We start from the raw sequence: 242,601 nt of genomic DNA, 5'->3' as shown, positions 1-242,601 counted from the left end.
AGCCTCATATAACGCGTGGTACACTTGGGGGGGGGGGGGAAAGTCTGCCACAAGACCGAGGGACACATGCAAATAACAGAGACCACAGCCGAGTTCAAATCAAGTCAAAGTGGGATCTTGTGGAGCTGCTTTCAACGCGGAGAGGACACGGTAAGGATACTTTGAAAAGCCTCAGTAGTCTGGTCTGGGTCGGAGCTGCAGCGGTAGTCTTGCGGTTGTGATTATCAAGCTTTCCTCACTGAAAGAAACCAGAGGGGTCCGTAATTTGTTTACCGTGCTGCTGTTCGTTACAATTCAGCTGGAGTGCTTATTTTGCTGCCTGCGCTGAGGTTGATGCTGCTGGCAGCAGCTGCGGGCGATCAGCGGGACCCCCGACAGTGTTGTTGGTGGAGTCTGTGATGATGATGATGATGATGATGCTTATCAGTAATTGATTCCGTGATCGCCGCTCAGCACGTCTTAACATCTGATCTGAGGGAGAATATCGCTTCTTAACTGCGTTAAGATCACATGCAGTTGAGTTTATAGACGTTTTGAATAATTGACATTGAACTACTCATGAAAATAGTTAAAGTAATGACGTGAATCTGCAGGTAAAGACTAAATATGTTGCTGCATTGTTTCCTTTTTTAACATGTTTTGATGCTGTAGGCCATCCAAAGCATGTTATTATTGTTGTTGTTGTTGTTGTTGTTGTTATTATACTATGACTGTGAAGCATTTATAATATGATTTATAAAACAATCTCACCTCAAGGTCCATTTAGTAGCTGTTCTGGCGCTTTTGATCACACACATCATCTTCATCACCAGATGTAGTTTGCCTGGTTGTCATGGAATTGTAGATGTTAAAATTTCCATTTTTGTCTTATTACTTAAATTACTTTTTATCCATGTTAACCTAAAAGTTGAATTGTCAATTCATTTGATATGATTGAAAGCTACTAAATGGACCTTTTGGTGAGATTGTTTTCTCAACTTCTGCTTCCAAGGTCAAGATTGCACTTTTCACACTGACACTGTTCATCAGTGTAGAGGGAATTAAATACATACAGTGCAGGAAAATAAGTGGATAGTGACATGTACCAGTTTTACACCCACTGTGTGTGTTAATGTCTGGCAGCGAGCTAAAGACTCCATCGCCCGTTGGTGTATAGTGGCATGGCGTCAATGGCAATATTTGACTGTTGAATGCATGACACAAAACCTCTCTGTGCTCTGCAGTTGATCACTGAGCGTCAGTGAAGAGTTAGGAGCTGATGTCTGTGACATCACTGAGGTCCTGATGTTTACATCAGCATCTCAGAGGCCTTGATGGAGCCGTGCACAACCCGCTGCACCTCATGCAGCTCTGTGGTGTTGTCTTTGAATGCACCACCAACCCTCTAACTCTCTACAGGACAGAGAAGCTCATTGAAGCAGAGCTGAGTGAGTGTGAGCGATCAAACCACTGCCCACCACCCAGCCGTTGCCTTGGCTCTGCCCCCGGCAGGAGTGACGCCCGTCATTAGGCTTACACGATGGGTATGTCAAGTGAGGGTGCAGGGCAAGGCAGTGCTTTGTGGTCTACCACAGACTCGAGCTTCAAGTGTTTCAGTTTGTTGGACTCTCTGGCACTGATGGCGAACACAGACTGTGTATGTGTGTGTGAGTGTGTAAAACGTACCAGCATTTGTCTTGTTAGGCGTAACGTTGCCTAATAGTATTCCAGAAAAATTTAAATCAGGAACTGAACAGAACTTTAAGTGTCCGCCTATAAGGGAGAATTTCTGTCAGTGCACTTGTGGAGTGGTTAATGGACTTCTATCCATGGTTGAGTGAAACCACCACAAATGGAAAAATGAAGGCTGATGAGACACATTTGGAAATATGGCTGCAGGAAAATCAGGAACCTCTCACTACTTAACTGACATGAGAAAATTACGAATAAAATAGCCCTATAAGGGTAGATAGAATAAAGACGTCTTTTTTTGCAGGAGGACACCAGCCCCTCTTAGCAACTGCTGCCTATATGAGCAAACCTGCAACCTCAAGCACACACAGATGCACACACACTCTCAGTCATTTGCTCTCTGCTGCACATAAACACACCAACAAACATACTTGTGATCTAGGTAGATACTGGCCTGAGTCTGGGTTTGTCCACAGGACTAAACTTAGCAAGCTGCGACCCCTCACCCCAGTTTCCTCCCTTTATAATTACAGGAAATGAGTCCAGCCAATCAGGGCAGAGATATTTGGTGCATATTAACAAGCTCAATAGGAGCACAGTATTTGACAACTGGACAGGTAATGACCAAGTATGTGGGAGGGGGGGGGTTACCAGAAAGTTCGAAAGATGTCAGATATGGAGGAGCACTCAGGTTTGCAGAGAGATTTCTGTTTGAAAGCAGAAGAAAAATAAAGTTTTGAGCATATCACCTCACACTCCAGCTTTAAGCAGTCATGTAATATGAGCGCAGTGACTGTCAGACAGAGCAAATGGTGGAGCTACAGTATATCAGGAGACAAGCTGTCAGAGATTCAGTCCCAGACTGACTTTGTTCAATGTCTTTTCCAGCTGCCAGGACGTTATATTCTTTTTCATGATTTTCTTTAGATAGAGGAGCATCTCATATCAAGGCTTTCCACAGGTATGCCTTTTCCATCTGTCATTTATTCGCTAATTTCTGCCCGTGGCTGCTGTAACACTCTTTGCTGTATCTCTCATGCACACCAATGCATCCAAAAAGGAAAGGCAAAGTCACACTGCCATATTGTCTTTGTAACAACAACACTGTCGACACAGATGCTGCCTGGGATGCAGGCCTGTGCTTGTGCAGTCCCTCTCTGGAGGATAGATTGATAGACTGGACGATCACTTTGTGGCTAATACGTGTGTTCCCAGACCCGACTGAATCTTGAGATAAATCTGTCATTATGATCACTGGAGGTATCATGCTTTACCTCCTCAGGCTCCCATCAGCTAGGAAGTACGGGCGTAACGCAGCTGATCTTGTTCCACTTAGGAATAAGCTTCTTCTTGCCTGTGGGCTCCGCTGACAATTAATTCAGCGACTAGAGCTCATATACAGATGCCCCCATTCACTGTTATATCTACAGTCGCTGATGAGAGACAAATGCAGGCAACAGGAATTACTTAAAGCTGTGAGCTGCTCCGCTCTTTGCCTGGAAGGTCAACAACCATGTGAGAGAAAGCCAACATCCTGTTATTAGAGAGAGAGAGAGGAGGTGGGGTGGTGGGGGTAGAAAAAAAGATGGAGAAAAGGTACATGATGAGTGGGGGATGATTGAAGATCGAAGAACAGAAGAGGATAACTTTACATGATTGGGTGAAAGTCAAAGTGGGGAAATGACCTGAGCTTGAAATTTAGTCTCAGTCCTTTCAGTTTCTAGATGGCAGACATATGAGCTCCTTCTAATAACTCTACTTTTATTTTCTTCCAGAGAAAGACAAGTGCTGCAGCCCTGGCTGGGTAAAGTGACAGGATGCTTTCTGATGTCCTATGTTTGGATGGTGAGTCGAGCGCTCAGGTGCTCTATATCTGTTTCACTCAATCTGTTGGGTTTTTTTCAACTTTATAAAAACAATTCCTATACATTAAATGTCCTCCGTTAATGTTTGTCTGCAATTCTTTGGTTAGATATATTGATAAATGTTCAATGTAAACTCTCAAATGTAATTTTTTGAGCGCTTTCACTTGATGCTGAACCAATGATATAAAGTGAAATCCAAAGCTAAAAGCTGTATTGATCAAGACAGACTTGAGTGTTGATTCTCCTGCAGTAGAAGTAGTATTTGGCAGGGCTGTGTATGTGTGTGTGTGTGTTTGTTTGTGTGTTTTGAGATCGTAATGCCGTCTCGGCAGCAATTTGTCTCCAAAGTGGCAAGCTAATTGACTTTCTGCTGAGTATGTGGATGGCTATGTAAAATAAACCACACTGACTATAATAGAATCCACTGAAGTATCAGGCTAGACGCAGACTCCGTCTACAGACTGGAGCGCCGGAAACGAATGAGATCAACATCTGACAGTATAGTAAATTTCAGAAACTGTCAGAAGCTTTCATTTCACCTGAGTAATCTACCATAGCAGTGCAGGGCTGGCGAATATATCTTCATGTGTATGAAAGATGAAACATTTTATTTTATCTAAATTTATGGAACAGATGTTGACATTTTTCTCCGTAGATATATAATTTCAGGGTTTTACTGTTCAAATAAAAATATAAAGACGTGAAACATTAGCACTGCATTAAGTACATCGCAGCACAAAGAGTCATTGTTAGTCTCTATTGAATTTACTGTATATTTTTGCCCCTTGATTTCAACAGCTAGCAGGCGCGCTGCATCGTTTAATTAGCATTCCTTTTACATTAAGCAATGAACTTGCCACTACAGGACCCATCATAAACAGCAAAATATGCTGACACAGCTCCAACGTAGAGGCTTGTTGTACAGTCGGGAGCCGAGCCCCATGCCGGGCTGTGGAATAGAGGGAGAATAAAGTTACTGTACCTAGAGAGGACAATAGCGGCCTGTATATGTGGGAAAGGCTCGCTCGGACTCCTTCTGTGACAGCGACCTGCTGGCAGGAAAGTAAAGAGGGCCGAAGCCAAGCACCGGTTTGAGTTGGAGAGTAACTCACACCCGTAAAAGAATGTCAAGAATCCGCGTGTTAAAGTTCACACTGTATCACCATCTGCGGCTGGATCCTGGCAAATAAAAGACAGCTGTGTGTGAGTCAGAGTGTGTGTGTGTGCATCTTTGAGTGTGAAAAACAGAAGATAGACAGGAAAGGAAAGAATATAGTAATTATGCAAACATTATCACTGTATTTGAAGGCCATTGATTTCATTTTTTGATGCATTACAAGAAGTACATAGCAAATATTACAGTGTACACAGCCTCTCTCACGCTCACACACACATGGCAGACATGCAGGTAGCAGGCATGATGTCTGCCCATAATTATGCTCTAACTTAGTGGTTTATCAAGAAAAGACAGGTCAGCGAGACCACCCAGGATCACAGTATAAAGTCACCTGTTTCAGCTGAAAGGGAAAGTCCGAGATTCTCTTCTTCGCCGTGTTAGTTCAGCAACGTACCCAGCTGTGACTCGGCGTGTTATTTGGCCGATATAATCTTGGCTCAAGGTTACTGGAGTATGTTTCACGACACTTCTTGCTTTCTTTTCCGAGATTTTAGAGTTCATAAGTCCTTATATATCTGTATGAAGAAGGGGTTCTGTGTTTCGCCACACTCAAAACGCATCAACGTGATCTCCCTCGACAGTTTGATCTTTCAACAGACCAATCTCAAAAGCTTTGTTCTTGAATTCTTGCACGTCTGTTCTACTGTAGACCTTATTCTGCACCGTGTCTGATCCTGCAGTTTAGCCCCATGCTTGTCTGCTAAATAGCAAGCGACAGCCAGTGCCACTCGGACTGCGAGAGGAGATGGAGAAACAGATGAAATCAATTTTTGTCTTGTTCATGTTTCCCCCCCGTTGCCCAGCCCTGTGTGCCTGATGACAGATTGGGAAATAGGTTTCATATGTGCCCCTCTTTTTTCTCCACAGATTCGGGTGAGGGCAGAGGTCATTCAGAGTCATACCTGTGAGGCCGTCTGCAGGGAAATGCGCTGACGTCAGAGCTTTGCATTTTGAACCGGAGGATAGAGGAGGATGAGGAGGATGCTGCAGTGACGATACAGAAGAAGCTGAGTTTGCATAGATCATATCAGGTGAGTCCGCCCTCAGAGTGACATCTCTTATCAATGCAGCGCTGATCTGTTAATTCAAGACTCACATCCTGGAACAAGCAGGACAGAATGGAGTCTGCTGTGTGCTGTGTGTTAAAAACAGTGTTCCCTTAAACCTGATAAAGGTGAATAATAACAGGAACAGTTTGCACTCTTGCTAAGATAACGCCTATACAGTGTTTTTGAGAAATCAGATGTTCGAGTGAGTGTATTTTCAGCTTCTATTGTAATGTTTGGCTCCCAGTGGCATGCTGCTTTATCTAGAAACAAGCTACACACACACACACACACAGTACTACATCACACACACTGTCAGGTTTTGGCATTGGTTGCAGGATTAGGGAGCCAGCCAAAACAGGTGACAGGTGACAAAACTCATGTCAACACTTGATGAAAAGGACTTTAACACTGGATTAACTAAATTACTATCACAAACAATAGGTGAGTCATGTTACTGCAGGTTGCATGTCAGCCTGCAGTAGTTGCCAACCCCTATTTGCTCTATATATTTGTCTGTCATATCCCCGGTGGGCAGTTTCAACCTGTGACAGCTGCTGTTTTTTGCTGAAGCAGTTTGTGTTTTGGCATGAGTTGTCATGATTTTCCAGACTTTCCCCCCAGTGACATTTTGAATGTTGTTTTTTTTCTGTTTATTTTTGACCAGCTCTCCTGCAGTTTGGGTTCGAGATAATTTGTCCTCTTTGGAGCTCTATTAGGTGTCTCATGTTACTTTGAAAATATCAAAGTGCAGATGGTTAAACCTGTTCTATAGCTATAAATACTGCTGCAGTAACTGGCATTCAGCCTGATATTGGTAGCAGTGTTTGTAATTGTGATTAAGTTACTTCAATTATGCGCTTTGTTTGTGGTACTGTGGCCTGATGTCATCACTGACAGAAAGGTTGCAGACGTCCTTGAATAAATTAGTTAGGCTTGTGTTGGGTCTGGCTTCAGATCATGTGGGAAAACAACACTTTCAGCAGCTTGAGTGACTGCTGTAAAAGGCTTGGCTAATACTGTAGCACTGTGTTACCTCATATATGACTTTGCGTACATCTGCCGTATCATGAGATATATCAAAGTGTTATTAATATGTCATATTGATCTCAGCCACATCATCCAGCCTTTTTGGCAACTCTACAAATAGGTCTGTGACTTCACAGTTCAAACTGCTGCCTGCAAAGACTTCATGTAGACATGTGGAGGATTACTTCTGCTTTTCAAATCAACTTTCAGGGGGGAAAACGAGTTAGCCACACCAATCACTCATTTGTCCTTCATCTTTAGTTACGGCTCGGTCCAGTCCGAGAGGAGGCCGGCTTCTCTCCCCTTGTCTGTCCAAGCCTGGCCTCTTTGGTGGCTCTGAGAGCTTTACGTAGAGGAGGAGGCTGGATCACATTACAATAAATAGAAAGAGAAAGAGAGTAGCAGCTATGACTAACCTGCTACAGCCTGGATTGTTATTGCAGGTGTTTTCAAGAGCAGACACAGCTGTTAATTACCTCTACGTAGCGACACACGTGGAGCTGGCCACGCACAAGTGCATGTTGCTATGCCAGAATACACAGATTAGGATTTGAGGATCAGAAGATAGTTTCAGGGGACGAAATGCCCTCTCGGTTTATAGAATCCTCTGGTTGAATTCTTGTGTTTGCTTTTGACTTTTACGTGTATGTTGGAGGAAGGCTTAGTCGGTTTCATTCCTGCAGTCAAATGCAGTCAACCCCATCTGTTCACAGAGCATTGAAAATGTGTAATCTGGAAAATGTGCTTAATCTGTGCTGTTTGAATGACTGTGTATGTGAGTGTGTGTGAGCCCATGAGAGTGATAATTCTATTAAATTAATGAATATCTTGTGTATCAAATGTGTAGCATTTGTCTTCAAATTTGGAAACCAAGTTGATTCTCAGCCAAGAAGCTTTAAAGTAACACAATAATTACAATTTATGTACATAATTCAGGTTATTTACCGGATTTGTTCAGAAATATTATATATACGTATTTCTTAATACAGTTGCTTGTGTAAAGCCCCTAGTTGTAGAAAATTAGATTGCAGATAGATGGAAATGTTGAATTCTGTACAATGGACATCTTTGTCTGTCCATCATTTAATCGGGACGACTATCAGACTAATATAAGAGACAAAGACTGGAGCGTTCATCCCTGGCTTAGCTCATCTCTGTTTGACTGAGTGCTGCTCCAGTTCCTTCCTGCTTGTCAACACACCTCAATCACATCATCGTATGCTGAAACAGCATAAAGAGGGTGAGATGATCATTCTGTCATTTCAGTTTGAGGAAAAAAGCGAAATGAGTAGCTGTTAAATTGAGTGACTAGCCTGCTAGCAGTACTTAGCGTACCTAGCGTTCACATGAATAATGTCAACAATATTTAATCGGCATCTTAAATCAACTACAGCAGTTTGTTGTTTATACAGCCCTTTATCACATGCAGTTCTGTTTTAAAGCTTGTGCTCGCTCCCTAACATTTTATGGGGTGTGTGTGTTTGCATGATTGTGCTCGCATTTGTGTAAGTGAACAGCTGCTCCTCCTTTCCTCCACCTGTGTAATGTGGCTTTGAACAACACAACAGTAGTTCTCTTGTACTTTTCGTAAAGATCAAGTTTAATTAATGACCACACAGGTTTAGAGCACACGACTCTCACAGGCAAGAAATTGGAAGATAAGCAACTTTTGTCTCAAGTGCCAACATCTTGTGGCTTTACGGGTTTCCTGATTCAAGTTCGAGCTGAAAAGGCTTGTTTAAACACACATACAAACATACAGACCCACACACATACACAGTTCTTTCTACAATTAAGAACTGTTTTCTGCTTCTGGACACAAAGTGGTCAAGATGGTGGGTGTTCCCCACCTTTTAAAACCTGTGTTTATTTAACTTTTTTGAAATTGCTGCAAATTAAGCAGTAAGTAACCTTGGGTGGACTGTTCCATGGGAGCACACGTGGGTGAGAGGGAAGGGGAGAAGAAGGGAGCTGAGAGAAAAACCTCAAATGTGAAAATGACTGGGACTCCTAGGGTTTTCAAAACAGAACTCGAGATTTCATTACACATACCTGGACAACTGAGGGCATGGAAAAACCCCTCCCAGTGTGCACACACGCACAGACACACACACACACACACACACACACACACACACACACACACACACACACACACATACATACATGCACTCAACAGCTGGGTTGGTCAGAGAAATAATAAGAATAATGTTAACTAAATAGAGCAGAGGCGACTCCCAGCCAGCAGAGCCAACACGTGTCAGCTTCAGAAATATGCAGAACCCTGGTCATCAATCACAGACAGGAGGCCCTCAGTCTCGCTGACAGGCTCGGACAGAAAGGAGGCAGAGTTTTTTGGCCGCTCTTTGTGTGTGGACGGGCCGGTGGCGGCTGTGTTCCCAGACCCGACTGCAGCTTGTCGAGTTTGCTTGGGAGTCATCCAAGGTGCTCAAGACTGACTGACGATGAGGCATCACATCAAACCCAACATCAACAGCAGAGTAAAGCTAATGATCCGAACTTGTCAATAAGGCCTGTTGGCAGCGTTCATACAGGTCCTCCTCAGTGTTGTTTTATTAGGTTTCAGTGTCAGTGTAAGCTTCGGATCATGAAACCATCTATGTGAGTGTGTTGTGGGAACATTCTCATGGTGGCTTGACAGTCTACTGGTAACAGTATAAACGCAGGCAGTAAATTGGCCTAAACCAAGCAAAACAGAGCAGAGGGAGACAGACAGTCCTGAGGGGCCGAGCTGGAGTTTAGTCCCTAAAATTGAACCTTCACCAGGGTTCAGAAGGACAAGGAGGGATCGAGGGATGTAGGGAACGGGGGAGGAGGTTGGGGGATCCTCTGGCAAAGACAAAGCCCCCAGGGTTTCTACTCTGAGACCTAACTTCGTCTGTGTAAACATGTCTGGAATGACACACTTGATGTGCATGTGTTTGTGTGTGCGCGCGCGCATGTGTGTCAAGTGTACAACGTGTGAAGCCTACCGAGTGTATGGATCTGGGAAAGGGAAGAGGAAGGAACAGTTGAGATACAAGAATGTTGTTCATTTTCTTTAGTTTAGAGGTTCTCAACCTGGTGGTCTCAGGGGGGTTTGAAGGTATTTTTTTCTCTTGTTTTGTGCCTTTCTTTTGACATACTGAATATTTTCAGCCTCGTTTGACACATCACTAATAGAAACAAGTTTGATTTTTCAGATTAAGATATTTACAAGGATTGCTTGTATGACAATTTGATTGATAATCCTGTTTCCACCTCTAAAATCTCTTAATAAACACATCATGTCTCGTGTTAGGAGACTTCCTGGACTCTCTGATAGTTGCCTGGATAAAGTCAGGCTGGCTGTTTTCCCCCACGTCCAGTCTTTATGCTAAGCTAAGCTAATCGTCTCCTGGCTCTTGCTTGATATTTAGCGCGCAGACATGAAAGTGGTTTTGATCTTCTCATCTAACTCTTGGCAAGAAAGTGAACATGCGTATTATCCAAACTGTCCAAGCACTTCTTAAATCATGTTTTAATTTAATTTATCGGCGTGCATGAAAATGCAACCAACGTCTGTCTTTAAAATCATAAATTTGACTTTTGTAAAGACTTTGAAGATATAGTTCTTGAGCTGATCTATTGTTTCAGTTGATAGGTTGCTGCAGAAACCCAAGCAGGCTGTATTTCTCTCACAGACACAAGTTAATACTGAGGACACAGTACAAACGGAGTTCATCATCATCCTGATGTTCTCAGCCCCCCATGAGTTGAATGGATGTCTCACTGCGTCCAATCGTTTCTTCACCCGCTGTCTGTCTATATTAGACACAGGGTGACAGGACAGCTGTCTCTGTGCCTCGATGTCTTGGTCATTGTGTGTGTGCACAAGGATGCATGTGTGCCTTTGCAATAAATCTGGCATGGCAAATTAATGTTATGTGGCTTGTTTGACTTGAGTATGCCGTCTCCCTGCTCCAGCCTCTGATCCTGACATTGGACCCAAAAGGGGAATCATCACCAAGGAATTTGGCTGGCTTTGATCACAAGGCTGTCCAGTGAGGGTGCAGGGTTAATGCGCTGTGTGAAGAGGAAAACATGTCACATTCATCTTATACCAAAGAATGGGTTATGTGTGACACAAGTGCACAACATGTATCATCTAGGCAGAGGAGTGTGAATGCGCTTTGTCAGTTAGGCAACTGTAAAATTGCCTCCAGTGGTCAATTGTCAATCAAATGGCAAGTACACACTATGAAACACAAAAAACAAATAAACAATAATGACTTCATCTCAAAGGCCAAGAGCCGCAGATGACTCTCATAAACAAACATGAGCCATAAATGAGACTATAATTGCTTGCCATGACTGTTTACATTCTTTCACACAGAGCCTTCAGATAGAAGCTCAGTCAAAACTGCTGATTAGCATCCTCTAAAAGAAGATACACGTACTGTACAAGATCATCCTGACATTCAGTGACGCTTAACCCAGTTCTCAGTCAGCCTAAAACAGCTTAGAAAGGAGTCCAAAACGTTCCTCTTGCAGCATGCTCGCATTAATGATGAACATATGTTAAGAGAGAATGCAGGGTCACGTGGTTAAATTTCAAAGCTTGTTTTAGGTTGTCCTGCCAGGATTGCTCTGCTTTGGCTCCTCTACAGTTATCTATTTTATTTATGTTAGGCTTTCAGATAAAACTTTCATTTAGAGTGATGCAACAGCAGAAAAAAAAAAATTCAAAGCAACCAATAGCAACGCCAAAGCCATAGTGACCTCACTGTAAAGAGAATATTCCTGTAGCCCAAGAATGATCATGAATGCTTTTTACATATAATGTATAAAAGTATTTAGGAGAGTATATAGGAGTGAGTTATCAAAGACTTGAATGTCCCTGGGAGTAGGGACAGATATAAAGATGTTGTCAAAGAAACAAGAGAATAGTCACTCTGCTGACTTTACCAAACAGGAACAGAGGTCCTCTATAAGAACCTGTAGAGTGGGAGGAAATGGCCATTCATCATGGATAGCATGTGATGACATGTCTGACCCTGTGTCCTCTCTCTCTCTCTCTCTCTCTCTCTCTCTCTTTCTCTCCAGACACACAGCAGTCTGGCTGCCAGTGCTTCACCTCAGATCACATTGTTTCCTCATTTAGTGCCATTTATCACTATTATTCTCAGCACAGCACAGCAAAGATTTGCTTAGACTTGTATTTTACATTGACTTTTTCACCTTGAGAAAATTCAGAAAGAAAACGTAATGTAATAATGGACACATCGACTAAAAGTGTAATATAATTGGAGAACAATTCTGTTTATGTGTTGACAAAATACCATAGTACAGACTCATGCAAATCAATGTGATCATCTGATTTGTTTTAAAAAAGCATCTAATGAATGTAAACTTTTCTGCAATATGGCATTGGTTACTGGAAGGCTCTGTATTGGCTCAGACCCAAGATACATATAATTAAAAAAATGTACTGAGGCCACTCCGTGTGTCCTTGAGAGGAACAGTCCAGTCCTCTGTAGCCTAGCAAAACCTTTTACCTCCCTTTGAAACAAGCAATGTGAAAAAGAAAATTTACCTATGCAACCAGTAATGTAGCACAGCAACATAAGTCTTATTGTGGGTTGGAATGAATACCTCCTATGCTATGCGGCACATGGATCCTTGTTCTACTTTATCACTCAAAACAGAAACGTTACACGGAGAGACCAGTGTGGAATTTTTAGGCAAATGTAGATTCCCTGTCAAGTCAGTTTTTCTCTCACAAACCTCCCTGGTGAGGACCCTTTGCCTCTCCTTACACATGTACCATACTTTATCGTTGAACCCCATAATCCACCACAGCTGCTCAACTGTAAATACAATTAACCCCAGTAATTGTGTGATGTTGACTTTGGGTTTTGTACACTTTCTCACTGACTGCCGGTAGCCCGTGCTCTCAGAGGATGACATCATGGGTTTCAGGTTGCCCGCTGTGGCTTCGGTTCCCAGGGGGTCGGGGGAGCCTGAGCGGAGACCTGGAGAGCATGCTGTGAATAGACACTCATTCTCTCTCCTCTCGCTCTCTCTCTTCCCCCCACCTTCTTCTGCTCAGACACATACATACACAGTCGACTGACCTCTCCGCCACCTCCCTCTGAGCTCAGAGTTTGTTATTGGCTCAGTTATGACGTGTTGACAGATGAGGCAGATGTGTGTTCCCCTCTTGTAGATAGTTTGTCGGTGTTGTTCTCGAAGTTGAAAAGCTCTGGAATTAGCTGAGTAAAGACAATCGTTTGGCTTCATGGCAGTGCAGGTTTGCATGTTTAAGAAACCCATGATGTCAATTAAAAAACACTGTTTTGTGTATGATTTTTTTGTGTGTGTTTTATTTAGGTTTATGGAGTGTGTGGGGGTCCGTTCTTTTGTGACCATTTAAAAACCACCAGGGCAGTGAGGCAGGAATCCTTTGCTCAGCATCACTGCCAGTATCATGTAAAATATAAGACCATATAACTTATTGTGGGTTGGTCTTATGGATTTTTCCCAGGCAGCATGCTCTCCCAGCTCACCTCAGTAAGTGTCAGTCATTCTGTCAATCATCTATTTTTGTTATTTAAAGTCACTGGAGCCTGCAAAGTCAACGTCTTCCACTGTGATGTCAAATAAGCAGCGTGGGCCAGCTTTCCTCTGTTCCTCTGTTTTATTTTTCCACTCCTTGCATGGACGCACCTGCCGATGGCAGCCACTGGATCAGCTCAGAACACACACACACATGCATCCAAAACTAAGGCATCCTCAGGGAAGCGCTGACTTTGAAAACTTCATTCGGTTGTCTTGTTTCTGCCGAGTAGTTTTATGTAAAAATGTGATGGATAGAAGCAGAGGGTTCTTGTGTGTGAGAGGGGAGACGGAAAGTTTTGAAATCACCTGGCTTCATGAGGGAAAACCTTCAACACTTTAGGATTGTACACACTTAAAAACAAGGTCTGAAGGGAGGGATTTGTCAGTAATCCTGTATTGATCCTTCCTAGACAGACTGTCTGGTGGGCCGACACTCTGCCATACCTACAGGCACACAGCCACACTGGCTGCATGCCTCATCACATCTAACTATAGAAGCAAATACAAGCCGAGGCCAATTTGTGGCAGATTTAATGGCTCATAGTGGCGTCGTTATGTTGGGTTGAGAAAGGCTGAATTGCCTATTTTGTTTTCCAGTTTAATTGTCAGTCCCAGAGGTCTATGCATTATTAGCGCATTGTATGTAAAGCCTGTCGTGGACATTTCACTGCTGCTGAGTAACTCACTGCATCCGTCTATCCTGATCAAACTAAACGGCACTAGAGGGAGAAGTCGCTACATTAGAACAAGGAGCCAGCCAAGGTTCAGAGGTCGAAGGAATCATTCTATTGCTAAGAAATCCAACAGTGTGGTTGAGGATTTTAAAACAAAAATATGTTACATTTACTATGGTTGGAGACCAGCCAGTGCATGCACAATCTTAATGGAGCCACAGGACTTCACAGGTTGTTGAGTATTTTATGAGTTATCAAACCAAATTAATTTGACTTGCTAAAATTAAACAAATTAGAGATTGAAATGCTAGTATGAATTTTCTTTCAGCAATATATTTTCTTTTCTGCAGAAAACAAAAAAAACAACTGCAGCAAACATTTTTAGTCAAAACCAAAAATACCCGACCACCTGCCCACTGAGCTTTTTAAGCCATGCTAACAGCATGGCTCTAGGGATGACAATGTTGGTTGGGCCGTTGGTTGGTCGACATCTTTTTAATACAGTACTTTTAGTTTATGACCAAATTCCTTTTAGTCTTTTTGTATTGGTATTGCTGTGGTCATCATCAGACCAGTGGTCCACATGGAAGGTTCCAACTTCACCTGAGGGCCAGTCCATCCCTGATTATCAATATAATTGCAAATATCATGTTTACTAGTGGTGGCATCAAGAGGCAGGAGGGTTTATAGTACCTGTTTTTCATTAGGCTAATAATTCACAGAATGGCGAGTTAACAGAAAGAACAGAATCAAATGCATCTAACACAGAAAACATGTACAAGAGATACTTGTTGAGTGAACAGGGACTTGGAGTATTTTCATTAGGAAAGTGTAATTTAACCACCAGACTGACTCCTGAAGCAGCTGTGTCCCTTCTCATTAATTCTGCAGCTTTGAGCATGCTGGAAATTATGTGCATTTTGATTGGCCGAGAGGACTGGAGGTAAAACAGGTGTCTATGAGGATTGCAGGAATGAACACTCCATTGTAGCACCTTGGTATTTACACACAGCAGTAGCTTGCCAATACCAGTGCTGTAGTTGGCTACATGGCCAGTAGCCTGGTAGTGTGGAACTGCCCAGTGATGGGATGAGGACATTTTGCACACATAATTGCACCTTAAAAGGTGAACAAAACACACCAACAGGCACAAAAAAACTCGCAACTTGAATTCTTTAACAGATAAGTACAATTTCCAGTCAAGTAACATTGGATAAGGACTGATAATCCTCTTCTGAGAAAGTAAGGTTTAAGAAATATTGCTGTGTAATTCTGCTGTGATGAGCATGGGAGGCCCTCCCCTCATGCACTGACTGTTTTGCTGCAGGTGGGTGTTGAAAAAGTGTTACTTACGAATAAGTTCTGATGTGCACCAGAGTACTGAATGGTTTTCTAAATACCTTCCACTCTTTTGTGGAGTAAAAAGATGCAGCCATGTTGGGGGCGGTGTTCAGGTGCGCTGTCAAAAGCGGCTGTCAACACCTCATTGAGAAAGTGTCAGAGAGCATTGAAGGATCTGTGAATGAGAATTAGAGTGAGTCAGTTTGAGGTAGACATCTTTGGTTATGATTTCCCAGAGACTGATGCTGTCTAAGCTTTTACTTATGGAATGAAAGGAATTAAACTGTATTTGGCAGTGGATCAACTAAAGACACAGAAATGCTGCAAATGATCAGTGTTTATATTTATACCAAACACTGGTTTAATGCAATCACAGTCTTGATATTTACTGTACAAATAGTGTCTCTCTTATTGACCAAAAAGTGTCAAAAATATACCATGCTGTCACCATCTCAATAGCATATTTTGTTGCATTATGGGAAGTGAAGGAAGTGAAGGATCCAGGTCTTTTGGAGCCTGACCCATACCCGAAACATCAAGTCAGGATATCCCATTTTTAAGAAGTATATGTATTGCATGTCCCTTAACTTTATGAATGTGCATTATTAAATTACTGGAGTATCCTCGTGTAAAAGTATAACTGATGATAGTAAACAAGCGGTCACAGTTGCAATGGTAGATTCAGCCTGTGTCTGAAGCATCTGTCTGCAGGACAGCAGTTACCCAAAAATTCCCATCAATCAGTTAGAAGAATTCAGCCAGTGGCCTTGGTGACCAACTGGGGTGCACCACTGCTTTACAGCTAAATGTCTGGAGGGGGAGCATGAAGGATTCTAGGTCTCACAATACAGTGACGTTAAATATATAGAACAAAGTGTGCGAACAAAGGAAAAAGTCAATCAGAGCGATGACTGATAACTGATTGATAAATATGCCTGATTTGCATCTCGGTGTGTATCAGCGTGACAGAGAGACAGAGGAAGAAAAGGTGGAGAGAGAGTGAGAGGACAATGGCTGGAGTGTGACTGAACAGCCAGTCAGAAACGTGTGGTTGCATTCTCGCTTTGTTCCATGAGATCACAGTTGTGGCAGATGCAGGATAGACTGGGAGCAGCTGTTTTGCTCGCTGGTCTCCTGTTACAGACGCTGGCACTGGCTGCACTCTGGGGATGGGCAAAGGGGCACGTTGTTGAGTCTTAATAGTGTTTGTTCTCTGAGGGTGGGCACAAAGAGTCCTCAGACCCAGCAGTACTCCGCCAGTATTCTTGGCATCGGAAGAGAGGGACGCGGCCGAAGGTGTCAAACAGAGTGGGACTGGTGACAAGACATAACACGCAGCTGGTCCCACTCTCGCAGGACCCGTGGCGCCATTAATTACACTGTGGAGGCTACGGCGAGCTCAAAATATTATTGGAAAATGCACATACATCAGATAAGAATCAGGTAGAAAACCGTGAAATTGACAAATATAATAAATGTTGTAAAATTTGAAGCAATTTCTAAGAATTAAGTCACCTGGCAAATGTGGTATAACAAGAGCTTGTTTTATTGCAAATGAAAGGAAAAACTGAACGCTGTAATGAGAATTTAGACACAGTGCACCCAGCTGAGTTGTGCAAAAGCAGCAGTGATTATAAAGCATACGAATATCCCTTTCAGTATTTACATTTTAATTGATTTTAACAGGATTTTACAGACAAAATCTTGAACAGGTGCCTACTACTTTAGTCATCTTCTCCATGTATTTCTAGGATTAAATGGGCGGTTGAGAAATCAACTCTACATACAGCCACATTAACTGGGTGTAGTTTTATTATTTTTGCTCTAAACTCAGAGCACTATACACCAAATTCACACCAGCAATAACGCGTTCTCTGTGTAGCTCCGATAAGGTTGACTTGGCTTTTAAAATTTTCTTCACACTCTGTTTCCATGTGTTTTAGTCCTGCCCCATTGATGTTGCATGTACGTTTATGTGCATAATTTGTTTCCTGCACTATAGCTCAAGTCTAGTTGAAATCCTACAGTCATGATCACAATAACCAAGACGTGTAATTGCTGTTGTATATTCCAAAAGTGTACGGATGTCTCGTAACCTTTTGAAAAGAATGGAGCGAGCAGAAGGTCTGAAGGTGGAAACAGTCTAATGAGATGCTTCTGCCAACAAGTTTCCAGTCTTCACAGCCAACAGCCCGAGTCAAGAGAGCAGAAGACAACCGAGTGCAATTATTTACAGAAAATCAACACTTTTCCATGCAGTCACAGTGGATTTTACTAGCATGAGCTGACTGCAGGCATTCTCTTGTTGTGAGACGAGCGATGCTTCGATAGCGATAGCTGATGAACATCTTACCAGGCGTATTAACGTGTTTGAACAACACGACTAAACTGGTGAATCATGATGTGTGAATCATAGATTGATCCAAGTTACTTTCTCTTCAGTGTTACTGAGAAATATTAAGAGTCATGCAAGTTTTGTCACAGCAAATGTTTTTCATTAAGTCTACCACAGACTTACTGACAAATGTATGTATTACTGAGTCTCAAAGCAAAGAAATGAATCCCAAAACGGTTGCTGATGCTCTTCCTCCAGTATGTTTACATTCAACAGTTGCTAGATTCAAATTTGTATTATCTTGTTTTACACACTGTTTTTATACGAGGGCCTAGTTAAAAAACAGAAAGCTTTTATAGTTCAACAGTATGAATTTATTATTGTTAAATTAGCTGTTTAAAGTGCTTTTCTTACATCCTTAGATTGCTAAGTATAACCAAACCTATACTGGGTTTTTGGGGCAGATATAGATATTTGAGAGTTTAAAAAAAATCCAATAATGACATCAGCCAATAATCTTTTTTTACATAAACACATGACACATTCACAAAAACATACAGAGTGGGACATTTTACAGCTGAAAAACAAATGTGTCAGTGTTTTCTGATGGACAAAGTAAGTTAAAACACTGTTTCTACATGACCTCAAATACATCTTTGGTATTTCTGTACTGCAATACATCTGCAATAAGCTAATATCTAGCGGTGTATGGGCCAGGCTGATTTATCAGTCTAGCTCTGTTGGAACGGCCTTGGGCTTTGTATTCATATCCTTCAATCCCTCTATCTGAGATCAGTTGATTAAGACTCATCCATGACAGAACTGCTTTTATTGAATGAGATCTATATTATATCATGCTCTAATTCAATTTTCTTGTCAATATAATGGTTAAAAGGTCAAAGAGATGCAGTCACTCACACAGCGCACCAAACTAATTAAAGACTTTGTTCAAATAAAATGTTAAGACATTTGGAAATGTTGCTCCTGACATCATGCGTGACTCAAATTCTCCTTCAGTCGGTGTTTATCCACATAGTCCAGTAGGACTCTTTAAATTTGGAAGACTAAAATTAGTTCTCCTCGCCAGCAGATCGCTCTGATGGATTAGTCAGTTGCTCAGAGGTAATAAATACCAACCCTGAAGCTAAGAGATGTTGCAATTTCAGAGGATATGAGGAGAAAATTGCATCATGCTTCATCCATGAGGCCTGCTTTTTGTAGGTTATTCTGTTCTCCGGGAATGAAACACCGGCTCATGTTTTATAAAACGGCAGCCCAATTCTGTTCTCTGCAATTTTACTATGTCTGTGGTTGCATCTGATGATGCTCGGTCGTAGCTGGGGCCCGCTTGGTGTTGTCTTCCTCCCTGTCAGCAGTGTGGGGATGGTGCCCACAGTGATGCGCACTTACAGTAAGTGAAGGAGTGATGTTTCAGAGATGGATAGCATTTCCAGTATTTATCGACTGCTGCGAGGCAGCCCTGGATGACACTGCATTCAGATACATTAGCGGTAGAGGGAGACTTGACGGCCTGTTGGAGGGAAAAGAGGGGGTTGAGAAGTGAGGAGGGCAGACGTTAAGACATCACCTAGCTGATAGTCGGACACAGAGGCATCGATCGCAGCCCCACTGCTCTCCGAGCTGCTTCCTGTGTTTTCATTGTGCTATCATTGGAAGAGAGCAAACAACAACGTCAGGGGCAAAGGCTACTGATAGCTCCGTATCTAATGCGCTCGGATCTCCAGTGAGAGAGATTTACATGTACTAGAATGCCTAATAATGTATGTCTTGATGCCACCGAATGAGCTATTACTAATGGAATGAGAGCAGTAATGCTTACAATAAACTTTCTCACAACACAATTACATTGTGCACACACACATACACATACACATACAGTTCATTGCCCAAGAGTAGTTATTGGTTGAGATTTGATAGTGTCTAATAGTGGTCTTCATTGGTATTAAACTAAATCCAATTTCGAAAGTAATATTTCATCTCTTGGGGCACTGCAGTGAATGTCGTGTTGAGAAAAGCTTAAGACGCCTAATCTGTTTGACATTTAGATGAAAAATAAGCATTTTGTGTTGAATATATAGGCCTGATAACTTCACAGAGTAAAACCAGGAAGCCCAGGAAGTAAAAATAGCTGTTCTGGGTTTTACTCAGCAAAGTTATCCTGATAATCTGGTAAATCTGCTCCTCGATTAAGTTGTTGTCTGGTGTCCCAAAACATTTGGGAGTGATTACAGGTTCCGATCTTCCAATCTGTTAAACATTATGGAGGTGAGGCTACCTTTATGTTTACATTAAGATAACTACTTGTGTGTATGGATCTAGATGAATTAACCGTATTGTACCTACATTTGTTTTGTTTTCAGTGAAAGATAAAATAATTTGTTAATCCCATAGGTTGTTAAATGATTAGTTAAAGCTAACTAGAGGAGAGGCTGCTGTATGATGTCAACACTTGTCTGAGACTTCAGACTTAAGAGGAACATGTGCATGGACATGATTCTTCTTTCCACACCACTGCACATGAATTACATCCAGAGTGCTCCATAATTTTATTGTACATCTCATGTGGCACTCCACTCCCTCACAGACAGTCCATCACAAACATCAAACATGTCTTTTGTTATTCCCGCACTGAGAATATGAATATTTCAATTGGTGTTAGACTCATATTAAAAGGATATTTTTTAGAGAGACTACATTCTTTTACCTCAAAAACAAATGTGGTGCCTAAAATAATAAATATTCCACTACAGACACATTTATTTTAATCTGCAGAACAGGACTGTGAAGTGTTTCAAAGTCTTTTTTGTGCAGTTTGAATATGCAGTACAACATCAAAGAGTTCGGTGTAATTTCTGTTAAACATGTGTTTCAAAGCTGCTATGACAATTTCATTGTAATGCCAAAAAACAGGTGTGAATTTTCCCAACATGTTTGCATTGTGTGGGGCTGGATAAATGAGAGGGAAGGCAGGCAGAGAAGCAGAGAATTGTACACTGACTTGCTTTTCCCACTGAATTACATGTTTCTGCTGAGGCTCAGCCCAGGCTGTTGGACTGCTTCTCCTAATTAAGGGAAAAGGTGCCTGATTGACAAATGAGCTCTGGGTCAAGCCAGCCAACCAGAGACAGGGTTTCCCCGCCAAGACTGCAAGGCCCCTGGGTTTCCCATCAGCTAGGGGAGCAGATGGTTTAACACTCACTCACTCAAATCTTCCTGGAGGCAAACAGGGACGTTTCATCTGCTTTTGTTAGACATGAGGGACTAACAACCCCTTGAGTGTTGCAGAGCAACAAGTTGGATTACTGTACAAAAAACAATAAATGGAATTTGTTGTTTGCTGATTGTTGTTATTGATCCTGCAGTCAATATATCATTTCTGAGCTTGTAGACTAAGTGCATGGGATGGAGATTTGATTTTGCACTCATGTTACACTTCAGACTTGACATCATACTTTACTCCAGATTACTTATGTGTAAACTGTGAGCAGCAACTGAATGGCACCGTTGCATTGTATAGGAAGACTAGTGTTTGTTTTTATGCTGTGCATAACTGTGACACATCTGAACATCACATTCATGCTTCTAAAAACAAAACATAAAACATAAAAAGATAACATCTGCTTGGTCTGGACTTGGAATTGCGCTGCTGAGACACAGCGTTCTTGGTATATAAAGACGATGGTGTCCAAGGTTCATGTTATTCCTTCATTATTGACAGGAACAACAGAAACATCAGTGTTTCATCAGTAAGCCATCTGTATTTATCATTGGATGGATTCAGAGACAGAGCAGCTTAGCAATAAGAGATATAAGGTCATGAAGAAGAAGGAAATGTGGGTGGAGTGGGTGGAAATGACACTTGGGAACTGTGATAGTGTAGAGGAGTTTGTGAGGTTTGGTCACCAGTCAGCAGGGTGTCTGTCTCCTTATACTCAGTAACAGTAATAATTAGATTTTATATTTAACTTAAACTAATTCCTTTGATCTGCTTTGATGGAATTAAGTTAATTCTCCAACAATTCACTGACTGTTTCTCTATCTGTTTTTTGCTCTCCGCTCTCCACCTCATTCCTGCTGATATTCTTATTTATATTTCTTTATTTCTACAAAAGATGTTTTTTTTAATCACAGTAGGTTTGTTCTGTGTTTCTTTCACTTCACTTCCTTGTTGCTTCGAGGGAAACTTGTTTTGCAGCAGTTATAGAAATACAATACAAGACCTGTGGTGCATAATGAATGCATAAATACCTTTTTTAAAATCACTGTTTACAAAGATTCCATTGAGTCATATGGAAATATGTATGTTTGCATTGTATTGTCACAACTACTGCTGTTTACATGCAGGACTTATAGCAAAATAGGAATTTCCACAATTGTCTTTGGGCAAACACAACAGAGTAAATGCAACCTGTCAATGTTGTATTGTTTTTCATATACAGTAAAAAGCTTTATTGCAATATTAAAGCTCCTATAGATTCATGGTCCACCCACACAGGTGTTTTCACTTATTCTGACGTTTGTGAGAGTGTGTGAGAGTGGACTCATTGTGCTTAACTGACATCTCCCTCACTATCCTAACTACTGCTGGTGAGCTACAGTAGCTGGTAGGCTAACTGCTAACACGGTAGGCAGCCAGGCCATAATACTAGTTGATCACTAAAGCTCTCTGAACTTCTTCCTATTGTCCCGGGACTGTGCTGTTTGCTAACCCCTGGTATTTTGTTCTCAGGATTGTACCAGATTTCATTCAATTCAGACTTTTATGGGTGGTTTTATTGAAGAGGGGAAAAAAGCTCTCCGAACTAGCGAGCTTGCTGATGGGACAACAATTTATTAAAAAGACGTTTTGTACCATCGACTACTGTCTCATAACTGTTTGCAAACCATTTCTCTTTTGTGTCCCTTTTATCCTCTGAGGAGGGTTAAAGGGTCCACACTAGATTTTGGAAGGAGGAAAAACATAGCTGCAAGGGCCACGATAGGCTGACAGACATAAACCTCTTCACAGCCGGGTGGTCAATGTGTGGTCTGTTGAGCTGCGACGATGGGTTGATTAATTGATTACTCAATCGACAGAAAATGAACAATTCAGTCTTTTTTTTTTAAATGCTAAAAAGCTCTTGTTGCAGTTTATTTACTGCTCTTCTCCGTTTCATTGTAAACTGAATGGATTTGGGTTTTCAACTGTTGGTCAGACAAAAATGGCATCTGAAGACGTCACCTTAGACATTTGATTTATCGATTAATTTAGAAAAGAAACAGGTTAATCAATAATGAAAATAACTAGTTGCAGCCCTATTCTGTTCTACTTGTGGCTACATCCAACTGTGATGAACTTCTTTATTGTTATTAGTACATAGAGCTTAGTGACATCAACTTATTACCTAAATAGCTCTACCCTACATTACCTGAGCAGAGGTCTAATCAGATAGCTTAAGCGAAGACACCTGTGTGGTCGTGCAGGGCATTTAAAATTGCATTGCATCAAGTGCTTCTTTTGGGGAAATGGACCTTTTTCACAGAGGACATTTTGACATGTCACAATAGGAAAAGCACAGGTGTAAATGATTAAATGAAAGATGGCTGAATTCCATTTAGCTGCTTCAGTTTCAGGGTCCTGGTATTGTGTCATGGCTTACTGGGACACTTGAATACAAAGGAGTCATCGTTAAAAGGAGTCACACCTGTGCTTTTCCTACTATGACAGTATGTAAAATGTCTGCAGTGAAAAGAAGATGGTGCATGTAGCAGCTAAGGCCCTGGTATTTAAAATGAGGATTGAAAATGTGCTGAAGCTCTTTGTGTGAACTGCATCTAGTACAGTCTCAGGATGATGTGTAACCATCCATGTTAGGATTTACTCTGTATAAATTTTACATTTGTGTTATGTGTAACCTTCTTGATGTGCAGAAAATTACAGAACTTCAAGTACACTTTCTCGATTTAAGCGAGGGATTCACCCTGGAAGGGGTCATTTTGTGATTTTGCTGCGCCTTGAAAATGTGCAGCACATCATAGGATGAAATGCTGCAGGGATTTAATCAACTAAAATGGAAGGCTCTCATACATCATACAAGCAGCTTTGGCTGACAGATAAGAATCACCTATTAATCAGCACAGAGAACCTTTTTTTTACTGGTATTGTTTCTTTACCAAAAAAACAAAATTGTATTTGGAGGTGTGTAGGGTTCATGTCAAAAAGAAACAAAACTAGAGCCATGAAAGTAGCACAATGTAGTTTTGAGCTGCTCTATGTCCTTGCCTGAGTAAGCATGCTGTAGGTTCAAATGGTTTTCAGGATTCCAAAATTGCAGTGAGACACCCAATTTGTACTCTAGTTTGCTTCCAGCTTAGCAGTCACAGATGGAAAACAATCCACTGCTGCAAAAGGTCACTGCGCTTGGAAATAGGACCTTAAATATCAACAGCTGTGAGACCATGCATTTCGACTCCTGTGCGTCCTTGTCTGTCCAGAGAACTAACACCTCATTTCATTTACTGATTTAGGCATTTACTTAATTTAATAAGTGGCAGTCATGTGCTAAGGAGGCAATTATGGTAATTGTATCTTTTCATCTCTGTCCTTGTTCCATTGTCTTCAGATGCCGTCTGAGTGAGTGCTTAGCCTCTCAGTGCATCTTCACTTTAGTCGAGGTTGATCTTCATCACCATGTGCTTTTTGTGTCTGATAACAAGGCGGAAAGGTTTGAATGGATGGTCCAGAGTTAAACATGTTTACATTTCATGATTTCATTTTCAAAAAGCTAAGGACTACATGGGTCTATGCAGGAAATCTTTAAAACATCTACAGGTTCATACGAATGTCTTTTCTGAAATGGCAAACCATTTTAAAGCTTCATCGCAGTTTGTAATCCCCTCTCTCTGAAATCCTCCTTCAGATGGACACAGAAGCTACCAAGTTAAGAATAAATTTGCCAGTGAAATGTTGCTAGTGACCATGCAACTGTGTGTATGCTGTATCACTGTAGCCTTCACACCACTCACAAACACACAAAAGAGCTTTCAGCACTACAGCTAAGGGAGGGGGTGTGGGCGCACATGGAAAATATGCACAGAGGACTCCCTCCTCCTGCTCTCGCCCTGCTCTCCCTCTCAATCACACTCCAACAACACAGGGCAGGTAGTTTGACCAGAGGCAGTGGACCGGCCCCTTTCTATTAATTCCCTCTGAATTATAAAGCAGTAAAACTAAATTTATCCAAACACCATTAATCACAATGGCTGGGAGCGTCTACTTTAATGAACAGATTCTTTCTGGGGGCATCTATGGGCAGTTCATTTGCCATTTAAAGCCCACCTGTCTGTGTCAACTAGTCCGTAGAGAGGTGCTTAAATGTAGTCCAATAGCTGTTCCAAGGGCTGGGTTGTATCCTTCATGCATTACCACAGCCAGGGACAAGGCATGTTAAAAAGGGTCCAGTGTGCAAAATGCCCCGATGAAAAATACAGGCTTTTTATTTCTCCAGATATGCTGTCGGTACATGGAGCCCTGACTGTGTCTTGTGCAGTTTGTCTTATCTGTGGATTTAAATTAATATATTAATCAAATGAAAAAAATTACTTTGGCATTTATAAAGTATGAGGTCGTGGTTTAAAGACGCTTTCCTTTTGTGGCAATGGAAAATTAAAACTGAGTAAAAAAACTATTTGAAATCTGTATTTTTACTTGAAATTGCTAAACGTTAGCTTTTATAATTTCAAAACTAAGAGAATCTGCATACCCACAAACTGATAGACCTGTCTTTTCTTTTGAAATATTTTCATAGCTTTGGGTCACAAAGATGAGAATTATGTTGTGTGGCTACGCCCTCATTCAAGTCTGTCCCCGTCACCCCGGGTTCACACTTTCCAGTTTATATCGTTTTTGACAGATTTGACACAAACCATGTCGTCCAAGCTGCTCTCTTCATTAAACATTTCCTGCAGCTTTGGTACGACATTCCTGCACGCGCTCAGTGCACACACACAATTAGCACTTGTTAAAGAGCATGTGATATGGTAAATACATGACTGTTTTCTCATAATTACAGTCTCCTGTGAACCTTAAAGGAAGCAAGTGCTCTGGGTGATTTGCTTCATGTCTTTCGGAAAGGTCTAAACCTGGGACATCTTGGCTTCCCCCTAAACGAAATGCTTGATCCTCTTTTCTAAAAATATGCTGTATTTTAAACTTAAACTTTAAGAAAAGCTAAACCATTGTCTTTGCTCGTCCTCCGTTCTCCAGACACATATATTCAACGCTCTTCTTGCATTTTTCCATTTCCTTGAAATAACCCTAACCCTATTGCTGTCCCATCACTTCCCTCTCTGCTGGTTATTTAGCACTTCAGTGGCGAGCAGGACTAATTGGAGCAAGAGACAGGTGTAGCCACTCTGTAGCAATCAGTCTTGTTAGTGTTGGGGCTCTAGCTCAAACTAGGCGATCTTTTTGTTTTTGCAGTGCAAACACTGGAAGGAGGGCATGAACTTTTGACACACTTGCATATGGGGCCCCTAAGCGGCCCGTCAGGCTTCACTTGTTGTGGTTAATGTCAAGGTCCTCTGTGTAACACCAGCAACTAAGTCAAAACACCTCTCCATGAATATGCTTTGGAAATCCATGCTACTTTTACTCTGAAAGGGTAGTCTACCTGTCATTTTAACTCTTGTGGTGCTTCGGATTCATCTTTTTTTTCAGTCTGCGTGTGTGTGTGTGTGTGTGTTCATACAGATTTCAAGATATAAGAAGAGGCTGCTCTGCACTGACACATGACTCAAACTTGCATTTTTCATGCTGCATTTATTCAAATGGGTATCATCTCACATCCTGGCACGATCACTCGCCTATAGGTCCACTTGTCTCTCTCTCTGTCTCTTTGCTGATTCCTGTGTCAGTGTGTGTGTGTGTGTGTGTGGTATGGAACGAGTTCAGTAATGATGTGTCGGTGTGAGCGTGTCCACTGTGCGCAGACACGTTGCAGTATAATGCAACCAGGCAGGTGTGAGGGTCACAGCCAGTTTGTGGGCCAGCGTCTCGACCCCTGCTGTCTGCTTTGTCTGACCGTCAGAGGAACCCCTTAATTAGACCCTTTGGTTTGCAGTGTCTGCCCGACGCAGCCCAGCAGACACTCGGCAACAATCCCTTCATTAAATGCTCCTGGTTGACTTGGCAAGAGGAGCCTCGGTTTCCCGATTCCTGCTGCACAAAGGCCATGTTAAGAAAATCTCCTCTAATTTTTCACTTTGAATTGTGAGGACCTGTTCCCTTTTTTTCCATTACTGAGAAACGACTATGTGTAGTCCTTATTTAGAAGAATATTCTGATTCACCAACACTAACCCTAAAATGTTAAAATGCTTACGTGCTTTTTCTCCCCCCAAAGTTTTTTCGTTGTCAATGCAACAGCTCAGAATGATTAATTAGAGGTTTACACACTGCTGCACAGTGTTATTTCAACAAAATGTTGCCTTTGGTTGGTGTACGTTTGCGATGTGAGTACACACTATTATGTAAGATGCCAGAGTAGAGTGATCAAGTGGCCTGAAAATGAATGGGAACAGAGCTGCAGGGGGAATTAACTTAAGTACAGCTCACTGGCAGCCAGGCCTGCTGAAAAAAACAAGGAGACTTACTCAGTAGAGATCCAGATAGACCTGGCCCAGTGACCTTCAGTGGTAGAGAGACTGAGAGTGAGAGGGGAAGGATTTCATTCTGCTGTTCTTGGCCGGTGTGTATGGTCGCCCCGGCCATGGAAAATCACAGAACAGCACCTTCAGAGCCAGACGGACACTTCTTTACATGGAATCCATCTGTAAGGTTGTGTGGCTCTTTTGTAACCACTGTGCCCACGGGTGAAATCTGAGCCACAGGTGTGTTTCAGGTGCAGTCACCAGTTGGTCCACAGATTGGGCCCTTGTGCATTGTTGTAATCACAGCCTTTCAGGTAGCTTCAGTGTTAGTAGTCTAATTATGAAGAGATTGCCATGTTGTCCCACCAAGTGATTTGATAAGGCTCTCTTGAAGAAGCTACATCAGTGGGTAAAAAGGAACGTGGATATTTTATGAGGAAATCTGATCAGGTTCTTTCCAGCTAATCTGACATTTTAGCTTCCTTTGCATTACAAATAAAAAAGGAAAACAACTAACAAGCAGACTCTAGCTGTCTTTCAGTCCACACAACTGCTATATAAGTACACAGTCTAACATTTAACACCATGTTGTAGTGGTTGTAGTGCAAGGCAAAGAGTTCGTCTGATCCTCTGAAAAATAACCATAAAACAGTTTGAGACATTGTTCTGAGTAAGCAAAAACAAACAAAGCCTATGTGGTAAAATGATCAGTCTGAGCCACACCAAAGCTCCTTTTGACAATTTACAAATGCAGGGTTTGTCACCTTACAGTATTACCATTTACACTGCAAACTGTAAGCCTGTGATGGGTGGACTTACTGCCTTGCCCAGAAAGTTCCCCAGTCCCATCAAGGTAGCTTCAAGCTTCAAATTGTACTGGTTCAACTGCTTCAAAAGTGCTGGTTTGCAGGATTGGGACGGTGGTGTGTATATGTTGCTGGGGGGGTGTGTTTGTGTGTGTATAGAGTGCCTTTCAAGATACTAAAAGATGCTTTACATAATGGAGCATAGCGTTAATTCAGGCAGAGCACTGAAGTTGTTCTTGCATTAGCTGCTTGGCATCAGCTGTATTGCTTCACAGTTATTGGCTCTTTACCAGCAGTGTGGCTGTCAGCTGACGTCACAGAGGTGTACAGTGCGCTGCCATTATAACCTGACACTTCTAACTATTACTCTCCTGATACACCGTTTGCTCCTGCAGCCCCCTCCACCTCCCTAACCCCTTTTTCTGTACTATATTTTTAGTATTGTTGGTTTGAATAAGATTGCACTGACTGTGTGAAAATGTATGTGCTATGAGTCAAATTGCTGCTCTACATGCCATCTCTGGGTTCAGTTTACTTGACTGGCTAGAAGCTGTGTTAAGTGAGATATTTATGAGTATCACAAAAGTTTTGACATTTACTACCTGACACAGACAATCGGCTCGCGGGAAACTGTGCGGTTTGCAACAAACTTAATTACTACCTGCACACTGTGCATCTTTATGCATGTCTGAATGCTGTGAAGTCAAGTATGTGGATACATCATGTTCTCTCTCCTTGCTCTCTGGAACACAAAGTTATGAGTTAACAAGCATTGCTTTCTTCCATCACACAGGTCTGACAAAGTGATACATGATATATTCTTATAGGAGCACTTAATTTTCTGTTTGAAACTTAAGATGAGTGATGTGCAATCATGACATAATTCTCCAAAACTGATCCTGTACCCCTGTTTTCCTGCATTTTTTACAGAAGTTAACTGGCTACTGGCATGCAACAACATGAATATTGGCAGAAGAAAAATGATTCAACAGAAGTGATCCATGTTTTAGTGTTATTCAATGTCTCACTACGTCGTCACATCATGAAAGAAAGAGACAGTGAGACAGACTGAGGGAGAGAATGAGACAGCGTGACAGACAGAGGGAGGGGAAAGAGGGCGAATCTTGCTGTGACAGCCTTTTCACTCCTTATGAATGACGATTTTCTTCCCCCTTAGCATTCTTTGGGACTTCAAAGCGTCAATCTCAGCAGAGTGATTTGGCCCTGCTATTGTGTGAATCTTGAATATTCATCGGGGTCCTTCTTTGCCTTGAGAGCTGAGACTCTGCTGGGGATCTGCAGGGATCTCACAATACGTTGCCTTCTATATATATATGGATATAGATATTGTCTGATGCTTAACTGTTGACTAGGCTACATCAGACTTCCTTTGTACTCCTTTTCCCATTGTGCTCATATATTTATACATAAAAAATGAACCACTACATAAATGATTAGCTTGTTAAACAAAGACTTGAAACACCGAGGCTATTGTTCATCATAGTTCTTAAACAATTCATTGATTGTTATGTTTGAGCAATTCTGATAATTGATTAAAGTTTTTTTATGCAAATATGCAAAAACATTTGCTAGCTCCACCTTTTGTATATCACTGTAAACTGAATACCTTTTGACTATTAGTTGGACAAAAACAAGCCATCTGAAGATGTCACATCTGGCTTTTGGAAGTTGAGATTTTCATGATTTTCTGACATCTCGTAGGACTCATGGATTAATCCATTAAGCTGACAAATTGATAATGACAGTGACCAAATAAAAGTTGCTGCACTAGTTCTGCACCATGTTACAAAAGATATCAGTGCTTACAACTTAATGAGGAGAGGAAACAAATCTTTGTCTAGCTGGATGATGAAGACGGTGTCACGCTTTCTCGAGTCTTGCACCCCGATTGGACCATCTGGGGTGGACAGCTGCGTCGCCACGGTAATAAACTGCTTTCCAGGATTCTATGACAGCAGTTTTAACCCTGAGCTGCTGAAAATCCTCCTAATTTCACAGAGCTGAGGGTCAGTTTGGCCCGGCTGGAACGTCGCTCATGATACGCATTCCGTCTCTGCCCGGAGTAATTTCATCATCTGTGTTCTGCCATGGCTTTTTGTTTCACAGGTTAGCAGTGATTTTTCACAGTCATCCATCCCACTCCTCTTGCTCTGTGATGAAAGGTGTGTTTGCTCCCTTAAAGTCCTTTTTTGAAATAAAAAACGTGGCTCATTTTCATGGTGCATTGTAACACTATTGCTAGTATTATTGTAAGGTTTCTATTTCATAAGAAAATGTTTGCCATATGAAATGGAGACAGATTATTACAAACAAGCAAGCTGCATTAATTGATCTCTGACTGCTGGAGGGCAGAGTGTGGGGGATACAGAGTCTGCAAAACAAATTGAAAATAATCTCAAAGCTAAACTACTCCCCACAGCTCCCTTCCAGTCTCTCCCATATCAAAACTTAATGCCCATTGCACCAAGAGGTCAAACCAGAAGTAGAGAGCCATGGATGGAAACGCAGTGCCAGCAGAAAGGTTGTCTTTACAAGGGCCACCATGACAAGTGGAGAGGTACTTTATTAAAGTACATTGTGTGCAATCATTTCTGAATGTGTTTATGTTGGTGGAGAAAATATGTAATGCTACTTCATAGTGTTTGCAGTGCAGACGGTCTCTGCGTGGCAAGTGCACAGCTCCTCCGAGGATGGTTTCTGTAGCAGCACCAGGTTGGAAGGACTTTACGTATCTGTCACTGCAGTGAGCATTATAGTGTTAATGATAAGAGAACAGAGGTGGAGTGGTCAGGAGCACTGAGGTGGAGTTTTTCAGTCTGGTGAAGAAAGTTGGAGAGCGGAAACCATGGATGAATTAAGGGAACTGGATATAAGTTGGGTCTCTGGGTTTGCCCAGACATACATACGCTGAACAACTTTGTCAGGCTTCCCACGTTTTTTTTGGTCCATTTTTAGCATGCTCATTCAAGTCCTTCTGTGGCTGAGATGTTTAGTCCCTAGTATAGGTCAAGCTTGAAAAACTGCTGGATCCTAGATTTCCCATAATGCAGCAACTTATGTTAGACATCCCCCACCTGGTGAATGCCCTTAACCTTTAAATTGCATTCCCCAGTTTGTAACACAGGCTCTCTGTTTAAAAATGTGTAGAATTCAAACCCAGGCCAAGTTAACCCAGATGACATCATCAGGCCATTTTCACAAGTTCTGTAGCGCTCCTCATGATGAGTAAACCGAATCTTAGTGTGTGAAGTTGGTGGCGTGCCTCTTTAACGCAGCTTTTGAATTGTGTTCTGGCTCTTGCATGTCTAATGTGACTATTTTTCATTCCAGTTGCAACAAACAGACGGATCGAGGTGCTGACAGAGCGATTTTTCCGGCAATATTAATCATCCTGTAACTATGTGTGCGATGACAGATGGGTTCTGCAGTTAAAATTCAAACTAAGAGAGGGGAGGGGAAGAAGAAGGAGGGGAAGTGAAGAGTTAATTTCACTGAAAGCAAGTCTTCCAACCAAGTCTTGCCCCACTTTCAACCCCTTTATGTGGTGGAGTGACCCCCACCTACAGAGCTGCTCACTCCCCTGGACCCCCCATCCCTGTGGGCTGAGTGGGCTGTCTGAGAATACAGCGGGGCTCCACGCTGGGCGTTTGAAGGAGCGCAGAAGGGTGTGTGAGGTGCACTCACCCCTTCACATTGCTCCCCATGCACTCGTGTTCCATAATAGGCTGACTTATCACATGTAATACACAAGCAATGCACAAATCAGGAGTGACAGCTATAGGGCCAGTGGAGCACTGGAGGGGAGAAGTGGCTTCTGGGAGCTGCTGTTCCCACCCAGTAAGACTTTAAGAGGGGACAGGTGTGGGGTGGAGAAGCCCATTTGGCTGTTGATGTTGTTTTGCCCTCCTCCGTCACTGCTTTAACACCACCAGGACCTTTTTTTATTTGGCTTCCCTCCAACCATTTGGAATAAATACCAATGGATAAACTCTAAAAGGAAACAGTTTCACTTAGAAGGGTCTTACATGTGCGATTGTGGAAATTCAGTCATCTCTGCCATGTTTATGATATGTGTAGGTGCTGTAGTAGACTTGATGTAATCTGTCTAATAGTTCACTTAATCCTCTTAACTTGTAACCCGCATAAATCTTTCACCAGTGGAATGTGTCCCTATTGTTATCTCTCTCTTTTTTTCTCCTCTGTGGTATTGCATGTTTGCATGTGTGTCCATGTGTGTTGGATTAGTGTGAAGTTGCAAAGTTGTGGCGGTGCCTGGAGGTGTGAGCTCTAATCACCTCTAATCACCTGACGTGTGATGGCCTGATCCCTGCAGATCCACAAGCTTTTTCACCCCTTTCAAACACAGACTCACATGAGGAACTGAACGCGAGTCAGCCTACATCTGAACTTTAATACCAGACTCTTGGTTACAGATTAATGCCCGGTCTTTGCACCTGTGCTTGCAGCTGTAGTTCTACACACATTACATCAAGACAGGGTTGTCAAGAGGTCGGTTGCTTTTTCTGTGTTCATCATTGGGGATTTTATCCTTTTTTATTTATCTTTTTTTTTTGGACTTGTTAAGGGTTGTGAAGAAGGTTGTTAGTTGTAGCCTTACTTTCATCCTTTTGGTGTTTGCCAACTTTACCGCTTTAAATGTGGAGTTGTGTTGTTGACCCTTGACTCATAGTTTTTTCCCTACTTTTTAGTTTTTTTGAGTTGTGTATTGTTATGGTAAATGGCAAAATTCATGAAAATTCTTCAAAGCAATAAAGAAAACCATCACCTGCAGAAAAAGGTGACACGACAACAACATATTCTCTAAATTCATTTTTAAACATCTTTGCAATTGAGAGGAGCATAATTTAAGTCTGGCAGAATGTGCTATAGCAACAACGTAGTTCCTTGTGCACAGCCTATCACACTAAAGCTGAGTGTCAGACACACATAAAACTCCGCTTGGGAACAGTGCTGCTGAGCCAGGATGAATAACCTGCATTGACCCATTCACACCAACAACAAAAAGTTTTCTTCTGGATTCTTGCTTCAGTGCATCAAACAATTCTGAGCTCTGACTTGCGCCACCTTGCAGGATTTGATACCAGGTGGTTTTACCAAAGTTTATGTACATGCCCTCTGTAAGTTTATGCTCCTTAGCTCTTACTGTAGTGTCTGTGTCCCTCTTGGCATGCTGTGTGTTTGTATGCCTGTGGCAATAGTTCATAATGCTTTCACTGCAGCCTTTCGCACCTCATTCAGCCCCAGCTCACATCCATGGCCCTGGTTCACACCCTGTTGCCCCCTTCTATTCTGCTCTCCTTTCTGTGTATGAGTGATGTGAGAATATGTAATGTGTGTGTGTGTGTGTGTGTGTGTGTGTGTGTGTGTGTGTGTGTGTGTGTGTGAAAGAGAGAGAGGCTGTAGGTGGATTCAGATATACTCAGCTGTTCCCTCTGAAGTGAGCCGGTCATAGAAAGGGCCGGACAAATAGCACAGTGAGAGAGCAACTAAGTAACACCCTCCTCCCCCCTCTTTTCTCCCCCTCTTCTTTCTCTGTGTGTGTCTCCCAGGCTGTCAGTGTGGAGTAGTGCTGGAGGCTGCGGGGCGGCTGTGTGCTGTGGGAAGTTCCTGAGAGTGCAGAGTGGCAGTCCCTCACAGAGAGACACTTGTACAGAAAGAGGACTGGCGCTCTTTCACGGAAGGATATAAAACGCAGTCTCACACCTCACGCCTCTCTGCACGGGCGTGCTTGTTGTGGCAGGGATTTGAAGGAGGCGGGCGACTGGGGTTGGTGCTGGCGTGATGGTGGTGGTGTGGCTGCCTCAGGAGTGGGCCTGGCAGGCTGTTCTCCTGGTGACTGGACTGGCATCACTGAGCCGTGGCTCTCGTGGTGAGTACTGTGCTGGACACCAGCTCTTACTACTGTGCGTTTTCCACTATTCTGCTTCCTTTTTTATGTTTTAAGTCATTGCGAGGCTGATGAGGCCTTCATATGATTGTTTTTAGTTTGTCACTCTTTGGCTGACCTGTAATATAAAGCTGCATGAAGCAAACTGAAAGATATAATTTGGTTTTTAAATTGTGCATATTTTCTTCTTAGGTATCTATATTTGTGCTTTGGGGTGTAGAGACGGTAAATGCACTTTATTTTCCTTCAGAAGCATGTTTTCACACATTTGCGGTTGCAGGTCGATCGTGCTAGGTGTGAGGTTATCCGTCTATTTTTTACCCTGTGGTATTTATGATGAGCAAAAGCTATTATGATCTCCACAGGGGCTACCATGAGAACGAGTGTGCATTTATCTGCCCCGTCCTTTCCTTCTCTCTCTTCCCAACCGCCCACCCCCTCTTCATGTTTTGAATTGTTTGAAGATGGACAGCCAGTTGTCTTTTACAATGAATGCCAACAGTGTCACCGTGCCCCGTAAGGTTGTGACAGACGGGGAGGGTCGACAAGTTCCCAGCCTCAAGAAGATGACACTTGTGCATTTGTTCTGTTTCTGATCACAGAAAGGAGAGAGACATTGTTGGTCAATAGCATTAATATAAGTATGGTTTGGGATTTTCCTGTCTTTAATGTACGCACATAAAAACTCTAATTTAACCCTTTCTTTAAACTCACAGTATGTAATTTCTGCCACAAGGGGTCTCTCAATCAAAACAATAACAAAAGTCTTAGTTTGATGACGCCGTGAAGTAGCGTGGCATCATGGGAGTTGTTGTCGTCTTTGTTAAACAACCACCATTGCAGAGAAAACTCGACCTGACATGACTCAGGCTGAAATCATGTTCGCGGACGAGGGAATGTATTTAAGTTTTATTCACTTTGTTATTTCATTAACGTAAAGTTGCTAAATTACCTACAGACAAGTGAACTGCCAATTTGGAGCCATTTGAAGACGTCACCATGGCAGGAAATTGTAATTTCATAGATGAAATGATTAATTGATCAATAGAAAAAAATGAATCCACAGATGAATTTATAAAATAATCAGTAGTTGCAGCCCTGCTTTTAATGGTTTATGCAGATATCAAGCTTAACCTTTGCAGAAATACTCAGTTGTCAAACACTTATTAAGAACACAGTTGGGTGTCAGGCTGTAAAGCCAGCCTCTTGGTGCACACACACACACACACACATACACACACACACACACACACACACACACACACACACACACACACACACACACACACACACACACACACACAGCACAGTATTAGTAAATATTGCCATTAAGAGATGGTCTGGAAAATGTCACCATATGAGTCTTTGCTGCAACTGTATTTCCCTTAAATGATAGATGATGTGTCAGTTCTTTAATTTAGTGACCTATTTATGCTCTCCTGGTGCTGCCATCGCCTCTTATTGGCTGCTTGGATGCTTTAGTTAAAGTGTACTCATAGTATATGATACCTAGTGTATACATATGTATTTATGTATGTATGTGCTTGTAGTACTCATTTGATGTAGATTTGTCAGGGTGTTGGTGTTTCTTTCCTCATACAGTATAAATGTAAAATATCTCACACCAAAGCTGTAATAGCATTGTCAGTTGTCAGCATTCAAAATAAATAAATAAACAGGAATAATAAGCAGGTGATGTAATTGTAATAAAATATAAATATATAAATATAATCAAATTCCCATTGCAACACAAAGAGGGTTTTGATTTGAACCCTGGTACAAAGAGAGAGCTTTACTGAAAGTGTGTCAAAAATAAAGACCAGCTGTAAAATCCCATACTGACTGAGCGATTCAGAGCTAGCTGTAACTTTCGCAGTTGGTCACGAAATACCTCAGCTGCTGATGAATGTTTCTTCAGAGAATTTCCTTTTATTCTTGTCTGTCCAGACTGAGCAAAGTGTTTAACCTCTCATCCAATATTAGTCAAGCAAGTTTGAGGGTCAGTAGCCACATAAATATAAAGGGTAGATGTGGGAAGAGTAGCATTGATTCTCATTTTTCCAGCCGTCTGGCTATAAATTGACTGGAGGCAAAGTTTCTGCCTTTTCCCATCAGTGCAGACTGACAAATACTAGGTGAAATGAAGCTGCTGGAAAGATTCCATACTAAAGCTCTTTCTGCAGTGTTGGGCTTCCTCAGTTTTACTCCTTCTGTCCACTTTCTTTCACCAATACTTGAGCCACCAGTTGCTTTTTCAGTTTCCTCTGTGATCTGATCTTTTTAAAGGTCTCCCAAATGAGTAAAACATGTGGGAGGTTGCCCATAAATCTAAGTAGCATGGTCAATTTGCCACCTGTTTCTATAGGCTGGTGAGGTTCACAGAGAGTAGATGAGCTCTAGCCTCATTCTTCCTGTGGCAATGCATTGGAAATACGAAGAATTCAGTGTGACGATAATACCTTTTTTTTCTTTTTATGATGGTTACATTTTTTTAAATTATATTGGTTTTGGCTCATTTCCTCCATCCACATTTTGGTTTTGCCATGAAAAGCCAATGTGTCTGCTAATACCACTACCAGTCAAAGAGAAACACTCATTCACAGTGATCCATCACCTTTAACACTGATATCCACTTCAGATGTACAAAACCTTCTCTATATTGAGAAGGTGAGATGCCAAGAGAGACACTGTCACACAAACTGATTCAACATTTTTATAAGTACTATAAATAAATCAATCTCAGCCCATGACTAAAAAATATAGAAGGCCAACAAGTTCACTTTACACTACTAAAGCCACCCTCTGACATGTAGAGTATAATCGACAGGATTCTGTGTTTTCATTCACAGAGATCTTAAAATATCTGAAAATGTCAGTGTGTCTCTGTAGGAGTGTGTCTCTGAATGAGCATCCAGAGGGTGTATTAGTTTTGTCTTCATCAACAACCATTTGTTGTACTTCAGTTTCATGAGTGTGCAGGCGTTTAAACCGTTTTTGATGAGGAGTAATTACAAAACGTTCTCGTTGTAATTTAGGAGAGGGGAAAACAGGATAATTGTGATTATATTTGTACTTTAAATAGAAGTACATGATTTCATTGAGAACATGTTTATTAGAATTACAGTAATGTAATTGAGATAGTTTATGAGAGACTGAGCTTCAAGTGTTCAGCCTCCATGACATTAAAAGGAGGTGGGGGCCTTTTTAGGGGTCCTCATAGAAACAGCTTATGTGACTAACACTGTTGACAAAATAATCAGCTTGAACCGTATTATTATAAGTGCATGAAATCTAACCGCGTATACAAAGAGTTTCCTCAACATTTTGCAAAGATACAGTTTGCAGAAAGTGTTATACAGCATATACTATACTTAGCGCTCTTTGGAAGACGTCTGTGTGGAGCAGAGGGTTGTGGAATAAGGTCAGAGTGTAGTGTGGTGCAGTGGTCCAGAAGTACAAAACAGCAGCAGTTGGTCCTCGGCAGGACCGGGCTCCTCCAGCCTTCTGTGCGCTGCTTCCTGTCAGGATGTGGATACAGTTCCCCCACACAGAATTTGATCCCCAGGCAGATGTGCTGCTCCAGCGGTCAGGCATGGGAGCATATACTGTGTGTGTCTGTGTTTATGCGTATTTGTGTAACAGTTTTTCGTGTGCACCACATGAGTATATCTGCCTTGTGAGATTTGGAAGCTTAGGACTACTTTTTGTGAGTTCAGGGAGTACTCAAGGGACTACTAGAGTGCAAACGTCCTCCATTTTCCCAACGCATGAACACAGAATAATACTGTAGTTGTTATTAACGTAGTTCATGTATTGTTTGAAATTCAAGATTTAATAAAAGGAAGAACCTAACAATTCAATCCGTGGGTCAGGTGAAATTGGTTCATTAATTTTAAGCTTATCTGCTTTGAAGTTTTTATGGAGACCTTGAACAACCTTGAGTAAAAACAGAAGCTTCACTTTTTTGGCAGAGGTAATATTATGGGGTAAAATGACATAATGTGGTTGCTCTATGGCTGTAGTCTCTCAATATGTCTGTAATGGAGCCCAGCATTAGTCAGTGGCTTGTGGCTTTTTCCAGTAAGTCCAAACCACATGGATAGATAGACGAGCAGTGAGATGAATTGATGGGTGTTGTGGATAGACAATGTTAAAAAAATATTTTTAACTTCAAAGGAGTATGACTAAATAAGAGAAGATAGGATTGAGATGGTGTGTAGGGAGGACTGCCACACACATACACACTGTGGTCAATATAAAAGCCTTGGTTCCACAACATGCCAACATCTACACCTGTTCTGTGTCTATCAGTGTGTGTGTGTGTGTATTTGTGTGAGTTTTTGTGTGTGTGTGTGTGTGTGTGTGCATGTGTCATGTTTTAAAGTTGCAGCAAATTGTCCAGCTCTGCATGCGTTCTCTATGGCTGCAGTGTAGTAAAACATTCAGCATGTGTGTATTATTTTATTTAACATAATTTTCATTTTTATTGTTGGGATCAAGTACTGCATTATTTGAAAACAAGGGAAAGAAAAATATTCACACAATTATATACAGATTCACAAAGACATCAAATGTGTATATATATACTTGATATATATATATATACACATACAAGAAAGGGAAAAGATGAGTGTGAATGTGGATATAAGTTCCAGTGATCTAATCTAATCAAGTCAATTTCTCTGATAAATGCATGCTGTTTTTTTTGTTTCCCATAATATGGTTCTGAGATGGTTCTCATGAGTGGGACATGAGTATGGTTCTTACCATTCATAGATCATTCATAGATTCATATATTAAGATTTTCTGTGTGTGTGTGTCTGTCTCTCCCTGCCCTTGGCTTTTATTAGAATATAGCAGAAGTCAGTTTGTCAGTTTGTCTGTGTGTGTGTGTGTGTGTGTGTGTGTGTGTCTGCTGTGTTCGCGCCTTTCTGTGTTTGAGTATTTTGTTGTGGATATAGCAGCTCTCTGCTGTATTCACACCCCTGTGGAAAATTTTCTCTGTGCTACTATTGTGAATCCCTGACAGTTTATCCGAAGGTGGGGTTGGGGTACATTATGTCTACGGCAGACAGGCCCCCCCCCCTTAAATTTGTTGTGGCATTATTGCTGCGGGTGGTGGGAGCCTCAAAGTGACCATCACATTCCTTCACAGAGGCAGTCTGGTCACGGCCGGTAAACACAGAACAGGTTGCTGGAAGCTGTGCGGCGGAAATAGATGATCTGATGTGGGCGTATCAGCAGAGAAGGAGGAGAGAGTGTGGAATGTGCTCCTCAGACACGTTCTTGTGTGCGTGTGCAATTCGTGCACATGTGTGAGTGTCTCGTGTAGCAGACGCCTTTGAAGCCTGTAGGGGGTTAAGAGGGATGAGTGTGCGGTGGTAGGGTGGAGGAAGATGTATGGCCCCTTTGCAGGTTGGTTGTGACCTCCTCGGGGTCAGAGTGCACTCTGGAGACACTGGGGAAGATGTCTCCTTTTGAGGAGGTGATTTATCATGGCCACCTGGAGTAACTTATCTCCCTTTTCTCTCATGTCCTCCTCTCTGCTTGTGATGAACAGTCTGTGTGAAGCTCTCAGCTCGCAGATTAAATGGTTATAGTGCTGTGAAGTCGGCTCTTCTGAAACAACCCTGCTAATTGGAACACTTTATGTAGAGTTTTTTTTTTTCATTTTCCTAGACATGAAATTCTGTCAGCATTTCTCTCCTAACTTATTACTGTTAATAGCCGTTATTCTGTTCTGTATTGATTTCCAGTTATGTCTTGATGGAAAAACAAAACCCAATATTATAACAGCGTATTTATTGATTGCCAGTGTCTGTCTGGATTACAACTTCAGTTGCATGTGAGGGTCACATCACACACTTCTATCTCCAGTGCACAGAAGAAATCCAGAGTAGCTGTGGACAATATACAATATGAATATTTATCAGGAGTTAAATTTAGAGATTAATAGAGGACTTTCTACCTACTATGTACTTATGTAGTCAAATTAATTATTGTTTTTCAATTTCAATAAATGCTCCCACAGTGCACAACATCATACACTCACATAAGATACAAATGAAAGGAACAAATTGGCTTTAGTTTTCAATTTCAAATATAGCACTTTCTTTGAAATGCCCAACTTCTGACTCATCACTCAACTCTGATACAAAAAGCCATTCTCGAAGAAACATAGAAACATGTTCAAGGGAAAACTTTGAAACATTTAACATACTTAATGCAAGAGCAGTTTTATTACATTCTAACTTTTCTACTTTTGCTGTTGCTTTTGTGTCCTACTTGTAACCATACACTTTAAGACCCAGCAACTGTGAAAGCCTCGTCATTATGACCTCATCATTATGCAAGATAATCATTAACCATGAAATGATTTTCAATGAGTCAACAATCTTTTTTCTATTAATTACTAATGTCTTGCCAATGCTGTAGCCTCCTGCGCTTTATTTGAAACAGAGTAGGGGATTGGTGTCTTAAATAAAAAATCTAATTAAATTCAAATTTTGATATTTATTATTAGTGGCGATAATCATCTGCTATATTTTTCTTTTTGCAGTAGTGCGTGATACTGTCTGACATACTTTTGCAGCGCAAAGATGTGTGAAAAAAGCAGTGTATTATTCCCTTACTCACAATTACTGTCTGAAAGATCTCGATGAAACAATAAGTGAAACACAACCTCAGACATAGACAGACGTAGAACGAGGAGCTAAGAATAGGTAACTAAGGTATTAGATATTAGATGCAGCATAATAATAATAATAATCAGCTGGATAAACATCTGGACCTGGTGTGGGAATTTCAATGTTAGTTTAGTTCCCAGTTGGTATGTGTCATTAATATCATCATAGGAATGACACAGTCCACAGTAATGTTATCTCTCTGTTGCAGAAAACTTGACTGTTAAGTTAGGAGGGAGGACGTGTCACAGGCCGCACTTCATGTGTTCATCCACAGCCAGCAAAAATGAAAAGAGATGACCAACACATGATGAGATGAACACAGATGAACTGTCGTCACTAATGCAGATACATTTGGAAAAGCCCAAAGATGCAGTTATCCACTGATGATGATGAGCTGTCACTGAAGCTTCTCCAGCTGGAGTAATTCACTATATGTAACTTCTAATTGCTTCAAATGTGTGTGTGTGTGTGTGTGTGTGTGTGTGTGTGTGTGTGTGTGTTTGTGTGTACTACATTGACTTCTAAGTGTGTATGTGTGTGTGTCTAGTTTGAGGAACAGCCTGTGGAATGTGCGGGGGATGCAGATCAGATTTCGGGGTGACCTTGAGTGTGCCCCGTAGCTGACACAGCAAGTCTGTTTGTAGTGTGTGTGTGTGTGTGTGTGTGTGTGTGTGTGTGTGTGTGTGTGTGTTTGTTGTGCGTAAGACAGAGACAAAAAGAAAATGAAGTGTCTGCAATTATGTGCTAACATGTGCGAGAAACAATGGACTAGTGTGGTGTATTATTAATAATAATAAGTATTAAGTTCTGAGTTCTGAGTCTAGTTGCTTGCAGGGCATCTTCTGAATTTTAGAAACTAATCAAATTTGGCGATTTTATACATTGGATGATTTTTTCTCTTTTTTTGTAGTGTTTTAGTGAAGGAATAGAAGCTCTTTGTTAGTGGCACTTGTACCAAGCGCAACAAAGATGGCCTCTCCCCTAAGACTCCTGCTGGCTTTACATCCAATAGCCTCTTTAATAGTCTGTGGAACACACAGTGACTCTGTAGTAAACCGGCTCTTATATACCCCCCCCCCCCCCCACACACACACACACACAAACCCCTCTTCGACAACAAGACAGCCTTATGCTACCTAAAGATTTAGAGAAATGACTACGTACTGTACATTTACTGTGTACATTATGGCATCTTCTGCTAACTTAAACATAAGTCCCTTATGTCAATGCTAGGTGGAAGTTGTTGTGCAACCAAATACTGTATGTGCTGCCACTTTTTCATACTGCATGTTAAACTGTGCATTGCATGGTTTAAAAGTTAACAAAAAAGAAATAAGACAAATACATTTTTGCATTATTTGCTTTATTTTGTCTATATATTGCTGCATCCCAAATTATGATGTTTGTAACACTGCTTCCTGCTGTGAATTTCTAAGGCAGTACTGACTGATTTTAGCTTCACAGGTCAGCTCTTGATCATCAAAGTTTTAGTGTGACATCTCTTCAAGGCTGTAGATTTACACCCTACGTTTGCTTTTCACTCCAAAGCAGGATTCTCCTTCCCTGACGCCAGCCTTCCTGTACCATTTCTCTCAGCAGTGACCTGCCACTGTCTCTTTTTTGCTCACTTACTGCCTTTTCATGAAACTTTCCTGTCTTGTGTTTTCTTTTTTGAAGGCCACTGTGAGGGAGGATCAGAACACCTCCACAAACTTCCCCTCTGACAGAAACAGTAACACAGATTAGGTTGGAAGGACACAGAGTACCACTTAAAGAACCGCCAGTGTGTTTACACCACACTTAGCCTTTTCATCACGTCGTCCTCTGCAGGATTACTCCCTTTTTATGTATATATATACATATATATTATGTCCCTTTTTCAATGGCTGGTTGGCTTTCAGGCTGTTGCTCTGCATAGATCTACTCACACCTGTTACAATGAAACCCGTCCACAGTGTAAGGAAGCAATTTTATTTTATGGATGGATGGATCTAGTGATGTACACCTGTGATGTCTTGATGTCTCGGCTTTCATGGTTTATAGCTGCTGACTAACTCAGGATTTTCAATGAAAACAAATGACTTGATCTTACTATTCTCGGAAATCTACAATTGTATAATATAAATATTATAATGAAGAAAGGAGTAGAGGAGATAAAGAGAGTGAGAGGAAGACATCCATCTCGTGTGGCACAACACTGTTCAGCTCTCTGACCACAGACGTCTTCAGGGACGAGCTGCTGTCTGAACTGGTTTTATTCTCTGCTGATGAACATGTGCACCTTCAGTTACTTGATAGTAAGGATAAAAAAAAGGTTGCACATTTAACACGTTTACCAGTAGGTGTATATATAATATTTAACATGTATTTGTCTACACATTTGACCGTGAACATTATTAATGTACTACAAATGAACAGTGGAATATTCCTATAATGAAATAATTAAATGCTAAATCAGTGGTTATTAATTATTTTGGGATATTAGCTCATGCGTTTATGTTTTAAAATTCACATTGCTGTTGGCACCTACTTAAAAACACTGGCTTCTAAATTAAAGATACCTGCTTGGGTACACGTGATTTGATCAGCTGCAGCTGCATCAGATTTTTACAATCACATGAAATACATTTATTAAATATGAGTGAAAACAGTGTGATCACAAGTATTATATTTATTTTCCACTTTGGCTTGTTTGTTGATTTATTTTACTGCTGTAAAATGAAAGACTGAGAAACTAATTATAAAACTTAATGTTGGTTATTTTCAGCCTGAAATGCCTTTACATGTTTTCCTTATTAATCATCACTTAATGAAGAAGTTACGTGTACATATATGTGTACAGGTCAGTAAAGTTCCAGTTGGTAATGTTGGCTTTGCTCCAGGCTGATGGTCATTTACACAACTAAATAATAAAGACGGAATTCCCTTTTTGTTCAAAGCACGACCTTGGAGTGCTTCAGTGTTCAGCAGCAGCTGTGAAAGTTACCACTTTCAAGGATGAGCAAGTCCACAGCAATAATATTTATCCTACTCCCTGTTTTTGTGAATACAACTGTACTGTATTACGGCACTTGGCTTGACTCAATTGTGTATGTTTTGGTTCTGTAGATCACTGTAACTACTGTCTACTGGAAATGTTATTCCTCTTCTCAGAGGATAAAAACTAAATCATCCCATATATCTAGTACCACATACACTCATTTAGCAGCTTTTTTAGTAGTTTTGACAAATACAAATACAAATACACAGGCACTTGTAGGCACTCACACACACACAGCACACACAAAGACTTCTTTCTGGTGTGGTGGTGTTATTCTGGTTCCAGACTTCATGCAGGTACATTGAGTCCAGTCCAGAACAGCAGGGTTGCTTTCAGCAGCACATATTCACACTTTATGTGGATTGCATTGCCATGGTAATGGTGCCAAGGCAGGCAGAACTCTTGCTTTTTCTCTCTCTCTCTCTGTCGCTCTCTCTCTCTGTCTCTCTCTCTCTCTCTCTCTTTATAAGTATATATATATATATAATTCAAAACACCAATTGAAATGAGCAGAAATGGTGTTTGGACCCTTTGATTTATCCCATCTTTAATTTTCCTGAGGTATGTGTACTTAGGTTTTACTCCTCTGGCTCCAGCAAAGCCAGAGGAGTGTCCAGATGTTTTGGTCTGCCGCAGTGCTAAGTCCAGCTTCTCTCTCTCTCTCTCTCTCTCTCTTTGTGTACAGCCAACATGTTGGACACCATGCTGCTGAAGAATGGATGGAAGGGGGGATCGGAGCGAAGGGCGGAGGAGAGCAGCAGCGCAGCCACAGTTTCAGCTCAGAACATGCTTTGGTGTCACTGCTACCACCACTGCCCCGAAGACTCTGTCAACAACACTTGCCTGTACGGTGAAGCACACACAAAACGCACAGACATGCACACACACACAGACTATAAATACTTTATATCATAGCTATTAAAGGACAACGCAAGTAATTATCCAAAGTAATTACCCGAGAGACGTCTCATTACCTGATCAGACGTTCACAAATGTTTACTTGAGCTTCATTCTTTAATGAGATCCCTCAGGCCTCTTGAGACGCAGCTTATTAACACTTTCATTAGCCAACCCAGTTGCATTAGAGAGATTAATACTTGTGCATATGGCATGTGCTGTATGTTACAGAAATGTAGGCGCATATAATAAATATATGCATATTATATTATTATATTAATATTGATATTTGAGAGTCATTGTTGGATCTGATGGCTTGTTCTAAGGCTGCAACTAATTGCTTTCTTTTCATTATCACTTAATCTCTAAATTATATTTTGTTCACCCCAATGGTTTGTATATAACATCAGTTTGTGAGACCCCAAGGTTACATCTTCACATTGCTTCTTTTGCCTAACCAACAGTCCAAAACCCCAAAATATTCAATTTATAGTGATATGAAACAGAGAAAACCAGACCTCTGTAGCCCGCTCTTCATCACGGCTTGAGGTTAGCATCTCGAGGCTGCGTTAGCTGCTACTCGCATAACGCACCTGTATCTATACAGTCGAGTGAGTCGGATTGTAAAATGATTTACTCTCAGTTAGTATCAATGATGTATTTAGATTCAGTTAAACACTATTGAACTCCAACACCTATGATGATGATGATGAAGACACTGATGAAAAACACCCAGGCAATGTTCAGTTATATGATGATGTATGTGCATTTTGGTAGGACTGACGGTTACTGCTTCACCATGGTGGAGGAGGAGGAGGGGGGTCTGGCGGTACTCACTGCAGGTTGTTTGGGTCTTGCTGGCTCCGAGTTCCAATGCAGAGTAAGTCATCTGTGTGTGTGTGTGTGTGTATGTGTGTCCTTCTTCTTGAGCCATTGTTAAGCCTTTATGAGCTTTCCTTGACTCACTGCAGCTCTTTATGAGATCTATTTAAATCCGACTTGTCCAGTCCCACTATCTTTACACACAGTGGAAAAAAACCTTTGGTATATTGTAAAATGTTCTCATTAGGAATAACTGTGGCTGTAAATATTCTGCTACTCTTGTGTCTTCATTAGTGTAGAAATGCATGTGGCTTACGTGCATGTGTGTGTGTGTGTGTGTGTGTGTGTGTGTGTGTCTGACAGGACACGTGGAATGCACGATCGAGGAGAGCTCTCGAGTGTTGCACAGATCAGGACTACTGCAACAGAGACTTGCATCCTACTCTTCCTCCACTCGTGACATCAGGTAAAACACACACACACAAGCAGACACACCTCTTCTTCACACAGGTTTTCACACACTGAAATCCTGCCCCACTTTAAAGCGTGAGTGGCTTTTAGAATGGGCTCATTCAGGCCACACTGGGTGGTGATGGGTAGTGACAGTTTAAACTGTTACAAACCACAGTGTGGTGCTGGAGTGAAGTGGCACATGCTGGTCTGGGTGGGGGTGGGGGGGGGGGGGGGGTGGGGGGGGCAGGTGAAACAGAGCCTGCAGCCTTGGCTTGTTCTCTCACCCTCTAATGAAAAGGACAGCCTCTCCCCAGGGCCTGCTTAAGTTTCTTGCCTCGGGACGGATGTGAGATATCTGTCCATCTGTTACTCCGCAACACACCAACACACACACACACACACACATTCTTTCTCTCCCTCTCTCTCGCGCTCCCCATCTCTGTCACACAAACTTCGCTTTTCCACAGCCTCACACACTTCGTTTTGACCTTCAAGCAAACAGTGACTTGTCGAGTCAGTTGGAGAGAAAGAAGGGATAATTCCATTTTTTTCACAGTTTTGGCCGCCATTTCTGTCAGCTATGATAACACTGTACTCACCAAAGTCATCACTGAGAGCTGAGATCATGGCAACAGTCAGGCGGGGCACAGAAGAAGCTGTCAGGTGATCAGATGGGTTGTAAACAAGGCAACACTTTAGCTAAAATATCTTTATTTACAGGAAAATTGTGCACAACTAAGAGTAACTTGTATTGTCAATGTTAAACCAGGAAGTCAGTCTGTAAACTGTGAAGGATGTTTACAACGGAAGAATCCTTTTACTGTTCGCCTTTATCTTTTCTTCTCCTCCTTTACCTCTATGAGCTTGCAGGGAGCTCATAGGCCTTCGCTGTTCACGCAGTTTTTCTTTGTCCACTAGTCCGTCTTACTGTGTGTGTGTATCCCCTGTGCTCATGCGTCTTGTGTTTGTGTGTGTCTGATTGGCAGGAGTGCGGCAGAAAAGCTAGAGTCCCAGAGCTGCTTTAGGCCTCTGGGGGTTTTCTGTAGCGATGTCAGTGTGACAGCTGATCTGTGGGATTCAGGAAGAGGATGTGATCGATCACACGCTGTGAGGGGGGGGGGCTAGCGGGAGGAAGAGGGAAAAGGAGCTTGTCCCTGCCAATGAGAATTAGAAAGATGTTGGAGGAGATAACGATGAACAAATGACTGTCACCACCTTTTCATCAGACTTTCCATCTCACTTATTCACATTTAGAGGTGGAAAATAATAAAATAATAATATTAATACATCTTCCAATTTTTGTTTAGATTATGTTGACAGCAGTATCCAGTACATGGCTCTCTTCATCTCAATCACAGTCTGCAGCATCATCCTTGGTCTCATCCTCGTCTTTTGCTACTTCAGGTAAGAATCATGAAGACATCTCTTGCATGTATCAGCAAATTCACACTTCCTGATGTGCTGGCCGTAAAAACATTGCATCACCCTTCTGTGGCAGATATAAGCGCCAGGAGTCACGACCGCACTACAGCATCGATCTGGAGCAGGAGGAGACCTACATCCCCCCTGGGGAGTCCCTGAAGGACCTGATAGAGCATTCCCGCAGCATCGGGTCTGGCTCTGGGTCAGGACTCCCTCTACTGGTAAGAACAAATCAGTGCACATCTCCCTCAACATCTCATTTTAAGTGCCTTCTATTGCAGCACAACTAATGACAAAATGCAACAGGAAAGACAGTAATCACTTATTTAGATTGTAAATGATTGTAATGATGATGATCCAATTATTTATACTGATATTAAGAGGTTTTAAAAAAAGTGGTTTAAAAGGGAAATGGCATAATAAATCACACATTTTGTTACAATAACCTGTTGCCAGGTGCAGCGCACCATCGCCAAGCAGATTCAGATGATTAAACAGATTGGAAAAGGGCGATATGGAGAGGTCTGGATGGGCAAATGGAGAGGAGAGAGGGTGGCTGTTAAAGTCTTCTTCACCACTGAGGAAGAGAGCTGGTTCAGAGAGACTGAGATATATCAGACCTTCCTGATGAGACACGACAATATACTGGGTAAGGAAATAAAAAAAATGAAAATAAGGACTGAATTAAGTGTTGGTGTGTGTTCATGAAAATGTACCCAAATCATTTGTGTTATTTTCAATGTGATTGCACGTTTCTCATTCCTCTCAACCCTTCTTTTCAACCCCCAGGATTCATAGCAGCAGATATTAAAGGAACCGGCTCGTGGACTCAGCTCTACCTAATTACAGACTACCATGAGAATGGATCGTTGTACGACTACCTCAAGTCCAACACCTTAGACGTCAAGGCTCTGCTGAAACTGGCCTATTCCTCCATATCAGGCCTCTGTCACCTGCACACTGAGATCTACGGCACACAGGGCAAACCAGCCATCGCACACAGAGACCTGAAGAGTAAAAACATCTTGGTAAAGAAGAACGGATCCTGCTGTATAGCAGACCTTGGACTGGCTGTCAAGTTTAACAGGTACAACGTGCATGTTGGGCTTTTCAACACAGTTTAATGCAGTTTAGGAGAATCTCGGACATTTCCTGAAATATCTGTAATCCATTTCTGTTTCTCCTCTCTGTCTCAGTGACACCAATGAGGTGGATATCCCTCCCAACCTACGAGTTGGTACGAAGCGCTACATGCCGCCCGAAGTGTTGGACGAGACCGTGAACAGGAGCTACTTCCAGTCTTTTATAATGGCTGACATGTATAGCTTTGGCCTCATCGTTTGGGAGATGGCCCGACGTTGCATCTCTGGAGGTCAGGAACATTTTTATTTTATTTAAACTTGATCTGTACATGTCTAGATGTTTTCTTAATGATTCCCATATATATATATATATACATATATACATATATATATATATATATATATATATATATATATATGTTCTTCCTGAAGGCATTGTGGAGGAGTATCAGCTGCCCTATCATGACCTTGTGCCCACTGATCCTTCCTACGAGGACATGAGAGAAGTCGTCTGCATTAAGAAACAAAGACCTTCTTTTGCTAATCGCTGGAGCAGTGATGAGGTATTTAAATGACTTTCACTTTCTAACGTTGCATATTTTCAAAAGACTTAATATGTTGTGACTAATGGCTTTGTTAATGGTTAATAAATTATTAAGGACGTTTTTACAGAGCAGTAATAAGCCATTAAAAAGAACACCTGGGGTTACCAGGTTGGGAAAAAATCTATTTGGTTGGTATATATTCTCCTCCATCACATTTATAACTGCAGAGCAGGTGGCTTATTAGAAAGTGACTGAGTCATGAGATTCTCACATAATAAAAAGCCATCAGGTCTGTGGTTATAAATGGTAGTAAGTGGTTAATAAATTCATTTAAGTGGTCGAACTTCTGATTAATTAAAGAGCTAGATAAAAAAAAGACAAGTTATGCTGGAGGATACACATCTGCCAGAGGGATTTTTCACGACCTGCAAATTAAAATAATGGTTTGTAACTAATTATTAATCATTATTAATGCCATTTATCACAACTTACAAACCACTTATAAAAGGTTTTGTTGTATCCTTATATATGCACATGTGTCTCCAGTGTCTGCGACAGATGGGGAAACTGATGTCGGAGTGCTGGGCTCACAACCCGGCCTCTCGCCTCACAGCCCTGAGGGTGAAGAAGACCCTGGCAAAGATGTTAGAGTCCCAAGACATCAAACTGTGACAGAGAGTCAAGAGGGATGCTCTCATCACCAGAGACTTGTCACTGCCACTGGCACAGCGCCACTTACACTGGCCAATAAAAGAAAAGAAAAAGGGGGAAAAAGAGACTGTGAATGATAGGACAAAGGAAACTGACGGGGAGGGTGAGTGATAGAGATAATGGTCGACAGGGAGCCAGAAAAGAGGCAGAAGATTTATCATGACAGGGGAGATCTGCCCTCCCATTGTCTGAGCCACCTCTGCCTCAGACTGAGTGCTCAGGTTGTGCTTTCTGTGAAAGCTGAGTGGTTGTCGGGTCCAGACTGTCCATGTGGGCAGGCAGACGTGGACCCTTGCAGGAGAGGAGGACTTAAATCTCCTGTGATCAGTTCCGAACAGAGGAAGCTCCTGCTCTGCCCTTCTAAAGCCATATAGCAGCATTGTATGTGCAGTCTTTTGTACTGTCGCAGCTGCTTTCATGTTTCTTTTTTTTTTTTGACTCAGTCACTGTCAACTCCATCCATTGTGACTGTCATCCATCCAAAGAAATGTTTAATTCATGCTCAGTGACCTCATTGTCAATGACATTATTATTATTAATATTATTATTATTATTATTATTATTATTATTACAGAACAAAGCAGAGTAAGACTAAATTTATGAAAAAACATATGTCCAGCAGAAACAGATTTTTCTATATAGTATTTCTATGTCCATTTTATTTCAATATTAAAATAACGCCTCTGACAGAAAACACTTGTCGTTGATGAATTTGTGAATTTTGTTTGTCCTTCAGGCCTTCAGAGCTGAGACCGAGGCCTTGCTCTCCCTCGTTGTCTCTTCGATCTGCTCACAATTCATTTGTACATACTTGAGCTGACATCTATTGATAATAATTTCCTTATTGGATGTTAAAATGTGTTTTTGATGATTTATCTGTGTACAGAATATGTCCCGTCCACTCTACCACTATGGCATGTGCCTTATTTAATCTGTACATATGTGATCAATGAGAGTGGATAACATTCCCCAATAAAACGACTATGTGTCTTGAAGGCTTGTCTATTTATGTCAAACACTGCTGTAAGATTGATGTTATTAATCTCACAAAGTCCAACAAATAAGATCCTCGTGCTCCGTTTTCAATGTTGCATATAAATATAATTTATTATTAGTCTTAAAAATTCTTTCTTACACTTTGTACAATAACTTGACAGATGAAATGCAAGCAGTTGCGAGGAACATCATGAGTGCCAGAAACAGACAGGTTACATTCTCACTATACACAATAATAATCATGAAGCTGGAGAACAACTAGGGGATGCAAAAGGCTAGCCCACTGAGAATGTAAAGATTGTTTTGGAAAGATGCAAAGTTTGCATAGACGGCTTTACGAAAAACTGGGACAACTGCCATAAAAAAATTAAAAAAGATCAAGAACCAACCAAGACCACTTGAACAGTCACAAGTGCTGCTGCGTCAAAGGAATGTTGCATTTACGACGATCGCTAATTGTTATGCACAGAGTCAGCGTCTTCTTAACATTGATGGCTTCTGTCATTAATGTACAAACACAGAAGTCTGAGTTAAAATCTTCTCCAAAATCACACGATGAGTTCTGAACACAAGAAATGACACTTTTTTGAAGTGACGTGATATTTAGATGATCACACCTTCTGTATTAAATTTAACCTCACACACTGTATGTCAATTATTTGGTAAAAAGCAGTTTATTCAGTTGCATTGGTCCTACAAAAATATACTTATTTGATTCCCTCTTCTACAGTATCTACCTCTCCTCTCTGCCTGGTCTCGTTAATGTAGATGATATCATCTTGAACAACATACAAATCATCAGCATCAGTCATGAGTTTTATTCAGTTTGGGAAAATGGTCTTGATCACCTTCTATTATTTAAGGATAACAGACTGGTGTAATTTGCCAAATGACCTGATAATAAACATGCAAAAAAAAAAAGAAAAGAAAAGGAAGTAAGGAAAAATCATAACCAATGCAACTTATCAAAAAATATTTTATACTTAAAAAAAATCATGAAAAACAAGCACACATAATTGAAAAATCAATAATTATACATAACATGGATAAAAAGTATTAATAGTAGTTACGACAGCAACACTAAAACTGTAAAATGATTACATCATTGATTTCCATCTGTACATGTAAATGTGGCTGACAGGATGAGTCAGTACTGCGAGTGTCCACCAGGAGGTGCTATGATACAGTCAAACATAATGAAAGGAGAAACAAAAAATGTGAGGACACTGCTAAGTACTCCATAACAGGCAGCATCAAATACAAAAGAAGAAATGTATAAATAGGCATATTATTAAATACTATGTTATCACAGAACACATACTCATCCGTGGAGTTGCTATGGAAACTGATTTCGGAGAGTGAGAGATGCTTCCTGTGATCCAAGCATTGCTCCTTTTGATCCTTTGACCTCTGATAGTGTCTCACTACTCAGACTGTTGTCTATGGCAAGGGCATCGTCCACATATCCGCACAGTCCATCCAAATAACCGGACAGCTGTTTCCAAGGAAACTAGAGCCAAAAATATCAAGTCGTTGTACCAGAGAGAGAGAGGAACAGCCAGAGAGAAATGACTGGCAGAGATTCTTGTTTACCCTCCAAGTTTTTACACCCTTTGTTGCCAATGTTTAACTGGGTCATGGCTGAGTAGACCTAGCTGTTTCTATCGTTCTTACTTCTGAGCGCACACACACACACACACACACACACACACACACAAACACAGTATCTGAGAGTGTGTACGTGCTTTTGTCATTGTGATGCCAAATGACTCTCCTGCTTTTGGGCATCCCCCTCTCCTTATTTTATTTTCACGTCTTCTTCCTTCCTGGAGTGTCACATTCCCTGGTGGGTGGATGTCAGTGTTCAGTCATTGCAGGAACAAGGCTGTCATGGCGTCCCATCTCCTCCAGTACCTGGGCCAGGCGACTGAGGTTGCCATCAGGAAAATGCTGGGCCTCCCACAGGTCCAGGATCACTCCCGTAGGACTGGATTTGGTGGCAAAGTAGTTAAGATACCTGGATGAATGATTGTGACAAAAAAGAGAGGGATGGGTTAGGAAAAGATATGTAAATGGTGAACAGAGATGAATGACTTCACTTGAATTAGAAGACAGGACTTGGCTGGTGTGCTGACATGGTTTGAAAAACGATTTCAACATTTTTTTAGCTCCACCATCTGTACAGGTATCTTCTAACGCAAACATTTCAGTGTCTTTCTCCATTTTTTCCACGTGGTCAATAACCTTTCTCTTCAATAGGGAGATAACGCAGACATGACAGGAAACTGTGTGTGTAAGCATAAGCATTGATGTATATACCTACATGTGTCTGCAATATGAGAATCAATGATTATTTTCTTTTTATTAAAACTGGTTTTCCATTAAATGTACCGAGATTTTTTGAAGGGGCCAACCAGTTTAAAACTGACTTTTATCCGGATTTCATGGTTCCTGCTACAAGAAGGTGCTATTTTTTTGTAAATCAAGTTCTCTTGACAAGCACAGCACAGAAAAAAACTCTAATTTATATATAGTTAAGATAAAAGTGGGGAGAATATTCAAATGGTCTGATTACGACCCTTTAAGTAAGTAAAATAAACAGAACATTTGTGCTGAAAATTATATTTTTAATGGAAACTAATGAGCCCTATGGATACACTACTGTTCTGTATGTATCATCACTTGAATGAGAGGCTGGTTCAAGTCTCTCCCCTGCACTCTCCTTTCCTTCACGCCACACTCTGTCAGTGGTCTCGTCAATCTGCAGCTGCTGCCTGTGATAAGGCCGCCCTGCTGAGCCGGGACCTTATAAATGGACACACACTGTACCTCCATCACACACAAACACACACACACACACACACACGACTATCAAAGACACATGGGTGACGCTTTTTGAAAAGAGCAGCGTCATTCTATCTTTGTCTCTCTCTGTCTGTCTCAGTTCAGTCCGGCTCAATTAATCTCAGTTCAACAGATGCTTATCAAAATGAGTCACATTCCCACAGAACAATCAGAATCTACAGTTTTATTCCCCATGTGAAAAAGGATTTGGAAGCTAAAATTGCACATCCTTATTTTTAGAGAATAAAGAAATTGTGTATTTTTGCTCATTTCAAAGCCTGATGCCAGCCTGTTCCTGTGGCCAGACTGTGACCACTGAGGCCCTAAGTCTGAGTCACTGTTTCACTCCTTTTCTCTGTCAGGCAGCCTCTGTTCCTCCACCCACCTGTCAAGGTTAAGTTTGTGGGCCAACATCCTCCAGTCATTTCCCCTGGTCTGTGGAGCATCCAGACTGCCACACAACTTCTGTCGGATGGAGACGGGGATGCGGAAGGCATTGGGCCCCACCAGTGTGGTGATGTTACTGGCGGGGTCCAGCAGAGACGTGTCAATACTCTGGGAATCCTGCAGAGAAAGAGAGAGAGGGAGAGAGAGGTTGAAGAAGAGACACAGACTGTAGCAGTGGCATTTTTTCAGGGTGCAGGGTGCATGCACATAATTTAACATCATCTCAAAACGAAACATAATGTAGCTCAAATGGATTTGTAGCACACACACACTTTCCGGGTTGTATCAAAAGTGAAAATTATTAATTTTATTGCCATCCGTTTATTGATGCGAGCTGAGTGATTTTCAAATATATTGCATCTGGAGGATTAAATACTGCAGGTCTGGCTACAGAAACCAGAGCAAGGCCCAGAGACAAATGAGCCAAGGCCAGGCAGGGACACAGCTCTGCACTGCATGTACTGTAATTCATCTCATTACTGAGCACAAAGCCTGTGTGCTCCTCCATCCCTCAAGCTCTATTCTCCTGGCCAGATGGCCTTTGTGAAGCAAGTACAGCACGACTAGAGGGTGATTATTCCCCCTCTGCTCCACTCTGCTCTGCTTTGGCCTGTCATAGGCAGGACTGTATGAGGGCCGTGGGGTCGAGGCTCCCTGTCTTCCACCCTGTCAGTCTTTGTGAACATTGCAAAAAGAAGGAAGAGGACCTGGGAGAGAGGGTAAATTCATTCACGTATCTCTCATAACAGTGCGATAAGGAGTGCAAAGTGGTGGAGGAAATGCATTATCTCTGAATGCAAAATTCAGGTGGCAAGAGGGTTCAAAAGTTGCACTGATCTTGAAAGATTTTGGTGATGCATTGCTCATATCTAGACAAGGAGAATCATTATCATAGGGTGTTATGAAGTACAGTAAGTGGAAGACTTCAGACTACATTTAGGAAAGTATCGAGCCTACCTCTGACAGTGTGGTGTCCAGCTGAAAAATCTGTCCTTCTCCCTCTACTTGGCGCACACATATCTTACAGGCCAGGTCCACGGTGCTGGCAGAGAACCGCTCCAGGGTAAAGCAACAGTGGAGGTTCCTCTGTGAGCCGCTCCACACTTGCTGAAAGGAAAGCTCCTGCAGAGGGGGGAAGAAGGTAGAGGATTTACTCAGCTGTTCGAGATCATGTGAAACTGCTGAAAGTCCTTTTTTTCCGAAGTTTACCTGGTACTTGGCTAGTAGTTTGCTCTTCCACAACGCGTGGGGGACATCGTGGATGGAAAGTCTCAGGTTGTGGGTGCTGTCTTTAAAGCTGAGAGTCTTTGGTTCATCCAACAACTTTCCACCCATTTGCTTCTCCATCTGTAGGACTTCCTGAAAACACAAACACACACTTGTTTAGCATATGAAACCATGTGTGCGGACGTCAAAACAAATTTGTCTACTTTTGCGCTGTTGTAAACTGTTGTATCCTGTTTGCTAGAGCAGTTTCTTGCAAATGCTCTAAAGTAAATTTACAAATGAAGTGTTTTTGAAGTATTTTCATCACATTCTCTCAGGGCTTTATGAACCTGAATCTGGACCTGCCATCTGAAACCAACTTCAATGTCCTTGCAGCAGGATCACTATCATATTCTCATTACCCATTCCCCAACTTAATAACCGTGTTTAATATCCCTGCTCAATATGATAATCCTTCCTTATCTTTCCTCCACGTAGGTAGGTGGAGGTATTAAACAGAGGGAGACAACAGTAGCGTGGAGGGACAAATGTAGCTTATTTCGTGTTGGGGCAGCAGCTACATCTTTGCAGGAGCAGCAACGCTATTCAAACTCAAGCACTAGTCACCCCTTATTGTGACACACCAACACAAAGATTTCTCATTCCGCCTCCCACATCTCATCTGCTGGCTATGCCTACACACACGCATTAACAATTCATTCAAAATGACACACTGAAAAACATCATTAATGCTTACAAACACATTTCATTTCTGCTGCATGACCTTTCGCAAACACAGAGAGACAAAAAGAATGGATGCACACATGCAACCTGTGGTGTATTTACCTTGAGCGCGTCCTGCGTGTCATCCAGGCAGTAGACTCTGATGTGATACTCCATGGCAGGGCAGGTGACGGGGCCGAAAATGGCTAGTTTGAGGCGCTTGGTGGTTGCAGCGCTGAGAGGTTGGCCCACGAGACAGTAGGTACCCAGCGTCTCTGTCAGGATGTGGCAGGCCTCGTCATCCATTTGGATGTAGCACGGCGTGGTGAAATTTTCCTCTCCTACCACCACCACATCCTACGGTGTGGACAGGAGGAAAGAAAAAGTGACACAAGTGTGGGAGGTAATAGGCTAAAAAAAACTAAACAGAAATAGTCAACCGTTTCATAATTGTGTTACCTGTGGTAGTGTTTGCAGTTGGAAAAATACCATTAGAAGAGAGAACAAAATACAACATGATTAATGGCATGTCATTCTGGCTCTGTCCCACCTAAGTTTGCTTACATGTTTTCATTTGCCAAAGTATAGCTATTAATAGTTTGAGTTCACAGTTGTTTCAGTGTCTGCAAGACACATTCATCAAACTCATATTCTTCTACATCTAATTTAATGTTTTTCATATCTGGAAGTGGGACTATTCAACCTAAAGCACTACAAAATACATTTTCTATAGCCGGAACAGCAAGCTGAGTTTTCATTTCATTTTCATTTTCACTGAGTCATTTGAACGATGGCCTACACTTTTGTACATAATACAGTGTACCAAATATGTGTAGCCATTACATTAGAAGCAGAAAAAACTGTTCCAGTTTACTAACTTACATCTTTTGAAACTAAAAAAAGTTTATTCAGTTTCTGTTCTTGCGAGAAATTGATCTATAGTGCATTTGCGTGTTTGTAAAAACAGTGTACTTAAACTTCATTTGTCACATTTGAAATTACTAAATTGCTCAGGGGAGCTGGCCTGTGGCATGGTGTTCAATAAGAATGTGGATAAAATCATTATTAACATCCACAACATTCTCACTTGAAACTTTCACTTGCATGACAAACATTTTTGTTGGAAGCAGAGACGTGAAGAACTGGCTTTTCTAGTTTTCTGCTCAATTTATTTATCATTTTTTACACAGAACATTTCGATTCTGGTTAATTGTAACTGAACTGAATTTAAATGTCATTTTAATGGGGAAAGTACAATCAAGGGTCATGGCCTTTTCACGTAAGCTGTGTCCTTTTAGATATTATATTTTACGCAAGTGTGTATTACTAATGTCTGACGCCCTGCCATTATGCATGTGAGGTAATGGAAGATTGAGTATCCAGACCATTTGTAGTTCACCCCTGTAACAGCACTAATGCCTGGACATATTTCTCTTTCATTAAGACTGTCTGGTCTGAGGACGCTCATGTGGCCCTCTCTCTCAATCTTTCACCCTCTCTCTTGATCTCTCTTGATCTTGGCGTCTCTCTCTCTCTCTCTCTCTCTCTGTCTTTCTCTCGCTAATCCAAACACTCCTGTGAGCAGCACATTGGCATTAATTCAGCCTATTATGAGAGACAGAAGAGGAATTACAGTATTTTATTGTGAGCTAGGCCGTTTAACAGCAGTATTATGGCTGATCATTAGACTCTTTAACTGCTCCTGGGGGGATGGCACTGGGGCTTCCTTATTGGGGGGATAATTAGAACACACAGTGGAAAAGTAGGCTTTTGCTTCATACATATGTGTGCAGGCACAAACAATCAAACATACAAACACACACACAGCCACACACAGCATAATATATTCACACATTTTTGACATCATCAGCGGAGATTTCTTTTTTAGAGGCGAGGGAGGATAAATCTTTGTAGGAGAGTCACTGAAGCAGAAAGCCCCACATGTTCCTCATTATATGACCTGCTGTCTTCATCATCATCACAACACGTTTCCACAATGACACTGTGTATGTGTGTGTGCACGCTCCGATGGGGGAGGGGTTCAGCGTCGTGGATGCCAATAGAACTGATTATTCTCACTGGGTGGTGATGACTATATATATATAAATATCCGTGGATTACTTCGTCAGGAGGAGCTCATCTCTCCTGTTTCTACTGCGGTGATGAATACACGTTTTGACAGAGCATGTCATATAAAGCAATATTTCCCACATGCAGCACGGAGGCTGGCCTCAGTGGGAAGAGAAGTTCATATAAAGGAAGCTGCCATCACCTTGGATATTACCATCTGCATTTCAGACAGGTCAGAGATGTAATCAATAGCAAGTGTGGAATCGCCACGGGGGATCCTGTTATGACCAGACACGTCATCAGATCCTCCAAAAGAATATATATATATAATATAATATAATGCATATATCCCCTTGCCTCCCACCCTACCCCAATGTCAGACTGAAGATTTCGCCTTTGATCAATAGTTATTTCTTCCTTAAAATTACTCAGTTTACACTGAGCTATATTGGCTCCCCCCAAGTAATTCATCAATGTCACAAAGGCATGTGGGGCCAGTCTGCCAATTTTTTTTCAGCTCCATAAGTCATATCATCACATCAGCAGTGGAGATTGTGCACAGTCTTCCTGAAAACTATGTTATTCAAGCCACTACTCAATAACGTGCTGACAGAGGGCTGCATATTGGATAGAGGCTGTTGCTAAGTAGTTGGATTTTCAATATGTGACTGGCCTGTACAGTATGCCTGCACAGACTCCAACTAGTGCCTCGGCATTTCCCCAAATATAGACTAAAATCCAAATTCTTAAGAGAAAGAAACATTTCCATGCTCTGTACCTTTCTACAGCTTTTCTTTTTGCTTGCTGTGCTAGGCCCTGCTGCTGCACAAACGCTTATGGTTCGGTTTTATATTTTGATATACTTTAAAAAGGCCTCAGCACACTCCTGCCTGTGAGAGTTCATTAAAAACCACATGGAAGGAAAACTTATCCAGACATGACAGGTAAGAAAAATACTTTTATAACTCCCTACAACAAGGTCCGCCGTATTATTATCTGAGGTGTACAACTGATGACAACTGGACCATTTCTAACAAGTTTAATACAGAGGAGCATAGTTTCTCTACAAATGACCCGGACTGATTGGACTTTCTGTGTGTGTGTGTGTGTGTGTGTGTGTGTGTGTGTGTGAGACACGGTGAGAGAGAGATTGTGTATGTGACAGAGTTCCCCTCAGCAATCCAACACATCATCATCAGCACTGTTAATGATGGAGCTTGGAGGCACAGGGTTTCCAAAAACACAAACACAGCACACACACACATACACACACACACAAAACGACAGACACAAACAGAAATAGGCATTCGTAAAGGTACAAGCACAAACAGTCTGGGGAGAAAACAGTCCCTGCCCGCTCTCTGCTATCAGAGGTTTAGTATTTCAGCACCTGGTTGCAACAGGGATTCGCACTGAGTGCTGAGCTGCACAAACAAAGCAGGGGAAGTTGATCCCCTTCACCTCCTCCATGCTATCTATCATCCCATGCCATTTCATAATTTTGTTTTTCACAATACCTCTCCTCTTTGCTCTTTGCTGAGTAGAAATTTCAACACACCAAATGCAATGTGGGTAATTTAATGGGTAGATCACATCTGTGAATCTTATTTTAGGTGGCAAACGTATCATTTTAATACTTCACATGGCTGCCAAAAGCACATTTTCAAACTTGACCATGATGCCAGACATTAGAGAGTACTGTTGCACAGTTCATGCATCCCACATCTCACCTCCCACTGGTTCTGCTGCGAATGGCTCTTGAGCTGGATCAGCCAATCCTGTTGGCCGTCACACACGGCACAGTGGTGCATGGTGATGATGACGGGCCGTGTCAACAAGGCCCCGGGGGGCCCACAGCTCACCACTGGGCCCAGCACTGTTTGGCCATCTTCCACCGAGGGCCTGGAGGTGCACAGAGAATAACACACATACAAACACACACACACACACGCACACACACACACATGCTGTTTAGTGGCGATGTGACAGCAGTCTCGGTGCATGGGTGACATGGCGGAGCTGACAGGGGTAAACACAGCTCTGGGGCATTGATGTGGCAGGCAGCACTGCGTACCTCATGTTGTCCTTCCTCTGAACCGTCACATACATCTCATACACTCTGCCCTGAGGAATGGCCCCTGCTGGAATAAGCAGACTCACCCCTGGGGAGCACAAAAAACAGGGACACATATGAGTTGTGAGTTGTGAGGTAGACCGACAGAGTCTTCACAACTATTTGTGCTGTCAATGCCTGTCATGATTGTGTTTGTGTGACATCAGACCAGCATAAACTAAAATATTTGTATTACATATGTATATTTACATAGTGAATCACATCTCAGCTACAAACTCACCCACAGGATTTACAGTATGCTTAGCGCTCTACCTTTTACATATAAAAGTAAAATATTAACCATTTTCCTTTAATGGACATTTTAATGCATTACTGCCATTACTGCACCAGTAAAGAGCAACTAAAGCCCCTGTGAAAAGTGGTAATTATTTTTCTTGGAGAAGTATAGTAATAATCGCAGTTCCTCTCAGTCCCACATATAAAAACTATGGCCCTTTACTGCCTTCTCGTATGGCATCAGGAAATGATGTGACATTTCATTTCTAAAATCAATGATCTCTCTACTCTTCATAACATTCTCATATTGCTGCAGCCAGCATGATTTACATTTTTCCATCTCAGATTGATTTGATATGATGTCCTGTCCGATGTGTTTTTTAGGACACTACCCCCCTCCCACATTCCCTCATGCACACACGCACGCAAGCAAACACACACACACACACACACACACACACACACACACACACACACACACACACACACACTTTTCCTCTCTCTGGAGGGGGTTTCTCAGATAGCTCATTGATTTCCCATGTCCTTGTACTGAACTTTTCAAAAGGTGACAGACGGCTTCTCTTGCTAGCTAGCAAGGCAATCACAACTCTGCCACAGGGACGTCTCGCACACTGCCACTCTCCCTAACAGCAAAGCTTCAAAGAGATGGGGAAATGCATTTTAAGATGCAAAATACCAAACAGCCACACTGACAGTGCCACAAAATATTTCATTACCCAGACACACGAACAGATCAAATATCAAATGTGCTCCTTCCTCTCCCTCTGCCTATGTAACATGATGAGGTGGCTGGGCACAACCAGCAGCTGAGAACATTTTTACAGGAATCAAAACGAAAAAAGAAAAAGTCAAGAAACTTGAGAAGTCGGTGTATCCTTTAATGTCTCCGCAAGTTTGTCTATGCCTGTCAACATGCATCTGTGGCATGTTACAAACAGCCCACATGTGTTTGAAGTGAGGACAGCATGGCTAATGTAAGTTGCCTGAAACAGTACACCTCCACGTCAGGACTTCAAGTGCACACACCTAAGGTATCCATCAGCCCATGTCATACTGTGTGCAGTCAATGCACTGACAGGTTACATATGGTTTGGCATATTATTTCAAAGCCACATCTGTGTGTGTAAAGGTTATCCTGGTAAAGGTGGTAAGGTATAATACAGGCAGCTCTGATCTCACACACCCAGAACACAATTTACACAACATTTCACTCCATTGTAATGGTTAGTTTGTTGAGCATTTTTAAAGATTTATACTCTTTATTATTACTTTTGGCACATTTCACCATGTGTATTGATAAATGTGATGCTGTAATTACTATTGTAAATCATTATTTACTGACTGATGGAGCAAGTCAATAGGTGACATTCAAATTCAAAATCAAATCAAATCATTCTGCATCACAGATTAGCCATAAGCCACGCCATAAGGCACACCTAAATTACTGTATGCATGTTCTGTGTTAAGGTGGATTTGAAATGAAATGGTATCAGTACTTCCTTTAATGAGATGTATTTCTTGTTGAAACAGACCAGTGAGACGTCAATCTTGAAGCGATAGTTAGACATTTTGGGAAATTATTTGCTTTCTAACAGAGAGTTGATGAGGTGATCGATGGCACTCTCAGATCTGCTAAATCGCTAAATATGAAGTTACAGTCAGCAGCCAGCTATCTTAGCTTAACATAAAGACTGAAAATGAGGAAACTGCCTGGCTCTGTCTGAAGGTAACAAAATCTACGAGCCAGCCAATCTAAAGCTCAGTAATTAACATGTTACTTGTTTGTTTAATCTGTATAAAAACCAAAAAAAACAAAAAGTGTAAAAATTACAGGTTGCAGTTTTGTGGGGGGTAACTGTATGCACCGGATGATTTCTTGGCCAGCTGCAGTGACTTCCTAGAGTCACTGTCAGGTTGCCAGGCAACCAGCAGAGACACCAGGAAGCTACTGCGCCTGGCGAAGAAATAGTCTGGAGTTTCAAGTGCTCATTTCATGGGATCTTTTAACATTTTGGGCTGAGAACACCATCATCATCAGCCTATTGTGAATGAATGAAGAGTGGCCCGTTAGTACAGTCCACATCTGGCTATACAGTGGAGAGTTTATCTTTTCAGTATGCACACAAGTGCACACACACACACACAAACAATCACATATTCTCACATGCAGATACACAAACTGAGAGCTTATAAAGCATCTGAAAGGAGAGGCACTGAGTAAATGAAAACACGCAGCTCTAATCAAAACAGACAAAAGACAGCTAATATGTTTTAAGATGAACTATGACAGGATTTGCTGGAAGCAGCAGATCTCTCTCTCATCAATCAGAACTCATTTATTCCTTTGTTACGCTGTTTATCGCTGCATATTTTTAAATATGCAACAGATTTTGCCTCGTTGAAAATATCAATATGCACTGATATTTACACAAATGTGAAAACAGTTCCTCTCATTATTTTGGTATAATACCTGAGTTGGGCACAATGAGATGTCCCCCCTGGGAGCTGAAGGAGCCCAGTGCGGTGCAGGATGGATCCCTGGTGCGGAGCAACGTCTGGGTCTGTGTGCGACGGCCCATCGTGCTGTCACTGTTGTCTAGAAGGCAGTGCGGTAGCTTAGGTGACAGTTTGGAGGAAAGTTCCCCACCCAGGTCATCCTGTGGAGTCACTAAGCCTGAGGAGTTGTACACCTTAATCTTCAGGTTGGGAAGAGGGTCCAGCAGAGGGGAATTGGTCATGGGGATTTTGTCAGCCACATCATGGAGGGCATAGACAGGGCCGCGGTACATGGCGGCCGCTGATGTCAGGTCAGGGGGCGCTGTTAAGAGATCAGCTGGAAAAGAAAAGAAAGTGACATCAGTGAAGCAGAGTAAATGTCTTTAAAAGAAGAATTGTGGTCATCATATACTCTTTCCAACTGTGAATGTGGAGAGCTGGTAACTTGAAGAACCAAAATAACCACGAGGAAATTAAGTGTTGGCAGCAATCAGCAAGACTGCCGCCTGGCTTTACTCGTTTGTTTTTTCACTCATTAGGGAAGTCCACTTCACCACCAAGAAACATTACTCAGTCAAGAGAAGTTCAAGGCGCAGCTGTGATTCATGAGTAACAGATGGCATCACTAACACTCGGTTTACCCGGTAGGTACGAGGATGAATGTTCAATAGCTGGGCTGAGTGGGTGGAGCAATGGCAGTGGGAGCTCTCTGTCATCCAGCTCCTCCACTGCCTTCACCCCCTCACTGTTTTCCAACATTACAAAGTTTATAAATGAGACAGCTATCAACGAAAGTCACAAAAGTTGTAAAAAACAGACAAGATAGATGGCCGGAGTACAGTGGTTGTAGTAGTATTAGTAGTTGTAGTCTTTTGCATGTCCTGACTGGAGCCTGAAAAACAGGAGTCCAAAGCAAAACTTAAGTTATAGGATTTTTTTAAAGGAAGCCAACCTGTTGAGCTACACACTAGTCATAATGCAACAGGCCTCAAGTGGATGAACTGATGGCATTGTCAGTCAGACTGGTTTTGATTTGCTTATTGATCACTGATCCTGTCTTCTGTCATCTTTTTATTGGTTTGGAGCAGGATTAGCAGATTTATGTGGGACGACGACAGAAAGAGCAAATTTAGGGCATCTATCCTTCTGCATTGTTCAGTATTTCAAATCTTACTTTCCTGTCTCTGTTGTCTGTTTCTGTCCTCCTCTTTTTTTCCCATTTTTTCTTTTTCCTGTTCCCAAAACCTCCAACTGACTATTTACAACACAATTCCTCTGATCTGTCTGCGTCCCTGCTGTCCTCTTGTCAAGCTCACTGCCAACTGTCCCCACCCCTGCGGCCTTACTTTTAAGTCCTGCGTCACCAGCCCAAGTCTAATTATAGTTTAATATGCGACATACAGACTGGCCTTATTATGCCTTAATGAAGGGGCATAGTTTGGCCTCCCATCACAGCGACAAGCATTTTAATAGTTTCATCACCTCGCCTGCACAAACATGCTGTCTGCTGTCTGAATTTCTCTCACAAGCTCACTGCTTGTCTACAGTCAAAAGGGCACATTTACATTCACATCGTCACTAACACTAACATGTGTTGCCAGAGCAGCTGAGTCAAACATATCTCACCAGGTTAATGCTATGGGTTGCTAATGTAAGCCATTCCCAATGCCTGACAACACAGATGTGCTCTCTAGGGCAGCGTATTGAAGCTCAATACTTTTTTTTGGCACCAGCTGAAACCTGTCTGTTGTACAGAGTATAGACAACTGTCAAATACCGAAAGCTAGGATCGATTTGTTGTCTTGTTTACTTATGCTCCAGTCAGATGTTTACTTATTTTGCTAATTTAAGAATATTTTTATGTAGGCAAAGTGTAGCACATTAACATGTTTTTCAAACTTGGCTTTGTTAAATGAACATAAGGGCTTTTTGAAAACATGATTGTGTTTCTTTAAGTAAGATGACGAAGATAGTTACCAGGTGATGTAAAAGACAAAAATCATGTACGCATTTAAAAAACAAGACATAAAACATGTGCACTCAGACACACACTCACACACACAAAAACAAACACATATATCTCTCCTGTGCCCCACCTTTACGGGCGGTCTTAATGCTGACTGGCTGGAAGCCTCCATTGAGGGCGGAGGAATCGATGATGTCGGAGTCGAAGTCGCGGTGGTTCTTCCTGTAGATGAAGAGCGCCACGACGACAGAGATAACCAGGCACATGATCACCGCTATGACAATACCCACATACAGAGCTACATCATCTGTACTGGGGGCCACTGGAGGAGGAGGAGGAGGAGGAGGAGGAAGAAGAGGAGGAGAGGGGGTGTTGGGGAAGAGAGACAAAAGACAGAGAGAAAAATAGTCTTTTGAAATCTCATAAGTTCACATCAACGGCGTTAAGCTTTCTTTCTTAATATGCAGGTGTTGTGATGAAGCCATTATCAGCAGACTAATATCCTGGTTTAAGATTGAGCCGGATATTAATAAACATCTACTGGGAAATAAATGCGTACAGTATATCTCCTGTCTTTTATTGTGGTTAATGCTGGCCCTCTGTGGCAAATACTCTCTTAATTGTCAAAAGTGAAAAGGGATAATGATTCATGTCCTGAGAGTGACGCACACCTTTCAGCTTTGCCATCTAACATTCAATCCTGGCTGATGTTATAAAGTGAAGGGCACAGAAATATCTCTTACTCACAAAGAAATCTGCTAAACATATGAAAGAGTCATGACTTGTGTGTCCAAGTCACAGATTTATCATATGAAGCCATATGTGTTGTGTGTGAGAGGGGGTTATATACACCATGCATCGTAAAGATAATAAGAAACAAGAAAACAACGATAATGATGATAAACTCGCACAACGGCTCATTTAATAAGGACGGCTGCTCCAGTGCAGCCCAATGACACACTGTCCTAACAAGCAGGCTCAGAAGCGAGATCAAAAGTCCTGAAGACGGAGATATAGATGTTTTCATCTTCAAATTACCGTGCTCTGTGTTGGAGTTCAGAGTCTGTCTCCATCTTTGTTCTTACACACTGCAGATAAGATCTAGACATAGCTTGCATTTCTCAAATTGTCTTTCATCTCTGTCTCCCTTCCAGAGTCTTTCTGTCCACTTTCCAGCTGGAGAAACCTCTGTGATTAGTAGGCCTGGCATGGATATAGTGCCTGTTAGAAACGCAGACTCAGACAGGCACGCATTACAGATCAGACCTTCTAATGGATGCCTACTGACAGTCTGAACTCTCTGTGGTGTTTGGTAAAGAATGTCCTTCACTGTCACCAAGTTGACAAATGGGGGGAAAACTCTTCTTTAAAGGTAGTGAAATGCCAGAAGGCATGTGTGAGCCTGTATGTGTGCATTGTTCGACGTGTGAATACACACTGTACATGTCAGGTGGCTGTACAAAAAGTCAAAGACCAAAATATATAAATGCATGTTATTAGTTGTTATAAGAGAGAAATTTCTGTTTTTGAGAAAATTTGAGTATGCAAATGTCACAGAATCTGCACCAGTAGATGGCAGCATCAGCCACAGATCCACGCACAGCTCTTTCAGGGCATGCACGATGGCCGAGCATTTGTGTAAATTAGCCTCATGTGTCTCAGGCATACAGATGGCACTCAATCTGTGTCTCTTGTGTTCTCTTGCACAAAGGAGGAGAGAGGAGTAGAGGGAGAAAAGCAAGACAAGGGAGTGCTTTTGTGACATTGAAAGCCATAAGTTGTGTTTTTTGTTTTTTTTATCACATCCTTGGTCTCCAAGAGTAAAAGTGCGTAGCTTCTTTTTCTCTAGTTATGACTTGATGTTTAATTACGTATATGGATAAATTGGTTTTTACAAGTACACCATACAACAGTTAGTCAGTCAAAAACCCATTATATTTCATACAAAAAGACTATCTGTTGAAATGAAATTGGGTACGACCTTCACTAGGGCATTCCCTCACAGTTTAAACATAGTGATTAAAAAAAGGAGTTCTTTTCTTTAGGTTAGGATGTTCTGGATGGCCCAATTAAAGAGAAGAGGGGATCTGATACTGTAGTTATTTCAAAGACTTTATTTCTCTCAGTCCCCAGGAAGTAAATGTGTGGCCTGGCCCTCTCTATTCAGCCTTAACTGAGACATCACATTAAAGAGGAGTGTCAAGATATATCCTCATATATGTTAGGCCTCTAATCCTTCCTCTAGCACAGACATGAACAGAAAACAGAGCAGGGAGGCTATGATGAAAGTCTTAAAATGTAATTTCACTGTGCTCCCTCTGCCAAGCTTCCCTGCAGTTATTTAACATATATCCCCTCAGTCGAACAATTTCCCATCCACGCTTTGATGATAAAGGCAGCAACCTGCTAAGTGTACGCATTAAAATGTATCACTTAGATTAATACATTCCTTTGAACATGAGCCATTGTCGGAAAGGGAAAAAGTACAAGAAATGGAAATGAAAGGGATTATTGAACACTCCATTCTGTGTGAGGATGCAGAGATTTACAGAGGGAGCCTGAGACACAGAGAGAGAAACATATTCAAGATATACACAGAGAAAGATAGTAGGTTAATTTCTTTGCCAGACCCGGCGCCTGAGCTGCCGGCAGGGCAAAGTGTCCGGCTGAAGTTCATGAGGAGCAACAGGGTAAAGGGCAGTGTCAGCTCTGAGTTAGAGAATGGCAACATGGCTGTGAACATGCAGCTGGCAAGCAGAGGCACGTTATGAGAAAGGGCAGAAGGAAAATCAAAAAAGGAAAAGCCCTGAGGTGGTTATCTGTAAAAAACAGAATAGCAGTAATGAAACCTAGACGGACATGAAAGAACTTCCTGTTTTATGTTGTTAGTGCAAAAATACCACTTATAAGACGTTGCTGTTTGCAAAAAAAAATTTCTTATGATTTATCTGGGACTATTTCTTATGCACAACCTGCCAATAAAGATTAGAGACAACGACAGACATGATGATGAATGTAAAAATAATGTTAAAAAAATGTGGGAAAAAAAAAACAATAACTCACATGAATTTCCAAAATCACTCTTGTCTTTTGCCTCAGAAGACTTCTGATATAAGGAACCTTGAAGAAGAGGAAGGGATTGTGAGTGGGAGAGAGAGAGACGGGGAGGTAAGGAGGGGTGGGGTGGGGGAAGGGGGAAGATGAAGAGAGAGCGATGATGAAAATCAAATTTAAGCCAACAGAAAAACAAACTCAACAAATGAGACAGCAACAAACTCATGAGTAGGAGTGATGACACGAGGAGGCGATCTTTCTTGATTTGGCCCCTCCTCTCCAGATCTGTGTATAGAGTATAGAGATGGATGAGAGGAGTGGGGGGGGGGCATGGAGGTTCTGTGAGGGAGTGGCATGATCCATCAACTTGGCTTAGTGCCTCAGTAGCAGCAGGACTGTTGCTGGCAGGTGAGTGGGGAATGGAGGGGCTGATAAAGTGTGGGCTCCAACAGAGTCAATAGAACCAGCAGCCTTGCATCTGTCACTGGAAGGTGGATGGAGAGGGTAGTGCACGGGATAAAAGGAACGATTATGTTAGGGAAGCAGGAAATGGAAAAAAGGTTGAAGGACAGAGATTTGGAGAAAAATCCACATAGATGGCTTTTGGCCCCAACTGGGGCTTTTGGTAGGCTTTGTTGTGGGCAGGTTATATGTTGAAGTGAAGTGGAGAGCAGAGTAGGATGGCAGGCAGGGATAGTGCACAAGTACACGTAATATTCAGTCTCCCTGGGACATCCGTAAACAACTATACAAACAATGAAGTCCTTATTGGAGAGGGAGAGAGCCACAGGCAGACAAGTGGACCGACAGGAAAATCAATGGCTTGATAGATGGGGCTGGTGTGTACATGTAATCAGGCAACGGGGAGGCCGGGCTGGAGCAGGGGGAGGTGACTGTCAGGGTCAGTCTAACTGATGGCCCATTTGAACCCATCCTGTAGAGTTTCTGTTCATCCGTCCGTCTACAGTACAGCCAGAGTAAAAGCATGCTTCAGTGGGTGGGCTCTAAAGGAAACCTAAGAGCCCCAGACAGACAAAGATTATTCTTTACTGACAACATAGAGCTGGGGAGGAAGGGGGACTCATAGTACAGGAAATCATTGTCTGTGTTTTAGCCATTATTTTCTTGAATATGGCAGATTTCCAACTTCAGAGATGGATACTGTCCTCTGGCAAAACTGATGTCATCATTAGCTAAAGGTTAACGTCTGGCTGGAGAATCTATATTAATTGAAAGGTATTATTAAGATATTTATTCACATTTAATCAAAACTTTTCAACCACCAATATAGCGTAAATAACCATGTTCTCGGAAGGCGCTGTAGTGATTTTCCAGTCTCTGGTGTTTGATAGCAATAAAGCGTTTGCCCTTGCTGGAGTGTGCGCTCCCCTTTCTCCACATCAATATGTCAAGAAAATGTCATGTCTGAGATCAGGGTTACCAAAGGCTTGGAAAACAACATCAGAATCAAGGAAGACAGACCACGGAGGGAGCGCAAAGCAGAGATTTAGACAGGCCAGCCTCAGTGAACTGTGAAAACTATACTCTTGTGTTAGAATTGGGAAGTTCTATCTGAACGAGCAGAGTGCAACCTCTCTAGATCAATCTGCAGATGCTTAACTTTGTTAAATCCAACCTCCAAACTCCCTGACAGTCTAAATGTGATAAACAAGGTACAAAGTAAATTATAACGCAACTCTTTCCTTTTTGACTCAGGTCAGTTGTGTTTCTACAGTGTGAAGCTATGGAGGCTGAGCATCACAAGTTCTATTTCCAGCTCATATCAAATTCCTTTGCCAGATTTCTGCGATGGATTGCAATTGAAATGATTTAAATAAATTCAAACAACAGAAAATAAGATCAAGCTGCAACGGAATCCAGAGACACGTGTTTGCTCAGATCCCAGCCCGGCGCTGGAGGGAGCAGATCAGCGGTCTGAGGTGAGTTCGGATTGCACACAACTTCCATTCCCAATCATATTTGCCATAATGTGAGCTTTTAGATAATGGGCCGTTCTCCTAAACGCTAGTGGAAATGGTCATTAGCATTGACATAAGTGGCTTCACCCTCTTAGCTTCCAAAAAAATCAATCCCTGAAATGATCCTAAATCTATATCATTATGGCTTTATATTCTCTGCAAACTGGCCATCAATCTACAGAGAACTAATGCTTCTGAGATAGGCGGAGTCACAGAGGGCGTGCAGTGGGGAGGGAAGTGTGGGGTGAACATATGTTGAACGCAGAGGGAAATAAAAAAGAGGAATAAGACAAATAAGAGTAGGTCTTCTTGTAGATTGCTCCCTGATGTTTCTATACACTGTGACCTTGGCTATAACATCAGCTAATGCATTCCTCTAATGCTAACATTAAATGAGATCACTGAACACTGAAGTCATGGCTTCCTGTCAGTCCTCAGTGCCTATGGACATACAGTGCAGTACTGGATGTGTTTACTTTAGACAGAGACAAGCTGATCCATCAGCCAGCTGCGTCTAAAGATGCATATTGACCGCCAATGTGACGTCAACCATAACCTATGCTACATCATGTCGACACCATACTGCAGGTAGCAGTTTACAACCCCATGGTGCAGCAAAATCTCAGAAAAAAACATCTCAGTTGCACACAGTGACGGCCAGCTGTATCAAATTCTAGACATCCAGGAGCCGAGCCTCTGTGACATTATTAGTGTCACAATCACCATCTGTAGTAGGTTATACACACGATGGAGGCATCTGTGACAGTGTGTGGGTTTAACACCTTCAAAGGTGTTTATTGGAGAGGATTTTTATGAAACTAGACAAGAAAGAAACTTTAACTCAGTTACCGTGCAGTCTTTCCAGCTATCTCTTTTCTCATGCTCTCTCCCTCTGTTATTATAGGCACAGAAAATAGGGCAAAGACTGTTTTAGTAGATGAAGTTCAAGGTATCTAATACTTTACCCTGTAGCTTCTTAACACTGCAGTAAACACACATACACTCACACACGCACACGCGTGCATCAGAGCAACTGCAGCATGATTCTAATCTGTGAATGTATTCTAAGAGAGAGGCAGCAGGATTTTTGGCTCAACTAAACTGCGTAGCTGTTTTTAACTTACTGGAATAAAGAGAAGCAGAAAACAGTTTGCTGCCTGCAGAAAAATATCTGGCTGCACCACAAACTGGCTTTTTTTGTCAGCAACAAAACAGTAAAACCAATAGAAGAATTGTGATTTATGAGAAAGAAATGCTGGTGCATCCTGGAGCCTTTTGCGTACTTCGAAATAATTGTAAGAGTAGATTATTACGTACAATACTTGCTCACTTCCCAACTCAACATGTAATTGCCAGCTCAGGAAAAGGAGCAAGTCTACACTTGTGCCACTTTGTGGCCTTGTGTTTCCTCTCATTGGACCTAAGGAATCCAGAGTTAAATTAAGGTAGTAATCAAAGGAGCTTGGTAGTTGCGACCCCCCCTTATGTAATTACAATATAATCACTTATTATTATTTTAAATATAACTTCCAAATGCTTAGCCTGTGACAAGGATAATTACTTTAGCCTCCCCATGTGGCCAAATCTTTTTTTAACATATACTTATATTTGCAGCAGCGCTGACACAGGAAAAGATGCGCAGTTGTTTCTGCTTTTATGTCATTTTCATCCAACAGCTTTTGTGTATTATGCATGTGCAAACAAAGAGATTGAGCGCAGAAAGAAAGGCGTTTTAGTATGTCTTATTGTTTATGTATGAGTGAAACAGAGTGAGCGAGAGACAGGGTGAGAGTGCTATGTGGGGATGTGAAACACAGCGTGGTGATGAAAGCGCAGAGTGAAACTCATGGTCAAAGGGTGAAGAAATTCTTTTGGTTGGCAGGTCAGAGAGAGTAGCAGAGGATTAGTCGGGTACTCACTCTGCATGCACAGCCCATCGGTGCAGTTCTTGGACTGGAGCACCATGCCCTCACAGTCCTTTCCCCCGTTTTTGGGTGCCGGAGCGCCGCATTCTCTCCTCCTCCAGTGGGTGCACTCTGTCCCACAGGTGGACCACTTACTCCACTCTGTCCACAGGCCATCCACTACCACACAACAGACAGGAAAGACCAGGGTAGAGTGAATGAAATGGCAAATGAGAAGACAAACAAGTGCATGAGTGGGTGAGTGGGTACGTGATTGAGACAGCGGGAGATATGTGGGAGAGAGACACACGTAAGGGTGGAGGCACAAACAGAGCGAAATATGCAAACACAGAAGTTATATTCTATGTATTCAGTTTTTGTGCACCTATGCCCTTTCCACCCACTACTAAGTGGGTGTATTGTAATTTCATGCCATACCTGGGCAGAGAGGATTACACGCCAGCTTCTGGATGCCTTGCCCTTCACAGATGGCTCCGCCGTTGAGCGGGGCTGGGTTGGTACAGCTGCGTGTGCGTTTCTGGTAACCACGGCCACAGCGGCTGTTACACACTGACCACTCGGTCCATGTCGACCATCCACCATTCACTGGAACACATGGTAATTAAACACATTAAAATGTCACTCAGACTGATTCCTGTTTGCTCAGCTCATCCTTAATGAAATGGTCATTCATATAGCATTTTCAAAAGCAAGTTACAAAGTGCTTTGCAAGGAGGACAGAAAATGCATGGCTTGGGGTGAAATAAAATGTATGTAAAATAAGACGAAATAACACAAATTAAATCAAAAATACAAATGCAGTAAAAGCATAGGGAGACACAGAAACAAAAACATTACATTTGGATTTGATTAGGTTTGTCTTCAGTGTGACCTATCAGTACATCATTAACTGAAATCCCTTGAGTCTTGGATGCACGGCCATTTGCCCATTGCAAAATGTATATATGCGTTTTGACCCTGAAACCTCTGGGTCATTACTTTGCCATGCAGCCAGACAGTAAATTCTGGTCAGATTGCAGCATTTTCCATTCACTGATTCCTCCTAATGCCTCTCTTCCCTCTCTCATCCATCTCTGTCAGTGACTAAATCCAGTGCAGAGTGACACCAGGGCTTGTGGCTGAGAACAAGTCTGTGGCATTTGAGATGGTGGAACTGGGCCCCTTGGAGTCGCCGACTTTCAACTGTGACATGCTTATGAGTGAAGCCCAAAATATTGGACTCTAGGGGAAGACTGCCAAAGCCCCACATTTCTTTACTGTCTGCTTTCTTTCCTCCGTGGATTATGGATCTATCTTCTCTCTCCCTCTTTCTCTCTGTCTCTTTCCCTTTTTTTTCTTTTGTTGCCAGCTTGTGCTCCTGTTTCCAGTGTCCTTGTGGCGGGTTGGGCTGGAAACCACTGGGCTAAAAACACGCTGCCTGTCCTTCTCACTTTTTCATCACTAGTGTCAGACACAACTCTCCCTTATCCTTTGGGTCTCCCACACTCTTTCATAGGGGAGTATCTTTGCTTACACATACAGCACAACTGTGTATAAATGTGAGTATCCCATTTTGGATAAAGGAGTAAGGACAGCACACATGGATGGGGTGGCTTGTTGTACTTTCTCTCAAGGATGAGCTGACATTAAAGCAGTTTTTCAACACTTAGGCCTAATAGACTGCGTTAGTGCCAGGAAAGCCTTGCAGAGGCAGCGACCCTTGTCCCTGAAATCTGCAATCTTGGATTTACAATTTGTGTTTCTACATGTCGCTTACATTGATCCCCACTGTAACTGTAACTAAAGTAGATAAACAAAACAATAAGGATGCTAAAAATACTATACCTCCAGTGATTAGTGATAAGGAAATATCATATAGATTTAAAATTGAACCCTGGTGAAAGTATCAGTTTCAAGCATCTCTTCACTTTTGTCTTGCGTGTGTGTATCCATCCATATGCATGCAACACCTCTTCATTCAGTCTGAATATGCACCGCCCACAGCAGGCGTTGAAGTTCAATTTCGCAGCCATGCTGTGCAATAACAGTCGTGTTAGTTGATGTTAGGGAGATGGTGGGTGAGTCGGTGTGAAACCACAGCGGGGGTTTCTTTAAGTATGGCTCAGCCACATCAGCACCTTGCTCGCAGTTCAGAAAATCACAAATCTTCCGTTCTTTGCACTTTGCATTCTTTCCTTCCGGCAGGAACAAAATGAGCGAATGTTACACGCCGCAGGAGAGAGGGATTCGCTTTATGCAGAGTGACTTTGAAATTTGTTTTATTTTGAGTTGAGCCGTATGAATTCAACACTTTTCCTCTGCACAAGTGTCTAACTTTGTTGATCTCTCGTGTGGCCAGTAATGAGGATGACAGTTTTCAGGTCAGGAGATGTGAGACTGATGTTGGATCTCATTGACTGTGTTGCTCAGTGTTAAGATAGTAGTTAGTACCATAGACGATAACTGTGGCGGTGGTGCTGCGTCTCTTGGCCACGATGTTCTTCGCCACACAGGTGTAGTTGGCAGTGTCAGAGAGGCGGGCCTGTTTGATGATCAGGTTGTGGTCGATGGTGATGTAGAAGTTTCTGTCATCTGCAGGATCTATAACCTCCTCGTTCTTTAACCACTCCACCTGAGAAGAAGAAGAAGAAGAAGAAGAAGAAGGGAGCACAATATGAAAAAAAAGGAGAACGGACCGCTCAGAGACAACAGGAAAGCATTTTAAACAGAAGCTGTGAGAGATGATGTAAGACAGGTTGACCTCATTAAATTGTGGAAAAATCACAGCAAAGTGTTTAAACATCGATAGTTTTTCTTGTCTCCGCCTAACCTCTCAAATAGCAGTGAGTCCCGGGATTAGAGCACAATTGTTTACGTCTCGGAGGTCCTGCTACAAAAAGTCAATATCTATCACGCGCTTTTTATTCTCCCCCTAGAACAAAGCACCAGACAGCATAGAAAAGAAAACTCTCCACAATTCCTGAAGCTGAGAGGCTCTCTGACCTTTCCTTATGAGTTTCATTTCTCTAAATGATACTGATATTGAACTCCTGGCGTTATCACAGAGCAGGGGACCATTTGGAGTCTTTATTTGGCTGTAAATCACCAAATCCTTTCTATCTTCAAGGTTTGGGAAAGAATAGCATGTGCTGCCTCACACTGTGCAGCCACTTTGATTCAAAATATTTCCTGGTTCTCTGGTTTTCTTCAAAGACGCTGTCCAGTGAGGAGGAGGCCTGGCAAATAGTGAACTTCCTGTGTATTGTGATATCCCATGAGGAGCAGGGCCTGATAAGAGATAAGACACTAAGGAGCAGTACAGGCGAAGATAAGCGGGATGTTTATAAAGGGTCTATCTTGTGAGAGATAAAGCATCTAAAAGAAAAGTGGGGCAATAACCTGAAATAAGGCCTGCCAAGACAAAACAGTCTGTGGGCACACTGTTGTTGTTGGAAGCAACACAGAAACGGCATGTAGTGGTGCAGAGACGTACAACACATTGGCCATTGTTGTAAGACCAGCACTGTTAGAACTTTCTCAGAAATGTAAGATGGGCTGATTGTGACATGTACTGGGTTACATGCATCACCAGCTTCACTAGTATCTATGTTTGCTTGAGATGACAGATATCAAAGATGCCATCAGCTTCACAACTCAGCCAGGCTGCCTGCTCTCTTATCCAGTGGGAACACATTAGAGAGGCTAAGAAGACAATATTTTCAATACTTCACTTCACAATTATTTCACACTTAACCTCTTCCAACCCAGCCCTCCTTCAAATCACAGCAGCTCATAAGACACCTATCCCTATGACAAACTTACATCTGAACAAACGCCGGATGCAAACTTAATATCAGCAAAGCTTTACGGTAAACCTCTGCAAGCGGGATGTATATTCTCTGCTGATTTGGTGCTTATGAGTGTTTTCCTCCATAAACATGTGTCGGCTCAATCAATCTCATGGAGCCAGGAAGGATAGGATTCCCTCGCAAGCCGTCTACTAGCTGAAATTAAACCTCTCTCTCACACAAGCGCAATGCAATAAAGTGCTGCATGACATAAATTGCGATGTATAGGAGATGCATTACATCTGTCAGTCACTCAGGGACTGTTTTTAGACATCATCTTCATTCCTTAACACAGCATTATGAGTGCAGGGAAACTTTTGCCACACAAAAAGAAAAGCATGTTTTTATATTAGCCGTTGATGATTTCATTTAATAAGAAAAACTAAAACTAGATGCGTAATAAAAACAGCTCTATTGTTACACAAGTCACTGAGAACTGCAGTATGAAGACACAAATCTAATCTGTGTTAATAGCAGATGTGCTGGAATAACTGCCTTAGCATCATTTAGGCTGGAAATTAAGTCACTGTGAGTAAATTGCATAAAACTGACAATTGTCATTGTGTGACAATTTCAATCCTTAGGTGTCAGTCGGTCTTATTGTTGTGTACAAATAACGCTTCAAGTTTAAGAACATAGAGGGTGTTTCGATGGTTACTCCAGGAATTTACATGTCCATATATGATTGGTGTAAATAATTTCAGTATTGTGCTATTGAATTGGATTCCGTTTTAATTTCATTACAACTAATCTGTTTTGACATCTGCTGAGGCGGCAGTTAGACATCTGTCATGACTTTTTCAGGACTGGAGCACCAGAAGAATTCCATAATAACTCGCTAACCTGTAGCTTCTGGTGAAAGGATAAAGGTTCTCTTATTATATAAGTAAATAACTCTTGATAATATCTTGATCTCAAAACTGCAACCACTACAATGAAAGCAATGATGAACTATTACCACATCATTATAGATTACAAGGACTGCAGTGATTATAGTGAACGCATCAATGTATTTATTGAAGGGTCACATAGATTTGTGTGTGTGTCTTTTTTTGTGTTACAATATCACCATCAATCTTTAATATTGAATGAAACTAACAAATATGACAAACATGACCAGCGAGAAGGGCCTGTGTGTAAAGAACAAAGATTTGACAGTGATCTGATTGCCATTTTGTGTGTCCTTTGTTTCCTATGTCATGATGAAAAGTGAGGGAACACAAGTCCAATAAAACAAATAAAAATGATGCAAACAAGAGAAACGATGGGTTTTTTGTTGACTTGATAAATATTTTGTCTTTTAGCGCTCACGTCAGTGTGGGCAGAGCAAAGGGCATTCAGAAGTAAAAGGTCTGTTCTTCGAATAGAGATTGACAGCTGATACAAAGAGCTGGTTATTCAATTTTGCGCCAGTCACAGAGGCAGCCTCTCCAAAACGTGCTGCATTCAGATGTCAAGAGCACTTTTATATGAGAAGGTAATTAAAAATTGAACAAAAGAGCTTTTCAGCGCAGATGGGGGTGGGAGGGAGACGAGGGATAGAAAGTGGTAGAAACTCATGTCAGAAGTGGGAACGTGTGTGTGAGAGAGCAAAAGTGAGCAACAGTTCACCCATCATTTATTCTGTAGCGACTATAATTGGGACTCATTAATAAAACCAGAGATGAAAAGGTAAGCCAATCTCTAGACCACACTTGTGAAATGATTTCAAATGATTAAAATTCAGCAGAAGACTACATCTCATATAACACTTGTCCAACTTTCTCCTATGCCAACATACTCAAACATGCACACAGAGATACACAAATTTGCAGACACATGCAAACACACACACACACACACAACACACGCGCTCGCAGCTCGTTAGCATCTGATTGGCAGTGAAACATCCGGAGAGGTAATTGGCACATTTCTTGTCATTAACGAAGGGAAATTGCCACATGTCAGCTGTCATAAAGAGAGGGAGTCTTCCTGTCTGGTCGGAGGCAGCCAAGTGACAGAGAGAGACAGACAGAAACCTAAACCTAGTGAGGGAGAGAAATAGACAGACAAAAAGAAAGACAGGTAGGCGCAAGACAGAGAGGAGGAGATAGATGAGCGAGAAGGAGAGCAGGTGCACATGCAGGAGAGCCACTAGTGTGCCAAGATATATACGATACATCATCACTGAGAGGCAAGGACAGACAAGACAGAATGAAGACAGGGAATGGAGGAAAAAGGTTACAAAGAGGTGACTTTGTCTTGAAGAGGTGAACTCTCTGAATGGGGGGGGGGGGGGGGGGGGGGAGACTAAAGCAAGAGGTAAACAAAAAAGAAAGACATCTGGCTGCGAAGAGACAGCTTTTTCATCTCTTGAGCTCTGGAAAATTCACAGAGCAGGATATAATAGGATGGTATTGAGAAAAATAATAAAGACAGGTTAGAAAAATTAGATGTCAGAGGAGGTGCTGGAGGAGGGAAATCAATGATGTTCATTGTGTTGAATCAGAGACATACAGGTGTATGTGTAGTGTTCCCTGCTGGAACAGGGCATTAGATAATGAGAGACTTTTTATTTACATCTAGTAGTACAGCATAAGGAAGGTCAAGTGCCTATTTTGTGTGATCTTTCAACCACCACACATAACTGATTTTGTCCATTTGGGGGCAGCGGAAACAAGAAGTAAACACAAGAGTGACATCATCACCTTATGAAGTAGTAAAGTTACTTATGTAGACATCCAGCAGATATGGAGGACCATTAGCAGAAAAATATCTGTCTCTTTAGCTGCTGAATGCTCCACTATGTTCACCAGCTAGTTGCTAACTTTGTCTGTCTGCTGTCAGGTGCTGGGCAGGTAGTGTACAGTGTTTTTAAAAAAAACATTTTTACTGAAAATAACTGCTTGCTGCTGCTGAAAACAATGGCTGATGTGAGTGGAGAGATTTAACCAAAGCTGTAAGTAATCAAGATCGAGTAGCACATTTAACCTTCAGGTCTTTTGAGGGACCCATCATGGTGGTCTACGTCTTTATCCAGGTCCTGAATTAGGACACAGCTTCAGTGTCTTTCCACTGTCACTTCTTCTCCCACTATCAAACATAACAGGCTGCAGACCTGGGGATGTTTCTGTGCTCTGCCAGTTGTGCCAGCACAACACTAATTAGCCCAATATACAGAACACACTGTATACAATCCACTCACTTGTTAAGAACCAGTGCAAGGCAAAACCATTCATTACTCATTGCTGTTGTGTCAGAAATAGAACGTACAGCAGAGTGTGGGGGTGGAAAGGGGTGTGAAAAGGCAGAACGGGAGGGAAAAAAAATGTTCCACAGAAATGTGCGAGTCTCCTCTACAGAGAAGTAATTATGAGCTCTCCTGCTTCTCCACATGAAGTCTAACTATCTATCCCATGTAATTTATTCATTTCCCTTTTTTCACAGCATCTATCTGCTCCAGGCTTGAATGACACACCTGGAGAATGAGCCACAAAAGGTTACAAACTGATTATTCAATCATTCACTACGAGACAACAAGCCATATGCTCTGCATCTGCCTGCATGACAAGTATGGAAATGTAAGCTGTATAAATATTAACAAGCTGAAATGCACTAAGGTGTGATATCTTGAGATGTGATGGGAAAAATGTTTGTGTGTGTGTGTATGCCTGTATTACTTGCTTGTATCTATATCTGTGTGTGTCTTTGTGAGGGTGTGGGAGGACCTGGAATTGGATGGGGTTGGGCTGAAAACAGAGAGGTGGACTTGGAGAGGTTACTACTGCAGGTGTCCATACAGAAGATGGATCTCTGAGACTGGAGCCAGGAGTGATGACCTTCTCCAGCTCAGTCCGGCCTAAAGCTCGCCACAGTCTTCTGAAGGAGAGTGGCCATGTTCTTGTAGCTCCAAGGACAGACAGACACTTCGCTGCTGCAACACAACTCTCTCTGTTTTCTCTTGCACAGTTCATGTGCCTCGTGAAATATGATAACTAGAATCACTCACCGCCTACTAACTGACAAAGTTGGGGGGAGTTTATGTTTTCACAACTCTCCTTTTGTCTGTCTGTTTGTTAGGTAGGTATCCAACAGAAGAAAAAAAAACAGATTGGTTTAAAATTTGGTGTATAAATCATCCTTGGCCCTAGACACTGTTGATTATGTTTTGATGGTGATGATGTGAGTATGGGATTTCTGCCATTATACTGTACATTTGGTTTTAAACCAAAAATGTTTTTATACATTCACGTGTGGGTGGACATGTACAAGTTGGCTGCAGAGAGGCACAACAATTTTATGTGAAATATTTAATAATAAACTAGTATGAACCATCACTACAGCTGCAGCTTTTGAAAGCTAGAGAACTGTGTGATACACTCTGTGCATGCAGTTCTTGGTCTCCCCGAGTCTCCTCTGGCCTTTTAGAAAAGCTTAGTTGATAACTCCACCAAGGGAGAGGGTTTTTGTGCACTGATAGAGGTCAGAAATCTCTCGGTATACAACACAACCTTCAGGAGCAAGGATAAAAATGCTGGAATCGATTCACAACTCCAGTGCAAACAGCTCAAAAATCATTTTGCGGTGATAAAGAAGCACTTTACCCTTCAAAAAAGAACTCTCTCATTTACGTCTCATTCCCATGTTAAATCAGGTCTGTTGTTGCTTATGTTTTATTGTTTGTTTCTTTTTACTGTTTTCATGGTCTTATTTTTAACAATTATGTTATTGTGAAGCACTTTGTGACCTTGCTCTGTGAAAGGTGCTATACTAAATCAACTTTTCTTACTTACTTAAATAAGAATACCACCTGGCAACCAGCCATTCACCTTCCTGTATACGATTACAGGTTGCATAGAGAAATGTGATTTCTAGCATTTCATGCCCTTTTTGGAAGTGTAAACAAAGAAGCTTTGTTTACCTCAAGGGCTGGGGAGAAAGCTGTGATGGCAGGTGAACCAGTGATTCAAAACACAAAGAATGGCAAGGGGGTTTTCAATAGATAAGTTGGTCTTGTAGCCCATACAATGGATGCAGTATTTTCTTGGTTTTGTTTTCTGGTATCAGTTTAAATCTTTGCATCCCTCCCAAGCAGTGCCTCTCTCTGTCCTACAATGAATAATATTTTCTTTTCTTTCTCAGAGGTGGTCTGATGGAATATATGCACAGAAACCCCCCTACGGTCCAAAATTGTACATTTAAATGTTTGTTAAGGCCTGACCCATTGGAGGGAATAGTAGAGAGGCCAGTGACTTACAGAGGACAGCAGAGCTCACAAATGTTGGGCTATTAGAGTAAATCACAGCCTTTGCACAAGAAAACTGCAATGATTGACAGGTGAGTGCCTGAAGGGCAATCTTTGGTTGGTTGCCACAGGGATTTGGTCTGGCCTCCTGACATCTTCTCTCCCATGGGTAACCTTAATGAAAACACACTTCCTGTTTCACTGGGCACTGAAGTGTTGTTAGTCTTGACATTCCTGCCCTCCCTCATAACTACACTATGCACCATTTTGACTGGGAGGAAGTACTCAGCTATTTCTTGACAAGGTGACCTGACGAGCCGCTGTTTGCTCTATGCCTTCACTTCAACTATTAAGTGGAACTGGGCCTAAAATCAACAGTAATCACTGACATTTACATAGTTTGATGTGTGAAAAAGGTGGATACTGGATCTCCGTGAAGTGCCATAGTCAAGATATTTGAGCTAGATTAGATTTTATAACACAACACTCAATACAGAGAGTGATTATTGGTACATTTAGACGATAACAAAAAGTGAGGAAGCTTAATAACTAAATCTGCTGTCCCTATAGATTCACAGACCTACATGTGGAACCCTTCACTTTGCCTCTGGCTGCTGTCCCAGCTGTCTAAATTCATCTCACTTAGTTTTCTCACTTCCCTGGATGAGGGAGTGTAAAGTAAAGATCTTTGTATTTCCTGGCTTTCTTTTCAGTAAAGCCAATGGACTTAATCATGCCAGCAGGGCCCCCTTCCCCACAGAGCATCAATGACTCGTTACCCATGATAACACGGCAGGACCCCGGCTGACTGAGGAGATGCCTGAATTAAAATCCGGCTTCCATGGAAACAGGCTCAGCAGCTCACGGTGCTGCATCACCTCTGAACTCTCGTCTTTCTCTCGGAGCACTGTGACAAGTGCTCTGAAGTGGAGCTGGAGATGGACGGCAGGAGAGAGAAAGGAACAATAAAGCTGCATTCTTTCACAAAGGAGACTTAAGTCCATTTTATGAGCCTGCCACATATTCTTAAGTATGAAAAGAGGCCACTGTTACTTCTGTAGAGGACCTTTAGAATTGATGAAAGAGCTTCATGGAGGTATTCAAAGAGAAGTATCTGCATTGAGCTGATGGGGAGTCCATCCATACCTTTATTACTCTATATGTGGGCAGCAGTCAGCAAGTAAACCCACGTAACACAGAAACCAAGCCTTTCCTGCCAAATCACTCCCTCTCCCTTCCTTCCAAGAATAGCCTCAATAGTTACATTTTCCTTCTGCTCTTGATTAAGTATATATCAAATATTCATGGCTGTGGAAACGTGTAACAATGACTTTTTGGGAGCCTGGTGAGTGTCTAATGTATTCAGACCATACAAGACGTTCAGATGACTGAATTCATGTGCTATTTCAGAAACCTCACTCGCAGTATTTCAGTCCTCCAAGGCCAAAGTTCCATTGGTAATGGTCGCAAAGGAGAGCCAAAATAAATGCCTGCTTCTTATTTTCTTTGTGTGTGTGTGTGTGTGTGTGTGTGTGTGTGTGTGTGTGTGTGTGCGTGTGTGTGTGTGTGTGTATTCCACAACTCAGGGTCTATCTGTCCACCAGAAAATCAATGTATCAAGTGTGAATAACCTGTCAGAAATAAGAGCTAGGATACCCCTGACTCAACGCCAAATATGAAAACCTCTGTGATGACTGATGAGAACTGTTTCATATGTTCAGTTATGAAAAGTCGCTGCATCATCACAGGAGCAATCCTGATTATTCAGCATAATGTTTAGTTTTCAGGGCAACAGTACCCGCAGAAAGCCAACAAAGACTCAAAACCACTTAAATGGAATCACAGAATGTCATTACTGTGGTGAACCACTGTGAAAACCTATAATGTAAATCATCTGAAATCTGGGAAGACAAAGAGGGAACACAAGACTGATGCTGGACAACATCAAATAGCACAGTTCCACTTTGTAATCTGAGATCAAAACTAATTGTGATTGACTTACTTTGGTCTCCAGAACGTGGGCTTCGTAGCTCTGAGAATGTGTGTGTGTGTGTGTGTGTGTGTGTGTAGATGGTGATAGCCCCCTGCACTTTGTAATGTGCACAAGCTTGCTGTGATGAACCTAAATGACAGATTAACTCTTTTGTTCTGGTTTAAAAAGAGGAAGCACAAAGTCCTTCCTCCCGTTCATCAGCGGTGAATCTTCCTCTGCCAGCTGGTCAGCCACAATCACACTGTTCCCTCTACAGAGTAGATGAATGGACTTTCAGTGCTCAGTTGAGTTGTTGGCAGCATGTTATCATGTGCGCCTGTGCATGCTGACGTGTTAATGTCCTTGCTGGTACTCTGACATGTGAGCATGCATGTGGAAATGCAGGGATGCGACAATATAGCACATGCAAAGCCAGCGCAGCATGTGTGTCCTGCTCGTCTTTTACATGAAAGAATAGCTTTGGAACTCTGCCACACAGCACAATGTCCATCACATACAGTCCACATGATTTAACAAAAGTGCTGTAAGAGCATGGGTTTTATGGCTCAGCCACAGCCTGCCATCCTGCCAGCCTCTCCCTCGCTAGGCAAAGGCCTGTAAAGGAACCACAGAGTGAGCTGACAGCACACTGGAGGCCTGACAGCAACCCACTGGATCCAACCCCGACAAACCTCAACAGCTCTTCTTCCTCTGCCTTCACCCTCTCTCATTCTCTCTTATTTTTTTTTGTCTTAGAGTGGGTGAAATATGACAGATCTTCCCTTCAACGGCTGCTACATATTTCTGCAGATTCATATGTAACCACAGACTTAGCCCATCTGCTTTTTCCGAGGATTTTTCTCTGGCGGGCTTATGTGAGAAAAGGCCTGACAAACACAGATGAAAAAGCAGCATTTAGTTTCGTCCTTTTTTTCCCCACTGAGGCAGCTGTGTTTGAGTTGAGGAAAAAAAGGAAGAAAAACAACTTGTGGAATGGAACTGTTGTCTTTTTGTGTAGCCATGAGGTAAGTGTGAGTAATTAAAGAAACTGAAAAAGTGCCTCGGTACACACACACAAAATTCAACTCAATCATAGACGGAAAAGTAAGCAGAGAAAACAATCACTGCTCTTAGTTAGAATACAGAAAATGATGCATGCAGGGAGAATAGTAAACAATCTGTTCATGCTTTTTCTTTTAGACCAGGTGAATTGCCACAAATAGCACACATCATAGTCAAAATTCAACTTCATTTGTCTCATTCGTTGAATAGATGGCTAGTTCTGTGATGGGTAACTACATTAAAATAACACTGATTCTACTTGACCACACACCGCTGCATACTTTTATCCAGACTGCAAATGCTATTAATGTTGACAAGTCTCCTATATACCCTTCATTGTACATCTGGGTTGCCACAGTAACTCCATATCTCAGAAAGCATAGATGTGTCATGATTGGAGCCCAGCTGAGTCTTTAATCGTTGCACTGAGCCGATCCGGGATTGACAGAGAGACCTCAGACAGGCGACAGAATCACCAATACCATATGTCTGTTACAGCAACACTATCAGACTGAAGCCTGGATTGTATAAGGAGAGTCTGCAGAGTGCCAGTCCCAAACTTTCGTCCATTTAGCCTGTCAGCACTTTCAGCTGGGATAAATGCTGTGCAGTTCCACTCACTTAACTCGGCTTTTCCAGGTCAATCACAAGCCTTTACAGAGTTCAGTCCCTACACCCCCAACTCAGAAAAATAAAAAAACACCAACCCCCCACCCATCAAACCACCCTTTCATCCTCTATTTATGTTCCTGCAATCTCAACTGAGCCTTTTCAAATGCAGCTATAACAGTGTTCTACTGTAGGGCGGGGAGGAAGTAGAGCAGGGAGGAGATATTGGCTGAGCCAAGGTAACACAGGGACACAACTGGTGTTATTCTTTTTTTCCCCTCGGCAGATAATTACAATTTTCTCTCCTCTGACCATATTGCAGCGATTGGCCGATGTTCAGGAAATACCCAAACAGCTTAAATAGCCCAGGCAGTGGTGGAAAAGTGTCCTTATCTGTGCGCTGGACTGTGTCAGATTTATTCAGTGTTATTTCATTACAACTTCTGAAATGAGCTAGAGTTCAAAACTGAGGAAAATTCTGCAATCACAGTTTTCACCTTTTTATGGGGCTTAAAAGAACAGAACGAAAGACTGGCATTACCAAAAAATATAATACATGCTAGCAAATACATATGCCAAATATACAGTTATGTAAGAGTTGAACATTTTAGTCAATATATACTCTTTTAAAAATCACACCAGAAATGATGGTGACATTTCAGCATAAGCCAACCACAAAAAGTCAGTGAAGCTCTTCACATAAACCTCTTTTCAGAGCAGCCAGTTTATTGGATTTGAGGCGAGAACTTTTGGCTGAGCTTAGTATGGATAATCACAAGTGCCAGCATTTCTATGGGAAATATGTATAAGCGCATATTAGAACGTACCTCTTCAAACAAGTAATCTAATTACCCTGACAACTAATATACTGGCTCAGTGAAATGCCTTTTGAACCTTACCTCAGCGGATGGGATGCCTTCAGGTGGGCGACATTGGAGCAACACTTCCTGTTCAAGCGACACTTCCTTCCCAAGAGGTTCCTGGTCAAACGTCTTCCTCAAGTCTACAGTGAACAGACAGAAGCACATTGTGTATCAGTATTTACCTGTATCTCATTGACCGGTAAATGTGAGGGCTGTTTTGAGATCCATTTTTAATATTAAATGCTGAGTCAATCAATAACAGTATTGGTATACTAATAAATCATCAAAAAAAAGGTTAGGCAGGGTAACTCATCAATAATATTTGACCCAGTGCAAAAGCAATAAACAACAGTGTGTATTTAAATGTTAGAGACAGTAACTGGTATTTATGCTTTCTTTCTATCTGCCCCCCACTTTCAGCACACAAAACCTGCCTGAGGCAGATGGAGGGGAGATAGGGAGAAGGGGATCGCTCACCCTCCAATGAAAAAGCAATATTTTTGTGGTGTGAGCGCCCTGATGGAGTGGTGCAGGGCAGGGACAGTGGAGCTGACAGGGCAGGATTACTGAAGGTGTCATGCTACACTGGAACCCGAAGCCCATTAGACATATATCATCACCTGCTGCACAGCCTGAGACAGGAGCATGGGACATCATGCACAACAACAGAGGGAGAGGGCAGGAGAGGACTTAATGTGGAGTTACAGTACTACTTGGGAACTTTGGAGTTACTGAAGCATCAAATCTACGATCAAACCTCCAAACTCCACTGATACCATTTCCACAGCCTTTGCAATATTCTTGGCGCACACACTCTTTAGCCTTTTTACTGACACATTTAATCTAAAGCGGTAACCACATCCACCACAGCGTGCTCTAAAATAACATGTTTTTCCTATCCAGCAATTCTACATACATTTGAATTTACTTTTCAAATGTGTCAATAAGGGCGTATAGGGACACGTGCATAAACACGTACTCTCTTCCACAGTCTGTAATCTGCAAGAAGAGAATAAAGAATGTGACATGAAATGCACTCTGCAGCTATGTCACCATTAAACCAAGCTAGTCCTGCTTACAAAGGCAAGAATGACTGAAGAGGGAGAACCAAGTTGGAAATGATATCGGTGCTATAACTACAAGCCTTTAAGAGTTGAACTAAGCGAGAAATATACCTGTTGAAAGGCTGTGTGAGATAAAGAGCTACTATTTTTAATCAATCAGCTCTAACAACACTGCGAACATTTTGCAGTGCTGGGAGTCTGTGTCTACTTTTACTTCTAATCTCTACCTTTCTGATAACAATATATTTCATCAGTCACTCTTTTCCTACCTACACCTGACTGTGTCCATGGAAACAAAACCAGAAATGACCCCAGTTCAATCTGTGGAAAGGATACGGCAATTCTTCCTCACAGAATGCTGTTAAAATATGGACTGCTATTGACATTGTGTGCTAACATAAAAAAGACATTTATTATATTAGATAGCTCCACAACAGCATATTGCTCCTGAATTCAGGTTTTAGCTGCAAGTATACTGCAGACTGAAAGCCCCAGCAGATGTGCAGTGACACAGATTGTATGGCAGAATTTGTACTTCAGAACATAATAACTCACATAATAAGCCTAATGCTCTTGGGTAAAACGGTTGTAGAAGTGTAATAGGCTACCCTACCCACATCTAACATAGTAAACGACTGTTCTTCAATGTCTGGGGGAGATTGAAATATGTGTATGAATGGATATGTAAGGACAGAGCATTCTCACTATGGTTTCTCATTGGCATCATCACCCTAAAATCTGATCAAACCCAATGGAGGTTCAATTTACCGATTTCATCACTTGCTTTCTTTTAGTTCAATAGCTATTACATAATAGCATTACATTACATTACATTATACTGAAACAGAGACATTTCAGCTTACTGTTTCACATCCCCTCAAGGAGAAAACTAGATCATATTCTTATTACAGAATACATGATCAGGCTACACCCAGAAGCTTTAAAGAATACCTATAGTCATTTTAAGGTTCATTTTTTATTTGGAAAAAAATGAACCTTAAAATAACAAATTCAATGAGAGCCCTTATCCCAATTCAACCTGAGAGTATGCATGTCCACGGGGGAAAATGCCATAACTCCACAAATGTCCATGTATTATAAAAGCTGAAAGGGTGAGTGTTGAACTGAAAGCAATTTCCGTAAAAGTCGGGTATGAAATTAAAAGAGGGAATGACTGGAGGGGCATATTCTGGGACATAGCTTTATGGAATCTGATCCAAGGACAAACAGTTTTTCTTAGGAGGTAAAAGGAAAGGACAGGACAGGAAAAAGAAGGTAGCAAACTATGTCTCAAAAGGGTGCTGTCATTTGAAGTTGTACGAGTTACTTTACTGTTGCTATGATGCCAGAGCTACAATGTAGGGATAGATCCAGTTCAAACTGCCTCCGAAAGATAAAAGAAGATGCAGTCACAGTATGACAGGTGAGGAGGAGAATCCGGCACACCTTCTCCTACACTGTGACACACTTTATGATATACGGCACTATATATGCACTATAGTCAAATCCAATAAATTAATATTTGATTCCTCCAGTGTACAGTATTTCAGCATGTCAGTGGACCATAATGCCTCGCGCTTACTGGTGGTAATGTCCATGATAAGGTCCATAGCAGGTTCTGGTTTGGCCCAAACATGTTTTACAATGGAGGATAGTGTGTTTGACTTTACAGCCACATAACCTAACTGAAGTCAAGCAATGGGAATGAAACATGTACATACATGCAGAGGGTCACAAAATGCAAAATAATTTTCTTCTTTTTAAATTCTTTTAGTTTCAAACCAGAGCCTGTGACTGCCTCAACTACCACCCAGTGGATGCATTATAGTAAGGAACATAAAAATTGCTGAATAGCTGATTAGTATTAATAGCATAGGCCAGTGTTTGTGAGTTCATGTGAAATATTCATGTTTTTATTACTCACACGTCTTGTAGCAGATCAACTACAGCTTGTTAAACTAAAATTAAACACCCAGAGCTTGTATTGGGTTTTTTTTTATCATGATTTGCAAACCTCTGGCATTGCTGTTGATGAAACACAGTAAGTAGCATGCAAGTGATTCTTTTTGCATTGCATATTCTACTGGATGCGGGTTTAAATTATGCTTCCCCCTCTGGAGTCTCTCCTCTCCTCACTTCGCCTGAATGGTACTGCGGGACACTCAAGGGTGTGGGACCAGCTGAGTCGACATTCCTGTGGGAGTCACACCATTCCCTCCTCGGCAGAGAAACACCTCCCACCTCGCTCGCCCTCAGAAGGATACACATATGACAACCATTACCTTAACCTTATGTTTGGCTACTTGATGCTTTATTACACCAGCCTTACGGGTCAGAAACACTTTCTTTCTTGCTTAGTAAATCATCTGGTACTGGTCCAGACCTAGATTAGGAACGACAATGAAGACTTACCAAGTTTGAGCTTTAATCATTAGTAAAGTCAGTAGTAATATAGTTGAGGTTTTACGCATTATGTTGTACTCTTTAAATTACAAGCCCTCAAACAAACAATCAAAGGAGAAAATCAATTTCCAGCTTTCTCAGTAAACTTTACCCTCTGACAAAGGCATTTCAGTTGATTTGATTCATTTATTTAATTTGCTTCTGTGCACATACTTTTATTGCCTCTCTTTGGCAAGCCATGCCTGCTCCCCAAACATAGAGGCCAATCAAAATGTTTTTGTTGAGGTCACATGAAGAAAAAGGCAATCACAGGAAATTTACACATTCTCTCTTGCTCCAAAGGGCACACAGAAACTCTGACAATACTGAAAATACTTTTAGCCAGACCAGCCTTTTTGCAAGTCTGAAAGCCGGTTCTTCAACACAACAACCTCTTAACTCGCCAGCGCTGGCTCTGACTCATCGTCTGATTAAACTGTATATGTTTAGATGATGGGAGAGGAGAGGAAAACAAGCCCAGTTTCCATTAGCCTAACGGGATCTGGCTCTGACAAGAAGCCTGCCTGGAGAGAGAGCCCAGTAGAGGAGCTAATCCATTCAGCAGAAGTTAATGGGAGGGGAAGAGGGGTCCATTGTGATTTGAGGGATAGGTTAGTGCTGGAAGGCTGCTCATCATGGGTGATTATAGGAGGTGGAGCAGCGGGAGTGGGCTCGGTGGGAGACTGAGAGGCATGATTCTGATTCACCACACTAGTATAACAGAAGCAGTAATGAGAACAGCGACTGCTGTTTGAAAAAGAGAGAATACATTGAATCCAAAGAGAGACTGTACGGAAAACAGGGGGAGAGTGTAAGAGAGAGAGAGTTAGGAAGACAGCGACATAAAGATGCAGAGACAGAAAATGAGAATTAGGTGAGATAAAAATTTAGAGGGACAGGTATATGATTGCTAAGTGCCTCTAAATGGAGTAGATCATTTGAAAAACCATGGATATTGACTCCGTACTGTGCTACTCTGCTGTACTGTCTAGTGGAGATGAAATCATTCAGACAGTGGCAGTGGAGTAGCCAGCCAAACATTAAGCTCAAGTGATATCCCCATCCAGCCCTATCTAGTAGTGATAACAATATATTTGATGCAGACTACAACACACGCTGCAAGTGGGTGTTGCATATTTTTTTTGTCTGTTTGCCACAAATCAAAACACAAACAGCAAAGCTGGATGGGACCCGTCAGTCACAATGCCTTGAAATGACTTTGACAGGAGTTGAAAGTACGATGATCTAGCTGAAACTATAAAGAAACCCCTTCAGGTGGAATTTTGACAACAATATGTAAGCAGTTGTGTTATGTAATAAGTGTTGTGTTGCAGAAGCATTGCCTTGATGTCACAACTATACTCTTACAACAATTGCTTTCCTCACCGTGTTCTCTGGGGTTTCATTACTTTTCAGATTTTGATTGGCAGATCCTTTGGGGAACAGTTAAAAATGAGACCCAAACTTTAGAGGCAACAGAATGTTTCTCATTACTTGGAAACAAATGTGTTGTGCTTTTCAGTAGGAGGCCAAACACACAGGCAGAGAACAGATGAGGACCACCTACAGGAAAAAGAGGGAACATTGGCATAAACATGTGCCGTAGCCTCTCTACTGTGTATACACTGCTGCCGCTCTACGCTTCCTTTGCACTGCTTCTCCAGGTGTATACTGTACACAAGGAAAAACTGATTCAGGTTCTGCAGGCTTTTTACCAACTCAAGTTCAAAGGGACACTTGAGTCCCATGTTAGTAAAACCCTTTTTTTTCACCGCTTCTATCTCCAGAATCTATAAATCTGTCACAATACATGTCGGTCTGTGAGACGCAGTCACTTGGCAGCCGAAAGATTTTGTTTGGAGAGGAATACAAAGATGAGAGAGAAGATAAAGACTGAGTAATGGGATGAGGAGTGGGATGAGAATACTCACAGGCAATGCGGACATGGGCTTTGCGGCTCTTGGTGGTCCCCGCGGAGCTCCAGGCCACACACTGACACCAGAAGTCCTCCGGCCCAAACAGCTCCTCCACCTGCTGCCGAGTGATCTCTATGCTTGCCTCTCTCACTACCAGGCCTGTGAGGGAGGATAGAAATGATTGAAAGGGAGACAGAGAAAGCATGGAAGGAGAGAGGACAAGGATGGCAATAAGAGATATGGAAAAGAGGAAAAAATGAGGGAAAGGAAATGGGGGAAGGAGAATGACAGAAAGTATTAATACATAAACAGAGATCATCAGAATAAGTGAAAATGAGGAACTAAAACAGACCAAAATGAATCAGTTGATATTACATACACTGCGTTCATACAAAACACATCAAAATGTTGTATTCTCTCACCTGGGAGAGGTCGATGCTAATGTCAGCACTAGATCCCATCAAACAAATCAGTACAATTTACATCAGTCACATCATATACTTTGACAATGGGTATTTCTTTGTGTGTCAGTCTGGCACCGATTCTAAAGCCAAAGCGTTGAGCTGTTTGGGACTGGGCCCTGTGGGGGAGGATTCTCAGCGTCATGGCTAACACAATCCTGTTTGCTAACTCCTCTGATTACTGCTCATCTGGGTGCCAGGACGCAAACAAACAAATCATCCCCAAAACAAATGCCTCTACCCACAGCTGCCCCTCTAGAGCAGATTACGCAGCTCCTACAGTGAGTGTATGTCTGTATATGTGTATGTGTGAAAGCATCCCAATCGAGTGCATGCATATATGTGTGGATTATGCAGTGCAAAGCATTCATTGAAGCTACAGATTCTTGCCGTGCAGTATCATGCCTTATTACAGCTCAATCCGTCATCCTTTTTTGATTGAATAGGCTATTTGTGAAGACAATGGTGGTATCATGAAGTCCTTATAAAAAAAATGAAATTTACTAGACAGATTGCATATTTCAGGCATATGAGACAATTAACGCTTGAGTATCTGAACCCAATATTAGCAGGGTTGATTCTAATAGAAGAGTTATATATGTTATATGTGTTAAGACAGTCCCTATAGTTCCAGGGGGGTGCTGCTGGCCTGCAGAACAATTTCAATACCCATGGAATCATGTTGGAAACACTTAACAGACACATCGACTCAATAGTTCTGCAGATTTTTCAGAAGAACATTCATGGATATCTCATGCCACCTCGTCCCCAAAATTCTGCTCTATTAGGTTTAAATATGGGGGTTGTGCAGCCCACTGGAAAAAAAAGTTAAGTTGATGTCATTTTCCATGAACTGTCATGTTCATGTACCTGGTCAGCAATAATGTGAAAGTGGACTGAGACATTTAACTTATGCCCAGTTCCTTCATGAAGGGCCTTTTGTGTGCCTAGGAAACATTTCCTATGCCATTACACCTCCATCACCAGCCTGTACCATTACCACCAGGAAGGATGCATCCACAGATTTATGTTGTTTGTCTGCCCCATTCAGATTCTGTCATCAGTATTACAAACCACCATTTGTCAGAGGCCGGTGGTTTTTCCCCGCACTCTTTAGTCACCCAGTTTTGGTGATTTCCTCTGTTGCTGTTTTTCATTGTTAGCTGACAGAATGATAGAAACTGGGAGTCTTCTGTTACAGTTGTAGTACATCCAATTCAAGGTTTAATGAGTTGTGCACACTATTCTTGTACTGAGATTCTTGTACTGAGTGGTTATGTGCAATGCCTGTCTGTAACATTGACCAAATGTTGCAATAAGACGGCCGCTGTCTGGATATGTCAAAAAGCTTTGAGTCATTATCACGTGGATCTCTAGTATGAACAATCTGTTTACATGAACAGGGATGTGTACATCTTATTACTGTTAGAGATATGTTTTTTGCACATTCTAATGGCTAATGTTTAGAAATATAAAAAAATATATATAGTATATATAGTTTTCTCTCCAACATCCCAAACACTCCTTCCTTAGTGCACATCATTGCCTGCTAATTCAAAATGAATGGTGAGACTGGTGTCTGTTAACGAGACACAAATTAAAAGGGCTGCACAGAGTGCATGGCAAATCAAACAGGGGACAGTTGTGGAATTAATGATGAAGCCATGTCGTCAAAAGGCCAAATGTACTAAGTACTAATATAGTACAAAACTGTAGCTATTCAACTATTCAACTTGCCTTTATTTAAGCATGGCATCTCTTTCCTCCAGTTTTTGATATTGGAAAACAATTGGCAGCAGAAGGAAGCTTTAAACAACTACGGATACCACAAATAACAACAACAAGAAAAGATTCTACAGCTTCTTGTGTTAGGGCTAATGAGTAGCTAGCTAACATGTTGTCAAAGGTTGACATGAAGAAACTTTCAGCTGCTAATAAAAGGAAGCATAATTGTCTTTCTCTTCAGTGGGTGTGATCTTTGTAGTCTGTCAGATGTACTCTACTAGATTACTAAAAGTTGTACTAAATAAGAGGTAGAGCATGTTTCTACCGTACCACAGTAGGGCAAACACAGCTACAGTAATACAGACTATTGTTAGTGTTAAACTTAACTTAATCAAACTTCCTCATTGTTTTTTTGGGGTGTTATTTATTTCTTTCTAACTTATCTCACTTATGGGATACCATGTGTTGTTGATGTGACATCATTCTCTTGCGCTGCCTTGAAATTGTGTCATAGATCATTGACTCATCTGCGCCACAATGTCCATTCAATCGTTAACCTAATCTTTGCCTGATCTAATTCATTACATAGTGATTCACTACCTACTGAACTAGAGATAAAATGGACCAATCAAAGACACACTGTGAACCTTTGCCAGTAACCGAAAAAAATCAGTGTAGATAAAATTCTGGCTATAATCTGGTGGGCAATTTTGGATACCTTTATACCCTGATGTTAGGAAATGACCATTGCTTTGTTCCTTTAATTTCTCATTTCATTCAGTTTAGGGTTCATCCAGTCTTCTCTGTCATGTATATTATTGTGACGAAGACATTGAGACAGAGAAGAGTCTGTATCATTAAGCATACAAATGATTATAACTGCTGTATTGCTCCAATGGAAGAGAAATCTTGATCAATAATCATTGATATAGCAATTTCTGTCCGCATGAGACTGACGTATCTTAGTAATCAATGTATTTGTCTCACTCTGCTTATGTGTATGTTAATAACCATTACCTTTTTACCTTCATGGTATAAGGCTCAGGATCTATTCTGCAGTTCAAGTAGGTTTATGCAGTAGGTGTCTGAATTTCTAGTTGAATGAAAAATGCAAAGAGACTGGATGGTTAAAAAATGAACATGCCATTTTACTTCAGGTTCAGTGCATTCACACAGCCTCCTTGTTCTGGCACACACACTAAGCACAGCAACATCCCACACACCAGCTTAGCTCTCATGTAAAATTTACGCAGTGTGCCGACAGGCAGACGAACAGCCATGTGTGTTGTGTGCGCATTTCCTCCTGCGTGGACGTGTATGTCCACATGCATGAGTGAGTACAAGGGTGTGTGTCTGTGGTTGTCTGTACTGTATGCCAATGTGTTTGTCTGAGAGGATGTGCATTGCTAGTTTGAGGGTGTCAAGGATGGATGTGATGGATGTGAGAACATCACAGACAGAGTAGCAGAGGGAAAATCAATAGTGGAAACAATAAGTAGATATGAATTCTCTGAGGGTGTCAAACACGCGCCAAAATCAGTTAATTTTTTCTGTCTGCACTCTGAAACAGACTGTTTCTGAAGAAGCATCTATAGCGGTGAATTGTCTCTCTGATGTTCTTTAGAATAAGCCCTCTGCACCGTAAGATAGCCTAAAGTGATGATGATGACTAGCTATAAGTCTACTTTAAGAGTCATTCATGACTTCATAGCTATTAATAAAGCAGGATTAAACTCTACCTGACGTGTTGCACTTGAAACACATCAGAAGGATCACTCTGGCAGAAGAGCAGGGCTCTGAACTGAGCCTGCTGACCTCATCCAGTGACTTCATGTGTTTGCTCACCTACCAGCTCTTAGTACACTGTGTTACACTGGTAACAACAAAGTAAAACAGACACAGACCTCCACTCAATTTGTAATCAAGAGGGGCAAAGCAAGTGTGGCCCATGTCAGGACCAGTGATGAGGGTGCTACTTCACACCCGTCAATTTGGCCATTAGCGTTAGAAATGATCCTACAATAGGTCCCATTAATAGCTGGCTGAAGTAGGGCGCCTCATTTGACATGATTCATTATTAATGTGGTCATTAAAGTGAGTTAGCCTAGCTCCTTAGTATTAGCACTGGCTAACATTATTGATCAGACCAGTCAGGCAGATTAGGAGGCATTGGTCATTGAAGAAGAACTGAAGGAGTAGGGAGGGGGGTAAGTGCTCTGATTATCTGGCCAGATGAAGAGCACTCCCATTTGATCTTCTCGCTCATATCTCAGAGAGAGTGACAAGCCGTCTCTAGTGTATATCACACTAGCTGCGTCTACTTATAATTAATTTGCTGCTCATTTGCTCAGATCAATGCTCCTTTTGCTCACAGCAGACTATTACCTGCCCTCAACACTGGGAGGCAAATGCTACAGTGTTCAGGTGACAGCAGGGTGAGTATCTGGAGCTAAATCATCACTGTGGAGAAGGTCATTTGTAAAAAAAACAAATTGCTATCACACTTTGTTCCATCATCAATTTTTCGTACACGTGATCTGAATGTATGGCTTCTTTTCATGTGTGTCTCCATTACTTCACGCAAAAATGGTCGGAGTTCAAATCAGAGTGGTTCATGGTCACATGTTCACACAAATAAAACTTGACTTCCCTACTCCCTACTGCTCCCCAGCTGAACTTAAACAACAAAACAACAGGTGCAACGACGATCCATTCTGCCAACTGTGTAAATGTAACTTCTTTCTTTTTTGTTGTTTCTGTTTCTGGACAAGCACATATTTCCTCTGCTGTTTTATTGTGTTAACTGGCTGCTGCTCTTAGGATAATCACTTGCAATCAAATGGTCTATTATTTTGTACGTGTAATCACCTGCTCTTTAGAAAAACAATGATTTCTAATTACACCACTTGAGATGAAAATCAGTTTTATGTACTGTATGTACTGTACGTCACATCCATTGGATTAAAAAGCCTTTGGACAGAACATATAACCTGCGTGAGGTCTTCTGAAAAGCCACAGCGGAGAGCTGCAGGTGAGTTGTTTCATGCAGTGAAGAACATTGTGCAGGGAAAGGCCATCAGTGAGTCAAGCCCCATATTGCTGAATACATGGCAACTACTGATGCTTTTAGCAGGTAGTTGTTTTTATGACGCAAACATCTCAAAGATGATTGTTATTTGCGTCAAACAGTGCCTATAAATACCCCCCTTTGAAAGCTTCCATGTTTTATTGTATTACAACATTGAATCAAAGTAGATTTAATGTGGCTTTTCTGACTCTGATCAACAGAAAAATACTTTCATGTCAAAGTGAAGACAGACCTCTACAAAGTGAAATATAAAATACAAAATATTGTTTGGATAAGTATTCACCCCCTTCCAGTCAGTACTTAGTAGATGCAGTGTGCAGTGGACAAATGGTAACTCACTAAAAGTTGTAATTTCCAGATACAAGCGTATCACTTTGTAGAGATCTGTTTTCACTTTGACATTAAAGGGTCTTTTTCAGTTGATCAGTGTCATAAAAGCCACATTAAATCTACTTTGATTCAATGTTGTAAGACAATAAAACATGATAACTTCCAAAGGGGGTGAATACTTTTTATTGGCACCGTATTTCTCCCTTGATGAGACGAAAATACTGTATAAAAGGCACTTTTATTCAAACTTGAAAAAACCCCAGTGCCCAATCCTACTGTTGTCAAGCACAAACAAACACACACACAAACAAATGGCTCTACAATGTTGTTCCTGTGTATGTATATGAAGTGGACAGCACCTTAGTTGTCATATGAGCATGTCAAACATCTGGATGCAGGCTGTAACCTAAATGAACACTAACATGAGCAGTTTCTGTCCTCAGTCTCTTGCTGTCTCTTAATCTCATTATCTCTCATTTCGTCTTATTTTCATAACATCATAAGTTCTCACCAACATGAAAGTGAGACAGAGGCAGGACGAGAGAAAACGAGAAACACAGGGAGGAGGGGAGGGCAGAGAGGCAGAGATCCAATTTCTTCAGGCTACACTATCAGTGGTATTGACCAGGCTGGCCAGTTTCTATCGGTGCCCCTTTTCTGTCAATCTTGGGAAATCAGAGAGCAATGGAGTGGGTTGAGAGAGGCTACACACATCCACTGCTGGGCTCTAGTAGTGTTGTGTGTGTGTGGGGTGCAAGAGCATAAATGAATGAATATCTGTGCAGTAAATAGCCTCTGGATATGGCTGTGTAGAGTGGATGCGTGTATGATGTGTGGGTTGTTTTCCATGTTGATGCTTTTAGCACAAAACCTTCTGACACAAAGTCTAAGAGCCACTGCTCCCTTCAACCTCTTCTTTGTCATAATCATAACCATGAAACACATCCTAAGATCTGTGTATTCTTCTTAAAGTACACTAGGTCAAAATGAAAGAATTTCAGGTTGTTTTTTCAACCTTTTTATATTTGTGCTGGATGCAACACTCTTCTTGTGTCTGTGTATCTGCTTTTGTGTTTTGTATTTGGCTGCAACAATGCAGTGCTTTTCCTTGAGAGGCATTTTTATTATATACCTCCAATACAAAATGCAAGAGAAGGCTTGCTGAACCTTGAAGTGTATGTAACAGCGTGCTGCTTACGTGCCTAAACATTCACATTTAGAGAAGAGAAGGCGTAGCTGCCAGTGTGTCTGTGTGTGAGCATGCAGACATGTGTGTTGCAAAACAATGGGATGAAAAGGGTAAATGTGATGTGATTGGTACCTGTGGGCGACAGAAAGAACTCAATTTCCAATACAGCAGCTGAATGCAGCCAATCAGTGCTGGGCTGTTGTGTGTAATGGCTCTGGTGCCTTCGGGGGCTGAATTCTGTCAAAAACAACCCTGCTGGAGCTTCACTACCTTTACTTCCTCTAGATGCTTACAAACATGTACATAAACACACACCTACACACCCAAAGGCACAGAAGTGGTGGTGCTAGAATGCCAAAAGAAATTAAGTTTTCTGCAGATAAGGTGATGCTACTAGTCGATCAAATAAACTGGCTTGTAAGATTAATAAGCAGACAACCATTGTGTTTATGTTTGTACACACATTTTTGTGAGCATATGTGTATGATTGTTTTGATCAACTCTACCTGCTACAAAATACTTCTTATTCAGAGGGTGGAAGTCATGGTATACAAAGTGCAAGACTTTGCATCCTACATCTAATGTGGTAGGTTTAGGCTACTCACACACTTGGCTAGGGAAAGTTGGTTGGTTTTTGTTAAATATAAAAAAGTTAATGCATCCCGTGTCATGCTTCAAGTTAATATTGTCTTTTTAAATATTTAACCAATATAATAATCTTTTACTAATCCTAAACCAACTGCTTTTGCGCTGCTTTTCTCGAAAACATGACCATAAAAACATTAATTATGTTTTAGTTGCCAGGAGTGGATATTGTAGGGAACACAAATAAAATACGTTTAGTAGAAATATTTTGCAGTGGCAATGTACAGTTTCCAGGTATGTTCAAGATGAATGTTTCCTTGGTGCACACTTGAATGTGTATGTAGCTGATCCGTTCACTGACCAGAGTTCTCGTCTACCCGCTCCTCCACAGTGTGCTCCTTCTGGTGAACCCACTCGCTGTTGCACTTGAAATAGATCTGGGTGGCCGGAGTGGCCTTGCAGTACAGGTTGACAGGCTTGTTCTTGACTATGTAGGCCTCCTCCGGTTCCATCAAAAACACGGGCAGCGGCTCGGGTGGGTCTGAAGGGAAGGTTTCCGGCAGATCACCGAGACCAATGAAGTCGTCCTCCACTGTGAAGAGAGAGATAGCAACAAGATGGAGGGAGGCACAGATGGAAGGAAAGATGAAGGGAGGGAGAAGTTGAGAACAGAGGCAGAAAGCCCAAGAAAGAGAGAGAAAGGATGGGTTGGGAGAGAAAGGAAAGCAGACAAGAGACAGTGGGACAGTGTATTATAACCACAGTCTTTGCATGGGATTATCCATTTGCACAGCACACAGTGAAATCCCTATCATTTGATATTTTGGAATGTTTACACAAGTGTATTTTAGAGCGCAGGAAATTCTGGGATTCCTCTCAGGCAATAAGGCTGCATGGATTTACAGAAGCAGGGCCTTGCTTGGTCTAACCACAACCAGCTACTGCTGAGAACTGAGAGAGAGGCAGAGCCAATAATGAGAAGCAGAGTTCAGAGGTTGACTCTGAGGAACTGAAGTTATAAGCTGATCTCTCTCTGTCTCCCATTTTCTCTCTTGCTCTCTCTCTTTCTCTTTGCTTTTGTCTCTCTCTCTCTCTCTCTCTCTCTCTCACACACACACACTAGCTTACAGACACATGCAGCAGATCTAATGACCTCAGGCTTTTGGCCCAGTTTGTGCCATTCCTCGGATACTTCTGCAGTAGACAGATACGCTTCCCTGTAATTACAACTCCCTTTCATCTCCCTGTCTTAAATCACATACACACAACTGCATGTGCATGTGCACTCGCTCACACACAAACATGAACGAATTCTCACAGTGCCACAAAACATCGCAAGCACACAAATATATGGGCACACACACCCCATGAGCGAGCGCGGCTAACTTTCTAACTCTTTGAAGAGAGGAGGATGAAGCCTATTCGCCACCCCATTTGTCACCTCCAGAACTGTTCTATTCTTACCATCGAACCGGTAGACATCAATTATTCACAAGTGTGAAAGAAAGAAGGCAGAGTAATAGAGACAGAGATACAGTGGGAAACAGAAGGTGAGAGAGAGAGAGAGAGAGAGAGAGAGAAAGAGACGCTGAAAGTAACTCAGCTAGACAGACATAGATTGAGACATCGAAATGGAGTTGGGCAGACAAACAGAAACATAGCAAAGGAGGACAGAAACAGGAAGGCAGACTGTTGGGATAACAAAAGAGTTTATCAGCCCATCAGTAATTCTTCCATGTCCTTCTATCTACCCGCCTCCCTGTCCTGTGTGGACACGCTGGAGCCTTGTTGTCTGACAGAGGTTTCCTCCTGGATGCTTCGGGAGCACTAAATAATGTCTTGGCTGAGCAGATATCTCCCCACGATGTCTCTCTAATGTTATCTCTCCCTCCATACCTGCCACAGATTGAAGCTGATTGCTAGGAAATGAAAGGGCAGGGGGGGAGCCAATCAGAAAATGACCAAAGCCATCCTCATTGTGGGGGAGGAGAGGTTTGTCTATTATGAAAGTGTGGGTGTGTGTATGATGCTGGGTAATGCTCTTTTAGTATGTTTGTGTGACTGCTTCTCATCAGAAAAAAAGTTCCAACTAGCTTCACTCTTTCCTTGGCTCCTAATCTGCTGCTAATTGAGTAGAGGCAATAAAGTCTCAAGTGACCTCTGACATTTAAGAGTAACCGCCTGTTTGTGTTTGTGTGGGTGCACTGAAGAGCTGGAACAAGATCATTAGCTGTTTTGATCAGCTTTCATCTTCTGCTGTCTAAACAAGAACAAACATTGAGACGTGGTCGAGCTTTTCATCCTTTATGTCTTCATGTAGGTGATGACTCTTTAATGTAGAAGTCTATGTCAGCAGACCTTGGCTTAGTCTGTTCTTTTCTGCTCCATAGTCCCCAGTCCACCCACATCCTCAGCCAGGGGACCCTGACCCAGAAACAGGCAAAGAGAGCCAAGGAAACTCATTAAAGATTGTGTTAGCCTTCTTTCACCCTCCATTCCCATTATCTCTCCATCTCTCTCTCTCTCTCTCTCTCTCTCTCTCTCTCTCTCTCTCCCTCCTGGCTCGCTCGCTCTGTCGAACTGTGAGGTAGAGAGATCTGAAACAGCCATGAAAGCGTTGCTCCCTTACACACAGAGAGAGACGCTCGCCTTGTATGCTCACACACATACACCCGCGCAAGCATTAATGCGCACAGAGTCACACACAAACTCGCTCACAGATATTCGAATTCATCAACTTCCTCAGTGCGAGAAATAATAAATTCAAGTGAATGGAACTAGCCCTCCAGTGAAAAATCAGCCCAGAAATGAAAAAAGACACCACATGACTAAATGAAAGGCCCTGACGCTTACCAATCACGCTGCCCCCCCCACCCACCCCACAAAACCCAACACCCAGCATCTCAGCACCTCCCTCCTCCCTCCCTGCTGAACAGAATACTGAGAGCAACAAGAAGCTCAAAGAGAAAACATTACTTTTTTCTGGCTCCCACTCCCACTGGCTCCATTCATATGCAATGAGAAGACAGTATAAAATAGTTTAGAGGTTTCGGCATCCCCATGTTCAAAATGATGCAATCTTTGTAGATACACACAGATATGGTGGGTATAATCACAAACCAAGAAGTACTCAAGAAGTGCAGAACATATTACTATACTACTACAGATCAAATATGCATTACAAAATACTTAAATAAATTAATAAATACTTTCCCCCCTTTTTTAGTCTCATATCCCTTTAAGAAGAATATTAATACAGCATGCCTCCACTGTTTGATATGCAATATGGATTTTTCCAAGCATTTGTAATGCTGTGGCTTGATTTTAATCAGAAAATTTCTAAATTGCCTCCATATTGAGTGTTTAAAATTTAATGAAATATGTCCTCGCAGCACTTTTATTCAAATTGTATTTTGCTCTGTAATTGGGTGAGTTTTCCTAATTTATATTGTAAGTCTTATTAGTGAATATTTTAATACTCAAATTGAATATTAGTTGAATTTTATATCAGTTCCACATCCCAACTACAAAAAGTTTTGCAGATAAATGAGCTACATATTGCCCTCAAAATAAAGTTAATGAATGAATAAAATTTGCCTTGTTGCATTGTCAATGAATTCATCAGGTAGAGGACAAAGTGGTCTGAAAAAAGCTATTTAAAAGAAGGTCAAGAATTAAAATGAATCCAAGCTTAACAAGTGGGAGTGAAGAGAGGTATGAGAGGGTCTTGGCAGTAAGCCCCTCTCTGGCTTGAGTTGACTCCAATTGCTGAGGGAGTGGAGCAATATTAGGAAATGATTACATTTTGGACACGAGCAAATCAAAGTCAAACCATAACACTGGCACAGCGACATATTAAAGCACAGTCACCGAGATGAGACATAAACCAAGTTCCAAAAGAAATGTGCACAAAGAGGCACATCTTAAAAAAAGAGTATCTGTGTTACATAAATGCATAAAGTGTTACATAGAGAAGTGCGCAACACCCACACCAGACACAAACAAACAGAAAATCAAATGTATGGGGTTAGAATGCACCCTGTTGCAGTTTGGCCTATTCAGTATGTGGTAAACAGCTCGCCAAGACCCAAATGGCCTGTTCAATTAGCCAAAGCCCAAGTTTCTTACGTTCATCACTTCTTCTACAAGTTTATATTGACATTATTTTCCTTTAATGTTGTCTGGGTGACCATCACCATCCTGAACTGTAGACACAACAGGGGCATAATGACTAGCTTACATCAATAGTTTCCATTGATAATGAGCACTGGATGGCTATATAAAGAATCATCCAGCAAATGCAGTTCAAGTATACCTTAAAAAGAGCTACAGTAGTACCTCCTGAAGCATTAATACTGGACCATCAATACCATAGTCACATTAATGAGGTCTTTTGTGCTGAGAACAGAGAGAACTGATGACATGACATTCACAGCACATTAGACATAAGAGTCAGTGTCCAGGCTACGATGGCTTCAGCTGCTCCTCTATCACCTTTTCACAAATGCACTTCAGACCATAAATGCTCCAGTAATTTTACATGTTGACGTCATGTCAAGTCCATTTTCCATGAAAGATGCTCTGGAAACTTGCCAACTCAAGACCTAGAAAGATTTCTATAGATTTCGCCAGAGTGAGCAAAAATAGCGTTTCGACGGCACACACAAGATTATTATGTACTGAGTCACCAACAACGTGAGTCCATCTATGTTGTTACACTGGAGACAGGGTCCCCCAGCCAAATCACAGGGGGAAAAAAATCTTCAATAAGGTGTGTTTTACTGACATTGGTGTTGGAGTTGGACCACTGAAGGTGCAGTAGAGGAATAAGGAACAAGGAACCTACTGTATGAGCAACCCTGTCTCATAACCATAAAGCTTAATCATGGTTTAGGTGCTATAAGCAAATATTGTATTGTAAGTGAATATCATAGCAAAAACAAATTAAATATGTTGTCAGTGAATGTTTTGCAACTTGGCAGTTTCCTCATTATATTGATAAAAAAAAAAAAAAACAACATAATTTGGATGACATTGTGTTTCCCTCAAAATGTATTTGCTTTTTCAAATTAGTAGTATATAAATGTAATTTATAGTAGGGTTGATACATAAATGCACAATGACAAAACTTTGCATATTTTACATGAAAATCTTTTATAACCAAATACAACTAATATATCAACACATAGCTTCTACAAGCATTTGTTATTAAACAGACAGAAATTGAGCACAAACTGTAGCCTGACTGTGTCTATATGTGGCTCATATCTACATTGGGTGCATTCTTTTTTATAATGCAAAAACCAAAAGTTTAAAGCTTTAACATCTTAGTGGTGGCAAAGCAATAATTAGAAGTTAAGAGATATAGAGACACAGAGAGACAGTTATATGTGAAATTGATAAAATTGCATTTAAACATTATGCACTCTCTGTATGCTGTATATACTGTATATACAGCACTATAGTGGATCTTCCTGTACTGTGCACATATGCTGAATATCTGTAAGACTATTTCTTATATATCATATATTGTGAGTGTCTGCGATAACAGCTTTTGAATGCTGGGCTCTGACACCACTGTGCAAGATAAGCTCTCTCTATTCTATCTGTACTCACGCAGATTTATTGTCCCGAGGAAAGCACTGTATCAGTGGGGCCAATGTTTCCCTTCAATCAGGGGAGAGTCAAGCTGAACAAGGATGAACACTGGCATAAATCTTCTCCCTCTTCATTCCTGTTACTATTTGTCCTCTTCACCCTCCTCTCTTTCCCTCTTGCCTTCTCCCTTTCACTTTTTCTTTCCGCTCATCCATTTCACCGTTCATATATACATTCCCGCTCCAGATAGAGAAAAAGATTGGTAAGCGGTTGTCTAGATAGGCAGACGACAGGGAGTTTTACTAGGCAATGTTTTGCGCTGCCGCAATGGGGAAGGACAAGAGGTGGTTTGTAGCTGAGTGGTCAAGCAGAATAATAAACCACTCAGCTGTCATGTCAATTGAAGCAGGATAAATAGACTGTCAATCAGATATACCTATAAATGTGCTTTGAGCACACCTACCCATTATATTGAGTGAACATTAATCAATGGTAACGGCTTCTTTTAGTCAATACTTGTTAGTATTGGACCCATACATCCCAGTGGTTTAAATCAATATGTGTGGCTGTTGTTTTAAAAGGAAAATCCTTTAGAAGCTCCATGAGAAACAGGCGAAGTGAGCACAGGCTTCCTTCCACTCTAATGTCTCTTTCCAGCCAAGTGCTTTATATACACTAATGTGTCTACACACATTGTCCGCAGGGCCCCATCTAACGCTTGGCTGCAGCAGGTATTTATTGATTACTGTTAAGGGCCAGTGACCCCTCCCTCGCTCTGTCCTATCTGAGCCTCTCTGCCGGGGCGTGCTAAGCACACTCATATTTCATCTCCAGGGAATCCTGCCATCACACGGCCTAGCAGGGGAGGAGAAGTCAAGAAAAACAAGCAGGCATTCCCAAAAGTTAAAAGTCAGGGGGCTCCCACATTAACCTCCCAATCAGTTCACAGCTCATGGTCTTTCCATTACAGGCCAGAATCACAATGACCTGGGGAGAGCCCATGCACACTAAAGCCACCAAGTAGACCAAATGAATAATTCAATCAGAGCATTGGAGAGAGGCCCAGTTCATGGGTCTTATCTTTACCAGAGTATGTGATGTAATTGAAAAAATTTATCTGCACAAATTGATCTAGCCCATTGCAGTAAAGTGCAAACAAACAGCTGAGACTGAGCAGTTACAGGACTGAGAAGTGGGCCGGGAGATAAGCATTTCAAACCTATCAACTAAGAAATGGACATTCACGCGATAAACAGTACACTGTCTTTTCGCTTCCCCCTTTCATCCCTCTCTTGTGGTGACCTTAGGTTATTAAGTAGACAGTAAAATTAGTCTTTAGTCATTAAGTTGTATTATCAGTTTCAGAGCACAGTACCATTTCTCTCTTCGTACAGCCAGTCATGTCTTTCTCATTGGGGGTGTTTACATGTTCTCTCTGGTCCTTATCCCTGACCTTCACTTGGTCCACTCTGGCTGCTCTCTGGCAGGAGGCAGCTGGTGGTTGCCAGGGTCATGCTAGGCCTTGGCCACTGTCTGTCCAGTCACATCACAGAGCCAGGAAAGGCAAGGTCAAAGCATCATGATAATTAAGGCTCATCATTTTCCCTTCTCTTTTTTTTTGTTTTTTTTGTTTTACCAATTTGCATCCCCCCAAATACATCAAAAGGATAAAAATAGAAGTTTATATTGATTTTCATCCAGATTGTATGTAACCACATATGTAAATGTGGCTTTGTTTTGTGCTGTCCCAGTAATAAAGGTCCTCTTGAAGACAAAGACTGGTCAGATATTTCTTCGGGTATTAGAAATAAAATGGAAATGAGCTGCAGGAAATGTTCCAAATTCCATCTAAGAAAAATCTATACATGAAAAAGTGCGTGTTTGCACTGGATATGGCATTTTCAAAACCAGATTTTCACCCATTTTCTGATACTCAAACACAAACATAAACACAAACTAATCTGCATTCTTTTAATTAAAGGAAAATAATTAGTGCAGGTCATGGGATAACCAAAGGTGCTCCTTCTTCAATCCATGACTGAGTGATCTTTATAAAATGTGCAAATAGCGCCAAAGTCAACACTATCAACTGGTTAAAATGAACAAGAGCAAGATATTTAAAGTATATGTGTGGAGACCAATTTTATTTATTTATTCATTCTCATTTTGGGATCTTGTACTTTTATCAATCTTAATCACATTCATCACAATCTCACAATCTATGTTGTTCTGCCAATTTTCGAAATGTTTTTCTGCTCACTCTGCAGCAGTTACGGTTTTTCCAACATCCTCTCTGCACTGTATATTCCCACCCTCTCCCCTCCCCTTCCCCCGTTTGCTCCCTCCTGGATGAAAAGCCATTTTGGTGGTTGATTGGAGAATGATGCTGCTACTTAGAGAGTCACTCCATCAGCACCGAGGGAGGAGAGGAGAGCGCAAGGAGAGACAGAAAAGCTCAGGAGGAGTAGTAGCTCCCTGGGGCGCTGTAGCTGTGATGGGTGAGCTGTCAAACGCCCCATTGTCCAAATTACCCAGCAAGCACCATGTCACCACCCGGGACTAATTTACGGTGCGGTGCGGTACGGCACAGACATCGCTCTCCGAGTAGAGTCCGCGGGAGAGACAAGAGAGGGAAAGGGGTGTAAGGGAGGAGTGGGGGGTCCAACCAAACACCTTCCAAAGAGGTAGAACAGGGCTTCAAACAGAGGGTCCCAACAGAAAACCCCAATTAACTTCATGCCGCTTTTGTGTTTGCTGTCTTTATGCTTCAAGGCCTCAATGACAGGTGTCAATATGAAAATGTGTCATGCTCCTGTGCCTCCACGCCCACCCACTGCCTGCCAAACACACACATTCACTGATGCACAAACACTTTAATACAGTTTTAAAGCAGCAATTGCATACAGAAGCCTCTTGCTTGACTTCACTTGCAGTCATAACGACTGGTCCTTTTAGCACAAACTGGCATGCCCATCCACTTGTCACATGTCACACCCCTGGGCGCCCAAAGCCAGACAGGGCCATCACCCTACCCCATACCGACCAGTGGGCTGTGGACTGGAGCGGTTCTTGTCAGAGCAGACGTGTCGCACTCTCTGACCCCTCACTGTGCCCAATAGCTTGATGCGATGCCTCTACTTCGGCTAATTGGCCCAGAGCAGCGGGCAGCCTCATTCTGCCACCAGTGAAAGGCCAAAGGATCAGAATGCAAAACATACAAACAGAAATATGACAACAGGAACAAGGGATCATGTCTCAAAAACTAAGCTCACTATAAGCTACTCTGCTGTTATTACCAACTGAAAAATCTCTAGAAAATGAATTGTGACTGTAAATAAGTGTCTGTATAATAATTATAAACTGCATTCATATTTGACTGGATAATTCAATTTTTTTAAAACTTGACATCATATTGTAACAGAAGTCCCGAAAGAGACACTGCCTGAGAGAGGCTCCTTCAAATTTAACATCTCACATCTACTTCAAAATCACATCTCCCGGGAGAGAAATGGCACCAAGAATCAAGGATTATATGGTGAAATAAAAAGTCAAAATGGTTTACCAGCACACCTGTGTCTAGCTTGAGAGCTGTTTTGAAAAACGTTTTATATTACAACACTGAAAGAGACAAAGAAATAGATTCAATAAGACAGCGGTAAGAATCCCTCACCAGTCATCATGCCACCACCACTTTACAAACTGTATGAGGAGAAAATTAACAATAACTAATTCACTTTCTGTGTTGAATTACAACCCGAAAGACAATTCTGCTCATCAGCCTTACTCACGCAAGGCTGCGGAGGAGTTTAAAGTGCTTTCCTTAAGTATTTCTATTGTGTCTATCCAAGTGTATACTAATCCCTACACTCTACTGTATTACTCGAATGGCTGTGGTAACTACATTGCAAAATAGGTTTGTAGCGAAAAAATAGCGTGCAAAACATACCAATGCTCCAGAATTTGCCATGCAAAATTAAAAAACATCTCAGAATTTAAAGGATAGGGTCACATTTTTAACATCTTTATGTTTATGTGTCCTCTTGCCTTTGATTGGTGTGTGGAAATATGTTCTGTAATCTGTAATGTATTAATATAGACATAGATCCTATCCTTTAAGGCAGAGATCACCTACCAACCTTTCGTCTGAATTTTGAATATAAAACATCCTTGGTGTGTAACTTTACCCTTCAAAACTCAGCCGCTTTGAGTTTCATTGCTCCTGCACTGTACTGTACTGCTAACAACTGAGTTTCATGGCAATATGTTTACTTTTAACCAGAATTTTGAATGCAGGACCTTTAAATTTAATGGACCATTATTCTATTATGATACTGATACTTTTACTTAAGTTAAGGACTTGAGTATTTTTCTTGATGCACAAAGCAATGACACCAGCAGAGGCAGAAACCCATGTGTTTAAATTACCAATTTTTCATACAGCAAGGCAAAGCCAGAGAAGACATAAACACATAAACATGAACGCATACATGGATGGATGATAATAATTGTCAGCCCAAATGACAGCAAGAAAACACAATTATCCAGTCATTCCTTCATAGTGTGTTCTCAATACAAGAATGACATTATGCAGAGGAGTATGTACCACCCCCCGCATATGTCCACATACTTCACACACGCACACCCCCACATATATATATCCTGAAGCACTCAAATGTCCAACCCTCCACACACACAAAAAATCCCTGGCAGCACTTTATCTGAAGGACACTACAGACTGGAAGTGTGTCAGAATGTGTGAGACACAGTCCCCAGAGCACAGTCTATTCTCCATGTCTGTCACTGAATCTGGTTGCCTGCTTATTCCCCTGAGACACACACACACAGACACACACAACCTCCATACACACATCAACCTTCTAAATCACACTCTCGCCATCTCGTCAATCAAATTGCAGGCTGGGAAGCTATTAACAGGCATACAGTGCTTTAAGAAGGACCCTTTTTCTTTAAATGTTCTCTCTGTAGAACTGAGTCCTCTCCTGTGTCCCCAGCCCTGCTGCTGAGCTGAATAAGGGTACCTGCAGCCATCTACTAAAGACCTCAGATGGGATGGGAAATGAGAAGATCAGGATTTACTGTATGCCGTAATGCACCAAACATGGGTGTATGCCCTAATACAGGCTTTGATGGTGTAACTGTGGGCGTGTGTGTACATGTGTCTGTGTGTGATGGCTGAATTAATGTGACAAGGCAGATGTAATGCAGAATCATAAATCTTAGCCCCGGGTTCAGCAGAGGGAGAGCAGGAGGTGATATTATTAAAGGGCACACACACACACACACACACACACACACACACACACACACACTCACACACACACCACCGTTATGATGCTGATAATAAAAACAAGACCCCAGCCGCAATAGCCAGCTAATAGACATGACTCTATATCTGGCCCTGAGGGTTATGACATGCACACACACACACACACACACATGCTGTGGCACAGCAAACACACAAAAACACAAACTCTATCCCCTTTTCCAGCAATTTATTATGCTGCTTTGAGCCCAACAGCTTAAGTGTTAGATATGGCTGTAATGCTGTTAAAATCTTAATACTGTTACACAAGCTCGCTGTTGTACAACATGCTAATTCTTTACTTACTGTGTAGGGAGCATTGGACGGGGCACTGAAAAAAACATGACAGCATTTCTGTGGAGAATACTGTGGCAAAAACACAGATGAAGCTGGCTAGCGTTACTGTAAGTTCTAACGAGAGCACCCTGACCAGCTGATCAGTAATCAGACTGTTTCTCAGCAGACTGCTCAGCAAATTCTGACAGCTGTCCCTATCAAATCAGATGGTCTTTTATTGTAAATGCTCTACTAATTCATTGTTTGATTACATCATTGTACTACCTACAGACCTGACAGTTGGTTATGGATTGTGGGAGATGGTTATGTCTACGGATTCCTATGGTACTGTAAACACATTATAATGCTTTCATGACGCTGGTTTACATCTCTGTGAAGAGCAAGAATCGTCACACTTGCACACATGCAGTAGGCTAAGGTGGTTTAGCTGCAGGCATATTTTTCCCATGAATTAAAACAATAATTAATGCAGCTCCCCGTGTTGAATCTGCATTTCTGAGAACACTTGACTCTCAGCTCACATTCACAATTACAAAAACACATCTCGTTGGGCTTGCATCCTTGCAACTGCGACATAATTGCACATAGGCTAGGTGCATTAAAGAATATTTCCCTTGTATCAGGATACTTTAGTCGACAGTATTTTGCTGTATATGGCGTATCTGCTGAGCTCACTCAAATGAAAAAGACTGCACAGATATTTAGCAGGAATTGCAACACGTTTGGCTGCCTCACAATAGTTTTGCGGTGCTGAATTTTTCCCTTGTATTTCGATACCACTACTGTTTCTTCCTGCATGTTTATTCAAGGGTACCAGGATGCTTAATGGGCTTATGCCTAAAATGAAAAGGGCTTTGTAAGCATAAAAAGGGAATTGCAACATGCTGGTAGCTGCACATAGGCTACAGTAAGTCCATGTACAATTGCAGTAGGATGATGGCTTTGTTGTTTTGGGGTGACTCTACCTGCTAACTCAGGACTCGAGGAAGGAGCCTGCATGCACTTGGTTATGGGCAAAGCCCTTTTTCATTTCGTAGAATAGATACCCCTCAACAAAGTAACAAGCACTGTACCTCAAAATACTGTATGTGTGCCGGATTTGGCAAATCAACATATCAGGATTGTTATACTGGCTTCAACAGGAACAACAAAAAAATCTGTTGTCTCAGCCCATTTCACACAGTTCCTTTCCCTTGCAATATTGGCTTGCAGTGGAATGACAACATAGCTGCTATTACACATTGGATAGGGTATCATATTCACATTGGCTCTTATACAGTGCACTACACCATATCCAGCTTGGATGATCGATTGCATCCTTGCTAAGCCAAATAGCCACTTCTCGCTGGTATCACTGCGCTCCCTGCCTTAGGCTCCCATGTGTGGTTATATGGATTGGAGGGGAGCTTCCACGAAAGAGCGGTACGGACAAATGTACAGTAATTGTGCTGCTTCTTTATGGTGTAATAAACACTGACAAAAGTGGACATATGAAGGAAGGCCTACACACCCATAAACACAGATACTGTCACTGTGACCCTGTTCAAACATGGTATCAGAGCATCAGATATATCCGGACTGTTTCTATATCCGGCTGAGACAGATGGCAGTTCACACCTGAAACCAGACTGCATCTCAAAAACATCTTGAGTGACCACTTATGATCAGATTCAGCTGCCGTGCTCACATTTTTATTTTTTTCTGTGGGGAAAAAAAAATCTGTATACTGGTTTAATCTACCCCCCCACCCCCACCCCCAAAAAAAGCACTCAAAAGAAAAAGTTGAAAACTAAAGTTTGCTGTTACAAATCAAAGCGACAGAGAGAGGGAGAAACAAGAAACAAGATGGAAACTCGCCTCCGGTAAAGACTTTTGTTTTTGTGTTTGGGAGATTTGTCTTGCCGTGGAAATACTGCATAGACGAGGCTGTTCTTCACATGTGGTCCCATGCATCCCCAACCACGGCAGAATGAGGCCTGAGTGATCAGATCCTGACATGTTATAATTGCATTTTGGGTGCGTTCATATTTGTATTTAGCGTTGTCCACATGTGGCTGGGACCTCAGACATACAGACTCAAACACATTCACACATACAGACAAGTGTCAAAGAAAAGACCTGAATAAATGAGTGGAAATACATAACAAATGCAAATGCTTCCTCAGTGTTTGTAAATATTGTGAATCATTTGCAATGGCCTTCAGCTCTCAGCCCAATTAAACACCTATGGGAGATTTTGAACAGACTTGTTAGTGCTCTCCATCACCATCATCAAAACAAAAGATGAGGGAATACCTTTTGGAAGAATGGTGTTTTTCCCTCCAGGAGACCTCCAGAGACAGAAACTGTTCTGGTGGCTTGTGGTGGCCTTACACCTTAATAACACCTTACACTATCATCTGTATACACATGGTAGTTATTGGAATCACTCACTTTACAATAAAACACAATTTCAGAAAGTATCATGATTTTGGTGCCAATGTTTCAAAAGAAACCTATTACAAAATATACATATACTGTCCTGTATATACACAACAATGCCATATTGATTAAATGTCCAACACCTGATAGACACAGAGAAACACACAAACTCCCTCACATACATTTGCACATTTACACATGCACGCACACACACATAAAAACATACACACGCACGCACAGACCTCACACCTGTTAATGGATGTGTTAAGAGGAAAAAACACTTGGTGCGATGGAGGGCAGTTGGTGTGTGTGTGTGTGTGTGTGTGTGTGTGTGTCTGTGTGTGTGTGTGTGTGTGTGTGTGTGTGTGTGTGTGTGTGTCTGTCTGTGTGTGTGTGTTTGTGGGATGACTGCATTAGGGAATCACACACCCAGCTCCACTCACCAGGGGACTTCTGTCAGCCTGTGATTTTGCCCTGTACCCCTCCCAGCTCTCTTCCCTCCTCTGCTGCTCGCTGCTGAAATAGGTCAACCGCACATAATGGAGGGGCAATGAGGAGCAAGTATATGCCCGCCCTCACACCCCCACCTTGTCCCTCTGCACTCACCCCACCCGTTACCTCCACCGTCCAGCAACAGAAAGCAAGCTATGGCCCCCCATGGATACACAGTGGCTGGCTGCAGAGAGACAGGCACAGCCAGCCACAACATGCCGGCCTCCCAGCCACAACAGCCATTTACCAAGCCACGCTTGAGCAGAGCAGATTCCAGCGTCTCATATGGAATGTGAACACTCACAAGATAAATTCGCAGCAACGGCTTAAAATGCTCATCTCTGCAAAATTAAACGAGAAGGAGGAAAATTGGAAAAATTTAATAATGGATATTGTGTGTATTGTGTGGAACTGTTTGCAATCACGAAATGGTTCATCACTGTCACTCTGCTAGGGAGCATGAGATGGAGGAGGAGAGAGGTGGAGGCTAGCTAAGTACTACACAACCTATGAAAACAGTTGCATGTCTTGCATGTCAAGTCTGGGAAAATTCCTCAAGTGACATCACCCAGGTATCTCAGCATGTACTTGCAGACTACAGCCCAAATTCACAGACAGGGAGGGTCAACAAAAGACAGTATTGAGTTGCAGTTGCAGTGTTTATGGAGCAAAGTCATCATCTTGGCCTCAGCTGCATTTATTTTGACCCTTCTTTTTTTAATCTGTCTCTTGCAAGTCCCCCAACTTTATAGAAGTGCACTGCTGAACTAAATTTCTGGATCGACAACGCATGCCAAGCAATCTCTCCAGGTAAGACAAGCCATTCTATGTCTCTTCTGTGTCTTTCACAAGCACTCTTAAGGACAAACTCCCAGTGTGTTCATGGTGTTTTTCCCAGAGGAATCACCTTTGTGATGCTTCACTATCAAAATCTACTCTCATGTATACCCTTAAAAAGAATTGCTCAAAGCATCATGTTTTTGCAAAATTTGCATGAAGATACCTACCAACATAAACCGAAACAGCAACAGAACAACAGAAATAAAGGGTTTTTTTTAATACTGGAGTGGAGGGACCATCTGCCATCATTGATTTGGCTCTGTTCCATAGCATGTAAATGAGAATAAGACTGGGGTAGTTCTATTAACAACCCATGAGAACAGCTTTATTAAAAAACTGTCTCGTTTAGAACGAAGTCAATAGGTTGGTTCCTGTAGTCCATGAAAATGTACTCAGATATGCCGCTGTCTCCTCTACTCATGCCAAATGCTAAAACATGCACACACAAGTGTGCAAAAACATACCATCAACACACTAAACAATTCCTCCTCATCGTCCAGTTTTCCATCCTCTCTCTCTTCAACTTATCTTACTTATATCCTTTGCATCTTCCTGCACTCTCAACTCATGTTGTCTTTCCTCTGCAGTCTCCACCGGCTGTGACCTTTTCTCCAGTGGAACAGGATACTGCCCATCTCCATCTTCCTCATGCATTAATGATCTGTGGTAAGCTGAGGGCATCTGTCTGACTCCCAGCCTGTCCGCTGCTCACCCACTTCCAAGGACAGAGCTCAGCCAGAGCCGAGCTCAACCACGTTCTCTGTCACCCACAGGGAAATGCAGATAAATAGCCACAGATAGCGATCGCTCCGCAGTCTAAAAAGTGGAGGCTGCCCCTTCTCATCTCCACCACATTCATCTCTCTGACACTCCCCAGTGGCAGATATCTAAAATACTAGAGCAGAGAGATGACAGTAGGCAACAGACATAAAGAAACTCAGCCAATTATCCTGGTTTCATACTGAACCTCGCTGCAGATACAAGCAGCTGAAATGAGCTTCCTCCATGCGGTAGCAATGCAGATTGTTCTCTTTCATACCTTCTATTTGTCAACATTTAACATACACTATGATAATGAGAGCTAAAATGCTTCCATCCACCCTTTTTCAAGCTGCCCTGGCGTCTTTTTCCCAGCATATCTATGCAGCTCTTCCTGAAATCCCCAAAGTGCTCTTTTGGCAAAAGCTCAGTCTTGTCGAGTTCGGTGAGGTCTAAAAACTGAGATAAAGTGATCTTGTAAATCCTGAGCCCATTCAATTGGCTGTACATTTGGAAATTGTACCAGTGATTAGTTCTCAAGTTCTTCCTAATGTAATTTTATTGGTTACAAAAGCCCTCTGTGTTTCCATCTTTTTCGGAGCCAAGTCTGTTCTCAGGAGCTCAGTAAGCCTGATGAGACAGAGGTCATATACAACATCTGGGCTTCTCGTATCTGTGGTCCACTTTTTTGAGTCACTGCCTTAAGCGCAAGGTTTAGCTCTCTCTTCACCACAACAATCTGATATGGTTGCCTCATTGTTGCTGCCAATGCACCAATCTCACAGTGTTTCTCACTCTCACCAATGAATAAGACTTCCAGATTCCTATTTCAGGCACCAGCATTTGGGTTGCAGCCTTGAAGACATGTATGTTATTCCTCTATAGTGTGATATTCAGTAGTTGGTTATTGTATCTTCCACCTGTGCTGCTTTTAAATTATCTGCATTAAAGGCAAATGCACTACAGTAACATAATAAAATTTGGAGTGCTTCTACTCTCCCAAAACATCATCTACCAAGCCCTCAGGTAGAGATTTTGAAACTCTCCTCTTCACTTTCTCTGTTTTAATCCGAGGCCTAAAGTAGTCTTATCAGTGAACTCAAAGACAGAACACACTTTGCAGCGAGAGGTTTTGAGGTTTTTGAAACACTCCAAAGTAGTTTTGGGCTCAAAATGCACTAGTATTGTTGTCATTAATGTAAAATTGATGCCAAAATAAAATATTAGGTATTGTAAGAATACAGAGCAAGCAACTGGATTACTTCCTAGGCATCCTAGGAGCCCTACCAGCAACTTATTCCAATTACTATTTAGTTTGTTCCTAATGAGGTTTTCAAACTGTTTTGTTGTTAACTATGGGAGAGATGTTTTCTGTTACAAACTAAACATTCGTACACTAGGATATACAGAAGGAATAACATAGCTGAAGCTTAAAATCCAGTTATATTTCCCTTTACGGCAACAATGGTGAGCCGCTTGGCCTAACAGAGGGATATTGTAATCAGCCTCTTTGGTGTATGTATCTCACCCTGTCACCTGCAGGGACTCATTCCCCAAAACCCTAAGATGCATTCTGACAGCTGCAGAAATCCTCATCTGGGGAGGAGGGATGAAAAGATTTCTTCTGTGCACCTCCCCGCCGTTCCATACCCAAATATTTGACTTTGCCTGTGATCCGAAGCCCTTGAAGGCTTCTGTTGGGCTTTTCCACACGACTGATCTCTGTTCTCAAAGCAGGTGTTTAAAACACAACTGACACAGAAGCCTCACTAGTACACCAGAGCAAGAAAAAGACAAAGAGAGGAAGAAATGAGGAGAGAAAAAAGACAAATGGGAATATTTAAAAATGCTTGTAATTGTTTTAAATATGACTACTGTATGTTGGGCATTTTATATCTTTAATTCTATAAATCAGACAAGGCTCAAAGGTTAAAATCGACATGACAAGCACATCAGATAGTGTCGTGTCTGGCTGCCATGCTGATGCAACTCCCTGGGGTTCCTGTCTATGGTGAGCCCTTGATGTCACTGTTACACACATGGCCTTCAGTCATGAAATAATACACCCGCAAAAAAACACACACATGCATACTGCACATGCATGCCCACCCAGGAGGGTGTGTTCAATGGCTCACACTAACGCAGACACACAAATGCACTAAGAAACTTCACAGGGAAATCAAGCTGACAGATCAAAGAGTACACATACAGGGATGAACCTTTCAGAACGTTTGAAAATCTAGCAAAGGATGTTTTCCTAAAAACCAATTATCCCGGAGGTTGTGTTAAGGAATGACCACTGCTGTTTCCAGCTCATATCAGGATGCCACAGATCATAGTGGGGTTTTTTCCGGGCCCATGTGAGCTACATGCAGTGCACTTGACATTCAAAGCAGCTTTACCAGAGAAAGGAATCATTTCAAAAATACATTTTTATTGTTTTCAGCTGTCAGAAGATGTAAGTAATGACATGACAACTCGTCATGTAAGGGGTTGAGTTGTACTTTACAATCTTGTAATTTTTAGTTTGATGACCATGTGTTTTTGAATTCATCTAATCGGTTTTGAAATGGTTTCATGAATCGAGGGTGTGTACGTTTTTCTCATCCCATTAAAGAGCATGTAATCCTTGAACTGAATTTAAAACATGAAAGGTTTTGACTCGACAGCTACGGCAAAGAGCTGCTCCGGTGACATTAACTGTCGGATCATATTAGTCAGTAATCACAAAAAAAAGCAGTCTGACTACGCAGTGGACTTACTGCAGAGAAATACACTGACAGGGAGGACATGATGGGATAATTCAGGACGATATGACCTCAAATCACAAGATCACATTTACCTCAAAAATTATAAATAATAATAATTTTTAGCCATGCTAATGGTGTGGCTCTATAGGACGGCCACCACAGAAATATCTTAACTATTAAAAGGAATGCCATGAAATTTATAGACATTCATGGTCCCCAAAAGATGAATCCTATTGACTAATACTAGATAATAATAATAGAACTAATGACAGAATCAGCCTCAGTTGTACATTATTTTTATTATTAATTAGCAAATAGGTAAAAAAAAAAAAGACCTGCTAAACATTAGCATTGTCATTGTAAGCATGTTAGCACGCTACAGCCTCACAGAGCCGACCAGCCTGGCTGTAGATTCTGAGACTTGTTTTATATTTATTTGATTACAGTATGACCATTCAAAGATAATGGGCTGTTGGCTGATTGGTTGTATTGTCATTTTATAGACATTTATTAAAATTGTCATATGAAAAAATGAAGTAAATTTAGGTCGGTATGAGATTCAAAATGCCAGTTATGCTATAAATTTGGATTTCTGTCCTTCCCAAATATATATACTGAAAATACTGTGTGTATATATTGTACCCACACATCAATTGTTAAACACACACATACATTTCAAAATTCAATATATCCTCTATCTCCACATGACATGTGCGGTCTAACACTCAGTAGTGTGAGTGACAGTCAGGCCCAGGAGATACACACCAGGGGGTAAACACAGAGCCTAAATAGAGGGGATGAAAACACGGCTGGTAAGAGAGAAGAAGGTGACAGAGAGAAAGAGAGTGGTAGCTACAGAGGGGGAGAGATAGCGTGATATGGGGGGCGAAGAGGGGAGGGGGACTTCTCCACAGGCTAGTAGTTCAGCTCGCATCACCTTGCCAAACTGTCACTGCCCCCTACGCCGACCCCCCTCCAAACCATCCCCCCTCTCCAGCCGTGCCTCCCTCCACTCTCGACAGAATGATTAATGGTGTATCTGGTCATGCAAGCACCACTGTCCCTGACTACACTAAACATTATCATAACTTTTTTTTTTTTTTGCTCTCATCACTGAGACTATGAAGAGCCTAGTGTCCTCCATGAACCACAGAAAAAGAATCTTCTTACCAGAGTCATTGTATTTTGTCTATTTGTCATTGTGTTAATAAAAGGAGGAATAAAGAATGTGCGCTGAGATTAGCGACTCACAGTTCTGGAGGGAAGACTGATAAAATCAGCATCATATCACATCCTATCTCCGACACTGGAATAATGTAAAACTATTAAAATCCAAAAATGATCTTCCGTGTACTGACAAGAGGGACTGCAGCTCAGCACTGAGCCTCTCCTCGAGCCTGGGTAGTATTTTCCTAATGTGTTTTTAATATAGTCATGTCATATTCCTGCTGTTCTTCTAAACATCCTTGCCTATCATGTGCTGTGCTGTGTGTCAGCAGCACCATATTAAAGGCAATATACCATGAGAGTGGCCTACCAGTTTCATATCAGCTCTGTATCCCCACAGGATCCATTACTGTTTATAGGACTGTACATTAGCCTCTGTCTGCTGCCATTATCTCCTACACACTGCTGGGGACACACTCAGCATATTGCACTCCACAAAGAGTGCTTTTCAAACTGTGCAGACATGCAAACAAAAACATGCACACAATGAACACACATCCACAGATATACACCGATATGAATACACAAACACACACATCAATTCTCCATCACATACGAGGGTCCTTTCTGCATTCAGAGCACAAAAGTGGTGTGAAGTGCGTTGAGCTCCGATGTGTTTTGCGGTAAAAGAAATCAAATTTAGATGTGTGGCCTGCCGAGATTTTTGTGTAATTGGAAGAATTTGAATTTGGTATCTGCTGAGGTTCAGTTTGGGTTTTCCATGACTCTAATCAAGGGAGAGGAAGAACATGCACCATCTCCTTACATATGGAAAGCCTAATTTTTAAGCCTGAAGTCACCATAGCAATGCTGTAGGTGCAGAGAGTAGCAAATGATTTATAGGTCTGGGTAGCCTTCACCCTTTTATTGTCACAATTCCAACTAAAATGCTAAATTGAAGTGTTGTGCATTCATTTCTTGAGAAAAGCCCAAGGTAATATAGCATTTATATTCTTTCATATTCACTTTGTGACACAGAGTGGTAATAACTGAGAAGAGGTCTGCACTAGAAATTACATTTCTAGATGAGCGAAAGTAAATTAAGCTAGAAAGCCTGAAAAGGAAAAATTATGACCTCCGCCATATTGTGGGGAAATATAATGAAGACCAGGCAGACCAATTAAAAGTTCTTACAGCAAGGCCCTAAGTCTAATTTAATGGAAGCAGACATTGCAGACACCTATGATGAAGGTGCACATCAACATAAAAGTGTAAATCACTCTCTATAAGCAGTTACGACTCGCTCCTTCTCAGAGGTTAATAGGGGATAAGGAAGTAAGCGGGAAGGGTTGGTGTGACAAAACATAAATTAAAGAGAAGGAGGAAGCATTACCTTTGTAAGGGGAGGAACTTAAAAAGCAAATAAGCATTCACTTGACCACACAGGAATTGAAGAATAACATAGTGACTCGTTTCAGGAGGAGAGGCAAGCATATAAATATAAATTCACTGAGGAATGAGCTGAGCAAATAATGCATCTTATATTATGTTAATAAGGGAACTCCACCCAAATCTCAATGCAATAATACTTCTGGGGAGATGTATTTGACAAATACTGATTGTGTTAATCGGGATGATGTGAGGCCTGATGTTCTCCATTTGAGACCACGCAGTTTAATATGTTTCTATGCTGCGCCAGTGACAGAGGAGTTTGTGTCCTCTACTGCCAAGCGGTGTGCCGCTCTAACATAACCTCAAGACCAGGACCTGATGCCAGACCGCAGTGTGCCAAAGGTCACAGCACTCAGTATGATCTGCTGGACAGGAGTCTAAACTCATACACACACACACACACACACACAAACTGCTTCCCCTGAGCATGATCACATCTGCAAACTTCTGTGAACACGGAAAAACATCTTTTTACAGAAGGTTGTATTTATTCATAACATATTCATGACACAATAATTAGATAAAAAGGGCTAATGTGAGGTCACCCAGGAAATGAAATGAAAGAAGCGTCTTGCTGTGAATTTGAGAGGTTATGGTACGAAATCCACATGTAATTAATTAACTCAGTCACCTACAAAGTTTTTAATTTAACAGCTTCTTCAGACAACTGACAAAAATTAAAATGTACTTATACTTGATTATGTGTGTAGTACAGTACAAAACATTTATTCCTGAATAAGAAACAAAGCCCCTTGCTTAGAACATCTCCTACACTGCGCTACAAGGACCCAGTATGTGTTCAAAGAGCATCCTGGTGAAGCCTGAGGCATCTATCTATGTGAGCTCTGAGGTTGTGGCCTTCATAGAAGTCTTCAGGCATCACCACACAGGGTCAGGTAAGAGGTCAGAGAGTTTATCACCTCCCTTCATCCCTCAGCAACAGATCCATCCTTATTTCAATCACATCTCACTACACACCTCACCTTCTTCCTCTCCTGTCAGCTTTTTACAGGCTGGTCAGGCTACAGGCCAGATGTTCTAACACACCCACGTCAGTTAATCTTAATGTTTCCTCTGCTGAACCAGGGCACACAGAGCGCGTCTCTTCTTCTTCGTCTCCTTCTAACGCGGCAGATCTCTAGCTGTGAAAAGGGCACGCTTGAGATGCAGCATGTACGGCAAATCAAAAACAACAACAACTTTATTTTCCTCCTCAGCTCATGCAGATGATGTACTCCACAACTTATAATTGCGCTACTGATTAGGCTCGTCCCACTGCATATCTCCGCCACTTCACAAAGCTCATCAGGCACATCTGTTCCCAACAGCACCAAACAAGAGGCACATTAACAAACAAACAGATAACAATTAGTCACGTTTGAAGTCTTCTGTTCCATTAGAGAGAAAGATGGGACTGTTGGCTCTAAGGAAGCACAAATGCCACACTACAGTAGGGGTCTTCCTGCAAATAAACTTTCAGCATTTTGCATCATGGCGACAATGCATTTTACATCATAAGATTGTGGGAAAAGCCACAAAGTAAAATTCGAATGCTGATGTCTCAGTGTTGCTGTTTTAATCTGGAGTTTAAATTTACATCAATCTGAGTCTCTCTCCTGTCTGCTAGAGACAAAATACACGAGAATGTGACGCGCTGCCGAGCTGTCAGTCATGCTGCATTAAGAGACGACTCAGGACAACGCTGAGAGTCAGAGGTTAAAGCCATTACGAGCTGGGTGGCTCCACTTTCTGACCTTTAACCCTCACTTCACTACACTCTCCTCAACACTTCAACTTAAAACTGACCTGATTTGGCAGCACGTGTTATAAAGTCTACAGCTCTTATACTAAAACTCAAAAACACACACTGAGCCTCGTTTTCAGAATTTGTCCACAATCTTTTAATTTAATAATTACTTTAATCTTTTACTTTAATAATTCACTTGTTTTGCTCACGTTTTGCCCATATCCCCCCTGCTGTTTTCCTCTAGCTATTGTAAAATCCTTTCTCTTTCCTCCCCTCTCCTTTTTCCATCTTCCAAATCCTTTACAGTTGCTGTCCTTTTATTTTTGATGAGAGAGGGGAACAGGAGGTCTACCCCAGTGCACTCCCAGCCTTATGTTTTAATATTTAATGGAGATGTGCAGTAATACCAGCAAAACACACTCACACACACACATGCACACTTGCACTAGCACTGTGTGCTGCTGGTGAGAGCAGGTGTCGTTGGCGAATGCTAATTGAACTAGTCCATGGGTCAGTGAGCCTTCCTGTTTTCCCTGTGCAGAAGTGTACAGATACATTCTGGCAGAGCAGATATTGTCGTTGCTGGAGGGCATTTCTGCCACCCACTGTACGACAACTGAGCTACTCTTAGGTTTTTCTGTAAACCTGAGAGGGAGCCCTGCGATGACGAAGATTACGGAGGGTGGCAACTTGTTATTTTCTTTTAGCTAACCAGTGGGCTACAGATAAGGATGTGCTGGTGAACACACATCTATATATCTGAGGTGTTTCTGAGGAACTCTAAACCACTATCTCACTCTCATATCACCAGATAGACCTTCATTTATGTCTCATTCACACTGACCAAATAAGGAAAACAAACAAAAAAAATTTGATTTGTGATGAAGCACACACACACACACATAAACCAGTCACAGCTAGCATTGTCATCTCCCTGAATAGACCCATTACAAATAAGATCGTCCCTGACACACACATTATAATATAAACCAGAAAGTGTGCATGCTGCAGAGTGACACATGCCACGCAGGGGGCGGGTTCATGTAGGCCGATCCCTACATTAATTTAGCAGCCAGGCAATGCTCATTAGTCTGGCTCTCTGGTTATGTAAGTTCAACCACCAAAGCAATGGCTTTTGGTGCATGCATGTATAATTCGTACAAGTGAACTAGTGTGAATTGCTCCAGATGATTCTAACTCTACAGATGAGGAATAATGTAGCTAAAATACATATTTAAAAATATGCTTACCTATAAGCAGCGCAGTCGCCGGACGCAGGAAAATGTGAAAGGGGAGAGAAAAAGATAGAAAAACATAAATTAGCACTAGTATTAAATTATAACACATATTCTTTCTACACTATTAAAATTACACGTAAATGGAGGCACTGGTATCTTGGTTGTATACTGGGAGAAATGTTTCTACAGAACAGGAACAGAGCAGAACATTTGATGAAGGACAAAAAATAAAAGAGCGAATGCGCCTGAAAGCCCCCCCCCCATGCAGCCACACATGGCTCTGTTTCAGATATGGAGGAATTCAGGAGGAACACATGTTTCCGGGTGCACCATCAAGTATGTAGAACACAGTAGAGTTTACAGAGCAGGGGAACCGGCTTTAATTAGAGTTAAGCAGACCTGGCTCTATTTGTTTTCATTTGTGTGATTTATCCTCTTTCATTTGGCAGCTGGCTAACATGTCCCAGACCATCCGACCAACATCGCCTGAGGTAAAAGGATACGGCTGGCCTTTGGAGTGGAGGGCGGGCTTCGACACGGGAAGAAGAAAGGAAAAGAAGCAGTCTTATGGAGTTTATTGGGCCACAGTTGAGGCCACCTGTCGTGTGTATATACTTGCAGGGTACATGAATACCAATGGAGGTGGTCAGCTGCGATATTGCATGTGGCCCAGCATGTTTTCCTTTGGGTAAACACATTTCCTTCCATTGAAGGCCTCAGGGGGAAAGGAGAGATGAGTAGGATGAGGGTGGGATGTACCCTAAAGACCAAAGATGGGTTATTAGATATTTGGACAAGCACTCCAGACTACATAAAGCTCCATGTGCCTCCAGGGAGATCTGATGGTTTTAAGGCTTTAGTCGGCCTCTGTATTACAAACAGTCAAGGAACACAGAATGAGCATCTGTGAGCATCTGTGAGATATATGGCAAAGAAGAAATCAATCAAAAGCTAACATCTGCTTCACAAAATACGTTCTTTACTGCAGTAGAATCTACAAACCATAAACTCCAATATGGAAGAGGAAATGATCCGAGAAGTATGATCTAGATGCCTGTCATTGTTCACTCGCAACCACCGCTCTTACACACTTTTCTCCCTCTTTTCTCATTTTTTTCCCATTTAACTCTCACTCGCATTGCAGTGAATGGGACTCATAAGATTACGGCTAATGTGTATACATCTTAGCTTTGTGATCAGATTACGAATTGCCACTGAGGCTGATCCAATTGATGTAGAGACACAAGGGCTGAATTCAGCTGTAACGTATCATTGCCAGCTTGTCATGGAAAGCATGTTCAAGAAAAATAAACAAAACTTGCCTCAAGCTAATACAAATTAGATACAGATATAAAAGGCACACACCAGTAGAGTCAAGTACTTTTACTCGTTTTAACTTTTGTGCCATTGTGTAAACCACAAAATGTTCAGTATGTACCATCTCCAGTGGCTGCAGGCACCAGAAGGCAACAGCCTTAAAGCAGAACAAAGGACTTGCAGAAAAAACACTCTTCACTGTTCCGTTTTTGACAAATGGTTATAGTTACGTTTTTTCTTTTTGTCTAATGACCAAGCCTGCCTTCAGTCAAAGCCTCCCTGTGAGCAGCTGATCAAGCCCAGGTAGTAGATTTACAGTCTGGTCAGCCTGCAGGCAGCTGAGGGGTCTAGGAACATCAATAAAGGGTTAACCAGCACCGTTAAGATTTAAAGGGGCAGTAAGTGGCTCCATTAGCCCAGCTGACTGCAGCAGCCGTAGGGGTAGAGGTGGAGGCAGGGTGGATGAAGGAGTGAGAGAGACAGGAGATGAGGTGCCCCTGAGACATCAGTCCACAGCAGAGGAGAAAAGAAGGCTGGAGGGCAAAGTTAAAGACGGCTGCTCAGGCATCAAATCAAAGCTACTGCTTTTACCTTCCAGCCTCGAGACAGAAGCAGCACAGTCGCTAGGAAAAGAGCAGGAAACACCACAGGAAATGAGAAAGAGACCAAGAAGGGGTTTCTTACCACTGGGGCCTACACAGCTTCACAGTCTGCACATCTGAGTCTGATCAAGAATCAGTGCAGTTGGTATTCAACTGTTGGCAATTGTGCTTTCTGAGTTTATGAGCCGATCCAATCATTAATCAGGGATATTTCCTGCTCTGCTCCCTCTCTAAACTTTGACTGAATGTTGACTTTTGTTTTGTAGGGAGCTACTGATGGATTCTCCAATCCAGTTAAAGAATGACTGTTTATAACATTACCCTAAATTAGTTGCCTGTGCGAGATTGTGATTGGCCGGGGTGCCTGAGGGTTTAAACCTGCGCCCATGTGTTCAGTCATGTTCCCCCGTCCTTTGAGCAGTTGACTCTAACAAATACACACTAACCTGCCAAGAGATTATCTAATACAGGCATTCAAACTGCCCAAACTGGACTCTTCATTTATTATTCCCTTTATTATTGCCACATTCTTCTAAAATTTACTGGGATGTGTCGGTATCAAATGGAGCTTGACTAAACCATCGTGTGGCTGGGAAACAAAATAAAAAACAAAACAAAAAGACAAAAAATGTCACTCAAAACTCCATGCATACACAATCCTGTAAGCTAAGACCTTTGCTATCCCCTCTAGCATGTCTTTAAGTGCTACTTTCTTTGAAGTGACAAATGTTGACAGCAGTGATTTCCTGTGTGACTTTGCAAAGACACAGAAAATATATACAAAACATGGTAAACTGTTTTGAAAATCAAGAAGAAAGAAAAGTAAAAGTTAAATATATCTGTATCTGTATATCTGCTGAGACTATAGCGTTACAAGATGAGTCAACACGTGTACAAATTCACACACCATTTCTTTTTGCTTTAAAAAGGTCTCTCTGGCCCTCAGTGTAAACACAGTGATGATACAAGTGATGATTGCCTCCTTTTAATTTTCCAATCTGTTAATTCGCTAATCTATGGCTTTCATTTCAATTTGTGCTTTTACAAAGCACGTAACACACAATCCCTGCTCAGCAGTTCTGCCCTGTAATAAGTGGAGGTCTCAACCCAGCACTTTAATAAATGTGTTAATTCAGAGCTCACCAGGCAGAAAAAATGCCAGCATGGGAGATAAATTCCCCAGCGTTCATTTCCTCCGTCTGTCTTAGGGCTGATGCTGAGCTGGAGATAGCCCATGGGGGGTTGGGGGGGAATGAAGATCATACATCACACTGAGGCATCCCTGCGACGCTAACATGGCTTTGTCCCTGCTCTGTGTCTGTGCATCTGTTTTGCTGTGCAGTAATATTACCATATGCCCATTTATATTATATGATGCATAATATAATTTGGTGGCAGAGAAAGTTTGTATAATATAATATTAAAGGAAGATTGTACGTGTAGATGTGACTTAATGTCTTTGCAGCTGAGGATGTCAAAGCCCAAGATGCAACTCTGACAGGGTATGGAATGTTTGTGTGTGTGTGTGTGTGTGTGTGTGTGTGTGTGTGTGCGTGTGTGATTGTCCACTACACACTGACGGGGGCTTTTCATTACTAAACGAAGCCCTGTGGAAATGCTGCTTCTACTCAACCTGAACGTTTCTATTATTAACTCTCAGAGCTGCAAAATCCTCAAGGCAAGTCTTCCGCTGGTCTGTGAGGGAAAACATCTTTACTGGATAATAGCCCTTCGTCTAATTACAATGCCAGCAATCCCAAACACACACACATACACATGCACTGCACAGAGAAGGAGGAAGTAAAAGGTGACACACATCATGTCTGTGAGTTTGTTGCAGCAGTGGTAAGCTGAGCTCATTAGTGCAGGCTGTGACAATATGCAATGACATGTTATAAAGAAGCTTCAATCAGATACTACAGAGCTAATCACTATTGCAAAACCAGTGAGTGCATTAGAAACCGCTTGGTGTGTGACGATCATATTATATCACTGTGTGCACAGCCTCAAGAAGTAAACTCATCCAGTGGTCTGGGAGCCGAGACTAGACGGCTGATTCACTGGGTATGAATGAAGGTCAATCACAGAGCTAAATGGAGTTAACAATGAAGCTGTGGTTCCAGGACTTTCCCTCAGGTATGTTTAGTTGCCTGTTTGATCCTCCCTGTATTCTTTCTTTCTAGAATCTGTGTTTGCAATCTCTGATTGAGCTCAGCACACAGAGGTCAAAGGTTAAGTTGCTCACGTCTGGGATTCTTCAGAGAACTCCTCATTCCAGACCGATCTGCACCGTAAACACTGAGCCCCATAATCTTCCCTCCCCGTCACATAAACACACATACATTCATTCAACAAAAGACTCCAGGTTCCAGGTCAGCGATAAAACTGCACCACCACCTCTCTTGTGTCACTTATTCCCCCCTCCCGGTTCCCTTTTTAATGGCTTTTTGAAGGGGACTGAAAGCTTTTCTCCTGACTCTCGCTCCCAGTTTGTTTAAACAAGTTAATTAGTGTGGTTGATCTGATGGGAATCTGGTGCCTCTCAGGTCTGTCACAGACTCTGTGCTGCCAGTCAGGGGGACAAAGAGACACTAATCCCAGCTTAACTGACTGGCTGGAAGTAGTGAAGACAGGGGACAACTCGACTAAACATACTGTTGAATGAAAAGAGGATCCAGAGGGCTGAAAAAAGACACATCAAGGTAAAAAAAAAGTAAAAGTCAGTGTTAACTCACGTTGAGTCCAATTAACATTTTAAGGCTAATATTAGGATCTATGATACATCCTTCCTGAAAAAGTTCTACCTCATGTTGTCCTCGGGCAGCGCAGATATCAGTATTGATATAATCATTGTAAAACTCACTTTTTAAAGCTCCTCTTTTATGGATCAGATGATTCATTAGCATGCATCAGCTGTTACTTCCAATCAATATATCACCAATGCTGCTTGGTGAGAGCACTAATTATGAGGCATTTTTCCAAAATCACTGAAAACTGCAGTTATTAAGCCATTTCTGAAAGGAGGGCCACCCGGGTCCTTCAATATTAAATAATTACAGACACATCTCTTCCCTTCCTTTTCCTTATTGTTTATTGTTTCTGAATGTCGTACTAATGCTTCTCTTTGCCTATGTAAAGCACTTTGAATTGCATCTGTTTTAAATGTGCTCTATAAATAAGCTGCTTTGCCGTGCGTTATTATTGATCGCAGTGAAAATTAAAATGGATTTGTAAGTCTGCTGCTCACCTGAAGCACCGTGTTACTCATAACTGTGCTTTTAGTAGGTTAAACTGTGAGAACTGCTGGAACAAATCATAAAGAGACCATGTTCCTCCGGTGTAAGGTCAAATTCATTTGCTAAAGGGCTGCCTGGGATGCTACTGTATGCTGCACTAAACCAGAATGCAAAATGCATAACCTTTCTGCTTAAAGATGTCAAAGTAATCAAAGTCCACAAACAACAGTTGTTTACTGATCCCTGGCCAACACACAAGAATTGGATGACAAGGCAATTTCTTTGTTATTAAGCTGTTATTAATATGTGACTCAACTGAGAATTGGAGGTGCAAGAGCGATGAAGAGATGCTGTAGGTGGAGAGGAGGAAAAAAAAGAGGTACGTGGAGAGGTCACGTCTCTAGAGTGATGGAGCCGAATGAAAATGGCTACGTATGAGGAAACACTGTCTGACATCCTCTTCAAAGCAGAAGTGAGACACAGAGAGCAGGAGGAAATGCAGAATGCCGAGAAGGAGCTGGAGGGAGGAGGAGAGGGAGGTGGGTTATTGATTAAGAGAGCAAGAATGTGGGAGAGGAGGCAGCCCAGCAAGGGAGAAAAGGGTAGAGGTAAGAAGGTGGGATGAAAAGGATGACTAAAACCCCACATCTCCTAAGTAAGCCTCTGGTGGCTGATGAGCGGATGAAAGCGGAGTAGACGGGGCAAGCAAGAGAGATAGTGATAGTGATAGTGAGGTAGTTAACATGTTCCCAGCTATCCCCAGCACCCCTGCTGTCCCTGCCAGTCAGCAGACATCCTGCTCTTTTCCTAATGAGTTGTTTACATCCACAGCAGGAGATCAAAACCTCACCTCCGAGTCATGCTTGGCAGCATCAATACTTCCAGATACATTAATAATCTTTTTTTTGCAGATAGTCCCAATTTGGAAAAACAGGGGCAAACACATTATTACAGTCATAAGAACTTCTCTTCCCTCAGTTCATCCCTAATTCCTGCGACTCGGATGCCTGGGGATTGTGTCAGTCTTCTTTAATGACCAAGATTAATGTTAAGTAGCATTATGGTAATGGAGGTACCAGGCCTACTTTATTAAATAAAGCCGCTTGAAAATGAATACGATTATGGATCGTGCTGTTGTTAATGGAGCGTGGCGGAGAACAATGTTGACTTTTCTTCTCATTATTGTTTTGATATGGTGATCAGGGTGTGTTCTGCTGCGTTGTATTCCGCTTCATGTGCGCACACACACACATATATATACACACAAGAAGACACAGGCTTCAATCTGCATCTAGTGACATATAATCTAGTATCACAGCGGGGACTTTTGCAATATCTTGTGTGTGTCTTTGTGTGTGTGTGCACAGAGGTGCAGAGAGACAGACAAAGTAAGAGACAGCAAGAATTACTGTACGCTCCACTGCATTCGCAGCACTGCCTTCATATTTCAGCAACAATAGAATCATACAGAGCTTTGAAAAAGCTGCAGCGCTGTAGAAGCACCCCATGAAGATCTGCAGTAGCCTAGAAATCAAAACCTCTGCTGTGAGAAATTTAAAAATGTACAAACTTGGATTACAATAGTCTGAATATTTTACCTGTACCCCTATCTGAGAGGAGCCTGGGGATCTTTAAAAGACAGAAACATGAGAGTTGTCTGGATTAGGAGAGCTTTTGTTTGAGGCTCACCACCTGTATATGCGTGTGTCTGTGCGAGCATGCACATGTGTGGCACAGAGGCCAAACTCATAAAACCTTATCCCGGCTTTGAGGTCTCCCCTCATGGGATGATCTTTCATTTGTCCTCCGTCTCCTCTTCTCCCACCCACAATTTTTCCCCCAGAATACAACCCTCCCTCTTTCTTCTCCTCATCTCCCCTGAGTCGCAGACACCAGAGCACTTAACCTCAACCGGCCTCCCCCCTACTCCGTCTGCCCCCGACACAGACGCAGCGTCACATCAACTCGGCTCATATTTAGCACTGGATATAAAAGATTAATGGGAAGGGAGGGGGGAAATCAGCGTTTGGGTCTGCCAAAGGCTCTGAGCTCCTCCAGTCAGGGAGCTCTCGCTTGTGCTCCTGTGGAACTGTAGAGGGTCTGTAGTTTTAGCTGAAGTGCTGAAAGGAAGAAGGCATCATGCCGAGCTTTCCACCCTGGTGTCACTTTCAGTTTACCTTCCCCTGCTGAGAATCCTCCACCAATTATTTGGGCTACAGCACACACTGCCTTTCCTTCCTGCAACAAACAATGACATCAAATACTGTGTCTTCTGGGATCTTAAAAAAAAAAAGAAAAGAAACAATCTTTGAATTTTTGACAACTTTCCATGAAAAAGGGGGAGCCCTAGCTGCAAATTCAAACATAGCCAGCAACAAAATCCACTGTGATACCTGTCCTACAATACCTACTGACTGTTAATTGAATATGTAGAGACTTTGTCGATAAACATTTAAGAAGCTGCTTCTTCTTTCTATGAAGAGATATAGCCTGGAGTAAGGTTACAAAAGCAAAACACAATTGGATGAAAAGATAAATCAATGATATAAGTAGGTTACAGGGTGCCGTCTATTTCTTTAAGCCATCTAATGTCTCTTTACAATCTCTGACCTGAGATACAGCAAGGGAGGCCGAGAAAGAGAGACAGTGAGGAACATCCTGATGAAAAGCACACACTAAACTCCACTCAGCACATCAAATATTAAGAGCCAATATTAGGCCTGTCTTTGTCACCCAATCACCAATGCGGGAAACATCCTCATGAGAGCGCATGTGTGTGCATGCATGTGTTTCTGTGTGTGTTGTGGTTTGAAAGTAATTGTCAGAAGCACGTGTGGGTACAGTAGCTGTGAAAAGGCAGAGGTCACTCACAGGGCATTGCTCAAAATAGGCACTCCCTCACTCATTTTTTTTCATTCTTTTTTCTTGGGAGTTGGGGTTGAAGAAGGTTTTGAAAGTGAATATTTGGACTGCGTGGTTTCAGCTCTCAGCGTGGGAGAGGGTGGTATGGGCAGCACCGAGCAGGAGCTGACCTCATCCAGTACAGTGGCATAACCAAAACTGGTGACCCCACCCATCTGAAAGTCTTTCTGTACTCCGCCTTCACACTTCAGAAGTGTCAGAAGTTCAAATCTGTTAGATTTCACTCGCACGACTGAATGTGCTTCTTTTTTTTTAACCCACATGTCAATAAAACATGCAAGCAAAACACCCCCTAAAAGCCAGCCGACGGCGAGTGGTGACAGCAGAACGCTCCCAGAGGTTCAGAGGGACTTAATAGTAAGTATTTGGGGTACAGAATAAGTTCTTGCTCTGTCTGCTGCAGCAGTTAAGGTTGCAGAGCATTGCAGAGTTGTCTCTCTCCCTCCCTCCCCAAAGCCCTCCTCACTTGTTTGGCACGTCCCCTCTTCTCTCACCACTACCACCATGACTACTTCCATCAATCCCCGAGACGCCTCAAATGCGCTTTTTCACAGAATAAAACAGAATATTAAATCGCAGGGAGCACTCGCTGTTGCACTGGAGCAGCTCAATTGGGTTTAGAGCGCACAGAAAGCTCATCCAGTGGGCAGGTTGTGGCACTTTGTCCAGCTTCAAAAGCAATGTGCTTACGACTCAGCCTGCCCAGGGTGGAATGAGGTAAAGGTTGAGTGTTGGCACGGGGATAAAAGGTGTGGCCCACTTTAACAGAAGTACTGTGTTATGCTGCTCCCTGAAGTACTGCGCCAAAGAGGTCATGTAATCCTGACTGTAGTTATGCTTCCATTAAAATGTTGCTCAACAATTGAGCAAATATCTGAAATTTTGGAATCAGTGTGTGTTTCCGTCAACTACTTTTATGTGAGGACGTTATGAAATGACAATGAAATCAGAGCAGTTGTCATTGTGACCATGTTAGCATGCTGATGTTAGCAGCTCAAAGCACAGCTGTGCCTCCTAAGTGCAGCCTCACAGAGCCGCTAACACGGCTGTGACTTCCAGCATTTCCTCTCAGGTTTTTTTATGCATGAATTGAAAATGCACATAAAAGACAGCATGCTATGGCATGCTAAACCCAAAGCGATGCAGATCCAAAACACACATTTCCACAACTATCTCTTTCTACACTGTCCAAGCTATAGCACCTCCAATCTCTGGACACAGCACCTTATTCATTATTCAGGTAACATGGGACTAAATCGATTTCCTGCTCTCACCTCTCACCTGCCTCCTCTTTCTCTCAGATCAACATTCCCCGCAGAGTGCAAAGGGCCCGGCCACACGAGCAAGCATTCAGGGGTATTTGGCAGAATAGCCCACATTTGAGCTGGTTTAGGATTTCACATAAACACACCTTGATCCCTAAATCTCAGCTAAGCCTGTTTCAGTTTCAAACAGCAGGAAAAGAGCCTGCTCAAACACTTAGGCAGGCAAGCTGCTGAATAGATCATGTGTAGTGTAGAGACTCTACACATCCATACATCTGGCTAAACAGACCATCTGAGTGTAAATGTCTTTAAATGAATTAGTATTACTTGTGCATGTGGAAAGTGTGTTTAAATGTCCACATGTGCAGTATCTGCCTGTGTGTGTGTGTGTGTGTGTGTGTGTGTGTGTGTGTGTGTGTGTGTGTGTGTTCATAACCCTGTGCATGCATTCAGCTGCCCTCCCTTAAGGGATCCGCTCCTTCAGACACATTTTCACCTCATCTGTGTTTAAGGGCATTAATATTGCACTAGCCGTGGTGGCAGGGTTAAATGGATGACTGGGGGGGGGGGGGGGGGGGGGGGGGGCTGAATGTCAAATGCAATCCCCCCACTCCTCCTTCCTTCCCTCTCCCTTCCTCTTCTTTTTGCTCTGATCCGGTACGACATGAGGAGTGCAGGGAGATGCTGTAGCTGGCTCTCCACAGAGACAAGATCCAGAAGTCACGGCACCAGCGTGTGTTCTCTATTTAGAGGAATATATGATCCTTTTCATCTGCCTTTACATTAGCGGCTCCTGCTGTTCTTCCTCCATCCTTCCCTGTGGCTCTCCATCCATCTATGCATTTGCAATATCCCAGAAAAGGGACCAGAAAGAAGAAAGATCAGATAGCAGTGGGATCTGCTCCAGACCTTCAAATGTTACCATTAACTTCAAAAAACCTCGGCCTAATCACTATTAATTATGGGAGTAATGTTATTATGGGAATATTGTTTAAAATTAATTTTTTTTTACAAATTTGTTAACATGTTAATAGGTGTCCCTTGAGACAGAGATAGCAGAATACATTATTCAAACCATCCCTATCACATTAATCTGCCCAGCTGGCACTATCATGGTATGAAAGACTGAAGCCTTTAATGTTGTTTCTGTAATTAGGTCCCATTCTTATCATTGAATTCATCGCAGAGACATTTTATGGGCTGGTTGAGAAGAAGACGAAAAATAAGGGTTGGGGCTTTGGCGGCCCGGGAAGAATGACATCAGCGAGGTCACTCGGAGGTTAAGTTAACAGGCATAAGAGCTCCTGAAAAATTAAAAGCTTGAGCTCACGAAAGCTTCACTCCGAACACAAGTGGCATGACCTGGAGGATTTGTGAGAAGAGTGCAGTGTAGATGGGCATGCAGACACACACATACACACACACACAGCGCTGGTGTTAATGCACTCTGTGTGTCGATCAGCTTCCACATGGGTAACCCTGCAACACACGTATTGACACACGCTCTCATTCCTCTTGCTCAAAGTCAGACACAGAAATTCACACAAACTATTCCCAGTGATTGAGTGCTCAGTGGAGTGAGCAGCTGCAGATACACACCAACAGGACAGATGCACCGACAACACCGCTGATGGACAGATCATATCTCTTTCTCTCTGTTTTCCTCTCTCTCTCCGTCCACACATGCGCACACACGTCCAGCTATGGCTGTGCTTAGTGAAGTGTGAGGTAGTGTACGCATTGTTATGCAGGGTCATGGGGGGCAAGGTGTCGGTACTTCATTCCTGAAGTGTTAAAATGCCAATTATGAAGAGTAGTGTGCATCACTGGCAGAGCCAAGGCTAGTAGTTTTGGTTTCAGAAGGAGGGGGCTCAATGAAGTCAGTAATGTGAATGCTATTTCCTGTCTTATGTACATTTACATCAATCTAGCAAATAACATGTTAAGATTAAATTGGTTATCGTGCCATAACTAAAAATAGGATTTTGGAAAGTGATTCAGAATCAGCCTTATTGACCAAGTATGTTTATGCATTAAACGAACTTTACTCTTAGTAGCTCTCAATGTGTACATACAAGTATATAAATCATATAAGTAAAGTATATATATATATATATAAAAAATTATCTATTTTTATATACTTCTGTTTAAACCTCTCTCAAGCCCTTAGGCAGAGCTTAACCAGCTTGGTATCTTAACAAGCCAACCTTACTTTGCTAAGAACACCCAAACACTGTCCTTAGTTCCCCCATTCAACAACATAAACTACAGGTTATGTCATTTTAAAACCGTTAATGCATGTTAAGTTAAACATTTCTTCGTGCTTGCTGCTTTATCCTTGATGGAATAACTTTGACTATTAGATTGCTTATTAAATGCCTCTCACATCTGTCAGCAGTGGCTTGTCTGCAAACAAACATGTTTTGACAGCAGAGATCCACTGAGTTGATACAGAATAATGAGTCAGTTAGCGGGGGGGGGGGGGCAAGCTGCCAAGCCCATCTTCCCTTATTGACTATCTGTCTCCACTGACCGTACAAACACCTTTGTCCATCTCTATTCCAAGACTTCTCTTAGAAACAGTTAGTAAACACAAGATTAGCTCTGCAGATTATCTCAAAGAATGTGTTTGTGAGTTTTGAAGTACAACAGAAAGAAAAATCCACACTTGAAACGCTCAGTTTCAAATTTTAGGTACGGTGTGTTCAGGATGTCCTTGGGGTACCTGTGGAAAATGTGAGAAATTCCAGATTTTCTTGACGTGTTGGACACAGGTGCATACAATGTGACATACATCATTCAAAACTCCATCTGAGCTTCTTTTTTTCCCCCAATTCTCCAAACCCTATGCCATTTCATTTCACATGTTGTTAAAAATGAATAATAATGTTCAGTTATTCATCTCCTGTCACACTATTTTTGGGCTTTCAATAAGAAGATTGTCATTGTTGCTGAGGTTAGGAATTCTGCAGAGAAAAACTACATAGAGGGTTGGATCCTGCACAGGTCCAACAATCACTGTGGTTTGCTTGCTCAGATGTGACTGCATACTGTCCCTGTTCCCCCGAATACCATGAGGCACAGACGGACTCATTTACTCAGTCTACACTGCTAAGCCTATGCAGATGTGACACAGAGTGCTGCGGATCCAGCACAAAGCATACATAACTTACGGTAAATGAGGGTGAAAAGTCTATATTCATTTAGCTGATTCACTGAACTGGATGAAACAAGAATTTTGGTGTCTGCTTTTATCAAGGTGTAAAACATGAGATTAGCACAAAGTAGACTAGGGAGTGGAAATATATCCAGGAGATGGAAACTTGACTGTATAAAAAATATTGGATTTATGAGTCAGAATGCTAATTTATCATAAATAACAGCTCTGTGTCCAAAAGCTAACAGTAGAATTTAATTGAAAAAAACCTCACAAACTATTAAATCAAAATACTTGCTTAAACTTTCATTTTCCAAATAAGACGTGGAAAATCTGAGCTTTTAAATCAAGCAGAAAGAGCAACAACACATTATGAGAGAATCAAAGAAAAACGGATATCTCAGTGGAGAAGAGCAACCTTGAAATTATCAGCAATGTCAAATTTAAATACCTCCTGATTTTCAAAACATACATCAGTCTCTCTCCCTCTTCTCACTCCGCTGTGCATTGATTGGAAAGCAGAGGAAAACAGGAGGCATCAGTGGAAATGGTGAGGGAGACAAGAGTGTCATTTATCCTTCCACCTCCAGGTTAATTGACAGGATAATTACAAGACTGAGGCGAAGGATGAAAACCGACAGTCAGGGGGCGCAAGCAGGCCAGCTGTATTTGTTTATTTGTATAATGAGCAACTTCATGGGTAATTTTTTTTCATGGGAAACTTGGCTCCAACCAGGCTACTTTTGTTATTTTCCCTAACAAACATGCCAACAGTCTCTAACACAGTGGCCCCGCTAGCCAAATTGTTTCACGAAAACATTGTGAGAACATAATCAGATGACAAGACCAGGAACAAATGTCAAATTGTGCATAGTGCCATATGAAAGAAGCCTGCAAATATGTAAATTATGCATTTAATATTACAGAAATAAAATTATAAAATATGATGACTGATTTCAGTAAATGCATCCACTGTAATAAAACAACAATAGAGCCAATATTCTGTCGCCATTATCAGTTCCAGTGGTGCGCTGTGCCGGCCTACCACTGTATTAGAGCTTTTTCAAGTGACGTTGCATGTAATAGAAACATAGCTATCAAACTATTTTTGTAAGAAGATAAGAAATATTTGTAAGGTTTCACATGCTTTGTATTTGTCTTTAGCACTGAAGCATTAAAGAAACTTTAGTTAGGGCTTGTGCATCCTTGTTTTCTTTGATTCCTCTAAATGTTTGGCACCTGACAGGTAGCGTCATTTCCACAACTTGCGGTTTAATTACTATGAATTACTTCATGATGATTGACAGTTATGGGCCCTGTGATTGGCTGATAGGCCTCCTCCAAGTAGAGAGGTAAATAATAGGGATGGTGATGGGAGGTTGAGCTTGATTGAATATTTTTTCCATGGCAACAACATTGAGATTTTCCCTTTAGTCAACCTCATTTCACACATTTTAACATGATTGTTGGTTGGTGCAGTCTTTAGAAGAGTCTGTAGCCCTGCTCTGCATTTCAAAGATAAGTGGTGTTTATCTTCGGCAAAACACATACTCAATGGTCCCTAAAAATACCCTGAGATATTACTGTAAAGCTCAGGTAATGGTGTACACAAGAGGGTCCTCAGAGTATTAGCATAAAAGTCTAGTACAAAGAACTGAATGATAAATGTGGCAATAAATGTAGTGGAATGAAACTTTTTTTTCAAGCATTGTTCTGAACAACCAGACTTCTGAGTCTAGCCAAGAGGATGTCAGTGAGTCATTCATTTTGCCCCCAGGGACCACATTCAAGCTCTCTCATCTCTGCCGTCCATTCTCTCTGTGTCCCTCTCTTTCTTTCTGGTGCTATGGCTTTCTTCCTCCCTTGTTCAACAGCTGTGGAGCAGGGTTAGGGTCAAGGGAATCTCACACACACACGCACACATACAAGGATGTGCTACTGTTAGGCTTGAATGCATCTGAGGGTGTGGAGGCGCAGGGCTGGATTTTCCCATGCCAATAGTTAACTGCTGGCTGAAACTGTGGGGAGACCACCACTGCCCTTTGGATCCCTCCCCTGGCCCCTGGCCCAGAGGCTGTGTCTTCTCCCCTGCTGGGACACACTCAATGGACTCAGTGTGTATGTGTGTGTGTGTTAATGGCCAATCTCAGGAGGGGTTCCGTCATTCAGTCATCAGCCATTCAGCCACCAGCCTCAACATTGCGGGCCGCCAGCCCTCGCCCAGGGCAAGTCATCTGTCTTTGAAAGACAAACTGTAATCTTTCTCTCCATTCTGAAAAGTCTGCTTATTTCCCTAATGCTCAATTTTTCTTTAAGTCCCCTATTTCATTTTCTGAAAGTCACTGTCTCGGTAAATATATCTTTCTGCCTGTTTTTCTCCCCCCTTCTGTGTTGTAAGCTCACAAAATTACTGTTTGCCTTGCTCTGTCCCTTCCTCCTTCCGTCCTTGCCGACATCCATCCAGTCCCTTGGTTTGTGTAGGACATCTCCTGCAGATGGAGTTGAAAGCATTCCTCTGCCTCCTCTGTCATCATGGCTTATTTAATAACTATCCCCATAAAGTCAACAACAAGACCCACGATGCAACCCCCTCTTTCCACTGTGGGCCCCCAACCCTCGCCCTAAGGTCTGATGAATGGGGCCATCAGGCATGCCAGCTGCCCCGGAGGTGAGCAGGCTGCCCCCGCCGGGCAGCCAGGCCACCGAGCCAGGGGGAGGAAGTGGAGCAGAGCGGAGAGGGGCAGGGCAGGGCCGGCATGCCAGAACTCACACTAGGCAAAGCTTGGACAGAAAGAACTAGTGGAAATATGGAGGAACGTGGGGGGGGCAGTGAAGCGCAGGGGTACAGGATGCACATGCAAACAGGGGGCCTGCCTGGGCGCCAGCAACACAGTGGGCAATGTGGATACACTCACAACATGTTTTTGCACACTGCTTGCTCATGACTTTCCACTTCTCTTGACAACAGTTGTTCCATATTCAACTAGGCAGGATGCTCGCTTGGTAACATTTGGGAAGCTCCGAAAAATGGATGAAATCCAGTTTTTAAAAAATTGCATTTGTACAATGTGTTTTGCATGAATTAGACAAAATGTAATTCTTGTTAATGTATCATAGTTGTTGCTCAGGAGCATACTGTACACCAAAAGCTGATATAAGCCTCTCATGTAGTATTGTAGGTGGATAAATTACATTGTGTATGGTATATTTTTGCATTTGTTTTAGCACGTTTATGTTTGTGCATGTGTGAGTAAGACAGAACCAGGGAAAAGAGGGTAAGAGGCTCACTATGAAGCCACATTCTGAATCCTTAATTGGAACAACAAACATTGGGCAAGCATGCATATGCATTAACCTGCGAGGCCACACTCATGAATTAAGAATAGGCTGATCATTAGAGCGTGCGACGTATGGTCATACAGCACAAACACATTATGAGTGACAACTGCTCCACAGCTGGCTCTTTAATACTAAACCAGAACTATTCAGAAAACATGATGAGCGTTGATTATTGGCAGGCCAAAGCTGTTTCCATACTACCTGTCATAATTCTTGACTCTGCCCAAATTAACAGCATATGTGATCCCCTCCCATCCGCTCCTGCCAAATAGCTATCCATGCCCTCTATTCATTACACGGCAGTCGCCCTGTGCCACTCGTATAGCTGCTGCCAGCCTTGGGTCTGTTGTGCAGACACACAGAGATGGTAAATTGGTCAAAGCAACAAAGCTGGCTGAGAGAAATCTTGACAGAAGTGAGAAAAGAGCAGAAGCTGAATGTTTCCCTGTCGCACATGAATCTTTAAGTGAAAGAGGAAGACATCCAGGATGAGGGAATTCAACTGGGATTGTGCATCAAGCCTGCAAAAGACATATGGCTGAGGCAAAAGAGTACAGTATCAACATTCACAACACCATTTTTCTTAATCTAAGCTTCTTGGGAGAGACTGGCTAGATTTACTCAAGGATAGTTTGCCCACTAGAGTCTACCACTACCTTTGATTTGCTGCGCAGTAGCTGCTATATTCCCTAGCAGCCGCTGGGTTAGCTGCTTTCCTACCTGTTTAAAAAATCTTTTATCTCCATCCAGCCCACTTTCTCTCTTTACATTCCCATCCCTCACCATCGGGGAAATCTTTATTTTTGTATCCAAGCAAACATTTTTATAAATGCAAACAGGCTCTCTGAAGACTGCTTCAGAGGCGAGACCTGCCCTGTACCTGAAAGCGTAGCAGCATGTCTCTCCCGGCCCACGGCCCTCAGAGTAAGCACAGCTGTGTTGAATATTTCCCTCACTCCTCAGTTCATTTGAGGGTGATCTGAGCCCAGTTAGCCCCCAGGACATGGAGCAGTAAACAGGCCTGACTATCAAAGCAAACCGCCCCAGTCAGAAAGACTGGAATATGAGCCTCTGACCACTGGATGCAGGCAGGCAGGCAGTCGTCAGCTGGGCAGAGCTTAAAGGCTGACTTGACCTAGTGCTTACAGGCTGAGAAAACAAGATTCCCTACATCATCAGTGGGCAGCAGAAGGATTGTATGTCCACTGTAGCCATTACTGTAATCACTGTACTCTAAGTGGGAAATGACCTTAACTAATTTAATAATCATCACTAATTGATTATACATTGGAAAATTCAACTAGTTGGCGTGTTTTATTTTCCACATATTCTTTAAAAGAGAAACTATTATTGCAACTTTAGGTACCCTTTATATTTATAAATATAACATATTGTATAAATGACTGAATGCTGTTCATGAAAAGCAGCAACGGTAATAAGAACAGCATTTAACGACATTCTGGAAATTCTGTTTTTGATCAGATCTATTCCTGTCTGGCAAATGCTTTTAGACATCTCCACAATCTGCTCAAATTCACTCTTCTACATATTGTAAAATGTCCAAAACAAGTTACAAAATGACTCACTCTAAACTCAGTGTGCATAACAACACAAAATCAAGGCAATTGGAAAGAGATGGATATCATGAAAGCCAGGTAGGGTGGCGCAGCATGGTCATTAAAAAAGTGAAAAGGCTGAGGGTCATCAAGGAGAAGTAGAAGTTCTGTATCGGGAGAAGAGCCTCCTCTCTAAACATAGTTCAAGGTACAACTCTTCATCTGGCTCCAGTCAATCTTCAGGTTAGTCATTTGGGCTGAGGCTTGACCACACAAGTCATTCATTGAGGAAAAAAAAAAAGACAAACAACTGCTTTAATGGTCCAGCGTCCACGTGGCAAAGAGACAGAGGAAGCAGGCAGCAAGGCACCAGAGCAGCCATACTGCGACTGCCCACATCCTTAGTTCGACCCATCACCTAAACACAGTCTCGTGCTCCAGGGGAAATGAGTGGATGCATTTAGCTCTCCTCATCACAGAGTACTATTCATCTTCAGGAAATAGCATGCTCTGTGAGGAGTGTTTAACTTGAGAGCGTCAGAGGAGACAGGGCTAATGTCCTAACCACGAGCCTCTTCTTGGTTTTGAAGAGAAGTCAGTGGAAACAAAAAAAAAAAAGTTTCTCTGTCTTTTTTTTAACATGACTTTGCAGCATGCATCTATATCTTGATAACTATCTCCATTTAGTGAACTGGTGTGTGATTGAGAAGCATAAACCCCGGGTCAGTGTCATCATTGCACTCTCATATTATCTCATTATAGCGCGCGGAAGGCCACAGCCCTGGGGACAGATCGTCACCTCTGTCAAGTTGTGTCAACCTCTATAAATGTCTCTCCACACACAGCAGCATAATGTGGCTGCATTATTGGAGGGCTAATGCTAATTAATGCTAACAGGTCCATCACAGCCTGCCCAGAGTAAACAAAGATTAAGCAGAGAATTTATGTTCCCCAGCCTGCCACACATCTGGAAACATCATTTGTCTGCGCAATCACAGTCAATTCTTTTCACACGTAGAGCGTTGAAGAAACACATGTTTGATATAACCGTCTGCTTTTGTAAGCTGTTGAAAAGTATGGAGTAAAAAAGAAAAAATCACATGGAAACACTGAGTTCATGTATTTCTTTCACACACAGCTGGGCATGTTTTGCTGAGTATGTCACCAAAATTAGCAATGATGTCAATGATGGATGTCCCTCGGCAGGCCGTACTTCAGAACCTCCCTTCAGAGGACTTTGAGTGGAATGGACTTCATTTAAAAGACTGACTGTTTAACCACAGTCATTGTGAGGCAGGATACATTTAAAAAAGACTCCAAGGGTTGAATTCCCTTTCATGTTGAAGGAATGACAAGACTAGTAAGGAAACATTTTACAGCAATGAATGAAAAAACAAAAAAGTGCGAGGGGGCACTTAAGAAATCCACTGTCTTATGTGTCCCTCTGGCCCTGACCGATTCAACTCTTTATATGCTCAGCTCAATATCCTTTCATTTCTCTGGTGTTTACAATGCAATTTCTGCAGAGGACTTAACAAGATCTTTGAGCTTCATTAATTCTGCTGGGAAAAAATGCAGAATGATCCTCTCTCACTGAATCTGATGCTTTCTAATTTTTTTACTCTCATCCAAGGAACAACCTGCCTCCTCTCCCTTTTACGTTTTTCTTTTCATTCCAGCTAAAGAGCCATTTCTTTGTGAATGGGCACAAAAAGCTACCAAAAACACAAAACAAACAAACACTGAAAACGAAAGAGAGAGTGACAGAGAGAGAAAGACTGTATACGTGTGTGTTCTTGGTTAAGCTCCTCAGAGGTGGGTGAGGGCTGTGAAAGGCCACATTGTCGATGTCAAGGCCAGTCAGCATCAAAGGGCTGATTCAGGTTGTGAGAGGAGTCTCTCTCCACACACACACACACAGTCACACACTTTTCCGCTCAGCACCCTGAAGACCCCAAAAAACATCATGGTTTACTGTTCCTCCTCACAGCCAAAGAACAATATTTGGAATTGACGTGTAAACTCAGAGCGAGGTCAAGGGGCACACAGTAACATGGTTCAGTGTGTGTGAGTGAAAAAATAAAGTGAGCTACTCCTTATTCCCCTGACTTCCAGTCGACGTGGCTTAAAACGTATCATTCATGAGTGATTACCGCTCACCGGTAATGTTCCCTCTCACACTAACCTCACATCAACTCTGCACGAACACAAATGGTTGTGTTTGGGTATGTAAGTGATATAGTTCACAAAATCCTTATGAGTCACCTCGCTATCCAGTTCAAAGGGGCGGGGGGCGGGGGGGGGGACTTATTGAGAGCTTTAATTACACCCACCAAAGTGCATTATACTGGTGATTTCTGTGTATGAATGTGCATGTTTGTGAGTGTGTGTGTGTATGGTAGTATATGTGTACAAATTAGTAAAGTTAGACACCAGGAGCTGTGCCACCGTGTCAGGATGAGATTTAACGAGCTTTAATAACAAGCTTTAATGAGCTTAATTAGGAATCCATGCGATCCCCATGGAAACGCCTCAACCCCACAGAACCCGACTCCGGGTCTGAGGAGCTTTTCAATTGGATTACTGTGGCTAATGTCACTGAGACACAACAGTGAGAACAAACCGAGCGCTCGAGGAGAGGCGGGCGAGGAGGGGATGAGGTGGGATGAATGGGAGAAACAGGGGACGGATGTCAGAGACGGACCTTTGGCAGCAGAGGAATACCTGCTGAGGGATGATGGGAGGAGGAGGGATAACCAGCAGAACCAGTAGGATTAGTGTCGCTCAGAGATTTGGCTTGTACACAGTAGACACAGGAGGACGAGTCCCTACCTCCACACTTTTTTCACTCCAGTGATAATTGTGCTTTCAAACATAATTAACCCCTTCATAGGCTCACACTTATTTTTTTGACATTGTTCCCTAACTTCTTTTCCCTTTCCTCATTTTCACACAATAAGTGGATTTTCACTGATCTGTTTTTGCCTACATTGCAGATATATGTTTTAAAAACCGAAATGGAAACATTAAATATTTGACAATAACAGAAATAGAGATGCAGATAAAAGTAAAAACAACATTGCAAGAGCTTCTATTTCTTGTTAAATTTGTTAAACAGTATAGATGCACATTGGTACAGTTGAGGGAGGAGCGATCGGTATATTCCTGCCACCCACCATTACATTCCAGTATTTAAACTGAATAAAAAAAGGAAGATGGACGAACAACATGCTACACATGGAGAGAGGAACATAATTAAGCCATCAAAGTTTCACAAACAGCTTAAAAGGAGGGAAAACACAAGGGAATATCATGAAATAAGAGTCACAGAAGAGGTACAGATGAGTCACATGTTCTATTTCGATAATGTCTTGTTGCAAATCAAAGTAGTTGCATTTTCTTTGGTGAACTTTTGGACATTTTCTTCACACTGGTGCAACATTTCAAGGCTAACCTAATCACTGTCAACCCTTTCCTTCCCCTCCATCTCTCCAAGATCAGTTTGCCTTGCGGTGACCACAGGGAGGATCTGTAAAGTGCTGTCCTACAATGACGGAGTGACCTTTCAGATAAGCATGATGAAGCTGCCCATCCCAGCTCTTCCCTGTTCCTCCCGTTATGTGCACACACACACACACACACAAAAAAAAACGTGAGCATGCACGCACACGGAGGTGAACGCATGCACGGGCGTATCTGATGACCTGCTCACTGACAAGTCCTCCCTGAGGGATTTTTACACACGCACACACACATGCACACAGACTAGTCCTCTTCTCAGGCGTAGGATCATGGGGTGTCATCTGGCAGGTAGGGTATCACTGGACCCTGGGAACTGGGAATATGGGGGGGTGGGGTGACCTCAGTGGTTATACAGAGGTCGCGGAGGTCTCTCGGACAACACAGTGCATCTTTACATCGTGAGCTGGGCTATGCGGGGAGGTCATCTTTCACCATCTATCTGCTGGATTCTCCCATGCCTGTAGCAAGTCCTTGCACGCTCACGCTATATATAGTTCCCTCGCCTCCCAGGATTCTTTGTGATGTCCTGCTGCGGTGGAAAGAGTCTGGGGCTCATCATTATAAATCAGCCTGTTAGAAGGAATAAAATTTTAAAGAGCTTCTCCCTGGATTCAAACTGAAGTCTCCATTAGTGAGGCCAGAGCAAATGGTTGCTTGCATGGCAACACACAGCAAATCAACACAACAACCCCTTTAATCACCCTCTCAGTCCTTTTGTTCTCCTCCCTATCTTCCTCCCCTCTCTGGGCTCGGAGTGATAAAGTCCAGTAAAGTCCTTAAGGAGGGAAATCATCACAGGTATGTGTTTACTACATTGTGTGATCAAATATATTGTTCATTACATCTGCATCTCCCGAGTCCTCACCCCTTATCTGCTGCATAATGTGAAAATACTTCACAGAGATGTGTTTTTCTAACCTTGCATAGGTCTGCATAGGTCAAGGGAGATTATTGGGGAGGAGAGGAGGAGAGTGTAAGCTCATCTTATCACGCTGTGGTCTCTGGCAAGGGGGCAGGACTGCTGACAGTACACAGACAGCAGGCAGTGGGGATATGTGGAAGGCAGAAACACAAACAGGGCCACACACAGCAGGAGTGCCTAGAAAGGCACTGATTAGAAGGCAAAGACGCAGATACAGAGAGTCTTTAAAAAATAAAGAAGATGCAGCGCAATATACCAATTTCGGAGCACACAAACAGGCACAAACTATGATTTCATTTCATGTCAGCCTTGAGGGAGGGCTGAACTACTCGCCTCATCATCCTCCTTCTCGATCGCTCTGTTCTTGGCCGGCTGCACGCCTCCGGGGCCAGTGAAGGCAGCGATTAACGACAACAGGGAGAGTGTGTATAAGTGTGTAAGTGTGTGTAAGGCCTGATCGTTAGAGCGGCCAACTTGTGTAATACAATTACAGAGGCTGCAGAGAAACTGCTAATGTGCACGCAGGCAGCTCTGTCATATGGATCAGGTATTGAGTTTTCTATGCTTAATTCACTTTCCAGCACACACATGGGTGCATTAGTTAGATTAGAGTAGCGGGAGGGGGACGGGAGGTGGGGTCGGTCTACCGCCGAGCCGGGCAGATTTGTTTAGTGGTGGCTGTCAATTACAACCCTGACCCTTGCACTAAATGGCCGCTCATCCAGTGGAGAAAAAAAGGAAAGTAGACAAAAGCCAGATGAGATTGGTAAAGACATGGCCATTTGCTACAGAAGATAACAAGTGACATGTTGTGGAGTAAACAATGGTCAAAACACTGTGTATAATGCTTCACCAATAAAACAGAGTGCTGGGGCCTGAAAAGGCAATGTGACCATCAGTAAGATTAGTGAGGCAGTGTTATCACTAGAATGCTGCAGTAATGGGACCATACAAGGCCAGTGGTGGATGGGTACTTAAAAATATGAAATGGAAAACAAATGATTCGATTTGCTCTTTTGAAAAGTCTCGTGCAATTTAAGAGACAGATTATGGATGCAATCACTCAAAAACTACTTACCCCCTTTTACTCTTTATGGATTGCATTGTGCTACATAAAAAGGAAATTTGACCAACAAGACCATCTAAAAAACTAATTTTATTTATACTCTATAATGGTACAGTAAGTATTCTTACAGAACTTTCCATAAGAGTCATTTTGTTAAATTCAAAACGACATCTTTTGTATATCATATATATATATATACTTCACTAATTACATTTTGAAGTATTTTGGAGAATATGAAAATGGCAAGTTTGACATTTTCAACTTATTGTGGATCAAACACATATCTACATATGGACTATATTTCTATTATTTTACAAAGCATCACTTATAAAAAAAAAAGAAGACTGTATTTCAGTTATTGCTGGAGAGGACATGCTATCGATAAACACATTCATCCATGTGTCCTTGCGTCTATGTAGAGACATTATAAAGTAGCTGTTTTTCGCTAAAGCTGGAGAAACTCATCTCAAGGGACTGGGACTCAGGAAGACACAATCGTAATGCTAGTTAGAGAATCATTATAACTCTCTTCCAGAGACAATAAATAAATTAAATCTCGCAGCAGCTCTTTTTCCTCCAGTAGCTAAATGGGCAGCAGGAGGGGGCAACAATTTCCACAGTAAACACCTCCCTCCCATGTAAACACATAAAATCACAACAAGATGGCCAATGCAGCTCAGCTCGTAATTGTATCACTGAAGTGAGATGAGTGAGTTTTCGGAGGGGGGGCATTATTGCTGTTTGCAGCTGATTGAATTAAAATGTCTGCTTCGCTCCCAAGAGACCACCCCGACACAAAAAAACAGATTGTCTGCATGTAACAGGGGGCACGCAGTAACAAATAATTCTGTAAGCCTTTACAAAAACTCTTTGTAGGCTCTCACAGCATTTTTTTCCCCCATCTGACACCCAGCTTCTTCTAACAGAGTAAGAGAAGAGAGCCAAAGGGAACAACTGAAGAATAGAAATGAAGAGTAAAGCTGGATGTGACAGGCTGAGCAGTGAAAACCTTTAACCACTGATAGATGTTAGACAGCTACATCCCCTCATTGTGACACATCCATCAAAGCTCTGATCACTTTTGTCCTCCCACTCGTCCAGCGTCCTTGTTATGTGTCTGTGTGTGTGCGTCAGAACCACTTTGACCAATCCATTTGACTCCATGACCACTGACTTCAGACGGAGCAGCGTGTTAACCGAGTGACCGCTGACACTCCTTGGATTTGACATGCCCCGTCGAAATTCCTCAGACAGTATACTGCATTCTGTCAAGTTCTTATTAAAACAAACTATGGCAAAAGGACGAAAATGAAAGCTGTAGTGTAAATATTCCTAGCTGGAGTTTCTCATGCCTTCACCTTCAAATTCAATCACTGTGGAAACAACTGCCAACAAGAAAAATGGCAGTCAAAACCAAAACCAGGCTGTGCCGGTATCTGGTGTTTCACAGAAAAGCAACACAATAAGGTTCAGATTACCCCGTCAAATGTCCCAAGAAATTGCAGCAGGGGTGGAAATATGCATGTATGTGACTTGGTAATGCTCAAAGCTGCCCAATCCTTACAATGCATCGGTTTGTTTAACATTGTTGTATTTGTTTACCAGATTTTTGCCTCTTTTCCATGAACAAAAAGCCACACAAAGCAGCTCAGAATAGCTGTGGGTTAATGTGCCTGAATCCTGGATGCTCTCAGCCCGTTCATCCGGCGGTTAAAAGCCGCGCAGCTTAGGAGTGGCTACACTATCTCTGTCGCATTTCAGTCCTTGTCTCCGCCTCCTCTTCGCCTACTCTTCCTTTGGTATCATTGCTTCGGTTGGCGGGGTCTCGTGCTGGAGCAGGCTGCTAAATAAAACATTCGGAATGGAAAAAAACAGCGATAACAAAAAAAGAAATGTGGTTAGCAGAAAGCTAGAAATATTTTGCAGACTTGTAAAAACAAAAATACCATGATTTAGTAATGCGCAGCTTCCTAAATGCGAGGAATGTGTGCAGTAGAATTTAAACAAGCAGCTACTGAAGGAAACTCATCGGGAGGTATGATTTACCAGTGCACTGCTCCTTCCTTTAAACAGCAGAGGTTACCCTGAGTCGCCCTCCCCCTCCACGTCTCTCCAGTGTAACCCCCTCTGCTTTTACCTGACAGATCAGCTTACCTCACGTCAGCCTAAAAACCATGGGAACCCCTATGCATGGTGTGTCACCACTGAATTATCGGTTTCCGCTGCACATGCTCCGGCATATCTGCAGCAAGCCATTATGGTGTATCAGTTTACAGTTAGTGTGCTGACTCCAGTGCAGCTGGTGTACTGTATGGGGTCATAGTTTATAGAGGTCTGGAATTAGAGAAACAAGCCTGTCATCTTCCTAAGCTCGGTCATTTTTTCCAAACGGAGATCTCATTTCTCCATCAACTTGACTTGAGGGAGAGCAGTTCTACAAAACCTTCCGCTGTGTTGAGAGCAGTGAGATTCTGCTATAAAATAATGCATATGCACAAATACAATACTTTATTATGATCCCTATTAATAATGGTACCAGTACTAGCCATTAAAAATTTATCAATTGGTTTGAAAAGATATTTGTAAATGCAGGAATTGATCCTCCATGTTGTGATGGTGCAGAGGGCTTGTTCTAATCTGGAGGCAGCTCAGTGGGGTCTGACAGTAGCATACATTTCACGGTAAATGTCTGTACCAATATTTTGGGTTCTATGCCTGAAGGGATTGGGAGGCTGTGGATGTTAAACAGCAAACAAGAGTTGTGTTTATTGTGGGAATTTCAAGCGAGGATGCTCATCTGTATACAAAAGAGGGCCAATTCAGACATTTGACCTGGTTTAGGAAAAACTCCTGCGTTTTCTCTCTCTCTCTCTCTCTCTCGCTGCATTTCAGAGCAATCATCACAACAACATCCATTATTCACCTTCTGCCTACTGTTTGGTTAGCTCCTTGAAAGGGGCAAATGCACAGCTGGAGGCTCTCCTCTACTGCCAATCCCTTACACAACTTGCGAGATTTGCATTTATTTGTACAGTGCATAATTCCTAATGTGTTAAAGTAAGCACTCTTTCAGCCGACGATGACATGCATGCACTGCGCTACAGAAATACTGGGAATTTGAGGGCTGCTATACTTGACTTTGTTCAATCCTTTCATGTTAGAACATCATGTAGGACAAGCAGGGACTGACACTTTGAGCTCATTAATAATTCTGACATTTATAGCAGTGAACTTTCAGAGCTGCGCAGACTGCTTTCTGTCATTATCAACCTCATCTCCATAGTATTCATTAACTGAAGAATGCATACAAATCAAAGACAACACAGCCACTTATTCTCCGTGTGGAACCCCCTAATTTGGCAGATTTTAAACGTTAGCAGCGCTCTTTGGTTCCCTGACAGAAGAATACAGTACAGTTTACCTTCTCTGGCAAGCACACAAATTGTAGCAGCTTCGACAGTGTGCTTTACATGTTAGGAGTCATAAAGTAACCCTTCACCGTGGGGCTTCTGTCTGGGCCCCATTTAAATGAGACCCATTGAGCTTGCCCCAGTTAAACACTGTCTGCCAGTACTTAGGTCGCCGGGGACTGATCATGGAGATATGGCGCACACACACACACACACAGGCTCACAAACACACGCTGTACAAACACGGGAAAGTGCTGACACCCAACAGCAATCTCAAGTTGCAAACCATTACTCGACGCACAGTTACAAAGCCCAAAATGAAGAAAAGAGGTCACACAGTAGGGTGTTTGGGCTGATGGGTGTTAGGCGATAGTGCTGACGGTGGGGCTGGGCGGTTAACTCGAGCTCTGAAACTCGGAAAATGTTTTCCAAGATGCTGGTGATGAATTCCACAGTGTTTGCTGGGACTTGTACAGAGTAATTACACAAAAACACAAAAACAGGCATTCATCATGCGCCTCCAACAGTCAAGCATGATTTCAATAGCGTCATTTTTTTAAAACATCCCTGACTCCTAACACACATTTTGACTCTTTTCTGCTCTTGTCAACAGGAGTACATGGAGGGTGGGTGGGTGGGTGGGAGGGGGGGATTAATCACACAGTGCATACCAATTGTGAAGCTTTAATTTAGCACCTCATTTAACTCAGTAAAAACAACAACTTTACAGGCTGGCATTCTGACACACATTTAATTCTGCCCTCTGGTAATGGTCTGCTCTGTTTAAAAGTCTGTTTGGCAGCTCTGTAGATAACAGATGGAAGAAAAATGAGGGGAATTATGAGAAAGATTGATTTCCTGGGGATGAATGGTCTGGTATTCACACAGATTTATCTGAAACAGACTTTCTCGGACTCTGTTATTATTGAATAAACACACGCACACACACACAGGCGTGCATACACACACACTCTGCCACCATATGCAGACAAACATGAACATGCACACACAAAGACACACAACACTATGCTCATACAGAAAGCTAAGAAAACAGAAGCCGACTGAATTATGTGAGTCAGAAAGAAAATATTGTATGAGGTGATAAGAGGTGAGAGTGCAGACTGTTAAGGACACAACTATGAGTTTCTTTTCAAAAGACCTCTCATTCCCCAGATCTCACTGAATGAATCTATAGGAGGAAATAATTATTTCTTACAAAGTAAGCACAAATGTGGTGTAGTCGAATGAGCCGCCTTTTCTCATGCCCTCTCCCTAAAGTCTTGTAAAAATGTATTCCTTTAGAAGGACAAGAACAAGCATTGTCCTTTTAAGCATCTCAAGCCCATCCCAAAGGAACCGTAATGTAAACCAGAGACTGTAACTTCTCTTGTGGCATCTCAAAGCAGACACAGGAATGGAGAAAAAAAAAAGAGAGAATGAAGGAAGGGGTGGGGGTGGGGTGGGGGGGGGGGGGGGTAAAGTCCCTCATTTGAGGCCCATAAAAAACAAGGAGGCACAAACATTTATCTGTGGCAAGGCTTTCATCGGATGCTTTAAGAGCACAGAAATAACAGAGAGCAAGATGCTGATAAAGTGGAGACAGGAAATGGGGAGCGTGGGTCTGCTGCTCTCATGTTTCAGCCGGGACCAGTGGTCCCATACCTGCCCCCCCTCTCTCCTTACCCCTCTCTCTCTCTGTTCTGCTGACATACATAGACCACAACCTTCCCCGACCAGACATTAGTGTGGCGTCTGGAAACCACCACCCCTCTTCACAATGCAGAGATGTGACACATTCAACAACACAATGAAGCAAAAGCAGGTACATCAAATGTGTATATGAATGTATCCACTTGAGGGTTTGACAAAATGCACGCCAGCTTGGCAAATAACTTATTACAGATGAATACTGTTCCCATTCTTCAGGAGGAGCTTTTATATATTTGCTTTAGTCCCATTCCACTCGTGAGGCTCCGGCTCTGAGCGCAAGACAGGGCAAAGCCAGGATTAAGGGTTTAGCTTTGTCAATCAGAGTCAGAACAGAGGGAAAGATAGCAGCTGTATTTCCATTCCAGAGAGCGGAATGGATTTCCATAGAGACGTGAAAATTCAGGTGAGTGCCAAAGCCTCCACGCCGCGTGTGTGACTCAGGTGTTATGAGTCACCATTGATATCATCTCACTCATTACCGCCTCAGTGGTACATTGGCCTTTCTCATCAGACCTGAACATATAGCCTGGCTTTAACATCAAAGGTGCCCCGACGGCGACAGGGCAGAGGATTGAAAGAGCACCTTGAGATGATGATATTCGTGCTCAAGACTGTTTTTAGAACACTGTGTGCAGTTTGAAGGTACGTGACATATGTGAAATATATATGTAGGTAGGTGAGATTAGCTGCATTCATAATTACATATGAAATTCTGACAAACATTAGTATGACAGTACTATATCCGCCTACCAGCACCTCTAAAGCTAACTAATTAGGCGGATTTTGTTACCTTTGGACAGAACTGTTTCCCCTGCTCCTCATCTTTGTGCTAAGCTAACCACTTCTGGCTGTAGCTTCATATTTAGCGTACAGACATGAGAGTGGTATCAACCTTCTCATCTAACTCTCATCAAGAAAGCTTTAAAGGTATATTTCCCTAACTTTGACCAGTGCTGCTTCTAGACCCCATAGGCATGCACACACTGAGCTACACTCGGATTATCTCACACCTGCATGCAGGGCATGTTTGGCCTAAATGTTCTGCCTGCTGTCGGAGCGTCTCTCATCTTGCTGTGCCATGTTAGGACTGTGCTTACTATGTAGCAGTTACCGAGGCTGTTGCACGCTCCATGCTGGGCCGGGGAACCAAGACTGCAGGGAACACTATTAAAGGACATTGGGGAAATAACAGCATTCCCACTGACTCGGCCTTTTACTGCTCATCAGCACTTTGAGCTTTTTATAGTGTCTGTGTGCATACATAAGAGTACCAGCATTCCTCTCTCAAATCCCCTCTAACTCTGTCTATTTTGTGCCCTAATCCTCTTTGCTAGGTAGAATAGCATGTGTGGCAACAGTACAGGACATTCATTTTTGCTGTATCCACAGATGATTACATCAGCTAAATTATGATGAAATGCTGACGATTATCACACAACTAAACAAACATGAAGAAAAGCAGAGTGAGAGATATGGACTGTGTCACTAAATGATCAGGATGAGCAATTATAAGAGATCATAGATGTAAAGCAAAAATACAACGACAGCTATCAAAATAAAAGTTTCTCCCACATACCAACCTTTAGTTACTCACACTCCTGTTTACCTACATTTGTAATGACATGTCCTTGACTGATTTTAGGAACACAAAAATGCAGAAGGACATTAGTGGTTGAGCACCAGGGGGGAGGCCAGGGGGAGGCCATGATGCCAAATTAAAGGGCAGGAGTGGAGTGTGTACTTATACTCACTCATGACGTGCTCTGTCAGCCTTGTTGCCTATAATGGCATGAGAAGGACCACTTAACTCGTAATCACTTCTCTCTCCCCCCTTTGGGTCTGTCCCCCTCTCTAACCCCCCCCTCCCGACTGTCGACTCTGATCTCTAATCATAAATGAACTGTAGATCAAGAGCAGGGACAGTGGTCCACACCCCCTTCCCCCCTTGGATGAGATCCTGCAATCACAGGGCTCTTGGCTAGTAAGAGGCCAACGAGCCTTTGAATGGGGAATGACTGTACCTCTAATGCATCAGCCACCTCAACTCTGAAGAGCCATTTTCTGGCAGAGGGGATATCACAGGTGGGGAATCAGGTCACCACCACCACCATCATCATCTTTACAATCATTATACCCTCTCTCATCCAGTGGCATAATTGAAAGTGGGGCCTTTTATACAATTATTTTCATTTGCTGTCCACAGCCTAAAAAGTAAAAACTTGCCACAATATGGCACAGTAATTTATGCCCTGTGGTGCACTTTGACTTACCCTACTCTCACCAAAACTCTTAGCAAACACACACACATACACTATCTAGGTGGTGCAGTATACATTGAGTAGAGACACAGGTCAGCCATTCTGGCACAGGCCTGCCTGTCAAGTGCTGCTACTTGTGCCGAACTCTGCTAATGGACTGCTAATAGAAGTGAACGTTGCACTGTGAGGCTCCCCTGTATTTGAGTGTCACACAGGTTGATTAATGACACACTCTCCTCTCCTCCCCTGTCCGTCCCTGTCCTCGCTCCATATCTCGCTTTCACCCTTCCCTCTCTCTTTCTCTCCTCACTTCTACTTCCAGTTTCTTCTCCACTCTTCACCACTAATCTTTCTGTCCCATTTGCCTCTTTTGTGTCCTTTGCGATCACCGCTTTCCCTATCGCACCTCCTCTCCAGCCTTTTCGTCTGCCTCTCTGGAAGGAGGGGAAATAACAGAGATGGCACGGGAACCTGAGACCATCATTACAGTCAAGTTTATTTGCAAAAGCTCTAGCTTCAAATGGCTTTACAATGCCTTGAATATGAGAGCAATACGTAAAAATGGCAAGGAAACCTCCAACAGAAACCTCATTAGGAAAAGAGAGAGGGGGGAAAAAAGATTTTAGGTTTACTTTACAGCAGGCATCATTCCACCAGGATGGTCAGAGAGCATAAATATGCAGAATAAACTCTAAAATTTTGATTTTGTGAGCCACTCATAACTGGTGCATGGCCATTGGCAGCATTGGTTTTAACAACCTGATGAGGAGTTCACATTTTGTTACTATACACAGATTGAACGATGTGGGTTTTAACGGCCCATTAGACTCATTACCTTTAAAATTTGACTGATTTTGTTTTAAATTAGTGTCAAATATAATGCAAGGATTTATAATTTCTCCACTAGAATTATATCCTGACAGTGTGGGAAAAAATCTGAAACAGCATTTAGACCATTACGAAGGGAGATCAAATTTAAAGATAACATAAATTAGAAGTTAAAGGGTCCTTCTTTTCTTGGCTGGTCAAACTTTTCGGAGGCGGGTGGGGTTTGCACTAAACGTGGATGTAATTTGGATGGACTGAATTTGGACTGATGACCTCTGTGTTTCCAAACTCCTGGCTACAGTGACAGTAACAGCATTTGCCTCCACCAGCACAACAAAAGACGTCATCCACCAGATGACTGTTCCCAGCCCCAAAATAGCTCCATGTGTATATTTTTTGCCTTCATAACAATAGTATATGACATCAAGTGGAGCTGGGAAGCAAACTCAGCAGCCACTTTTCACAGTAATTATCACTCACAACCACGCTCCGTCTGTGGCTCAGCTAGCAACCAGCATGCACCTCTGACCCCACTCAGCACTGTCAGACCATACTGTACACACTGTTTACTTTGCCCTCTTCCTTCACCTGCCCGTCGGGGAGTGTGTTACTGAATCTTAATTTCCTTCAATTACATTAAATTGCTTGGCTGCAAGTGTGTCATATTGCCAGTTCATGGGCGCTGGCAAAAAGAGTATCATAGGAGGTAATTTATAAGTACTGCTCCTTGCACACAATGCGCTCATTGTGCATACAGGCCCGGTTTATAGAATGACCGCAATGGTTGTAATGTTAGTGGCCCCCAAGGAGCCGGTTGTCAAGCCACAGGGAAGCCTGTTAGAATAATAATGATAGAAATAACATTCACTTTTACCTGCATTCTTAAAGCAGCGCTCAGATCAGCCTGAAAGGGAGCAACGCCTTACTGTGAGTCATGATATTTTAGAAACCATATATAATAAAGATGCTTAAACTTTTCCCTCTAAAAGAAAACAATCCTCGAGGACACATCATCAGAAAGTGGAGGGGCGTCAGAGACAGGAACATAAGTAAGTAAAAGAGGAAGAGAGAGACATAATTGTGGAAAAACTGAAGTAATCCCAGGAAGGCCAGCACCCTGGGCTGGACTTTTTGTCAGTATCCACTGCTTAACACAGAGATGCAGTACATAGATGTCAGTGTTAAGTTATATTATAGGTAAATAAATTACATACATTTAACATACAGCACTTTTGAATGATTGTTTAAAGACTGAGGAGTGTCTCTGAGCTGTAATCCATGCTGAAGGTTTAGAAATCCTCCTTAAACCCATCTCCCATTTCTTTTCAGCTGCTTCCCCTGAAGAAGATTTAGAAATCAATAAAAAAGTGTGGCTTTCTCCTTAATTCACTGGTCAGTCTGCTTCATGGTTAAACATTTTTTATATTTCAGATTCACTCTATTAGAACTACAGTTTTTACATTTACTTCCCCCAAAAAGGAAAACTGTTTTAAATCCATCTCTTTCACATATTATATTATGAGGAAGTCTTCCATATATTCCCATAACAACTTGACACCTTCCATCAACTTTTAAAAACAACATTCACACGGATACAGACACTGCACACACTGTACAGCTCTGCCGCTGTGCTGGAAATACCAGAAGTACATCTGTTCTTGCACCGAGGGTGTCCAATCAGGCTACTGTCACAGAGCTCCTCAGCTACCTTTCTGGCAGCTCCCAGCTTATATCTGTCTCAACCTGTCTCCTTTGTCAAGAGTTCAGCAGGTTAATGAGCACTCTCATTTCCCAGTGCTCACTTCTGTCTGTAGATGTGGTGAGAGCAAGTCCTCTCAAAAGGTAAAAGTAAGGAAGTAAAAATAAACTGTAATAGTCAGATGAAGTCTACCTAAGCATACAAATGCTGAAAATATGTTCAAATGACTCCAAAACTAAATACGCAGGGAAGGGACGGTGTTGCGAGGAGCGCCTGGGTAAGTGAGCCACTTTAATCACCAGTAGTTTTACACTGAAGAAGTGACTCTCCAGCGATCTGGAAATGTGTACAGCTCATCAGCGCCCAAAAATAGCGGGGCCCATTAATTAGTCTCAAACAATGTTCTCCTGGTGTATCGACTTCTTAATGGACAGAGAAGGACCTTGTTCGTATTCCCATCTAGTCAATGACACAGGGCTCTCCGGGGTTTTGGAACGGGTATTATGTCATCTCACCCTGCCCTTCAGAAACCGGACCTGTGCTGTTTTTCATTCCTTCTCTCCCTCTTTTGCTCATTAACTATGTAGGAGTGCGATGAAGGTCTGGAGCAGCTAGATAAGGTTGCTCAAAGACCCTCATCCCTGTCTAGGATATGTGCTTGGACCTCCAATTTAAGCTTGTGTTGCTCCTGCATGAGCAGCAAAGCCTTAACTTTCACGAAAAAAAAAACGTTAGGCCATTGAAAAAGCTGCTACTGTGGGTCTTTCCTTGTCTGCGAACCAAAAATCTGCTCATTCCCCCCCATTTCATCATGTTATTCATCCACAGTTCATTCCAGAAGGAGCAAACAGACCACCTACCTTAATTCCAGAGGCATACACACTTCATGGCATCTGACACACATGCACAAACACATACTGCGCATTCACCCTCACACAGATGGGTTCCTCCTAGCTCCCTTTGTTTGACAGACAAACCCACTCAGGAGGGAGCAGATTAAGTAAATGGCTTCAGGTGTTGTGGCATTATCTCAGTGCTTTCCGTAACTGACAGCTACTACGGTTTACAGAAAACATCTTTCAGCAGACCACTCTACTCTGAAGGAAAAAGGCTGAAGACACACTGAAGGTTAAAAAATCTGCTTACTGGTTGAAGTTTAACACAGTGAGAAATTAAAACTGATCATATATATATGAGGTGTTGTGTTGAAAATGAAAATTGCCTCTGCCACTCCGTATTTCAATACATACATTATTCAGTCCTAATAAATAGCAAAGTATTTAATAGCTTTAATAGCTTCAGTGGACTTGGTATATGATAATACCAATCATAATTACGCGCTGTGCTTGTTTCCAAAGAATGGACATCTTATTTTGGAATTAAACTATTCGTATGTATGTCAAAACAAGGTGGACAAAGAATGAATCATTTTGTGTGTTATTGTTTAAACCTGGAAACCAAACAGCTCAGGGAAAAGCAAATGAATGAACCTTCAGCCTCTCCTCTGCAAGGTTTTCACAGTGTGAGGGATACAGGAGAATTTGAATTTGGTTCATAATAATTACAGTAAAGAATGGTCTCATTATATTTGACCTCCTGTAATGTGATTTCGAATAACCTAATTACAAATTTCTTTTAATATTTTTCATGTGCAATGCCATTTTTATTTCAGTAAATCTATTTGTGGATGACAATCTTTAAGGATCAATTTGGGGGAGATGTAAAACAGCAGACTAAATATGGGCTCAATTTCATTTTGGATGGTATTCTCGGAAGCTCTGCTGGAGCACAACAGCACTTCTGGATTTCTTTTCTTAGAGAAACAGATGTGATGGTGCGACTGTTCCTATTCACAAATGCCAGTTGTGGTTTACACAGCTGAAATAAGCAATGTTCAGTCCTTTGAATGGAGGTATTGTGATTTTGTCACCCCTTTCTTCAACGTGTTTTGCAGAGGAGCTTTAGTGGTTTTGCTTCATATTTAACCCACATTATTGGGAGGTTGTAGGCCTACTTGCTTTGATACAGGCTACAGGCTGAATGTATGCCTTCCTCTCTTAAATAGCTCACAGACAAATGGTGGTTAAACTGTATTTTATCTAATAGGAGTGTGAGTAAACTAACTTCAGGTGGTTCTTCCTGTCCATCACACCCCTGCTGAGGAGTTTACAGAACTTTTACGGAGAGTAAAGCAAAGTTCACAGGTCAAGAATACACTTTTAACTTTACCTTGAGCCACTCCGATATCCACCAGGAGAAAAAGCAAAAGCCAGGACACAGTCAGCATCTCGGCAGAGGATCTCGGCACTCTTCCTCCTTCTCTATCAGTTTGTGCACCGTACCCCATGATGAGGAGTCAAACTCCGCGCTGAGGCAAGTCCGAGTCACTGAGAAATTGCGCTCAAACACGCACTGTTGTCGCCCGTTGTTGTGCGCTGCAGTCGAAATTTCACCCCTCAAAATAAAACCCGAGCGCAAAAAAAAAGGCTTTGCAGAGAATATATCCAGCGCTGTCTTTTGGCTGTCTGTGACAGTTTATGGAACAAGAGGCGGGTGCATCGCCCTCCGTCAGGAAGGATGTTGCATTAAAATCTCTCTCCGTTTGCTTTTGCCTTGAAAGGTTCACTTGGTCTGTCTAGAGATGTGGATCGATGTGGTCTTGATGGCAAATTCATGCTCCGATTAGTCCCACACCAAAATCAAAGTCCTCCGGTGAGTCCCTCTCTGTCGCACCTTTCACGCGTGCAGGCGGGTGTGCCGTGTGTATGCGTGCGCCGCGCCTCGCGCTCCACTGACGGGACTGAACCGGAGGAAGGAGCAGTCTCTGCGGGCTACCTTGCTCCTTCAGCCAATCCAAGTGCTCCGGCAAGTGGCGCTGTATCAAAACCTGGCCCGGACAGCAGAGCGGAATGGAATGTCGTCTATCAAACACATGATTAATGAAAGCCTTGGGTTCAGTATACATGCCAGTCATTGAAGTCAGTGATGCCTACAGCTCTAAAGTAGCCTACCATGCCCTCTGGATCTTAAAGAAATAAAAATAATTTGACATTTTATTTCATTTGGTCTCTCTTTTCTACATGAACTGAAAACATGTCTCAAAAATATATTTTAAGTAAGGTAGTAATCATTGCAGGTTGTAATGCTGCTGTTGGAGGAAGTAATCAGATCCTGTACTGTAGTAAAGTACTAATATCACAATGTAAAAATATATACTCATCCTGCAGTAAAATGTTCCCTGTGGCTGATATATTATTGTATATGACATGTGAATACTGATGCATGGAAGCATAAGCAGCATGTCATTGCTGTTGTGGGTGAATTTGGAGTTCCCAACTGAGGGGTCGGACACCCTACAAAGGGGTCCAATGTGAAATATTGGATCATTTGACCTCTTTGGGTCTCAAACAGTTATTTAAATAAAACGATTTGAGAAGTGTAGAAGGGAAATGTCTCTTTGGTGGAACTGCTATGAACTCTGACATCTGAAACATGACAAGGAGCCTCAATTAGACTGCTTTTTTTTCAAGAGAAAAGGTATCAGCTATACATGTCAGATAAATGTAGTGGAGTAAGACGTACAGTATTTCCCACTGAAACATAGTGCAGTAGAAGTACAAAGTAGCAAAACATAGAAATACTCAAGTACCTCAAAATTGTACTTAAGTACAGTACTGTAGTAAATGTACCTTGTTACATTCCCCCCTGTGTATTGCAAACAGGTGCTTCCGTTTTCTGGCCTCTCGGTGTATTTTGAGAACATAAATCCTCATTAATTTAGCGCAGGCACTGCAACAGGAAGGCATAATTTATCTGACTGGGCCCTGCACTCGCCCTTGTTTTCTGCCACTCTAATTGTTATTTAGAAGTAGTAATAGCATGTCACAAAACCTGATCAATAATGATCTCAGCCTAACAGACATACTCTTGAACACACAGAAACACACACGCACACACACGTCTTTTGCTTTGCAGGGGGAAATTTGTTTCAGTGATTCTGATAAAAGGCTGATGAGTAATTATATGCATGACAGATGTCTGGGCAATGCCCCCGATACTTCGTGATTAATGTGAAATATGAGCTTGACACTATCTCTGCACCAAAATGAAACGTGATAACTTTTAAAATATGAATCTAATTAAAGGAGCATGATATTTTCCTCCCCTCCATCACCATTTTTTTTTTGCACAGTGATGTCAATGGGCAGCTGTCATCTTGTTGGCATTTCAATTTTAGGTAGGATATGCAGGAAATTGCTTTTATTCTTGACTCAAACTCTTCTCAGATGGGGATGATGGCTGTGATTTAGGCCTCCAAAAATATACTACATATTGTAAAAGCCCACATAATGCGCAATATGTGTTTAATGAGGCACTGTAGGAGCCCCTTTTGCCATTTAATGGAAGCATGGATTCAACAAGGTGCTGTAAACGTTCCTCAGGGAGGTTTGGTCCATGCTGACTCCATAGTGATGCATTCATGCTGCTATCAACACATTCCACATCATCCCAAAGGTGCTCTGTTTGGTTGAGATATGAAAAGTGCACAAGCTATGGGAGGAAAACTGAGGTCGCTGTCATGTCCCGAAAACAATCTTGTAAGTGGCGTGTGCATGTGAAATGGCATCTTATCTTGCTGCATGTATCCATTTGAACCAAAAAAAAAGTGCACCATGAAGGCCACATTCTGACCCTGTCACCATTATGTCACATCACAAACCAGGATTTCTCAGATTGCGCTTTATTTTCCCGCTCCTCAGTCGTCCAGTTCTGGTGATGGCTCACATAGCCTCATTTTCTTGTTCTTTGCTGACTGGAGTGGAAAGTGGCGTAGCCCTCCGCTGCTGCAGCCCATCCAATTCAAGGTTAAATGATGTGTGCTTTCTGAAATGTCCTTCTGCATACTGCTGTTGCACTGAGCTGTCATTTATTTGTGGTTTGTTAACTTGAACAAGTTTTGCCATTCCCTTTTTCCTCTTCTTCTTCTTCTTCTTCTTCTTCTTCACCAAGGATTCTGAAAGCAGCATGTGACAAGCTGAGTCTCAGTAAAGCAGAAACACGGTGGAATAATCTTGAAAAGGTATTAATTTTAACGAAATTCAGGTTACTTATAGGCATTGGTGTGTACTCTTACAATTGACCTCTCATTGACAGACATAAAAAAAAAATTAAATTGCAATATGAAATTTAAAAACATAATCACATGTACAGTATATATTGTTTGGGTCTAAAGCTGTTAGGTCATGGTTTAAAATTGTGTTTACATTTCACAATGCAGCACAATATTTGACAATTACTGTACTGTGTGTTGTCTAAAGGAGTGATGTGTTGTTCAGCAGAGAATGAATAAGAGAAAGATGTGTTCAGTTTTTGTGGAGAAGAGGAAAACATTCATGCAACCTTACACACTCACCGCTGACCTGTGTAAGCTTTTGAGAAGGGATATGGCCTGGATATCACAGAAATACTGAGGCGTAAATGCCCCCCAGATTGTTAACATGCCCCTTTCAGCAAATAAAGAGGTATTTTTTGCCCATAGGACTGCTGCTAGATGGATGTTTTAGTCTCGCAGGAAACTTGACACTGTAGTGCATGACAACCCCAGGAGGGCAACCATGTCTGAGATGCTGGAAGTGGAGTGTCTGGAGCGACCAACCACAGCTAAAAGTCACTTGAAATAAAAGTCTTGTCCATTTTAGCTTTCATTTTAAGAGTATCTGAACCCCTGAACTTTATCTGCATGCTTTATAACTGTGCTTTATTTACGCGTGACTCACTGTCTGAGTCACTTAGCTGTTTGCTTAAATTGGAAGGTAGCTCAGAAGATGAATACTGAGTCTGTGTATTTCATCTTTATTGCCTCCAAAAAGTGGGAAGTGTGAAAACCCAAAGTTCACCCCATTTTAAATTATATTATGTGTGACATTCATCAGAATAGTTCAAGTGGGAGATATTGGTGTGAGAGCGACTCTCTCACACCAATATCTCTGTGCGAATCTCTTCTGATTTAGCTTCTCTGTTTTTAGCCACCGGTCCGTCACTTTGATCCAAACTGAAAAATCTCAACAACTATTGGATAGGTTACCATCACATTTTGTTCAGACAGTCATGTTCCCCAGAGGATGAATCCTGTTGACTTTGGTGACCCCCTTTGCATCAAGGGCCACCCATAGTCACTTATCCTGTGAAATATCTATGTGATGGGTCGATACCAAATGAAATATTTTTTATTTTGTTCACACATTCATGTTTCCCAGACGATGAATCCTGATAACGTTTAAGATCCCCTGACTGTTCCTGTAATGCCAGGAGGTTGACTTTTCTGCTTTTTAGTGAAATGTCTCAACTACAACTATTGGATGGATTGCCATGAAATTTGATACAGGCATACATGTCCCTCTCAGGATGAATTTCAATCACTTCAGTGATCCCCTGATATTTCATCAGGTCTAAATCTTAAATTGGTCCAAAATTAACATTCAGCCTCAGCCATAATCTGTGTTTAATGCTAAGTAGCAAATGTTAGCGTGTTAACATGGTAAACTTTGATGGTAAACATTATGCCTGCTAAAAATCTGCATGTTATTGTGAGCATGTTTGCATTCAGCTAAATGCACCGCTATGCCAAGTGCAGCATCACAGAGCCCCAAGCATGGCTGTAGACTCTTAGTCTTGTTGTTACCACATATACTCTTCATCCTTTGTTGCAGAATATGTTTCTCAGCATGTCAGACATCCCGTATTCCTGCTGAGCGCTCACAGGATCTCTGTCTCTCCTGCCAGGCTGTTGATCAATAGACGGAGCGACAGACAGTCAGACAGATTGATAGGCAGACAAACAAACAGAGAGATATGCAGGCAGACTGATGATAATGCAGAGGCAGTGTAATGCAGTTTGTATGTGGGACCGACTCCCCAACCCCAGCCCATCCCCCCTCCCTCCACCATACGCACACACACACACACACACACACACACACACACACAAATAGGCCCCAGCTTCTTTCTAATTTTAAAGATAAACATCACTGAGTGAAAATGGAATTGAAAATTAATCACAGCTATAAATTAAGTCACCTTTAGGGGTATCCTTCTTCCTCATCCGCAGAGTTACAGGTAGATGGCTGAAGTTACTCCGTGTGCAGAGCTGCAGGATAGAGAGGAATTTGAATGATGACAAATGGCATAATATGATTTGCACACAAAGCAGTGGTTTGGGGGTTTTTTTTTTTTTTTTTTTACAACTGTGAGCCACAGAGACACAGTGAATGGTGGTGACGGCAGTGTGTGCCACACAATAAAGCTGCTTTCCATCGCTTTGGGCACACTTTACTGCTGCTCTTGATATCAGTATTAAAAGTGATTTGCAGCTCCGTATGTGGCAAGGAATCAAAACTTAATTTAGGCAGATAAAGATGCCATTTGGGAGGGAGATAAAGTGCTGCATCATGGGAGATGTGTTCCCCTGCCTGCTCTCAGCTCCTCACCCTTACAGCGCCCTCAGATTTACTAGCTCTTTTTTCCTGCTCCATAAAACAGCAAATCTGCTCGCCAGGCGACACAGGCAAATGTTAATGGATTCATTTGTCAAGAACCTTCCACTTATTTACAGTCCTCTTCCATTACCGCTGCTCCTCCTGCAAGAGAAAAACCAGTGGCCAAAGTCAAAATATCGATTTGCCTGTCCATCACGACTGTGAGTCACCCTGTAAAACACAAAAAGCCAAAGACACTGCTGCCACCAGGAGTGTGTTTCAACATGACAGTTTCACAGTCAGTACACAAGAGAGGGGGTGGTTCTCCCATCACTACAATTATGTAATGTAATAAGATTAGAAATAAGAAATTCATTATATTTGCAGTTGTTTTAATTAATGTCAATGAGGTCACTGTCACAGCACTGAAATCTGTTTACATTTTGTTTTGTTTTTGTGAGTCATGCAGACATAAAACTTAATTTCTTGGTTTCAAAGAATCTTTCTGAAATAATTTACTGGCCTTATAAAATTAATGAACTTTACACAACCGGTAAACATGTCAACGTGGAGAATGTTTAGTTTATTCATTATTTTTTGTTTTTCATTAGTGTTCAGAGTGAGGCATGGGGTTTTAAATATCTTACATTAGGCATACCTTACTGAGAGAATGGCAGAAAACCAATACACCTGAGCTGTTTTACTTGAAATAAAATTTCTATTGAGCTTCCATTAGAGAAGAGGGTACATTAATGCTGTTTTTACTTACCACATATACAGTACTAAGAGTACTGGCTTTGATTATATTGGCGTGCTGCAGCTCCTTAGACCACCAGGGTAGCTCCGGGGTGACTACTGACGCAAGCCAGACCTTGACCCTGTGCACCAGCCACTGATAGTTCAGACTTCTCATTTGAACACTCGCCTGGAGGAAGGAGAGAGCCCCGCTGTGCCACAGACCAGATATCCCCCCTCAACACATCTTATATCTTCTCCACTGCCCAGGTTTGGCTGTGCTGTGGATTCTGGATCAAAGCTTCAAGCTCCACTGTGTTTAGTATCTGTCCAAACCGTCCTAGATCAGATCTGAGCCAAGCAGAAATCACAATCTGAGCCGAAATATGACCAAAAGATTCACAGCTACTGATTCAGTCGCAGTAAGCCTAGTTGTAGTGGTAGTAGTACTTCATTAATCCCTTTCGGGCACATTTCTTTATCACAGAAACATCAAAAGCAACGTAAGACGCAGTGGCAAACATAAGCAGGTCATACACAAGCCAAACACTCATACATATGCACAGCCAATTTACTGATTGTAGATAGCATCCTGTATATCATGCAAGAAATGCTTGTGCAAAGTTCATTCTTGGATAAATACATATAAATTAGTTGTTTGTCATGAAACTGTTTTCTCCCTTTTTCCATGGAACTAAATGTTAATATACAGTAGGATGCATTCATTTTTATTCCTCTGTGCTTCACATTGTTAGCTTTACTGTGAAACTGAAGCTCATTGAGGCTCTTTGGATCACAGTCACTCAAAGAAGACAACACTTAAAGAGCAGCCAGGACTGGTGGCATTTCAACAGGAGAGCAGTGCAACAACATCCACCACGCAGTTACAGGATGTCTGTGATTCATTGTTTAATAAACACATCCTTGAAGAAGAGTATTTACTCTCTTTCCATGGCATGCTGTGACTCAAATCCACAGAGGCTCCTGTGTGGCCTTTGCTAACTATATAAGAGCTTCTGATGATCTCTTGCTCACTTCGGCTCCCGGGGCCAGACTCTCATGGCATATATAGCACTGCTGCATCTCACAGTCTGCCATCCATACATCTGTTTCTTCCCCCTTCATTTCCTCTTTCCTACTCGTTCTTTTTCCTTTTTACAGTCCCCACCTCCCATCCGGGGAAATGGTTTGGCCTTTCTGAAGTAAACAGGCATTAATCACTCCTTGAGAGGGAATTGTCCGAGGGACAGCCCAAGGCATTTGAAGGGGGCCACACAGAGGCACATGGGACCAGGAGATAGATGCTGTAGGGGTGTGGGGTGTTATGGCCCCCTATGGGATGTGTACAGCACCAGCTGATGGGGTCAGTGTGTTCACCTTGGGTAAGTGTGTCAAGGACAGTGAGAGGAGGAGGTGGGACTTTGGCTCTGGGTGAAATACACTGCCGTAAACTAGAGCAGTGGGCTGAAAGAAATTCTTTGTTTTTTTGTCTTTAGTTTCTCTTTTCCCCCTTTTTACAAGAATACAAGGAGTTCACACATGTGGATAAGCATAAATTAATGAGTGATCTGTCATGAATATGAGAGAGAGTGAAAAAAAAAACATCACACACTTTCACTGGTAAATGTCAGAAAAAGATCCACTGTGTGCTTTCACTTCTGCCTACAAAATTAAGATGCAGATGCGTGTGTTACTTTGTATTCTTTGACATTTCAAATCTGATGTTTACCACAAAATCTTTTAGCAGAAAGTTTATGGATATGGCTTCAAAATAATGTAAATCCCCATCAAGAAAATGAGGACAAACACGATTTCTTCGTTTTTTGAAGTACTGTGCTCATCATTAGTTCTAAGACAGATAAATAACACAATCTGACACAATTTATGAACCATAAATGGCAAGTACAATTTCCATTTGAATCATAATAACTTGTTCTTCTCGAGTGACCACATTAAAAGTGTCTATTTATAGTTCTTTATGAATAATGTAAAATGTGATATTTGAAATGGATTAAACATCTGAGGATCTTATTGACTGCTAATTGGGATGAACTTTTTATTATATTTTACTCTGACTATGACATAAGCTTTAAAACAGATATGTTATTACTCATGTTATTACTCATAACATGTGTTTTAATTTGACCTATCCTTGTAAAATGTACCAGTGTATTTTTTCTAATACACATAATGGCGCCCCACTTAAAAGTATTGCATTTTACACATCATTCTCCCTGAAAAATATGGGTTAGGGTTAATAAAGTCAAGTATGTTCTGACGCTAACCGGCTATCTCTACCATTAGCAATCTCAGCTAATTAGTTGTAGTATGACATGTTTTATGCTACATTGTGGCACAAAGATGCCGCTAAATGACTACAGACCATTGTCATTCATTATGATCATCTGCTGTTTAATTAGAATCCCACGTGTTTGCCAGCCAAGATGTACTGTAGTCCAATAACAGCTTCTTCATCAAGGTCCAGAGTGACATTTTTGCTGGCAATGAATAGACTTTCTATCAAGAGAAATTCGAGCTTAATCAACAGAAAATCCGGAGAAAAACACATCACATTGCAGATGACAGTGGCTGATTTTTCAGTGATCCTTGGCACGTTGAGTTTCTTATTATCGTTGATGTAGCCAAAGTGTACAGAGAATTCTGAGGAGGATCATTTAAATAATGAAAAATAAGCACTGCTTCATAAACCCGGATAAAATTACATGAAAGGATGTTTCTGCACTTTAATTCTCTTCAACTTAACACTGGAGACTGCACACCAGCCTGTCTCTTTGCAAACAATTTTCATTCTCTTGCTCAACAAATTATGCCGCCTCTCAAGCCTGGTAAAGTGCTGTGGCTCCATGGATGGCAATCTCGGTCTGTCAGTGAGTTGGTCCACCAATTTGATCCACATTGAAATATCTCAACAACTATTGGATGGGTTGTCATGCCACTTTTTACAGACATGTATGGTTCCCAGAGGATGAATCCTACTAATGTTGGTAACCCCCTGATTTTTTCCTCTAGTGCCACCAGCAACAAGGTTTTCACTTATCCTGTGAAATATCTCAACATTGACTTAATGGATTGGCAGAATTGTACAGATGTCTTGGTTGCCAGAAGATGAATTCTATGACTTTAGAGATCTCCTGACTATTCCTCTTATGCCACCATGAAGTTGGCATTTGTATTTTTTGGTGAAATATCTCAAATTTGGTACCAACATTCATGTCCCTCTCAGAATGAATAACTTTGGTGACGCTTTAACTTTTCCTCTTGCTCTATTTTGAATAGTATATGTGGCTTCAGAAGTCTGGGATGGACAAATAAAGATAGTAGTGTTAGTCTTGTTTGTATGAAATTCCGTCTTTGTGCGTGTTTCGGTGCTGAGCTGCGGTTGATGGGTAATAACATAGAGAGGGAATTTTGTACTAAACTTTTGAAGATACCCACTTAATTGTGTGCCAAAGCCTCATATTAGCTTCAGCTGGTCTTTAGAACACATTTTTGTACTGAAGGAGTACTACAGCTTTTATTCCCCATCTCTTACTTTAGAATAGCATTAGGAAAGGATCTCCTTTCAGCCAGTATGAACAGGAGGATTAATTACAGCCACCAAAAACAGTCTCATTGCACATGTGGGCATGTGAGTGTTGTTTTAAGACAGACTTGAAAACATGTGAACCTATCCTTTAAATGTTATTTACATTGTTTATTGTTTCTTGTTTGTTAAGCTTTGTGAAAAGTCTATTGCATGTCTCAAAGCCATCAAAGCTCCTGCTGGTCTTCAGCTCGTTACAACCATGGCACTCAGCTAGACAGCAGGGAGACATATGTTCCTCATCTTAAGTGGTGCTTTAAAAGGTATTGATGGTTTAAAAGCAGCTAGTAAGTGATCAATGAGGAGACTTCTCTGTCTGTTTGCGTCATGATGGCCGTATGGTGGACAATAATCAACTGTATTGATGAGAACTGTTAAGGAACTGCGCCCAAAGGTCCTCTGTACAAGTGTTGTAGCACACATTTCAAACTGTGATCCAGCCTCAGTAACACACTTCTCTTGTGTTGCTATTTGTAGATCTGATCATAAATATGTATAATATGTCATTAGATCACGTATCACATCAACAGTTGTTTTGCCATGAAATCACTGTGTAAGTGAACAGCTTTAAAGGTCCTTTGCTTTAGATGAAATGACAGTTGGGCAACAACTGGAGTCTTGGCAAAGCAGGAGAAACCCTCTGATTTCAATCAGCCAGATGGCTGCCAAGCAATGTTTGGATGTAATTGGGAAGGAGGGGAAAAGCAGATTTCATACTTAAATTTATCTTTCATGTCTTTAATAATCTAAGGCTCCATGAAGCTGTCAAACATTTTGAACATTTTACGTTTCCAGTTTTTCAAATGTCTCTAATGTTTATGCAGAACAAAAGCCTTATTGGAAGCAAACCACTGGAGTACACATACTAATATGATTGTATAGAATTACAGAATTCAATACTACAAATAAAATAAATAATAAAACTAGTTCACTACCATTTCACAAAGAGTTTTAGTTTGTTTTTTGCAATAATCATTTCTCTGATGCCCTTTCCTATTCAACAACCATCTAATTAATAGTTGCACAGAAGCCTGAATCACTCTCATTTGGCAGTCTCAGTTTGGCAGGATCATGCAAAAATCCAAATTCCTGGTAGATGAGAGAAGAAAGGGCAGCATAATGTTCTGAGGCATAAAGGCTGCTTTCATCTCGCTCGTCTGAAAGTCAGGCCTGATGTTCTTTGTTAGGGTGTGAGTTTCAGCTATGTTTTGAACTGACATGACACAGCCAGGGATGTTTGTACATCCAGCGTTTGAATTACGGAGGAGTAGAGGCCTGCGTGGTGATGTATGAGCAGCATGTCAGGTCTGTCTGTTAACAATGATTTATGAACGCTTGAGGGGGGGGCAACGCCAGGTTGTGGTAATGCAGTCAGACTGAGAAAGCTACTGTAAACACACCTAATGAAGGTGCACACTGGAATCCATTACACCTTTTCACATTCCACTGTCATGATATTGCATGAGAAACTGTCTCATTCCAGGGCAACAAAGGGCCAAAATACTTCATTTAAACATCTTAGAGAAACATTGCTACTACTGACTACTGCATAAGTGAACTGCCTCGAGGTAGAAGAGGAAATCCAAGAAAATAATGATCTTCAATGTTGATGAAAATGTTGCCATGGTAAAATAGAAAACCTGCATCTTCTCTGAAAATGCTCAGACCAACATGACAGTCACCTCAAGTCTGTTGGAAGACGCGGATCGTGTTCCTCTGTAACCCGAAACTCAGACTCATCAAAGAAATTCCAATAAGCAGTAGAGACATTTCCCAGAGAGCATCCTGTGGGGTTCCTGGTGGCAAGCAGCACTGATGGGTGGGGTCAGTGTGTCAAACTCCAATCCTGCCCCATTACTCAGCACAGGTCCCATTAATGTATCGGCCATCTGATCTGCACAGCTGCAGAGCAGGCGGAGGGGGTGCATGTAAACACAAAGAGCGAGGAAGTCAGGGAGAAGGGGAGGACATGGAGAGCTGGCTTCGACATCCATGGGAGGACATGGAGAGCTGGCTTCGACATCCATGTTGCATAAAGTGCAAGCCATTACTGCCCCTTACTGCTGCAACGTAGGCATGGATGCAAACTGTCAGCACAAGGTCAAATCAATCGAAGAACAGCTGATTTACTTTGAACTCCCTGGAGGTCACGAATGAGCGAAGAGAAGCACGGAGAGAAAGTTGAAGTGTATCTCTGCCTGTGTGGTAAATGAGTCTTTGTATAGTTGTGTGTGAGTGTGTGTGTGTGTGCGAGTGTGTGTGTGGGTGTGTGCGTGCACTCAACACAAAAGGGGGCAGAAAGCAAAGCATGTGTCTGTGTTCATGTGTAGTCGCATGGTAAGCATCCCTTTCTGGGAATGACCTGCTTGTCTCATTAATAGGTTGTTGCCGGAGGGGAACAATATGCAAACCAAGCAGGAAAAATGTAAATCAAAATATTTTCTCCCCCCCACCCCTCCATGGTCACACACACTCACTGACATAACACACACAAACACACACACACACACACACACACACAGTCACAGTGCATTAAATTATTCAGCTCATAAAGCACTTACAGTCCTGATAGGTAAGGATTTTAATTTGTAAATAAACATGTGCTACCAACAGAGAGAAAAGGCTCACTTAATCATATTTCTTTGGCATATAAGCTGTTTGTGGTGCTCCATCCATGTAAAAGTACTGTTAAGTAACCTTTAATGGGATATTTTGCATATTAGGCAGGGATTTATTTTTGTACTTTCTACATATATACATATTGTTCCACAAATCTGTTTTAGTACTAAGCTGTAATGCACAGCAATGAGTAAACACTATGCTTATGTTCACTGGGGTAATGAACAAACCAAAAAATGCCATGAAAAGTAAAAAGCACATGTTCCTAAATCCCATTTGCCTAAACAATTAGGCAGAATGTTGAACAGCATATTTAAAAATGCTGCAGACAAATTGCACCTGGACGGTCTTTTGCTTTGTATATTAAACAGAAACCAGTCGTATGAAAATGAACAGCTACTACAGAAGATCATGTTATCGATCCGACAGCCCTAGTAGTAGCAACCAGACATTGAGGGGGTGTTGATGAAAAAACAAAAGAGGGCTTTAATTCCATTTTTGTTGTTTCTCTGCACCAGATTGGAGCCCGAAGAGCTTTCCACCGGACCCCTGCTGAGATAGGCTGTGGTGGGAGAGCCCCGGCTTTCAGGCAGACTTCACTCCAGGCTCAGGAACAGGAGAGATGGGATCTGGTGGGGTTCCTTCTGGGGCAGGGGGGCGGGTGATATCCCAGGACCCCTGCTCTGATTCTGCTCCAGGTTACACCGGCTATAGCAGGGGGTCCTCCCCTTCCAGTCCCTGATGGGTCTCCTTACCCTCTGGATGAACCTCAATTAAAAAAAGGTTGAAATCCAGCACTGAACACTTCACCTCATCAACCAGCCTTTAAAAGGACGGAGAAGATGAACTGAGAGAAAGGAGTTGGATTTCATCCAAATTGTGTACCTCCTCAATCCTGCCCTATCCACTGAATTATATCTATTTATCCATCATCATCTGTCACACAAAATGAAGAAAACCACACCTGAATTATATTCTTAATTGTGTTTTTGTCATGTCTCATTTTCTGTATTATATCACAAAATTCCTGTGTTTGCTGCTTCAAGTGGCTGTCATAATGTAATAATAATGGTGGAAATAATCTCAACACCCACTTTTTGAGATTTCCATTTGAAAGCACAAATTCTGAAAATATGCCATTTCTTTTTAAAAAAATGCAAATATATGCTTGCCTTCAAGTATTTCAAATAAATAATTAGCATTCTGACACTCTGGCACTTGGAGAGTTTTAACTACAGTGACCATGTTGCAGTTTTATCCTTCTTTTCCTCTTCCCACACCTCTTTCTACTGTTGGGGTTGGCTATCTTGTAGGTACAATGCAAACACTACTGGTCTCAATTTCATCGACATTGTTGCCACACTTAAGTGCAGTAACCTAATCCTTTCTGAAACAGAAGGTTTCAACCTTAGCCAGCGGGCTGGGAGGGAAGGAGGGCTGAGTGGAAGTGGAGGAGGGTGTTGTCACCGCACTTTACAGCATTATGGCATACTGTAGAAGTGGCAGGGGCCTCAGGGTCATTTAGATAGGGTTCCTCTACCCTGAGGTGTTAAATTCAAAACCACATTTATTATCACAAAAACAGCTTTTCTTTCAGCATCTGCTCACTTAACTTTAATTATAGCTTCCTTTCAGGGGAGGAAGGCCATTAAGCTGGGTTGGGTCCTTAATTCTCTCTCCTCTCTGTGCAGTGTGGAGCACTGTGTCATGGCTGGATACAGCGCTGATATATGGAAAGGTGAAATGTATTCTTCTTCTTCACTGTGCCAGTAAACACTCCACAAGAGTTAGTCTGAGATCTACAGTCCCGAAGGACTGAGACAAGCATTTTGAAGTAGAAATTTCAAAAGAAAAAGTAGGCAGTGATATGAAAGGCTTGGTCTGCAGCAGTAGTCACTGTAAACACAATCCACGTATTAAAGACTACACTGTGTTTTGGCCTCTGTGTGTGTGTGTGTGTGTGTGTGTGTGTGTGTGTGTGTGTGAACGTTTGCATTCACTAGTGTGCACTTTTGTTTGTGCACATATGTGTTTATCCTTCTATAGGCCTCGTGCACTTGGCCCATTTTTCCTCATTGTGCTGTGAGTACCCCACTGGGGAGGAAGACCAGGGAGATTAACTATGTTTCCTGTTGGTAAAGCTTTGATGTTAAGTCCTGGGGGAAACGCTGTTCAGTCACATTTTCCCTTCATCTGCTGTATGTCATTCACCGTGTACAACCACCTCCAAAGTCACCAAGCCCTTCATGCTGCTCGCTGCCTACATTTAGAGACATCAGTCATGTTATAAGAGCAGCCCATAAGTTTGACCTCAGCTTGGGGAAAAAGCTTGTCTTTTTTTCCTGTTTTGTTTTAGGTGAGAAAGCACAAGGAGCTTTACTGAAACATTGGAATTGTTGGCCTGCATACGTTCTTGTGCATGTCGCTGGTAGTTATGCCACTGGCATTCAGAATGCAGATTTGATTGTATGATCTTGCTTCATATGACAGAGTACGTTACATACAAAACAGCACAAAACACAAACAATGACACAATACAATTACCATAAAATCAATACCACACACACTTATCGCTGGAGAGAAAAAGGCTGTCAGTATAAAGGGGGGTTTACGAGAGGGCACCTTATAGTTTCCCCATAAGCCATGTTACTGAACCAGAAAGTCTGAGAGGAATCACAAGGTCACTGAGAAGTCTGGAGTTATAGTAGTTATAATAGTAACAGCAAATTTAATGAAACAATATATTGAAATTTCTTAAGAATATAGCAGTGGTGGGATCTTCTCAGCTCACTGACCAAATAAATTAGGGCATTAATTTCCGAGTTACAAAAGTATAGTTTTGAATATTATATTCGTGTCAAATAGTTAGGTCTTTGATCAAAAGTATGAGCATTTCCGCCGGATCATTCAGAGAGTTAGTAAGTATCCCACACAGTTGACATTGATTTGTCTTTCTTGGCTTTCATCACAGATTGAGTGCTTAACATAACACCAAATGAAACTAAACACAGTACGCTTTTGTGAATCCACTGCAGATCAAATTTTGTTAATGATCATTACATGTTTAATATTCTGAAGCACAACGACAGAAACACATATAAAATACACAAGGACAGGCAAAGAAAAACAAGGTGACGTACAGAACTTAACATAATACAAACATAAAACCAACCAAACCAAACAAGGATGAAAGTGTAGTCATAATAATTATACTAATATCACGCAATTACTGCAATTTAAAGTAATGTTATTGCTAAGTGGAAATCTGTTACTTATGCCACATCTTTATGTGTATGATTGTACGTGAGAGAGGGGTTGGGAACAATAACAAAACCTTATTCCTAACTTTCCTTATGCTTATTATTACATTAATTCTGTATAACCATTGTTGTTTTAAATACCACCATACAATGAGCATCAAAAACACAAAACAAAACAAATGTTCTTCTATGTTGAAGAGGCATGTGGATAATATTGTGTTTTTTTATTATGAGCCCTGAATACTGTACATTTCAAGTCAGAGCATGTTGAGGCCGACAGTGGAGATTTAAGGTGAGTCTGGGGACATCAAAGACCAAAGAAGACAGTCAACCTAACATTTGGTGGCACAACTACAAAGGTTTGGGATTGAGGGAGCATATTTAATGTCTGTGTGTGATCTTATTCAGGAAATCCTATCCAGTCATGATGATGTGAATGAAACTGAAATAATAGTTTAAAATAATAATTTCTCTTCCTCTGTTTATTTCATTTTGGCCAACTCCTCTTTGTAAGCTTACTATTAATTATAATTTAAGCAATATTTAGAGTTATAAACTATAAAGCATTTGGCCTCCATGGCAGCTGGAGCCCTCTCTCGAGCTGTCAGTATGATTGACGATTTAGACGGTACATGAATTTCAAATCCTAGAGGAACATACGGGGCTGGAAAAATAAACAGGTACAAAACTCCCATAATAGGACTCAAAAGTAGGCAATTAAAAGCTCTAAATGTAAATCAGCTGAATCCGCCGCACTCCCACTTTTTCCACCTTGTGGATGCTGGAGAAGTAAGGAGACCCCCCTCCCCTCGTTTGTCCAGTCCTCCTGCTCAGTCACCAGGGATTGGCCGGAAAACAGGGTTCCCGCACCCTTTGCATTCAATTATGGGTCATGTTTAAATCTCCCAACCCTAAAACAAGAACAGAGGGATCCAGGACGGTGGCCAGCTAATGCAGACAGATAGACAGACACGGACCCTGTTTGGATATCTGAGCACTGGAGTGAAGCCAAGCATGGCAGTGAGCGGCCCTTTTCACACATCAGCAAACGCCATTTCTCCTGAATGAATACTGGCTTCATGTTCAACAGCTATTTTCAAATATTTAATATTTTTTTGTTTCTTAAGAGAGTATTTAATAGAGTCTTCCTTGCATTTTTAAGTAAAACGACAACGAAATGACAAGGAATAAATCACTTTGAAAAATATTGTACCATTCCTCAATTCTATTTATTTATTTATTTCACAATCTGTTCAATATCATTTTAAGATCTTACCCTCTGGTCAAAGTCGCTTATTGATGTCATTTTTTTCTGAGACTCCAGATTGGACAGAGTTGATGAGAGGACTATGATTTACCAGATGGCACATTGTGTGTTCTTCTTTTTTGGCAGTCTGACCCTACTGAATATTGAGATGAGAGACCAGCTTGGATTTTCTGGAGGAAAAAAAAAGTGTGACATTTCTTGGAGTGAGTGTATTGCCTGTATCTGTCACCTTCTGTATTGGACTGGATGTGCAGTCACTGACGGCAGACAATTGTATTGTTATTGTAGAGCTGCGATTTGGTATTGTCAGTGAGAAATAATGGTGCAACGATTAGGAAAACATTCAGAAACTCACTTGAAAGAGGGAATTTGGTGGTTACATAAGCATATTTAAATGATACAAGCTATGTGTACTTCTGTGCTTTATATCAATCTAAATATGACTTGCTGAGCTACAGGTCTAAAGAGATCCAGGTCAAACACTCACACAAGCATCAATCAAACATTCAAATCAAAATATTGAATATCGTGCTTAAAGGGACAATTTCCAGTTCCTCTGTCAGTAAAACAGAACAGATGTGTCACCACAACAAGTCCTCATAACACAGCGGGCCTTTACGGCTTGCAGACCTGATTAAGGTTTTTCTTAAATGTAGATTTCAGTGCAGGTTGTGTCTTTTCATCATGGGCCCTGGACCTTTTCATTAACCTCTTAGAACAGTGGAGGAGACAAGAGGCAGCTGGACTGCATTTGGGCACAGATTGGGACCAGCCATGTGTTTGGCCGGGAGTGCGGCATTGAAGAGAACTCAGATGCGGAGAAGGAAGTGTCCAAAAATAAAACACTTGCCACTTAACTTGACCACTGATTCCCAGTGTAGAGCACCGGAGACTACATTACAACAGCTAAAACCAAACCGGAACACAAAACAGACTCCAGGACATACACATGTACTTGACCAACTGTTGTTAAGAGCAGTGATTCAGCGTGTGTTGGCAGACAGAGATTTGACTGTTTATGAGACGCTCTCAGTGGGAAGTAAGGCAGTGGCTGGGCTGCCACCTTGAGGTTTACAGATGTACTTAAATTTATTTTGATTTTGTTATCCCAAATAATTTGCATTTCTGCATTGCAGTGATAGAATAGAAGGCATTTGTTGTTCAATGTTACAAAAGAGAAGGGTTTGATGGAAAACATTAGCTTGATTAAAATGAGGATGAACTAGAGGAACCTTTAAATACCAAAGCCTTTGGAAGGGTTGGAGTATATTCCCAACTTTAATAACTCAATGACTTTGCTCGTTATGGTTCTGGCCATTAGAAGACAGAGAGAACCCACTGCATCATGCATTGTAGATGTACTGCACCATCCTCTGTAACAAACACAGGGCTGATGGGAGAGGGCTGGTTGTATGTCACAGTTAGAGACGGTGGAAATGCATCGACGGTTCAGCCTCCAAACGGAATAGGACGTGTGCTGGCAAATTTATAGAAGTATTAAACATTAAATGCTCTGATGCAATTGCGATTTCATGACAGGGGAATGGGATAGTTAATAACTGTCTCAGTGAGCAGCTTTCTAGCTTGAGATGAGCCACAATTAGGTCAGACTGGCTGGTGCATTAGCAGAAGGACAAGAGGCAGTTTCGGGACTTTTCTTCTTTGGGATGGGTGAGACGCAGCATTAATCACAGTAATGTTGCTGCAGTGGCGGTAGAGACAGCCCATGACGCCTTCTCTGCATAATATCCCAAAGTGAGCACTGCATTCTCCTGCTAATTTATGTACTGCCACCAGGGCTGTACAGTAAAGCCTTCTGAAGATGCTTATTGCTCTATAGCTCACGGAAAGGATGAGAATACATTAGGCTCACTGCATAGAAACTTTATGCATTGTTTCTGCTGTAGTTTTATGTCTGCTGCAGTGTGAAGGCTCTCGAAGTGTGGGACAATGAGGAGCTGGCACTGTCCTGAGTTGCTGTGGATCACCTGTCCACAAAAAAATATAAGGAGATCTAAAATGAAACGTAAGAATTGATATTGCACAATAACTTCAGGATTGAGGATGAGGCACCTCACTGTCGTCCTGTTACTGTTCTGTAGCAACTTTCCTCCCTGCACATTAATCACTGTGCCATCTACTGCTGCTTATTTCCTCATTTATTTTAGTACCATTTAGGAAACTACATTACATTATGGAGTGCGCTCTTTAAAGGGAAAATTAACTGTCACAGCCATGCATTCTTTACAGTCCCCAAATCCTCGTAATTCAGATGTTATTACAGGGAAACAGTACGCAATTTTAAAAATCATGGCAGTTGTTTTTCCCATGTTGACCTGTTTTAACATAATTAAATGAGTTTAATCAACTGCTTAAACGTATACACAAAAATCAGTTCATAAATGTACCCACAGAAGCTCATGTAATTTTTCAAATATATGCAAAACTAAATCATTTAAAGGCTTTATGAACACGATGGTGATGTAAATTTGCCATTTCCAGTGTAAGTCATAGGTACTTAACTATTCAATGCTCAACAAAATACAAACCTCACTCATTTTATTAGATATTGCATAAAGCACAGATGCTATTCTCAAGTCAGAGAAAACAAAAAGAACCCCACACACAACTCATGTAACTGATCAATCAAAATTAAAAGTAGTAATTGCTTTGATACTGCTGATTTCCTTTTTCTGCAGAGTGATATGGTCATAAAAGTCACATAGCCACGTAACATAGCCTGCACATCTCTAGAACTGTGTTATTAATATAACAAAGCTGTTTTTCCTCCTCTCCACAGTAAACAATGTGTGGGTCCATGTCAACATAGCAAGATGGCTTCAACTGCAGGCTACAGTGCAGACGGGACAACGCGAACACAAGACGATGTAGATTGAAATGCTAGATCCAATAAGCCCCTCTGTGAGTAACACAATATTGCACAGTGTGAGAAAAAGTTCCTTGACAAAGACACTTTCCTCTTCTGCTCGTCTGCATGGGAGAAGATGATACAGTTTGTGCTATCCATCAGATCTGCTGAAGCAGCAGTGTACCTCTCAATGCTTCCTGTCTCCCATGCTGACAGTCAGCCTGATGTGGGAACCAGCAAGCAAGAGAGAATCAATTAGTGGCCCATACGTTTGAATGGCAGCAGGGATGGAGTAGATTTACAGAGCAGGGATTGGAATATATTCTCTGGAAATTGTCGGTGAAGCAAAAGTAAAGGCAATCAGATGGATTTTTATCTCTATTCCAATCAGTGTCAAGAATCTTTAACATATGCGCACACACACACACACACACACACACACACACACACACACACACACACACACACACACACTGCCACAGTGTTCTGGGTACAACAAGTAGCTCTACTCTGCATAAAAAGCTGATTCTGTGGTGATGAGAAATCTGGCGGCAATGTGACATTGGACTAGGAAGGCACTGAGGATAGAGTGACGATGTTTCTATTATAGTAAGATACTTTCATGATATAATGAAATTCTTCTTATTTCAACACACAGTTTCTGTTGCTGTATATGATATTACAAGGAAAAGAAGCTCAAGTTCAACAGAGCAAGGGCATGTCTCATTATATAACAGTTTTTATTTGAAAGAAAAAAGATACAGACAAAAAAGAAAAAGAGCTGCAAGATATGTTATTAATTTAAACACAAAACCACAAAATGAAAAACAGAAAAACATGAGAGACAAATGAAGGTGACATCATGATATCTTGTCAAATTAAGAAACATTCCTCATTCTACCAAATTAAATAGGTGTTATAAGAATAAACTTTTATATTATGTCATCATAAGATGGTACACAAGACCCAATCTTGTCAATGGATATTTGACAATGAGCATTTTATTCAGTCCTGGATTGACTGATCTGTGATCTTGAAACCTCAACAGATTTAACTTTGGCACAACAAACCATGATGTCTTGCACAAATTCAAGGACATGTCAATGCTGAAACACTCGATCACCTCTGCGATTCCCTCTGCATTAGTGTTTAGAGTGATTCACTCCACTAACTGTATACGAATTTGAAAAAGTGCGACTGTTTGTTTCCAGTTGATGTCAAAATGCCGAATGGTCATCATATGATGCATTGTAATGTGCAGCCCACCAAGGCTCTATAAAAGCATTTACTGCTCAGTAAATCTCTTTAATAGATGAAAAAGTAGGAAAAAATCAATACTAAAACAAATACAAATTAGTGAGTACCTCCCGACCACACACATACACACACACATTGTATACAGAGTCCATAGGTCTCTTTATTTAATGAACAAAAGTGAAATTCATTAACAGATAAAAGCTTTAAAAGCTACAGGCCTGTTTACTTTATGGAAGATAAATTGATAATAAAATGCAGTGTATATTTCTTCAGTTGTAAAAATTATGCGCTCCTTTTCCACACACACACACACACACACACACACACATACACACACACTTTGACTGGATCTTATTATATATTTCAACATTGGATTGGCTGGTGGCGTTATTGGAAAGTCAGGGGGACAACAAAATCTTTTGAATTTATCCTCAACGCACCCTAAATACAATATATGTAGCAAAGTAGCACCTATAACACAAATAAATACAATTATGGACCTAAAGATTATGTTACCATTTCATATAAATCAGCGTGACGGGAGATAATCTTTGTATCAAAGTGCACATCGCATTATCGGAGTTATACTTTAATTGTCCATCTCTGTGAATGTTTTATATCTTTTCATTTTCCACTCTGTTGTGACACCAGCACAATAGCCTCTTCTTCCCAGAGTAGGAGGAAGACAGACTGTATCATTTATATGGCAGCGACATGACGTGCAGATGAGTGGAGTAAAACCGTAAGTGATGCTCACAAGATCCACTGAAGGTCTAAAGAATGTGTGCAGGAAATGCCTTGGTGGGCAGTCAAGATCGTTCAGCATGGTTGACATGCAAAAGACGGGTGATTATCTTGACTGCACTGACATGTTCTGAAGCCTTGGGAATAATATGCAAGATGCTTGTAAAAAATACCAAAATACCAATTCCTGTATTATCGCAACAATGAAAATGCCAGTTTTAATCCATGAGATTTTGTACAGGAAGAAAATAAATGAAATTAAATGGAAAAAGGAAAAAACAACGATGATGACTAGAAAATGAAAAACGGTTGTGATTTTTCAATAAAAGGATTGTAAAACAAAAAATATCTTATAAAAAAAAAAAACTAAAGGTAAAACATACCCCCATTGCCTTTTTATGCAGATGAGCTAGACTGTCTGAATAGCTAATGTGTTTATTGCATTTATCAATTAAAGCCCCTCTTTGGGGAGCACAAGCAGATGGAAATACAGCTGTGTAAAGTCAGATAATAATCTTTTTAATTATTATTAAAATCTGCAGGGCAAACACAGGTCTTGTGATGTACGCAACACATGAGACCACCTAAAACTAAGTCTAATCATGTATACAGCATCATTTTCGCACACTATGGATGAGACAGCTGTGTATCTATCTGTCATTATGCATTTTAGTGTTGTCTTTTCTGTTCCTTTGACTATCATGTTCACATGCTGGATAAGGCTCCTCCATTACAGAGGAACAGCTCAAGGACTATCCAGACTATCCGCTTGCCCTATTAAAATTTAGAACAAGAAAAGACCATTTAAGCGCACAGATAATCAGTAATAAACAACCCACAATTTCATTATAAGGTGGAATCACAATGCATGCGCGGGAACTGCATGCAAACACAGCATTATTTAACGGTTTGAGATGGAGCCAGGGAGTGGCCTTAAAGGCCTGTGTATTTGGAGACAGGTTAAAAATGGACACAGGCTGTTATCAGACCAGTAAGATGCAAATCAATAATGATTTTACGACTGTGTTTTACGACCTTTCACAAAGTTTACTAATGAATTATATAATTTCCTATTCCATTAAGTATGGTTTTAAGCGAGTGCTAAGACGCCAGTGGGGAGTAAGTGTGTATGTGGGCTACATGCTAATGATGAGGAAATGGCTCAGCATCTTAAAGGACTATACCAGTGTTTTCTATACCGTTGATCATTTTCCGCAGCAGTGTTTTTCTCCCCTCCAGGCAAATATTAGCTTGCATTAATTTCCATTGGTTTAGATTGGAAATGTAAAATCAGCTTCTGGAAACAGGAAACTGGGTTGAGTCATCACAGGGAATTTCTCATACACATTTACTCTGTTTACTGTTGGTTAAAATAACATGGCAATGCAGTTGAAAGGTGTAGATTAATTTGAAAGGTGTAAACTGTATTATTATATTGCAATAATGTAGCAATAGTGAAGGCAATTATAACGTTCACTGTGATGATTACCTATCACAAACAAGTTTCAAGTCACTAAAGGTTGATTTGAATGTGTAGAGGCATGTGGCTGTCTGGAAGGTATTAAAAAATAATCACTTAAAATCTTAAGAGGAATACTTGATCAGTATTTTGAAATGTGATCTGCAGTAAATGTAGTAAACATGTAAAGTCACAGATGTGTGACTGAGGGGTGTGGATCAAGCCAGACATTCATCTCTTTTGTCTTACAATCCCACATTTGTTAGCAAGTTGCTCCTCTGGTAGTCTAAAGAGGCATGTCTGGTCTGTAGACACCCTGACATTATTTGAATTTTGTTAAAATTGGATATTTTTTCAGCAGTTCAGCGTTCAACTCTTAAAAGGACTAACACTTTCATCCATTTGGGTTGGAATGACTCATTTCTCTCACTCATCGTTTCTCCCTGATACTGCACACATGTTCCCATTCCTTCCCAGAGTGCTGGCTCTTTGGATTCCTCTAGAAGGTTCTTTGGGGAGCAGGGCTAAGACACAGCCACACTGTCCCTGCTCTACCAGACTGGGGTGAAATCCACTAATCGGCTTTTGTGGCCAAACGTGATAAAGCCGCAGCCAGGATCAGGCCAATTTACAGAATGCCAGTTCTGTCTGTCCCATGTGAGCTGCATATCCACAGAGCAGCAGCTCAGCATCCTCCTCTTAAGGAAGACTTTCATTACTATCAGGCCTGGATTGGCACAATCTTGTGGAATAACCCCATTGTGAAGAGCCTGCCTCACTCATTTCTACAGCTGGTGGCTCAGTGGAAGTGATGAGCTGGTGCTCTTCATGCACTGTCTCAGTGTGGGGTCCCTCCAGCAGCTCTGCACAGAAGTAGAGCCAAATGTGTGTGTCAGAACACATCTGGGCACATGGTGGCTGGTCATTATACACACAGCTGTGGCCTTGATAAGGTGTATTATAGCAAATAAAGATTACTATAAAACCGTTCAGCATCCTTTGAACCATTATTTTTCCTTTGATAATCAATCTAAAAGCACTAGGAAACTATAAAATTAAGTGACAATCAAAATGTTGAGAGCTGGTTTAGTGGTTTTGAATATTGTAATGAATGCCTGACAGACCTGTAGACATGAGACTTTGACTTGAGTAGGATTTAAATAAAAAAAATAGACTTTAAAAAAGACTTTACTTGGACTTATTGTAACTGCTTAGCCCAAATCTAGGACCGTATACCAAATATGACGGTTCTGCAGGGATATCTTCTGGAAAGTCATAACATTTATTTTGGGAAGAAAGTAGAAAATACAAACTCACCGGGTGGTAGGAAATCTTCTCAGCGACCTGCGAGCAGGGAAAATGACATTAAGTGGCTGTAAAGAAACATGATTTATTCCAATGGAGAAAAGTCTCTTTCTTTAAAGTCAACACAAACCATATCAAATCAAAGATGGCACAGAGCCACCAGTGGCAGCACTGAGCTCTCTAACCAGTCAGTGAGCGAGGAAAGAGTCCTGCACCATCACCATTTTACATGGTTCGTAATGACTTTAAAGGAAGAGACCTTTCACTCTCAGAATAAATCATGTTTCTTTACTTCTTTACAGTCGACTGACGTGTTTCTTCTCAGCTAAGAAGATTTCCTGCCATTTGATAAGTTTGTATTTTCAGCATTCTACCCGTAATTTTATAAACAGATCTGTGAAATGTCAGAGTTTTTGAAGATATCCACGCGGGACTGTGATACTTGATGATATATGATCCTGGATGCGGGTTAGGAGCTGCTGTGAGACTTGACTTTGGACTTGAGCCATTCCAGCAGAAAACATTCAAGTCTGACCTGGTAAACTACCGTAACAATGAGATAAATTAGACAGGGACATGGAGGCCTAGCGTAGCCACACAACTTGAACATTCGATTATGAAGCCTCTGCATTGAAAGACCTTGGTCTCAACTAAATAAAAACATTAATAACAAAGCTTTGAAAAGAAAGTGTCAAACCGCTGGGTCATTTTCTTTATGAGAATTCAGAGACCTCAAGGTGTTGCAAGTGACTCACAATTTGCTACAAAAGACTTCCAGTGCAGAATAATCCAGGTATGACTTTTTGCTCTATCAAGATGAGAAAGAGCCTCAGCAGTGATTCTCTAACAACACTTCATTATCATGTCCAACACCTGACCTGAGGAGACAAGTTCCTTATCAAAGACAATTACGTACCTGGGATGTGTCAGTTACCCAGGGCAACATGTTATATAACACTGTGAGAGAATGAACCAATGCAGGGATGTACCTGGTATTTTAATCAAGAGAAAACTCCTGGTAACAAAAGGGGGAAAAAAACTCCAGCAACAGCATATTACAAAATACTCAGAGGAAAATTTAGATCCAGGACAACAAATTAGTTTAGCACACCTTTGGGAGCAGCAGCAGAAGGTGTAGATCAACAAGGAAGAGAAGCTCTTTATTTGGCTCTTAGACTGATTAATAGTCGCAGAATACTTAAAATCTAGACGGGTTTAGGAGTGCAGTTAATCACAGGTTTTATTGTGTGTCTTAAATCAATTCTGGGCTCAAGTAATTTCTAGAATATTGCTATCATTATTTTTGAACAGTTCCTATTTTTCCCCAAAGCCCTTTTGAGGAGAGCAGTTATCCACTTACAGTAGCTGCAGTGTACACTGACGCATCTCGGGTGGTGGATTGAGGCAAAAGGGCAGAAGGTGCCTGCTCTGACTTTGATAAGGAGATGCTTCAACAATAAACCTGCACCTATGAAATAATTACAACTGTGTTATCATCAGTACACTTTGCTCTCTAACCTTGGCTTCTGCAAAGTCATACCGTCACAGGCTTTGTGTATATTATGAAACGGAAAAAACTGTAGGCCTTAGTGGAGTAAAATTAGAATAGATGTACGACCAATTTTATCTGCATAAAAGTCACAGGGACGTTATCTATTTAAGACCTTGTTGAGGAAAGAAGGACTTTATTATTAGAAGGAAGGAATCAAAGAAAGAAAGACAGAATGCAAAGGAAAGAAAAGAGAAGGTATGGCTGCATGGTATGTGAACAGAAGGACAACATCATGGCTCTGACATCGTTTTCAGATGATGTGCCAGCTCTGCTGCCATGCACAGATTTCTGCCTGGCCCTGGAGCTCAAACATCACATGTGTAGATGCAAGGACCCTGTGGCCTGTGGGCAAATACACTGTAAGACCAGACTGCACGTTAATATCCACAACACATCGAGTAATATCCGCTCTCTGGTCTACTGGGAGAATAAGACTGTTGACTCTCCACTTTGGAATTGGCTGTGAATTTGTGCTTTTTTCCCCTTTATTTGCTGTTTTGAGTTTATGCGCTGTATACTGTGAACAGTTACGAGCTTGTTTTAAAAAATGCCAACACAAAATGCCAATTAGATTTAATGATCTTGATGGTTAATCACTGGTGGGCTAGAACTAATAATTGAACTGATGAAAGTTTTCATATCGCGGATTCAAACCAGAAAAATAACTTTCACGGTTTTGTGTAATGTGCTAAATAAAATAAATGAAGGATGAAGAGTTTTTTTCAGTGGTGGCAGTTATGAAGTAATGCTGCTTGGCAAGTGATTCTGCCTTCTGTCTTTATACATGCTGGCTTCACACATTTAACTGCCCAAAATAACCACAGATTTAACACGCTTGGGACTTTGCAGTCAGCTGACTTTAACAACAACCAAATAAAAAATCATGGTGACCATAATAATGGGCCAAAACATTTCTGCCTGTTTTATGAAATCTGTCCATTCCCATTCCTGTTTTCCTCCAAATAGACATCACTTTTCCTGTCCAGTTCCTTTACCTCTCTTCCTTCCTCCTCACTAACGTTAATGATCACTCCGTCTCCTTCAGTCTCATTGCCCCATGCCCTCTTGTCTCTACCTCCCATTCACAAAGACATTTCGGGTCCAGGCTCAGGGGCGTCCTCTTTGTCATTGGCAGGGATGACCTCCACGTCCCCTCCTGGCACAGGGTCAATTATTCACTGCACGGGAACTACACCTGTGTCCCTCGTGAATCTCCCTGACAACCAGCCGCCAGAAAAAAATGAGTCTATTACCATGGTGGTGCCAGGTGATGGATTTCATGTGCGCTGGTGGAGTGCAGGTAGAAACCTGGGGAAGCCGCTGAAGGTGACCTTCACAGCTAAGGCATCTTTACCGGTCGTGCGTGCAAACACACAGACTCCCATGAGGAAGTATCAAAGGGGGGGGGGGGGGGGGGGGTGGAGCACTGGTTTCCATGTCAGACTTGTTTGTTTGTTGTGGGTTATTGTTGTGTATGCTGTAAACCTGAACGACCTTGAGACGCAAATTCCTCAATAAGACGTTCCCTAGTGGGCTATAATGCCTGTGTAATATCTATTAGTCAAGTAAAAACATAGTTCACTGCCGTTTTTTGCATGGGACACACTTGAACTGTGACATAAGAAAATGTGTATCACAGAATCTTTGCATTGCCCAGTCTGTACTGTGTGAATGATTTCTGTCCCTTTTCAACCTTAACTGCGCAGTATCAGTCAGACCGATATGATAAAAACTTTACAATCCTCATAAAAGGCTATTGTCAACAGTTACAATTTATTTTAAAGCAGGGGTCTGCTTCCAGTGAAGTATCATCACCTTTCACAACACATTCCCAGTGCCCACTAGTGAGGTGGCATCTGCAGTGCTCAAGGCAGGATGGCAGCCATGCAGGATAGCACCAAAGCAAGCTGTTAGGCCTGCTGTCTGCTAATCCATTCCAGTGTGGCAGCACAGTCGGTGAACCCCATGCAGGCAGCACTTCAGGTCAGCAGATATGGTCAATACATGTGGTCAGAACATGTGGTCAAGACAACAGTGCAATTGGACCATGACTAACAGACTCTGTGATAGGCTGTATGGTGTGTGCCTCGCTTTGTCTTTGTTTTTCTGCTTCCCTGCATACTTGTCTGTATCTATATATCCTTGTGTTTATTCTGTTTGAGGCTGTATATCCTTTTTGTCTTTGTGCACTTATGCATGTTCATACGTAACGCATTGCCAGGAGACTTGGCTGCATACACGGGAGACAGGTGAGACATGTTGAGGGGGACAGGCAGGTTTTTGGAGCAGCCTCACCTCTCTGTAACTTTGGACCGTTGATGTGTCTGTCTTAATACCAGCGTGCGTCAGCTGTCCTCAGCATGCAGAGGCACTGGAGTGTACAGCTCCAGTCTGCTGCTCCTCGGCCTCAACTTGTTTCCCAGTAGCTCCCGGGCCTGCCAACCAGGCTAGACATGGCACAAGACAGAGGACGAGCACCACACGACTCAGGCTTGGTCAGCCGGCTTTTGCTTTTGTTCAAAAACTAAACCTGGTCTTGCTTTTGCTCAAGAATTAAGCTATTCACTGTAGATGATATCACTTTTATTCTTAATAAAGTATGTATCTTATTCTGAAATTAGTTGATATTTCAATGGTATATCTAAAGATTTCATAGAGCAATGAAATTATTTGTTGGTTCTATGTTGTCAGGTCAAAACACAAATTATTCCATAAAGTTTGGAATTCACTGTGGAAATGAGACAACCAAGTTATGAACCACACATACTGGGGGTTAAGAAACACAACTGTGAAACATTTATAGTATGCTTAGTGTTTTATGGGAGGTTTTATTGCCCATCTGCCATGGGCACAGTAGGAAGTGCTTTAATTTACTGATATGTATGAAACTCTTATTGAAATATAAATTAATTGCTCAGTTTATATACTTGAATTATTTGCACATCATATAATCTCCATCCCACACATAGGCTGACAAAAACACATACTGTATGTCTTTTAATCATGCTAGATGCTCTTATACACGATCACAAAAACCTCTTTATCCTCTAATCTTGTCGTAGTTAATGATGTCTAATTTGAGCATGTGACTTATGACTAATGGTCCTGTCCATTAATGAGACAATAAGCATACGCAATATCCCTCAGAGAGAGTCATTAATCACAGAAACCAAGGTCATGTGATTTGGTTTTATTCTGAAAAACTGAGAGGCCAAGACAGGGCGTGCAGGCAGGAGGAAACACTGCCTTTATATTTTACAATAATCCAGCGAGGGGGGGAAGTGTGGGGCTTTCTCTTATGAGGGAACTTCATGTACATTTATAAACATTTTCATTGTGAAAAATAGTCAGAATTCTGCTGAGATATTTGAATGTTGTCTCTGACTGTCAGCAACTTCTTGCCTATATTGTCAGGAGGAGGGGGTGGTGGGGCAGATTTTTAAGCTGCACTATATGGTGATAGGTAAAACAGCACCCCCTGAAGGCAAAAAGATACATTTTGAATCTAAATTAAAACGAGAAAGCATGTCTCCACACAAAGCCACAGCACACCCTCTCACAGAGTGTTATGAGCTCAAACAGCTGTGTGCCCATTTAATTGGTGTCAAAACTACCACTGAAGTGATACTTTAACAACATAAATATTGTTGTTGTCGACCTATTTGGTAGGGATAGTAGATTCCAGCCCTGTGTTTTGAATGTTGGTGGTGGGGGGGCTACCCTTTTATTTACAGTTGTATCACAGATTTGGCCCCTAAGCCTCGTCCCCAGAGTTCTGATAATGAACTTATGTGTTACGACATTTAAACAGGCAGGCCTGGACAGCCTCTCATAACTCAGAAAGGTTATTCTCTGGCAGGAGATATAGATAAATGTCAGCGACGTAGCTGAGGCTTTACTGAAACAGAGCAGACATGATGCTCGCTGCTGATATTTACACAGCAGAGCCGGGTCTGAAGGATGGGGGAAGAAATGGCCTGCTGACAAAATCGCTTCTCACACTAATTCTTGTCCAGTTTGATGCGAGGAACAAACACAATGACCTCCTCACATGTCAATCAAGACATACAATATGTCATGCAAAACAAGCAATGCTGTTTCATTTGGCTGACATAACAATCCAGTTGTTAATATTGCAAAATAACTGCTAAATAGAAATGTAGTTTTATACCTGATTTCATTCCCTCATTGCACTTTTTCCGCTCTACCCAAGTCGTAGTGACAGGGGTTGTAGACCGAACCTCACCTCAGTCTGCTGTCATTAATCCAGGGAGAACCTGAGGCATGTCTCTGCGAGAGGTTACCCCCAGAACTCAAATGAGGGATGGGAGGAGGGGGAAAGAAAGAGGAGAGAAGAGAGGAAGGCCAATTTGTGTGTTAGCCCCAGCAGCAGGGCAGGCAGGCACTTAATTCTGTGGTAGCGCATCATTATATGCACCATTTACCAGATGCCCATTTAACATGCAATAATTAGATCACTCAGTTTGGAAAGAAAAAAAAAGCGGAGGTGTGGGCTACTTAAATAGGGTCCCTTGCCATAACATTAGCAGCCCCCCACAGGGTCACTTGTCAAAACAGTTTGAGAGATTAATTCTTTGGAGTGTCGAGGAGAAAAATATATAGGCAGGCTCTATTTTTGTTTCTCTCCTTTGTTCTTTGTTCTACAGTTTTTCACACTATATAGCATTTTTACAATAAAGCACCACAGATTCTTAAAAATTGATTAAAAGAATTCATATTGGATGCATGCTAAATATCTTATGATTATAATTGACAAAAATAACAATGAAGACTGAATTCCTTTTATTGTGAATTATGGTGATCAAAGAGACAGAGAGAGGGAGAGAAAATGCAAATTTTTTCCTCGGTGATTCATTTACAATGATTTCTGAAAATATGTTTTTTTCAATCTTTGTGAGTCAAACAAATCCCATAATTGGATTTTCAAATATTTCCCCTATACAGCACCTTCTCTCAACTCTTTGTCTTGTATATTGATATTGATCATCACATTTTTCTTCACTTCTAAAACCTATTTCATCTGAACCTGTCTCTCAATAAATTACTTTTACATGAAGTACAGAGTGTGACTTGTATGGTGCAAGCCAGACAAAATCCCTTTGAGTTGAACTCAGCTCTGTTTGGTTTGTGTTAATAATGCCCATCCATTTCAGATGGAGAATCATTTCATTTCTCTCTGAAGCAACTCCAGTTCATCACACACACACAGCCACTGCACAGTCCGTTCTCTCAACCGGGGAGCAGATAATAAACGGGAGAGAGAGGTGGCTCCAGTCGCTCTTGTGCGATGGGCCAAAACCTGTGCACTCTGTAGTAGATGCTGAATCCTCTGCCTTTACTGGTGCTGTTATGGAGATGTTAATGGAGTAATTTATGGAAGATATAAAGTGAAATAGGTCATCATCAGCTTTCAGCCCTTTCATTGTTAGTGTGTGTGTGCGTGTGTGTGTGTGTGTGTGTGTGTGTGTGTGTGTGTGTGTGTGCTACAGTATGCTCCTTTCAGCTGAGGGCAGCCATGGAGCACTGGTACATCCCCTGGGCCGTGGAGAGTGAGTGGTACCCGAGGAGTTAAATGGCCTGAGGAGGACACGGTCCACCATGTCTGTATTCTGTAAAGGTCTATGGAACAGTCTAATACAATGGTAGAAGAAAAGGTGTGCTTCATTTATGGCCTGAAAATGTGCGTAGTGAGGCTATAGTCCTACGCTGACACCCGAGGTGTACTTCAGTATATATATATGGGGTAGTAGATATTCAAATGAAGCAGATGTGCATCAAAAAGTTGTCAAAAAAAACCCAACCTTAATTTTATTCCCTTAACAGCCTCTTTATCCTCTTTTACATTTTCTTATTCAAAGGTGACGTGGCTCCATACCACAGCATACAGTAGACACTTAAGTGCTTTGATTATTTTCCTAATGATAAATAATAATCAGACTCAAAGACAAAAGAATAAAGCTAATCTACTGTTACCATAACTACAAAACCGTGGACAGCTAGGTTACTAAAGCCAACCAAGGTCCATTCTAAAAACATGACACTCAGAAATTAAAGGTGTTTCATGAGTAATGCAGCCATTGTCATCTAAACTGTCAGTGTGGGCTAGAGATGATATACCCATTTAATAATAGAAAGAGCTTTTATATGACTGTGTCCCTGGGATTGGCAGACTTTGATTGGCTTGCAAGACCATTTGGCTTTGCAGATAAAATGAAACTACCTTCAACATAATTTATAGATGCAATTTTGTGGGACAGTCCTGAGCTCATATTTGATATGACAATTTGAAGGTGGGTGTGTGTGCGTGCATGTGTCCACATGTAAAAGTCTTATAAATATAGAAATAATTTGTAGGATTTGTCATAATTTTTAGGATTTTTGAAAGTCTGCTTGATCTGAAAGAAACTGTTTCAAACTGAGCAGAGCAGGTTGAATCACATATGACCTTTCTGAACCCAGATAATTATGATATTTTAACATTATACCACTTATCAAGTCAGACTAATTCCCCTTGTTGAATTGCTGCTGTTAGTCTTTCCTATAGGTCTCTCACTGTGTCAGTCAACAGAGATCACTCCTTAGGGTTAACCATCAATCACCTTAACAAATTAGTGACCCTGACCCTTCCACAAGACCCAGATCCCAGTATGGTCATCCACCAAAGACACATATTACCTAATCACAAATTAAATCAATGTCCATTTTTCAAATTTACTTGAGGGTTTAAGTAAAAGATTTCAGATCTTTATGGTATTAGCAGTAATGAAGAAAAAGGGAAAACAGCACCCTAACTTCCATTGCATGCTCAGAAAACAAACTAGCATGCAAGCAACTATTCTTCAAGAGAGTTATATCTGCACACAGATTACATGCCAAAGTATTTAAATATCACAGAATGATATTGTCACATAACAGCATCAGATCAGTACGAACCAGTAATGAAAATATAAACTAATGCAGCTCTGTCTGCAAGTGGCGGAGAAGAGCAGAAGCCTCCAGGCGACGACTGACACTTCTTATGTGATCCATTAAAGTTCAGGAGGGCCTGCTTGGTTGAGGAAATTGACCAAAATATCTGTGAGGCAGAGACATTCATCATCCGAAGATAAAAAGTGTTCCCTCAATACGGCTGTAATATTTTACAGCCACACAGAGAGGCTTTAGTGTTGGCAAAGTCGGACTCACGGTAATACGGCTGCAACAACCAGTTGGCAGGACGCTGGAGTGATTAGCATGTGACCTCTCCAGGATGCCATCCATTTTTATAAGAAGGTCACAATATTGTCAGATTCTGCACTTTGAGAGACACCACCGTGGCCTTTAGTGATGTACTGGCATGCAGAGTCCTTACAAAGGGTCTATAATGTGGGCAATAAGTGGCAAACAACATGAATTTTACACTAACATGCTGTTCTTGAATGCGATGTGACAGTATGGTTTGTGCAGAGTTGTCTTTAGAGACTCTGCCCTGTGGACAAAAGGGTCCTATTACTTAAATGAGCTCTATTAGAGTCTCTGTGGGGACCACTGCGTCGACCAAACTCACAAACCTGCTTGCAGACTCAAAAACAGCTTTTGTTATGCCACCCCTCTATTGCCCTCCAGTTTCTTACTGATTTACATACAAATTGATCTTGAGGTAAATCAGATGTCACTTTTCTCCGGGTCACGGAGAACACGCTGAGATAATGAAATCAGGGGCCGCTGAGTGCTACACTTGCACAAGCTACCAGATGGGTCTCTCCCTTAATGCAACGCCTCAGTCTGCATGTGTGTGTGTGTGTGTGTGTGAATGGGTGGGTGCCCACACATGTTGGTGTGAATGCATGCGTGTGTGTTTGCGTATGTAAAAATGACTTAACATCTTCTATTTATTTTGCCAATAAAAAAGTTAATGTGTGTGCTCATGTGTGATCATTCATTTGACAGCTCAGTATAGAGTACATGCTTCCCATGTGACTTTGGGGATTGCTCTGATTTGCTCGGTGAATAAATTTCTGTGGTTGCAAACTTAGCTTTCTATCTACTCTTGCTTGAGAGAAAAATACAAAAAAATGTCAACACTGTGGCCTGAAGTAATTTTGCTGTTTGGTGTTTTATTTTCTATATGTTTACATCGGTCTAGCACACAAAGTTCATTACCTTAGACCAATTAATCACTCCTTGAATGGATTCCTCCAGGTCTCCCCCTCAGAATAAATGACAGACAGTTTGGCTTGAAGAAGGAGGGACAAAAAGGAGAGGTGACAATTAGAAGGACGAGAACCTGATGGACCATCACATCCCTTTAATGTTGTCTGGGGAGAAATTAAAGAGAACCGCAAAATGTGCCATATTTCTGTCGTGGGACAGAATGACTTTGGGGAGAGTGTAAGTGTGACTGGTAATAATGTTATTTTACGGATAAGAACAATCTGAGTGAGCGTATTAACATTTTTTAAAAAAGAATTAAAGGACCATACCAGTGTTTTAGCACATTATGATAACAATAGATTAATGTATTGTTCCAACTTTCCAGGCAGCCCTGGGCATCATGTAATTCCTTTATAGGAAAATGAACTTGCTGAAACTCATTTGAGTTTGGTAATCCACTGAAGTGGCATACAGTACTGAATAGTCCTACTATTTATTGTACCTTTAAAATCCACTTTAAAGACACCAAATTTATCTTTTTTTTTGTCATTCTGGATCACCGTAGCTCATAAATACAATTTAGCCATTTCTGTGATGTCAGAACTTGCAGGAATGTGAACTCACCACACTTGCAAACTTGCAAATCAATGCATTGAAACACTGACAAAAAATGGAGCTTTGAGGAAAACAAGTTCATTGTGACTGATTTATCTGACTGACTGATCTCGAGCAAGTTTCAAGTCTTTGATATCGATACAATACCTTTAGTGAAATGCATAAAAATTACAGAGAGCTGCCCGAAAGGTAAAGAACAGATGTAAAACACTTTGGGAAGCTTTGGAAAATGTTTGGAAGTTTGTATAAAGCATACACAAATACAAAAATGCACAAGTACTTGTGTAGTTCTTTCGTGTGTTTTTATATTGCTTAAATGCATATGCCCTTCAGAGAAAAAAAGTGACTACCTGCGGCTGACAGTCAAAGGAGGATTTAAAATAAATGCAGGAGACTCTGTAGACCTTCTGTGTTGTAATTCCTCTACTTCAAATCATAAATAGAATGAAAAGAAAGAGAGGAATGATGTGAGGCCCAGAAGTCATCAGTCAGACTGACAGGCTTGAAATGGAACAATACCATAGTCTCCTCCCCTCCTGGGCTGCAGACTGGTTTAGTGTTTGTTAAATAACTCTTGTATTCATGAGACTGCTTCCAAGCAGTGCCTCTAAAGCTATCCTGTGGCAATCAAAGGGAGTGTGAAAAATTATTGTTAATGTGCTCATTTCAGACCAAAACACTGGCCCATTACATGTGACGTTATGAGCAAAATACATACAGACACATGCAGTGTGATTAATGTATACTTTGTGGAAATACATAGTAAAGTTATAACAGAATAAATATTTAATGGCTGAAACACTGATAATAGTATAGTATACTTTATAGTAACTGAGGTAAAGATTTACTGTATCGTGTGTCCTCTTCCACTAGATTTTTTATTGATAAATTTTGCTATCAAATGAGCAAGTTTCCACAGTTGAATGAGTCAGTATATCTTCCTCCTTCATAATACTGTCATTGGTGGATAAGAGAGCTCATAATGGCGCAGTAGTTTGTTTTACTCTCAGTGGGCAGTGGGGGCAGTCTCTGGCCAGTTTCTCTGCTATGAGGGAAATAAATCAAAGGAACAATAACAAAAATGACCAGAGACCTCTCAGGGACCAGACTGCACTACTAAGGGTGATAAAGGTGAGGCCTGATGAGCTCTGAGCCAATGGCAGTGCAGCCTTGGCATAATAAATTTAACACAAATTGCCTGCTTTAATTGGGTTCATGATCTGTGGACTGGAGTGTCAGGAGCCTCCAGTAAAAAGGCCTGACAAATGGGACACACAGATTTCCAGCACCGTTTAATACAGTTATAAAGACTGAAAAAATATTGGAGATGTCTGCAGGGTTGGAGTTAGTGCCAGTCACCTGGATGGGGGAAGACCAGGCATATATCCCTTATAGGGACTGCTGTGGTTAGCGCTGAAGAACTGTGGACCAGAAAACTGAGAAAACGTTGCAACATTTTCATTCATCCATTTTAACTAACTAATTCTGTCCATGCATTTAAAATTTAAATATATTTACACAAAGCAAGAGCAAGTATAGATGTCGTGGCGCCAATAATTCGTGTAAGAATTTAGAGGCGTGTAGATTAAACAAAATGTAAATTATGTCCTTTTCAATGAACATACAGGACCTTTTATTCTCATGAACACATGGGCAGTTTCGGACACTCTTTAAATGTTTGTGTTCTGATTATCTACATACAACAACCAACTATAGATCTACCTGAGAGACCAGTCTTTCAATCAAGACCTGGTATACAGTCATGTGATACAGACTGATCTCTGCAACAAGCCTTGTGCAGTCATGTTGCTGGCTCTGTTCTGTTCGGCTGTGAGCAAAGTGCAGGTTTGTAGGCTTTGTTTCCAGTGGGCATGCATAACAAGATATATTTCCGATTCCTGTGGTACATCCTTTTTTGTTACAAAATATTCTGATTCTGAGATTAGATCTAATTTAAAGGTCCCCTGTGGAGTTTTTGACCACTAGTAGCGCCATAATGCACGCAAACAAGCACACGAGTGATGTGATACACGACAATGGTTTCGCACTATTCCACAGACAGTAACGTTGCAAGAAATATAGTAAACATGGATGTAAAGAATGCAGGTTTCAAAATTTCAGATGTTTTCCAAATGTTCTATGAAGAAATAAATGTACTGTGTAAACAGAAACTTTGTTTACATGAAAACTCTGCCAGGTACCTTTAAATGTCCTCATCCCTCCCACACAAAAAAAAGAGCTCTGACATTCCCAGAGAAGAAAGAGGAACGAAAACATTTCTGAAAGAGTCAGAGTGTCCGGACTGCAGGAGAACAATCAGAGGCATGGTGACACAGAACATCTGGAGTCATGAGGGAAACAGCATGTACTCCTACGCCCAGAACCAGCAGGGTCACTAAGCGACAGACTGACACACAATCCAGAGTCGCTGCTCGAGAAGACACCAGCAGCCAGTGACACTCAGCTGGCTGCGCAAAGAAAGGTCAGCTCAATCAGATGCAGAAGAAAAGTGATGACAAGAACTCACAGGAGCCTGAATGACTCACATTTGTCACTTTAATCAGGAAAGTAAGATTAACAGAAATTGATACATTATATATGGTTCCCCAATAAATGGCCCCAGTGGTTCCACAGGCAGGTTTTCACTTCAGGGTCTGTAGTATGGAGAATTTGTATATCTGTTTTTAATGCTTTGAGCACCGCATACCTTTATTTATTCCATTCACCTCCACTGTGTTGGGATGGCGGCAAAGATTTGTATCTGCATGGCTAGACCCCATCAGGGTAAAGTGAGAAAAGATATGTTTGTGATTTGGGTGACTTGATCCTTCAATAAACAGGACTTTGTACAACAAGATAATGTTGAGAGTTAGTGGTATTGCAAACAATGTCAAAGCCTTTGACACTCTGATGGAGAGCAGACTGTGTGATAATGATTCGCTTGTTTCTCATTGCAGGAGGTCTATTTTGCAAAGCCAATCAGACTTCCACGTCGGGCTGGCTACGCGGAGACTCCCGTCTGTCACTGTCACAACATAAACACTTGGTCTGGTATTCCCACAAAGACAGACTCACACACATGGAATGCAACCGGCAGTGCTCCTCTGCCCCGAGGACCTGCTCAATGTCAGTTTTGCTCAGCAACACACACATACACACCTGCACACAGACAAACATACAGAGCCTGGACCAGGGTCCTGGGGGCGAAGAGGGTATGCGATACGGAAATCCCTGTCCACTGATATCTTCCTCTGATAACTGTCGGTGAAGGTCATTTGTCCCCTGCTCTGGCAAGACTCTCCATAAATCACTGTGGAATTGCAATGATGGGTATTCATGGAGGCAGCTACTGCCTCCCGGTCTTTTCCAAGCCCCCATCTTCTCCTTGTTGCCTGTAACCCAAGCAGATGTGTACAATAAATAATGACACATCTGGACAATTTCATCCATTACAGCACACTTGCAGCAGACATAACAGGCCACTATCCTACCAGAGGTCTTTATTTCTTTTTCTTTTTCTTTTTCATCTTCCAGGATCTTGACATTTGAGTGTATTAAGTTACAGGAGTCTACATCTACAGTATCTGCTGATCCAGCGATGGTTTGAAAAGGGCGTTGTAGGCCAGTTCTTCAGCTGATGCTCACTTCTGGGTAACATTACAATATTAAAGCATTTTAAATTTGCCTCTGCCCAAATCTAAAGATGATTTGATATCATGGATACGGTGGTGTTTCATTTAATTTAATTTGTGAAATTACCCTACGCATTTAACAATTTATGAAGTCATTATTTAGAACTGATGTTATTCATTCTGTAAAGCAGTGGTATCAATCTTCTCATCTATCTCTCCATTCAAAAGCAAATAAACACTTTTCCCAAAATGTCAAATCATTCCTTTAACAGCTGATAGTGCTCACTGGGGTTCTCCACACGTTGTAGTTGCTACTGCTTAAGCTTTAACTTAGAAAACGCCTTTGCTGAAAAATATTTTTCTGGCTGTCTCTGTCTGTCAGATATGACATCTGTTATCTCTGGTGGCTCATTCGATATTAGAGGACTTATTCATTTGTGTCCCAGTGTCTTAAAGAGTACGTTGAGAAAATTGACCTCAAACACTGTAAATCTAACTTGATTGCATGTGGAGGGAGAATCTTTAAACTGTATTCTGTAAAGTGAAATATTACACTTATTGTTGTTATGGGATCCAGCTGAGTAAATAAATGTTAAAATATTCTAACCTTGAAATGCTGCTTCACCACTGGTTTGATTCTGACCAAAGCTAGAGGGATGATACATTTTGGCAGTGTGGTGGCACTGTCAACAACTGCCTGAAACAATGATGCATTTTATAAAATAAACTGATAACTGGAAAAAAAGATCTATGTACTCAATATCTTCAATCTTAAATCAGTCCTTTATTTAACCTCTGCGCAATTATGCTGTTGCCTTGTTTCACACACAACACAAAGACACACCAAAGGCATGCACCCAGGCTAAACCAAAATCATTTTCTCACATTCTCATGCAGATGGCAGTGTGTGTGTGGTGTGCGAGCACGCGTGCACACATCTGTGTGTGTGTCTGTGTGTGTGCCTGTGTGTGTGTCTGAGTGTGTGAGTGTGTGTGTGTGTGTGTGTGTGTGTGTGTGTGTAGGGCGTACTTTTGAGAGCGGCAGGTTTGGCCCCCGAGGCGATGACAAAGCGATCAAACTCTATGTGTCACATATAAATTGCTTTGACCTTTTTTTCCTCTCAGACTCATGGCTCGATGGCAACAAGGGACATTTTACCCAACTGGAAAGAGTGCTCAAGTCCGCAAAACATGAGGAAATGGCAAGCGAGGAAATTAACGGTGGTAAGTGTTTGTCCTCTACGGGGTCAAAACGCGGCACTTTGTTCCCTTGTGTTTATGCTTTGCCAATTTCCCAGAAGACATCTAAAAAACCTTGAGCATTTATTTCAACACTTTTTTTTCTGAAGGAAAATTGAATTCACTGATGATAACAGACAGTGTGATTGTGAAAACAAAATGCTGCTCTGTTTCACAAATTCTTGCTTTAACAAGCAGACAGGTCAGCAGTGTTAATTCAGGTGCAATGGAGCTGCCCACTCACGTAGCATTTACCATTATACCTCTTAACCCCATTAAGTAGAGTGGCCATTTTGTTTTGGAGCTCTCAGTTGTCACACTCTTGACGATTTTAATACATTTCAATTCTTGATGGCTGCATAAGTAGACTTCATAAATGAACCTGTTGTCTGCGGTGGCCATCTGGCCAGAAGTCATGTATATAAATGGACCTCAAGACACTTGACTTCTGTAGCTATCGGCCGTGATTACTCTCTTGGCCTAATACAATATTCATGCATTACAGTAGGCATGCATTACTTTCTTTCTCCTCCTCATGCTGCCGTCGGTAATTGAAATTTCTGAAGTGCGGCATGTTTAATAATGGAATTAATTTCCCATGCAAACTGTATATGATTGACCATGCACAGGGAGCAGAGGGAGCACGCTCCATTTCCAGGGAGGAGGAGAAAATAGCAGGCTGTTCGGCCATATTGTTAGATTCATGAATTCATGATAGAAATAATCATATTGTATTATTTAAGATGATTTGTAATTTGATTTACATTGTATATAATATATATTACATGTAATTGCTTTACTACAGCGATGAAGATAACATTTTCTGCAATTTGACCTGAAGGATTTTTCTTGATAAAATCTACATTTTTGGACGATCATGGTGAAGATTTTTTCTTCCTTGCAATAAACAGCTATTATGGCGAAGACAGCAGTGACCATTGTTGTCAACAGGGAACACATAGAGTACCAAAGCTATGAATTGTGGGAGGAGAAAAATGGAAAAGAAACTAAAAAAGAGGAAGAAATTGGGTTGTGAAAAGCCTTTTAAAATAAATTAAAAAGATGTGGGAGGGAGACTGGGCTCCTTGTGAAGGCTAATGATCAAGCTGGTTTGACCTCTCAAGCAGTTAATGTGGAACAGACTGTTCATGGCAGGCCAAATCCAAATGACAGGCCATCACAGGGAAAGAACAAAGGAATAGCTCTCACAAGAAAACCATTCACCGCTGCATGGCAATGTTTTATGAAGGCAGGGAATAAAAGGAAGCGTATGTCCAGCTTCAAAAGCTGTTTTTCCCCATGCATACAGGAAGTGTGTCCCATTCTGCTTTCTGTTTTCAGGACTCTTCGCATAGGTTTGTTTCCCACCCACATTTTGATTACGAACCACTTGTCCTATAACAAAGTCCTCCCTATTCTATTGCTTATTTTAAAAATATGAGAAAAATAAAATACAAAGAAAAATAAAATGTGTTAATACACAAGGAACCCTTATGTGCTTTATTTAAACACAAAATGCATACAGTAGTGTAAACACTGAACAGTGATAGCATGCAGAAGAAATGTAAATCAATGCCTCTAATGACCATACAAGGAAACTCTCATAAGTTAATTTGTGAAGAAAGCAAAGGACAAACACACAATTAATTTAGCTGCTTTTCAGTTGACAGCAAGGGGTGAGGTTAGCAGGAGGGGAGGGGTTAGTGCAGTACGAGTGTGATGAAAACAGTAGGCTCAGCACAATAACATTGTATGTCCTAGCCAAGGCATATTAGGTTAATGAAATGTTCACAGGCCGTAATTGTTGTAATGAGCGGACAGACTGTGAAGAAGGACGAAAGAGATGCAGCAGTGGACAAACACCGTAAAAGATGACTGTGATCGGAGGTGAACATTTCCAAAATGTAATTTTCTTTTAAAAAACAGGCAAATACTACCTGTGGAGAACATTTTTATATCAGGTAGGTTCATGTTTATATAAGTTCAAACATGAATCTCACCTAAATTAGACAGCAGTGACATGTTCATTATCTGATGAGAAAAAAAAAACCTTTCAAACACTTTTCTTTTTGAACATGCCCTTGGCATTACATGAAAGAAAAAGAGACTCTTGCTTTGAACACAAAAATATTCTTTCTATTCTGTTCATTCAATAGAAAAATAGTTACATTTAGCAAGTAGACGCTACAGTCTAGTGATTTCCAATAAATAACCTCAATCCTTCAAACTAGAAAAGAGGCAGAAAAGAGGCCACCCTCATATTCTCTGACAGTTCCACAGTTCAGAAATGAACACAGATCAAGAACAACACTAAGAGATCATAAAATGCAAGGATGCGGTGAAGAACACAAGTAATTCAAGACGGGAATGAGTGGGTAGTGAGAGAGAGAGAAATAAAGTGAACAGGAGAGAAACACGGAAAAGGTGAGAAAGCATCAGCGAATGACAAGAGTGGGAGAGAGGGAGTTACAGAGAGACATTTAGGGGAGAACTGAGTCGAATTCAAATACCCAATGATTACATCTCTTAAAGTGTCAAGTACATTTCCATTTAAAGTGCTTGCTTAAACACCCATGAAGAGGTGTTCTCCAGCTGCTATGCACACAGTAATGACAGGGGAGTCTCCTAAGACCCTCAAGCCGAGCAATTGTCGCTTTCTTCCTCAGCGCATTGCCTCATCTGCCTCTGCTTTAAAACAATATATTGTGTCTGTAACAGACCAACAACCAAGGGCCAGATGACCCCTAGACATAATGCCACCTCAAAGTTACTATGTGTACAATTCAAACATTTGCAACCAAACTGTGTTGGACACCAATGTGTCCACTACCTGAGGACACTGAGATGAATCAGCTAAAAGCAACAGAGACTTCACCGATTTCCACCAGCATTACAAAAACCTATGACAGAATAGTTTGTAAGATGCTATAATCACATAAAATTTACTTTGACTTGACTTTAAAGTAGCAATAATATATATGTATATATTTGCCACTTGAGGGTAGCAGAACAAGCTGAAAACACAACATAGACATTAACACCTTATATTTTACACATCCAGCAGACACGGAGCAACATTAGCATTCATTTCAAGACATGCTTCTGGCCACCTGGCAAATGTAAGTTCAATATTCACTCTCCTTCTATCTCTGTTTTGGTCTCCACCAACTCTTGAGAACTGATGAGAGTGCTGAGAGTAAACATAAAAAAGAAAAGTTTTGCACCATGAAACCAAAACAATGAGCTTCAAGATGTTGGGTGATAATTCTCTGTGGGTTTGTCAGTATGACATCACACATAGTCATATGATCCATCGTCAATATCAGAATATTTATTAGTGCAGCTTTAAAGTGAGACAGAGCAGGTTAGCTGAATAGCAGCCACTATAACCACAACTGACACTTATGGCATGACGGTAATAGGTTAAATAGCACAAATACAGACGAGAATAGTCATCAAGTCATTGAACTGACTCAGAGATGACAGTTACACTGCAATATCAAGCTAACATTAGCCACCATAAGCTAATGGTCATACCAGACCAAGCTAGGCAGTAGCTGCAACACCACTGAGTGTATTGAATTGAGCAAGGACGTGTTTTATTGCTTATGAATTCAACTTTTCATTTGTAAAGGGAAGAATATCCTAATTTGTTCCTTCAAAACAGTCTCACTTTAAGACAAAAATACACAAATACCAACAATAGGCAATTTTAACATGTCACATTGTAACAAAGACGCTTTTGATTGGCCCTTTGTGTAAATTGAGTGAGACTTAGAAACATGAAATCTTAGAGAGGCCTGCCTAATTCTGAACCACATGCACTACAACAACGTTATCAATGCTGTCTGCATTCAGCATTGATAACGCTGTCACTCCCCACAGGTCCGTGTATTAAATGCAGCGCTGATGTTTGCCTTTGTGGAAGGCCTTTATTATTAAAGTGCCCTCACCTGCTAACACATTACAGCCCGTAAACAACATGAATGATGTGCTGAGCACTGCAGCCTAACACACATTTATTAAATTACACTTTTCAGCCACACATCAGCTTTCTCCTTTGATTCATTTCCTTTAATGAGTTTGCTGATGTAGACTGGCATGCTGTAATGAAAAGGTAAAGACAAGCAAGCAGGAGAGCCATAAATAAGTCTCAGAGCATGAGGAATAATGACAGGAGTTTAATGTCCAATTAGATTAAAAGGCTCTCTGACACAAAAGCAGGATGCTGAGTGCACTGCTCAATGAGCCTGTGAGCGACATTGATTAACGCTAAACGGATCTATTACTCTCATCCATGGTACTGATCAACAGCTCTACCTGCCACTTCTCTAACACTATAAATGTGTGCGTGCAGTTGCACCTTCTATATGTACTCTTATGCAAATGTGTCCACCCATTAAGTGGATCATAGATTAACAAAGCTTGCAACTAATGTCCAAAAAATCCATCAGTTTGTGTACTTCTTAAGGACATCAAGGTGGGATTTTGTGTCTCCTGCTATTTTTCTTATTAATTTCATCGTGTAAACAAAGGACAAGCTAACCCTGAAAAGTTTTGCAATCTATTATCTCTGAAATATGAGTTTCATAAAGCACAGGGGAGGTTCCTACTTGTGAAGCCTAGCTGAGACCTGATAGCGCTCCACATTATTGGCTTTAGCAGAAAAAAACATGATAGTGGGATGGGATGTCCATCTATCATCATATTTGTTTTCAGACACTTCATAGTCATAGTCTTCAGCTTGCATCTTCCATTTCAGCTGAACATTAGAGACGGGTTGTGGAGGTGTTCAAATCTGCTTGGCTGCAGGGGGAGGAAGCTACCTTGTAGTTGTGGCTCCTCATTATTCTGCTGACAGAGCTTTGTGGATCTTTCGTCTGTTGAGGAGAGATAGATGGGATGATGAGAGATGTCCTCCTGTGGAGGAGTATGTCAACACCTTTGACATATAACACAGCCTACATTAACATTCACAGTTCACAGGATCTGGTGTGCACCACCAAGATCAAAGAGGCAATATTATGTAGCAGACTGTATTGTATAATGTGTAGTTTCCTTTGAAACTTGAGGTCTGAGGTTCCTCTCTGGGATCTGTACTGTATTTATTATCGGCCAGACTCCATGTGTGAGTCATTAACAACATACATGAGAAAATGTTAGCTGTCTGCTGTCAGACTTTTCAATGCAAATGTGCTCTAAATCTTTTAAGAATGACATAATCATCATTGTTCTGAGGCTCATTTTCTAATAAATACAGCGTGTTTCATGTCTCATTTCCACAATTCATGCATTGAGGGAATATTTTTTTTCCCTCAGCCTACTGTTACACTAAACAGAAAGACGGAAAAACTGCATCCTTGCTTCTGCTGTTGGGACAAATCGAATTGGAACAGTTCAAAATTGCAGTGAATAACATCAAGTCACTCTTAGTGCAGTTTTACTGTCAGAGCCTTTCCCAGCCAAGAAAGTGAAACAGTTTTGGAGTTGCCTTACTTCCTTAAAGTGCTTCCTGCGTGATGGGTGGTCCTCTCTAGACCAGAGTTGTTCTGTATAAGCTAAGTAAGACTCCCAGCCTCATGTACAAAATGGGATGCAGATTCCACACTAAATTAATGTTGTAATGCCCAATATTTATATGCTTAAAAACATTTTTGAATTGGACCAGAAATCCAAAAAGGGGAAACTTTATTGAGCATTAAATAGAGTCAAGGCTATATAATAATTATTTGATCATAGGTCTGGTGTGACTAGACATTTTCAAATTAAATGTATGTCATATGCAAGATGAAAAGGTCTGATATTCAAGTCAACACTAAGACATGTGTTGCTGCACACTGGCAAGGCATTGTAACCTGTGGAGATCAAGAGACACCGATCTCAGTCTCCTTGACAAGCGTCTGCCTTCTACAGTATAAATGGAAACTGCTTCATCAGTGAGTTTCAACAGAGAAAAGAAGGCACAGATCTGAGCCAATGTGGGTGAAACAGTTAAGTCAGGCATTCCTGCATGCGATTCCACATCCAATTTCACACATGTCATTTAATGCATGGATTTGGAAATAAGCAAGACAAAAAAACACAGTTTTTCCTGATGTTTCTCATGGCAAGTTATATAATTATAAAACAAAACAAATGTGTTAAAGGTGTCATGAGAACATTTGTGTAATATACAGTTGGTGTAAACAGGACCAAAATGCAGGGAATATTCATGGATACACAGTCCGCATTCAAATTCAGACCGTGTACACTCATTTACATGGCCTCGTGTATTATTGCTTAATTACAGCATGCCAGTCACATAATGTTTTGATTACATACTTACATCTGAAATTGCCGCTGCCACACTTTCACACTCAACAAAAGCCTGGAGCGATATCCACATCAAACCACTCTGAAAACACATTTGATTGGTGCAAAATGCATTGTGGCTTGTGGTTTGGAGCATACACAGTCAATCACGTCTTTCTCCAATATCAGAATCAGAATCAGAAATACTTTATTGATCCCATTCAAGAGTAGATATATATATACATGTATTGCACTGGTGAGTATGTATATATATGTATTGCACTAGTGAATATAAATAGAGAATAAAGAATAAGAATAAAGAATAATCCATGAACCAGTCTAATTTCTTCATTCAGAAAAAAATGTCTCAAGAATGTGAGCTACTGTTAAGATGATAGATTTTTTTATGGTATCCAGCTTTGCTTTGTAGTTTGCCTATCTAAAGTATATTCCATATGTTCTGTGGACTTGCATTGATTTGGTCCCTGTTGTGAGAGCTCTGTTCGTAAGGGAAGTTCATTTGTAGTGGATGTTGGGCTCTGCCAAGGTTATGCCTTGTCAGCTATTATGTTTATGATTTTCATGGACAGAATTTAATTTCAACAAAATTCGACCCTGATGCCCACAATGCCAGCCGTTGTTTCGATCTCTAGCTTAAGAGCACACTATTGTATGCAGATTTCATCTTACAATGTGTTATATCTTTAATGTCAGTGTGGGTTTATCTAGACAAACATCACATTTTGGCCAAGAAAATAGCCAAGATTGTTTGTGAAGTTTTCATGATATGATAGAGAATATGACCCCAGTTCCTCCTCATTCTTTTGATTTATTCCACAGAAGAAAAACACAAACCACTGCAGACTCTAAATTAGAGTTTGAGTTCTAAATGTCTCGAAAACACTTGGTTTGCAAGGCCATGCTTCTCACCTTGTGGAGTCTAAATATTGAGCAATGTAAAAAGAAATTCCCAGATGAATCTGCTCAGGCAGTGTAAAAATAGTGCAGTTTTAGCACTGTTGCAGCAGAAAACCATTCAGCTATATTTTTCCACATAGGTTTGAATCAATTTGTCTTTTCACTTTTCATAAGTGTCTCACCTAGCCAATCCATCTCGCTTAATTTAGTTCTTTGCATTGGATAAAGTCACATACACACACCCACGCATTTCTATATCTGGATCTTCCCTTCCACCTCTTCATAGCATAGCAACGCTCCACTGCATAGTTCATGTGATCAGCAAAGTTTCTTTCACTTTTTCTTCTTTTTTTTCAACTTTACTGACAGATTAATTTCCTGGCAGAAAGCCTGCTTATTAGTCATGGCATGTATCAACAAATCGTCTCATCATTTCAACTCAAATATGAGTCACAACATAAATATTGTTGATGTGTATCATGTCACAACAAAATATGTTTTTGTTTGTGATGTATTCCATATAAACAAGGCATCATGCAGAGGAGCAGTAACATACATCAAACCCCTTAGTGGTTTAAGAGAATTAGCTTTGTGGAGCAGTAAAATCAGAAGTTGCATCGTTCTAATAGCAGAAAAACTTAATTAACTAGGTGAGCCTTGGGGGCTCTTACAAAATGCCTCCCCAAGCAACAGCAGAGAGCAAGAATGACCCCCAGCTACCACAGACCTGCTTACTGATACAGAAAATATGATTGCTTTTTATATTCCAGTGAATTTTCAACATTTCCCATTTTACCTCGGGACACACAGTCGCTCAGAACACATTAGAATAGGTGCATTGCAGGAAAAGGGGCAGCGCAAGTGGGCGTTATTAGCTAAATGAATTTTAATAAATAACACTGAAACATAATGAAACATAAGACAATATGAAAGACGAAATTAAATGCTTGTTGAAGTATGGAAGGCAGATAATGGGATACAGTAGTGAAACAGATGAGTTTAAGGAGGTGCGTAATACCGCATGTTCAATTTATATGTAAATCAATCCACCTAATAGAATGACCTCGACCAGGTGCCAGAGGATAGGAAAACGATCCCACCCAAAAGCGTTTTTGAATTTTGAAATCTCATGAGCTTTTACGAGAACAGGGTGTCAGCCTGCTGCTACAATAACCCATTAGAGAACAGGCTAATGAGGTGACTTATTTGAGTTTCACTGAGAGTACCGCACAGCACCCACAACAGCCGACACAATACATATTTGTGGCTTAGTCAGCGCAGGGTGCCCATGTACTGGTACCTCCAGCAGGGAGCAAGCTGCCCTTTTCACCCTTGTCAGTGTCACTATGAGGTGGATGGATGGGTGACAAACATGCCACCACTGTCTGCCACCATTCCATGTCACCTTTTTGGTCCTGTCGTAGTCTGAAACAGAGCCGCTATATGTCTGTCACGCTGACCCTCCTTGTTAGAGAGACAGCAGAGGATAATCAGGAGAGAACAAATGATGTGCTGCAAATCCCCTGCTGTGTGACCTTTGACTATGCACGTACTGTAGACGCGGTAGCCTGTCTACCTGAACGCAACAATTACTGTACAGGTGAAAAGTAGATGGTGTACAACCTCAAAATCCAATGCATATTTCAACAACTTCTTTAAATTAAGAGTTTTTCTTTTTTTTTAAAAATGGAGTGTGGGCGTGTTCTGTGGAGCAACGGTGCCATAGTCCCACTGTCTATCAGTCACTAATGGTGTGGAGCAGTGGGAGGCCAGGACACCTGCGTCTGCTGCCTGATAATGAATATGATGAAGATGGATAATACTTTACCCTGTCTGAAACCGTGCTCTCAGCTAGGGAGTGATTACTGCGGTAATTGGGATCCACGGTGGCTGCCGCTGGAGATACTGATGATGAGGCCATCTCGACTAAAATGTAGATAACATTGACATCACTCACATTGGACACTAGAGTTACAACTTCACAAATCACTGCTGACAACCTGTGACCTCTTTCTCTGTTTTACTGCGAGTTCCACTGTATATTTGTGTCAGTGTGAGAATTTTTATAAATTAGCGAATAGACAAAGAAGTGATATGTCTGGTTTAAGATACGTTCCGGTTCACAAAGCATCGCATGTGATAGACCCCTCCCTCGTAAAGTCTTAATCAGCAAAGGGAAGGAACAAGACAACAGAAAAAGCAACAGGACCTAAGTGACTGTGGCCTCCTGTGTTTATCAACAGCAGCTTTCCCTGCAAACCTGACCATGTCCTCATGTGTCCCCTGTCACACCTATCTGAACAACAGTGCAGCCTCAAACAACATTGATATGCCAGACACATAAAAGACATAGGGACGAAAACACTTAACTAGAAAAGGAAACCAAGCAGGATGATATTACTCACTTTTTGGGGGCCATTTGTGTCACTCTGACCACCTCTATCATGTGCCACAGGGTTTGACATATTGATTATACTGCAGAACAGGCCATCTCCATACTTCATGCTGTTATTTTGAAAGATTTCAAAAAAGAGATTTATGAAGACCCCAGAGTGATCATTACCAGGTGGCCTTGTCGGGCACCACTTCTTCTTTGGTGAGGTTTTCTGGGACTCCTGAGGGACGATTGGATGTCCTCTAGGTAGTGTCCTAGTGCATTGAGGGTGCCGGGACTAAAGAGGGGGGTGCTCTTAATGACCATCTGCTCAGAGCAACCTTTTTAATGAAGACGGATGTTGGGAGGATCTGACCAGGGGGCTCCAGGCAGGGGTCTAATGACACACCCTCCTATGTCTGGACCTTCTAGGTTGTCTTACGTGCCCTGTTAGCCCTCACCACCACACTGGCACCAAGACATTCAAACAGGCCTTCTGAAGCTGTACCACTGCAATCAAAGTACTCACACACACACACACTCAAACCTGTGCTGAACCACTTAACTATGATAACTGCAGTTGCTGAAGATAAGTAGCCTGAGCCATATATCTTGTTAAACTAAGACCACACTCACACACTATGTGACAAAATATAGTTAATCCATATTATGTGTCATGCATCCTGAAAACTTTTTTGTCTGAAATCCAAAGTAGCTACAGAAGCAGCTACAGTATTGAAAGTTATTGTAATCTCTTTAATTAAATGTTTTGAGGTCAGTATATGTGGCCAAGTGAAAAGGTTCCAGGTCTTCTGCATAAACGTTTTACATGTAGATAAAAGCTCTGCAAGCATTATATCAAGTTGGGTCATTATTATTGCCTTACTCTTTGTCATTGAGCAACATCATCTTATGGTTGAGCAACCCAGATTTAATTGGATTTCAGTTACCTAAATTAAATTCCCTTTCTCTCTTGATCCTCATCTTTTGTTGTCCACTCTTTTTGTTTATATTGAAGTCTTGGGAAATGTTTCTGTTGATTTGGCAGAGAGTCCTGTGATTATGCTCCAGCGCTCAGGCCTCATCATCCGAGATGTGATTCCAGAGCCGCAGCGTTAATAACATCCAAAAAGGAAAAGAGGGAGCTTACAGCACCCACATCCTTAGGCTTCACCCCCGAACGTGCTCTCAAATTAAAAGCAAGCCCGTGGCCTAACGGCGGTTCTGAACACGGGGGCTGTTGTGTCAGCAATCTTTTATTAGAGTCATCCTGTTTGAAAAACACAGCAGGGAGCGGAAAAAGACAGCGCATGCTGGAGAAGATGTGGGCCTGTGTGTTCCCTGCTGTCCTTTCTCTTTTTCATCACACATCACTTCTCTGTAAAGGTTATTAGAGAAGTCAACAAAGATTGATGGATGGAGATGGAGGACGCTCAGAAGCCTATCTCTCTCACACTCATCTTCATCTGAGTGTTGGTACTGACAGCAGAGGAGCAGAGGAGGAGATGGATGGATGGGTCTTTTCTCCCTACTGTACTTCATGTATAGTGGATAGTGCTGCATCTCTAAGAGCACACTATTTATAGTCTTTTTACTTTAGACGTCTTACAAAACATTAATTTAACAGTATTGGCTACAAAACAACAGGAGTGACTTTAATGTTTATGGGAAACTTTTAGTGCGATCTCAGATACGGGTAACAATGCATTTGACTATTAATATGCCGTGAGTAAGCATGTGAGGTGCTGCCGGCTAATAGGAGCCGTTATAATGAGGGATGATACCAATAAATTGATATCTCCCACACTCACCACAGCCCTCTCTGCAGCTGCAGCTAAAAGGATTGACTCAGCCTTCACTAACCTTGTATTTGACTTGAACTGTCATTAGCAAATCAAAAGCAGATTAATTAATCACAGGTCCACTGGGGTGTGCATTACCTTAAGTGACTATTGTAATATAACTTAAAGAGAAATCGCTCGTGGGTTTCTAGTCTCGACACCGGAATGGATGCTTTGCTACTTCCAGGAGTGCTGATGCTGTCATCAAGAAGGGGGAAATGGATTCTGTAAGTGGTGGAGAGTCTATTAGTGCATCAATTCTGCTACAAATGAGGCTCTTCACAAATGGTCAACACTTATATCTCATTTAGTCCTCTTCAAGTCTTTCTCCCACTCTGCTGCACCTATTACCTCTTTTCCTCAAATCCTTTCCTTAAAACATACTCTGCTCCTGTTTGGAGCATGCAGAGGAGGCCTTTGGACAACAGGGGGAAAAAAGGTGAAGGGGCCAAAAGGGTTGTGAACTGTAAACTTATCCAGTGTGAGCATTTACATGAAAGCACAGCTCCAAGTGTCTGTGTTTGTCATTGAGAAGAAGAAGAGCACGTGGTTGAATCTGTGTTGTTCTGCCTCGCGCTCAGACGCTTTACAATCCTGTTACACTCTGACATTTGGAAACACACCGTGACTCACTTAGTCGAGGGAAGAAGAGGCCAAATCACAGTGAGGCTGGTGGATCACTGCTTGAAGTAAGCAAGATCCCTGGAAGATGTAAAGCATTTTATATAAACATGTAAACAAGGAGCAATCTTACCTTTGTGACCTTCGCAAGTACCACATGTTGTCCTTTCTTTTCTTTACGTTTTTTTTCTTATTCTTTTTCCTGTATCTGAACATTTGTGCTGCTATTAACCAGATTGCAACCACCCCACTTGTGTGCTAATAGTATCCCCTGCTGGCAAAAGAGGGAACATTTTTGCCTCACACACAAACACAGATGGCTATAGAAAAGTCTTACGTTCTGCAGTACAATAATGAAATGTTTTTTAAGACATCAGATTAAGAATATGAGAGTGATATTGTGATGAACTGAAGCTGAAAACACTTCATGAATGAAGGCCCACTGACTTGCTTTCACAGGCTGGGAGCATAGTAATTAAATGTTACCCCACCAGAGGTCACTACTACTTTATATTCAAAACAATTAATTTTATCTGAAATCTCAACTGCTCAATCTCAATCATCAAATGGCCGCAGTAAAATTCATAATCATTGGGTTTCCTGTTGCAAAAGCAAAGCTTTTAATTCAGAAAATAATCTAACAGGCAACTATTTATGAATGTAACTAATAACAGGCAGAGCATCCTGATTGAATTCCAATTTTAGATGTGAAACAGTGATACAGTGAAAAGCACATAAGCCAAGAGGAGTCACTGCACCTTGTGCAGCTACAATCTACCATTCTGATCCACTCATTATTACTGATTGTAGACTCCAATTAGTCATCCGCCACTCAAGACACAGTAGTCAGCGTAGTCTATTTATACATGTATTTTCATTTAGTGGATGCTGTGTGTCGAACTATAAGTTCATCGTTATTATAGATTGTGGAGCAGAGCCTCTATTCCATGTATGTTCCCAAAGCACAGCTACCATCCCTCCTCCTGTAAACATGCTGGTTTCCATGGCAACCTGGAGCAGGATCTACAGAGCAAACACTCCAGCTACCAGGAGAGAAGTGCCGAACAATGGGGTCTGAGCTGAGGTGGAGGGTTAGGGGAGGAGGAGGAGGATAGTGTTAGTGGGGAAGAGAGCAGGTAGCAGATTTATGCAACGCAAAGTCACAGGGTTCACATTATGAATTGGTGATGCTCAGTGGCATAAAGACTGGAAAGAATTTGCACAGTAAAAACTTTATCAGACCAACTTGTCATGTTTTGGGAAGGCTGTCAGAAATACAAAAGACAAATTTAAGAATGCCTGCAATTTTTAATGTGTTCCAGTATGTTATGAGCTGCATTTGAAAGAATTTGGATAGCATTTTTCAAAACAGCATTTTAAAGATTTTTACAATCACAGTTTTACTGAGACGAAAAACACATCAATATATTACATCAAAGAACAATGAACATGTATTCATGTTACTTAAAGCTAGGCCACTGTGAGGCAGGATGATCGATCATTCACTCCTTTTCTAGCTTTGAGCTACTTTGAGGATGTCTGTATCACTGCAGCTATATGCAACATTACATGTTAAATTTAGCCTACTGTTGTAACCATCTGTCATTTTATGCACACAACTCTTTCACCTTACCACCACAGATTTGCTGTTTTTAATGCTTTAGTCACAACAGATAGGCCAAGCTGAAATGTGACTTGTTGTTTTTCAAATTAAAAATGAAGGGTATGACTTCATGTTTTTGTTTGCGGAAATTTTAATTAACAATTTAATTATTTTTTAAATCAATTAATCATCAATCAATATGCAACTGAGCAAGAAATAGGATACATATTTCTTATAATGCCATGACGAGGACACGCGCGCGCGCCAACCCTAGGCTCCAGTGGGAGACAAAAAAACAAATAAATCTGTAATAATTTACTGTTGAAGTCCACTCAGTTTGAAATGACGTCGTTCACTTGAAGCCGTGTCAAGGGCAGAAGGGGGAGGCCTAGTCGGCGGAAGAAAAGAAGTTCCTGGAAACAGAGGAGTGAGGCGGGACGCCGCGGTTCAAACTGAGAGCTTCCTCGGAGGCTTGACTTCTGTGCTCAGTGCACAAACTCTCAGAGACACGGCAGCGGCTCTCCCGGTGTTATCCAGCTTACACTCACAGCTCGGCGGACTGAGGGAGCCACTCATCGCGACATGTCACTTTGGGAAAAGCGTTTGCGACATCAACATCAACAGGTGAGTGAAGGCGCCTCCGACAATAACAGTGTGATGAGAAACTTGACTGCAAAGGTCATATTTTTTTGAGGATACATTTGTAAACACTTTCTAGATTAAAATCCGAATAGATTAAATTGAGTAGCAGCTGTTAATATGGATTATAGTGAGCCTACATTTGAACTTTAACGAAGTTGAATCAGCATGTTAATGATCATGCTGACACCACAGAACATGATAACTCTCATTTTAATAAAATATATTTTCCTATGGTAGTATCCTTTATGTTGTCTAATATTTGTTTATTTACATATTTGTAAGTCTGACATAATGTTGTTTAAATACAATCTAGAAATACATGGTGAGCAGTTAAGGTGGTTGTGGTTGAGTGGTTTTCTACATGTTTTAGGTTCAAAGTACAAACACTATTCATTGTTGGTTTAATATTACATTTGATGTTTTAATTCCATATTTTACAGTCAATTTATGTTGTGTTGTTTTATGTTCATCATATCCCAGGAATGAGCTGTGGATTATCATATCCTGTGTAAAGCAAATTCAACAAACTGCAACTACTTGAATCAACTTCCTCATGAGCTCAGAGCTTCTGCTGAATCTGCTTCAGCCATGAGTGGACAGGGTTGTCAGCTCCTGGTGTCTCCTTGCAGCGTGTCCCCATCGTCACTGAGCATGATCAGGGGACACCAGTCCCAATCCATCAGGATACCCATGTCTTCCCCCCAACGGGCCAATCTTAGCCCCTCCTCGGGCATGGAGAAAGTGAAAAGAGGGGCCGTCCACTCCTTTGCTTCTGGGAAACAGAGTGGAAGCCATGTTGTCCTGCCAACCCTGAGCCTCCGCAGACAGGTGTTGACCAATGGGAAACATCTAAACATGCAGCAAGTGCCTACTCATCATCCTCCAACCACAACAGTGACAACCACCACACAGACAAGACACTGCTCCTCAAACAACAGCTTCAAAGGTAAAAACAAAGGTTAAAGACATACAATCAACCCAGGTTGTGTGAGCAAAATGCAAGTGTCACTTTACTCTCCTGTACAGTATTAATACTGCAGTATTCAGGATCTAAACCCCAGCTCAAAACAAGCTCTGCCTACGTTTTAACTGAGACATCAGGGCACACATCTCATAAAATGATAAGTCTGATAGAGTGATGTTGTATTATTCTCCACTTCACCAAAAACTTCACTTATTCCTGTGTGCTCTTCACAGCCTCACTGTCTTCTGTCTAGCCGTCTTGTTCTTATTTATTGATAATTAACCAAGCATAAAACCTGTCCCTAAATTTTTCTACAGAGGAAAAGTGGAAGGAGGTGAAAAGCACATTAGTGATTAACCGAGCAGAAAGTGTCTCTGGCCTGCTCAGGCTGGCGAGGGAAATTCCACAATCTGCTGTATAAGTCAGTTAGAGATAAAGCAGAGTAAATGTGCTACATTTGAGTTTGATTTGCATTTGTTAATGTATTTTCTAGATAGTTGTGTAATATTATGTTAAGACTTTGAGCTGATCTGTGGAGATTTGCTGAATGGGGATAAAAGTTGTGTGTATGCTCAAATAAATGATCTCCCATATGGATATTCTGTTTATTGAATTGTGGGCTTGTGTCCAGCAGATTTCTCTGTGTCTGGGCCTACCATGGAAGTATTTGGTCAGCCTGCTGCTGCTAACCTGACAGTGACCAGTAGTCCCATGACTGTTGTCACAGGCCAACGGTATACTGCAGGGCCTGCAGCAGCACATCCTCCATCACATCCACATAGTGTGCAGATTCCCCACACTGATGCCAGGTGGGCAATATCAATAACAGTATGTGATGATGAAGCTCACTAAACCTTAAGAGTGATACTAAAGTGGATAACAACAATCTGTTTCAGATCCATACTGTCCAGGGAATCCCTGGCATCCACCACCCTTAGTCTGTTTGAAACACAGTCAATGTTTAGTGGCAGACATGAATGGTCGTATGGCTACCGTGTGCTTCCTCCCCTGGGTCTACATCAGTGCTCCACCCAGGCCAGCGAGGGAGGTGAGCAGCTCAGCCTTTCCCCTGGCACAGCCATGTCCAGCACGACCATATCAGGCGGCACTAGCACCTCTGCCTCTCTGCCCTCCTATCTCTTTGCAGGTGATGCTGGAAGCCCTAGACAGTCTCGTGCTAAGAAGAGAGCTCTTTCCATGTCACCTTTGTCAGATGTCATGGGTATTGATTTCAACTCCATCATACGCACCTCACCTACCTCACTTGTGGCTTATATCAATGGTTCCCGCAGCTCTCCAGCCTCCCACCCCACACTCTCACCTGTCCAGTCTGACGGTTATGGTCACTTCCTGGGTGTGAGAGGCTGCTGCATCCCCCTGGCCCATCCCTACAGCATGCCAGGCTCTTCACAGGCTCTGGCCCCACAGACAGAGTGTGGCCGTATGCAGATGCTTGAAGAGGGAGGTGGTCTGGAGAGCCAGATGGCTAACATGGTGGTGGAGCAGCAGTGCCTCCCAGAGGAAGGAGGGGCACTGGAGAAGACTTCAGAGAGCTGCAGCCAAACCACCAACAACCTGCTGCCACATCTACAGTTACAGCCAGCCCTGTTGACGACTGTCCAAGAAGCTGCTACTCCACAGGGGCCTCCACCACCCTACCACTCACACCAGCACATTCACCTCAATAAACATCACTGCAAAATAAAACCCCCTTCTCAGGACCTTCTTGCACAGGCTCCCATGTTTCCTCCCAGGCATGGGGTGAGCTTTTTACCCCAGGTCCCAATGCTGGAGGAAGAAGAAGGAGAGCTGGAGGACTATGGGGCCCACTGCTGCAGGTGGTTGAACTGCAGTGCAGTCTATGAGCAAAAGGAGGAGCTGGTACGGCACATAGAAAAGCTACATGTGGACCAGCGGAAGGCTGAGGATTTCACATGCTACTGGGTGGGCTGTCCACGCAACTTCAAGCCCTTCAATGCCCGATACAAGCTTCTTATCCACATGAGGGTCCATTCAGGAGAGAAACCCAACAAGTGCACGGTACAACTTGCAGATCACAGTCTACGCTTTATTTTGATACTTAATTTTTCTGCCTCTTAGAAGTCTCCCCTCCTGACAATACAAAGATAGCACAGCTCCCTCTCAATCAGAGGAATATTTTTTTACTCATTTGTGAGCAGGCTGAGTGAGTGGTCAAAGCAGGAACATGATGAATGTTAGGTTTTCAAGCCTCAGGCTGCAGAAAAAAAGCCTTTTTTAAGGCAAATGCATCATGTGCTCTGTGTTTATGGCCAAGGTTTAGATAAAAAAAATATGGCCTCTCTCTCCTCTTAACTTTAGCCATGGGGTAATTAGCAGAGCTCTATGATAATTGACATGGGAGTTAACTCAATTATGTAGTTATTAAATCAGCACAAAGGATGCCGAGCACTTTAGATCTGGAATAGCACTATGGCTCTCTAGTAGCTACTGGGCCTGTCAGCAACAGGGGGTTTGCCTGGCCACCGTCTGACAAACTTGGCTGCCATTCTGGGAAGGTGATGCCCCATAGTCTGGCTCTCTACAGGTCTGAATCTGTGGTCAAAGAGTTGGCGTTTCTCCATGGGCCTGATTACTGATGAATTACTAGCTTTGTTTGTCCAAGATGGATGATATAGTTCTTTCAGATGTGTTGCAATTTAATGATACCTATTTAGTTTTGTTATTAGTTTTGAATGTAATGTGAGACTAAAATATAAAAACAAGACTAAGAGTCTACAGCTGTACTGAGGCACAGCAGTGCTTTGAGCTAAATGCTTGTGCTCGTGTGTTAGCATGGTAACATGTGCTTATTAGCACCTAACACAAATGCAGCTAAGGCTGATGGGAATGTCATTAGCTTTGCAGCTATTTGGTTATAAACCAAAGTATTTGGCAATAATAATTTTAACCCAATGGTGGTGTTAGATGAAAAGTCAGGGGATTGCCAAAGTAATTACAAATTATCCCGAGGGAGCCATGAATGTCTCTACCAGATTTCATGGCAATCTATCTAATAGCTGTTGAGATATTTCACTAAAGCCAAAAATGACAACGTGGTGCTAGAAAAAAGGTCAGGGGATCACCAAAGTCAGTACGATACATTGTCTGGGCAGCATGGCTATCTCTACCAGATTTTCTGCCAATCCATCCAGTGGATGTTGACATATTTCACAGGATGTAGTGAAAAAAAAAAGTGACCTGCTGGTGGCTCTAGATGAAAAGTCAGGATCACTGAAATCAGTAGGATTCATCCTGTGGGGATTATAAATCTGTACCAAATTTCATGGCAATCCATGTCATAGGTGTTGCCACTAGCCTGCCTACAAATCATGTATGGGTTTTACCCCACTCTTAACTCCCCTCTGTCTTTTTCTCACTCCGACTGGGAAAATACTTGAGACTTAGATGAGTAATTGACCAAACATGCTTCATGTCACTGCTTTCAGCAAGTCAATTATTAACAGTATGCATACCTGCAGTCGACCTTTTGTACCAAAATACTCACTTATTAGTTGAAGCCCACTCTGTTGCCATGGGGCTACAATCATTGGATGGGTCTGTGTTCCATGTAATCATTCAGTAATGAAGAAAGTATTCATGGTCACAACCCAGTCCCAAAAACAGAACTGATACAACGTGGCACTTGTGTTTGTGGCACAGTAATTATAGTAAATGCTAATTCTGACGAAGGACAGAAACACCAACACTTACGTTCCTGCGCTTTAATGAGACATTTTGAATCTGTGTGGATTTTCTTCAGGTCAAGAATGAACATCATGTCAGTTCAGGCTTTTTCTTCCTTTACATGGACGTTTTCACAGACCTGAGTCAGTGCATGTGATTACTTACACTCCCTCTGAGATTGAAAAGTTGTGCTTAAATAATAGATATGAAAACTCTGAATCTCACAGAACAGTTAGAAAAGCTAAAATCGCTTCAATATTTAGAGAAAGTTAACTTCTCTTGAAAGAGCCCACCTTTCAAATTATACGACTATCCAAGATGCAGCACCCGCTTTTCTTAGGAAATGATTGGCAGATGAATAAACTGATCAGCAGAACAATGAGGTAGCTCTTGTTACACAGTGAACATATAGGGCAGGCCCAGGCTTGTACCTGTCATCTCACAATCTGTTTAATGATGATTCAACAGTTTGTTAGCATATCCTTGACTCGCCAATCTACTTGCATCTGTCACTCTGATTTAAACGTGAGGTTTTAAAAGCACAGTTTCAAACCCAAACAAGATAGTTTTACAGTCATTGTGAGTCAGTACGTTAATTATGATTTTTGGATAGGTTTTAGTATCATTCTGTGCTATAACCATTTTTCTAATTGCTCTTCTGGTAGCAGAGAAATGGCTTGCTCTTTGAAATTATTAGATTGTACATTGTGGCAACACTAAAAATCCCACTCAATTAATATATAATGAGTTGATTGTGTTTTTATTTTTTATTTTTTATACAATAATTAGCACCAGTTAGCATCAGTTATTGGCAAAGTTGGCCAAAATGTACTTCATCTACTGTCTTTCAGTATGCATTATTCATGCTGCAATCAATCAGTGCATTTGCATGAAGTCAAAATGAAACACTCTATCCTTGCTAATCTACTAAATTTTGCTACATGAGCAGCTTGTAATTCAATCCTTGTTAATGCCACTGAGGGCAGGCTCGATAAGATTTCAGGTTTGACAACATTTTAAGCGCCATCCTTACAATTGTTTGGAGGGAACTAACTGTGTTTTGGCACCAGGAACTGGTGCTTTATTACATGGAATACGTTTTCACATTACAGTCGTTAATCTTCATTAGTAAACAAATTGTTTTGTTTCAACTTTAAGAAAATAAAAGAATAAAAAGAAAACCAAGTTGCTCATAAAAAACAATGAATAGCCTGGATATAATTGCAATTATTTTGTAAAAATTGGATAGTTACAAATCACAACAACACATTTGCCCTATTACAGAATATTGTTGCCATTTATTGATCCAGAAATCTAAACGTCCTCCTCAGCTTCATGAAAAGTCCCTCATAGTGTCTTCTAAAATGTAGGTATAATACCAATTACTGACAGTTTGATACATATATTGTTTTAAATATTTGAAGGTTCATTTGATTCATTTTGTTTTCTGTTAACACTGAAGCATTTTGTCCCACATTTTGTGTAGTTGTGGCAAAACTATTATTTCCCATGTAACAACCCTCCAGGAATTTACAAGCCAGCGAAGACTGGAAAGCTAAAAATAGTTACAGTGGAAACAGGTGAAACAAAAAGAGCAAAGAGGGTAGAAATATCACTGGTGAAACAGACGTGGAAGAGTGGAGTCCAGAATGAATTGACCTCAGAGTAGAACTGGGCACTGGACAGACTCTGCTGGCACACACTGCAGCTGTCATTGTTCAGCCAGGGCATGAGTACCTGCCAGGACCTGTCAGAAGCTGGCTGTAACACTGGTCTACACTGAGGAGCCGTGCTGCTTTCTTTTCAGCCCAAACGTCCCTCGCGACAAACTAAAAAGCCCTCTGCGCTTTATGAGAGCTTCATGAGACAGAGAGAGAGAGAGAGTTACACAGTAACCCACCCCTGGCTAGTCCTGGAGTCTTGGCAGTATTTTAGCTTTTTGCTGGTTTTCACTTGTCTATCCACTTTGGTTCAGAGAGACTATTTATCTCTGTCTGTGCTGTTTTTCTTGTGCCACTCTAGTTTAGGGGTCTGCTGTTAAGTCTTGTTTTTAAACTATATTTAGGATTAGTCCACTTCACAAATGCGTCCCCTTGTGAAGGAACATTTACTTAATAGAACAGTATTGGAAAGAATTGCCTGAGTGAAGCACATTCCTCATTTTGTGCTACTCTGCTGTCTTGTTCGGTTTCCAATTTAGTCTATTTGCTTTGACAACATGTTAAGATTGTTATTGTTCATATTCAATGTTGATCAACCTAGACCTTATGCTTTTATAACATTTCGAGAACACAACCAGCATCCATTTAACATTCAAAAAATGATTGTGATAACATTAATTTGTAACAGCTTTGATGCAAACAAAGTTTAGCTAAAAGTCATGTGAAACATCTTTATTTCCAAGTTCAATTGTAACAGATGTCAGGAACTAGCTGTGTCATGACGAGGAAGGCAAGTATTTCTATGTGGAATGCAGAAGAATGTTATAAGTGAACTATTAATGGGAAGAAAAAAATGTTTTAATTTGGCTTTGGCAGTGATGACTGAGAGGTATCAGTATGTGAGGAATCTAGTCCTAGAGGAAAAATAACAAAATTGGACATGGTCTGTGTGTTTTCTCCATAAGGCTTAGTAAGGACATTCCAAACCCCCTGTGAACAGGACGAGGGAGAGTAAAGTCCTGGCTTTACAAAAGAAAAGCTTTGATGATTCACATATTTTAGTAGTGAAGTCATTGTGGTCGCATGATACTGCAAAAAAGAGCTGTTTTGCATTACTGTGGTATTAGTATTTTCCTGAAACCCAAGAAGTAGTGCAAGGCCGTGTGTATGATGCTGTTACATATATAATGTGGTCATTCTTCAGTCTGAGTTTTGCTGTAAACATATTAAGAACAGTCTACTAAAAGTGACCTTTTTTTGTAATTGGAAGCCACCAACCGCTGTCAAGGTGATGCAAGATGAAGGATACAAAACACAAATTACAATACAGTGATGTGTGTATAAACACTGACCCCTGCTGGTGACACACACAACCATTAGAAATGTATTATTTAAAATATGATATTGGTGTTAAGTAAAAGTTTTAATGTATATGTGGGAGTAAAAAAAAAAAGTTTTTTTGACAGGATACATTGTTTGAAAGCACAAAGCCACAAGATTCTGAATAAATATCACTGTGACAACAGTTCCTTATTTAGTAACAGGACTGCATACAAAACAGAAAACAAAAAGAAAACAGGTGAGAACAGGCCATATATCTCTACCATGTTTGTGCCTCTGTAAATGTGGTTCATTAGACGAAACGGTTCAAGAGCAGTAACGTTTCATTTTGGGTATGTTATTTCAAATTCAGAAAATAATCGCAGTGTAGTAGGAATTGGCTGATGGTAAAAGCAATGTGGATGTATAATAATCAAGCATATAGAAAAAAGCAATGCAATTGAGTCTGCTCACTATTAGTAATAGCCAGGAGTTCCAAGTTGTGACTAGATAACATAAAAATGCCATAAAACTAAAATACACCTGTCTCTGCTCAATGTTTAGCCCTCTCAGAGCTTTGCTACTTTATAGCTGCTTGCCTGTAAACCATGAAACTCCACTGATACTGTAGCAGTGAGCGGTTAGGGCTTACTTGAGTGTCAGTTGAGTCTAAATGACTGTCATTTTTCTATTCAAAAGGTTTTCTATATTTCCTTTTCCACTCCCTCCCACACACTGAGGTCAGCAGGCCTTTGTCTGCAGTGATTTCCATCTCATAAGCTTGTAGCTCCAGGTGTATGGGCAACAGCAGGTTGGAGATTCTTATAGAGGTTATATTGAATATTACACTGGATGGAGCCAACAGCAAAAAACAAAGGACTGCAAACTAATGACCCCCTAGGCCTGTTTTGAATGCATATAGTAGAAACACTGCTAATCTGTGGCTACCTGATGGCAATTACCTGCTTGGACTGCTTTTACTGTGTTTGTATGCGCTTACAGTTCGAGGGCTGCAAGAAGGCTTTCTCTCGGCTAGAAAATCTGAAGATCCACCTGCGTAGCCACACGGGGGAGAAACCCTACATGTGTCAGCACCCAGGATGTCACAAGGCCTTCAGTAACTCAAGCGACAGAGCTAAACACCAGCGTACACACCTGGAAACAGTGAGTGGCAGCCATGCACAGACACATACAATTATGGACGGTATTTCAATGTTTGCCTCTATGTGGAGTCCTACAGGTTTTCATATGTCTGTGGTTGTACAGAAGCCATATACGTGCCAAGTGCCTGGCTGTGCAAAGCGTTACACTGATCCCAGCTCCTTGAGGAAACATGTGAAATCCCACTCTACTAAAGAACGACAGTTACGGAAAAAGGTACGTACTACAGTGCATGTTTTGTTTTTTTACAGTTTTTCTTTCTGAGAACAAACACTACTGTTCTTAAGAATGTGTTTTACTGAAAAATGTTATACTGCATAACTCAATATAAACTGTCCGCTGAATTTGTTGACTGACAAAATAAACTGGATTAGTAAAAGACATAAGCTGGCTCCAGCTCTTGCAGTCATAAATAACTTTATACCTTGACTAAATCTGATTAGTGATGATTGCAAGTAGACAGCATCACTTCCTCAACATTACAACCATGAACAAAAGAAAAGCTATATCAATACATTTCACATGTCATTTGATTGTGCTTTCATTTGTCCTAATTAGCTGACAGTACTGAGTACTGATGGTGATGATGCATGTGCTCTCCATCCCACTCTGTTAAGCTCTTGCAACTTAACTTGTTCACAGAAAAATATAAATTTCTTTAACTTTCAGTCAGATAAAAATATCCAGCAAACTGGCTTGTCAGTTTATATTTCAACATAAGTTAACACTGAGAGAGCTAGGTCAAACACAAATACACATAATCATGTTGCTTGTCACGTTTATCCTGTTTTCACCTCCTTTATTTTCCACTTAGGGCGACTCCATTACAAAGTTTCACATAATGGCACTGCAGTGTTTTCAGTTTAGATTTTTGTGAGAGAGATTTATGCTCTTTAGCTCTTACCGAGGGTGATGTCACCATAGATACAGACAAAGAAGGTGGGTAGTTACTAAAAAAAGTGACATTTTACAAAGTCTCCCACATACACAACTTCTTTCATCTAAAACTCAAATAAATGTTTCTTGTAAGTGTGACTTGACTAATGACTCTCAAGATGGAATGCATGTTATATTTGTAGTTGCTCAAAGGGCATCAAAATTTTCCGGCCATGAATGATGCCTTATGTAGGTTTCCAGATTGATTTGGAATTTATTTTAGTGTGTTTTTGTTTAATGTTGTAAAGATCAATTCATGGACCCGGCTAACAGAAACAGAAACATAACTTTTATGTCCATGTTCAGATCTATTAAAGAACTATTACGGTATTACCTCTGTTCTTCTGCCAGAATCCCATAACTGTTTATGTTTATGGTCCATGTGCCATTTGTGTAGATGAAATCCACTGGTGGTGTGACCCAGGATACGCTGACAGACTGTTTAACCATCCACCCTCTGCAACCAAGCCTTTCTCCTCTGGCAAGGATAGACAACAACTTGAACTCTTCCCCTTGCGCTTCCCATGAGTCATACTCTGGTATGTCTAAGCCCTGGCTCTTTGCATTAAAATGTTTGATATGAAAACTAGATACTTAAGCATATCCCCCTGCAACCATATGCACATAATAGGTTTACCCATTAGATGTAGGCTGTGGTGGACAGCCCTGAAGTGTCTGTAATCCCTGTTCCTCAGCTGCCCCGCAGGGACAAGACTCCTCCAGCAATCCTCACCTGGCTCTGTTGTGCTCCTTACAAGATGATTACAGGTACGGAGGATTTTTGTGTTATTGTGTTCGGTTTGACGGTTTTATATTGAAATGATATGAAAAAAATCTTTGGCATAAAATCCACAAAATAAATCCTTCAAACTATGTTACTTGCACATGTTTATGCATATATGCATAATGTTACAAGAATTCCAACTACTGAAACCCCCTCGTTGGTAAAGTAAATGCATACTGTGTTAACGTGCACATACCCATTCATAAGCAAAAAAACTTTACTCAGCAAGCCAACTGGTATTTTCTTTTCATTTTGTATTCCCATTGGCACAGTTGGAACTTTGACTGTGCCATGACTGATTTAAATGCTTCACAAATCCTTTTTTCTCCCTTTTGATGATCTGAAACAATCAACTTAAACATAGGTTGTCATGGCTTCAAGAGTATAAGCTCATAATTAGAATAATCAGTTTAAAAGAAAGCACTATTTTGTACCCTGATAAAAGAGTCTAAAGGGTTTTTGGGGGGCTTTTTTTTTTGGTGTGTGTGGGTGGGTGCTATGGCTGAGAAGAGGCTTTACAGGTTGGGGATGGCACAACACATTTCTCTGGTCAACCCATAGGAAAACCTCCCTACATCTATACACTTCAAAGCATGTGATAAAGTATTTCTGTCGTTCTGAGCAGTCAGATGCTCATGGCTCCTCACTGGCTGTGATTGTTCTCATATCAGCGGTAGGCCAAAGCATTCACTGCAGGATTCTGGGTAGACAATTGGCCTGTGAAAGCAGACCATGCCTTGCCTCATTGGTCTTGACCGCTGGTATTAATGGATGCTATAGCCACCGACAAGAGCAGCTAAGGAATTCAATAAGTGAATCATAAAATCTAAAAAATACCATTTAAGGTCCAGTGGGAGAGTAGAGACGCTGTAATTACTTTTTTTAGATGTTAAATCGATTGTAAAATCCTTGTTGCCATTTTCTGTACACTTTACTGGGATTCCCTTCAGTTCCCATTCAGTTTGTGTATATTGTCAGCAAACTCTGGCTCCTTTAATATTCTTGCAAATGTGTTTCTTGGCCAAACCTAACAGCAGGGGTGTCAGCTGCCATGGCCACTGAACAATATTTAAATTTACTGGTTAAATCCTCTGTATTTAACAATGAGTGACATGAATGTGAAAGTAATATCCTTGATTTTCTTTATGTTGTAACAATGAGCGACAGAGGTGTAAAACTTAAGGTAATGATTTACTACAGGGTTGAACTCTTGTACAACCCAGACTTAGAGAGAAAATATGATATTCACTGAAATGAAATGAAGTTTTCCTATTTTAGCTGATTGCACTAAAGGACAGAAGGAGCCGTCTTGATCTAATATCTATACAAAAGTGATAATCTATACAAGAGTGATGACGAAACCAATTGCAGGCATAGATTTGCACTGTTGTGTTGAAAAATGCTATTAATAAGCTTGTATTGCACGAGTCATAGTGTATAGAGTACAGACTGTAATACATCATAAAGTGCCTCTTGAGAGCCTCTGTTCCTACTTATATCAATTGCACAGAGAATCAATCTTGTGGTCATGAACTTGATAACTGAAACACCTGAGATGGCAATTTTTTCAGTATTGCGCAGAAACTATTTATTGTATAGAGCACATATGCATATGTAATATATATGCTTTTAAATTCTGTTTCAACTTGGAGCAGAAAACATCCTACATGGAGTGTACTGTGTCTCTTCATTGCTGTACCAGAATTATACCGTGCAGAAAATGAAGGCTTAAATCAGCAGTGCAGAAAGCCACCATGCTAAGGCAGTGAGGCAGAGGTATCCTTTGAAAGCAGTAATTCTTTCCTCATTACATAGATATAGCAAAGATTGGAAAGTTTGAGCTGAAAGAGGGAGCTTTCTGCATTCTTTCAAGTGTTTATTTCAAATACGTGCCATGTTGTCTATCTCATCTGCATCATTCAAGCAAGTGAAGGATTGCCTCAGGATAATCACAGATATAAAGACAGTTTTATTTCATGCGATTGGTTGTCGTGAGTCAAATGCACACAGAATGGGTGAAACTGTCACCTTATCATTACCTCAGGAATAATTAATGCTTTATTTGCAGGGTAACTGGTTATCATGCCTTTGTGTGAAACTGGGGCAAATATGGAATTGGAAAAATACAATTGTTTGTTAAAGTGTAAAATTCTAATTTAAGTGTGGTTAAACGTTTCTCTATCTAATCTACGTTTGACATCTACAGTACAGTACAAACTATTATGTCTATGCAAAATATTGTGTCTTACTTATTTTTTAAGGAAACCATACACTGAGTCATATAAAGTATAGAGGATTGACCCAACAAAGGCAACACCTGTAGAATGTATTGCATTTCAGTGCAGTACCCCTGCAAAAATACTGCCTCACATCTAAATGCAGTAATCCTTGATTCCATTCAGTGGGTAATCATTTCTAATATATGCGAAATATGTAGAAATCTTTTTTATATTAACAATGCTAGATACACTTTACAGGTTAATGGAATCCAGCCTCAAAGATACCATAAAGTTTTATAATGAAACAACTCTCAAAACATTTTCTACATTCTTAATTGTCTATTGTTTTGGAAATCAGAACGGTTTTCTGCATGGTTCACAGAATATAAGTATAAGAATAATCCTTTTTTCTGTTTTTCTTTTTCTCAATTCCTCAAGCAAAGTCTTTAATTCAGTCTGAAATATTTCAGGTTTGTTGATCCTTCCCCTCACCAGCTCTTCCCCGGGGACCAGTGTGGGCCTTGCTCTTCCACCTGCCTCCCGCATCCTCCCAATGGGACATCCCTACAGAACAACAGAGATCTGAAGCAGCCCAGCCAGCCTCCTGATCTAGCAGATCACAATCCAGGTACTCGGGAGGTTTACCCTCAGCGTATTCTTAAGGTTTGTCAAATAGATGTAAGTAGAATTGTGCAGAAGGGAATGTTACACTGAAAAAGGTCTATAGTGAACGTTTCATATCTGAAGAGCCTATTAGCAAACATCTGAGCGGTTTGACAATCTGTTTGAACAGATTTTCACACATGCACATTAATTGTGCAGTATATCATTATGATGTATAGCAGGTGGCTGGTGACTTTTCTAGTCAGACAGAATCAGGCAGCTCCACTCTAAATATCTTTAAATAGATATCACCTCTTTTCCCCTCAGAGTTGACAACCACAGTGATGTTGACAAGGTGTTCAGAAACAATTTACTGTTAACTGCTGAGATAAAGATAGGATTTGAAATGACTGACATGTTTGTTTCATTTATGCGGCCTAATGCTGCTTTTCAACTGGAATGTATAATTTAAGGAGAAAAGCTATAGACTTTAATTGAGTTGTTTTTGACATATAAGGATAAAAGAGTGAGGCTCTCCTCGTTTACCCTGTAGGGCAGATGAAGTTGCTATATTCTCCTCCACAATATGGTGGGATCACAGCACAGATCAGCTCGAGTCACCTGATGCAAGATGATGCCTTTGGTGACAGCCTCCCTCCAGCAGTCAATAATCCCAATGGGGTGGCCACCTTACAAACAGCTCTTTCCTGCATTACAGGTAATGAAAATACAATCTAAACAAAATTGCACGCGGATGAGCACTTTATTACCATTGGATTTCACAACTGTCACTGTGCATACATGCATCTGTGTATTTCTGTGTGTGTGTGTGTGTGTGTGTGTGTGTGTGTGTCTGTGTGTGGGCGTGGGTGCATCTGCAGGGTTTGATGTCCACAGCCAAGCACAGGATGTGCCTCCTAATCAAGGACTGCATGGAGGAGATTTCTTCAGTGTGGTGGACCACTGTACAAGCCAGGTCTCCTGCATCTATACAGAGGGATGATATTACTCAGTTGTTGGTTTTGTTCCTTTGCAGTGTTTTGCGTACACATTCCATATAAGGCAGATATTCATAGGAAGAACACAAATCTGACTCAACACTCTGGCTTCTGCCTCCATAATCGATGTATAGTAATGACTGAGCCTACAGGTTTTTAATGTTTACTTTCTTAGTTTTTATACAGCTTGTGTATAACATGTAGTAAGTACTTCAAGTTGGTTCTGGTGACATTTTGCTACATTCAACACTGCAATCAAAGCAAAGTATGCAAGGGATCATTTATGAAGGTTTTTCTTAGAACCATGGCTTTGTAACTATAGTAACAAGACAGCCTTACCGTTTCAGTGTAATGTTCATAGGCATAACCTGTTGTTCGAATATAGTAAAGGGCTCCTGTGCCTAGATCATGAGGCGGATTTGTGTTGGTGGCCATACCAGTGATTTTGCATGTTTTAGTTTATTTACTGCAAATTACTTACACATCAGATTGCACTTGACTCTTTCTGAAAGCATGGCATGTTTTAACCTGTTTTCCTACAGCCATTTATTTCAGTTCATTTCCAGATGGTATGAAAATGAAGTTGTGGGGACTTTAAAACTTGCTTGAGATGGGTAAACTATCACAGTGATTATAGTTGCTTTTATTTTTTCCAGTTATGTTGTCAAATTTTAAAGCAGTGCAGACTTCTCAATCCAATTTTGCACTTTCAGCTGCATTACCATGCAACCACAACACAACTATAAGTAAAAAAGCAGACATGATGATCACCATGGATTACCCAACAAAAAAGCAAATTTTTTAGTGTAGTGAAATGACCATGAGGATAGAAAAACTATATAAAACTCTAAAGCTAGCTTTGTATGTTATGTAAAGTACAAATGATTTGCAGTAAATGGCAAAAGTAGGCAAAAAATGCTGCTATGGTGCTTTAATTTTTGACTATATTTGGAATGGATGAAGAAAAAGAAGTAAATCATTTGTACCGTTCTTTGTCATTTCTCATACCTTGTGTCTCTCTTGTGGATCAGTTCATGGTGGCTAATTTTATTGTTTTAAGCTCACCACACAGATCACAAGGTTACAATTCCAACACCCCAAGGCAATTGATGAAGAAGAAATGCACATGCCTTTACATACTGAGAGAGCCGTGACACTATCATTTTCACAAATTCTACTAGAAAATAAAAATGGAAGGCAAGAGGTGTTATTTTATGGCTTTTAAACAGCCTGTTGATCTGTCACTCAAGATCAAGGCCAATGATATACTGATATCTCTGCGGCTCTCAAAAATAATGCAACAAATAGTTAGCATGGGTAGTTGTGTGGAGCTCTAAAAATGTTTCTGTTGATACTTGCCACGTACAATATAAACATTTTCTCAGGCAGAAATAAACTCATTTAATTGTTCAAGTCAGCCTCTCTCTATAGAGTCAGTATCTCTATTTGCATTAAACAAAACAAGACAAAGTTAAAAAGGCACAGAGCAGCTACATTGTGGTAGCAATATAAAATTACTTCCTACACTGAAATTGTCAAGGCAATACGCTAGCATAAATCACAGAAATAATTAGCAACACTGCTTTATACCTGAACAGTATGAAAAGCCACAGGTCCAGCAGGCACGTGTCTTCACAGCAGTGTATTTTTCTTGTTTGAAATTGAAAGGACAAACTGTATTACTTGAAAATAATTCTTTTAGCAAAAGAGGGTTTCACTAGTTGCTTAGCAACAACAACAGCTTTTCCAAAAAGCATCTGTTTAGTACTGTTAACCAAAACAAGTGCTGCACAGTGGACACAGGTGGTTGGTTAAGCTTTATGTGCAGTAGGAAACCTCTTAACAATGCTGGCTTTGTTTGGTCACTGTTCCCAATTGAAAAGTTCTGCATGTTTTTAGCCCTACTTGTGCAATGTGGTCAAATGTTTTAACTTGTAGCACATGAGTACCATGCTTTATATTTAGTCATTTAATTGATATCTACAACAATTGTTTTTCTACCAATATCTACCACTTTTGTGCAACAAACGAAGATGACAAGAAGTGTTGCAATAATTTAAGGCTCAAATATTACTGTCAATAACTGCTTGTCAAGCTAAAACACTAAAACAATCTATTGTTTGCTCCAAATGTCAGAAAGTCGAAGCCCAGGTTCAAACAAGGAACATTCATTCAGATTCAAAAGCCCTGAACCAGTTGTTAACACGGTCAAGTAACACCTACAACGATAACATTGAATTGTTCAGGTAGAAAAACATTCATTAGGATCATTAACTTTCTAGTAACAAAGTCTGACAGTGAGAATAATGGAAAAAAAATGCAACATGATGGTCAATAAATACGCAGCACAGAAGAATGGCATTCACCCTTGGTCTATGCAGCCATCTGGTATGGTGAATACTGGGCACTGCCTGCACACGCTTGTGGTTACAAAGTCACATTAACGCTGTGATGTATAGGCAAGGCAATCATTCAGTCAGCATTCATTTTAAGTGATATACCACCAGTTTTTTTCCCATTTTCCTTCCAGCCTTTGCCTTTACCCTTCCCCAAAAGAGAGAGAAGAAAAGGTCAGGTTTTCATTTGAGCATACTTGTATGCAATATGCTCACCTCTCAAATCTGAGAAATAAGAAATGACTGGAATAAGTTTAGACAAAAGTGAGATCTTTTACAATCCTTTTAAAGTTTAAATTTCATATTTTTCTACATGCTTTTATACATTATACATGTCTGAATGAATGCAAATGGATTATGGCCTACTTCTGTATTCAAAACAGTTAGGACACTCTTGAGGTGGGTACGAGTAGTTCCAATACTAAACTATTGCTGTTTTTATTCAATTGTGCCTGATTTTGTGAACTAAAAAAGGGAAAGTCAAGAGAAACATAGCTCCTGAATTGTTTATTATATTGGAGACAAATGAAAGGGCAACACCCAGATGTGAATCTTACAAAGAAGCACAAGCATCACAATACAGACATCATCTGTATAGGCCTAATCATAATTATGACAATAAACTAATCCCAGAATGATGTTGAACATGAACATGTTATTCATTATTGATGGATTGGAAGTCTCCAGATAAATCACACTAAATTCAATTCAATTCAATTTTATTTATATAGCGCCAAATCACGACAAAAGTAATCTCATGACACTTTAAATATAGAGCAGGTCTAGACCGTACTCTTTATAATATTATTTACAGAGACCCAACAGTTCCCACCATGAGCAAGCACTTGGCGAAACGCACGGGCTCGGGTTGCATGGCCAGCCTTGTAACATATTCCCAGTATACTCAAATACATATGTATTTCGGTGTGATCTTATTTCCGTTAAGACTGCATTAAGTGCGCTTTAATCTCCTCCCACCTGACTGGTAAGGTTGCGCGCTCCCGGTGAGTTTTATAGCAACTGTTGCCCAGTGAGGCAGCGCCATAGTCACCGTAGTCCTGGCGACTGTAACCCACCAACAACAACCTCTCGCTCCATCATTACCACCTCCTCCACCATCCTCATCTCATCAACCAGTCCACAGCTCAGGTTTGAACAAATCTTTTACTATTTATAGCCCGAATTCATCTCCTTCCACGCTTTAGGGGATCATTTTATGAAGGAGATATTAATGCTGTGGTTTATGTTTTGTCTGCTGCTGAATGAGGCTCGGTGGATAGCTGGGGTAGTTTGCTAGCGAGGGTGTTTCTTTGTGACGTGGTAGCCTGCTTGCTAACGTTGCCTGTAGATACCCACAGCTGTGAGAGGTCCTGCTCGCTAGCAGAAGCTAGCTATGTCCTCTCACTGTGTGCTTTGTGGCCAAAACTGACCTAAACGTGGTCAGTGTGGCAGAAAACGGGGGTTTCCGTGTAACTGATTTGTTTAAAGTTACCAAGCTGAATGGTAGCATAGGTCTGGGCTAGTCACTGATGCTAGCTGGTCAGCTGGAGCAGGAGCAGGTGTCTGTTGTTGCTAGGTTGCTAACGCCAGCGTTGCCTTCTTACAATGCCTGTTGGTATCCCATTTTTGTGGCTAATGTTACGGTGATATTGCAAGTTTGGGTTTCGGGTGGTTCAAATCTTGTTGGTTATACAAAGTCAATAACGTCGATCAGTAATGGAAAGTGCTGTGAGCTAGATTTCCATACACTAACTGCTATTGACAATAGCTAAGCCATTACTTTCCCTTTTGTCTTATGGAGCAAGATAGCTTCGCTAGCTTTTCATTTGCCCTCTTTGTGGCATCAGATGGCTATGATTAGCTATCTGATAACACAAGGCTAAGTTTTGCAGTGGTCAGCTTTTACGGGAAAAAACACCTAACCGTATTAACATTAAAATGTCTTAATGTTTCTACCCATTTTATCGGGAATCATTTCGTTATTCTGCATTGCACATTCTGTAACTGGGCTGGTAACGTCAAGATTTACCCACCCATTCTGCCATACAGGTATACCCCAGAGTTTTTGACTAACAGTTAATAGATTACATTCTGTATTTTTGTTGTATGTGTGCGTGTATTTCCTTGAGTGCGCAAGAAAGGGAAGGAGGAGTGTATTCAGACCAGCATGGCACTGTGCAGGGAAAAGATGCCTAGTCGTTAGTTTAAAGCCTAATATTGAGCCAGATAGATTTTAGACTCTTAAATTGGGTAAAAACATTCAGTCACATCTATTTCAATCAGATATGCTATATTCTCTTTCCTCAGTATAGAATAGTAAACTTGCATTTCAGGATCCTGTGGGTAGTTCATCTAACTAGAGACTTTGGTTTCTTAATGTTGCATCACAATTATTTTTGGGTCCATTGGGTCTCCTGTGCAGCTGCGACCTCTAATTCCCGTTGGTGGAGAAAAAAAAGATGTGATTGGCTGTCCGCCACTCACCTCTCCAAACACATCTTTTTTTCTGCACCTCTAGTAGTGGTGGGACTCCTGACCGTCCAGGCCTATATCTGTATGTGTCCAACACAGGAAAAAAAAATTGATTGTCTGTCATCATCCCTAGAATTTGGTTCTCTTTTCAATTGTATGTTAGTTGTGAATTATGTATATGTCACTCCTCATGTGGTAAGTTCTTTGTCCTGTCCAGTCAAATTAAGTCAATTTTATTTATAAAGCCTAATATCACAAATCACAAATTTGCCTCAGGGGGCTTTACAATCTGTACAGCATACATCACCCTCTATCCTTAGACCCTCATCATTGGTATACAAGTGGGCATGACAGAGCCAGAGCAATTCAGACCAGTTAGGACAAACAATACCAATGGTACAGTTTTTATGCATACTGTAGGTAAAGTCCAAAATAATGTAAGCATATTGATCTATTGGCATACACAACCCAAAATAGGTCATGCACAGACACCCCTCCCAACACACACACACACACAAACAGGATGTTGGGAACTGCTAGTTATCAGATCATGTTACCACTCACCTGTGGTCCAGTAGCGCCGAAATAGTACCATGCCACCTGCTGCCTGGATCCTGTTACATTTCCAATCACTTAAAGAGGGGCTGATTAATTCAATTATTCAGTCATCCATTTTCATGGCTTAGCAGAATGCAGCATGTTTGGTTTGTTATTTGCCCCAGTCTGTCAGAAATAATGATTGTTGATGAAAGAGGAGACTTTAAGGTCCTTGTTTTTTTCCTTCCTAAACCCACATCTGGCAATTAGGATGAACAGGGTACAGTTAGACTTTGGTAATCTATGTCATGATGCTTACAGAAATTTTGGCACATCTGTTTCCAGTGGTTCTGTCATGACCTTAAATCAGATCAAATTTTGAACACTAGCTTTGTTACTTTTACTTTTGTTGTGGTGCATCTAACAGTGTCCCATATATTAACACAATGTTTTTGACATCAACAGTCCTTAAAATTATAAATCACTCATAGTTTTCTTTATAATCTGAAAACCCAACTCCTAAACAAACATTGCACTTTGCATACCCCCCCCCCCCCCCCCACACACACACACACACACACACACACACTCCCTATTACATCTCCTTCCACCTGTTTTTCTGCTGTACAAGCACCTGATCATGCGCCTGTCTTGCCTTGGGTTGCATGCACTGTTTGTGTGTGAGAGGGAGAGATTTTGTGTAGGGTGTACTTTCCAACCTTGCTCACCAGTATTTCTTTACTTGGTGCATCAGACTCCACCTTTATCATACATAATCATTCGAAAGGCAAATTGTGGTTCTGTGTATTTTCTGGTAGCTATGGCTGTGAACCTTGTACTCTTTATTATATGATTGTAGTGTTAGCAAGAGGAATTGAGGGGAGAAAACGCAGGGCAAAATGTTGCCCTCCTTGGTGGCTTTTGTTCCTCTGTGTCTTTGTAGGGCTTGCACTTGCTCAGTGGAGCACAGCATTTAAGTGGGCCACAAGGGAGTGCCTGAATGGTGAGGCAGGAGGTGTGTTAGTGTGTGTACATGTGTGCGTGTGTGTTTGTGGAGGGGGTTGGGGTGAGGCAACAAGAGTGTGTTGTGATGCAGGGGCTCTTTTCTGCGATTAGGTGGGCTCAGTTGGGGCCATGTACTTTAGCTTTCAAACTGCTCTGTGGAATATAAGTCTGCATTCTCCTCTCTTCACAAGTCCTTTATTTAGCAGTGAGATATAGTAAGCTGAAGGCTACAGTTTGACATTTTTATCACTTAGTATCCTGCATCCAAAGGCTTTCACACTTCAGGGTAAAGGAGTTGCCAGTGTGTCATAGTATCTTAATCACGTGTCGTCAGGTTTGTCATTTCTTGTGAATTTATGGTCATAATATACAGTTTCTTGTCAAAATCGCAGAATATAAATATTTGAACTGGATACCTAGTTTATTTTTCCGCGAGCCAGACTGCAGCCTGTCTAGCAACAGCCTGCTGACATGTCTGACAGTGATAGTATATATACATATCCCCCTCCCCAAGGTGTTGAAAATAGTCATGCTGAAAACAGAAGGCTTCGCGTTAATGAATCTCAGTGCCCCTGTATGTTTAAATAAAAAGCAGATTTTTCTTGCGGCTTTACTGTACCTCACACACTCCAGGAACCAGGAAGGACTGACTCAGCTTTATAGTCTGACTTTTAGGATAGTCACCCCCACACGAAATAAAGTGATAGCCTTCCTCCCAAGAAAAAGGCCAGTATGATATTGAAGATAAAGGGAAGGGGCAGGCTGTCTCAGGAGAGATTCGAAGCTGTTAGGAGACCCAGCTTAATTAACCAAGAGAGGCTTGTTCATGGAAACTGTGATGGGGAGGAGGTGGCCTTCCCCTGGAAGGAATGGGTGGTGGTAGCCATACTATTATTAACTCACAAACACAGGTTCACCATTCGTGTCTCTTCACACTCTTGTCCTTTTTCAAAGTAGTTCACCGTACACTCGGGTAGTAAGCACTGTAGACACAGACTTAAATCTCAGACGCACAGTCAAACTATTTTATTAGTAGTAATGATGCTATCTGGTAAAGATACTTAAACGTGAGATAACTTGCCAGTTGTTCTTAGTACCTTTTTGTTAGTACTGATCCAGAACTTCCAATCTCAAGTAACATTAAACCTGTGAAAGTGGGCTCTGACAGAGCAACGGGAGGCCGCATCTATTTGGAGTATGTTAAATATTAACTTGTTTTATGGCTGTGAACATGGAGACAAGACCATGTGTCACTGATGCATGAGGCTCTCAGTACATCGAGTACCAGAAGGCAGAAACAGATGCTTGGGTAGAATTGCTCTTGAGCAGCTTTAGTAGCATTTGATTTGGGTAAAACAGCCAAGGGTCTGTGGTGAAACTTCATGTTTTCTATTATGCCTAGACCTCATTTAGGCATATATTATGTCCTGGGCTAACCAAATATTTTCCTCTATGCAAAGCTTTTGACCTGTAATATGATATATTTGTCTGTAGTTATTACATGCAATATGTTCTGGACAAGGTTTATACTATTAAAGGTTAAAGTCACCAATTGTATGACAGTAAAAAAGTGATCTATGTGATGTCCTTTGCCTATTGTAAATTGTAAGTCTGTTTTCAACAACCCAAAGAATACAAACCTGTATTAATAAACTGAGTCTGTGTTTAAGTTATTGATCTTTGATGCCACATGAGCGTTGGCTCAATGATGCAGATTATTAAGTTGTTGTTATTGAGTTGTAAAGTTGTTGTGCCAGTTAGACCGGTAGTTTGAGAGTGTTGTTGGTTTTCAGTGATTGTTATTGTGATTATTTTCTACAGTAAGGCCGTGTTTTCTCTGTCTCATTTAGGCGCCATGCAGACCCCTGAGGCAGGCGCTGACTCCACCTCCACTGTCCCTCTTCAGACCACTGTGCCTGTCCAGCCTACCGGCTCCACCCAGCAGGTGCCTGTCCAGCAACAGGTACATCCTCTGTGTGTGTGTGTGTGTGTGTGTGTGTGTCTGTGTGTGTGTGTGTGTGTGTGTGTGTGTGTGTGTGTGCGTGCATATGTGTTTGCATGTCTGTATTTGTCAGTGCAATATGTCATTTTAGACAATTAAATAATTAATTTGCAACTCTTGCACTTTGTCTTGCCAGGCCCAGACTGTTCAACAGGTTCAGCATGTTTACCCTGCACAGGTGCAGTATGTGGAGGAAAACAGTGGCGTCTACACCAATGGCAACATGTGAGTCAGTCTGTTACCCAGCTCTGCTGTTATACCACTCCACAAATATTAGCGCAACGTCTCCACAGTCTGTTCTCTGTCCTCTTAAGTCTCTTCACACCATCATTCATGTCACAAGCACATGATGTTGGTTGGAGTGCGTTCGTTTTTTGTGTTTGTTTTCTTTTCTGAGGGGTGTGTGCAGGCGTGTGTTTGATTGTGCTCAGTCACCTGAACATGACCAGAAGTAGGCCTGTCTTTTAAGTGCTGACTCTGCGCCAGGATCCCCTGGGTTTGAGGAATGGGGTTACATACCACTACTAGGCCCCAGCTGTGTTTGTCTTGCTGTGATATACACATACACACACACATCAGTACATGTACAGACACAAACAAACATACTGTGTGACCTCAGCTACTGGTGGAAACACTAAGGGGGGCACCGCCAAACTAAGTTCTTAGATATTCAAAATTGCACATACACCAAACTGCTGGTCACATGAGCTGACTACCAGGCTTGTGTCAACGTAATATATGGAAGTACTATTTAAAGGGCTACCCAAAACGCATATAATAACACATTTTTTAAATATATAAATATGTGATGTTACTTTGAAAATAAAAACAACCATTAACCATTAAAGATGATGTTCTGTTCTGATGTTGTCCTCATTATAATTGTTGTTGACAGTATGTGACTGCGCTTCCACAAACGATAATGAACACATGTACTATATAAATGTTGCCATATAGTCTCAATAGGTGTCTTGCATAATTAAGAAACCATATTTGGACTAAAAAGATATATAAAAGAAAACTTCATTCCAAGAAAATGCAAAACAACACAATTTGATAGTTGCAATAAAAGTAATAATTAATAATTTAGACAATATTTTGTCCCTTTTATTTTGTCTATTGTTTTGGACACATTGGCTGACTGCTAACCTCTCTTCTGAACAGAAGAACCTACTCGTACTCAGAGCCGCAGCTGTATAGCCAGAACAGTGGAGGGAGCTACTTCGACACACAGGGCAGCTCGTCACAAGTGTCCACTGTGGTGACATCTCATGGCATGAGCAACAATGGAGGAGGGGGCAGTGGGGGAATGAGCATGAATCTGGCGGGGGGTCAGGTAATCAGCACCAGTCCTGGGGCTTACATCATGGACAACACTGGACCCCACCCTGCCACCCAGACCGCACGAGCTTCCCCAGCTACTGTAAGTGCATAGCACCCACTAACTGGGCTTCTCACCTGCCTTTGCCTGCCTGCTTTTGTTGATAGACCATCGAACTAGTGTATGTAGTGACTTCCACCTCTTCCCTGTTTAGATCCACACAGCTATTTGTTTGCGTAGACTCTCCCTATTAGGACAGATGCTCTGTTTCTGTCATACTTTATTATCTATACACTAGTTTCATCCAAAATGTAGGACACCCTTCTAAATATTTGTGTCATGTTTTCAAAATTTCTGTGTGTACACATATTGTATCACACTATAGAGAAACAACTTTTGTGTGCACCTCCTCCATGATTGTGTATGGTGTGTTTTATCTCTGCCAATGATCCTTCGCTGATGTATGCGGTACGCTGCGTGGGCTGGGCCTGAGTCTCTGTAGTGATCTAACTACTGCCAACAATTTTCACATTGTAACCCTTAATATTTGATGTTCAACTAATGCTGGGCTTTGTTTCCATCCCTGATTTCATCTGTCTGTTATTACCACTCTTTGGCGAAGAAGAAAGGAGGGGCTAAAACCTGAGAGACAGGTGTATTAAGGAGGGGAGGATGGTCAGGGAATGTGCTCCTCACACTCACCCACCACTCACAAGAGACCTGCATTGGGCAAAGTGGTACACGCAGCTCAAGGGCGCTTGCTCTGAGGACATGCCATTAGGCATTTTTTGTATTGTCCACCACAATGACACTTTCTGATGGAAATGTAGCAACCAAGCTTGTTGACTGACATTACTTTATGTGGATGTAAGTCATGGTGGAGAGTTTAAAACATCTAATAATGGCCATGCAGCGGAGAAATGTTTTTATGTAATCAAAATGGGTGCGAGGGCATTTTAACTGCTTAAGCAAAGTGCCAGCTCATCCTTGTCCAGCCTAAGTGATGTAAAAAAAAAAATTTTTTTTAAATGAGGGATGACTATGGTATTTAATGCCAGTTATCTGCTCATTTTTTTTCACATGTATGACATCAAAACACTTAAGGAAATCTCTGGAACCTGAGATGTATCAGAAGAAGTAAGAACTGATAATAAGTAGACAACCATTGCACACAATCACTACCATGCAGTACACTCGCTTTAGTAGAGTTTGGGGGTTTTAGTAAAGTATTGCTATTGATAAACAACACCAGTCTATGTTACTGTATGTTTTTGTTGGACATTAGGCTGTTTGTAAAAATGCCAATATCCAATTAGACTTCTTCCCATCAAGCTTGAACCAGCTTTTCCGCATAACTCTTGAGGATGACGTGCAGGTGTTACTAAATCATCTTGGCACACTGCCGTAGTCTTTTGTTTTTGTAATGGAGTCTGGCTTTTTCTCTGCACGATAGTTATAAGTGGATCTGTGCCGGTGGAATCTGCAAGGGTTGTGTGTCTGCCAGCTATCCACGATTGATGTACTTAGTTGATCCTGTTGAGCCTATTTCCCTGTTTCTCAACTAAGCAAAGATTTTTCCGTAAATGATAGGTAGTCCTGCTCTGCTTGGGTTTAGTGGTGCTTGCTTTGGGATCCCTTCTACATTATCTTTATTTTTGCTAGTGGCCACTAATGTGTCTACCTCAACTCTTTCTTTTTCTTGCTTTTGTTTTTATTTCCCCCTCTTACATTTTGTTGTCCTGTGCTTCATGGTTTATCAGATTGAAATGGCGATTGAGACGCTCCAAAAATCTGAGGGTTTATCCAGTCAGAGAAGCTCGCTGCTCAACAGCCATGTAAGTTGCTTTTATGAATGCTTTTGCTTGACTCGCTCTCTCGCTGTTCTGCCTCTCTCATCTCTGTATACATTTGAGTTTGATGTGGTGCTTGCTGTTTTTTTTGCCTGTTTCAATTGTGACTATTGCTTTAAATTCACTGGCTGCTATAGGAATGCTTTTGCAGAGGTGTGATGCTGCAACATCAAGATTACAGACTGTCAGTCTGAGGTCTTGCCAGACCGTTTGCGTCAACCACTGTGTGAATCTCTGGAGTTAAAAAGCATGTATTCCCTTGTAGCTCCAGTGGCTGTTGGACAATTACGAGACAGCAGAGGGCGTAAGTCTACCACGATCCACCCTCTACAATCATTATCTGCGCCACTGCCAGGAGCAGAAACTGGACCCTGTAAATGCAGCCTCTTTTGGCAAACTCATCCGCTCCATCTTCATGGGACTCCGTACAAGGCGCCTTGGGACAAGGTTCACTTTTTTTTAAGATTTTCTTAAGTAAGGGAAAGTTGTCAGTTTGGAGATTCAAGATTTTCATGTAATGGCAGTATGCTTACCGTCTTACTGTTGTCATTCATTTAATGACTACTAGGTCTACTAAAATCCTCATTAATTTTCTTCCTCTGTCCCTGTCTTCCATCCTTGTGAACTTTTCTGTACTCCTCACATTGAGACTCTGTCGATGTGTGTTCACTTTTGGTTTTGTCTTGCAGAGGGAACTCCAAATATCATTATTATGGTATACGTGTGAAACCAGACTCCCCACTCAATAGACTCCAAGAAGACATGCAGTATATGGCCCTCAGACAGCAACCTGTTCAGCAGAAGCAGAGGTACACAGGCAACTAGTCATGCATACAGACATGCAGTACTTGCTGTGATACAAGTCGCAGTTTTTATAGATACTGAGGTGAGCCGTGTGATTTCAGGTTCAAGCCAGTGCAAAAGTTCGATGGTTGCTCTGGGGAGAATTACTCAGCTGGAGGCCAGCCCCATCCTGGTGCAGCAGAGCAGACAGTCATTGCACAGAGTCAACACCACCAGCAGTTCCTAGGTCAGCTGCCTCTCTATGTATCTGTCTGTCAAACTAAAAACACAAGGGATGCACTGAAATATACAGAATATTGTGTTTTTCAGATCATTCCACAGTGGTGAATTTGTTTTTTTTTTAATACCCCAACAGATGCGTCGCGGGCACTCCCTGACTTTGTAGACCTGGACCTGGGACAGAGCAATACAGAGAACGTCAGCCCAGAGGATGTGAAAGCTCTCCAGTCCCTTTACAGAGAGCACTGTGAGGTTAGATAAAGTGCATTCTTTTTTTTTTTCACTGAAAAGTCACCGCAGCTCACATACGTGTACTTCACAGGGGGTAACAGGGGGTCGGGTCCCTCTTCACTGCTCAAAGAAGGCTAAGTAAGCCCCCTCAATATTGTAGAATTCATTGAAACATCATCAATATGACTATGCAGGCATTGTGACTGTACATTAATCGATGGATCTGCCTGGATCTGCTGCTTTTCACCACTCACTAAATCTATTCCATTCCATTCCATTCTATTTTTTTTGTATAAAGATACTCATTCTCTCCTTGAATCGAATCGAGTCCATGTTTTTCCCCCCTTGCTTATATATATTCCTTAATCTGCCAATATAGCAATTTACTAGTTCAATCTTATTAAGATGTCTTTAATGAGAAAAGGTTAGTAAGATTGAAAATACTGAATACACTTTTACAAATTTTGAAAAAGAACGTGTATTTAAAGTTTGGCTGGATTCAGAAACTTTGGGAAAGGTCATGTGTGCTCATAGTGCCAGAGATTCACAAATGCCAGCTGCTGGCATTTTGAATTTTCTTTTCATCTCGTGAAGTTTTCAATCACAGCTCTCCTAATGTCCGGAAAACTAGGGATCAGGACATACAAAGGGTGATGGCCAAGGCCTTATGGTCTGACAGATGTTCACCTTCTTCTTATGATTAAAGGGTCAGTTAAAAAAATTACAAAAAAACAAACATATTTCCTCACATGGCCCTAGTTGTGGGGCTGACAATGTCCTGGATCCTCTGAATAATCCACAGACTTTGCTGTTGACAGTTCTTCTTCTTTTAAAAAGTAGCTCCAGTGAAAACACTGTTTTTGTTTACTCTCTGCTTTTGTTTCAGGCTATCCTGGACGTGGTTGTCAACCTCCAGTTCAGTCTAATTGAGAAGCTGTGGCAGACATTCTGGCGTTATTCTCCCCCTGACTCTGTAGAGGGTGCCACTGTAACAGAAAACAGGTGAGGTCAAGCTGCTGATAACCTGCTATGTTGATTTTCCTTTTTTTAGATGAACTCTTTCCGTGTTTTGGTAAAGAGACATTTTAAAGCTACCGGAACATATTTAACAGGTATAAATTTGAACTTAATTCATTTTAGAATAATCTGGTTTGTTCATTCCTCAGCAGCGTAAGTGAGATTGAAGCACGGCTCCCCCGTTCACAGCTATTGACGCTGTGCAGAAACGATGTTGTACTCAAATGGATGAGCACCTGTGACCATCTCATGTACCAGGCTCTTGTGGAGATCCTCATCCCTGATGTCCTGAGACCCATTCCCAGTGAGCCACAGTCAACAGACACCTCTCATGTTTGCTTGTTTGCTGTGTTAATGCTTGTAATATCACAATCATTAACTCACTCTTGTTGTTTTGGTCTTTTTGTTTTCTCTGTTTTTGTTTTTCAGGTGCCTTGACTCAAGCCATTCGCAACTTTGCCAAAAGCCTGGAAGGTTGGCTCAATAATGCCATGAATGCCATTCCACAGAGAATGATCCAGACTAAGGTACACTTGCACCATTCATGCAGAGTTTCTCTTTGTGAAAATGCTGCACATAAAAGTCACCTGTTTCTAAAATATACAATTGATACATGAGAGTAATATTTTACTATCAGTTTTAAAAGGTGTGTATACTTACAGTATGTAACACCTGGGCTTTTATGTGCCCCCTTTTACAGATTGCCGCTGTTAGTGCCTTTGCGCAAACACTGCGCAGATACACATCTCTGAACCACCTGGCTCAGGCGGCACGTGCTGTGTTGCAAAACACGTCACAGATCAACCAGATGCTGAGTGATCTCAACCGTGTTGACTTTGCCAACGTACAGGTCAGAACAGCTCTTTGTGTTTGGATATTCAGCGGTGGTGCTTTTGTTGTTTCTACTATACTATGTCCTTCTCTGTTATCCACTCTGTCAAAAGAATATATATGTTTTTACTTTTACTTTCACTGTACAAGTGCAAACCTTCAGTCCTTTCTCTATGTTGCTGTATAGGAGCAGGCATCATGGGTGTGCCAGTGTGAGGAGGGAGTGGTTCAGCACTTGGAGCAGGACTTCAAGGCCACACTGCAGCAGCAAAGCTCTCTGGAGCAATGGGCAGCCTGGCTGGACAATGTGGTCACTCAGGTGCTCAAGCCTTACGAGCACCGGCCCAGCTTCCCCAGGGCAGCTCGGCAGTTCCTGCTCAAGTGGTCCTTCTACAGGTCTGCGAAAAAGCAACACAACCATACTGAGACACGTTTGTGACTGTGCAGCATTGTTTCGAAGAGACAAAACACTTAAGTTTTTTCATGTCTCTTCAGTTCCATGGTGATCAGGGACCTGACCCTGCGCAGTGCTGCCAGCTTCGGTTCCTTCCACCTGATTCGCCTGCTGTATGATGAGTACATGTTTTACCTAGTGGAGCATCGCGTGGCCCAAGCTACAGGAGAGCCACCCATGGGTGTCATGGGGGAGGTATAACTGTGGCATTTTCATAGTATTTAATAGTGCCACTGTGAAACACTAATGGTCCTTCTAATTCAGATGTTTGTCTCTGTTTTCAGTTCGACAGCCTCAACACTCTGTCCCTCAGTAATATTGATAAAGGTATGTGACAAAAAATATTCTAAGAACTCAACCAGTGTCCAGAAAAGAGAGAACCTGTTGTTGACTGTTGTTATTTATGTATAATTGAAAAAGAGTATAGTGTCTTCAATGAAGTTAAATTGACAAAATTGCAACATGACCACCTGTAGCAGCAGTGCAGCAAATGAGGTTCATGGAGGAACGCATCAACCAAACATCTAGTTTCAATCAAGTTCTTTGCAGTGTTTAATAGGAACAATTTCATGATGAGCTCGCGAGTCTGTACCAGTGTTTTATTCATGTGTTGCTCTCTCCTGTCTAGATGAAACAAGTGGGATGGACAGTGACTTAGAAGACGACACGGAGGAGTCCGGGGAACCTCTTGCCAAGCGAGAGAAGTCTGAGCATGAGGTGATCCAGGTGATCCAGGTCGGGGCACTAGAGGACGGGTCCCACCCTGTGGTAGGGGTCGTCCAGCCAGGTGTCCTCCACTCGCTGCCCCAGCCCCCGCAAGACCACACTGAGCACATCCTCACCCCCTCTGCTGGTACTCCCACCATCCGCCACTGCAGCGCCACAGGCAACACCTACGCCTCCGTTTGAGGGTCTGAGGGCACGGCTAACCTTGTCTGGCCTATTTTTGCTATCTCACTCTCCACATATCTCTCTCGCTCTGTAAGTCTAGATGTTTCCGTCTTCTTCATGCATTGTCTCCGTCTGCACTTGTGTGGACACGCTCTCCTCTCCCTATCTAGCCCGTTCAGTGGGGGAGCGCTGAAACGATGATACTCTGGCCAAGATGTGCTGTCCATGTCTCACTGCTTAGATCCTGGATGTCTTGTCATCCCATAAGTTTGTGCTCTATCACAATGCGGCAGCTGGAGAAGGACTAATTTGACCCATTAAATGTTTCCTGCCCAGGCATGACTTAACGCCTCTGTCTGTCTTTACAGATGGGTTTTATCTTGAAGGAAAGTTAAAATCCTTCAAACTACTGATGTCTCAGAGCTCAAATCCATGTCACTAGTCCCAGTGGAGCAAAGTCATCGATTGACTCAAGACCTTTGGCTATTGTAAATAGTTTTGATGTACTTTCAATTGGTATTACCCAAAACTCATGGTGCTATCATTGTTTTGTTTTGTTTTAATTCCCTCCTAATTTTAGTATGATTTGTGTCAACATGCATTCCATCTGCTGATGAACATTCGGCTGAACAAAATATTTTGAGTATTGTATGTAGCTGAAAAACAAAGGGATGACTTTCTGTGTATGTATGGCATTTGAAAAAAGGATCATGGGGCAGTTTTGTCCGTTCTGTTTGAAAATTATATGGTAGCCACCCACTGATAACCACTCACAGATTTTAGCCACAGAAAAAGAAACCCCTGAAGAAATATCTGTGCTGCTACTCGTGTATATAGAGATGAGATTGAGAAGACCGGCTGTACAAAACCACTTCTTCAATGCTAGCTTTTCTATGCACTCCGTGCATAACGCTTGCCTTTGTTCATTTTAGATGCTCTGTAGTGTGGTTTACATGACAAGCTGTAACGTTGAAAACAACTTACTGGACGTTTCCCCCTGTTTTTTGCAGTTTTTGTCTTTAATGAAATTTCTTAGT

At 41.5% G+C, this 242,601-nt stretch overlaps 4 protein-coding genes across 4 annotated transcripts; 3 read left to right on the top strand and 1 right to left on the bottom strand.

Moving 5' to 3' along the window:
* Positions 1-34,017: 34,017 nt before the first annotated feature.
* Positions 34,018-49,742, top strand: bmpr1bb (bone morphogenetic protein receptor, type IBb). The gene is made up of 11 exons (XM_070924307.1): positions 34,018-34,105; positions 44,535-44,694; positions 45,524-45,626; positions 45,932-46,034; positions 47,329-47,425; positions 47,520-47,664; positions 47,900-48,092; positions 48,233-48,530; positions 48,640-48,815; positions 48,958-49,088; positions 49,617-49,742. Exons 1-11 carry the CDS (start codon positions 34,018-34,020, stop codon positions 49,740-49,742), a joined length of 1,620 nt encoding a protein of 539 aa, XP_070780408.1.
* A 2,892-nt stretch (positions 49,743-52,634) lies between these two features.
* On the bottom strand, positions 52,635-157,455 carry unc5cb (unc-5 netrin receptor Cb). Its single transcript, XM_070924306.1, has 17 exons — positions 157,338-157,455; positions 98,577-98,807; positions 90,853-90,996; positions 85,452-85,555; positions 74,289-74,469; positions 72,276-72,443; positions 71,853-72,017; positions 67,964-68,020; positions 65,031-65,222; positions 62,909-63,271; positions 60,142-60,229; positions 59,798-59,969; positions 56,121-56,354; positions 55,278-55,427; positions 55,026-55,190; positions 54,007-54,185; positions 52,635-52,794 (listed from the first exon to the last, which is right to left on the bottom strand). Exons 1-17 carry the CDS (start codon positions 157,453-157,455, stop codon positions 52,635-52,637), a joined length of 2,871 nt encoding a protein of 956 aa, XP_070780407.1.
* Positions 157,456-211,771: 54,316 nt separating this feature from the next.
* glis3 (GLIS family zinc finger 3) lies at positions 211,772-225,539 on the top strand. The gene is made up of 10 exons (XM_070925037.1): positions 211,772-212,129; positions 212,779-212,956; positions 213,044-214,187; positions 219,836-219,997; positions 220,100-220,210; positions 221,328-221,469; positions 221,626-221,698; positions 224,404-224,561; positions 225,090-225,254; positions 225,418-225,539. Exons 1-10 carry the CDS (start codon positions 211,772-211,774, stop codon positions 225,537-225,539), a joined length of 2,613 nt encoding a protein of 870 aa, XP_070781138.1.
* A 3,476-nt stretch (positions 225,540-229,015) lies between these two features.
* Positions 229,016-241,586, top strand: rfx3 (regulatory factor X, 3 (influences HLA class II expression)). Its single transcript, XM_070925046.1, has 17 exons — positions 229,016-229,079; positions 233,795-233,922; positions 234,089-234,171; positions 235,111-235,369; positions 237,028-237,102; positions 237,383-237,564; positions 237,807-237,926; positions 238,023-238,147; positions 238,277-238,392; positions 239,258-239,373; positions 239,538-239,692; positions 239,818-239,915; positions 240,089-240,238; positions 240,407-240,615; positions 240,715-240,868; positions 240,958-241,000; positions 241,302-241,586. The coding sequence occupies exons 2-17, from the start codon at positions 233,800-233,802 to the stop codon at positions 241,580-241,582; spliced, it is 2,289 nt and encodes a 762-aa protein (XP_070781147.1). The 5' UTR covers positions 229,016-229,079; positions 233,795-233,799; the 3' UTR covers positions 241,583-241,586.
* Positions 241,587-242,601: the final 1,015 nt, after the last annotated feature.

Source organism: Enoplosus armatus, chromosome 18 (assembly GCF_043641665.1).
Source record: "Enoplosus armatus isolate fEnoArm2 chromosome 18, fEnoArm2.hap1, whole genome shotgun sequence".
In the NCBI taxonomy this organism is placed as follows: Eukaryota; Metazoa; Chordata; class Actinopteri; order Centrarchiformes; family Enoplosidae; genus Enoplosus; species Enoplosus armatus.
The sequence above is the reverse complement of the archived record's forward strand: the minus strand, read 5'-3'. Positions and strand labels throughout refer to the sequence as shown.

What these genes read in the sequence shown, in the direction of transcription:
- bmpr1bb (XM_070924307.1), top strand. Translation starts at nt 34,018, where the DNA reads ATGGTGGTGGTGTGGCTGCCTCAGGAGTGGGCCTGGCAGGCTGTTCTC. An exon ending in TCCTCCACTCGTGACATCAG is followed by an intron (nt 46,035 to 47,328) that starts GTAAAACACACA and finishes ATTTTTGTTTAG; the next exon opens with ATTATGTTGACAGCAGTATC. An exon ending in CTCGTCTTTTGCTACTTCAG is followed by an intron (nt 47,426 to 47,519) that starts GTAAGAATCATG and finishes CTTCTGTGGCAG; the next exon opens with ATATAAGCGCCAGGAGTCAC.
- unc5cb (XM_070924306.1), bottom strand. Translation starts at nt 157,455, where the DNA reads ATGGGGTACGGTGCACAAACTGATAGAGAAGGAGGAAGAGTGCCGAGA. An exon ending in AAGGCATCCCATCCGCTGAG is followed by an intron (nt 74,470 to 85,451) that starts GTAAGGTTCAAA and finishes TCTTCTTCTCAG; the next exon opens with GTGGAGTGGTTAAAGAACGA. An exon ending in CACAAACTTAACCTTGACAG is followed by an intron (nt 52,795 to 54,006) that starts GTGGGTGGAGGA and finishes TCATTCATCCAG; the next exon opens with GTATCTTAACTACTTTGCCA.
- glis3 (XM_070925037.1), top strand. Translation starts at nt 211,772, where the DNA reads ATGAGTGGACAGGGTTGTCAGCTCCTGGTGTCTCCTTGCAGCGTGTCC. An exon ending in TTCCCATGAGTCATACTCTG is followed by an intron (nt 221,470 to 221,625) that starts GTATGTCTAAGC and finishes CCTGTTCCTCAG; the next exon opens with CTGCCCCGCAGGGACAAGAC. An exon ending in TCTAGCAGATCACAATCCAG is followed by an intron (nt 224,562 to 225,089) that starts GTACTCGGGAGG and finishes TTTACCCTGTAG; the next exon opens with GGCAGATGAAGTTGCTATAT.
- rfx3 (XM_070925046.1), top strand. Translation starts at nt 233,800, where the DNA reads ATGCAGACCCCTGAGGCAGGCGCTGACTCCACCTCCACTGTCCCTCTT. An exon ending in GTCTACACCAATGGCAACAT is followed by an intron (nt 234,172 to 235,110) that starts GTGAGTCAGTCT and finishes TCTTCTGAACAG; the next exon opens with AAGAACCTACTCGTACTCAG. An exon ending in CCTCAGTAATATTGATAAAG is followed by an intron (nt 241,001 to 241,301) that starts GTATGTGACAAA and finishes TCTCCTGTCTAG; the next exon opens with ATGAAACAAGTGGGATGGAC.